Raw genomic sequence first — 288,358 nt, 5'->3', positions numbered from 1 at the left:
ATACAAAAGATTCATATAAGGGTATATGATCAAAAACTAAACATATTGCCTGAAAATAGAAAGATGATAGTTTCATTGTACTTAAAGTTGCACAGTGCAGTAAAATTGCATAGTGAATAGTTGGGCTAATGTGTCATATATTGTCTCACAGTGAACTTTCAGTTCAATTCAATAAAAATTTATCAAGGTTCTGTTATACGTAGGGATCTCTATTAGTCTCTGTGGATACAAACAAAACAAACCAACCACCACAATCAACAAAATTTCCTGCCTAAAAGAATTTAAGTTTTAGTGGAGGCAGGTAAGTTCTATTAAGGGGAAAAAAGAGGAAAGAACAACAACATGCTTGGAATTTTTTCACATAAATACCTATCCTCATGATGGACTTTTAAGGTTGAATTTTTGAACCCAAAAGAAAAACCTGTGCATTTCCACATTTTGATTTGCTAATGTTCTCATATGACTGTATTCATGGATGTGTGTATGCAGATATGCATAAGTAATTATATATATATGTATGTAATTACATAGACATGTATATAATTAAATATACACATAAAATTATAGATAAATAGATCTATGCATACAAAATATGATTCCACAACTCCTTTTTCTTTTTTTTGAATAACATGTACCTTTCAATAGCCATATTTCACTAAGAATTGCCTCATTCCATATGGTCTTGCCATTTGAGTTCATGGGTTCTATTGCTGTCTCTATTCTTAGATATCAGTGAATTATTAAACATATCTCTTGAATTATTTTCCAAATTTGTATTTAATGTATTTTTTCCTAATATGGATTTGCAGATATACATGGAGAATTTTCTTTATTCCCTTCCATTTTCAAAATCCTCTTAATCATTGAAAGAAGAAGGGAGTGTATGTATGTTTTATATGATCCTGTAAGGTGGACTCCAGTCTAATGTTCACTTGGACAGCTAGTTAACATAGTAGGTAGAGTTCAGAACCTGGAGTCCAGAAAACTAATTTTCCTGAGATCAACTTTGGATTCAGAGACTTTCTAACTGTTTGACTCTGGGCAAGTCACTGAACTTAGTTTACTTTAGTTCCTTCATATGTCAGATGAACTGCAGAAGGAAATGGCAAATGACTCAAGTATCTTTGCCAAAAGGAGTCATAAAGATTTACACACAAGACGTAACTGAACAACAATAACAACAACAAATTATACTAGGCACTGTGCTAAGAATTGTATCCAACTGAACTTTTAAGTCCTGGATCAAATTAATGTAAGTTAAATTAAGCTCTTAATTTGATAATTATTTGTAACCATTTCACTTTTTACTCATGATGGTTTTTTAATTGGTGTTTCCCATTGTGTGTTCTAAATATTTTGGTGAGCTCTAATTCTGATGTATCTATGTGCTAATACCAATAAGCCTGTTGTGGTTGATAAGAGAGCTATTTTTTTATGTGCCTGCTTCATATTATCTAAGAGCCTGTACTAGAACTGTTCCATTCCTTTGTCTGAAGAATTGGGAATCTGCAACTAAAAGTTTTATTTCATGAATATGAACAAATGATGTTTTGATTTACACTTTTTAGAAAACCACTTGTTAGCCACATGTCCTAGCCATACATTTAAAGACTCAGTCACTGAGGATGAGTGAGTTAAGTTTGACCTTTTTATAACAAACTTCTCTACTTTTTACAATAGGATGCTAGCTTGCTCAGCTGCCTTCCATTGGTAATTAGCAGATTTCTTCCAAAGCTGTAATGCAAACTGGAGTTTTAGAAGTCAGAGGCCCACAAACCAGAGCTTCCTTTAACTTTTGTCTACCAGAAGGCCTCAAGTACACATACAAATTCCAATTCCTTCTCACACCTTCATTCTTCCATCCTTCCCTTTTATGTCTTCACACAATACATCCAATCTTATTGCTTATGTGCCTCAGTGTCATACTTCCCATTGCATTTTTTGACATTAGAGTCCTTTTAAACCTCAACCTAAAACAAAGTGTAGTGTATACACACACACACACACACACACACACACACACACACACACACACTTTTTCTTTTCCACAGATGTTTTGTATTTTCATGATTTTCTTGAAACTTGCTTATAACATCAGAGAGTGGATGCTGGTTGTTGTGGGTTTTTTTTTTTTTTTGTGCTCCAGTGAAATATTTTGATTTAATATTTATATTGTTTTCACTTTTATACATGTAGCCAGCACAGCACTCTTAATGCTAAGCTTCTCTATGTTTGCTTACAACAGCTAGCTTGCTCAGATGCCTTTGATTGGTAATTAGCAGAGTGCTAGATAGCAGTCTATTTATTTCATCTAGTAATGAGAAAAATGCAAGATATCATAAAAAACAGTATCTGGTGATGGTCATTGAAGGATTTGTCTTGAACTCATACTACATGAGTAAACTAAAAATGCAAGCATATTCTTGTCTTCTTATTGTCATTTCTTTCTGTTTGTTGATACCTTTTATTTTTACAACATAGTTTTATACAACTATATTCATTTCTCATCCCAAGGAACCTTTCCTTATAGTAAAGAAAGTAATTTAAGCAGAAGTAACCAACAAAATGACTATCTGGTAATGTTTGCAACATTTTGTACTCCATATCTCCAAGAAAACAAAAGGGCATTTCCTCATCTCTTCTGTTAGGCTAAAGTTGTTTATCTAATTTTCAAGGAGAGTGTTCAGTAGAAAAACAAATATTTCTCTGTGATCTTAGGACACATATTTTGCTTTTTAAGCAAAAATAAAATATAATTTTCTTTCAGTTTGTTTTTCGGTACTAATGTTTTGTTCAAGTTTTGATTCACATACAACAAAAACTGAAATATGTATAGATATGTATGTATATATGTATAGTCATGTTGTTTCAGTCTTAAAGGTTCAAACACTTTATTGTTGTTATTTTATATTTATATTATTTTGTATTGTGGTGTCATCCAACATCAAATCTGGCCTCAGATACTTACTCTCTGTATGACTCTTTGTTTGCCCTTAGTTTCCATATCTGTAAAATGAGCTGCAGAAGGAAATGGTCAGATTTGAACTCAAAAAGATGAGTCTTCCTTTTAACTGACTCAGCACTTCACCACTGTATCTACTAGCTGCCATTTTATTATTAGTGAATATATAATCTAACAAATAAGCATCAAAATAAAATATTAAGATATATTCCCAATATGAGTAACCTGTGAACTTAATGATAATAAAATGGTAATTATCCAAGTTTCAAACATGTTTAATGAACTAGTGTTTATTTAGCAGCTGTTATTATCCCCATTTTAAATTTGAGAAAACTGAAGCAAATAGTAATTGATTTGCCTAAGGACACATAGCTAGTAAATGAGTCTGAATATGGATTCAAATCTTCCTGATTCTAGGACCAGAATTCCTTCTACTGTGGTCTTCAAAGATATGCCTCAAATATTTTTGTAAGAATCTATTTTAGTGAAAGTAAATGAGATGGACAAATTATTTTGCTAAATGTCATTATTGTCATCTAAAAAGTATTTAGTAAATATTCAACAGAGTTAGTATCTGTAAAAGTCACTGAAATTCAAGTTAGCTTTTCTCTAAAACTAAAATATAATGGGCTGTTGCTTATAGTCACACATAGGGAATAAAAAGCACCTTATATTTACATTTTATCTACATTTATAATACTTAGAAGTAGGCCACAAGACATAACAACACCATTTTTAGAATGTACACATACTTTTGCTCTGGGCCTAGTGCTTTGAATTTTGGAGCTATGAAAAAATAAATGTATAAGTATAAAAGGGAACATTATATCAAAATGCATGGTTGAATTGTTTAATACTTTGTACTTTTAATGATTTGCCTCTTAAACTGTTTTATTTTATCTTTATGATCCCTAGCACCTGGCATATACGCTTTTCACAAAATAGGTGCATAAGAAATTCTCCTTAAATATTAAATTGAATTACTGCATTCTAGAAAAGTTTTAAACTGTAAAAATCTTTAAGACTTATCAATGACAAAGGTAGAACGAACATCAATTGTAATTTTAAAAAAAATCTAAATTGAATTCTAAAGATAGATGCAATGAAGTCTCTCCTAATTCTGAGGATATCTGTTCCATATATCTCAATTGTGAATATTTACTCAGTAACCAAAAAGTTTAAACATAACTTTATTATTAAATATAAGCACTTATTTTTCAGCAGTCTAGAAATAGCTTTATATTGATAGTTAATTCATTTAATTTTCATTTTGTTCTGGCTTGCATATTATCCTGAAACTTGTCCTAGAGTTATTAGTCAATAGGGAGCATTTAAGGTAATAAAGATGTTATATTGCTTAAAATTAAATGGAGATGTGGTAGTTATATTATTAATTTTATCATAAAGCACTTCCCACTTACGATCACATGATAAATGGACACTATCACTCTCATCTCCTTTTCAGAAACTCTGCCATTTTGGGCAAAAGGGATTTGTGGATTCTCAAACATTAGCCCTGTAGGGAGTTACTCCTCCCAACCCTTAATTTCATTTTCTTCAGGAACTTTGGCAATTGAACTCATTCATTTATTATTGCTAATTCCTGAAGTCCCTGCCTCTTATACCCTTGATTCATGGGATTTGGGAGATGTGTTTCTTACACTATTATCTACAAACTATTATGAGTTATTGAAAAATGTTTTAATAGTGATTAGGTTCTAATTTGCTTTTTAACTATATTTTGAATTTAATAGACTATTGTCAGCTGCCTTGGGAAACTAATAGCTGTAAAATAAATTTCAAGTACTAAACAGCTGACTTACAAATTGTCTTACAACTTTTTTCTAACTTGGATAATGATTGTATATGCCTCCCAACAAAATAATTCAAGTCCCAATGTAAGTACTTTGGCTTGTATTATTCTCTTTGCTCAAATTAAATACTAATGACCCAAGTGTTACGAGATTTAGTTATAGTCAGAACTTTGCCACTAAATTTCTTTGGGACTGTTGGTAAGTCACTTAATATCTGGAGGGGTAGTGGAAGTGGAGTGGGGAATGGTGGGGCTGGGGAAGGCAGGAGAGTTTCTTGTTGGATTGGATTCTCTTCTTTTGCTTCTTTCCAGAAATAAAATTCTGAGTCTATGAAATTTCCATTTTATTTTGTGATCATTGAACTGTGTCAACATAACTGGAAAACATTGGGTCAATTCAACAAATTCTGAGGAGAAAACAACCAATTCAGTGGAAAAACACAGGCAAACTAGTTCTGTAGCATAAGGCAGGGTTAGAACAGTTGGCAGATTGAATTTTGTTACTTGTTTTGGAGTTCTTTAAGTATTACCTTAGGTCAGTTCACCCTGGGGGCTTCAAACAGGAAAGACTAATTTTCTATGTTTGGGTTGTCTTGTTGCCACATAAATGGTGGGTGGGGTGCTACTGGGGCTCCTCAGTCTAATAGATGAACCAGCTACTATTTATTCAGCCAGGTGGGATTTTTTTTACCCTTTCTAATTTAACTACCCCATATAGAAACAACCTTATTTCAAATCAGTTATTATCAAAAAGTTTATAAGGAATAGTGGAAGGTAGTGGATATATCTACATGGTATGTTAGAAATTTATATATTATATATATATAAATGTATAGCTTTTAAATTTATAAATTGGATTAGCTCTGTTGGCAGTCCTATTTGAGGAGTAGAGATATCACATGCTATTGCCAGTAAAACTGTAATCTGTGACCTGAGAGGGGTGGGGAAGAAAGAGGACATTCTTATTGTTGAAAACAGTGCCTGGAGTTTCCATAGTCATGCTCTTGAATATCCTGAGTTTGCCCAGTGAGTGAGTAAATGCTTTATATTGGAGCTAACAAATCTTCATTTCAATGGCCTTTGTAGTTCTTCTTGACAGAAAGAACCATTAACCACTTTGTCCTCTTGGCTCTGTAACTCCAGATTTTCAAAGCCTTTAACTTTTTTATACTGCATCCCAAGCAGCAAGCTGCATGTTTTCAATTTTCTCATCATGACTTCAAGTGTGAACTGATTGCTGTATTTTGAAGCCACATAACATCAAGTTACAATTGCTGTTCACTATGGGGTAACTGGGAACCTTGGAGGTCTTTTTGTGTTTTGTTTTGTTTTTGTTTAATGGGAAGCAGTGCACCCTCAATCCTTAGCGTGTTCATTAAATTAAAATGTTCACCAGCACCCTTTGGAGCTTTTTTTTTTGTTAGTTATTTTAATGTCCATTAATCAAGAAAATCTCATCCTTTAAAAATTGTGAATGCATAAGATTTACTTGCATCCCTGAATAGGGTAACAGTAAACCTATTAGATTTTTATATCAAACCAAATAAATTGCATCATTGTTACTTCAAAGTGGGTCTGTGCCAAATAATATAATACTTTTTCTCAAAATTGTATAGATGGAATCGGAATTTGAAAACAGCATTCAAATGGAAGGTATTTAATAATGGGAACTCCCATTTCCTCTGTGTATTACTTGCTAATTTTCTTATAATAGGGAAGCAGAAAGTCCTGTGTACTTTCTTACTCCCTCCCTTATCCCTGGAATTAGTAGTTTCAGACCCTATATCTTAAAACATAGTGAAACTGTATTAATACTTGTAAGTTGTCAAAACTTTTTTAATCGTTAGAAAATGTTTACCAAAATTCACAACATTGGGGGAACCATGCTATCAAAGAAATATATTTTAAATAGAATATATTAAAATTACTTTTATAGACTATATTTCTGCATATTAATAATGACCATTTATTTATGTAATAATTAAAGGTTTGCAGAGTGCTTTACAAATATCATCTCATTTTATCTTCATGACAACTTTGGGAGGGAGAAGCTAAGATCCACTTCACAGATGCCTGAAAACAAGACAAACAGATTAATAAGCAAGGGGTAAATAACTGGTGTTTGAGGCTAGCTTTGAACTCAGGTCTTCTTTACTGCTGTCACCTAGCAGCTTCAGAAGGTAAATTCATACTTCTGTTACTACTGTTTGTTGATACCTTGAAATTTTGTTGGTGGTAGTTTTAGATTAACCTGTGCAGGCAGAAAAAGTCAAAGAAACCTACGTGAATGTAGTACTTGTTTTAGTTGGATAGAAATAGAGACAACACAGATCAACTGGAACGGTTTTTGTTAAGTTTCTTAGAAATCATAGCAGTTGTTAACCTGGGGTCCATTAAATTGTTTTTGTTTTTTTAAGACATTTTGCAAACTTTATAATCCTATATGTTTCAATTTATGGATTTAGAAATCTCATTATCAGAAATGGTCCATATACTTCACAAGACTGCCTACACACAAAAACATTAAAAAAAACTGTCTAAGAGATCACTTCCCCCCAAAACAACAACAACAACAACAACAACAACAACAACAACATAACCAAACACAAATAAACTACTCTAGTGGTGCCAAAAAAAATGTAGTATTGGCAGTGAAGAAATTGAAAGATGGAATGTGTGCCTTTATATAGAACCTTTATATATTAATTCTTTCCTTTATACTTAAAAATAAGTACAATAATGCTAAATTCACTGATATTTCAAGTAACAGTTTGAAAGTAGCTTAAAGGGCTTTCTCATGATCCAGCAGGACAAATATTGAAATGCTCATAATAGGTCCTGTTTTTCTTTATGACTCTAAAATAATTGTATGTGTGTTTGTGTGTGTGGGAGTGTATACATATATACACATAACTGTTAAAACAATTTAGATCCATTCACACTCTAGTAAAATATCAATAGCTTTGAAAGAGCATCAAACTAAGGCATTTTAAGATATTTTCTAGCTTTTTGACATTCTGAGTGCTTTTGTAATGTGGTATCCAATTCCCTCTGCCCTATGCTAAGTAAAACTTAAAACAACAAAATAAGAACATAAATGAAGGTAATCAGTCCTTTGAAAGCTATGGAAAGGCAGCCAGCATTCCCATTTGGAAGGGACTTTGTTTTTATTGCCTAACTCAAGTTATAAGTTAATAGTGTCTTTATTCTTTTGTAAGCTTTTAAAGTTTTCTTGGAATTTGAGCCTATCTAGAGATGAACTAATGCTTATTGATGATAGATAAATTTATTTAAGAATACATTTCTACTCAATAAAATATTAAATCTTTATAACAGTAAAATTGTCTTCTACTGTCATTAAATACAAATTTTGAAATTACCTCAGTGATGACATAATTCTTATGTAAAAGAAGATTTCTTGAATTTATGCCTGCATTATTTATATATTGGGAACATTTAGGTTAAAATTGCATCTCTCTTGGTTCACAAATTCACATAGGAAGTTTTATGCATTTGCTTAACCACAGTTTGATTTACCCTCTAGGAGGGAAAAAAGTAATTCCACTGCTCAGTGAAAGGGATCCTGTGTTATGTGTAACTTAATGTTTCCTCTGACTTTAGTCAACTCCACAATTTTAGAAAGGGTTGGAAGTGGAAAATATTAAGCATTATTGACTAAAATTACATCATTCTGTATTTCATTAGAGTCTGTTCTTAATTTTACATTTGTGGAAAATTTTTGAATAGAGCTTTTAAAGCTACATCTTTCAAATTGATTGTTTTGCATTTATAACAATGAGGATATTTTAAAATTTCAAGTTAAACCTTTACATAAAACAATCTTATAAAAGAAATTGAGTTATTTGAAATGCACCTGACAGATAAACATCATCAAACTGTTTCCATTAATTATGTATATCTTCAAGAAAGTATTGAAATTAATTTATATATAGTAATGTCTATCTGTTCAGAATATCATTCAGTTATCAATTAATACATTAAAATTACCATTATTTCATAAAGAAAACTTTTATTAACATGTTTTTTAGAGATAAGAAATTTGTAAAGATCAATAAAATAATCAATTTGAAAACATTAGGAAACAAACCAAAGACTATACAATGACACTCCTTAATAGTGAATTACAATGATTTATTTTTTTAATTAATCAACAGAGGAATCTAGTCTATAATTTGAAAAGGAAATTATGTATAAATATCATTCATTTGAATATAGAACAAGGCTTCTTATAAAATGAAGTGGAAATGTTGGCAAATTAAGCTACATGGAAATATTTATTGACACATTTGTAATAATATATATTTAACTTTTTCCAAGCTAAAGTCACAGGATATAGGTTTGTATCTGGAAAGTATCCTACAAGGTCATAAAATTCAACTCCCTAATATTTCAGATAAAGAAACTCAGAACTAGAAAGTTTAAGTGACTTATCCAATGCCAATAGAATAATAAATTAGGAATCTGAACCCAAGTCCTCTGATTCCAAATGCAGAACTCATATGGCATCATCTTTCAAGTCCTTTGATATATGATTGATAAATGCTTCAGTGAAGAGTTTATTAATATAATTGAAAATGTTCATCCTGCCATATTTCATGATGAACTTTCTGTGTATCTATTTTTTTATCTCCAAATTCCCTCTCTATTTTCTCTTTTTATCTACATAATATCTCTTCCCTTCCTTCCCTTCTTTCCTGTCATATGACCATCACCCTATTTGAGGCCCTCATGTTCTATTAAGTAGTTTCCCAAACCATCTTCCTGCACCAGCTTTGGCATTTATTACTTGTATGATGTTATGCAAATTATTTAAAATTTCTTAGTCTCAATTTTCTCATCTGTGACATTAGAGACTAAATTATAGTAAGGTCATTCATTCACTGTAGCAATTGGAATTAAGGTTCTTCTAGTTCAAGGAATTTGAAAATGAGGAGTCTTGATCAGTATCTGCTACCCATTTCACTTCTTTCATTTGGTAGCAAATGTTTCCCCTGATGAGTTTCCTTGCTAGTTCAGTAAAAAAGTAAACCATACACACTCCTTTATGTTTAAGGGAAATTTATTAAAGTCTCCTCCACCCCATTCTTTTCTCTCTATATATGTCAGGGAAAATCACTGGTCTTAAAAATGAGGGCAATGTTATAGCAATTTCTATTAGATAACTTTTTAAAGAGAGTTTTATTTTTCCCAATTACACCTAAAAATAGTTTTCAGCATTCATTTTTGTTAAGATTTTGAGTTGAGAATTTTTTCTCATTTCTTTCCTTCTCTTCCCCCTCTCCAAGACAGCAAGCAATCTGATAGAGATTTTACATGTGCAATTATTTTAAACATATTTCCATATTAGAAATGTTGGGTAAGAAAAATCAGAAGAAAAGAGAAAAACATGAGAAAATAAAAAGAGCAAACCAAAAATAAAAATGTTCAAAATAGTTTATTTCCATTAATTCAGTCTCCATAATTCTTTCTCCAGATGCAGATAGCATTTTCCATTGCATTCATATTGGAATTGTCTATTGGAATTGTCCTGGATTACCATATTACTGATTACTCACTGTGATTGCTATCATAAGATGAGAACATTTTTAAAGATGGTTTTGCAGCTTTCCTTTTTCATATGGGCGCATAGGTTAGACAGCTTGTCTTAGAGAAAGAAAGACATGGGTTCAAATATTGTCTCAGATATTTATTGGTTAAGGGCAGGTAGGTGGTACAATGGATAGAGTGTCAGGTCCAAAATCAGGAAGACTTTGAGTTGAAATCTGACTTCAGACATTTATCACCTGTGTGACTCCAGGTAAGTACTTAACATTGTTTGCCTCATTTTCCTTATCTGTAAAATGAACCAAAGAAAGAAATAACAAGTGATGCAAGTATGTTTGCCAAGAAAACCCCCCAAAAGGGATTATAAAAATTTGGGAATGATTGAATTAACAATACTTACTAATTGTGTGACCCTGAGGAAATCCTTTAATTTTTCTCAGCCTTAGGATCCTCATCTATAAAATAAATTTAGGCTCAGTGGTCTTTATGTTACTTTCCAACTTTAAATCTGTCTTATAAAAAGGCTTCTTATCCCCCTTTTTTGAGGGGTTGATTTCCAGAGTGGAGCTCAATTAGGAGAGAAGTATTAACCTTTATTCCAGATCTGTGCTTTGAGATCTTGAGTGCAGTAATTGCTTGAGATGACCGTGCTGAAGTAAAATGTTTCCTGATTTACTGAAAGTTGGCTAACAGGGGAGGCATGGAATGTTTTAAATATGATGGCAGGTGCTATGAGGTTATTTTTGTCCATAAAGACACTTTATCTATGAAGTTATTATTATTAGGCAAAGAGAGGAAGAGGCATTTTAGGGATAAAAAAAGAAGAAAACCAAGGGAAATTTTAACATTTATGGGCTATATCACAGTTGGTTTTTTTTTTTTTTATCAAGGGCCAGGAGAATGTCATTGGATGTTTTTTACAAGTGTGGAATCAGATGTCTTGTAGAGTTGCTTATATTTTCCCCCATTGGGAAAGCTAATTCAGGTTCCCTCTATCAGGAAAGATAGAGGGAATGAATTTTTGGTATATTAAGCTCCAAAAATCATTATATAGGTCTTACTTAATAATCTATCTCTGTATAATTATATGAATATAGGAGCACACATACAATGTGTATATAGAGATAAAACTATACTATAGGAAATGCAAGTTCTGCCCACAAACATATATTTTCTGTAGTATGGTAATTAATATTACTATGGCTTGTCTTTATATATATAATATATATATATATAAACATAATAATAAATGAAATAAGCATCTATCATGTCATAAAATATACAAATTTTGTGTATATATGTAGAAAATTGGAAGCAACATGAATTACTATGCTATAGGAAATATATGTGTAGGTATATATACATATACATACACACACATCCATATATAATGACAAGTCACAGCAGTTATTTATGCACATAATATATTTGAATGCAGTACTATAGAGAACAAATGTTATACAAATCATTGCAGAAGTTGAAATTTTGTTGCCTTCAAGTGAGTAGTTTGATTTGGTAGGCATATGTTGAAGGGTTCTAATGAAGAGGAAGTATTGAACATGTTTTATTTGTCCTCAGAGAGTTGAACCAGGAACAATGGCTGGAAGCTACAAAGAAATAATATTGGTTGAATGTCAGGAAAACTTCCTCACTTTTAGGGCTATCCAAAGTGGAAAGTCTTGCCTAAAGAAGTAGTGGATTCCCCTTATTTGAATGATTTTATTACCATTTAGTTGTAGGAAATCTTATAGTTAGAATTTCTTTTGTATATGATGTAGACTTAATGGCTACTGAAGTTCTTTCCAAATCTCATATCCTGTGATTCTGAGATTCAATGACTACATGACATTCAAGAGGACTAAAACTTATAAATCTATTATTCTTTGTGAAGTTTTTCCTATCCTTCACACAGCTGTCAAAATGATTTTCATAAAGCAGAATTATGTCACTTTTCTACTCAAGAATCTCTAGAAGCTTTCTATAGCCTTTAGAATAAAAATGAGAACCCAAATGTTTCTGAAAGTTAAAATGAGCCATAGCTCTCCCTAACTTAATTCTAACTTGCATGTCATGCTATCAACTCCCTGATATCAAGGTCTTCTTCAGAAAGGAAGGACAAAACAAGGATAAAATAAGAATTCCTTTCTGTGATTTTAAAAACCCTTGACATTTGTCTACAGTTGCCTTTCCAGGCTTATTGCACATTGTTCCTCTTTGTATGGTACTTATTCCTGCCAATCTTACCTCTTTGTCAGTCAGTGTATACAATGTTTCATCTCCCGTTACTGTTTCTTGAACAGGCTTTTTACTTATGTCTGGAATGCACTTCCTCTTCATCTCTATCTCTTAGACTATCTAGCTACTGCTTCATTTAATTTCAATTATCAAGAATATTTCTACTTACCATTTCCCCCAGTCCCATTAGAGAAAACAAAACCCTTATAACGAGTGTGTGTGTGTGTGTGTGTGTGTGTGTGTGTGGTCAGTCAAGGAAAACTAATTCTCATATTGTTCATATCAAAAAATGTGCCTCATTTCAAATATTTAGTTTATTATCTTTTTAGTCAAGAGGTAGATATCTTTTATGATGATTCCTTTGGAATCATGGGTAATTGTTGTACAGCTCAGAGTTCTTAAGTCTTTCAACATTATTTTTACAATGATGCTTTTTCCTTTTATAATATTTAATGTTTTATTTCCCCCAAGTTATATGTAAAATATTTTTTACATTTGTTTTTCAGATTCTCTATGTCCTTCCCATATCCACCCCCTTTTAAGAAGGCATATGTGAAGTTACACAAAACCTTTCCATAAAAGTAATATTATGAAAGAAAACATTTTCCCCACCCCCCAAAAAAAAAACTCAAGAAAAAACTTTTTTTTAAAAGAGAAGGTATGCTTCAATTTGTATTCAGACACAATCAGCATTTTTTCATTGTAGATCCATCAGAGTAATCTTATATTATTGTATTGCTGATAATAGCAGAGTTATTCACAACTGAAATGGTGCTTTTCTGATATGAATAATTGCTACATTTTTTCAAGATCATCTGAAAGTCACTTCTATGAGATTTATTCTGTTGACCCAAATTATTAGTACCATCTCTTTTTATGACATTGGTTGTTACTTACTTTGTAAATAGTTTGTATTTTTTATGTATTATATATATTATTTACCTCTGAGAATGTAAATTCCTTGAGGATTGTCATTGCTTTGTATGTCATAGAAGGTAGATAGGTGTTGTAGTAGATGGTATGTTACTGGAACTTGAGTTAGGAAGTCCTTAGTCTAAATTATATAATATTTGTAAAATGCTTTGTTATTCTTGAAGTGTTATACTAATGATAGCTCTCATTATAGTGCTAGTGCAGTTTCTGGCATGCAGTAGACCACTAAATGAATGTTTAATTAAATTGAATTGAATATGGGTATGCTTATTATATTACTTGGTCATTTGGAGAAAATAGTACATAAATGTTGAGAAAATTCATTTTTTAAAGAATCGTACAGAGTATAGGAATCTCTTCAAAGTGATGTTCTATGATGCTGCTGAAAAAAAAAAGAATCAGCAGGACATCAATAATTAGTCAATGATTCCTTTCCTCTTTTCAAAATTTGTACGAAGTAATGGGTTCCTTCTTATTAGAGGTCTTGAAGCAAAGCAAAGGACAATTATTTTAGGAATTTGAAGGGGCTGTGTTGGTTCATGTATGAATAGAATAAAATAAACAATTAAATCAATTTGAAATATTAAATTCTTTCATTTTATGATAATAAACATCCTTTTCTTTTCCTCTAAATTCATGACTTCAATAAAGAGAAGTTGTATGGGTCAAGGCTAACCTCAAGGAAATGATCATATATTTGTGTGTTTATACGTTAAATTTTGCTTAATGTAATCCTATAGAATTATTTTTCATTAAATCACACTGGCTGGTGTCATTCTTTTTTTTTTTTTTAATATCCAGTGTTTCCTTTATTTATTTTGTTTGTAAATGGTTGTTTGCCTATTGTCTTCCTTCAATGGATTGTGAATTTGAATTTAGGTATTATCCTTTCCTTCTTTTTTTTTGCATCCTCAGAATCTAGCACTGTGTTTGACATATTAGAAAGCAATTAAATACTTATTAATTGGCTGATTTTTTCTTCCTATGATGCTGAATTAATGAAATTGATCTGTATAATTTATCATCTAATTTTAGTCATGAAAAAATTGGTGTATAATCTACCAGTAATTTAATCAAATAAGCCAATCCAAAGGTTTAAATGTCAGCTATCAACCTTTTGTCATTATGTAAGAAATAGAAACACAGCTATTTAGGTATATTTTCTATTTTTTTTGTTGTTATTGTTATATAAACATAGTGATAGTGACATGCTCTTTTCAGAGCATGAGTCTATTGTAGACCTAAGGCAATATAGAATGCCATTGTTATCTATGTTCCCATAGCATCTCATTGATCTTCTCTCTATAGTTCCCTCTCCTTCTGATCTTCCTTCCCAGCTTTCCCTTTATTTTCACAATACTCAGTACTTTCCTTTCATACCAGCTCTTCACACCTGGGGTTGTTCATCTTTGCTGTGTCACTGACTCCTTTGACACTCCAGAATCGTGTTTTTAAATGCATAAAATAAAATCCATAGAATTCTAAAGGAAGCCAATCATCTTGAAATGCTATTATGAACATACTTTTAAAAGTTCACAGTCCCCAAATTATGAATCCTGCCTTTGCCTCCACCTCTCTTTATTAAATCACAAAATTTTAATTCAACTAGTGCAACATGTGTCTGGATAGGGATCTTCTTCACATCCAGATGTGTCAAACAGAGCTGGCAGGCAGTCCACAATCCTGCTAAATATGGCCCAAAGCAGATTAAAATATAACTGAGAAATATTTATCAGAATATAAAAAAATACATTAAAATGTTATATTTTATCTAAATTACCATGGATCACAGAGATCTTTATGCACAGATTAGTGGCCTCTTTTTTTTTTTTAATTTTTTTAAATTTTGGCATTAGTCCTCTATCTCATTCCTACTCAGGTAGTTATTCAGCCTCGGTGATATCATTTTTGGACAATTTTAAGTATTAGAGAACTATGGCATAGCATTGTCTTTTTACACTTTCATGATGCCTAGTTCTGCCCAGACCAGGAAAAACAAATCTGACCCTCCTTCCACAGAAACCAACCAGCATGATTTCCATCAGTCTTTCTTATCCAGGTTAAACTCTTCAGACCTTCATGTGGCAGCATGTAGAAGTCCTTCCTCGTCTTGGTCACCCTACTCTGGAAATTCACCAATAGACAGGAACAGATCAGAACAAGGCTATCACTTCCTCAGCAATGGGTATCATGTCTCTCAATACAACCTAATATCATGTGTTGCTAACCCATTAATGAATCACATTGCCATACCGAAACCCTTAGATCAAGAGTTCTTATCCAGGGAATCATCACAAACACCCACACACATACATACACATACACACACATACATACACACACATCTATATGCCTTTATTGCACATATGTGTCTATATAGGTGATTGTGTTTCAGTATATTTAGTTCCCTTTGCATTTCTGTGTTTTTAATTTTATTTTTTAAGATATTATTCTGATAAATAGCCTGTAGACTTCAGGATTTTCAAAAAGGTCTGTGAAAGAATATAAAATTGCGTCTTTTCCTGCTTTATATCATTCTCTTGCTAAAATTATCCTTTTATCTTGTTTTCTTTCTTTCATATGCATAAAAATTTTTGATTGCATTTGGTGTATAGTAGAAATACGACTTTTTCATCTAATTCTAAAGTTTTCATGTCTTCCTTTTTAAGAGTCATAGAATTCTAGTAGATACTGAAGAATGAAATAATAGTGAATATTCTATCTACAGATTACATCATCACCACATACCAATACTTTGGCAATTGAATAAGTGATAAAATTGTAATTTTCTGCTGCATTTACTTGCAATGCACTTTATGCCACTTACACTGATTTCTCATTTTCCAAATTTTAGTGTTGAATGTTGCATATGCTTTAGCAAGTTCATGAAATGCAATAGGCTTGCTTTCTGATGCTTCTACTTAATTCCATCACTGTTTAATGTTTTCCACTTCTAATTATTTCAATCAGCACCTTTGGAAACAATTCATTTGTTTATATATATTTGGCATATTTCCCCTCCCTAATTTGATCACCTGCAGCTGGAAACTATGGTAATTTGATTTGGAAATTGAGGAGCCCTCATTAAAAAGCCAAATTACATAAGCCTCTTACTGACTGAACCATTTTAAATTGTTATCACATGGGTTCCTTACCTCCCCTTCACACAGCATGTCATCTAAGGAGCAAAGCTAAAGGATGTCTTTTACTTTATATTCTCTAGTAACAGAAAGGTTTTAACTGGGATAAGCTGGCAGATCTCTGTGATGTGAGTTCAGTTTACTATATATAAAGTCATCCACATGTGGGGAAGCAGCTCTAGATACCAGTGAATACTGTCAATGAAACACATGGAATAACATGAACAGATGTACCTGCCTACCCACATAACATACATATGTATATAGGCATGCAGTTCTACAAAGTCATCTACTTTTACTGATCTTTTTTTTTAAGCTCACAGTTATCCATCCATGTTAAAAATCAACTCATCTGCCCTCTAGTAACAATAGACTTCATGCTGTTCCTCAGAAAAGACCCTTTCTTTATGCCTTGTCACTGACTGTTCCCCATGGTTTTAAATGTTTTCAATTTCCCTCTTTTCCTACTCCTTTTGCTGGTTTTCTTCAAGTTATATCTCACCTTCAGCAGGAAGTCTTTGCTGTTTCATCATATTTAAGGAAGGCAGAAAAAAATCCTTCAGTTCATGCCTCAGTACACTTGTTTTGCAACAAATCTAGATAGGTCTTGCAACTTTAGGTCAATTACTTCATGGCATTTTATTAACATTTGATTTATTTGAAGAAGCAACTTTAAAAGGCATTTAATATAATTGATTTCTTAGAATATTTAAGTATTTATTTGACAATAAATAAAACTCAAGGTTTTGCCTTTAGGAAAAAAAACACATATTTGTTCCATATACATATGGAAAAATACATGTATGTGTTCCATATTTCAGATTCTGACACATTTATGTGTGTATGTATGTATGTATATATGTATTTTTCCTATTCAAAATGTATATGGCTGAAGTCACTTCTAATTATCTTTCCCTTCTTTACATTTTGTAAAGACTATAAGGAGCTGTGGTCCCCAAGCTGCATACAAAGGTTTAACAAGAAGAAAATTACCAGGTTAGATAAATAAACTAGTATATCTTCCTACTGGCAGCAGGTCCCATGGTATATTATAAGATAATAGAGATTCAGACAAAAGAAAATTTAAAAATAAACAACTCTGGTGAGTTTACCTTTTGCTTATCTAAATGATGTTAATTTTTTCTCCTACTGACAGCAAAAGTAAACATTTTTTTCCAGTTCTACTTTTGAGAGTTAACTAGTTTGGCAAACAATCTTAAATTAAAATTATGACAAATGAATGACCCAGGTAAATGAACTAAGAGATGTACGAATAATTTCTTCATTAGCACTAGTCTCTGTTCAAATTATTTCATTTGAATATTGACTGGAACAACTAGTCTGCAACAGTTTTGATTGTGAAATATGTTTTGTTAGAGACATTTTAATCATTCTAATTTATGATGGAACAATATGACAAGAAATAAGATTAAATTAAATTTAATTCCAAAAATCTGATTAAAATACAGATGTGTTATCATTCTTATTAACTTTAACATGGCAAACCCCCCAAAAACCCAAACCCCAAGTCAAAACAAAAACAGTAAATAGAAGAAAAAAGAGAAAAAACTTATATTGAATATAGTGCTTTGGGTAGTTATATATTTTATTTCACAATAAAAATACATTTAGAAAAAGTCATTAAGTTTGAATGAATTTATGTTTTTTTTGTGTGTTTATTTTTCACTTTCTTGAAGTAAAATATATAATGGTAGATGATACGCTCCTATGTAAGAAGTCTTAAGAAATGATTGAGGTATGAAAGTCAGTCTTTGGGTAAATTAATAAATATGTCATGATCTATCAGAATAGAGAAAGAAAATAAAAATATGTTATGACATATTTGGAGAGCGAAAAGGATTCAACTATGACAAGGTTCAGATCTATGATTTCATTGGCATGAGGAATTTTTAGAAGAGGAATCTAATGTCAGCATTGCACAGAATCTTTTCCATAATTCTAAGAGAACTGCCCTGGCTTTGAAAGGTTGAGTAATTTTCTCAGGGATGCAAAGCCAATTTATGTGGGAAGTAGAACTTAAAAATGGCATTTCTTGACTCAGTCAAACTTTTTATTTGTTAAACCTATTGTCTTCCTTTTGCTTAGTCTGTGCCTCATTTCTAGGATGTTCTCTTCTCCATTCTTCCTGGAATCCCAGAGTCCCCTCAAGACTTTTAAGTGTTACTTCCTACATAAAACCTTTCAGAATCCTCTGGTTATTATTTCCCCCTCACTTCAAGAAATCACTTTAAATATAGTTTGTATTTATCTTCACATGTATTTTTCTTCTCAGTAGAAGTTAAGTGCCTCAATGGCAGGAACTATCAAGGAATCTTAGTCAGTCCTTAATAAATGAATGGAAGTGAGCAATATGGTAGTCATAATGACATTTTTACTTTTAAAAAGTAAATATTGCATATCTTTCTATGAAAATCAAGGTCTTCAGTTATTTGAATATTATAAAAATTATAATAGGAAAACTAAACTATGAAGTATTTTCCCATTTTTCAAGTTTTATATAACCTATATAACAAATGAAGTAAAGCATTCTGACAAAAATGTTTTCATGAAAATATGTAAGCTGTTTAACATTTTGTTGGTAACATTTGAAAAAAAAATCATCCTCAATACTCATAAAGTTACTGTTATTTATTTTTGCTATTTCATACCAGTTGAATAAAAACTTTATAAATTAAAAAAATAGTTAAATTAGCACAAAAAAGAAATCAAAATAGTCAAAGTTAAGTTCATTGAAAATCTATAAATAGATTAAGTAGAATTTGAGATTAATAAAAATGTATGAATATGCATAATCAAATCTAAAGGTACCATTTCCAATAGTAGAGATCACTTCAGTTCTTCATCTTTACCATCTGAAATCACATTTTGAAGTCACACTACATTTAACATCACAAATTTTACTTATTTAGCTCTCAGTGACAACATTATATATTCTATATAGGTATGATTTTTTTGTTTGTTTTTCTTTATTGCAGTGTAGAAAACTGATCAAGAAAGGGTTGTGACATCTAGATTTGCTTACAAATCATAATCAGATTTTCTTGTTGGTCAGCAACTATAGATAATTTAGCACAGTTAATGCAATGATTAATTGTGTCATCATGAACATGCTTTCTGCTATTTTTTATTCACAAGATCACAGTATTTTTCATTGGGAGAAATATTAAAATCTTTGTGTAAAATGACATCGAGACATATTAAATGATTGGACTATAACAGCCAGTCATTTGGGATTTGGATCCATTTATGTTTTTTACAAATTCATAGTACTTTCAACTATATCACACTTTTGTAATCATAGGCATATATATATACATATGCATATGGGCATGTATATGTATTTCTTTTTATGTAAAACATAAAAATGTATTTTTTGAGATCAAACCCAAATTTAGTTTTATCAAAGAATCATATAATCGAAAATCTGGAGAGAACCTTGTAAGTCCTGTGGTCCAACTCACATGAAACGATGATGTAGCCTTATAAGTGATCTTCTAGCTTTCCCCAAAAGGCTTCAAGAGGGAGAACCCTATTAGTTTCAGAGCCAATCCATTCTAATTTTGGATATATCTCAGAGCTAAAAAAATTTCCCCCCAACAAGATTGTATTACCATATTTTAGAATCTTTACTAGCTGTGGCTATTTAGCCTTAGTAAAGGATTACCTCACTTTTTTTTTTTTGGTGCCTTGAAGTTATTGTGGGTTTTTTTTTGTTTGTTTGTTTGTTTTTGTTTTTAAAAATTGTAGGTTGTGGTGGTCTTATAGCTTCAAACAGCTTGTCCTCACATCATGTCTTTCAGTTACATTTTGGTAATTTTCACAATATTTTAATATTTCTTTCATTATTGTAGCCATAATGATAATCAGTGGTCAATAATTTTTGATATTACTATTGTTTGAAGTTCCATGAATCATGCCCATTTAAGAATGCAAAGTTAATTGACAAACGGTGTGTATGTTCTGACTGACCTACTCTCTCTTTATGTTCTGGGGCTTTTCAATTCCCTGAGAAACAATAATATTGATAATAATCCTTTAATGGCCTTTAGAGAAAGGAAATGAAAAGTCAATTGATGTGGCTAATTTCATTGTCTTATTTTTAAGAAATTGACACAACTACAACAACCTTCTGAAAGCACCACATTGATCAGTTAGCAGTCATCAATATTGAGGCAAAACTCTTCCCCTGAAAAAGATCACAACTAACTAAAGGCTCAGATGATGGTTAACAATATGTTTTTTAGCAATAAAGTATTGTTAATCAAAATGTGTACATATTTAAATTCATAACACTATTTTGTACAACTGGTTACAGTATAGTAGAAACACAATATTAATATGTACTACAAAATAACTTTGTGATTTTTGCTTTATTGTGTTCATCTGAATCCAAATCTACAATATCTTCAAGGTATACCTATATCTAGTATTGTTTTTTCATTATTAGGAAACTTTGGGTTCTCAATTTATTTCTCAGAGGAGTGAAGAGTTTATGAAAGGTGTGTCATCAGAGATACATTTATCAGTGGTTAGAATGAGCAATTGAATCTGGAAAAGCTATATATATTCCTTATTGGTGCTAGGTTATGTCTGTTTTCTCAACCTTTCTAGTGACTTGGGACCCAAGAATTTTGTCAAAAGTCAATCAAAGGAATAAGGCTTAGATTGGAAAAATAAACTCAGACTTGAAGGAGGATCCCTTTTAGAAAGATATAAAACCTTAAATGTTTTCCCTGCTCAGCTAAACAAAGGAGAAACTGAGATGATTGTAATCTCCTTAATCATCCTGTCAAAGTAACACTTGCAATAACTGCCTAAAATCCCTTTTCTTTTTGATAATTTAAATATCTAGCTACTAATTCCTCAGGAATTCTTTACCACCTGGCATGAATCTTCATTTCCAGACCCCCTTTTTTTTTTCTTCCTTTATTGCTTGATCCTACTTGACTCAGATAAGAACCATATAACAACCCATTGGATTTACTGAACCAATTCCTCTCAGAGTTCCTGGTTCCATGATCCTTCTTATTGTATTTTCCCAGAATAAAGCTGACTAACTGTACTTCCAATTTCTCACTCTTCCTTGTTGTGTGCTGTTCTTTGTACTATATCTTGGGGACAAGAATCTTACTCAAACTATATTAAGACAGAGAAACTTGAGATTCTATAGCACAGCAAAGGAAACAATGGTAGGCAAAACTGTGTTCCTGAAACCAATTGGTCTCTTGTGGGACTATTCATCAGAACTCAGCTATACCCTTAAGGGAAGGATCACCATATATCTGGCCAATAAATTAATTTCAATTGACAAACTTGGATGGAAGAGATGAGAGCTCACAGGTTATGGAACTCAATTAACTGCTCATCAAATTTAATGCTGAAAGAATTCTTAGAAATCACCCAATTTTACAAATTTTATGATGTCAAAGTTATTGAAATCTCTAGAAGAACATAGATAATGAAGAAACATCTACTCTAAGGGTGGTGAGTAAAAGAATTTTCACTTGTCAGATTAAAAAGAAACATCTTGTAAAACCAGACAACCAGGGACAAGAAAAACAATACTTTAGGTAATGACTATAGTCTAGAGTAAGGGTCAAAATGGTAAGTTTAGTACCACCAGCATTAAAACTACAAGTATCAAAGCAGCTTAAAGGTAAACTGTCAAATTCTGCCAAACAATCTATAATAATGGAATAAAATTCAAATAGAAATGTTGCCTACTAACAACACATGCATAAAGATTCTTGTGGGATACATATTGACTTAGACAAGCATATATTAATATTATACATTGTTATAATATTTTTTACTTATTTTGTTAAATATTTGCCAATTTTTTTTTAAATTTGGTTAAAGCATTTCTCATGTTTTTGATACTTCTGTTCTACACTGTGGCTTAAAATAAATCTGTATATTTTTACAATCTCAAAATAACTAACCTGATTCTGAGACCAAAATTAGGAAGGACAGACTCAGTAAGTGAGTAGCTAAAGAAAAAAGTTAATTCCTGATGACTTTGCATAAAAGACCCTTATATTTAAGACTCCTTTAATTTTATCATACATAGAGTTGTGTGCTATTTTTAGGGAGAACATTAAAGAAGAGGGAAAAATTGCAGTCTCAACTGGCTGCCAGAATCTCAGACTCAGGATAATCAATAGGGGAAGTCAGTCAAACAGATCTTGAGCCTTTATTAGTAGAAGGAAAGAATAGAAGAATGAAAAAAGCTTTTTATTCCAAAAGTAATAATTTCCAAATAGCAAATGAAGTACTTTAGAGCTTTTCAGATTTTCATAACTTTTTTATTTTCTAGTCATATATGTGTATATGTACAGGTTCATATAAATTTATATACACATAACAAATGTATATCTCAATTTAGGTTTTTCAGATTCCTAAATTTTTAACTATGTTCTTCTTTTCACCCATTACAAAAAACATTTATAAAAAAATTAGACGGAAACTAATTTCTACAAAAAGACTTCATTAATACAATGTGATATTAAAATATTTGTCCAAATGTAGAGGGAAAAGTAAGCTGCACTGTATCTTGTTAAAATCAATTATCTGCCTGAAGCCACAGTTTGGTATTAGAATTCATATCTCCTAATTCCAAATCCTAAATACTATTAGCTGAGAAATATGATTATTCCCATTTAAATAAGGTAAAAATCACTGAAGAAATTTCTTATTACATTACTACAAAATCTACTTTGAAGAGTATTTTTTTTGTCATGGTTTAAACTTGCTGAATGAACATCATGAAAACCTGTCTGTCTAAACTACGTAAGTGGTATCGTATTTACTCCTAAAATCAGTTTGGAATGAATTGAAGGTTCCATAGTATTGCAATTATGAAGTTTTTATGTAGAATAGTTGCAGTGATTTGAAAGGGATTTTTTTAAGGCCTAGAAGTCTCTGTTTTGACAAAAAGTAGCTGTGTGATCCTGGACATATCACTTAACCTCTGTAAGTTCTAGACATCTCTTTAATACCATAAAATGCTAACCTATATAGATAGAGGAAGCACCAAAATGTGAAATCACAGTTTAATCCCAATCTGTATTCCACAGTGGTGAAAAAGCTCAGAGCATCATTCACCTAATCAATGAATATGCATTATTGAAGACTTACTACATATAAAGGATGTCTTAAGGAAAACAATATGTGACAAAAGATACAGCCTTGGACTTCAAGGAACTTACATGTCTAGTTGAATGAATACAATTAGCAATCTACTGTATTTCATATGCAATATAATTATCGAAGGTAATAGGAATTCAAAGGTGGAAAAAATTACTTTGGGATAGACAGGAAAATTTTTCAGAATGTATATTTAAACTTTTGAGAAGTTTTATTTGTATATGTAGTTTCTGAATCTAGTAGGTGATGAATATATATTTGTTTATTAAATGCCTAATTGGTAATTACCAGTTTAGGTAATTAGAAAATATGAGCAAAAAGTTTAACAATTGTGCAGTTATTGTGTAGAAAAAGACATAAGCTATTAAATAATCCAAAATCCCTTTAGAGAAAAAGGGAATAAATCACTTTATCTTAAACAAAGATTCATATCGTTCAACAGCAGGAGATCAGGCCAGAAAGTTACAATGAGGCTAGTTTGTTGAAGACCTTCAATGCCTCAATAGTGAATTTAGGATTTTTATTTACTTCAGTTGTTGAAATTTTTTCAGCAGTGATGTGACACATTACTGTAATTTATCAGCAAATAAACTGAAAGATGAAATTGGGAGGTAAGGAATCTGGTGAGAGGAAGAATTGTTAGCAGGTAATTGAAAGATCATACTAATAGATACTAAATTATTTGTAATTTTTTTTACAAATATCAATGAAGTAGGAGACTAGGACAAATAAACTTAGAACTGTCCCCAAGGGGAATATTTTTGAAGGAAGCATATCCCTCACATATATTTATAATCACATTTTTCAAGTGTATAAGATCCAAAAATAAATAGATTTGTATAAAATTCTGAGTCTATTTTAGGTAAGGCTGTGTGTATGTGTATATATAATTATATATATGTGTGTATGTGTGTGTGTGAGTGTGTGTGTGTGTATCAGTGTGTCAGACATACACACACTAATGATTTACTTAGGATCTTACAGCTGGAGGCAGTACTTGATTCCTGAATTCAAGGCCAACTCTCTATCTATTGTGTTATGCCTTCTTTACTGGAGAGAAATTACTAGGGAATAAAAAGACAAAATTAAAAGCACCCCTGTCTTCTAAGAGCTTACAGTATACTGGGATTTCACAGAAACCTAAAGTATGAACTATAAAGTTAGCATCATTTAGTTAATTGTCCTTGGAAAGGAATCCAAACTTCTACTTGAACATTTTCAAAAATCCAGTAACTACTGCAGTTTTACAGTACTATAGTCTTTAGTTCTTCCATGTATTAACCAAATTTGCATAAAGTTAGCATCAGAAATCATGGAATCATAGAGCTAGGATAAGAGAAAATTTCAAATACGTACTTTAAAACATTTAATGATTTTGTAAATATTAATTTTACTTCCCATTTACTTCCTTCATTCCCTAAATTCCCTTGTTATAGTCAAGCAATAAAAATTAAGCCATAGGTCACATGTCAAAATGCCTCTCTCCTCTCACGCTAATATTCCACTGCCCCTCTATACCAAGACAGAAGAGATATGGATCTCTTTTCAAATCATGATCAATCAGAATCCTGAAGTTTTTTTGAATTTTTTTTTTACATTATTGTGGTCATCTTGTAAATTGTTCTCTTTATTTCACACTGCATCATTTTATACAACTCTTCCCAAATTTGTCTGAATTCTTCATATAAGGCTCTGAAATGGAGGTGAAAGCCCTTCAAATAGGAAATGATAGCACAGGGAGTGATATAATCATATCTTGAACCTTTGCTTTGGGGAACTATGCTTACAGTCAACTAAACCAAAAGAAGAAGAAAAGCAAGAATTATGTACTTGGCATTTACTTTCTTTATCCCATTCCCATTTAGTCTGTGACCCTTTAACCTGACTACAGCAGTTTCTGAACTCAAGAAAGGTAGAGCCTGTATTTATGTTGTTTACTAAAAGGGTTATTTCCTTTGCTGGTAGAAGTTGGGCCACTTAAGTTGATGACAAAGAGCTAAAATGATAGGTCCTGCACACATGAGGAAGTAGAAACCTGTAGGTTTTATTATAATGTTTTGTAAAGGGTTCTATAGTTAAAGTTACCTAACAGTTTCTATTATAACTCCTTCTTTTCTGTTTGCTCTTTGTTAAAAAAAAAATGCAGCTTAAAATCAAGTCTCTTTGTTACATAAGTTACAAAACTCAAGTTACACAGACACACACACACACATATATATAATGTGTGTGTGTTTGTGTGTGTATACACACATACATATGTACAAATGTTATATAGTAATATATTATATATATAGTATATATCTTTTGAAAGATCATAAATGTCAATAAAATGAATGGCTCAAATTATGTATTTTAGAGCCATATATCTACTTTTTATGAATATTACCAACTGTATTTGATAAATGTTTTCAAATAACATTAAATAGTGCTCTTTTTAAATAAAATCATAGGAACTTGCAGTAGTAAGAGAATTGAGGCCTTCTAGCCCAAACTCTATAAAAAGGTTGAATCTTTTCTAAAATATTCTGGGCAACGAGACATTCAGGATCTTTAGGAACACTTGAGTGTCTGAGAATTCATTGCTTCCCAAAGGAAATCCGTATCATTTTTGGAGGCTTCAGATACTTTACAGGAGAGGCATACTGGTGCAGTGAATAGAGGGGTAGGCCTTGGAGTGATAAAGACATGCATTTGGAATCTATCTCAAATCTATACTGGCTGCCTCATCTTGGGTAAGTTATTAACCTTTCACAGTGTTCTAGGCCACAGATGTTAAGGACCAGTCCATAACACTCCAGCCAAATTAAAATGTAATTAGAAAAGGTTTTATAAAATAAAAATACATTTTAAAACCAAGTCAATATATGGCCTATAGGGAACTTTAGGTACAAACTAAGGAGTATTTACATTTGAGTTTGATACTGCTGCTCTCTCATATAAAAGTTATGGAACAAATGCTGATAATGATAAAAGGGGTTTTCTCTCTGGGAATCAAATAATGTCTGGAATAAATGACTGCATAACATCTTTGAAAATCCTTTTTTGTATTGATCCAACATGTGCCTTCTTATCACTTCTAACCAATAATTTTTCTTCTGCCTTCTGATACAGTTAAGTCTACATTTAGAAAAGTCAACATTTCAGATGTTTCAAGGACATGCTCATTTTCCACAATAATTCTTCTCCGGGACTAACATCCCTAGCTCTTCCAAAGCATATCAATTTATTTTGTTCACAAAATAAATCCAATAAATTACATTTGTTTATAATAAATGATAAACATATATGTATATTATAGATAATCAATTAAGTAAATTAATTCAATAAATATTTATTAAGTACCTCTGCATGCAAGGCACTGTGCTGAGTGGTGGAATATAAATAAGAAAAAGAACGATTGTCCCTTCTATCAAGGATCTTTCTACAATCTAATGAGGGAAAACAGTCCACAAATGAAGCTGAAAAATAGGGAAGGTAGATTACCTGAGGGTTACCAAGTGAAAAGGTATGATGTTCTTTGAAGTTAAAATCAAGAAGAATGATTGATGGAAAATGGAAAGTTACCAGGAAGTTCTGAACCCTCTATAAAAGAAAACTTAGGGATGAAAATGTATTGTTCTTCCTTCTACACCTTTAATTAGAGGGGAGAGACAACTGAGGAAGTTGAAGTATTGAGGAGCAAAAGTTAAGTGAATCTTCAGAGAGATGAAATTTCAAGGGATTTACTTTTACTGAAGGAAGCATAGAGTCAAACCAAGCAGAGCCAACCGTGGAATATAGAGTTTATGTATGTGTGTTCATGTGTATCCAGAGGTACATATAGAGAATCCCTTTAGTATCATAACTTCCAGTTCTATGTAATACCATTATTTCAGTTTTTGATTAATGGCATAGCAAATACTTTTTCTGCCAAAATATATTCATGTCTATGAGAATACTTTTAAAAATTGCTTTGTTTGCCCATTTATTATACAGTATATAATTGGATTATTATCTTCATTGATACTAAACATTAAAAATTACATCAGGTAAATTCTTTTTCTATCAAGTGTTTATTTACAAATATATTTTATGTATTTTTGAAAATACAAATAAAAATTTAGAAAATTTTTAAAAACCAAGGACCCTAAAAGCAGTGTAACTTCTTTTACCCAGGCCCTAACTGTCTAAAGTTGTCTAAATTTATCTGCGCTCTATTTCTTCCATCACAACAAAATACCCATCACTGTGCAATTTTATTTATACTGAAGAAGGTCTACAGTGAATTAGAGTGATGCAGTGGAAAAACCTGCCTATGCATTCAGAGAATCCATTAGAATTGAGCTCATGCCCCTTATGCTAACTACCTGTGTGCTAATGGACAAGTTATTAACCTTCTTGGAATTCAATTTCCTCATCCCTAAAATGAGATAGAGAAGATGACCTCTGAAGTTTTCTTTTCAGTTCTGAATTTATGATCCTTTGTTCAGTCTTACTACTCTTGCCTTCAGTAGAGGAAAACTGCTACCTTTCTGTAAATTACCCAAATGTTCAGATATCAGTACTGTCAGCAGGCCTGATCTAATTAAATGTGTGGATTTTGTGATATGTTTCAAAGAATCTGTATTTTTAATCATTATTCTAAGTTGAACCTAAGTAAATGATTTATGTATTTTCATTATGTATTGTTCATACAATTCATAATCAGCATGGTATACAAATAAAAATTATGTACTTTTAAATTTAAAATGTGAATTTTATTCATGAGGGGGTCTTTTAAAATGTAGCTAAAAGTAATATTTTGTCTTTCATGTTTTAGAAACTAAAGTGTCAGCCTGGACTTGTGACCTCTAATTGGCTCCAACTTAAAACATTTTAGGGTTCATAAGATGTGTCATGCTATTTATTTTCACTACACACGAAAAAAGGATAATGTTAACATTTTGCAGTTAATTCAATTACTTTCCACTTGTGAAATTGTTGATAGGATTTCCTGCTGCTAAGAAAAATCCCCTATTATGATTTGATTGACAGTCCAGACATAATTCTGAATTGGAGTTGAAATGAAAACATTTTGTATGCATTTTCCATACATTTCTACCTCCCTGATTAAAAAAAACACACACACACACACACAACAGATTCAGCTTTTAAAATCATTATCTTAGCACACTGATTTTTAATAACAATTAATGACTAATTTGTTAAGTAAGTTTCATTGAAATTACAGTTATGTAATTGTTCAAGTGATCAGAATCTGAAGTCATGGATTTTGTTATTATATTTACCCTTTATTTTGAATTGGCTTATGAATTTTGTAAAATCAGGAAATAATGGATTTTTATAAGAACAAGCCATCAACTAGTATTTTAAAATTTACTCCCAAATACATGTTATTAACTTCTAAATTAATAATTTAATCTTTTTCTATCAAGTATATATTTATAAATATATTTTATGTATTTTTGAAAATATAAATAAAAATTTTAAAATAAAAGTTTAGAAAAATTTTAAAAACTGAGTACCCTAAAAGCAGTGTAACTTCTTTTACCCAGGCCCTAACTGTCTAGAGTTGTTTAAATTTATCTGTGCTATGTTTCTTCAATCACAACAAAATACTAGTATTTGTTTTGAAATTGCTCCCCAATATATCTTTTCCAAATTTCATTTTCCTAATTATTCCCTTAATATGTTCTATATTTCAGCACAAACTGAACTTCTCACACATGAAATTCCATCTACCATTTCTATCAATTTACAAAGTCTGTTCCTATTCCTGGAACAGATTCCCTCCTCACCTCTGTCTCCTTAAAATTGTAATATCTCTTAAACCCAGTTCAAACATTACCTTCTACATGAGGTCTTTCTTGATCTACTTTATTAGTAGTCCCCTCAACCAAAACTATGTTATATTTACTTTGCATATACTTAAATGTGTCCATATGGTCTCTTCCTATAGGACTATCTTTAATTTATCTTTATATTTATATTTCCCTGTATAGTTCCTCACATACAGTGGATGCTTTCAATGTGATATTCATTAAAAAAAAAAAAGATGTTTCAGAATTCATTTGAATTGGTAATTTAAGAATAGAAACTGCCAAATCTTTTAAAATAGTAACTATAATATGACCTTTGAAAGAAAATTGGCATTCAACCTGAGGTCATTTGTTTTTCTTGTTACAAGATAAAGGGTTTAAACTTTAAGAAGCAAAAACATTTCAAATATACAAAAATTTGCATATTTAATGGTGAAAAAAACTTATTGCTATGGAGAGAGCTACTGAATCAGAAGTCAAGGAAAAAATGAAGGTGAATGATAAATCATAAAATAGTTTGAAAATAGTTTTGCTGTTGTTCAGTTGTGTCCAATTCTTTGCAATGGACAACAGCATGCCAGGTCCTTCTATTCTCCATTCACTCTCAAAGATTGTTCAAGTTTATGTTTATTGTTTCCATGATTCAATCAATTCATCTCACCCTCTATTGTCTCCTTAGTCTTTGCCTTTCCAACATCAAAATCTTTTCTTGTGAGTCTTAACTTTTCATTATGTGGCCAAAGAATATAAGCTTCAGCTTTAATATTTGACCTTCCAGTAAATAGTCTGAATTAATTTCTTTAAGTGGTAACTGATTTGATCTCCTTGTGTCCAAGGGACCCTCAAAAATATTCTCTGGCATCACAATTTGAAAGCATTGATTCTGAAGCATTCAATTTTTCTTATAGTTCATCTTTGAGTCATCCATTGCTCCTGGAAAATGCCATACCTCTGATTGTACAGACTTTTGTCAGCAAGAAAATGCCTCTTCTTTTTAATATGCTGTCCCCATTTGTCATAGCCTTTCTTCCAAGGAGCAAGCAACTTTTAATTTCATGGTAGCAGTCATCATCTGCAGTGGTCTTTGAACCCAAGAATATAAAATCTGACTGCTTCTATTTATTCTCCCTCTATTTTCCAGGAAGTGATGGAAATAGTTTCCAAGATCTTTGTTTGTATGTTTGTTTTTGTGTGTGCGTATAAAGCTTCAAACCTACTTTTTCTTTTTCTTTTCCTCTTTTACCTTTACCAAGAAGCTTTTTAGTGTTTCTTCACTTTCTGCCATCAGAGTTGTATAATATATATTGCAACATTGTTGATATTCCCCCCTACCCCAGGAACTTTAATTCCAGTTTTTGTTTCTTGTGACCTGGCATTTCTCATGATGTACTCTGCATAAAAATCAAATAAATAAGGTCCAATATATTGTCTTATCATATGCCTTAATCTTAAACCAGTTGTTCTATGTTCAGTTCGAACTGTTGCCTCTTGGCCCACGTTCAAGTCCTTAAGAGCCAAATAAGATGATCTGGTATTCCTATCTCTTGATGTCTTGCCACATTATGTTGTGATGCATATCGTCAAAAGCCTTGATGAACTCAAGGAAGTAGAAGTAGATGAAATTAGTAACAGAATGCAACTATACAATTCTATTATCAGCAGGTAAACAAATATGTGACTTCATTTTTACTTTTATATTATTATATATTATATATTATTATAATTATATCTAAATTGGCTATCTTCCATGTTTCTTAATCTTTCCCTGTTGAACTCTTTTCCTTCCATTCATTTAGGTGTCTACTCATATATGATCCCCCCAACTAATTTCTAGTCAAATACATCCATGCACATTGACTTGATCTCTCTCCCTGCTTTTTTTCCTCCTTCTTTCCCTCCATTCTTGCCTTATAATACTTTGTGTTGCATCATACTTATGTCAACACATATTGTATTTTCCAATTAGGTCAAAAATTCCTTGAGGGCAAAGACTGTTCATCTTTATTCTGTGCCTTTATTCCTAGCACCTACCACTATATCTTTCCAATAATGTGCATGCTTTTTTTTTTATTTAATTGATCTAAGAGTCAAATTAATTTCATCTAGAAAGATAGTGATTTTTTCTAATTTCAGTTTCCTGCAGTCTTTCAAATAAAATTGGCATTAATATATTCATTTCAATTATTTTAAGTCAAAGGATGAAGGAAAAGAAATAGACCACTCTTGTAGCAATATATTATATATCATGAACTACAAAATTTGAAATTACAAAAAATATAATTTGATTCAGCTAATAAATAAGCATATCTGTATTTGAAGGCAACTAGTAAACTAAATGATTGGAAGTGAAAAACAAAAAGAATCTTCCTCCTCCTACCACAAAATAAGCTATAAGAGTTTGCTGATCTTTCAGTAGTCTGATATGGAATTCATTATATATTTAACCCTTGTCAATCATCTGAATAGCTTGTGCTAATAAGCTCATTTGTAAAGTCATGCTATTTTTATACCAGTGCATTTTTATATCCAGTGAATTTGAATAATTATCATGCAATTTGCTGAATAGTGGATGCAAAAGAAAATTTTGTTTCAAATTAAATTTTCAAATACAAAAATAATGATATAGACAAAAATATCTACTAGTTTTGTTTATATTCATGTGCAAAATACTTATATATATGATTTTTAAGATACTACACTACTTACATAATTTCCTTAGTAAAAAGTTTATAATAGTATTGTTATAAAACTTTATCGATAAGGGTACTGTACTTTATAAGTCAGAAACTTCCTCCAGTAAGGCCCCAATGCAACCAAATACCTAAATTCATAGAGGGTGTCTGATTTGTGTATAAGAATCAGTTTCCCCTTTGCTTGTTAATGCCCCTACCTAGATTTCTTCAGGGAAAAAAAATCTAAAACAAAGTTTCACTATAGCTCATGTCTATTATTTCTGTCAGTCTGGTCCCTGTTTTACACAGGTACATAGGATACCCTCCCACTTAGTGACTTAATGTTCTGTAGGGGTATGGGGCAGCTTTTTGTTTCCTCTAATTCAGAAAAATGATAAAAGTGAACAATAGCCCATCATACTCCTTGTTGGTGCAGTCCAGTTGTTTTCAGTCATGTTCATAATTTTCTGACCTCATTTGGGGTTTTCTTGGTAAACATAATGGAGCTGTTTGCTATTTCTTTCTCATTTTACTGAGGAGGAAAGAGAAGCAAATGGGATTAAGTGACTTGTCCAGTGTCATACAAGTAGTAAGTGTCTGGGTAAGATTTGAATTCATGAAAATGAGTCTTCCGTGAAACGAGGCCTGGCCCCTTATTTACTGTAGCTACCTTATACTGTCCATAAAAGTCAAGACATTTTATGGGAAGGCTGAAAAGGTAATTTTGTATTCATCATAAACTTTCATACATAGTCTATAATACTTATAATTGTAAGGAAATATTAATTATTTACTTTTCAATGCAAAATTTATTCCAATCTATTTTATCTCAAGAATTATTGATATTAATTCTGTTGAAGAATAGCTTATAATCCATTTGTACACAAAACTAAGTAACCAAAATATATAGTCTATTTGTTAAATTCAGTTTTCTGACATGGAGATGTCATGAAAATGACATTTTCCAACTAGCATGAAACCCTCTTTTAATAGACCAGGTACCATATTTAAATGGCTTTGCATTTATAAATGCTGAGAATTAAACTGGGCTTATGTGTTTTCCTCTCAAATTCAATTATTGGCACCAATCATCTATATACATTCAGTGTGACTTTTTTGTGAGGTTGTCATTTTAATACCTAGAAAACTGGAAGTCCAAAAGAAAAATATTTTTATAAGTTCTCCTTTGTTATGTCTACATTTAATGAAATCTGGATATGATATACTTTTTTCTGACATCATCTGCTTTTTATTATGCTCATATATACACCTCTTCATAGTGGCATATACAGCACAGTAGCAAAGGGTAATTTCTTTGGAAAAAGAGTAGAATTAAAAAAAAAAAAACTTCCCTTCAATTTATGAATTACAGGTCCAATAGATTTTAGGAAACCTTTATTTATTGAGTAGTTCCTCAATCTATTTATGATATTAATTATACAATTTAATAATATTAATAGTTAAAAATAAGATGCTTAAAGAGAATGATTAAATTAGTTAGTGAAAGTAAATTGTGTATCTAAAAAGAAAGGAAAACCTTTGAGGTGTTTGAATATCTTATTATTATTTTTGGTCTGGCAATTGGGATTAAGTGACTTTCCCAGGATCACACAGCTTGGAAGTGTTAAGTGTCTGAGGCTGGATTTGAATTCAAGTCCTTCTCAATCCAGGGCTAGTGCTGTATCCACTGTGCCATCTATCTTATCTATATTTAAGAAATTGTATTATTCATAATCAGTATATTTTCAATGTAAGCAATATTAGTTGAAATTTAACAAAGGAAGCACAGATCATTATGTGGGATTTTGTATATAGTAATATTGTACAATAATATTTAATTGTTCATTACTTAATGGCAGAAATATAAATTATACATTTCCCCACAGCACTGATAGGCTGTAGGTGATGTATTCTAGAGTAAACAAAAGTGTTCTTGTGATTTAATTCTCTATGAAGAAAGCTAAATTAGTGAATTCAATTAACTTGCCTAATGTTTTATGATAAATATAAAAGAGAGTAAACAGTGCAAGTTCTTATATCTTTTTTATTTTCTAATTTTTTCTTTCTTACTAATATTGTTTCTTTTAAACTGCGTTCCAAATTCTCTTCTTCTCTTTCTGTATTCACTGGGAAGGCAAACAGTATGATATGATACATGTGAAATCATGCAAAACATATTTCCATTTTAGCCCTTTTAAAAAGAAAAAAATAAAGTATGAAAACTATAGTTCAGTTTGTATTCATAGTTCATTAATTCTTTCTCTGGTGATGAGTACTATTTGTAACCATGACTCCTTGGAATGGTCTTTAGTCTTTGTCTCAGAGTAGCTACATCTTTCTTTTTTTAAATTTTATTAAAGCTTTTTATTTACAAAACATATGCATGGGTAATTTTTCAACATTGATCCTTGCAAAACTTTCTGTTTCAAATTTTTCTCTCCTTCCACCCCACCCTGTCCCCTAGATGGCAGGTAGTCCAATAGATGTTAATTATGTTAAAATATATGTTAAATCCAATATATGCATACATATTTATACAGTTAGCTTGCTGTACAAGAAAAATCAGATCAAGAAGGAAAAAAAACCTGAGAAAGAAAATAAAATGCAGGCAACAGAAAGAGTGAAAATGTTATGATGTTGTCCACACTCCCACAGTTCTCTCTCTGGATGTATATAGCTCTCTTCATCAGTGAACAACTGGAACTTGTTTGAATCATCTCATTGTTGAAGAGAACCAGGTCTATCAGAATTGATCATTATATAATCTTCTTGTTGCCATGTAGAATGATCTCCTGGTTCTGGCCATTTCACTTAGCATCAGTTCATTTAAGTCTCTCCAGGCCTCTCTGAAATCATCCTATTGGTTGTTTCTCACAGAAAAAATAATGTTCCATAACATTTATATACCATAATTTATTCAGCCACTCTCCCATTGATGGACATCCATTCGGTTTCCAATTTCTTGCCACTATGAAAAAGACTGCCACAAACATTTTTTGCACATATTGGTCCCTTTCCTTCCTTTAAGATTTCTTTGGGATATAGGCCCAGTAGAAACACTGCTGGATCAAAGGGTATGCACAGTGTGATAACTTTTTGAGCATAGTTTCACATGCCTGTTGCAGAATGCTTGGATCCATTCAGTTTTACCAACAATGTATTAGTGTCCCTGTTTTCCCACATCCCCTCCAACATTCATCATTATCTTTTCCTGTCATCTTAGCCTGAGGTATGTAGTGGTATCTCAGAGTTGTCTTAATTTGCATTTCTCTGATCACTAGTGATTTGGAGCACCTTTTCACATGACTAGAAATAGTTTCAATTTCTTCATCTGAGAATTGTCTGTTCATATGCTTTGACCATTTATTAATTAGAGAATGGCTTGATTTCCTATAAATCAGAGTCAATTCTTTAAATATTTTGGAAAGGAGGCCATTATCAGAACTTTTGAATGTAAAAATGTTTTCCCAGTTTATTGCTTCCCTTCTAATCTTACCTGTATTATTTTTGTTTGTTCAAAAACTTTTTAACTTAATATAATCAAAATAATCTATTTCATGATCAGTAATGATCTCTAGTTCTTTTTTGGTCATAAATTCCTTCCTCCTCCACAGATCTAAAGATAAACTATCATATGTTCTTCTAATTTGTTTATAATATCTTTATGTCTAGATCATGAACCTATTTTTGACCTTTTTTTGGTATACAGTGTTAGGTGTGGGACAGTGCCTAGTTTGTGCCATACTAGTTTCCAATTTACCCAGCAGTTTTTGTCAAATAGTGTATTCTTATCCCAAAAGCTGGGTTCTTTGGTTTTCTCAAACACTAGATTACTATAGCCATTGACTATTTTGTCCTGTGAATCTAACTATTCCATTGATCAACTACTCTATCTCTTAGCCAGTAACAAATGTTTTTGCTTTATAATGTACTTTTAGATTTGATACAGCTAGGCTACCTTCACTTGTTTTTTCTTTTTTTTTTTAATTAATTCCCTTGAAATTCTTGACCTTTTGTTATTCCAGATGAATTTTGTTGTTATTTTTTCTAGTTCAGTAAAATAGTTTCTTGGGAGTCTGGTATAACACTAAATAAATAGATTAGTTTAGGTAGTATTGTCATCTTTATTATATTCACTCAACCTCTCCAAGAGCACTTGATATTTTTCCACTTGTTTAGATCTGACTTGATTTGTGTGGAAAGTGTTTTATAGTTTTGCTCATATAGTCCCTGACTCCCTTGGCAAATAGATTCCCAAATATTTTATATTATCGACAATTATTTTAAATGGAATTTCTCTTTGTATCTCTTGCTGTTGGATTTTGTTAGTGATGTATAAAAATGCTGATGATTGATGTGGATTTATTTTGTATCCTGCAACTTTGCTAAAGTTGTGAATTATTTCTAATAAGTTTTAGTAGATTCTCTGGGGTTCTCTAAGTATATCATCATATCTTCTCTCTTTTTCTTATTGCCAAAGCTAGCACATCTAATACAATTTTGAATACCGTGTTTTCCCGATAATAAGACACTGTCTTATTAAATTTTTTTGGACAGAAAAACACCAGCGGGCTTATTTTCAGGGGAGGGTTTATTTTAATGAACATTGACAGCAATTTTAATAAACAGGTAAATGTGAACAAAAAAAAGTACCTTTATTCAACAATGATCATGTCATCTTCTTCAACAACATCATCATAAGTGTCCATACCCTAAATTCTATCCTGGATGTCTTGCGCCTCTATTTCCTTCAGAAGAAGTGGACCCAATCTGTCATGTCCCACAATATAGCTCTCTTTAAATGAACATGTCTTGTCCAGGAACCTGCTCGTAGTGCCTTAGCGACACAGCTGTCAGTAATTTTATCCCATGACTTCTTCACCCAAGTCATGACTTCTTGCAGACAGGGCTTCACAAAATTTCCACGCTGATTTCTTTCCATTCTATTTTCAATGTAGTCAATGACTTCCATGCGCAAATAGTCCTTGAATGGCTTGTTTATTGCAATATCAAGGGTCTGGAGATAGGCAGTCATTCCTGCAGGAATCATTACTTGATCTATTCTTCTCTCTGCAAGGAAGTTCTTCATTTCTTTAGCATGGTGAGTGCTGGCTGAATCCCAGATTATCAGACCTCTTTGGTTACCTCGCATAACATGTGGCAGCATTAAATCAACCCATTTTCTTATAACGGCTTGTGTACACCAGGCTTTTTCGGTTTCAAGAACGTAAATGCCTGATACACGTTCAGTCTTATCTTTCTTGCCCTTACTGATGATTAGAGGTGTGGCTTTCTTTCCATCCAAACGAATTGCCAAAACATAGGAGACCCATGCAGACAGAATAATAAAATTATGACCATCAGTCCTTCTTTTCACTCCATCATGCCCCTCAATAATGTTTTAACCTCATCATGCTCCCTGAGTGCTCCTTCTATCCTCCATGATGCCTCCTGAGTTTTTCTTTTATCTTCCATCATGCCCCCTGAGTTTTTCTTTTATCCTCCATCATGCCCCTTTTATCCTCCATCATGCCCCCTCACTCCCGCTTACATACTGGGTTTTTATGTTTGTCCTGCCTCAGCTCTCCTCTCCAGCACTGCTCTCAATGGCGCCAGCAAGCAAATCACTGGGGAAGAACAGGATGACGCGCTCACTGCTGCAGCTCTGATTGGATGCAGCTCAGAGCACGGCATGCGTTTCACTCGGGTGAGGGGGAGGAAGCGGGGGGGGGGGGATGGTGCATATAGAGGGTACCGTAATGTAGCGTGTAGCGCAGGGGATCACCTTTACTACAGTAGCAATCTCAATAGGGCTTATTTTCGGGGGAGGGCTTATTTTAGAGGAATCTTACACAGTAAGGGGAGGGCCTATTTTCGAGATAGGTCTTATTATTGGGGAAACACTGTAGTAATGGTGATAGTGGGCAACCTTGTTTCACCCCTAATCTTACTGGGAATGGTTCCAGTTTATTCCCATTACATATGATGTTTGCTGATAGTTTTAAATAGATACCACTGAGTATTTTAAGGAAAAGTCCATTTATTTCTATTCTCTCTAGTGTTTTGAATAGGAATAAATGTTGGATTTTATCAAATGCTTTTTCTGAATCTATTGAGACAATCATTTTTTTGTTAATTTGGTTATTGATTTAGTCAATTATGCTAATAGTTTTCTTAATATATACAATGATTTCCTAAATTATTCAATTTAATTTGCACCAGTTTTTATAGGTCTTACATATTTTTCTGAAAACAACCCCCTCATCATTTCTGATAGCACAATGGTATTCTTTTGCATACTTTGTTTACCTTGTTCAACTAGTTCATTCATACCTAAGTGATAAGTATTACTTCAATTTCCAATTCTTTGCCATCAAAAAAAAAGTACTATAAATATTTTTTGTGCACATGGATCCTTTTCCTTTTTCTTTGATCTCTGGGAAATAGACTTAGTAGTGATATTAGTGGGTCAAAAAGTTTGCATAGTTTTGTAGTTCTTTTAATGTAGTTTCAAATTGTTTTCTAAAATGGTTGGACCAGCTAACAACACCAACAATTCATTAGTGTACCTCTTTTCCCTTCATTCTTTATAGCATTTATCATTTGTAGAGGGTGTGATAATAAAATAATCAAACAAATTGATGTAGATAATTAGGATGGGATGTGAAAATGAAAAATTTACCTTGTTTACATATAAAAATGCAGAAAAATATTCCCAGTATCTTTTTTCAGTTCTTTAAGTTATTGGAAATGGACATTATTAAGACAAAGTATTTTATATTAAGAAATAACATATTGTATTGGTCAACCTGCCATCTGGGGGAGAGGGTGGGGAAAGGAGGGAAAAAATTGGAACAAAAAGTTTGGCAATTGTCAATGCTGTAAAATTACCCATGCACATAATTTGTAAATAAAACGCTATAAAAAAAGAAATAACATATTTACTGCAAATTTTAGTGTTTATAAAGATGTTTAATGATAAAGTCTCTTACTAATTGGTTAATTGTACTGGTCTTTAACCATAATGTAATTAATATGTTGATCTAAAATAGTTTTTGGATAGCAAACATATTGAAAAAGAGTTTTAAGGATATCTATTCTCATTTTTATGGAGGCTCAGTATAGGCCTCTATAAATTTTATGGATTTTATGGATAATTTTGTGGTTTATTGGAGCTATTTGACCTTCCTCTATCTTCTTGGTACTCTCAAACTTTACAAAAAACAAACAACTTTTTTTTTTTTTCCCAACAAGAAATTAGCAGGTAGAAATGGTAAAACTTTACAAGAACTTTTTTTTTTTTTTTAACTAAGGCAATTGGGATTAAGTAACTTGCTCAGGGTCACAAAGCTAGGAAGTGTTAAGTGTCTGAGACCAGATTTGAACTCAGGTCCTGCTGACTTCAAGGCTGGTGCTCTTCCACTGTGCCACCTAGCTATTCCAAGAACATCTATCTTGTTGCAGTTACTCTTTTAATATTTCATATTATTTAGCCTCTATTTCTTTGGTCTCATGTAATTAGAACTAAAGAATGAAAGCCTAAGGAAAAAAAGACATTTCATTTCCTGGATTGCTGATTCCAAAAATGCTTTTATGTAAAGACTTCTAGGGTTGCCAACTTTAAGGAAATGGCAGTGCTCTACATGTGTTTTAACAGAGAAAGGTAAACTAATAAATTTTCTTCTTCCCATTTCCACTGTAAAAATTTTGTTCTGTAATCAAGAAAATACTTTTCCCTGCTGAGGTAAGCCTGTTCTTTATTTAAAGTTTTCAAAAATAATCGCTATATAAATGGTTGTTCAACAGATTTGTGTGCCAATCTTGGGCTTACTTGTGCCTTTCCCCAGTGGTTTCCTTTAGTCACAAATGGTTGCCTTAAGTTGGAACATATTATTTACATGGAATATTTTTGAGATAATGACATTTATTCCCTAGCTTTCATGGCTCCTCATCATTACTTCATTAATGAGGTTTCTTAATGATTGTGGTGTAGAGACTTTCCCTCTTAAAAGTTCATTCTTAATTTTTTTCTAAAAGGAATCTTCTAGTAAGGTGAACAGTTATACTCTAATTTATCTGATCTGTGTTTCAATTTATTTTTTTTCTGAATTTCCATAGCAGAGTTACTTTATTTTTGCATTCAGATTTTCATAAGATTTTTTAAAGGGTTTTAAATATATATATATTATTAAAACTGCTCCAAATAATTTGTTCTAATATTCACTTTTTTCACAAAGCCCAAACTGTGAGAAACTGACTGGAAAATTGCATAAACATACAAATCAACTGCCTAGTTAGAACTTTTTTTTTTTTTAGAATATACCTTCCTGCTGAATGAATCCCTCTTTTTACATTGGAAGTCTTGTCTGTTGAGGGCAAGAGAATTGCTCTTGTAACTTTTATTTTTTTTAAATCACTAAAACTACCTCTTGAAATTTGGTCACTAAAGGCAGATCAAAACAGCTAGAAGTATTTTAAACTTGAACAATACAAGATATTTGAAAATATGTAACGCTTTCCTTCCACTTTTTTTCATTACAGTAATTAAGTTTACATGGCTTACATAGCCAGATTCTGTAACATTGTGATATAGTGGGGAAAATAAAGAAACTAAATTATGGATAATTTTCAATCAGATAACCTGGGCTTCACTAGTACGTCATTTAACCTTTCTGGGTCTCAGCTTCCTAATTTTTAAAATGAGAGGGTTATATTAAACGACTTCTTTCAACTTTACATTATGATTCTCTGACCTATGATGTTTCATATTAATGGAAAACTATCTAACATATATTGGAAAAGAATGTTCAAAGATAGAAAGACACACCTAAGTGTTTACACAACCAAAATGTGGTGTTCTTCTTTTTTTGTATAATATAATCATTGTCTCTGGGAGCAGGTTTCTTGGGGAGGTTCTCTGGAGGCAGCCTTAGTTTCGGTTCAGAGTAATAATCACCTCAAAATGCAGCCAGCTGATAAAACCCAAACGTTTATTTTCTCCTTCCAAATCTTGTCTCTTTCCTTGGGCCAGATTAGCCCAAGGTTCTCTCCCGCCTTTGTTCCAAGAGCTCTTGCAGCTTGTCTTTTGGATCTTCCAGCTTCTGCCTCTAGCTCATCTCCAACTCAATCTCCTCCACTGACTGACTGAGATTTGTGCCATTGAATCTCTTTGACAGTCTAATAAAGCACATGGATCTTCTCAAAATGCTTTGTTCCTTATATTTATAGTTGAGAGATGAGTAAAAATATTTTTTTCTAATCCAAATTTACAGACACCCTGAAATCTATCCACAGATTATTTGGGGACACAGTGACTGCTGATTAAGAATTCTTTTTATATAGCTTATTAGCTTGAAATGGCTGTACTGGATCAATGTGCAGTTTCTGAAACATAATGGTTCACTTAAATGAAATAAAATAAAAATACCTTCATGGTATTATAAATAGTTTAGATTTGGTTGAGGTTTCAGAAATCATGTCACAGGCTGGTAAGTTTTTGAAGGTCATATCAAGTCAGAAGGTTTTCATATATAACCTTGATAATCCTCAGTGTATTAACCTCCTAGGAATAGCCTAATTGAGTATGGAAATGCTCCATACATATTGTAGATAGCCACAAAATCAGGAATACTTGAATTCAAGTCTCTCCTTTAGGAAAGTACAGTATTAGAAAAAAAATATTAGTTCACTGTCATTAATATGAAAATGAAAACAAATACACCTTTGTTTCATCGAAAGAAAGAATATAATAACTTCAAATAGAACTCACATAAATATAGTTTACAGCCAGCCCCACGATTAATTCTCCGATGCCCTTCTCAAATATTAAAATAACATTAACATGTACCTCAAACTGCGCTGGGGAATAATTTAGACAATACACACTTTGGGACTATGTAGTTAAATTGTTATTACAACTCCAACAGTTTGCCTATTTGAAACAAAATAATTTTTTTTTACTCAATTTTAAAGAGTTCAGTTTAATTGATTATTTATAAGCTTAATGAAGTCATTCTACAAAGGTCATGGTACATATGATGGATACTCCATAGAGGAGCTATATATACATTTATGTTTTCTACTTAAAAACAAGAGAATATTAAAATTATAGTTTTTTTCCTATGATTCAGCAAGCAGAGAATTAAAGCAAAAGCTTATTTGAGTAAAACTGGCCCACAGTTTTCTAAACCCACTTAATCATCAGTGATACTAGACTTTGTTGTTGCTACAACAAATAATTATGAACCCAAGGACTGAAAGAAAACAAAAACAAAATAATTTTGCTTGAGTTTTTTCCAAAAGTTGAATTTTTCTTGAACATTTTTTAAATATTCAAGAACTTCTGAGAATTAGGAATATGATTATCGAATTACATTTGTATCACTTAGAATAAGACTTTCTTGGATCAGTTGAAAAAAGTAAGTAAAATGTGACATGACAAAAAAATCTGTTTTTTCATTGCTTCTAGTAAGGAACATCTTAGAAAATATGGATATTCTCCTGGTGATACATTGCATGTATTTTTATACTTTTTTAATATATTGATTGATTTTGCTGATGTTTTCCTCTTTATTTTTCCCCTTAAAATGTTATTTCTTATATGGGATGGCTGTTTGGGAGGTAACTGGGTAATATGGGAGATATTCTAATAACATAAATATCACTGCAAATGTTTTTTTCCAAAAAATTATACATACATATATATAATTATACCCAGAGATGGAAGAACTTTAACCTTTGCCTTATCTAACCATTAGATTTCATCAGGCTATGAATCTTGTGATTTGATTACTTCCAGATCCTACTTAGAAAATAATTTGTATCTTCTTACTTTCATGGATACCTTCATTCCCAAGAGAAACTCTAAACATTGAAGGACAAGAATAATTATAAAGCTTCAAGTGTGTTAATCTAATAAATCTAGTATTTCTAAAAAGGTCAATGAAAAGCAAATATGAGTAAGAACAGTAGTAACTTACTATGAAACATACAATCCAAACCCAAATCCACTTTTCCTCCCTTAGCCTCCCCAATTCTTTCTATTATTCTCTGACTTTATTTTCCTGTGTGTTTTTCTTTCTGGCATTCATTTTATCTTCTACACTCCTCTTTCTCTTTTCTTCTTCCTTTTCACTTTTTTCTTTTCCTTTGGCTTACTCTCATAGCTGTTAATGGTAAAGAACTCAAGTGTATTTATAATATCTTGTGCTATAATGTAACAGTCCAACTCTTACTTTATAGAGGATCTCTTTGGAACATAGTTACTCCAAATGAATACATCATTTGCACATGATAATCAAATACCAAGGCTAATTAGTTTTCAAATGCAGGAAATTTGATTCCAAATACAATGCACTTTCCATTATGTCACATTGGTTTAAGGAGTGGTATAATGTCCAGTCTTCTACAGGGTGGCAACTTCAAACTTAAAAAAACCCTAAATTAAATTCCTAAGTAGTTTTGGTTATTCTACATTTCTTGCTTAGTCCACAAACCATCTAAAAGAATGTTATCTTTATTTAGTATAATCTAGCAATGGGGAAGTATTAAAATTCAAGAAATAAACATCATCAAATCTTTAGGCCAAATTTAGCTAAAAAAATGATGCTTTCATTTAAATTTGTCTGTGTGTTTGTTTTAGATAAGTTTCATTCATATGCAAATTCTTGAAAAAACTTTTTGAAAGATTACCTTAATCAAAAATAGTTTATTTTTACTATCACAAACAGAATTGATGAGGGTGCTATAGACAAACAATTTTTACTGCATGAATATCAAAGTCTGAATTTGTTATGTTTGTTTTGTCTTATATCAAATTTCAGTTACCTTGACTTTTTTGTTTTGATAACTATGCTTATGCATTGGGACAAAGAGGATTATAAAAATATGTTCAACCCCATTTCATTTGTTCAAAATATATTTGTTCTATTCAGCTTAAGTTCAGGATGATCACACAGGGTTTTAGAAGACTAGCAGAATAAAGCCCAACTGGGTTTTTGGACTCTGTTCAGAAGAACATATGCCAGACAAATTTATTTTTCTTCTGTGATAGAATATCAGTCAAAGAGATAAGAAGAAATAGACATATATATTGGACGAACTACAGATGTATAATATTGACCCTTGCCACATGCATTATTTGGCTTGAAGTCTAACCCCAAAATGTAGTTAATTATCAGTATCTTTACTATAGACCTGAAGGAATCCCATTGGGTTGAATTTTGTCTTCTTCTTTACCACATACTTATTCATGTCTCAGATAAATGAACTGAGAACATAGCAATCAGACTTTCAGATAACAAATTACATATGGTTGCAAGCATTCAGAAAAATAAGAATATAATTTAAAATAACTTAGACAAATTAGAAAAGTGCTTCCACTGTAACAAGATGGATTTCACTAGGGGTAAATTTATGATAATATATTTAGCAACCCACAGATGAAAATTACAAATATAGAATGCATAAAGTTTGGGTATAAGTATAAAAGAGATAGCCTGAGGCTAATGGTCAGCTATGTGAAAAATAAAAGTCAAAAATGAAGGAAGTATATGAGAAAGCCCGTGTCATAGTTAATATAATACATAATACATTCTGAAGTAGGTGACAAGCCAAATCTAGAAAGTAATTTATTTTTTATTCTATCCTAGTTTATTGTGTTTGTAAAACATCTGGGGAAATTACAAAGAATTCAGAAATTTAAAAAAAAAAAGGATGACTGGTAATATGAAGTGAAGCAAAATAAATTGGTAATGCAGAATAGTAGTTTGTAAGCTTTTGGGGCTCAGAAGTAATTTTTAAATTTAAAGTTTTTTTTTTAAATTATTGCACATCCCTCAAAGAGCTTTTATTTATGTAGAGTATAGCTATGGATACTTAAAATATTTAAAGTAAATATATTATGATCATGAAAGTAATTTTGATATTGTGTAACACCTAAAAAAAATCTTGGGCACTCTCAAGTGTCTACATTTATTGTTCATTCATGTCTGACTCTTTTTTATTTATTTATTTATTTTGTTATAGCTTTGTATTTACAAAACATAGGCATGGTTAATTTTTCAACATTGACCCTTGTAAAACCTTCTGTTCCAACTTTTCCCTTCCTTCCCCTCACCCCATTCCCTAGATGGCAGGTAGTCCAATACATGTTAAATACAATATATGTATACATATTTATACAGTTATCTTGCTGCACTAGAAAAAATTGTATTAAAAAAAAGGTAAAAATAACCTGAGAAGGAAAACAAAAATGCAAGCAGACAATAACAGGAGTGGAAATGCTATGTTGTGGTCCACACTCATTCCCCATAGTTCTTTCGCTGGTTCTCTTCATTACTGAACAATTGGAACTGATTTGGATCATCTCATGTTGAAGAGAGCCAAGTCCAGTAGAATTGATCATCATACAGTATTGTTGTTGAAGTGTATAATGATCTCTTGGTTCTGCTTATTTCACTTGGCATCAGTTCATGTAAGTCTCTCCAGGCCTTTCTGAAATCATCCTGCTGGTCATTTCTTACAGAACAATAATATTCCATAACATTCATATACCACAATTTATTCAGCCATTCTCCAATTGATGGGCATTCACTCAATTTCCAGTTTCTGGCCACTACAAAAGGGGCTGCCACAAATATTTTTGCACATATAGGTCCCTTTCCCTTCTTTAAGATCTCTGGGATATAAGCCCATAGTAACACTGCTGGATCAAAGGTTATGCACAATTTGATAACTTTTTGAGCATAATTCCAAATTGCTCTCCAGAATGGTTGGATTCGTTCACAATTTCACCAACAAAGTATCAGTGTCCCAGTTTTCCCACATCCCCTCCAATATTCATCATTATTTTTTCCTGTCATCTTAGCCAATCTGAGAGTGGTGTGGTGGTATCTCAGAGTAGTTTTAATTTGCATTTCTCTGATTAGTAATAACTTGGAGCATCTTTTCCTATGACTAGAAATAGTTTCAATTTCTTCATCTGAAAATTGTCTGTTCATATCCTTTGACCATTTATCAATTGAAGAATGACTTGATTTCTTATAAATTAGAGTCAATTATATATTTTGGAAAGGAGGCCATTAGCAGAACCTTTGAATGTAAAAATGTTTTCCCAGTTTATTGCTTCCCTTCTAATCTTGTCTACATTAGTTTTATTTGTACAAAAACATTTTAATTTGATATAATCAAAATTTTCTATATTGTGATCAATAATGATCTCTAGTTCTTCTTTGGTCACAAATTCCTTCCTCTTCCATAGGTCTGAGAGGTAAAGTATCCTATGTTCCTCTAATTTGTTTATAATCTCATTCTTTATGCGTAGATCATGAACCCATTTTGACCTTATCTTGGTGTACAGTGTTAAGTGTGGTCAATGCCTAGTTTCTGCCATACTAATTTTTAATCTCCCCAGCAGTTTTTGTTAAACAGTAAATTCTTATCCCAAAAGTCCGGGTCTTTGGTTTTCTCAAACACTAGATTGTTATAGTTATTGATTATTTTGTCCTGTGAACCTAACCTATTCCACTGATCAATCAGTCTATTTCTTAGCCAATAAATGGTTTTGGTAACCACTGCTTTATTGTGTCTGACTCTTCATGACCCTTTTTGGTAGTTTTTTTTTTTTTTTGACAAAGATACTGAAGTAGTTTGCCATTTCCTTCTCTAACTCATTTTACAAATGAAGAAATTGAGAAAAAAATAGGAATAAGTGATTTGCCCAGAATCACATAATTAATGTGTCTAAGGTTGAGTTTCAACTTTGGAATATGAGTCTTCCTGATTTCAGGTCCAGTACTCTAATCACTATGTCACCTAGCTGTCCCCGCTCTTGACTTCTGATTACTATTCAAGAGGAAAGATAAAGTGGAACTAAAGCGCATAAAAGTACACAATTTTATTTTTTTATCTTTTAAAAGAGGGAGATGATCAGTTATTTTCTTCAGAGAAGAAGAAATACAATTCATCTAAAATAAGTCATAGTTTGGACATTAGGAAGAATGTCTTCCCAGGAGGGTTGACAAAACATATCAGTGTCCTTGATGAGGAAGTTACAAAATCTGAACGACAGAAAACTCTTCAAGAAGAGAATTATTTGTCCTGGAGAAGTTCAGATATTCACCTGATTTCAGAACATCTTTTGAGTTTTGTAAGAGATAATATAACTTGGAGTGAGGAGGCTTGTCTTCAATATCTTAGCTTAGGAACTTCTTAGAAAACTCTCATGTTACTAGAAACATGGTTATTTAAAGCTCTTTGAGCCAATTTTTCCTATCTGTAAAATTAGAATAGTAATATTTACACTTACCTATCCATCTACAGAGCAAAACCTTTTGTAAATGATGAAATTCTTTAAATGTGCAATATATTATTACTATTGAAAGGTTTTTTCTTGCTTTATGGTTCATTCATTCTTAATTTAATTATGATAACACCTAACATTTATATAATACTTATTATGTGCCAGGTGCTGTGTTCACTGCTTTACAGTTTTAATCTCATTTCAAGAATCTTGAACGTTGGAGGTTAGTGCTGTTGTCCTCATCTTACAGAGGAGGAAAATGACGTTAATAGAGGATTAGTCACTTACTTATACACCTAATATCTGATGGTCAATTTGAACTCTGATCTTGACTTCCAGCCTGGAGCTCTATCCATTATATACATAGCTACTAATAATTTATCTATAATGTATATGTATCTGAATATGGCGTTCATTAAAAAATGTAAATGTTTTAATAAACATTTAAAAAACACAAATGAATTGCTTAGAAGAGATGAAAATTCATTTACATCTGCATTGCATTAACATATTAATCTCTTTCTGTTTTTATACATATATGTATGTTTTATATCATTTGTCATATTAATTTTTATCTATTTTCAGAAAAAAATTATAGTTTATATTTTGTAATGGGAAGCCATTAGAATTTTGTTATTAAATGCTTTTTAAAAAATTTCTGCCACAACTATTGAAAAGATAAAAAAAAACCTTTAATAGATATTCAAATGCTACAGCAAAAAATATAAAAACATATAATTTTTTAAAAATCTGTATTGATGGCATTTTGGAGAAACTGGTCTCTGTGTATCTAAACAGGCAGTTCTAGAGATGTAAGAGATTTCTGTACCACTTGAAAATTCAAGAAAAATCATTTGCTTAAAAGTTCTTCCAGATGATGCTTTCTTTACCAGTTGATTTTTGTAGCACAGATTAGAAGTCTGATAAAAAGCTTTTATAGTACAATGTCTTTTAAGAGAGAAGAAGGACAGTGCCTATTGAGATTTAATATTTTAAGTCAATATTAAATTACAATTACTATATTTCTTTCTATGTACAATACTAAGGAGTTTGACAGCTGTTAGTTAGCCCTGTCTGTACACATAATATTGGGATATGGGCCCAGCTGCTTTTGATAAAAAGGAAATTTCAGACAACTGTTTAGTTCCTTTTCTCCCTGGATTTCTTGCTAATACCATATATTCAAATAATTCTATTCCATAAGAGACTCATGACTGATTTATATTATTTACCAACAAGAAAGCTCCATCTACCTGACAATGACTGGGATGAAGTAAATGAAGAAATAGAGGCTGAACTAGTTCAATAATGCTCCAAATAATGGCCACACCTACATTGAGTACTTTTTCTCATTATTTAACAAGCTAAATTTTAGTACAGAATATTGGCTTCTAAAGTCAGTATAACTGAGCAACAGGAATTCAACCAATTTTCTTTAGTTAGAAAAGTAAAGCTTTAGAGTTGAATTTATTGTCATATTAATATTTATCATACTGCATTAATAATCATATTATTATATTAGGGTCATGATGGGAATTCTTATACTATCAATACTTTGAGGTTAGAGAAGTTATTTGAGAGGCAAATAGTGTTGAACTTAAAGTCAAGAAGAACCCTGGGTTTCAATCCTGCCTCAAATACTGGCTATTTGACCCTTTATAATTCATTTAATCCTCCTAGACCTCAGTTTCCTTATGTGTAAAATGAAGACATTGAATTCAGTGTCCCTGAAGTTCCTTTCTAGCTCTAAAACTATAATTTTTTGTTTGATGACATTAATTCATAAAATTAAGGCAATAAACAACCCGTGACAAGACCTGTATACTTACTTTAGTACCAGTACGAATAGATTTGATCCTGAGGATTCAGAGAAAGCTATTAAACTCAAAATATTTTTTTTCCAACACAGAAACTGATCTCTCTGATTCCACAATTAGAACTTTAGCATTTTCTCTCAAAGTTTTTATGTCTTTTAAGTGTAAAAATCCCTGAGAGGAATAGCAATTAAAGGTACCAACCATTTACACCTTAACATGAATGAACTATATGAGCAGTTAATAGAATTTACAACTGGAATGGAATTTTGAGAACATTTAAGCCAAATCCCTCATTTTATGGATGAGGTAAAAGAGGCCCAGAGAGTTGATAGGATTTTTTTAAATGCATGTGGGTTGAAAGTACCAGAGTGGGGACTTAAATGTTTTCTGATTCAAGTTCCTATTATCTTTCACTTTCACCTTTCTAAAACTCTATAGGAGAAATGAATGAGAAAGTTTGGTTAATAGATGATAGATTCTGATAGGGGAAGACAAATTTCATTAACTTCACAGAACTATCCAAGACTAGCTTATTATGCACTGAAATATTTTCACTATAAAGACTAGTGTCTGATTGCCTGGCAGAAACCATCCCTTTGGCTTACAAAGATCTCTTGATGTCAGTGGTCAATGCATATAACAGAGAATATGAGGAGGAAATAAAAAAAATCTAAGCTCTCCCCCTGGTATCTCTAATAAGTAATCATTTTCATGATTTTCAAATGCCATTGTTGGCATTGAGAATACACTATTCCACCCCTATACATTTACCAAGTTATTCCTGGCAATTATATAGTAGCTCAAGGTCCTTGTGTTCCCCAGCACCGCAAAGTACCATTGCATCTATTGCTGATGTCTATTGAGCCCAGGGGAGGGTTCAGGAAAAATATTCTTTTTCTTTATAAACTTCTTCAGTTTTACCTTTATTCTTACAAGATTAAACTTTGTTATTGTATGGATACTGTTATTATAACTGTTAGAGAACCACATCTAAGATCTTTTACTGATAACCTTTCATAGCAATACTAAAAAGAGTTGTCAGTACCTTGAAGCTTTGTCCCTTGATGATAATTTTAGAAGTCAAACTAGCATTTGTGTTACTTCATGCTGTGCAAAACATAACATAGACCAAAACCTAGTCAACAGAAACAATTAATTAAAATAGGCAACTTTCAAGTAAAGTCTTCTCTGATTCAGTCTGCTTACTCTGTGTATTTCGGTCTTCTCAGTAGTAAATTTTTGCTCTTTTCCTGTGGATTCTGTTCGCTGTCCCCTGCCTCATGGGAGATACTTCATGTTTTTTTGGGTTAAATTGTGGTGCATATCTTAAACACACACACACAAAAAATCCCTAGTGGGCTCAGATACAAAGATCATTTACTACCTTCAAACTGTGTGGGAAAGGATTCTAGCCAGTCCCTGAGACTCTGGTTGTTTGCTGGTCAGTGAAGTTCATTATGACTGAGATGTAGTATTTGATTAAAACCTTGGGTTATCTAGAAAAATATTTCTGGTATCATAACATTTCATGGTTTTTTAATTTTTTTAAATTTATTTTACAAAATTTACCTATTTTATGTTAAGAAATTTAAGTCAATTTAAAAAAAACAACTTTTTTTTTATTATTTTTAATTTTTTTTCTTCCCTGCAGGCCACTTCATTGTACTTTAAGAGGCAATTTGATTTTGATTATGCATGTGATATCAAACAAAATGTATTTTCATAGTAGCCATGTCACAAAAACAAATAAAATAAAATAGTAGAAATGAAGAAAGCAAAAAAAAAAAAATATGCTTCACAGTATATTCAGAATTCATCAGTTTTCTTTCTGGAGGATAGCATTTTTCACTGGGGATCTTTTGGAATTATCTTTCAATCATTGTCTTGATCATAGTACCTAAGCCTTTCCTATTTAATCATCCTAACATTGTTGTTACTGTGTTTGGTGTTCTTCTGGTTCTTCTAATTTCATTCTACATGAGTTCATATAAGATTCCCCAGATTTTTCTGAAACCATAATATTTGTCATTCTTACAGAGCAATAGTATTCCAAAACAATAAGGAACACAACTTGGTCAGCCATTCCCCAACTTATGGGCATCCTCCAATTCCTAGTACTTTGCATCATAAAAAGAGGTATTATAAATATTTTGTACAAATAGGCCCTTTTATTTTTTTTTCCCTGTGGTCTCTTTGGAATACAGATCCATAGTAGTGTTGTCAGGTGAAAGTATCCATAGTTAGAGCATTTTTTAAAATAATAATATTGATAGTTTTGATTTTTCTTTCTAAAAATTGCATGTTCATATCCTTTTACTATTTATCAATTGGGAAATTGGTTCTTATTTTTATAAATATGTATCAGTATGTGAGATGATTTTTCCCCTTCTTCCTTTTCCTTACCCCCTTTCTGAGGGCATCTCTCTTTCTCACCTATCCATTTCCCTCCACATATAATAAGCTGATTATTAAACTATCTTTCTATATTTAATCCTTCTAACAGCCTTAATAAATGATAAAGTTCTTAAAAACAGAAATATCATCTTCCATATAGAAAGGTAAATGACTTTTATTGTGTTCCTTATGATTTATCTATTATGTTCATCTTTTTATGCTTCTCTTTAATCTTGCATTTAAACGTCAAATTTTCTATTCAGCTCTGGTCTTTTCATCAGGGAAGCTTGAAAGTGTTTTATTTAAATGTCCATTTTTTTCTTGAAGGAAATAATATTCAGTTTTGCTGAGTAGGTTATTCTTGATTGCAATTCCAGTTCTTTTTTCTCCCGGAATATCATATCCTAAGCCTTTTGATCCTTCAGTGTGGCAGTTCTTAAATCTCGTGTGATCCTGACTATACCTCTACAATATTTGTATGGTTTCTTTATAGCTTTAAGTATTTTCTCTTTTACTTAACTCTGGAATTTGGCTATAAATATTCTTGGGAAGTTTTATTTTAGGATCTCTTTTAATATGGTGATCAGTGGCTTCTTTCAGTTTTTATTTTACTCTCTGGTTCTAGAGTATCAGGTAGTCTTCTTGATAATTTCTTGAAATGTTATATCTAGTCTTGTTTTTTATTGCAGTTTCAGATAGTACAATAATTCTTATAGTATTTCCTCTTGATCGATTTTCCAGGTAACAGTTTTTTCAGTGAGAAAGTTCACATCTTTTTTTTTTTCTTATTCTTGCCACTTGTTTTATTGTTTCTTGGTATTTCATGGAGTTATTAGCTTCTACTTCCTCAATTCTAATTTTTATGGAATTATTTTGGTCATTGGATTTTCATTATCTCTTTTGACATTAAATCAATTCTGTTTTTTTGGATATTATTCAGTATTTTGTGATCTTTTACTAACCTGTTAATCTTTTCATAATTTTCTTTCTTTGCTTTCATTTCTTTAGCTATTTTTTTTCCTCTAGGAATGCAATTTTTAAAATGACTTTTTTGTTCTTTCCAAGAATTCTTCCTGGGCTTGTGTCTAATTCATCTTTTTGTCTTGGAGACTTTGCTTATACTTGTTTTGATTTCTTTGTATTCTTCTGAGATTTTTTGCTTTTCCTGGGCACCAAAGTAATTTTTATGGTTATTTTATATTGTTTTTTGATCACATTCGAACCTATTTCTTGATTTTGAACTTTATATTAATGTTGGGTTCTCTTCTCAGGGTTAAGGAATAGGAGGACACTGTCACAAGCTTCAGACTTTTCTGCATTGCTCTTTTCGGAACTGATTTGAGGAGTTTGGACATTTTTGGTGTTTTCAAAGTTATGTGATCTTGGCTGTGATATGCTTCCTGATATCTTGATTGTTACATTGCGCCTTAAACATCAAAGCCCCCCAAATCCATGAGAATAAAATTATTACTCCTCCCCAGAATTCTGCCTCCTTTGGGACTGAAAATGATACTTTCCTAAATTATCTTTAATCCCTTGGGCCAGAAGTATTACTCCCCTCAGAGTTTCCATTTCCTCTTGATTTATAGTGTTCCTCTCTATCTGTGAACTATGAAGAATTAGATATAGGTAATGGAATTGCTGAACAATGTCTGATCCTACTTCCAGTGTTAGCACAAGGAAACTAAGCAATCTCTTTCTGATCAGTAGTATATCCCCTTGTCAAGTCTGTCTTGAAAACTCCAAAAGCTGCTGCTCCATGTATCATAATTTTCTAGTCCTACCACTGATGTTTCATACACATGGGCTCTAGGTCATCTATCTTCCCCATGTTACAGATATCTCTTTTTAAACTTTTATGTTTCTTAGACTGGAAGAATGTTTCACTCTGATATTTTTTTTTTATCTCTGTCGCTCCAGAATTAGCTTTGAGACATTTTTCTACAGTAGTTTAGTAGGAAATATTGGGAGATTGTTGTTATATTTTTCTACTTTGCCATCTTGGCTTAAATCATTTATATTTGAAAACAAAGATCATACAGTTATACACTGAATAATTGCCCTAATACATGATCCCAGACTTTAAATAATGGTTCAAGCTTAATTCATGACTCAGCAGAAAAGAAATGATCCCGTTAAATGTAGTGTTATTAAAAAAAAAAAAAAGTCTTCTTTGATGGTTTTTAATCTAATATTAACTTTCAATGGCAAGATGCCAGAACTTTAAATTGATGCATAATTCTGTAATATTATCCTTTAGAGTATGCTAGACTGCCAGATGTTTAAAAAAATCAATTTGCAATCCCCAGATATGAATTATTAAACTTCTACAGTCATCTTTTTTTCATAAGTTAAAGTGTCCTTCAATTTTAGGGCAACATTAGCATTATGATTGGTTAATACAGTTAAGGTCAGTGATGCTAATATTGGTTTTGCTACTTAGTACTATATCAGGCTGTCCTTTCTGTACCAGAGGCTGAAATTTAAGTTTAGCAGCTACTTTAAATGATGCACTAACAGATCTAACTGATTAATTTGTCAAATAAATTCTTCTCTCATAGATACACATAATTTTGTCACAAAATTTCCACTGCAGTTTTAAAAGTATTTTAATCTGGGTAACATAAGTAGTGCAGTATTATGACTCTTTACTTCGACAGATTTTAAAGGCTGATCTAACAAATCTCATTGACCAGTTCCCCAGAGAGAAGGATGATAAAAAGGGCTTGTCAGGGGTAGAGAAAGAGAAAGCAGTCTGACAGTCTAGACAGACAAGTAAAGTTGAACTTTTGCAAAGGGAGGATTTCTCAAGGGTATTAAGTCCTGATTCCCAGCCTAATGTACTTGACAATGAAAGAAACAAAGTGGTCTGGCAGATTAGTCTGTCAGTCATGAACAAATGATGACCAGGACTACTGACAAAAACTGATGATTCAAATCAAAAATAGGGTTTGGGGTCAGGAGATGAATACAAAGTTCTGGAATAGCTAAAAATGAAATAAGTAACTCATTTGCTTGGTTTATCAGTAGAAATAGATTATGCTGTTAAATAACAATCCTAAAATTTTTTATAAAATGAATGAGAAGAAGAAAGAGAAAGTAGGAGTACTTAGAAAATCAAAAAATATGAGATTAACTTAAAGAATTAAAACTCTTTTAGAGTGGGAGAGTTATGCTTTACTAAGATTTAAGAATAGTCAGTTTATTATTAAGGTGTGGAGCAACAGGTTAAATGTCCCCAATTAAAACTATACTTCTTTTTTAACCCTGTCCTATATGTAGAGTATCTCAATCAGTTACTATTAGTTGTTGATAAGGAATGGACATCCAAGGTCACAGTTCAGTGTGTTCAGTTGACATGGTGTCTATTTTTATTCAAAAGTAGATTTGGTGAAGGTTACTGAAATTCAAAATTTTTTTACTCATATACACACATATCCCACACACATTTTTATATGTATGTGTGTATCCATGTATATATATATTGATGTTGACAAATGTTCTCGGTGACAACTGTTACCAAGTTTTGAGGAATTTTTTCCTGCTTTAATATGGCTTTTGATTATAATGTTGAGAGTTATAGTTGTATTTTAATAAAATATGTTAAAATATTCACTTATGGACTAAAATATAGCCATAACAGAAATCCATTTGGAATTTTTTTTTTAATGTTAGAAGATTTGTTTTTTTCTACTGTATAATTTGACATATTAGATTTCTAATAAGAATAAAATTTCCTTTCTAAAAGAGGATACATACATATATATTATATATATATGTAACATATATATATTTGTGTAGATAATCTACATACATATGTAGATTATATATAATATATAATTTTACAATTGTTTATTGACAGCACACTATGCATAAGATGTTCTGTTGGAGGCTAATGAATGAAGAAGTATCATTTGAATGGCTATATAACATCTTGCTTTTGAAACTAAAAGGCAATAGCATCCATGACCACAAATAAGTCACAAACATATATTTCTGTAGGTATTTAAGCTTCTGCTATTTCATGTGCAAATTTTGTCTAGATTTTTTACTTTGATTCTTCAAATGTCTATGCTTTATTTTCCCCTAAACTATTTTAGTAAGTGTTGTACATGTAAGCAATTAAAAACACAAAAATACATGAAGTCTCAAATTTACTGTATAAACTCTTAGCATCTAGAGTTTTCACTATTGGTTCTCTAATTTTGGCCACAACTATTTTTTGTTCACTAAACTGTAATGCACAATTGTGAGACAGAGAGGTTTACTTTTGCTGCCCTCCTTCTTTCCTCACTATATTCTTTTCATTTTCTCTTCCTTCATTTCTTATTGCTGTTGGTCTTGTTGACCTGGAAAATGATCTGACACACTTGACATCTTGCTTAATAACAATATGTTCTATCTTCAATGTAACAGGCGTTTATTAAGTGCATAAGGTGTGCAATTCACTACATAGGTACAAAGACAATTAAGCTTTTTTTGTCCTCATGAAGTTTTCTGGTAGGGATGTAATATCTACACAGGTAAGTACATATAAACTAAAAATGTACTTATCAGTGTGATAAAAATAATTTTAAGAGACAATGAATTGGGGATATCAAGAATGACTTTTCATTTGGAGTGAATATGAAAGAAGCTAGGAATTGATTCTAAGAAAAGATGAGGAGAAAATATTCTAGTTTTTCCAAAGGCATCAAAGTAGAGACTACAATGCTAAATTCAAACATTTCATTTTGGCAATTGCTTAGTATATATGAAGTCCCAATTAGCCTGAAAGAGTAGAGTGGAGACAGATTGTTGGGGGCTTTAAATGGCAACCTTGGAACTTTATATTTTATCCTAGAGTCGATGAAGAATCACTGAAATTTCATGAACAAGAATGTGATATGACCACATTTTTCTCTAAAAATAATTTTCATTTTCATTTATATGGGTGCTTGCTCTGTGCTATTAACTGTATTGGAAAATTATTTTACATTTTGGGTGGTGATTGCACTGAAAAGGAGGAAATAAAGATTCAACATGATTTCTACACTAGGAGTCAGGAAGCCCTCAAATCAAACCATAGCTCACATTTTTGTTAGCATTGTGACTCTGGATAAATCCTTTAACTTGTCTGAACCACAAGTACAAAATAAAATAATAATCTCGCCTTCCTTATAGGACTGTTGTGAAGATCAAAGCATTTTGCAAACTTAAATATGTTATGTTAGTTATCCTTATTTGTATGTCATAGTATTTCAAATGATAGAAAAATTTTAGAGACAAGGTAATTATTGGAATCTGCTTATTGCACCAAGAATTTCTGGTAGGACAGTGTACACAGGTTTTAATTATTCATCAGACTACAAAATTTACATCTTTTTTATCTAAAATATTTTGCCCATAGTTTATGATCAAATAATGGCTATAATTGGCTTATAAATTAAATAATTAGGCAGGAACACCCTCAATTTCTTCTTTACTTACAAGAGAAAGATAGTCAAAGTAGAAGTTTAATTCACATGGAGAAACTCAAGCCAATGTATTAAAAGTAAATTAGTTATCAGACATGTACAGAGATGACTCAGGGTCCTGAAATCTCCTTCCAAAGTTATGCCCAGGGCTTTTGGCAACTAGGAAAAAAGTAGTAGCCTGTAGGCAATTTGAAAGCTCTAGAATATTTTAAGATTTGGTCACCAAATGAGGATGCCACTGGTTTTCAAGTTTATTGATGAAGTCAGTTTTTTATGACTATATAACAAAAAGAGGAAAAACTTGGGAGTAGAGTGAGTATTGTTTTATTGTTTATTTTTCTTTCCAGTTTTATTTTCTGATATTTTAAGAAATGATATGTGTTTTCAGTTTATATAAGTTTAGGTATATTTAGGTTATAAGAAAGCACTTTATAAATCACAAAATATGAAAATGAACTTTGTTATTACTGAATGTGTTGATGACCTGGGATTTCATTAATATGAGTATACACCCTATAGATACTTATTATAGCTCCTTTATATAATAATAGAAGTGATTCATGAATGTTTATAGCCAAAAACTTTGCATCACTTCATAATGAACTTTCTGGTGATAATCTCTGTACATAGCTATGCTGATTCTCAGGAAGTACATATGCACCCTGACATAGCTTTGAGCAAGGACTGTTCTTTAGTAAGATGTAATAATTTCTTAGGTTTAGGAAGGTGGCACAATGGCTTGATTATCTACCTTGGAGTTAAAGAACTCCTAAGCACAAGGAATCCAGTATGGTCAGCCTTTCTAGTAACAGGGATTGTAGGTGTGCATCAACATACTTGGAACCTCCTTTTTTGTTGTTTCTTACTTGTTCTAAAGCATAATAAAGCATAAAGTTGAACAGATAGATGGTGAATTAGGTAAAAAACTGGTAGAAATAAGGAAGACTCTTCTTCCTGAGTTCAAATTTCACTGAAGACACCAAGCTGTGTGACCCTGGGCAAGTCATTTAATTGTTTGCCTCACTTTCCTCATCTGCAAAATGAGTCTTTGCCAAGAAAACACTAAAATGATAAAGAATGAAGTGAGTAGAACCAAGAGAACATTGTATACAATAATAATATTATTTTAAGAACAACTTTAAGCAATGAAGTCATTTTGAATATTATACATATACTTTAAAAATAAAGAAGATATGAAGGATATTATCTGCATCCAGTGAAAGAACTGATATAAATATTTTAGAATAATTTGATATTATATATATATGTATGTATGTATGCATATACAATATACACCTATTTGCATCTAATGATAGCCAAAGGCAAAAGAATATATTTGGAGGTAATAGCAAATTGTATATGGTAAATTTGTAGTTTTGTGTGCAATCATTTTTTATTTCACAGAGTTATGAAAAATGCTTGTTTTGTTCTATAAATTGAAAATAAAATAAATCAATAAATCCAAATGGGATAATGAAAAGCTGAAACTACTGAATAACAATAACAATGATTTCTCTTCTACCTGATACTGATTTTTCTTTCATACTTGGAAAATAAGAGCATGATGGTAATACTAAGGGGATTTAAGGGGAAAAGGGCATTTAGTTTCTGCTAAAGAGATTGGGTCATGTACTTTAACATAGTTGTTTCAGAGACAAGAAGAAAAATGGTTCAGAACACTTACTATGGGGAATGAGAGAGGTGGTCTATAAGCAAAGAATTGAAGAGTTGGCAAGCATCAGCAAGCACCTAGTGGTAAAGGTTACAATATTACCAGGCTAACTGGCCATTTGCTGTTCTCCTTATGGAATTCTCTTTCCTTTCTCTGTGCCTTTGTCTAAACTAGTCCCTATGCCTGGAATGCTCAGCTCAGAATCCTTAGCTTATTTCAGATTGTTGTTCAAGTAGCAGTTCTTATAGGAAGATATTTCTGATGTTCCTAACTGCTTGTGTTCCACCAACTCCAAAATTACCTCATATTTGAGGGGAGATATATATATTTCTAATTTACATAAAAGTATACCCATTACTTCCACCAATGAAATGTAAGCTTCTTACAATTGAGACTTTTTTTTTTTCATCTTTGTATCACCATTGCTTAGCATAGTGCTTGGCATATAGTAGTCATTTATTAAGAATTTGTTAATTAATTGCATCACTATTCATCAGCTTTTCAAGAATAGCAAAAGAATTCTGGAGATTTTCAAGGGATGACATACATTTATTAATTACAAATATACTATTCTGGGTGTTAGGAAAGATAGCAGATATTATCTCTGTCATTAGAGAGCTTAAATTTAAGAAAAAATCTTTAAGGAAGAAACTGACTTTCCTGAATTATTTGTTAAGTGTCTAAAATCCTTCAAAATCTTTGTAACTATCCCAGCAATCTCAAGATTTTATAAATGAACAGAAAATTTGCCTTTTCTCTTGAAATGAAGACAAATCTCTTAAGAATTAAAATCTGTACTGTTAATTTTAATGCAATTTTGTTATAAATTAGCAGTACAATTTTAATAGAGGAAAAATCCAATAAGAAGCCAACATTTTTAGATATTTAGTACTGAATCCAATCTGATCTAATCTAAAATGTTGACTTTTTTATTGGAATTTTGATTAATATTAGATTGTTCAAAATTAAATTTTACTTTTGTTTGTTTTATTCAGAAAGTATCTTCTAGTATCTTAAAAAGATGTTAGCATTTCTGGGAAAAGGTAGATTTGCCTAGTGTTAATTTCCAGATATATATAAAGTTACAGAAAAGACAACTTATTTAATAGCTAAGAGAGACTACTAGAATTCATTTTTGGAAGCTGTTGACAGCAAGTGTATAATGAAGATGAAGTTTCAAAGGTGCTGACAATGTTAAACAGAGGGCTACCCTGAAAGACTGAAATTTTGCTGCTGATAAGGCTAATAGAAGGTGGTCATGTTGAATTTAAAGGTAATCTCCCACTGACAAAATGATGAGGGAACTATGTTCTCAGTCAAGATCTTTTAAAGTTAATACATTTAAAAAAAATTTTTTTTGCTCAGACTGCCAAAATAGTTGCTTTCAGGAGTTTGAAAGTAGGCCAAAATTTTTTTAAAGAAAGATTTTTATAGCTGAATTAGAATAAATTTTATTTTAAAATATTGAAAGACCTTGTCTAATTTTTCAAATGACCTGAGGGAAATACTTTTAGCAATTAAAAAAAAAAGTCTTTAGAATGACCTATTATACTCTCTTTTGAAATAAAATAGATAAATCTAAAGATTATTGGTAATCTCAAGAATTGCTATGAGTAATTAGGGATTCCCTTAATTTTGCTTTTATTGATATTTATGCCAGCAGAATCTATATTTTTAGAAATATGCTGACCAAATTTTGAAACACTTATTTTAGCTATTAATATTCATGACAGGCAGCAAATACCCCTTGTTTTTGCTTTATTATATGGATACCACTTTTCACATTGAAGGTACTAGAACAACCAAGGAAGCATTCTTTTGTAGATATAAAAATCCCCACATTAAATTAATTAATGCCAGCATATTTCCCAAGGGCAAGAGATATAATTTATATGTAGACACAATCAGGGTGAAAAATTGATGTCCTTGGAAACTTTGGTCTATCATTACCATCTTTGGTTAGATAATGGTATTAATGTCCTGATACAAATTTTTAAGTGAAACCAGTTCTCTAATATGGCTAAAAGGGCTCTCATAGGGATGAAGCATTGTTTTTAAAATGATGTGAAATATACTGCTGAGTTTGCATAATGTTAAAACAACAGATCAGCCCATCAATAGGAGATGGATGACAGTAAATAGTAAAAACATTAGCCAGTTATTATACTAGTTTCTGGATGCTTAATACTATATGGAAATGTTTGCTAAGAACAGGTGAAAGATACAAAGATGTATTTGAAGTAGAAGTCACTTAAGGGTTCCCATGTGTCTGATCTATTTTTTTTTCTCTTAAAAAGTTAACTATTAAGATAGAATTGAAAGTAGAATTGATGAGTAGTCTGATATGTATTTGTGTGTATAAAATATCATACATTAAGAAGAAAAATCAGAACTCTTACACTGAAAATTTTTATTAAAATATATTAAGCATCAGCTTAATCTTTTTAGCATAATTTTGTGAAGTTTGTCAATTATAATTAAACATTGTTATTGATATCTTTTTAATAACTTTAATGTTTTTAAATAAGTTTATTTATCTTTAATACATATTGCTTTATGAATCATGTTGGGAGAGAAAAATCAGAGCAATAGGGAAAAACCATGGGAGAGATTAAAAAAAAAAACAAACAAACAGAAAAAAGAAGTAAACAGAACATGTGTTGATTTATATTCAGTCTCCTTAGTTCTTTTTCTGGATGCAGATGGCATTTTTTGTCCAAAGTCACTGAACTACTGAGAAGAACCAAACCTTTCATAATTGATCATTGCATATTCTTACTGTTATTGTAGATAATGTGTTCCTGGTTCTGCTTGTTTCACTCAGCATCAGTTCATGTAAATCTTTCCAGGCTTTTCTATAATCATCTTGTTCATCATTTTTTATAGAACAATAATATCACATTACCTTCCTGTACCACAGCGCATTCAGCCATTCTTCAAGAGATGGACATCCACTCCTTTTCCAATTCTTTGCTATAACAAAAAGGTTTGCTATAAATATTTTTGCGTATGTGGGTCCTTTTCCCTCCTTTATGATTTCCTTGGGATACAGACACTGTAATGGCACTGCTGAGTCAAGGTGTATATGCAGTTTTATAGCCATTTGGCCATAGTTCCAAATTGCTCTATAGAAATAGATCATTTCACAACATTTATCATTATCTTTTCCTATTATCTTAGCCAATCTGAGAGGTGTTAGTTATCTGAGTACCTCAGAGTTGTTTTAATTTATATTTCTTTAATCAATAGTGATTTATAACATTTTCCATATAACTATAAATGGCTTTAATTTCATCATCTGAAAATTGTCTGTTCATATCCTTTGATCATAACTTTCATTTCTAAATGTGTCCCTCTTTGCCATAGTTTCATTTTTTTATTATATAAGAGGAGCTAAAGGAAGCAGAGGACACTTAATTTCTGATAAAGATTTCTGATAAAGTCATGGTTCATTATCAATTTTAGTAGTCTTTGCAAAAATAATTTTTTAGTTTTATATGTTCTATAGTATTTTTTGTTTATACTGTATCTATCAGGTTTTCAAATTTTCTTTTTTGCTTATTTTAGATTTGTTTATTAACTTACTTTCTAATTTTAAAATATTTTATTAAGTTCATTAGTCTTTTCATTCTCTATTTTGTTAATGAATGCTCTTAAAAATATTTCTCTCTCTAAACATATATATTTGTGTGTGTGTGTGTGTATTCTTTCTAAAGATTACTTTACCTGAATCTCAGAAATTTTGATTTGCTACTCATCACTATTGTTGTTATTTATATAGTTTTTTCTGTTATATTTTTCTTTAATCTATACATTCTTTAGGACATGGTAATAGTGTCTACTTAGTTCTATCTTTTGCTTATGTTCTCCAAACTGATCACTATTTCTACATGGTGATCTATAAGGCACATTTAATGTTTCTGCTAATTATTTGTAGTTTTCTATATCCTAAGAGCAATGTTGTACTGAAAAAATAATTTATATATATATAGGTGCATATATTAAGTGATCCCATGCCCAGGGTTGTTTTTTTTTTTTTTAAATAAATTGTTTAGCCCTAAGTTATCCAACAGTTTGCTCAGTGTTTTATTTTTCTTCTTTTCTTTATCTTTGCATTAAATTTATCCATACCTGAGAGAGGAATATTAAAGTTTCTTATAATTACTCTATTACTATTTATATATATTTTCAATTCAGCTAAATTTTTATTTATGATTTAAATGCTATGCAATTTGGTGACCATATTTTTATTATTGATATTGATTCATTATATGAGGTTTTTTAAGCATGGCATAATTTTCTTTTTTAATTCTTATATATAGTGCAAGTTTTTATTTTTGCATTGTTTGATATAATGATTGTAAGTAGTAGTCTGATGTAAAGTAATTTTTGTTTCAGTCTCTTTTTTACTTTCTATCTGTATTTTTACTTTTCAGATGGACTTCTAAGTATTTTGTCTTCTTATCCATTGTTATCATTTAATTTTATTGAACTATTTGGTTCACATTTAAATGTATTTAGTACATATATACCACAACTCTAATTTCGAGGCTTCTTCTTTTCTCCTCCCCATTCTAGTTTGCCCACTCTTTGCTTATTTTTGAAGTTTATGCAATTAATTTAATTGATTATTCCTTCCTTTTTTCCTTTCTCTTCTTCCCCTAAGTTAAGTGATTAATTAAAAATCTCATTCTCCTTGCCTGTAATTTTTAATATGTAGCAAAGTAAAACTTTGCAAATTAATTCAGTATTCATAAAACTTCATTATGAAAACTTCAGTTCAGTCACATGTGGAATGTAACATTGATACATTAACGTTCAGTTAGATTTGATTATGCTTTTCTGTATGTATACATTCCATAGGAATTAATGGAAGCCACACGTGCAAAAAAAATACAAGTTAGCTTAAAGGAATTAAATTGAAAAATGATTTTAAGATAGTAATAATTTGATTCATTCTTCAAAGAAGGAATTTGGAATCAGTACAAAATTTAAATCCTATCATCTGTCTTATACAATTGCGATTACAGGTATTATAGCATCTCTAATGATTAGTAACTTATCCTATTCAGTACCATACATAGGTTAACTGAGAGGGGATGAAATGAAGGGAATTTTTTGTGGGGATGGGGATCTGGATATAGTAAATTTAGATTTTTAATGTACATTAACAAAGTTTCTGTGGATTGATAGGTATGACCTCATATATGCCAAATAAACCTGTGGTCTTTTCTTTGCAATAATGATGGATCAAAATAAGCATTAAGCAGTAAAAGATGACTCTATGATATGTGAATTTTAATTATGAAGATGGATCTGGAAGAATGTTTTAATTTGGAGAAACCTGAGAAAACTTGGGAAGAATTTGATAAAAACAGGGAGGATTTATGGGGGAACAGATATTTAATATATTTTCATTTTGGTTATGTTCTGGAACTCAGAAAACAGTGGAGTCATTAGTACTGATAAGGAAGTAAAGATGTGTGAAAGCTTTATTAGAGGGGATAGATTTGGAAGGGGTATGTATGCAAAGAAAAATATTAATTATTTTTAAATGATTAGTTTTTGATGATAAAACTTCACATAAGCAAAAATATCTTATATGCTGATAACTTTGGAAAAAAGATTAGGGAAGAGGTGAAGGCTAGAATTTTAAATAAAAATGATAGTCATTTACATACTACAGGAATTGATGGGAGTATCTACTATGTGACAGGCAATGTGCTAAACTTTGAGATACAAAGTAAGGCAAAAAACAATTTCTATAAAAGAAAGTACATAAAATATTTTTAAAAAGAAAGTTTATAATCCATTTGACATTAGAGCAGTGAGGAGAGTGGGAGACAACATATAAATAAGTATACACAAAGAAGATAACACGAGAAAATTAAAGTCAATCTTAGGAAGAAGTCATTAACATTAAGGAGGTTCAGCAACTATTTCTTGCAGAAGATGGAATTACCTGAATATTGAGGAAAAGCAGAGATATAACTCGATAAACTATTCAAGGACTATTTATAAAAGAGTAAATCTTGGGAAGTGATATTAATTTATCCCATCAAAAGAAGTTTTAAAATGTCTACTAGAAGTGTTTGAGGAAAAGCAGGAACACTGGATAGAAAGAGAACAAATAGGGGTATAATTGTTAGCAATGATCAGAAAATTTAAAGACCAAAATTGGAAAATATTTATAATCTAAGAAGAGACATGGGATGAGGTAAGGAGAGATCAAATAAAACTTTCACTACAGAATCAGGAAGACTCCAAGATTTTTGATGATGAAAGAAGTGGACAAAGTGTGAATTTTAACTTTGATATACTAGGAGTCCGGGAGTATGGGAGGTTTTAACCGTGATTTGAAAAGAGAAAATTTTTCTGCTTTGATTGGAGAAAGACTGAAAGAAAGAAAGAACTTATCCCAGAGAAGCCTACATTTATTCTTATGTTATAAATAAAAAGGCAAAAGATTCTTAAGAAACTTTGGCTATTATATGCAGAAGCTGAGTCATGGGAGAAGTCAGGAATCAAAGTAATAGAGGGGACTATAGATATGATATTTTTCACAGTAAAAATAGTTAAGAAATATTTATGTCTTTCTGTAATTGTTATCCTGTAAATAAATTGTAAAGCCACTAACGAATGTTTGTTTAAAATTAGTAGATATTGTTATATACAGAAAGATAAGCAAAAAGACTTATGGGAGAAAAAGAAGTTTCTCCAATTCATAAAATGAAATATATAAACAAACTGAATTAACTAGAGGTAAAGAGCCAGTTGACTGATTAATGAACAAGAGATGAGGTTTTACAGTCAAAGGTTCTGATGAAGGCTTCATTTCCAAAATATATAGAGAATTGACTCTAATTTATAAGAAATCAAGCCATTCTCCAATTGATAAATGGTCAAAGGATATGAACATACAATTTTCAGATGAAGAAATTGAAACTATTTGTAGCAGCATGAGAAGGTGCTCTAAATCACTATTGATCAGAGAAATGCAAATTAAGACAACTCTTGAGATGCACTACACACCTGTCAGATTGGCTAGAATGACAGGGAAAGATAATGCCTAATGCTGGAGAGGGTGTGGGAAAACTGGGACACTGATACATTGTTGGTGGAATTGTGAACACATCCAGCCTTTCTGGAGAGCAATTTGGAACTACACTCACAAAGTTATCAAACTGTGCATATCCTTTGATCCAGCAGTGTTTCTACTGGGCTTAAATTCCAAAGAAATTTTAAAGAAGGGAAAGGGACCTGTATGTGCAAGAATGTTTGTGTCAGCCCTCTTTGTAGTGTCCCGAAACTGGAAACTGAGTAGATGCCCATCAATTGAAGAATGGCTGAATAAATTGTGGAATATGAATATTATGCAATATTATTGTTCGGTAAGAAATGACCAACAGGATGATTTCATAAAGGTCTGGAGAGACTTACATGAATTGATGCTGAGTGAAATGAGCAGGGCCAGGAGAGCATTATATACTTCAACAACAATACTATATGATGATCAATTCTGATGGATGTGGCCATCTTCAGCAATGAAATGAACCAAATCAGTTCCAATAGAGCAGTAATGAACTGAACCAGCTACGCCCAGTGAAAGAACTCTGGGAGATGACTATGAACTACTACATAGAATTCCCAATCCCTCTATTTTTGTCCGCTTGCATTTTTGATTTCCTTCACAGGCTAACTGTACACTATTTCAAAATCCAATTCTTTTTGTACAGCAAAATGGACATGTGTACTTATATTGTATTTAATTTATATTTTAACATATTTAACATATATTGGTCAACCTGCTATAACTAAACTATAATTTTAGAGGCAACATCATAAAATAAATATAGGTAACTCATAGAATATTATCTTCTTTATTAATTACTAAAACCTCAACTCTTTTTTAAATAGCTTTTTATTTACAAGTTATATGCATAACATATATTCTTCTGTAGCATATGCAATATGTGCGTTCAAATGAGAATCTTCTGAAGATAATATTCTGTTTTCTATGAGTTACCTATATTTATTTTATGATGTTGCCTCTAAAATTATAGTTTAGTTTCAAACTTTGTATAGACATTGACATGGAAGCAACATTTTTTGGTCAAATATGTGCGTTCAAATGAGAATCTTCGGAAGATAATATTCTGTTTTCTATGAGTTACCTATATTTATTTTATGATGTTGCCTCTAAAATTATAGTTTAGTTTCAAACTTTGTATAGACATTGACATGGAAGCAACATTTTTTGGTCAAACATAAAGAAGAGTTACTTTCAAATGCAGGGAGGTTCATTCTTTCTGTGTCATAGAATTGCTTTATAACTCTTTAATCTTGAGTCAAAAACTAACTCTAATAGTGAGAATTTCACCTTATGTACAAAGTCAGTAGAGGAGATACAGTGGAGAAGTAGGAGCTTTTTGTTGCTCCTTAAACAAGACCTAGTAGAGAATTACTTTCTAAGTTTGTGGTATTCACTTTGCTTATCACTGAAAACACTTCAGTCCTATGGGGACATGAGAAATAAAAAAATAATTTTCTCCAGAACAGAAGGCTTTATGTTGTATCCTCCTCGAATCACAGTGTGTCAACACACTGTAAATAGACATTCATTATGCCAAGGATGTGTTGCAATTTAAGATTTTTTTTTAATCAGCATCATTTCTAAACAGCTTATTGTTTGAAATTCAGTTTAAAGTACACATACTATAAATCTGAATGAAATTGAATCTAATTTTTTTTCTGTAATCAAAGTTTTAAATAGAAAAGCATATAGGATAAATAAAATAAAGAATATAGTAACTAAACTTTTCATTTTAACCATTACTCTATACACTCCCTGAAGAGATGCTAATATGAAATTTAAAAGCTATGCTTCCTCCTAATTAGGCAGTTGAGTAAAGGGCTAGTTCCAAGACTGAATCAAAATTTTCAAACAGTAATTTTCTCAGTGTTTTATAAGATTAAAAAAAAAACCCTGCAATATAAGATGAGAAGAATGTAATATATATAAGAACACAATTTGAAGAGAAGATGGTGAAAAAAAAAGAATGAAATACAATTTACCAAAATCCATAAAATAAAGGCATATTTGTTAGGGAAAAAAGTTAACTAGCATTTTTATATAAATATCTCATTATAATGTCTAGTTAATAGTTTGTAGTTGGCATATATTCCAAGTAGCTTTTGTAAATCAAAAGGGGAAGAGCAGTAAATTTGAAGATGGACATTATTTAGTGCACCTATTTTTTTTTGTATGCAGGCCTAAGCCAAATAAATGTTATTCATACTCTTAGGAAAAAGATATATATGATGAATTTTCCCTACTTCTCCCTCTCTTTTTATCATTGTTCTGCCAAAAAGAATCTACCTTTCTGTTTGACTTATAATAAAACTGTCCTAGTTTGTTGGCTAGCTACCACGTTTTATAAACATATGACTTAAAATCTCTAAAGCCATTAAGCCCCAAATTTCCTATTACAATGAGACTTTTTTTTTAAAGGATATCAGACAAGTTGGAACTTGGTAGTATTAGGTAACCAAAACAACTTATTTGAATTTATATGAATTTGGAAACAAATTCATTCTTTCTTGAATAACAATTGTGGTATGTGGAATGCTAGCCAAATATAGCTTTTAATTTTGCCTACTAAGAGATAAAGACAAAATTCGATTATCTGTGTCTTTCAGCTGAAAAGATCATATGGAAAAATTTATAGTTTACATTGGATTCTTATTTAAGCTTCAAGTTGTTTAAGCTTCAAGAGGATTAATATTTGGGAGCATGGTTTTGTCTGCAGAACTTTACATTTACATGCTTCAGCTTCCCTGTAGCAAAATAAAAAAATAAATAAACTTTGATTATACATTGTATCAAAACAGTATGAACATTTTCATTCATGGAAATGAAGTCTAACCAGATTTTCACATATGTCAAGAGCTTGGTACAACTCTGCCCTTCATTCAAGTATCATTCAGATATCAGATGGCAAAAATATCACATAGCAAATAGATTATGAATAATATCTAAGAATAAACTAACTGTCCAGAATGTAGAGTTTTCATTCAACATAACAACTATCTCCTAGATAGGAATCACAATGAGGATGAAAGAGAAAACACTCAAGCCATGCTTGCATGTGTTGATTTGTTATGACTTCAAGCAGCAGCATTTTCCTGATGGTTTTAAATAGATGCTACTCATCATTTTAAGGAAAACTCCATTTATTTCTATGATCTCTAATGTTTTTAATAGAAATACAAGTTGAATTTTGTTAAATGCTTTTCCTGTATGTATTGAGATAATCATATGATTTCGTTGGTTTAATTATTGATATAGTCAATTATGCCAATAGTTTTCCTAATAATGAACCAGCTCGGTATACCTGATATAAATCCTACTTGTTCATGATGTATTATCCTAGTGATAATTTGCTGTAGTCTCTGCTAGTATTTTATATAAGATTTTTGCATCAATATTTATTAAAGAAATCGGTATGTAAATTTCTTTCCCTGTTTTGGCTCTTTCTGATTTGGTATCAGTACCATACTTGTGCCATAGAAGGAATTTGGCTATTTTTCCAAATAGTTTGCATAGTATTAGAATTATTTGGTCTAGAAATGTTTTATAGAATTTACATGTAAATCCATCTGGCCCTGGAGATTTTTTTCTTAGGAAGCTCATTAATTACTTATTCAATTTCTTCTTCTAAAATGGGACTATATAAGTAATTTATATCTTCCCCTGTTGATCAAGGCAATCTACATTTTTGTAACTATTCATCTATTTCATTTAGATTATCAGATTTGTTGGCATACAGTTGGGCAAAATAGCTCCTAATTATTGCTTTAATTTCTTCATTAGTGGAAAGTTCATCCTTTTCATTTTTGATATTAGCAATTTTATTTTCTTCTTTCCTTTACTTTTTCTAATCAAATTAACCAAGTGTTTATGTATTTTGTTGATTTTTTTCATAAAACCAACTCTTAGTTTTGTTTAATAATTCAATAGTTTTCTTGCTTTTTTATTTGTATGCCCAATTTATTGATCTTCTCTTTATTATATTAAAGTAAGCACCTAGAGATATAAAATTTCCCCCTAAAAACTGCTTTGGCTGCATCTCACAAATTTTGGTATGTTCTCCCATTACTGTCATTTTCTTGGATGAAATTATGATTTGTTGCTTCATCCACTCATTCTTTAGAATTAAATTACTTAATTAACAATTTTGATCTATTTTTCCTGGCCCTTTATGACATGTAATTTTTATTGCATCATGATTTGAAAAAGATGCATTTACTATTTCTGCCTTTCTGCATTCTATTTTGAGGTTTTTATGCCCTAATACTTGGTCAGTTTTGGTTTAGGTTCCATGTATTGTTGAAGAAAAAAAATATGCCTTTTTGGCTCTATTCAATTTTCTCCAGAAATCTCTCATACCTAGCTTTTCTAAAATTCTCTTTACTTCCCTAACTTCTTATTTATTTGATGGTTTCATTTGTCTAATTCTGATAAAGCAAAGTTGAGCTCTCCCCCAGTATAATTTTGCTGTTTCTTTTTGCAGCTCTCTTAACTTGTCCTGTAGGAATTAGGATGCTGTATCACTTGGTGCATATATAGTTATTACTTCATTATCTGTAGTACCATTTAGCAAAATATGGTTTCCTTCCTTACATCTCTTAATTAGATCTGTTTTTGCTTTACCTTGATCTAAGATCAGGATCACTACCCTTGTTTTTTTGTATTTCATCTAGAGCATAATATATTCTGCTCCAACCTTTTTCCTTTACTCTGTATGTATTGCTTTGCTGTAAATTTATTGTAAACAATGTATTGTAGGATCCTGGCTTTTAATTCAGTCTGCTATCTGCTTCTGTTTCATGAGGGAGTTCATCCCATTCACAGTCAAAATGACTAACTTTTTATTTTTGCCATTTTATTTTCTCCAAATTACACTTTTCTCTTTTCCCTACTCCCTAGTGTTTTCTTTTGACCACCACCTCCCTCAGTCTTTCCTCTCCTTTTACATACTTACTCAATGTCTTATCCTTTTCCTCTTCTACTTCCATTATCCTTTCTATTACTTCCCCTCTTTCTTTTCCACTTTCTTCTCCTACTTCCCTATAGAATGGGATATGCTTCTATATCAAACTAAATTATATCTGATACTCTTTCTTTGAGCCCAATCTGATAAGATTAAGGTTCCCACAGTGCTTCACCCTCCTCCCTTCTTTTCATCAATTCTAATATGTCTTTTTTGCCTTTTTATGTAATATAATTTACTTCATTTTACCTACCCTTTGCTCTTCTTCCAGTATAATATTTTTCAACCCTTACTTTCTTTTTATATCACAGTAAAGTCAAATAAAAACTACACCCTCTAAGTGTACCTCTAACAAAGGTATAATTTTCAAGAGTTAAACATCTTCTTTCCACATAGGGATGTGTTGGAATACACGGGATTGCTGTTGGAATACATGGGAGCCACCTGATAGTGGCTGCTGGAGATCCAACCCAGAATGCAGAATGGATCTCCTCTTGTGAGAGGATGATACAAGGAGACTGAGAGGCAGTTGCTGTTCTCTGACCTCTCTGACTGGGAGACCATTGCATTGTCTGACCTTTCTCCTCTTCCCTCTGCTTCCAATTTATCTCATTTCCAGTCCACAACACCTGTGTCAGCAAAGGCTGCCTTGTAACTTCTTTAGATGTTATGATCCACAGTTGTGGAGGCTATTGGACAATTGACCTGCCCCTTAAAAGGGATGTAAACATTTTATCCTTTATAAAAGATTTGTCCTTCTCTTTTTACTTTTTTTAATAGTTCTCTTGAGTGCCGTATTTGAAGATTAAATTTTTGGTTTAAGTCTGATCTTTTCATCAAAAATAAATGAAAATCCCTTATTTCATTGAATGTCCATCTTTTCCCTGAGAGACAATGCTTAATTTTCCTGAAGAATTGATTCTGGGATACAATCCAAGCTCTTTTGCCCTCTGGAATATCATATTCCAGGCTCTTCAATCCTTTGAATCCTTTAAAGCTGCTAGGTCTGGATAATCCTGATTGTAGCTGCTCAATATTTGATTTTTTTTCCGGCCACAAAAAGTATTTTTTCCTTAATCTTATAATTCTGGAATTTAGCTTTGATATTCCTTAGAGTTTTCATTTTGGGATTCCTTTCAGGAGGTGATTAGTGGATTCTTTCAATGGCTATTTTACTCTCTGTTTCTAGAACATCAGGCAATTTTTCTTGATGATTTCTTGGTCATCTAGCTTCTTTTTTGTTGTCATGGTTTCCAGATAGCCTAATAATTCTTAGATTGTCACTCTTGGATCAATTTCCAGGTCTGTTTTTTTTTTTTTTTTTTGATGAGATATTTTATATTTTCTTCTTTTTTTTCTTTTTTTGGGGGATTTTGGTTGATTGATTCTTGATATTTTATTAAGTTATTCACTTGCATTTCTTCGGTTCTAATTTATTTTTATTTTCTTTAATTAGCTTTCTTACCTCTTTTTTGCATTTGACCCATTGAACTTTCAAATGAGTTGTTTTGTTCATTAGATTTTTTTTTTATTTCACAAATTATTTTTTGGGGGAGTTATTCTTAGTCTCCATTTCAATAAGTCTGTTTCTTCAAGGAACTGTTTACTTTTTTCCATTTCATCATAACTATTACTTAAGAAGTAATTTCTATGTTTCCTTTTCCAAAGCTCTCAGTTCCTTTCCCCATTTTTCTTCAATTTCCTATTTAAGATCCGTTTTTGAATTCTTTCAAAAAGAAAGCCTTTTGAGTTGAAGAGCAACTCACACTACCTTTGAGACTTCATCTTGAAGATATTTTACCTTTAGTGTCCTCAGGGTTTGAGTTCTATTCTTCCTGTCTCCATAAAAGCTTTCTATGGTCAGAGCTCTTTCTGCCTTTTTGCTCATTTTGAAAGGTTGAAGTCTGCTCTTAGGACAAAGAGGAGATTGTCCCAGGTTTCCTCTACAGGCAACAACAGCTTCATACTTCCCTGGGGCCAGTGTAGGTGGATTCCCTCCTGGGCTGGATGTGTGTGTGTGTGTGTGTGTGTGTGTGTGTGTGTGTGTGTGGCCAAGTTTCTTCTGATGGCTTTACATTGCCCTGGAACAGTGCTATTGGCTCCTTCCCATGCTGGGTGAGCATGGCCAGATCCCACTTTTTATATTGGGGTTGAGGGGCTCACTATTTGCCTTCTACAGTTTCATTGGAGCTCTCACAGCTAGTCAACTGATCTACTTGCTTCTGAACCAGGACAGAGTAGTCAACTCTACTGTATTTCGGGTAAGAACCTCCCACTAGAATTCTAGCATGGAGCCTTTCTGTACGGAGCCTCCCTGCACCAGACTGCTTTCCCCATTGCCCAATTGAGACAGACCTTTCCTGAAGTTCTTCCAAAATAATTCTGATGGAAATTTGTTACACTCCAAATATTTTTGAGTTCTGTCACTCCAAAACTCATTCAGGGTCTTGGTCTGGTATTGATTCTGAGGGAACACAGGAAGAACTCAGGCAAAGAACTGTCTACTCTCTGCCATCTTGGCTCTGTTCCTGTAGTCAGCAGTAGTCTTGATCTGAGGAGTAATAAAAAAGTGTGGATATCAAAAATGCTTACTTCTCTTTTCCATGATTAAGTATCATGGGGTCCACTCATTCCCTGTTTTTAAGCCCCTCTCTGCTTTTAAGTTTTTCCTTTATGGATTTTTCTTTCTTCCTTTACAAAAGGCAGGAGTCAGAAAGCTAAAAACACAAGTACACTTGATCATTTAGCAATAACATCTTTTCACCCCTAATGTATTCTTCATGACTTTCTTTGGGAAAATTTTTGATTTCAAAAAAGGCTAGTTTTCCATTTGACTTATAATGTCATATAAAATTATAAAAATTAATTTGCATGTATTTTATAACTTCTAAGTTTTATCATAGAAAACCAGCCTCTATCTACATTTGAGTTTTATTTTTAAAAATTTTTTCAGCAGTCCTTAGCTTTATCTTATTTGAAATTTTGCTTAGGAATCTCTTCTGCTAAGCATAATTGCTATCACTCTTTATATGTACTTTAATAACAATAATAGCAGCTAGCACTTATACAGCACTCTTTTTTGCAAATATTGCTTCATTTTATCATAATTTTGCAGGTAAGTGCTATCATTAATCCCATTTTACAGGTAAGGAAACTGAGGCTTAGAAGGTAAATGAATTGAACTTTTCACTCCAAGTACAGCATTCTATGCATTGTCACACTAGCTGACAAATTTCCCGTATATTAATTTTGCTTTTATTTTTTAAAAAGTCAAAATCCAAATAAAAGAAGTAATAGATAGAAAAAGCTGAAAAAAAATTCCTGCCTCAGAAAAATGACAGCTTTGTGACCATGGGCAAATCACTGAAATTCTTAGTGAAATTCTTAGAAATTCAATAGCAAATCAGCATTCAAATTACACTGGTAATAGGAATTTTATTATCTTAAGGTTCTCTTTAGCTATTAAATCACAGGTCTAATATTCTATCCCTAAGACATTTCCATTGTTTAAGACTTTATAAATTTAAATAATTATGTTAAATCTTATAAATTAAATTAATTCCATCATAAATTGTTGTGATATATGGCTTGTCTTTCATAAATTACAAATGTTATAGGTTCTGAGGTTACTAATCTCTAAAATGTGAGATGGATTAGAGATGCCTAAATTATCCTCAAATTATAAATTTTGCTTAATGAGATTCTCTGTCTCTCTCTCTGTCTCTCTGTCTCTCTCTGTCTCTCTCTCTCTCTCTCACTCTCTCTCTCTCTCTCTCTCTCTCTCTCTCTCTCTCTCTCTCTCTCTCTCTCTCTCTCTCTGTCTCTCTCTCTCTCTCTGTCTCTCTCTCTCTCTTTCTCTCTTTTGCTGAGGCAACTGGGGCTAAGTGACTTGCCCAGAGTCACACAGCCAGGAAATGTTAAGTGTCTGAAGTCAAATTTGAATGCAGGTCCTCCTGACTTCAGGGCTAGTGCTCTACTTACTGTACCACCTAGCTGCCCCTTAATAAGATCTCTTAAGTTCATTTATAGATCTTAACAAATCTACAATTCAATAATTATCAATGGGGTAACTCTCACTAAAAATCATGAGCATTTGACAGAAATGTTTCATAATTATTTGACTTCTTTGGGGATTTTCTCAGCAAAGGTATTGGAATGATTTGCCATTTCCTTTTCTATCTCATTTTACAGATGGGGAAACTAAGGCAAACAGGGTTAAGTGACTTGAGAAGTCACACAACTAGTAAGTATCTCAGGCCACTTGAACTTAGGTCTTCCTGACTCCAGGATGGGCATACTAGCTGTCCTGCTGAGAGATTAACAGCAGAATGATATCTCATTCTAATAAGATTTTGAAAACAGAAGGTTACACCACTAGGTAATATGGTAAAAAAAACAAACGCACAAACAAACAGATAATACATTTTTTTTAAACTCGAGGGAGAAACAACATCCCAATTGCAATTTCATCAATGTGGGGAATCAATGTGTGTATTGTTTTAGATATTCCCTACACCAATGCAGATGCAGATTAAAAATTTGCCTATGATTTAGAGATTTAGAAAAATTGCTTGACTAGCCCCGGGTCACATAATCAATATGGCTGAGAGAGGACATAAACTTATGTTTTCCTTACTCCATGATCTATTCTGTTAAATCAAACTGGCTCTTGTATTTTGCTTTTAATATAGTATTAATCCATTACTCGAATATGAACCATAAGTAGCTATGTTTGGAGTATCAAACCAGCATAACAACTGTAAATATTCAGCCACAAAAAATAGATCTCAGACAAGGTACTGCCTACTTACTCATTTAAGCAGATGATTTGGGCTTTTACTGGGGATGTGAGTAATTCTAAAGTAAGCACTGGCTCCTGTCAGTTCAGACATTTACAATGTATAGGTAGCTTGTCCCCCCACATGGTCATTATAAAGATTATACTGGGCATGGTTAACCTTGACTGCTTCAGTAAACCCTATCATTAAGAAACTCCAGCTGGGCACTGTTTACAACTTGCTATCAGTAGAGTTTCCACAATGAGCAGCCTTGACATGTCTCTATGCTGATGTGGCCTTATCGTGTTTTTTGAATGTTTTGGAATAGGGTGGCATTTAATTGAGAAATAACTCGTGTGCAAGCCAAGAATACTCAGTCTTAAAATTTATGGTTTATAAAATAATCTACTAGTATGTTTTTTCTACTTTACAAAAGCTCTATAACATATTGGTGGAGGATATTTGATTAGAACTTTGATGTCTTGAAACAAACTAAAACTTTCATTCAGTGGCTACAAAGGATCTGCAGTAAACAGCCTTTGAAATAGATAAAGCTTAAAGTTTCTATTTTGTCAGATTATTTTGACATAAATCACACATTTGGGGCTCAAACTCATCATTGAAGTGCAATGGTGTGACTACTGGCATCACTTACTAGAGTCAAAAGATTTGGGTTCAAATCCCACTTTTGATGTTTAGTGTCTATTTGACTTCCTTGGACTTCAATTCTTTTTTACTTGTAAAAAGAGAGGTTTGAACTAATAGTTTTCCCTGTCCCTTATTGCTCAAAATCTAAGATTTAATTATCAAAGCTTTATTTGGATTTTTAGTCCTGTGATTAATCTTATGTTGACTAGGAACATTAATCAATATACAAAAGAATCAAAAGAGGCAGTATTTTTGAACAGAAAAGCCCATTTATCAAGCTGCCACTTTGGATTCCTCACACACAAATAGAGATTTCATCATTGACATAAAAGGTGAATTCTATCCAAATTCTTCATGGCAATTGGAAGTATTTGATTAATGAAACAAAGATCAGCCTTATTAATCTTTCTTAAATCCTTCAAATTCATTTTTTGACATGTGCTAACAGTTCTTTTATGAAAATCTTTCATTTCTTCATTTATAATATAGATTCAGTAAAACAAATTGCACATTTTTGCCTTACTCTTTCCTTCCTTCCTTCCTTCCTTCTTCTCCTTCCTGCCTCTCCTCTCCTCCTTTTTCTTGTTCTTCCTCTTCTGCCTCTCTTTCTTTTTCTCTGTTTCTCACTGTTTCTCTGTCTCTCCCTTTCTCTCTCCCCCTTCTCTTTCTTTTCCCTTCTCCTCCCTCTCATCCTCTTCTGATACTCCTAGTTCTTAGTAATCTTCTCCTAATTTTGTTTTTTTTTTTTAGATTTTTATTTATCTATTGATTTTTCCCCAATACAATGTAAACCCCTTGATTCCAAGGACTATTTCATCATATGTATGTGTGTGTATACACACACAAACATACACACATACATACACATATATTTATTTATTCCTTACACATTGTGCAGTGGGCATATAGTAGAGTCTTAATAAATCCTGAATTAAATTGAATTTTAATGTTCTTCTAATTTAAAAAAGTCAACAAAATCAAACATCAAAATAATTAATTCATACATTGCTGTTTATGAAAATGAACAGTGGGTAGTTTAAAATTCTTTGTGACTCATCAAGATCCTGCCCTGTTGGGCACAGCTTTCTGCCTTGTTATCTGGATGTATTTTTATTCCCCATACACAGACAGGTAACTTCATACTGAAAAAGCAGAATATTAAGGACATTAGTCATTGTTTTGAAAGTCTAAAAAAGCAAGCTTTAGAGCCTTTCAGTTTTAAGAATGATTCACTCAAGTTCTAGGTACCACCCTTGAAGAGAATGTGGAGAAAACAAAAATGCAATTGTGAATTTCATTACTTACATAATTAAAAGAAAAAAACAAATGCAAATCAATAATATAAACAATTTTCAAGTTGTTAAAAAATTGTGTTAAGTATTTAAAGGGGGAAAGAAGTTTTGTTTTCGTATCCTTTGCTCATAACAGTGAATTTTTGGCTCCTCTTGATCATTAGCCATCCTTGATTAAGGGTGGCTGGTCCTTTCCTCCTCGCTCCCCCTTTTAAATTTATTTTTACATTATATTTTCCCCAGCTAAATACACAACTTTTTTACATTTATTTTTCTTTATTTTTGAGTTCTAAGTTTTCTCCCTTATCCCCACCCACAATTAAGAAACCACATATGAAGTTATGCAAAATATCTCTATAAATGTCAAGTTGTGAAAGAAAACATAGATCTCCCACCCTAACGAAAATAAAAAGTCTCAAGAAAAATTAAGTCAAAAAGAAAGTTATAGAGAGATAGAGAATGCCTCGATCTGTATCATGATCAAATGAGTTCTTTTTCTGGGTATGGATAAGATTTTTCATCATTAGTCCTTCAGAATAATCATGGATGATTGTACTACTGAGAATAACAAAGTCATTTACAGCTGGTCATCCTGGATCATTGCTATTAATTTGTGTACAATACATTTTACTTGTTTTATGGAGTACTTTCCAGGTTATTTTTTTCCCCCAAGAGCATCTTGCTCATCATTTCCGCTGGTCCTTTCTTTTTAAATGTAACAAATACCTTGAGAATCATCTCATAGTTTTTACAGCCCTCAGAGTCCAACTGTTTTTATTTAAAAGATGTGGAAACTGAAGCCTAAAGAGGCTAAATTATTTGTCTATACTAATGCAAAAACATTAGAAACTGGATTTGATCCCAGGATCTCTGATCCCAGAGCTGGGGCTTTTTCTACCATAACATATTCTACATACTCATGTACTTTAAAAAAATACTATTCAGTACTAGTTTTTGATGAAATAATTATTACATTCTTTTCACTATTGTTGTGCTTTTAATATTCAGATATGGTACATCCCAGCAGCCTTGATTTGGCAAAACTGAGCAACATGGCACACTCAGCTGACAGCTGAGGAATATCTATTGTCCGTGAAAAGGAATATCTCATACTTATCATGTAGCTGGTAAAGTACAATGTTTGAAAAAGCCATTCAGGTATTGGTGTGACCTTCACTACCATTAGATCTTAACTCCAAGACACCCTCCAGTCCGGCAAATTAGTGACAGAGCTACTGCAGAGGTGAGGACATCACCATCATAAGGCACACAAATAGTAGCTTTTCTTCATATGGCCTTTGAGATAAATATTTTTTGAATGACAATGAGTGGGATTTTTGTCATTTGTTATGCTAGATATCTGAGTGGATAAAGCATAAGGTATGTAGTCAAGAATAGCTAAGTTTACATCCAGCTTTAGCTCCTTAATAACTTTGTGATCCTGGTTAAATCTTATAACTTCCCTTTGCCTCAGTTTCCTTAATTTTAAAATGGATATATTAACATTTACCTTCCACACTTATTGTGAATATTAATAAAGACCTTGATACAGTGTCTGGAACTTAATAAATGCTTTGGGCTTTTAAAATCTACCAAATAAATGCATTTCAAATTCAAAGACTTATAGAATCATAAATCTTTAGCTGGAAGGGACTTTGTAAGTATGGAGCCAGCTTTAACAGGGTAGTTTTGCAGAGAGTATAGAGACTAATGAATAACACCATGGAGTAGGGAATAGAGGTCCAGTGAGACCTCAGATTAAGTCCTGCCTTGACACATACTATGTGATACCAGGAGAGTCGTTCAGTCTCTTAGTGCTCATAACAATTCTCTAAGTTGCAGAGAAGTTGTTGACCTACATTAGTGGAGTATCTCCACCTGGTACCTCTCTGAATGAAGAAAATTAGAAGTTAAGTTGCCTATCCCTTCTAGACTTAAGTTTCATTTTCTAGGTTTCTTCTCCTGAAGTTCAAAGAAATGAAGATTTTATTTTGTAGTAATCTCATGGCATATGATGACATGTTACAGAGGCTTCGTTATTCTTTATTTCTTGTTATAAGCAACTTTTTGGAATAGCTACTGTAAATTTCAATAAAAGGATTAGTGCCTTACCCTTTGATCCAACAGTGTTACTACTGGGCTTATATCTCAAAGAGATTTTAAAGAAGGGAAAGGGACCTGTACGTTAAAAAATGTTTGTGACAGCCCTTTTTGTAGTGGCTAGAAACTGGAAATTGAATGGATGCCCATCAATTGGAGAAAGACTGAGTAAATTGTGGTATATGAATGTTATGGAATACTATTGTTCTGTAAGAAATGACCAACAGGATGATTTCAGAAAGGCTTGGAGAGACTTACATGAACAGATAATGAGTGAAATGAGCAGAACCAGGAGATCATCATACACTTCAACAACAATACTATAGGAGGATCAATTCTGATGGAAGTGGCCCTCTTCAACAATGAGAGGATCCAAACCAGTTCCAATTGATCAGTAATGAACAGAATCAGCTACACCTAGTGAAAGAACACTAGGAAATGAGTGTGGACCACAACATAATATTTCCACTCTTTCTGTTATTGTTTGCTTGCATTTTTATTTTTCTTCTCAGGTTATTTTTACCTTCTTTCTAAATCTAATTTTTCTTGTGAAGCAAGATAACTGTATAAATATGTATACATATATTGTATTTAACATATACTTTAACATATTTAACATATATGGGACTACCTGCCATCTAGGGGAGGGGATGCAGGGAAGTAGGGGAAAAGTTGGAACAGAAGTTTTTGCAAGGCTCAATGTTGAAAAATTACTCATGCTTATGTTTTCTTAATAAAAACTATAATAAAAAAGAATAATCATTACAATTTAAAAAAAGAATTAGTTCCTAAAGTTGCTGATATTATTGTATGTATATGCATACATATATGTATATATAAATGTGCATATTTGTTATATACACATGTTTATATATGAATGCGCTTGAATATAAAATCATGTGCATATATGCATCCATCTGCATATATAAATATCTGTTAAATATATACTAGATACAACTATATAAATTGTATATGTTATGAGATATACACATACACACATCAAATCCTGTGACTTTTGTTGGTGGAGACTCCTGTTATCAATGCAACTGATAGTCCTAGACAGCTTCCTGGAACTAAGTGGCTTGGGGTCATATGGGTAATATGTCAAAGGTAGAACTTGGACACAGGTCTTCCTTATTAAAAGACACAATTCTCTTTCCTCTGTTCTTTCCTACCTCTTTTAGTTGCCCTAATAATGTATTATATTCAATAGTATATATGTTCTAAATTAATTCCGTTTTTCTTTCTTCTCTTCCTGACTTTCCCTTTTCTTATCTCTAAGTACAAAATGAATTAAAATGAAAAACAGTAAGTCCCCTCTATTATGCTTGCAATTCTTTGACAAAATAAACCTCCTAGGAGTGGAGAAATCTTTTAAAGGCTAAAGGTGTAAGAAGAAGACATTATAAATTCATTCACTTGGGAACCTGTAACACATTCCATTTTAAGAAAAGAAATGATAAGGACAAGGAAGTAAGACAAAGCTATATAATTATTTTGTGGCATTTCAAGGCCTCTCCATTGCCCCCTTAATGATGAAAATTGGGGAGTGGGGGATCTGGATCATAAAAAACAAATATAGATAATGACCTATTATTAGAGATCTGTTTTTCATTCTGCTTAGCACAACAAGAAGTTAAATCTGCTTCTTATTTTGTGACTATGTGTTGAGTGGGACTGGGATGGTAATGACAGTTAAGCAGGACTTTGAAAAAGGTGTAAGAAAGAAGTGAACACTTACACTGTGAAAATACTTTACGAAAACTGCACAATAACCCTGTAAGTAAGATACTATAATTACCCCTATTTTACAGCTGAGGAAACTGAGGAAGAAAAAATTTAGTGACTTGTCCAAGATCACACAACTAAAATAAGTATCTGAGTTACATTTGAATTCAGTCCTTTCTCATTCTAGAACCAATACTATGTGCAGTGCCTTTAACTCAGAACAATCAAATATTAGGTATTTCAAGTTGAAAGAATACTTAGAAATCTTTTAATTAATCCTCCTTCTTTTGTAGTTATTATAGCTCAGAGAAGTTAATTAATTTGCCCAGTGTCACATAGGAGATAAAGGACAGAGATAGGACTCAAAGAAAGATCTAGTTATATCTAGGTTAGTTTTATTTATACTGCATCAGCTTTTATCTTCATTATACCTGCTTGTTTTTCATTTCATGAACAAAAGGGATATATAATTATTTATTGTATGTATACTGTAGTTCTTTAATAAGTGTATCATTATTTCCAACATGTACTTTTACTCAGAGAAATAATGCTCAGCAGGATATGCAGTTGCTTTGAAAAAAGTCACGTCTATTCATTTGTGGTATGGAGAAAATGAGGGCCAAAAGCCAAGTGGCCCATCTCCTGAGGAGCCTGATATGTAACATAGGAATGAAAATATTTACATTGAAAATGCATCCCTAGGTGCAATAAGATGGTTCAAATTAATCAGAGAGAGAAAGGGCAGACCTTTTACATGTATTTAGTAAAATGAAAACAAGATCATTGATTAAGAACTGCAATGGACCTTAAAGTTAAGTCACTAGAAGTTCCAAACTAAGCAAACAATTAGAAATGTCTTTTTTTTAAGTAGAATATTTTGAGACTTTGACAATTGCTATATATTCAACACATGTAGTATTTTTTCTTATTAATGACATAAACTATATGATTTTTGACAAATGAAAAGGTTATGAAAGATCCCCAAACTCAGTTCCTTTGTTGACAGTTTCCCTATCATCACTATCATATACCTACCATCATAAGTGGAAGTGGTCCACACAGAGTTTAGGGACATTTTATATTTGTTGTTATTGTTATTTGGGTTTATGTATATGCCACCAGATCCATCATCAACTGGTCAATTTTTTAAGTCAGAGACAGTTTCTTCATGCTTTTCTTCATTGAAATATGGATTGCTTGTTGCCCGGAATACACTTGGAGCCTATGTAGCATGGTAGAACTTGTCAGTGTTCAAGATACCAAGGAAATATATTATTGATTTTTAAAAGCATGTACTGTTGGCATTCTGGAGATGTCTCAAGAAAGTTGAAGCCTTGAACACTATGCTCAGACTTCCTGCAAGTTATCTTACAGTAGGACACAAGCAAGAATTATGTAGAAATAAGTGTTTTGCAATTTGTATGACAGGAGGAAATATTCAAATCAGTGAGATTACAGATACACTTAAATATATTAGTACATATAAAACAAACTAAAATTTTTACCAAGTGTCTCCCAGGGCTCAAGCTTGGCTTTTGAATAGATCTGTACTAATTGGTAAAGTAAAGTGAGGGGCTGAATTGTCAAGAACTTGAGAGAAAAGGAATCCTCAGTATTTTGACTTTAGATTATATAAGGTTTCAACATATAAAATATATTATAGTTAGGTTAAAAATAATTTCTGTAAAAACAAAAGCAAAAAAAAAAAAAGAACATCATTTGGAAATTTCCTGAACTTTTGTTTCTTTGCTAGTGTGACTTCTTGTTAAGTAATCTTAACATAGTATCTTGCTTTTAGTTTGTAAATATTATATATACCCATTCAAAACATTTCATTTGAAGATTTATGGCATGTGTGAAATTTTCTTAAATAATTCTAGTTACTTGAGTTGAAAAGAATCCACAAAACATTTTAAGCCTTTCACTAAGTCTTTATATTAATTAATCCAGAAGCATTTATTATCTAATATGTATCAAACATTATGCTAGGTTCTGGGGATATGAAATTAAACAGTTCCTGCCTTCAAAGAATCTACATTCTAGTTTAGAGATGACATGTATGCCTGTAAGGATATACAAAATAAATGAAGAGTTTTGTTAGGGAGAGATACTGGAAGCTGGCAGACCCAGAAAAGGTTTCAAGTCTGAGGTGTTGTCTATGGTGTACTCTGAAGGAAGTTAGAATTCTAAGAGGTAGAGTTTGAGAACACAATAGAGTCAAGCGATCAATAAACATTTGCTAAGCAGGTATTATGTGCCAGGCAAAAGACAGACTCTGCCATCAAGGAGCTTTTAATTGAAAAGACAACATGAAAACATATTCAAGGCAAAAATTAACAGAAGGAAGATACTAGAATTGAAGGGGTGAAAAAGGCTTCCAATCAAATATAATGTTTTAGTTTGAACTTAAGGAAGGGCAGTAGGCAAAGTTGAGGAGGAGGAACATTTTAGACATAGTGGATAAACAGAAAAAATGCTGGATTCTGAGAGATAGATATATAGCCAGGAGGCCAGTGTCACTAGATTGAAGAGTACATGATGGGCCTTAAGGTGTAAGAACTCTGGAGAGGTAGGCTTTAAATACCACCCAGAATATTTTGTATTTGATCCTGGAGGCAATAGGAAGGCACTGGAGCTTACTGAGTGTAAGTATGAGTTATGGTCAGATTTGTATTTGAGAAAACCACTAATGACTGAATGAAGAATAAGCTAATCAGGACTTCTTTATTTTATATAAAACTCTCAAATCAGAGAGAAAAGGCCATATATGAGAGATATTTCAAAGGTGAAATTTCTGGGCCTTGGCAATAGTGTGGGAAGGTGATAGAAAGTGAGAAGACTCAGGCTGACTCTAAATTGCAAGTCTGAGGGTTCAAGATGAAAAGGAACAAAGTACATTGTCTAGAAAGATGGACTATTCTTTCTTGAAATGGAAATTTTTTGTTACATATTTTGAATCCTCTCTTATGCTCTGTTGTGCATATGACAATGTTTATTTTTCTTTCCTACGTTATATTTAAGTTTTAAATAAATGCATTTTTAAGAGAGAAGAAGCTAGAGGGTGCAGTGGATAGAACACCATTCCTGGAGTTAGAAGGACATGTTTGAGTCTGGCCTTAGACACTTAACACTTACCAGCTATGTGACAACCTGGGCAAGCCTCACAGAAAGAAAAAAAATGACTAGATCCAGAATTTTGAAGAATTTTAAATGACAAACTGAGGACTTAGTAGCAGACTCTAGGTTTATTGGCTCTAGATAATTAGAATTTAAGTTTTTTGAGATGTCACTTGAGTGGTTGTGTGGAACAGTCATTGGAGTTGAAGTGAGTCGATTCTTTGGGACTCTATTGCTGTAGTTTAAAGAAGAGGCAAAAAAAATACAAGTTGACTTCTGACTGCATAAGTACAACAAAGGAGTAGATGATTATAACAGTTACATGGGAATCAGAGTCTTTTAGTAAAATGTAGGTATTTTAACTTGAGCATTATGGGGACTTAACAAAGCTTTGCTGAGACAAGCAACCAGAGCTTGTATTTTCATCCAGTTTTATCAGGGCATATTAACACAGCAGTAGTCTAAAATAAAAGCAGTCAAATAATTTGGGAAAGGATTCTCTGTTGTCCATTGACTGAAATAATGTTTTCTATGATAGTAAAATTGGTCCAAGTTGAAATGTATAATCAAAATAAAATGACTGGTCTGTTTTTACTTACTTGGCATTCTGTCACAAGTAGTAACATGGATGTGTTGTCATCCTCCTGCTCAGGGAACTACAATAACTCTAAATTGCATCTAGGATAAAATTTAAGCTACTCAGTTAGAATTGAAAACCTTTAATGAACTGATTCAATATGACCTTTCCAGGATTACTTCACTTTAGTTCCCTTCATGTACTTTATGTTTCAGCTACACTGTTTGCTGTACTTGGTACTCAAATATCATACTGTTGCACAGACTGCCCTCATGCTTGGAATATACCTCTTTATCATCTTTACCTGTAAATATTTCTAGCTTCTTGCATGGTTGAACCCATATACCATCAATTATGAAAAGCCCTTTTCATCCCCTGAGTTTTTAGTGCTTGCTTTATCTCAAATTATGTATATGTTTACTTATTTTCATGTAATATCATGTCTTCTTTCCCTCATTCCCCCACCCAGAACATATAAGCTCTTTGGTGGAAAAGGCTATTTTTTTCTATGTTTTTATCTTTCTATTCTCATCTCCTTAGGCAATATATTGAATAGAAGATTTTATAAATGCCTTTTAGATTGAATTGTAAGATAATTATACTTATAAGAATTACTGATGCCTAAAGAAGATAGCTGTGGTGTTTGGTATCTCAAATTTTCTTATCTTTGTAAGTATCACTAGAATGGTGGTAGCTAAATCTCTTTGAAACAGCTAAATGAAAATCTATTAAAGAATTAAGGCAAAATAAGTAATGCCATTAAAGTTATCTAATTATGTAAGCCCATGTTAGATAGTTGTGAGATGTCAATATATTCTTTTTAAAAAGTCATTATAAAGTATAACAAGCGTTTTGTAAATCAAAGATATTGATCAAAATATTTAAAAAGTTTTAGGCCTTATGTCCTTTTTCATATTTTGAGATTGAATTTTAAAGCTGTATATATCATGCTTAGTAATTAGGAATCAAGGAATTTGTTGTCCCTTGGAAAATATAAATACCCCTCAAGAAGAGTGGAAATCAATACAGAAAATAGGAAAAGAAATGAGGGAAAGGATATTTAGTTTTATTCTTTTTAATTTAAAGCAAAATACTAATGAGCTCTCTTTAATAATCAAAGTCTGTATCTCATTAGATAGAGGCATCCAGCTTAGAACTTTTTTCCTTTTTATTATGTAGTGTAGACAAAGGATTCCATGACAAAAAAATTGAGTGAGTGTAAATTTATGATTGTCTGTTGAAGATGGTGAGATCTAACAGCTTTAAACATACTATAAAATTGCCAAGCTATGACCGTGACTCATTCACTTTATTTGAAACCCTACATCATGATGAAAAGGGGACAATTTCATCTTATCATTTGGATCTTTCTACACATTTTTGCCGCCAAGTGCACAACCACCTGCATAATTGGTTGATTTATTTTTAAACTTATTTACCAATTGTTGTAGCTATACTCATTATGTTATTAAATTTTTAAAAGGACTCTTTTTCCAGTTTATATTATTGACATGTGAAGGGTAGGATGGGGGAAGAGAAGTAGCATTGACTACTTTGGCAGGATGATCTTCAATCATTGCCTTTATTTTTATGTTGTCTGCAGTGTGAATTTACTGGGGAAATAAAATGTAGGATACTATTTTAGTTATTCCATTTAGTAAATTGAAAAATACTCTGTAAATGATCTCATGAAGAATCAGGTTTATATAGTAAACATCAAAGCAAGAAAATTAAGCTCATGCAGATGTCAAAAAATCATGTGTTCTTAATTATCTAAAACATATAGCAAAATACCTGGTTATTGATCCAAAAAAATATTTAAGAATATTTGATAAATTAGCTTTAATGTTGTTTCTTAGGGATGGGGGCTTAATTGTTTTTTAGATTATTTTCTCTTGTACTTTTGGATAGATTACCTCTCTATGGCTTAAATTACATTATATAATTATTTAGGTAGCAAAACTTGTTAGAAGTTTAAAAATAATCTTATCAAGAAACGTTAAGTTCATACACATTTTTAGTTGAAGACAACAGAGTTTAGTCTGTGGCATAAATTAGATAAGAACAGTGAATCTGAATCTATTGGCCAAAAGATCAGAAATAGCACAAAACCATGGGTGACTCAGTCACATTTACTCTCATAATTCTGTCCTTTTCCATGAGTCAAACATTATTCCCTTTATATCCTTTGTCTTTCCTTACTTTTTAAAAACTCTTTAGAAGATTAAGGCATTCTGTAAATGTTGGTTCCCAATCAAAATTGTGGTCAATTCAGCTTATTCAAAGAGCATTGGGTAGGTGGATGGTAGCGAGAGGACAAAGCAGGCAGTATTTAATCCATAGAGAATCCTCAAGAAATATTGAATTAATTTAATTTTTTCCTCATGTTGTTGAGTTGTTTCCACTGTGTCTGACTCTTTATGACCCCTTTTGGGCTTTTCTTGGCAAAGATATGGGAGTGGTTTGGTATTTCTTTCTCCAGTTCATTTTACAAATTAAGGGATGGAGGCAAACAATTAACATGATTTAAACTTAGGAAGATGAGTATTCTTCACTCCAAATTTGAAACTTTATTGTGCCATCTAGCTACTTACAGAATAAGATACTGACCAAGAATTATATTCTGGACTTTATAAACCACAGAAAAGTTGTTTGAATTTAAAATTGAATAGTTTTTGCTTGACTTGAAGGGAAATTCTTAACTCTCAGGGAGATGAAATGGTTGAATATAGTTTCATGTAAATTAACAAATTTTAAGAATTTTAAATGACTTTCATGTACCAGCACCATGAAGTTATAGGAAAGAACAAAGAATTTAGGATCAAAAGACCAGAATTTAAATACTTATGCTTAATACTTATGTGACCATTGATTAATCACTTAACCTTAATTTTCTCAGTTACAAAATTGAATGTGTTGACTTGAGGAATGTTCAGACTGCTAGGTCACTTAATAGTTAGAATGATGGGCCTGACATCAGGAAGGCCTGAGTGCAAATGCCACCTTAGACATTTACTAGCTATATGACTGTGGACAAGACACTTAAACTCTATTTGCCTTAATCTATTGGAGAAGGAAATGGCAAAGCACTCTCGTATCTTTACTAAGAAAACTCATAGACATTGTTGAATTAATATGGCTTACAGGGTCACAAATAGTCAAATACAGCTGCACAATAACGAGGTCATTTTCAAATTTAAAATAACATGATCCTCTGAGATATTTAAAATATTTAAATATATAAGGTATTCACTATTTAGTTCCATCATTAAGAAACATGGGCTTTGGACATGTTATTTTATTTATCTGGATCTCAGTTTATATTATCTAAAATCTTTTTGTATTTTTAAAATTAAATTTTTGAGAGACTAAGATAATTAAAAAGTTGCACTAAAGTTGCTGATACTCATTAGTAGAAAGTATGTCCATATCAATAATTTCCCTTTGCCAGAAAAATTGTAGGTCCAGTAAAATAAAAAATACAGAATTAAAAATAAGTAAAATAAAAATAACTTTTTTGGTTATTTAGACCTGATCTAAAAACATTCTAGTCATGTTTTCATTTACCTCATCTGTAGGGCAAAATTAATTTAAATTTACTTTATTTAAAAGGGTCTAGGTCAATTTGACTAAAAGCAAACTCCTGAAACAAGAAAAAAAAAATGATTGAAGTGAAATTGTGATTAAAGGAAATAAATTATGAAATTGACTATATAGACTAAGCTGATATAGTGATGTAAATTTTAGAGGTAAATTGATGTGAAATTAAATAAAAATAACATTTTTATTAAAAAAATGTTTTACATTAATTTATTTAATAGTAGATAATTAAGAGAGGCAAGACTATTGACCAGAGAAATCTCTAGTTTCTTTTTTGCTGTATAATTCTGTAACATTAAGATAAATATGTGATATATTCTCTATTTTGGCCTTCATAGTAGATACTTCAAGAGCATGACTGATTTCTGGAAAAATCCTAGAACATATTACTGAAGGGAATAATTTTTTAATTATTTTTAAAAAGTGAACATAGCCTTTAGTCTCCATAGTTTTATCTCTGTAATTGGATCATATTTTCCACTCAAACTTTATTGGGTTTGCCTTAGATCACTAAACTACTAGGAGGAAGTAAGTCTGTTATAAATGATCCTCCCATAATCTTGCTATTGCTGTTTACAATGTTTTCAGGATTCTGCTTGTTTTATTCTATTGATTCATGTAAATCTTTACCGATCATTCTATAATCAGCTTGTTCATCTTTTTTTATAGAACAGTAATATTCCATTACTTTCATATATCATAACTTATTGATCCATTCTCCAATTGATAGGTATCTAATCATTTTCCAATTCTTTGCCACCACAAAAAGAGCTGCTACAAACATTTTTGGTACATATAAGTCCTTTTTCCTCTTTTTTGATTTGTTTGGGATGCAGATGCTTAGTAGCAGCATAGCTGGATCAGTGGGTATTCACAGTTTTAATCCTTTGGGGCATAGTTCCAAATTGTTCTACAGAATGGCTGGATCATTTCACAACTCTACCAACATTGTATTAGTGTCCCAGTTTCCCATATCCTCTCTAATATTTGTCATTATGCTGTCCTTGTCATTTTAGCCAATCTCAGAAGTGTGAGATGATACATCAGAGTTGTTTTAATTTGCATTGCTCTTATCAATAGTGATTTAGAGCATTTTTAAATGACTCTAAATGGCTTTAATTTTTTTATCTGAAAATTGTTCATATCCTTTGACCATTTATCAATTGGGAATGACTCGTATTCTGATAAAATTGACTCAATTCTTTATATAGTTTATAAGTGAAGCCTTTATTAGAAACACTAGCTGTAAATTTATTTTCCTGGTTTTGTGCTTCCCTTCTAATTATGGCTGTCTTGGTTTTGTTTGTGTAAACTGTTTTTAATTTAATGCTGTAAAAGCTGTGCATTTTGCATTTCATGATGTTCTCTAGTTCTTTGGCCAAATGAAAGGGTTTTTAGCAGATAAAAAAGCATTATGTGGTTATTAAGATCCAATATGGATTTATTATGAAGACAGACCAGAGCAATCTAATTTCAGTTCTTCCCATATATTACAATTTATTTAACAATTTTTCATTTGGGCATCCCTTTACTTTCCTTTTGTTTTTACTACAAAGTAAGTTGCTATACAGGGCTTTTTCCTCTTTCTTTGAAATATTTTGGATATTACTCTCATAACTGAGTAGCTTAGTCAGGGGACATTCACTGTTTAATAATTTTGTTTGTATACAGTTTCATATTGCCTTCCAGAATGGTTGTGTCCATTTATAGAAATTAAGTAAGATCTAATCCATAATGAAAGTGTATTATAATTTTAATATCCATAGAATTCATTTAAGACTAATATATTTAATGGGATTATTTAATTCACAACTTCTTATCTGATGATTGATATTATATTACCTGTATTATAAAGTTGTACCAATTCTCTTAATACTATGAATTGAAGGGTTTAGATAACAATTTGTGATATTTTTTTATGTGTAACATTTGTAATGAAAACCTATAAAACCACCTTTTAACTGAACTTGAAAACAATAAAAATCATGTTTTATTAAGCTAACATTAGGAAAACAATATGGATAAATGTGCTTTTTGTGATGGATAAGACTGTGATAATGAGTAACTTAGAAATAGCAGTTCTACTTTGTTTCCATTTTCTGTAAGAAATAATGGAGATGGGATTGAAAAAAGAAAGAAGAAATTACTAATGAGGGTTAATAGCCCAGATAAGAGAAATAGTAAGAAAAATACCTAACTGCCATTGATGAATTGAAACCCACTACACTACACTCAGATGAATTAATCCAAGGGAAATGGTAAATGTGATTACTGAGCCATAATTTTATGACTGTTAAAAATATGTAGAATAATGGAGATAGAAAAAAAAATAGAAGAAGGGCAAATGTTGTTTCTATTTTCAAAAAATACTAAAGAATTTGGTCTGCATGTGACAGACCAACAAAATTTGTTTCAATTTCTAGCAAAATTCTAGAACCTGGTTAAACTTTACCTAGACAATGAAGCAATGAGTTCAAAGATCTAACATGGTATCATCAAGATGGGTCATTCCAAAGTAATTTTCTTCCTACTTTGACAAAGTTATTAGATAACTAGATGAAGGGAATGCTGTAGATAAAATGTGGCTAAAGATCAGCAAAATATTTAACACTCTTTTATCATTATTGAGGGAAAAGAGAAAAAAAATCAGTGATATGGTAGTACAGTTAGATAAGTTTGGTACTAGTTAATGGCAGAATCTAAGAAGTTGACAGTAATAGCTTGATGCCATTTTATAAAAAGGAAAGGAATTCTTCTGTAGATGGTCTCAGAGAATTGTACTTGATCCATTGTCATTTCATCTGAATATAGCCCTTGTCCTAATTAGCATGATAGTTAGGGGTGTACCTCTTTCTGTAAAGGGAAAACACTTGAGGAAATTGAGTATATCTTCAAAGTATAACTAAACACTTGCACACACCATAATCTATGTCAATGGTAATATTAAGCCTCAAATGATAAGGCAAAATTATAGGGAGATTGTAAAAACACTGTTAATAAGGCTAACAACAAATTGTAGTCTTAACTAGGTGTTTTAGTAGATGGAACTTTAGATCTGCAATTCAGGAAGACCTAAGTTAAAATCCAAGGTCAGAAAATAACAATATGTGTGTGACCCTAGGTAAGTCAAATAACTTCTCTTAGCCTTGATTTCCTTATTTGTAAAGGAGTTTTAAGAGCATTTACTTCCTAGGCTTGTTTTAAGTATAAAATGAGATAATTTTTGTAAAGTGCTTTGTAAATAACAAAAGATTATATAAATACTAGCTATTATTTAATAAACATCCATAGTTAATTTATTTTGTTGTTTTCTTTTTATATTAAGTTGTATTGAAGAACTTTGTTTTTGCATAACAGTCATTTCCAGATATACTCCCTCCCCCACATACATTTAATTAATCCTTTCTCGTGTCAAAAATCTTTAAGCAAAACTGACAATGAACTCTTCTGACATTATATGTGAATAATATGTGCAGTATTTTCTGCCTGTGTGTGGCCTTCCATCTTTTTAGTAAAGAGGAAGACACATTTTCTTTTCTCTTCTCTAGGGTCAAGCCTGGACATTTCAATTACTCATCATTTCACTCTTTCATGTGTTTTCATTTACATTGTTGTAGTTATTGTGTGTAGAGTATTATGACTATAGTTCTACTGGTCCAATCTGTAGTCAGTTGCTCCATTAGGGTAACTGAAACCAGATCATCCAACTGTAAATGCAGCAATTTTTAGTGCTTTCAAATATATACACTCTTACTCATAGAGTCTAAATGTGACTCAGAGCCATCTAACTTAAACCAATTTGATCAAAATCAAATGTAGTGTTGGACTCTCCTGTGCATTACTGTTAAGAATCATGCAGTACACAATGCCTGCCTATGTATACATGTATGGGTAATACATGCACACATGTGTTACATAAATGCATATGTACATGTATATATGATGCTTAGAATTGATATTCTAAGATATAGATATATGTGTATATATATATATACTTATATCTATATCCTAGAAAATCAATGCTATGTCATGTTGATTAAATATAAGAACATCAAACCCATCCCCCAGTAGAACCATTAGAAATAACCCGTCTTGTATCATGTGATGGTGATTTTCCAGCTACCTTTTCTAAATACTCACCACACCAACAGAGAAAGAAAGCAATAATTCACTTGCTATTAAAACTGTTGAAATGGACTTATTGATTTCTACATGCATTAGAACAACCAACAACCTGAAAGGGGATGATTCAAAAATTAAGATAGCATGATAGTTAAAGATGGAGGATTATTTCCTGGGAGTTTTAAAGGCTACTGTGATGTAATGGAGAGTTATTTGCTTTGATTTCCTGTTACCATTTGATGTGTTGAATTTCTACAGTCGGTACTATTATTACTCTTACTATCTAAATTCCCTTTATCATATTGTGATCTTTTACTTTTCTATCTCTCTTTATACCTTGCTTCTAAACCTTTGTGGTCCTCACCATGATCCATATTTCACCCCCACGCCATCTCTTAAATACAATTCCATTCCTGAACTCTTGCTCTTCTTGCACCTTCCTCCCTTCCCAGGCTTAATTCTTAGGTGGTCAGTTCTATCCTCTGTTCTTAGATTTTTAATCTCACGTTCTATTGATGATCTTATGTTGGAGAGCATCCAGAGGAAGTCAACCAAGATGCTGAAATATCTTAATCTTTTCATAAAAATTTATGGAATTTATTTATTTGTGAAAAGATCTTTCAAAATGTATGACTGTAAAAAAATAGGTCATCAGATGGTGAAAATATGAAATGACCATTAGTGTTCTTGTGATGTTAAGAGAACATGAGCAAAGCCCTAGCATGGTGGAAAGACCATTGTTGTGGAACTTTGGGCAGGACATAGTTAAAAGTTGCACAGATATGCAGGCATGGAGTATTATCAGTATCACTGGAGATAATATCCACATTGATGAGATTTTTTATCTATTGAATCATCATTCAATATAGATATTTATATAAGATATCATTCACATATTATAATAGACCTATCATTTTAATAGATTTTTCCCCACATGAAATGTGTTTTTCCCCTTGTGTATCTTATGAGACATCTTTGTGGTTATTAAATTACTCATTTTTACCCAATTTAAACAAATGGAATGATTTTAGTTTGTGTATGGAATTGATAGTTTTCTAAATAGTGCTTTTAATTCACAGAGGGATCCTTTCCTTCAGTCCATCTTCTTCTTAGCTTAGTTTACATAATAATATATGATCATGCAGGTTCTTAGCCTAAAATGAATAGAGATTTTCTGTATTATATAAATGAATTTGGATGTGGGAATGGAATCTAATCAATGTTGATTTAGTTATATTCTTTCTAAGTATATCACATTAAACCTCAACATTTCATCGGTTCTTTGTGAAGTGTTTTCATTTGCTTAAAACTATGATACATTCTGTCATGAAGCAGACTCTAAGATAGTACAGGAAGGGAGGGAGGCAGTGTAGAAATATATATTGGCAAAAAGTGCCACAGAGGTCTTTTTAAAACTTCTATAGACATTTCAGACACTTAGACATAGAATCTTAAATAAATCTTATGGGTTCCAGGTGCTGCCCAGAACTTGGAACTTATACTAAAGTATCTGTTAACTGAAATGAAAACACTGTATTTACAGGCATTCTGCAGGAGAGGGAGTTAGCCATGTGGCCAACATCCATTTCACTCCACAACCTAATACCCTATGCCTGGTGCCTCAGAAATGTAGGCAGACAAACTCCTATCAACCTCCAGCCAGCCAGAGTCTGGCAAGCCTCCAGCCCAGTTCCCTAGAGGTACCCAGAGCTGGCTAGCAAAAGGGAAAATAAGTCATGCCAATTCTCTGTGGTCAACAAGGTACAACAAAGTTTGGCTTTAAATCAACTGAATTAAAACAGCCAGTGATTGACCCTGTGTCTAACTCTTATTCCACTGTTTTGCGATTTCCTATTTTCCTTGTCCTTCTGTGGAGCAAATGTCCCAGGTGCAGATTATTCACTGAGCACCTTTTCAATTGTATTAGCTCTGCCAAACCACTGAATGGTCCTTTAGGAAATTGTTGTTGCAATGTATCTGCTAGTATCTAAATGACTGAAAAATTTTAATCTTCACTAATTTTCCTTTATGGAATAATTTATACAATCATGGACAAATTTAGATTTGTAAAAGATATGCACAGAAGTGAGGATAGATAACTAAAGGAGAATAGAAAATAATTGTCTCACTGTAATAAAAATATTCTGTCAGAAACACTGTCTCTGAAATTAGCTGATTCTGATAACGAATACTAAGGACAGAAGAAAAGGACTTTTAAAAATCTATTGGGGAGGGAGGCAGATGGGAATAGGATGAGAAAGATCAAAGAAAGAAGAGGATCATTGCTTTGAATGTATGCCTCAGTGTTTAACCTCTGATATCCAGATCTTGTAGGATTATAAATAGTAGAATTACTCTTTTGCCTGTTTCCTTTATTAAGGCAAACTTTTTTAGAACCGTTTGATTGATTTTTGGTTGTGACCTGTAATTTTACCTATGTGAGTCACTACTTCATGATAAAACTGTCTCCACTGATACAGACCAGTAGCTAATTGATAACAGTGCCTGAATCACTGAGAGTAGAATTTGTCCATTTCTGCACAGCTCATCCATATGCCAGGAAGTACTGGAACTCACTTGGATCTTGTCCCCAAGGGCTTATTTCACTATGACATACTACCCAACTCAGACTACAGAATAAAGTAGTTTAATAGGGGATTTGTACAGGAGAAAGAGAGAGAGCCAGGTAGTTTGGTAGATAGAGTGCTGGGCCTGGATTCATTACAACTGAATTCAAATCTGGCCTCAGACAGTTATTAGATACATCACTTAACCTTTGTTTGCCTTAAATCACTGGAGGAAGATGTGTGTATGTGTGTATGAGAGAGACAGGATTATCTAATTAGAGCTTGAAGGAAAGGTATGTGTGAAAATGTTTAACAACCAGCTTTCTAGGAGGAAGCTAGGAAGGTATAGGCAACACACTCTTAAATTTAATCTGTATAGCTATCACTTTCTTACGTTTAGACAGTAACAATCTCAATAACCCAAGCTCTGATATGTAGGTTTGCTGATTTCTGAAGTATAAATGCTGCACTGTCAGTTCAAGCTAACTCTAGTATATTCCTGGCTGGATCTCAAAGACTGTCTAGTCCCCTCATGTTATAGATCAGGAAACCGAAACCCAGATAAATGAAAACGGCATGCCAAAGGTCATAGAGAGAATAAATGACAGATTCAGGTTTCTAACTCAAGGCCTGTGATTCTAAAAATTGCATCTTTTCCACTTTACCATGCTTCCTAAGTCACTTCTAGTTCTAAATCTGTTTTCTGATCCCAAGAAACTTAGGATTTGTAAGAAGACAATAAGAGAGCACTTAACGGCAAGGTATGTCTCAAAATACTGAAAAAGTTGGTTAAAGTTAATACTTGAACTGTTAATGACATTGAGAAAATAGTAAAAACCAGGAAAGTTGCAACAGTACTAGAGAAAGCAAAGTGCTGTACAGAGTTCAAAAGCTCATAAGTGGATTCCTCAAACAATAAGCTAAAGAGTTTTACTTTGATGTCTATCAAAATTTAATTTTTTTTTAAAGATAAGAGCATAAAGAAAGTAGTCACTTTGAACTTGAGTGGGTTTATTATATCATACCAAACAAACCTCATTTCTCTTCTTAGTTTCTTTGTTTCTTTTTCTTTTCTTTTTTTCTTTTTCTTTTTCTTTCTTTCTTTCTTTTTTTTTTTTTTGAAAACAGCTATTCAGAGAATATTGTAGTCAAGATATACCTAGATTTTATTTTGGCTATCTATTTATTTATCTGCTAAGTAGTTAGTTTACTTTTTTTTTCCATATCCTTACAATGTCCTTGTGGACAAGATGATAGAGAGATGTGGGTTGGAATCCACAATTAATTGGTTTCATATTGGCTGATTAAATGGAAACAATGCTGATTCATGTATTGTCGCCAAGGGGGAGTGGTATTTGGGGAAGGGATAATAGACTATCTTATTGATCCTGTGCTATTTTACATTGTTATCATTGTCTGTGTTAAGGCATAGTTGTCATATTCCTCAGGTTTTTTTTTTTTAAACATGAAGCTAACACATTGGATAAGTTTTTCACAGACAAGAAAGATAAGATTAATTTAATAAAATGAAATTCAATGGGGATATATGAAAAAGCCCCACATGTGAGTTAAAAATATCAAATATGTAATAGGTTCAGAAGAAGTATGGTTAAACAGTGTTTTTATGGATAAAGACCTATGTGTTTTAGTGGGCTACCAAATTTGTGCAATATATTATTGGGAAAAATAGTATAATCTCAAATTTCAATAATAGAGATATAGTGTCCAGAATGTAAAAAGTTGGAGTCCTATGCTAATCCCTAACCAGATCACATTTTGAATTTTGTATTCTAAATGTCATGTTTTAGGAATGGCAATAAACTGGAATATATCTAAAGGAGAGGATCCAGGAAGATAAGAGCACTCTAAAATATGTCATACAAAGATTGGCTGAAGGAGTAATTGGGTTTGTAAATGAAAAAAAAAAAAATGGGGAGTGAATCAAGATAATTGTTTCTAACTATTTTATACAGAAAGTTTACAACTTGTTTGGATCCTTTTGCCATAACTAGAAGCATCAGGCAAAAGACAGAGAAAGACAGTTGTACCTCATATATAAGGAAAATTTTCAGAACTCTCCAAAAGTAGAATAGGCAACCCCAGAATGTAAAGGGGAGTCTGTATTTTCCTCTTAAATGAGAGTCTGTATGTTATACATGGAATTTCTGCTCAACAACCCTTTAGACTAGATAATATCTGAGCTTCTATTGCCTAGCTACTATAAGCTAGGGAAATTGGCTACCAAAGGTTACCAACATAGTAAGGATTTGTAGAATTAGGTATCACAAATTCCTAGTTTCTTGATCTTTTCTATTATTCACCCATTTCTTTTTCAGTCCCCTCAAAATCAACAATATGAAATAGAAAATATTAAACTTTAATTATATATAGGTTAGTGTCTGGTTTATTTTGGGTGTAATCTATATACTCCTTCCCTGAGCTTGTTGTATCACTCTGCCTGCATTCATGTTAGCAGATCTGGGGTTCCTTGAGAAGAGTTACTATCACAGAGATATAACTCAGATACTCTCTCAGGATCCTAAGTGTAAGCTGGTGCTTAGGGGATATACTTCTATGTAATAGATTATAAATGCTCCTCTTTGGTTACAATTTAGGCATTATCACACCACTTACATTTAAACATAAAATATTTATATATAGGTAATGAATAAGCAAAAATGGGAGTAACATTTCTTCATCAGAAGACAAAATCAGAAGTAATCAAAATATCATGATCTAGCTATAATCTAGGGTACGTTCTCAATAAATAGAGTATCCAAGGCATAGAGTGAGCACATAGAAATCTAGATTTAATTCACTCTCATGCTTTTTTTTTTTAATCTCATTCTCAAAGTTTCTTCTTGTCATGACTTTTTAACTTTCTTTATGTTGGCTTTGTAATGCCTTCAAATTTCTCAAATTAGTAACTGACCTTTTGGGGGATAAAATTTAAGAAAAAAACAATTTTTGATCAAGTATGAACTTAATAGCCTTTATATAATCTTCCCATAGTCTCCAATCAGTCAATTTTTATTTGATTTATAATTTCAAAACTCTATAAAATAGTCATATATGAGCTGATGAATTACAAAGGCCTACTGTTATTGTTAGTTCAGTCATTGTTTTGCTGTCAAAAAGGTCCTCCCAGTTTAGACAGATTAAAGATAGTTCTCTATCTGAACCTCAAAACAGTTTGTCTCTCATCAAATTTATTTGAGAGACAAATGTATTTTTAAATATATTTTTCTTATATAATTGTCCTTTTTATACCTGTTTTAGCAACCAAGTGGTTCATAAAAAAAGAAGATAGTTCCTCATATTAGTATTTCTTTTAATATAGAAATTTCTGTGTCATATACTCTAATTACAAACTCTTATAATTAGGGTATTTTGTACAATTTTTTTCTAACATTTAAATTGTTCTCTTTGAATTCTCCTCTTACTAACTTACTGAAACAATCTTCTAGATCAAATTTTATTAAAAATTTAAACCTCTAAAATCTTTTTGTTCCATTTCTTCCATAATTTATAATTTCCCTAGAAATATATATTTTCCACTACTTGTTCTTGTTCAAGACACTATTATGTCTTAAGAAAAAAAAGTTTGCATTTTATTTTTATTATTTTTTGCCTATCAAAGGAATTAGCCATCTGTTCTTTTTTTTTTAATTATAAAACACACATACATTTATGTATTAGATTTAAGTGAATTACATATTATATTCTAAACAATGTACTTGAAGATAAACTTAATTGATAAACATATCAAGCATCTATGTGCATTTTATTAGGTATAGTCCATGTATTGTGTAGATTAAAAACATAAAGGAGCAGCTAGGTAGTGTAGTGGATAAAGCACCAGCTCTGAAGTCTGGAGGACTAGAGTTCAAATTTGACCTCAGACACTTAACACTTCCTGGCTGTGTGACCCTGGGGAAGTCATTTAACCCCAATTGACTCAGGAAAAATAAAACATAAAGGACTCTTGAATTTAAATTATATGTTTCAAAATTTTTTGATAAGTGTTCTTACTGAATAGAAACAACTAAAAGTTTTTCCTTATTATTGTTATTATTATTTAATGAAATTGATGTAGAAATGCACTAAATCTAACTTAAAAGCTACAGGTGTTAACTGGTTTTTTTTTTTCCTGCTTCTCTCCCTTTCACCTGCAAATTTTAAATGACATTTAAAAAGTTGTGAGCTTTGATAATAGAGTCTTCAGAATAGCAGGTTTTTGAAGAGAGGATGAAATGCTGATCCTCTGCTTGGCAAAACCAACTTGTTCTTTAGAGACTTAGCTGTTTAAAGGCCACCAAGCAAAACCTTTCATGCTCTGTCTAGCATAAGGCAGCTGTGAAAACACAAGACTAGGGGAAGCAAGGCCATCACTGCTGCTCTTCTTTTACAATTACAAAGCTTCACAAACTTGAATGCATTTCTTTGTAGATACTGAAAGAAAAATGCTCTCTCCTAAAGGAACATCAAGGGACATATTACTTGTTTACTTTTGTCACAGTGGTTACTCATTAGTACATCCTGAGTATTAAATTGTGTTAGAAGTGACAAATGGACACCTGAAATGGAGGCAAATTAATTTATAGTAGTAATTCATTTTCTTTCTCCATGCATGCTGTAGACCTGGATTTCTATAGAAATTGGATACTTCTTTTTATTGGTGAAATTTATGAGTATAGTCTCCCTGATGGTTAGTGGCAAAACCTGGATTGACTAAATTATGTGTCTGACTTTTGTAGTCCCTTTTAACTATAAATCTGGCAATCCTAGGAAGTCAGTTTTGTTACTGGTGTATCAATGAGCAGCTTAAAATACCGTATGCACTTTGGCAATAAATATCAGGACACACCAGAATAAAATACTGTGCTTTTTAAAAAATCGTAGTTCATAATACTTAGAAAGCTTATCCTAGTCTTTTTTCAAATGATATGTAATCATTATGAGACTAACATATGTAACTACCTAATGTTGACATACCTTCTCCAATTACTTTAACTAACATTACTTCTGTCAACATTAGCAATGTCAAAGTCAAATGACTGAAATGTTTTCAATTTTCCAATTCTCTTAGTGCTAATATTTGCAAAGTGGTGTTGACATTATGAAAGATTTTAAAATTTGCAAGTCTAGTTATTCAAATAGCAGGTATACTTTCTTTGACCCATGTTATTTAACCTAACTATGACTTTTTGTAAAGCTAACAGAAATGTGACCAAAAAGGTAAAGCTGATCCTTCCTTGGAGCTCCTAGTTGTGTTTTTAAAAATCCAAGAAATGCTGGCCAGTAAGACATGTAAAATGCACAAAATTTGATGTCAATGTGACATTTATGCAACAATGATTGAAATGTATCATTAAAATGAATACTTTAACATCTCATGTAAGAACTAGCTTATAATATAAAAATGTAATATAATAAAACATTATTTAACCCTGTATTTTGTACATATAAATTTATTTCCATTTTATTCTGTATATAGCCTTTTTATGCATAATTGATTGCATGTTATATTGTGAGTTTCCTGAAGAAAAGATCGATTTTTGCCTTTCTCTAGCCCTTAGCAGAGAGCTTGGTACATGATAAGTGTAAATATTTGGTACTTATTGATTTCCCAATCTCAATGAACATAAAGGATGCCCCAAATAGTTTAAAGATGTTTATTAAGCTAAAATACACTAAGACTTTTGGGTTAACCTGGATTCTTTTTTAAAATTTTTTTATTAAATCTTTTTATTTGCAAAGCATATGCATGGGTAATTTTTCCAACATTGACTCTTGCATACCCTTTTGTTGCAAATTGTCCCCTTCTTCCCCCCACCCCCCAGCTGGCAAGTAATCCAATATGTGTTAAATACGTTGAAATACATGTTAGATCCGATATGTGTACGCATATTTATGCAGTTATCTGGTTGTACAAGAAAAATCAGATCAAAAAGGAAAAAAAAAGAAAAACTGAGGGAAAAAAAATGCAAGCAAATAACACAAAGAGAGTGAAAATGTTATGGTGTTGTGTTCCACATTCTGTTCCCGTGATTCTCTCTCTCGCTGTAGATGACTCTCTTCATCGCTGCACAAGTGGAACTGGTTTGAATCATCTCAATGTTGAAGAAAAGCCATGTCCATCAGAATTGATTGTCATATAGTCTTCTTGTTACCATGTATAATGATCTCTTGGTTCTGCTCATTTCACTCTGCATCAGTTCTTGTACGTCTCTCCAAGTCTCTCTCAAATCATCCTGCTGGTCATTTCTTATAGAACAATATTATTCCATAATATTCGTATTCCATAGCTTATTCAGCCATTCACCAACTGATGGGCATCCACTTACTTTCCAGTTTTTTGCCACTATAAAATGGGCTGCCACAAACATTTTTGCACATGTAGATCCCTTTCCCTCCTTTAAGATCTCTTTGGGATAAAATCCCAGTAGTAACACTTCTGGATCAAAGGATATGCACAGTTTGATAATTTTTTGAGCATAGTTCCAAACTGCTCTCCAGAATGGTTGGATCCGTTCACAATTACACCAACAATGTATCGGTGTCCCCTTCCTACATCCCCTTCAATATTCATCATTATCTTTTCCTGTCATCTTAGCCAATCTGACAGGTGTATAGTGGTATCTTAGAGTTGTCTTAATTTGCTTTTCTCTGATCAATAGTGATTTAGAGCACCTTCTCATGCTGCTACAAATAGTTTCAATTTCTTCATCTGAAAATTGTCTGTTCATATCCTTTGACCATTTATCAATTGGAAAATGGCTTGGACTATTATAAATTTGAGTCAATTCTCTCTATATATTTTAAAATGAGGGCTTTATCAGATCCTTTGTTACCCTGGATTCTAAAGATACTTGACAATAGTGAAATACACTGGGAAGACGTAACATTCTTATACTTTAAACTTCAAAATTTTCACAAGGCATACCATTGTATAGATTGATTGAATTTTCAAAAGCCATTAATCCAGAAGGTTTCTTATATATCTGACACTATTATTTACTAATTTTCCAAACTGACCTTGAATACATAAAGGTATCTTCATGATATGCTATGGGAAATATTAGTAGAAATATCTTCCCTGATGTTTTAGGATAATTTTATTATATCATTGTAGAAGAAGCATCTTTCTTTTTATGTAATTAGAAGAGATTATTCTAAAGTAATAATTAACATTTGTATCATGTTTATAGCATGTTTTATATGTATTATATCACTAGATCCCTCTTACAAACTTCTGAGTTAAGTGCTTTTCGCACTATTAAAAGTTGACTATCAAAAAAATGGCTAAAGTGATTGCTGAGCAATTGTTGCTTACATATTAAAACTCGAAGCGAATGACACAGTTGTGGCAGGACTAAAGAACAGCAACTCTATTCTCACTTTCCAAATTAAAAAAGGGAAGAATATAAAATCTGCTAAATGTTATATTAGTGAACACAACTTTGAACATTGGAAACCTTCTAAATTAAGTATTAAAAGGATGCTTAATGAGCATCTAAGAAAAGAATGTGATCCTATAGTTAGAATTCAAGGGATCTCAAGGACTGCATCAACATAGTCTCCCTTTCTATAAGAAAGTGAAAAAGAGAGGAACAGAGATATTAAGTTCAGATTGTCTATGTGAGAGTTGGGATTTGAACCAACGTTTTCCACCTCCAGAGCCAGTTGTCTATCTACTATAATGTTCTGGTCAGAAATAAATAGTGTGACTTCATCAAGAACATATGTCAGAAAAACATCCTTTTTCGGACAGGATTAACAGCCTAGTAAATCAGAGGAATGCTGTAGATATAGTTTACCTGGTGCTACATTTGGCAGATTCATGTTCTTTTGGAGCCAATGAAGAGGTATGTGTAGACAGAAGTAGAGTATATTTGAAAACTGGTTCACACACAAAAATATTTATAGCAGCAATTTTTGTTGTAGTAAGGAATTAGAATTTAAAAGAGTACCTAGCAATTGGTGAATGACTGAATACATTATGTATGATGTATAAATGTAAATGAATATTGTTTTATCATATGAGATGAAAAAGGGCATGGTTTCAGAGAAACCAATGCAGAATAGAATGAACAAGATCAGGAGTCCCATTTATACAATAACAACAATATTGTAAAGAAACACAACTTTCCAAGACTTAAAATTCTGATCAATGCCGATCACGAATCCAGAATATTTGTGATGAAGCATAACCTTCAACTTTGAATAGTTTGATATATTCAAAATAGAATTCAGAAGAGCCAGAAGAGCCAGAAGAGCTCATGTAATCTTAGTCCATCTCAAGAAGAATATAACATCCCAGAATCGAAAATACAAAGTTAGATGATTAGAAGGGTGGTAATAGTGCCCTTGGTAATAATAAGAAAGTTTGTTAGAAGGGTGCTTTTTGGAGGGGAGCGGGAGTTAATGGGTTCTATTTTGAACACACTTAATTTGAGATACCTACAATATTCATTATAACAAGTATAGTGATGGAAACCTGGAGCTGAGGAATGAAACTAAGGTTAAATACATTAATATTGGAGTTATCTGCACTGAAATAGCTAAAGCAAAATCTTAGTTACATAATAAGTATTACTCATTTATTTATATAAATTCCAAAATATGATAATATCAAAGAATTAATAAATCCTTCCATTTTGTCCTAATAGCATATATAGTTTTTAATGGTCTAAAATTCATTACTTTCTTATCTGTGTTTTATATTAGATTTTAAAATGTATTTATTTGAATAATTTAATTGTAAATAGTTTTACATGATTATGCTTAATATTTTCTCTTTTAAAAACAGTAAATATAGAATAGTAAGTTATAGATATTCCCCCAATGTATAGATATGTTTTGTCTTCAAATTGCATTGCAAATTAGTTCATTTTAACTTAGGCTTCATTACCCTATGGTAATTGTAGTAGTAGTAGTATTTATATGTGGTAGTTAGGTTTTAGCCTAGATCAAAAAAGCCCATTTCACTATAAATTCAACAACATGCACAAAAATATGGAAATATGTTTAGGAGACTTGCATATATTTAACCCATATCTTATTGCTTGGCTATCTTGAGGAGGAGAGGAGGGGGAACGAGGGACAAATTTTGGAATACAAGATTTTGCAAAGGAGACTGTTGAAAACTATCTTTGCATGTATTTGAAAAATAAAATACTACTAAAATTTAAAAAAAAATTCAACTGCATTATAATTTCAATGCTACTATTTCAATCCATTTAACTTAATAAAATTTCACTTAAACTGGTAATTCAACTATTTGTTTTTTTAGCTTTCAAAGTTCCTATTCAGACATTAGGGACACATGTCCTTGTAGAATCTTGATGTAAATAATGACTTCTTCCCTTCATTAGGATCCTATTGATGAATAATAATTCATTTTGTACCTTAACTCCATTGCTACTTTCTTATTTGTAAAAGAGCAATGACAAGAACTCCTAGGTTGTACCATCTAGATGTGATGGTACTAGATCTTCCATATTGATTCTTTCTACTAATAGACATAGAGGAACTTCAGAAACATGTTCTCATATTCTGTATCCATCTCTATAGTTTCTAAAGTGAGGTCATATTTCATCAGGAATACCTAACCTGTAGTATCATAGACAAGTTAGAATCTGCCATTGAACATACTTTCTGTGTGTATGTGTATGTATGTGTGTGTGTGTGTCTTTCTCTCTGTCTCTTTCCTTCTCTCCCCCACACACAAATAAAACACACAAGTGCATATATAAATATTTGCATATATGTATGCAACATATACACCTACACATATACATGTGTATGTAGACACACAAAGATATGTATGCATGTGCACATATTGTGTGTGTGTGTATATAAACACATACACAAATGAGCTGGCGCCAGTGAAATAACTTCATTTTTTCCAAGACCATGAAAGATAAAACTTACATACCCTGGGGCAGAACCTCTGATTTTCTCTTAGAATCATGAATGCAGACTGTTCTGACTATTGAATACTTCACAGGCAGAACTATGAATTAGCATGGGATTTGAAGATAAAAGAACTTAAGTCTGAAGAGGATCCATGTTGTTAAAATTTTAAAAAGAATGACATCTTATGTTCAACATCATAGACAGAGATGAACTTCACCATCCCTCCAGTCTGACCTCTCTACTTCATAGAAGAGAAAACTGAGTCATGGGGTTAAGTATTTGCCTAAGTCATGCATATGAAAACTACTAGAAGTAAGATTTAAGCCAATATCCTCTGATTTCAGAGAACTTTTGCTTATTCTTTTAATTGCTACTCTACTGCTTACAGGTGATTACTATGCCCTTTGTGTGAAGTGAAGGCGATTATTCACAGATTATGTAGCTGTAACTGTGCAAAAGCCAGTTGTATACATGTTAGCACTGAATTAATTGGGGTCCCATGGCAACAAGTAGCTTCTTGTTTTTGAGTTCTGTGGCATTTAAGTATATATCTATCCTGAATTTATATGTTGTGAGGACCTATATCAAAATAATGTTGTTGCTAAATTTTTTCAGAATTATTTATTTAAACCAAAATCATCACAGAATTGTGGAGAGAGACCACTAAGCTGATTCAGAAAGACCTGAATTCAAATTATGTCTCTAGTAATTAGTAGCTTCTTTCCCCAGGACTTTTCTATAAGTCATAAAAAGGTAGCTCTCTGTATTGGAAGTAACAACAACAACAACAAAAATATTAAATATAGCTTTTTAAAGTTTGCAAAGCTCTTTAGAAATATTCTCATTTTATTCTCACAACTAATGTGGAAGTAGAGAGATTATTATCTTCATTTTATAGATAAGGAAACTGAACCAAACACAGGTTAAATGACTTATTAAGGATCACTTAGCAAGGATGAGGCAGACTTGAACTCAGTTGTTTTTGTCGCCATGTCTAGTACAGAATCCATGATGTAGTTGCATGCTTATAATGCTGACTAAATTTCAGATTTTTTTGTAATTTCTTTTTATATTTCCAGTTAAAAACTAGGGACAATGGAATATTACTGGGAGAAAAAAAAATCTAGATCCTGATTTTCTGCCACTCCTAGTAACTTTTTATTTTTTTCCCCCTAGCACAATACAAAAATGTTAACAAAATCACATAGGATATCAAATATTTCTTCAATAATTCTCAGTATGTGTAACATAAAAAAAATAATTAAAAATTGGGAAGGTTGCCTGGGAATCTGTGGAAAGTATAGGTCTATGCCAGGGAATGAAGAAATAAGACAGGAGAAGAAAGATAAGGGAGAACTTAATAAGTTCAAAATGACTAAAATGTTCCTGCTCCTGTCCCAGCCAGTGGCAGACAATGAGGTTTCTACATTAATTTAATCTTCTGTTTGCCCTGGAAAGGACAAAGGATACTCCAATTATACAAGCTTCTACTGGTAGCAGTAGTTGATGCCTCAAAGAAGGGGAGGAAAAGAAGCCAGGATAAGGGAGCAAAGTATGTTGACAATCCCTTTTTCTAACCTTTTGATTCTTACAATATGTGAAAAAAAATGCATGGGGAAAGATGGTAGGGAGAGTATGTGAGTAAAAGTGGGATTGAATTATCTCTTTTCTCACTTTTCAGTTTTAATACTTCAAAAATTTAATGACTTCATTCATTTTTCATTCATTGTTACAGATGGGAAAACCTTTTCATAGGACTTACTGACCTATTACCCTCTTTTGACTTCAAATCTTTGAAGTGGAATCTAATCTTTTTGGTCATTCAAAATAATGGCTTCTTTATTATGGTGTAATAGAAATAGAAGTTGCGAGAACAAGGTTCATGTCCTGGTTCTGTCTAAATGGACATCTAGGTGTGGTAATAGAAAAAGCTTTGGATTTTGAAGCAACGGCAGGAAACAAGCTTTTGTTAATCTCCTACTAGATCCCCAAACTTGGAAATATTATTCTATTAAACCTTATTACATCCTAACTCTGAGAATTAGATGATATTATTAGCTCCATTTTACACATGAGAAAACTGAGGCAGACAGAAATTAAGTGAATTACACATAGTTACAAAGTGTCTAAAGTTGGATTTGAATACAGGTATTTCTGACTCTAGGCTCAGAGGTTTTTTCCACTCTATTACTTAGCTATCTCTAGGTGCTAAGAATTGGCTCTTTGCATTCAATAAAGACTTGAATACAAATTCTTCCTCTGCCTGGATATTTATATGTCCTTGGGCAAATGAAAGGTCTCTTCTGTCTTGAAATCTATGATCTAATTTGATTCACCTTGAAATATATTTCTTGTCATTATTTCTTTATCTGGAAAAATATATGGAATAATTTAGATGAGTATAAAATCACTTTTTGCTTTGAGATTCTTAGCTCCTTTTTTCTCTTCTTTAAAAGCAAAGTCAAAATGCTTTCCCCTTGTTTTAAAAAAAAAACATTTAGAGAAAGATTTTTACTCTATGAAATGTTCCTGGTTTTGTAAAGCATATAATTAAAGGTATGCATTAGCAATTAAATCTTGTTAGAGAACAGTTTTTGGGGGGAATTTGATCAAAAGAATATTGAATTTATTTGAAACATGCACACTGAATCAAAGATATTTGTAATCTCACTGTTCTATGTGCTAAAACATTAGACAAAATAGACAGTTTTCTAAAAATATATAGTTAGCTAACAAAAATAGTATTTTTCCTTGTATAGATCTATCATAAAAAGGATCCAGCATTGGTTTTTGCAATTTACTGAAAAGTACAACTTGGAAATATTCTCAGAGGCTTTTCAGGTTGGTGTAGGTCACCTTGGCCAAAGTGGAGCAATTAAATATAAAAGAACTCTAATTTGTGTTTGTAGAAATCACTTAGCCTTAAATATGGGAGTATCAGTTGTGTTTATTAATATTCTATCTCTCATAAAATGCTCAATCATTTCATTTCCAACTTAAAACATTTATTAGATCACTGAGACATACTCCCAGGGAAGCCAGGCAATGAGCATTTTAAAGTTTTATGGGAAGAGGAAAGTTATACTGCCTAAGGAAATCCTCTGAGATTGAAATCCTCTGAACCTTTGTTGAATAAGGTAGATGGTGATGTGGAGGTCACAGGTTTGATTTGAAGCTAGGACTGGCTATCAATTTTTGAATAGAGTTTAAAAACTAGAAAACTATGATGAGGAAGCCTCTCATCACTAGGCAGGAAATATCTAACTAATTGGAAATAAGTGTAGAATCACAGCATGAAGCTTGATTAAGAATTGTAAAAACAAAGAGGCAAAATTGGCTGGCTAGTCTTATGTGAATACCAGTTTATTAAATATGCATTTGGAAATATAAAAAGACTTTTCATGTAATTGACAAAGTTCTTCCTCTCTCTACATTTCTAAGAACAAACTGCCCACTGTTTTCTGGTTCAAATAATTTACAAGTCAATAAAAACCATCCAATTTTCTATTTTTGTTTAAAAGGTAGAAATAGAGCCTTATAATTAATGTTAAATATAAGTTAATCTAAACTTTATTTTATGTTAAATTTAGTAACACTTAAAATGATGAATTATTTGGATATTAGCCCATCATTTTGCTTTTGTTTCTGCATAAAAAGTGGTTAAATAACTTGCCTAAAGTCACACAGCAAGTGAATAGCAGAGCAGGGATTAGAACTCAGGTTTACTGAACTCTTAGCTCAGTGTTCTTGCTTCTTTGATAATAAATGTAAAATACAGTACTAGTGCTAAACATATTCCCTTGGAGTGAGAATGTTACTGATGTAAAATTATGGGTATCTGCATGAGTTGTCTAAATTCAGAAGTGGAAAAGCATGAGTAAAATAGCTCTGGAATGATGCCCACTGTTCTCTAGCTGTTCCTGAAGAGAAAAGTATTGGACTATACTGTTCCCCCCTAAATATTGTTAATCCATGAGAATATACTTCTGGAGGAGAAAGTGAGGGTAGTGGTTTTGTACAATTCTAGCTCACTTAAATCTGATTCGCTTGTCTGTTATAACATCACTTCTCTAATACTTCTTCAAAGGACATGCTGATGAAGAACAAACAACAAACATAAATAACACAACAATAGAGGGTAGCTAAGTAGAAGAGTGGGTAGAATACCAGGCCTGGAGTCAGAACAACTCATCTTCTTCAGTTCAAATCTGGCCACAGACACTTCCTAGCTGTGTGACCCTGAACAAATCACTTAACTCTGTTTGCCTCAATTTATTCATCTGTAAAATGATCTGGAGAAGGAAATGACAAACCATTTCATAGCTTTGCCAAGAAAGCCCCAAATGGGGTCATGAAGAGTCAGACAAGATTGAAAATGAGCAACAACATAAAGAAATGAATACATCCTTATTAAGTTTAGGCTACTTTTCTGAGTTGCTTTGTCAGAGGAAAGAATACTTCAAGCAAATGATACAGTCTTGAACTTTAAATTACACTTAATTTTATGTCCTCTTTTGCTGCTTCTCTAAGTTACATAGTATATTCCGTTGACCATAATAAGTAAGAAGCATGCTTTACCTGACTTATTTACCAGCTTCTGTTTTTTTTTTCCCCTGTGCAGCTGATTGTACCAAAAAAAAAATTGAAAAAATGTTTGATTTTATGGCACAAGTAAATATATGTCCCATTTATTTTGGTATATGTCTATGCCAAAGTATAATTTTAGACAAGGATGAAAAAATTCTGCCATTTTTAGTCTTTTATAACAAGATATTGAATCATAACATGAAAATAGAGAAAACATAAAACAAAAGTATGAAGTTAGTGAAATTTGTCAACCCATTTCTCCTACTTGGTATTTTTCGGCTAAAGATCTATGCTGTTCTTAGTTCTGCTAATTCTGTTATAATTTCAGTTTATCACTCAGCATAACAGAAGATAAAGAGTTTATTAGTCTCCTCCAAAATACTGCATTTTATTAAGGAGAATCCAGGCCACTTTACAAAGTCAAAGGCAGTGAAGTTGGAGTGTTTGGTATGTCAGGCTATGGATGAGAAGGTTGGTATTTGGGGATAAAAAGTCTACTAAGTCTGAACATGATTGACTTTTCTTATAAATATTAGTTTGCCAATTTATATTTAATGTTCAGATGTCCCCAAACAAACTGACTGCCAGCTAAATATTTTGTTGCAATGTCTAATGTCATGTATATGAGACACAAATAGTAACTGTGACTTCCAAAGGCAATTAATTAATTGACATCTTCATTGATTGATTAACATTTTAAATTTCAATTGAGACACTAACATTATAAAATCTAAGCAGGATTGCTAGTAATGTATTAAAGGAAACAACTATGTTTGGAAATGACACACTGATAAGTTATCATCTTTAAGGCTTAATTTACTGAAGATAATTTATTTTCTTTTAAAAATATTTCATTGAAACTTCTTTTTTCATTGCTGTTAATACTCCATACCCTTGTATTAGCAATAGCTTTCCTTTGTAAAAAAAAAAAAAATCTTAAGTACAATTATGTAAAACAAAGCAACATACTAATAGTTACTGATAATATATGCATTATTCCACATCTATTGGCCAGCACCTCTCTACTTTGCACCAAATAAGCCATTAATAAAGGTTCCATTCATCCATCATATATATACTTATTCACCTTTCTCCTAAGAGCAGGGAGTTTTGTTCCACCATTTCTCTGAAGTCAAAATTAGCCATTACATTAATCAAAGTTTGATATATTTGAGTGTTAATTTAGTCCTTTATGGTATTGTAGTCATTATGAATGTTTGCTTGAATCTACTTACTTTGAATTTTATCAATTAGTCTAATCTCCCCAGATTTCCTTGAATTCTTATATTTATCATTTCCATTGTTCAATAAAATTTCATTAAAATTATAACAATTTGTTCATCTATTCCTTCATTTATGAGTACCTACTTTGTTTTCATTCCTAGCTGTAAAAGCTGTGCTATGAATATGAATTGTAGCCCTACCTTGTCTTGAAACATATCTTAAATATCACTAACTGAACCCTTTCATGATTCCTTCAACTGTTAGTGCCCTTCCATCCCCCAAACCCTCATTGACTGTTTTCATTTTGTATTTATTTTCTTTATTTTTATCATGTATTATACACACACACACACACACACACACACACACACACACATACACACACACATCTGTCTTCTCTAGTAGAATGTGAATTCTAGGAGAGATTCTTTGATTCTTATTATTTGTAAAACTAGTACTTAGAATATTATCCAGGATCTACTTGATACTAATTGGACTGATTGATTTATAGGTGATATCTTTCTTTGTCACTAATCTCCTTGGAGAGAATATATTTTCTAGATAGATAGATAGATAAAAAGAAAGAAAGAAAGAAAGAAAGAAAGAAAGAAAGAAAGAAAGAAAGAAAGAAAGAAAGAAAGAAAGAAAGAAAGAAAGAAAGAGAAAGATAGAAAGATAGAAAAAAAGAAAGAAAGAAGAAAGAAAGAAAGAAAGAAAGAAGGAAAGAAAGAAAAAGATAGAAAGATAGAAAAAAAGAAAGAAAGAAAGAAAAAGAAAGAAAGAAAGAAAGAAAGAAAGAAAGAAAGAAAGAAAGAAAGGAAAAGACCGATACACAGATTATATATAAATACATAGATATAAGTAAAGTTAATAAATACATACATATCCAGTACAGGGGTCACTGTCAAAAGATTTAAACAAGAAAAATTGTTTCCATACAGTGCAAAAATACTATGCCATATATTCCATTGTTGCTCTGTAAATATTAAACTAATGAATTATGCAACTGTAGAATTTTCTTTATTGGAATTGACATTGCAGCCAATTATAGCCTTTGCTGTGAAATTCATTTTAATATGCTACCAGTTAATGGAAGGGAAGGATGATTTTATAATAAATCAAATGCTTTAAGTTCCATTAATTTGTGAATGTCCTTTGTTCTGTTCATTGTACCTGCTCTGTAGTATTTAAAGGTTATAAGTATGGCAATAGTGTTTATTATTCTTATACATGAAATCCAAAAGAATCTCCTGCTTTCAAGTGACTGGAAACCATTATGCTTTGTAAAAGCAAGCTGAGAACTGACAACTTTAACTCCCCCAGTGTTATGTCTATTAATCCATATTATATTTTCCCACACAGATTGTAACCCAATGATCATTGCATGATACCACTTTTAATTATCAACATCCTTTTCATTTAGGGAAAATGTGCAAGAGTTTAAAAGCTGGTATTTTCCCCCAACTTGTCTGTTTTAGGCAATAAATCCTAGAAGTGACTAAACACAAGCGTCCTAAAGAAACAGCTTTGAATTGTAAGCTGCTGTTCTTAAATATATCATTACTTTGATGATTAGGTGCAGGTCAGGGAGGCTAAATGGAATTGTTAATGCATTAGTTCACTTGCAGTGGCAGAGGTGCCCCTGTTTCTGGTCATGGAAGAAGAAAATCGACCTCCTGTTCCCAATTTTATATGGAATTTTTCCAGTTAAGGGCATTAACCTTGTCAGAAAGATCCAAGCTTTTGTAAGGTCATATTTTGACTTGATGATGGATGGTTAGTTACCTGTGTATAATCATCTGTTCTGAAAAAAAAAATATGTGGGGGCTCAGAAGAATGGACATACATACTGGTCCACTCTACCCTTGCCATTTGGCTGGCCAGAATGATGATATCTGTGCTCAGAGTTGACTTTTGGACTGATGATAGGCAGAGCTGTAACATTATAATTCAGGAATGATAGACCTTTTCTTGAATTTCATGATAATACTTAGATTTCAGCCTTTAAACAAGTTCTATTAGGGTAGTATTTGTCCAGAGTTGTTTTGTTATTTGAAGGCTAGATGATGAGTTTGACAACATTCACTTTCATCTTATAAACACTAAATTCAAGAATTCTAGGACTTCTTTCTTTTTTTTCTGCTATTGTAGGTTAGAATTAAAAGAAAAGGTACAGAGTATTGGTAAATATTTGCTACATTTTTTGACTAAATTATCTTATTTTAATGAACTTAATATTTTTCTGAGTCTAATAATTTTTAAAGAACTCCATGAAGGGAGATAGCATGATACAGGAGAAAGAGAACTGAACATGGAAAATCTGGATTTAGTTGCTGCCTCTTTTGGACAATAATGACCAAGTTATTTAAACTCCCTTAACTTCTTTTTCCTGCTCTGTAAAATTAAAGGGGTAAATTAGATGACTTCTGAGTTTTCTTCCAGCTCTGAACCTGAATTTGTGATCTTCCTCATTGTATAGAGAGGAACATTCACAGGAGGTATAATAGAGGCCAGGGAGCTAGCCTTGGAGCCAAGAAAACTTGACTTTAATGTCTTTCTGCCTCTGACACATACTGGCTTTGTGATCATGGACAAATCACTGAAACTTTGATGCTCTAGACAGCTTTCTAAGACATTAATTTACTGAGAAGGTATTGGCCTGAATTGCTAGAAGTTCCTTACTGGGAGCTCTCTACCCCAATGAAATCACAAGTCCATCACCCATCCCTTTTGTCCTAGACAGACTGGAGTTATGGGTTAGCTAAATGCTTTATGATTTTTTTCAAAGTTACTGGCAAACTTGTCAGTTTTCCAGCCTGTTGTATTTTCCAAGCATATTTTCCACTTTCTTTGATGTATACCTTATGCAGTCACTAAAGTTAAATTTATATTTAGTCTATTGCTTCCCCTCGCTATGAAGCTTGTCACTATTATGGAAGAAAAAGGCTTCATCTGAAAGTATTTTGAAACAATAAAACTTTTTTTTTTTCTCCAGTATCTTGAGAAGCAATATGTTATAGTGGATAAAAGCTGTCTTTGGGTCAGTAAGTCCTGGGTTTAAGTTCCACTTTTGGAATAAACAAGGTGTTTTACAGGCAACTCTCCAAGCCTGTATTGTGCAGATGAGGTGTTTCCCCATAGTTTGTACCCAATTTGGATCAAATAAGAAGTTCAGACCACCACCCACCTGCCAGGAGAAAAAAGTCAACCAACTAAAGAATTGTAATCATAGCCACAGGGGAAAACTAGCACCCTTCTATGGGCAGTTCCAATGTCTAATCAATGGTATATTAGAAACTGAAGTGAAATAGCAAATATGTATGGAAGTCAACTGAAGGCATATGGTGGTCAAGAAAGAAGGGGTAAAAGTTGCTTTTTTTTTTAATTTTTTCTCCTTTTATTTACTCCCCTCTCCTTCATACTTCCATTCCTCCTCATCTCCCAGAAAGCATATAGTAGCTTCTTTTTTATACAGTTTTGAAGAGTGTATTGTGTAAAAAGTGTATACAATGTGGCAGATTACAGGCAATTCACCTGAACTCGTTCAACCTTTCCCTCCAAACAATATCAAAATTAATTCTCAAACAAATTTTAGAGCAGCCAGCTAAAAAAAAAAAAATGATCAAGGTGAGCTCATTTTTTCTGGCCTAAGACAATTTAGGAGGTGGCGGGAGAAGCATGTGATATCAGGGTAATTATTGTACAGAACTCACATAAGAAGGAACAGAAGCAACAATTTTAGGAGCTCTCAAGCAAGAGATACCAAGTGGATCATACAACTGGTCAAAACGATTTTAAAGGGGACCCTTTGCTGGCACTGGTACAGCTGGCACTGATTGGCAACTCTTTTGCCTACATGCAGTTTTAGGACACATTTCTAGGGTAGAGAAGATCAATCAATAGGGAGCAAAGACCCTTGTTGTTGTTTTTAGGCAGAAAGCACTTGTAATTGTGATTGGAGCCAGTATCCCTTCCTGAATAAAAGACCAGAGTATAGACCAGGCGAGCCGTGACCATAACTCTTCCAAAATCAACACCTTAGAAGCATCAAAAACTTGTAGACTCTTCCTCTCCCCAACCAATTCCCAAGAACTAGCTTTGAAAATAGGAGCACGAAAAAATCTGAAACTTAGCACATTATTTCCCCACCCCTAAGTGAACTGAACTCAATTTTAACATAAAGTTCAAAGTCAAGAAATATGATAGAAAAATGAACAAACAATAATGACTAAAGAAAAGATGGCAGGAAACACTAAAACATAAACTCAGAAGACAAACTGCAGTTTTCCAGCCTGTTGTATTTTCCAAGCATATTTTCCACTTTCTTTGATGTATACCTTGTGCAGTCACTAAAGTTAAATTTATATTTAGTCTATTGACTCCAAATGAAAGCTCAAAAAAATGTGCTAATTGGATCAAAGACCAACAAAAATTCCTAGAAGAATTAAAGAAAACACTAAGAGTAATAGAGGAAAAATTGCAGAAAGAAAAAAATGAGAATAATGCAAGAAAATTATGAAAAGAGAATCTACAACATGGCCAAAAAAAGTTTAAAATGTTGAAGTAACACCTTAAAAACAGAATTCGTGGAACAGAAAATGAGGTACAAAATTTTCCTGAAGAAAATAATTCCTTAAATGGGCAAGTGGAAACTAAGGTCTTGATGAGAAAACAAAAGGTGAAAAAAAATAGAAGAAAATGAGAAATATTTCATTGGAAAAATAATCACCTGGAAAATAGATCCAGGAGAGGTAATTTAAGAATTTTTGAACTCCCTGAAAGCCATAATCAAAAAAACATACTAAACATCATATTTTTTTTAATTATCAAGGAAAAATTCTGTTATCTTAGATCCAGAGAATAAAACAGAAATTGAGAGATTCAAAATGAAAACATCCAGAAATATTATAGTCAAATTCCAAAACTCCGAGGTCAAAGTACAAATGTTTAAAGCAGTCAGAATGAAATGCATAAAATATGGTTCCAGTCCAAGGACTAGAACCAGGGACTCTGTTCTTATGCAGGTGTCCACAGTCAGCAGGGTCCCAGCCCCTCTGCCTGATGTGTTAGCTCTTCCCCCCTCCACCCTCCCAGCAACAGCCCAGGACCTGTCAGACCAACACAGCTGGAGTTGTCATCTCTTGAAAGTAGAAGGTCCTTCAATCTTCTACTCAGCTGTCAGACCCCACACACTATCCTTGCAATAAAAGTCTCTTACACTGAAGCCTTCTCACTGAACAAGCTGCCCCCAAGGCTTGTTTGTTGATGAGGAAGAATTGGCCTAGTAGTATTTGCATTTCCTTCAGACCAAACTGCTGGGTTTTTGCTGGGTTCTTCTTAGATTATCTAAAGAGAACAACTGCTTTAGTCTGACTTTAGTTTATTTCCACTTCTCTGCATTCCCTCTGAGGCATTTTTTTTTTTTTCCTTTTTCTTTGTCTCTGGAGGAAATTTGGAGAGCTAACAGTTTTCTGACCTACTCCACCATCTTTCCAGAATCCTCTTTTAAGCTTGCCTTTTCACCCAACAGTGCCATTACTAGATCTATCCTCACCCCCCCCCACACACACAAAAAAAAAAAAAAAATCAAAGAAAAAGTAAAAGGACCAAAAAAATTTTTTTATAGCAGCTCTTTTTATGGTGGCAAACAATTAGAAATCAAAGAGATGCTCATCGATTGGGGAACAGGTTGTAGCATATGATTGTAATGGAGTACATTATGCTTTGAAAAATAATAAGGGGGAATAGTTTTAGAAAAGCAATGCAAGATCTCTATGAATTGATGCAAAATGAAATGAGAAGAACCAAGAAATCATTGTATACAGTAATAGCAAGCAGTTTAATAATGGTGATCAACTGTGAAAGACTTAGCTACTCTGATCAATATGATGATCCAAGATAATTCCAAAGGAGTCATAATGAAAAAATGCTGTCCACATCCAGAGAGAAAACTGATGAATTCTACATAGTACTTGAAGTATAATTTTCTCACTTCACTTTTCTTGTCTTAAAAAAAAAAAAAAGATGACTAATATGGAAATGTTTCCTCTGATTCCATATGTTGTATAAATGGTACATTGGTTGCTTTCTCAGTGGGTGTGTGAGGTGGAGTCAGTGGAGCATGACAATATGGAGCTCAAAATCTAAAAAGAAAAGAATACTAAAAATAAACAAATAATAGATGGACTTGATTTTTTTAAAGAATGCTTGTAGTACTATCTCCCCCTCCACCCAAACAAAAACAAAAACAAATTAGGCTGAATAAAATGACAGGATCAAAGTATACATGAAGGAAGCAAATCTATCTATCTTTATCTATATATACAAATTTATACAAAAATATGGATTTATACAAATGTATATAATTTATATAAAATTATGGATAGAATTAAGAAAATATGTGTTGATATTACATTACTCTATATAATATTCACCATAATAATATCATAATATTACAAGACTATAAATAGAATCATGATTTCTGTGATTGGTAAAATTCTGTTTTTCTGTGATAGGCAAAAAAGAAAAATTATTCAAATGTAGTAGAAATAAGTCAATTGTATGTGATTTGGCAGAGGTATTAAAAATGAGGCATTAGAATAGATTATAGGATATATATATGAGAGATGGGATCTATGTTAATGAAGTGAAGTGGGATGATATTTTAGAAGGGCAAGATATTGATTTGTTACTGTAAAAAGGCTAATTATATAATCAGATCCTATGAAGAAATATATTTAAAAATATATTTTATTACAGTCTATTATGTTTAAAATGCTAAGAAAAAAACGAGTGGGCTCATTAGCAATTTGAAAACATAAATTAACTTAAACAGGTTATAAAATATCGGTCTTAACTTCTTTGCATTCTTCCTTTTCAAAATTGTGGTCCATAGATGTGGAAATTATATCTAATTTAGTTCTGTCATTTCCAGTAGTAATATTTGGAAGTCCTCTGTTTCACCATTCCTCCCCTACCCCTTTCCTCTTCCATTTGCCTTTTGAATCTTTTCATTAAAATAACAACTGACAAATCTAGTGTAATTCTGATCATAGTTCCTTAGTACTATAACACAACTGGTCTCCTTCTCTTTTCTCTCTCTTCTCTTTGCCTCTGTTTCTGTTTTTGTCCACCTTTCTAGCTCTCTCTGTCTGTCTCTTTTGAGGAAGAAGTTCTTAATTTTGATTATAGTGTTTTTTGTTTCATTTGGGGGTTTCTTTTAGAATATTATTATTATATTATGCATATTTTGAATTTGTCATTAGGTTCTTAGTGACACAGAAAATTTTAATTTATTTTCTTGAAATACATTATTATATTTCAAAATTTCAGAAACCATTTTTAGTCATGGTTTTCATGTAGGCTGGTTATTCTTAGATTATCTTTCCTTTTATGTTTTCCAGATCATTTTTAAATTTAAAAGTTCTCAAACAATAAAAGAAAACTCTTTTAATTTTGTTTTGACATTTTTTGCGTCATGAAATTGCTATTTTCTATTTGGCACATGATAATTTTCTTGGGTAACTTTTACCACCATCTGTTCCCAGGTATTCATTCTTTCTTTGGTAAATATTCCATTTTATATCTTTTCTTCTTTTGAATACTTTTATTGTTCATATATCTGAGGTTCAATTTGGACATGTAATTACTACCTTTTTCTGGGCTATTTAAGGGCAAATGTTAGGCTTCTCTCAGTCCAAAGCACTTCTTTAATATTTGAAGGCTTTTATATATATATATATATATACTCATTTTCTAGATAGGAGGTGTACACTTGGCATAAATTCTTTTCTCTTATTCCTAATTGCTAGGACAGGATCTCCTTGAGTCTAGGTTTTGTGGCTGATTAGGCCCATTTTTTTTTAACCTGAATTGTCCAGCCTTGTCTCATCTCATGGTCTAAGCTTTTCTATATGCTAGGTTAGAAGCTGTCTGCCTGGATGTTGCTCTGGCTCTCTCTCCTGCTGGGGGACCAGACTACTTCACACTTCATCTACTTATACTGTCTTGTCTCTGCACAGAGCTTCTGCAGGATTCTGGCAGCCTTTTTTTGTACAGTCCTTGTTTGGTTTTATTTGCAACTATTCTTTTTGATAAATTTTCAGAGATTTACTGTGGTGTTAGTAGGGGATTTGGGCTGATCTAAGTTGTAACACTGCCATCTTCTCAAAATTCGTCTCTTAATAACAATTTTAAATATAGATAGATAGATAGATAGATAGATAATGTAGAGCTTAACTAAAAAGGGAACTAATCCTAATTATTGATCAAGGAAGAAGGGAGATATGGCAGCATTAGTAATTTTCTTATTAAGGAAATGTTTTTTTGTTTAGGAAAGAAGCTTATATTTAATGTGGGGACAGAGTGATGGAAACAGGATCTTTTAATTTGCTTTTATTATTGTTGTTGTTGATAACCTAAGGAAATATAAAAGAATAGAGAAATTTAAGGATTGGCAGTTTAATGCATTATTTGAAATTTGTAAACTAATTTTCTAAGATAGCTAACTAATTAGTGAGGAACGATGACTGCTAAAAGGAAACCAAGCTAGTTAATTCATCTTGATTAAATTCAAAAATGTTTATCCATATAAAGAATGAAAAGGGAGGGGAGGGCGATTAAGACAAGAATAACTGCAGGTATAATTGTTCAAATGGTTTCAACTTCTTGGGCATCTGTAGTACTGGTGTGGATTAATTTTGTTGTGAGTATGAGAATTAACACATAAAGCACTAATACTGAGATAGTATATGTAGGGAGGGGTGTTTAGTGGGTTGGCTGGTGAGAAGGTGTCCCAGTCTCTGAGCAAGTCTGATGAAAATAAGGCTAAAAGGAGGAGTATAAGGAGTAGTAGGATTAGGCCTAGGGGCGTCCTTGATGGTGTAGTATGGATGGAAGGGGATTTTGTCTGAGTCTGGATTGATACCTGAACGGTTGTTGGAACCTGTTTCATGGAGGAAAAGGAGGTGGACAATGGCTAGTGCTGTAATGATGAAGAGGAGGATAAAGTGGAATGCAAACAATCGGTGAGGGTGGCTTTATCTACTGTGAACTGTTTGAAATGCATAGTACTTTTGTGTGTGTAAAGATATTACAATTATTTGCCCTTTTCTTCTCCAGCTAATTTTTTAATTATAGTTTTTTTATAATTAAATATATACATGAATACTTTTTGACATTCACACCTACAAAGCCTCGTATTCCAATTTTTTTCTTCCCTTCCCCCTCCAGATAGTAAGTAATCCAATATGTTAAACATGTGCAATTCCTCTATACATATTTCCACAAATATCATGCTGCAAAAGAAAAATTAGACCCAAAAGAAAAAAAATGAGAAAGAAAACAAAATGTAAGCAAACAACAATAAAAAGAGTGAAAATACTAACTTGTGATCCACATTGAGTTCCCACTGTTCTCTCTCTGGGTGTAGATGGCTTTCTTCATCATAAAGACCATTAGGATTGGTCTGAATGAATTACCTCATTGTTGACAAGAAGCATGGCCTTCAGAATTGATCGTCATATAAGTTTGCTGTTATCATATATAATGATCTCCTGGTTCTACTCATTTCACTTAGCATCATCCATGTAAGTCTCTCCAGATCTCTCTGAAATCATCCTGCTCCAGCTATTTTATAGAAGAAGAAAGACAATCAAATAAGTCAATCAAATAAGACAATCAAAAGTTAAGTGACTTGCTCAGGATCACATAGCTAGTAAGGATCTGAAGGCAGATAGGAACTCAGATTTCTCTGACTCCAGACCCAATGCGATTGACTGCATCAACTAGCTGCCTAATAATACTGGTACTTAGGCATATACAGATGAAATTAAACACAGTCTCTGCCTTCAGGTATTTATAATCTAATTCTAAGTACAAATTATTATTATATATTTACATTATCTTATTAAATTCATTCAAAAATATTTAAATTCATTTAAAGTATATTTAAAGAACCCTTCAGAAGGCTGTGGATAAACAGGGAATTTTTTCACATCTGATCCAGCCTCAGACACCAAGGTGTGAATTTTAACCTCTGTTTGCCTCAGTTTCTTTCTTCCTATAAAATGAATGTTAGCAACTATCTCTCTCTTTTGTTGAGAGAATCAAGTAAGACTTTGGAGCATGTTTTAACACAGTCAGTGGTTATTAAGTGTTTGTTCCCTTTCTTTTCCCCATCCCCCAGCTCTCACACCTTTATTTCCTTTAGAAAAACAAAAAGCTTTCCAAAAATTAAAGGTAGTCAAAATTATATTTAGCAACCAAAGGGCACTAAATCAGGAATCAGGAATTTTAATCCCAGCTCTGCCCTTAACCTTGGGTCTCTCAAGAAAGAATCTTTGTTTCTTGTTTCCACCCCTTAAAAGGACTATGATTAGATCCATCTATAATTTAGCATTACAAAATTATGTTTTTTTACCAACTCATCAAATGTGTAAAAAAAAAATAGTAATCAGATCTATCAGTGATAGTTTAGACTATTTTTTTTTAAAGAGCCTTATATTTTTATAAAAAGAAGAGCAGTTAGGTGGATTGTTATACCATTTCCTATTATCTCAGTTATCCACACCTAAGAGAAATCTCTGATTTGGCCTCATTCACTCATTGAGGTACGGCCACTGATTTATCTAGGACTTACTACTAATGCATTTATATTAATACATAAATTCTAGGAATCTGCTCCTGTGGGGCTGTCTAGTCTTCCATTGTCAAACCTCTTTGTGTAAGCAAATGCTATGTAATCTGTATTTTATATTCAAGGACATAATTGGTAATAGAGCTTTTAAATTTGTGGTGAAAAGACTATGACTGACTATGTTCATGGAATTTTAAAATAGTTTAGAAGTTTCATTCAGGTTGTCCAATATTAATGTTATTATTATAATATCATTTATATAACTATTGGGTGGGGAATAATAATATAATGCTAAACTGAAGTAGACTTTTTAAGGTCTACCTTGTATTTTTAGTGTATTTAGTATGTCAGATTTGGAGCTACAGTTTTTAATGGGTACATCTGGAATCCATCTTCTTAGAAAGAATGTTCTCCAAGATTAAATTATATGGGCTGAGAGAAGGCTGTATTTCTGTAGAACTTAAAGATGGCACTGAGCATTTTTATGAGAGGTCATCAAAGGGCAATGCAAAGGCTGTTCAGTCATGACTTTATAATGTCACATTATGACCTACACCTGTCTGTAAATTAACAGCTCTGTTACTTGATAAATGGGAAAAAAACCCCAAAAAACAGGAAAGAAAGAAGAAAAATCTTCAACCAGTATCCAGAAGAAATAGCAGGAAAGTGAAAAGGATTCAAGGTTAAAAATTAATATTGAAATATACTTAAATTATCTTGCCATGACATTCTAGTTAGGATTCCAGATGCAAAATGAAAAAGAGACAAATAAGTCTATGACGAGAAAGTCATAGAATATTTGAACCAATATCTTATAGTGAAAAAACCATATCCTTATCATATCCTGAAGTAGTAAAAAGAAGGTAACACTTTCAAATGCTACTGGAGAAAAAAGGTACTTTTTTGCCAAATATCTAAAGTGTGTGTGTGTGTGTGTGTGTGTGTGTGTATAATAGTTTTCCTGCACAATAATGCAATATTTTACTTTTGTTGGCTGACACATACAGAATTTTGGTAGCAGCTATTTATCAGGTTAGTGTACATAAGGACCTTTTTACAAACAAGAATTGTGCTCTGTTGGTTTGTTTCTGCAAATATGTTTCTCAGTCAAAACCTGTAGTCTGTTTCTACATATACAGGTGAGAAACATGCTTTATTCTCACTTTTCTTATGGTTAGCACTGCAGAGTCAGCAGCCTTTTAAAAATTGTTACAGGATTATGATCAAATTACAAATTGTTCTTCTAATCTTACTCTTCTCTTTGCATCAGTTGCATCGGTTTCTCGGGGTTTCTCTGAATAGATCCCTTTCATTATTTCTTATACTTCAATAATTTTCCATTACATTTAAATAACATAATTTGATGGATGGTCATGGTGTTTCCAATTCTTTTTTATAAAAGAAAGTTCTTTTACAAATATTTTTGTGCAGATGCACTTTCTTCATCTTCTATCTTTCAGGAGCAGGGAAAAGGAAGCCTAATAGTGTTATTGCTGGGTTTAGGCTTTGCATATCTTAGCAAATTTGGAATTATAATTCTTAATTGCTTTCCAAAATGATTGTATCTCTTTGCAGTTCCTGTAATAATGCATCAGTGTATTTATGTACCCATCTTAAAAATATTCTTTTTCCTTTATTTCATCTTTGCCAAAATGAGGGATATGTAGGGATAGTAGTTTTAATTTACTTTTTTTAAATCAGCCTTTATTTTGTCTATTCAATCTCTGGGCTTTTCTGTCTTTTTTTCCTGTACCTTTTGAAAAGACAGAGAGTGGAGAAAGAAATAGGTAGGAAAAGTTCTTATATATTTTTGCACAACTCTAGGACAATACATATGATCATTGGTCTTTCTGTGAAACAATATCTACCTTTAACATTCCTTAAGTACAAAGGTTTGGCATCTGTGAAATTAACATCATATGTTTTTAATTTTGTGAATTTTAAAATATATTTCCCTTATGTTTTAAGCTATGATACAGAAAGCCCAATCTACTAACCTTCTTATCTGGCTATTACTTCTGATTAGTCAGTTGTTCTTTTTTCATTCTTTGCTTACAATGGACAAGATTGAGGAAAATACAATATGCATTTTTCTTTCTTTCTCAAGACAAATAATTGAAGAAATGTACTATTTAATGGTTTCCTCCTTTAAGATATCTAGAAGCTAGCTATTTGTGGCCTTGATACCACAAAAGAAAGGTCTGTTGTTTTCCCTAAGGAATATATCATGACATAATCTCCCAACAGAACCTCCTAAAATTTAACAAATAAAACAGAAAACAATTACTCACTTTCAGTGATTCATGTGGGCACAAATAACACTATGAAAAAGAATCTATCAAGTATTGCAAACAATGACAAAGTCATGAACAAGAACTGAAAGTACAGAATTCTGCTCATAGCTAGCAGTTATTTAACTTTTCTATAGGAACATCTCATTCCCTCCTATTAAAAAAACCCTCTAAAATTCTATTTTAAGTGCACAATTATAATTTGATTTATTTTTCTTTCTCTGTGTAACATTATGCAACTCCAGCATCCTAACCAAGATCAATTCTTCCTTTGACCATCCTAGATCCATTGTTTTCACATAGATGATTCCTCACTTCTGTTTTATTTAAAAGTATGTCATTGTCCCTAACAACATGGAATGTGGAAAAATAGTCTTTGAGCTCCTCTACCTTCTTTTCCTGTAAGGAACTCAGCCTACACAAATAGCAATTACTTGGTTATGGTTGAAATATAAGCATTGCATATCTAATACAATGCCAATGTATCTGTCTTCCACACTGGTTTAAAACTTCAACTTTGTTTAAAAAGAAAAAAGAAAAATAAGAAAAAACATTTTCAGTGTTTATACTTTTTTCCTTTTCTTCTTACTGTCCCATTATGTATTATAATATCATATTCTATCTCATGTGATAAGTCCTACTGTTTGTGATATAATGCAGCTAAGCACTTTATTAATGCTTTATAGCCAATTATGAGCTTTAAATAATTTGACTATTCTATTTAACTCCATTATCTTATTCTCATCATTCTGCTTTCCTTCACATTGTAATATATTCATATTATTTCTCTTGTTTCCTGAATTTACCACAAATCATTTTGTCAATTTGCTTTAACTTTCAATTTTTCCTCTTATCTTTTTTAAATCTTCTTTTTAATTGCTTATGGCAAAAGACTCAGGTCTTTTGAATTTTCCCCATGTAGGCCCCAATTTTTCCATCTTCTTAAATTCTTTTACATTCGTTTTGATCCTCATTAATACTACTCTCCATTCAATCCAGAAATTGAATATGAACCAATATCTGGGCGTAGGCAATATACTTAGGCAACTTACTCAGCTCATTCTTCACTTCTACAACCTTCTCTCATAGAAACCAGAAGCAACAATAAAAAAGAGCTAGGAACTTTTAACAGAAAGTCATTCTTAACATGCCAAGGTAGAGGGCATGCTGTTATATATAAAGATGACCAATGATAAGAGAGAAAACTGATAAATCAGGGATATTTCTTAGTACATAATTCAGTACTTAACATGTATGTAGCAGATGGATAATATGGTTTTGGGACTGACTGACTTCACAGTGTTGTGGACCATATAAATTTACCCCATCTACATATAATGTATGGCCAAGTAATAATGTTCATAATTGTGATTTTCAGTTATTCAGAAAAAATGTTTTCTGGTATATTATGATCAATAAAACGTTGAATTGCCTAATACATTTTCTAAATTCCTCCAATAGGTATGGTTGAAACAATTTTTTAGAAAAATCATTATAGTTTGCAAAGTACTATAACATAAGTTTCCTTTCTCATTTAAAACTTTAGCAGCTTAGATAGGTAGACTGGGCAACTATTATCCCCTATTTAAATATTAGGAAATTGGGGTTCAAAAAAGTTAAGTGACTTGCCCAAGATTGAATTGTCTGGTAAGTGGCAGAATTGGGATGAGAATCCATCAATCCTGAGTAGTTCAAGAATGTCTGTATCATCTCATGCTGCCTAGATGTAAATAATATTTAGATACGTAGGACATATAATTTATCATCTTTATGAAGTAACTGAGGTGTTTATGTATAAACCAAGTGTCAGACCTTGTGCTCTGACAGCTAAACTGAATTACTACCACAAATTTTCTCTTTAAGCATGTTTTTCCATATTTAAGAACTTTGAGTAATTGCTCATTTCTTCTGAATTCACTAAAATATAATACAATTATTCACAGCAGAATTGAACTATATAACAGCAACAACAATCACAATCCATATTCCCTATCAGTTCAGTTTCCTTCTGCTTCTTCTTGTGCTTATTTTTGCATTAATCTGCTCCAACTAAAGTGGTGAAAAGGTCCCCAGAAGTGCCACTTCTGGTGCCTTTTTTACCTCTTCACAATCACTCATAAATATAAGAGGCAAAGTTTCTTTGTAACCAAAGTAGAAATGTCATCAAAAGCATTATCAGCATCTCTGCTCAGTAAGTAGCCAAATTATTCTTGATTTCTTAGCAGTGAAGAAGTTTCCTCGATTTTCTGTTTACTTATGTGATCTTGGATAAGCTTCTGGTCTTCTTTATTTCCTCCTACCAGTGCTTTGCTTTGGTGTCCCAATGCCATGTATTTGCAGCCAATGGCATTCTGGGAAATGTAGCCTATTTAGCTTTTGATATTTTTGTAACTATTCCTCCTATTTATATTTCCTCTTCTTACTTTTCTCCATTTGTAACAAAGAGATGAAATGAAAGGGGGAAAAAAAAAGGAAGGGAAACTTTCCTTACCTTCCTAATCAACTGTATTACATCACACTATATCATTGGATCTTCCCATAGGAAAGAGGATATACATGTATCACTCAAGTTTCTTTCAATTCAAGAATCCCTGTTCTAAGAAATTGATGTATTCTTCTTTAGTAATAGTTAAAAAATCTGTAAAAAGTGATTATATTAAAAGTGCAGCATCTGAACATTTGTAAAGAATACAATCACAGATTCAGAATTTGAATGTACCTTAAAGCTCATTTATCTATTATACAGCTAAGAAAACCAAAGCCAAAATGTGGTAAGTGACTTATTCAAGATATTAAGATACTAGGTATTAGATCCAGAATTTTGATATTATATTAAACATTTTCTATAATTGTGACTCAGATGCATTCAGTATTAGAAGGGAAAGAATATAGAATATTATCACCAATGGAATAATTAGAATAAAATGTAAGGACTTGATTTGTGTGCTATTCATTATTGAGGTTCAATCTGCTAAATTTTTTCATGGGTATATTTATTATGTCAGACAATATTTCAATTTACTCACAATGAGAGGATGAAATAAAAAATTACTGGTGGGTAGAAAAAAAAGAGATGCTCTTCTGCTCCCCTTAGTATGGCTAATGACAGAGGGAGGAGGGAAAATTTTCAATGATGCTATTTTAGTCTTGTCAGCTAATCAAATCAAAACTTTGTTCAAATTGTCGATTGACATCTTTGATGTCTTTTAGTATCCACATAAACATTTTGCAATTGAAAAAGTTTTGAGCACCAAAGTATTCAAAACAACTAGCCTATTTTTTGTGCTTTGAGAAAGGCAAAAAAAAAAAAAAAAAAAAAAAAAAAAGTAGAAGACCAAGAATGCAGGAATGTCACAATTGTCCATAACAAGAAAGAACAAATAGCAAATTCAGGAGTTATTCTTTGTTTACATTCCAAACAAACAAGTTAATTGCTTGTTTCTAAACCCATTTTCTTTTGCCTGGATTACAATCCATTAGAGACCATCAATCAGTTTTGTCAAACTCATTAAAACACATTCTAGATAAAGATTGTTTTAAATAACATAATTCTATAAGGAATTAGTACTGAACTGTTAATGTTGATTTCAGTACTTTTTAAAAATAAAACTTTTACTGATAGATTTACTTTTAAACCACATTTAACACTAAAATAGAATTGGGTTTAGAAATGAAAGAAAAACACAGATTTGAGGCATCAATCTTAGAAATCTCCTACTTTACAATGGAATGATGGTTGGGGAGTTTAGTGAGGTTGAAGTAGGAGAATGGTTATCCTTTCCTTTGGTGATCCATTAATGTTGCCTTTAGCAAAGGATTAAGTGTGCTTCTTACATTTTTGTTTTTTATTTGAAAGAGGCTTGAAATTAAAATGCAAAATATTAAATTGAGGGAAGATGGTACTTCTTTAATATATTGATGAAGGTAATTTGAACAAATATTTCCCTTACAGGTTAGGAAAAAAGTGATCACAAAAGTAAATATATATTTTCATTTGCTGCAAATAACTAGTTTGCATTATAATAATAATCACAAATTCCTTCTTTAGGAAAATTCTGAATCAACTTTTTGTTGAAGTAATTAATTTATTCTTACCAACTTTCCCTTCCTTACCTATTCTTCCTAAATATCTCCCCTTCTCCCCCTTCTTCTCTACCCTTTCCAACCAAAGAAGTGATGAGCAAGCTTGTTTTAAATAAGAATCAGCAAGGTTCATTATTAGGTTTGTATTTTCTGGAGATTACCTGGGATTAGATTTTTTTTTGTTTGTTTGTTTTATTGTTCCTGTCTATTTCCTGGTCCCTTTCATCCAGTCAGCCTGAAGCCCTGAAAAGGAAAAAGGAAGTAAGTGACTTTGCTCAGAATGTATTGCAGTAGACACCAGGCTCCAAGAGATTCTGAGACTTTGTCATTTGGAGCTAAAAGCATTAGGGGTGATTTCAATTGCTATTCTGAGATTGAATGGTATGAGGGTGGATGAAAGTAGCTATGAAAGAGAAAATTCTCTTTCTTTGCCTTTTGAATAAGAATTAGGTAGTTGTTCTGCATCTAGTGAAATGAAAACTTCTTAAATTTCTATATAGTTTAATACATAAATTATATAAGAAGATCATTTAAAAAACCAGAAAAAAACTGCTTTCCAAGCCTAAGCAAAATAGAAAGTTCTCCAATTACTTGAATCAATCTAGAAAATCTATTTTGATTTTTTTATTTTAAAAAATCAATTTTAACCTGAAACATTCTGTTTTGTTGAGCAAACATTCAACTGATTAAATTTCTTTAACTGTTTAGACCAGGTCAGGGTAGAAAACCTACATTTTCAATTTTATATTTTGATTTTTCTGTCTTTTCTTGAAACTGCTATTGCCATTGATTTTGGGGGAAAAAAAACCCAGTAAATTCAATTCTGCAAACATTTATGTAATAACAACTGCATATATGTATGTAGGTTCTAGTAATGAAAATACCAGAACAGACTACACAGAATCCTGGCCCTTAAAAAATCTGCACTCTAAAAGAAAACATCAGACACAAAGAAGTATTTTGTGAGATTGAAAGTGATAATGATAAGATTCAGATCCCCTTGATTCCCGGTCAGGGAACCAAATGATGTGGTTCAGCATAGTGGAGAGAGCTGTGGGAACCCTTTCTGGTCAGCGCAGGTCCTTCCTAAAAGGATTTACAAACCTGAAAAGTTAGACTGGCAAAAAGAAATTTTTTGTTTATTGTTGAGAAGTCAGCCTTTGCTGAGGAAGACTGACTTCCTCAGTGGAAGGGTCCCAACACACAGAGAGAGATAAAGTTCCTAGCAGAGAAATCCCGACAGAGAGCGAAATAAAGTTCTTAGAAGAGAAATCCTGGCAGAAAGGTAAAGAGAAGTGTAGTACTGTTAGGGGAAATAGGTGAGAAGGATAAAGATGGGTTAATGCTGAAAAGAGAGTATCTTCTCAGCAAATAAGGGGTCCTCGAAGGCAGCTATGCCAAGGAAAGGTCCCTTGATCTAGCATGATTCCTCTGCAAAGAAATGAACCCCAAAGTCATTCTTTTAAAAAGATTTGAGATTGAATTGAATGAGATTACAGCCATCAGGCCTACATTTCCAGTACAATGGGACCATTTACTGGGAGTGGTCCTGAACCAATCTTCAGCTCACAGAAATCTAGATCTTCAGCTAAATGAGATTACTTAAATTTGAACTAAGCAAGGAGTGATCCTGGATTCAACTGGTGCCACCAAGATAACAGAATGAAACCATTTTATCTTGATTCCCTGAGGCAGGCCTTTCCCAGGAGATTTTCAAGGATAGTTTATCAAATGTTACCCCCAATATCAGAGGACAGCTTCAGTGTTCCCCCTATCAATAAAGGCATATAAGGTTGTGTGGCTCAGAAGGGTGAGTGGTTACCATTTAGTAAAAAAGCTAGAGAAATCTCTAGGAGCAAAGCAAAAGTTTATTGTACATTCTTCTCATGAAAATTAGGTTTTCCTCCCATCCAGCAAGCAATTGAAAGGAGGAGGCATCTTTTGGGACAGATTTTACACTTTAAACAGTTCCTAACACAAACACTCTTCCTACCACTGACCATCAATCCTCATTGCCTGAGGGTCTTACATTCTAAATGTGGGAACTACCCATGAAATTGAACTTGACCAATAAGTACATAGCTGCCCATATTTGATTGAAGTAGGGAGAAAATGATATCATGGAGAATAGCAGGAAGGAGATTTAGGTATGCTCGTGAGTGAATGCTGAAGAATCTTCAGGCCTACTCCAACTTTGAAGAAGATCAAAACTTACTCAGGTTTCACAACTATCTTGAGAGATCTCACCTCATCTTGTTCTAGGTCTGCCCAGTATTAAGAGAAATTTTAAGATAGAGATCAATTTCTTAGTTTAGAGGAAAAAAAGAAAGCTTCAAGATAAAGGAGGCCCACAAGCAAGAATGAACACAACTTGCAAGAAGAGGAAGTTTTTAACATGTAGAAATGTGAAAAAAGGTGTTTCCTTCCATGAATGGTGGGCAGCCTACCTGAATTGTGCAGAGGTAGAAACTTTTTTTTCCAAGAAGGTACTTTTTTTTATATTATTCTATTTTTTAAACTAGTTACTTGAAAGTCAACTTCCACTCAACATTAGTCATCCTTCAAAGCAAATTTAAGTCAATTCTTTAGTCAAGGTTTTTTGAACACACTGTTTTTTTTTTTCCTTTTCTAAATTCAATTAATGTCTGTATATTCATTTAGACACTTAATTATAGACTGCCTTGCACTATTCTTTAATTATTAATTATTTTCATGCCATGGTTCCTGAATATTTGATTGTAAATTCCTTGAAGTGAGGAATATTATTTTTTCTTTCCACAATACTGGGCACAAGGCCACAGTTGAATAAATATTTATTGAATTCATTTGAAGATTAAGAACGCTCAGGAAAAAAAAAAACTGAAAAATTAGTGAGGATATTTGACTAATAGCATGACTATGCATTGACAATTCACTTAGCAGTTGCTATTGAACAACAATGACATAGAATTAATGAATTATCAACAATGCTTAACTTCTTCCTCATAGTAAAATTTAAAAGCAACCCATAATCTAATATTTGAATTTTGAGTATAAAGTAAATATAGAAAATTTGAGGAACTTCTCAGAAGTAATGGATCAATTATGAAATTAAAATCACTATTTCATTGCTTAAAAATGTTCACAGAACTGAGCAAATTTTGTCTCTTTTTGTATCTCTTTTTTGGCAATGTAAAATTCACAGTATTTTTTCATGTTTTTGAAATAAAATATTTTTGAAGATATGTTAAAATCCTCTTTACATAGTGATCATTGTGCATAGATCTACATATATAGCTGTAGATATCGACATAAGAATGTATGTATGTGTTTAAATAGCTATGGTAGGAGAGAAAATGATGTGTTTTTTTAATAGCAGAAAGAATATTGGACCAGGAAGCAGAAGTATGTTCATCTAATTTAAAGTGAAAATTTACAAGTGATCTTAGAGATAATCTAATTATAAACTTAAAAAACCTGTTTTCAAATTATTTGTTTTATAACCCTGGGAGAATTATATACTCTCTTGTCCTTCAGGCAATATTTGAACTAACTTCTAAATCTAATCTTGTGATCTAAGCTTGTGTTCTGCTTTGGTGGAACTAATTCTTATACCTTGAATTTCTTCATAACTAAATCATGCTATCACCTGTATTTTAGTACTGTCATTTAGTTCTTAATCCCATTCTGCATTTCTTTCTCTGATATGTGGACCTTATACTTTTATAGCAACAGAGAAAAATTACAATCATCAGTATAGCCAAGGAGTTTCAAGTGGGATTCCATAGATAAGCAAATACTGAGGAGCTATTAGAGGGGACTGGACATGGAGTTGTTATAAAGCATTTGAGCTGAGGAAAAGGGACAGAAGGTACTGGGGGGTTGGGACCTTCTATGGTTTTACATGGTAAGTTGTTTTGTATAAGTACTAAAAAGTCCACAATGAACAGTTTAGGATTAAGGAGGGGAGAGTTTAGGACATTGAAAAGATTGTCATAGTCTGGGAGTGATAATATATGGTCAGGTTCAGGCAACTCATGGGTTTGAGAATGGGGACAAGATTAGCTTCAGATATCTGTATTTGACACTTATAAGAGGTTTCCCCCAAATTTTGGTGAATTTCACATTTTAATAAATTAAATATTTCCTGAGATTTTTGGGACACCTTGGAAATTCAGATATATATCTGTAGATAGAGAAAGAAATATAAGTACCCATGTCACATACATGTATATGTATATTCTGTATTTCAATTGGGTTTAAATGAGATCTCATAGAATTTATTATGTACGATATCCCATATGTCTACATTATAATCAATTGATCAAACAAGTTTTACCATTGTATGGCACCTTACAGATCATTTATTTTTGCTAATTTTTTTATATATGAAGAAATTTTAATTCAGAGAATTTGCAAGATTCATTCCCACAAGCATTTATTGTAATGGCCCAGCCTGCATTAGAGCTGACGGTACAAAACTGTTTATGTTAGCAAATCAGAGTAGTATAATAGAGAGCTGTCCCCCCCCCAAAAAAAAAATTAGTAAGATCTGTGTTCAGGTTCTATCTCAAACACTTTGTACAATTCATATAACTTCTCAATAGAGTAAATGTTCTCAAAATGTAGTCCACAGATAATTGTTTTTCTCTAAGGATCCTTTGAGGGAAGGTCTTTGCAGTCAAAACTATTTTCATAATAACATTAATATGTCATTTCCCTATCAAAATATCTCTTCCAATTTCATATTTGTGTGAGGCTGATTTTCTTAACATAATTCATTTAAAACAACATGTAAAAGCAATTATGAAAAACCAACTATCTTCTTTTAAGTTAAGCATTAAAGAAGTTTGCATCTTAATCCCTATTCCTATTAAATATCTTAACCAATCTCTTGAGATGGCATAGGGAATCCTGACACTTCTATCAAATCAAAGATGCTTATGGAAAATGTTACATAGAGATGTAGAGGTAGTGAGTGCATATCATTTATGTGTGTATGTGTGATATTGAATGAAGAAAACTCTTTTTCTTAATTGTAGGTGTTACTGGAAACCTATAATTTGATTATTTATCTGGCAAAAGTCTGGGCCAGTCCCAGGCAAAATTGTGCAGCACATTTTTTTTTATTTTGTTTTCTTTTTAAGCTCTTATTCATTAAATCTTGGAACATTGAAGTGGGAGGGAATTTGGAAATCATTCTCCACAAAGCTAACATATTGATATTTCTAAAGCTTACCTCTGACCATGTTACTTGAGTGTTCAAGAAGCTTGAGAGGTTCTCTACTAGCAATATGATTTTTTAAAAAAGGATCACAGAATTGTAGTTGTAAAGAATCTCAAAGATCATCTTATCCAATCACCTCATTTTACAAATATAAGAACAGATATCCAGAAAGGTGAAACAATGTGCCCAAAATGATAAGAACTGGGATCTAAACCAATGCCTTATGAGCCCAAATTGTTCATAGTTTCTCCCCCATCATTGCTTTTTTTTTTTTAAATTTTTTATTTAATAATTACTTTATATTGACAGAATCCATGCCAGGGTAATTTTTTATAACATTATCCCTTGCACTCGTTTCTGTTCCGATTTTTCCCCTCCCTCCCTCCACCCCCTCCCCTAGATGGCAAGCAGTCCTATATATGTTGGATATGTTGCAGTATATCCTAGATACAATATACCATCATTGCTTCTTTAGTTAGTCTTTAAAGCTCTTTATAATTTGTTTTCAAACTACCTTTCTAGTTTGCTTTTTTTGTGAACATTTTATCTTGGCTACTGATATATCTATCCCCTTACTGGAATGGTATGTATTCTTCCTCACCTTGATCTCTTGGCATCATTAACTTACTTTAAGATTGAACCAAAGTCTATTCCCTACATGAAACCTTTATCAATGCCCTCAATTATTAATATTCTTTCTCCACAAATAAATGAATAAACCAACAAATAGATAAAGAAATAAATGAAAAAATAATGAATGAGCAGATTAACATATAGGTAAACAAAGTATCATATTAATAAATAAAAGTTGCCCTACTTTCAGAGAGGCTCAAAGAAGTTTAATGATTTTCTTAAATTCACATAGCTAAGAAATAGCAAAACTATAACTAGAAGCTGGGTTTCCTCATTCTCAGTCCTGTTCTTTGCAATACTCTTTTCTATAAACTTTTCCTCAGTATGGCATCCAGTGGCTTCTTGCCTTCCTTCTCCTCATCAAAATGTATTCTCAAAGTCTTCATTCATATTAATGTTTTAAATGGTTGATAATTTAGTGTTATATTTATCTCAATAGATTGATTGAAGCCTTATAGCAGTTGAGTTTTAGATATCATTTAGAAGGTTAGGGAAATTATAGGAGAAGGATAACTATATTCACAAAATTGCCTTACCATTAGGTTGAAGATTGACATTCCTTTTTTTTTTTTTTTTTAATAACTTTTTTATAGACAGAACATATGCCTGGGTAATTTTTTTACAACATTATCCCTTGCACTCACTTCTGTTCTGACTTTTCCCTTTCCTCCCTCCACCCTCTCCCCTGGATGGCAAGCAGTCCTATACATATAGTATATTCTAGACATAATATATGTGTGTAGAACCGAACAATTCTCTTGCTGCACAAGAAGAATTGGATTCAGAAGGTAAAAATAACCTGGGAAGAAAAACAAAAATGCAAGTAGGTATTTTTCATTTCCCAGTGTTCCTTCTCTGGGTGTAGCTGATTTTGTCCATCATTGATCAATTGGAACTGAATTAGATCTTCTCTTTGTCGAAGAAATCCACTTCCATCAGAATACATCATCATACAGTATTGTTGTTGAATGATCTCCTGGTTCTGCTCATTTCACTCAGTATCACTTTATGTAAGTCTTGCCAGTCCTCTCTGTATTCATCCTGCAGGTCATTTCTTATAGAACAGTAATATTCCATAACATTCATATACCACAATTTACCCAGCCATTCTCCAATTGATGGCCATCCATTCATTTTCCAGTTTCTAGCCACTACAAACAGGGCTGCCACAAACATTTTGGTACATACAGGTCCCTTTCCCTTCTTTAGTATCTCTTTAGGATATAAGCCCAGTAGTAGCACTGCTGGATCAAAGGTATGCACAGTTTGATAACTTTTTGGGCATAATTCCAAATTGCTCTCCAGAATGGTTGGATTTGTTCACAACTCCACCAACAATGCATCAGTGTCCTAGTTTTCCCGCATCCCCTCCAACATTCATCATTATTTTTTCCTGTCATCTCAGCCAAGAAGATTGACATTCTTGAGAAGACTCTGGTGATATGTTGAGGACAGATTTGTTGACTGAAAAATCTGAGTTCAAATTTCTTTGCAGACATTTGTTACCTGTATAATCCTAGAAAAATCCCTTAGACTTTTCTAAATCTCAGTTTCTTCATCTTTAAAGTGATGATTATAAAAACATCTTCCTCCCAAGTTCTTTTGTGAGAATAATTTGAATTGATATATAAAGTGATAAAGATAACTAGTACATATATATGTATCTTTATGTTTTAAAAAGTACTTTACAAATATTATCTTATTTGATCCTTAAAAAATCCTGTAAGGCAGATGTTATTATTCTCATTTTAGTGATGAAGAAACTGAGCAAGCTTTTGATTTGCCAAGAACCACATAGCCAATAAGTGTCCAGATGGGGATTGGATTCAGGTCCTTATTATTCTATGCTCAGTGCTTTATCCACTGAACTACTTGTTATTGCCTTTGATGCTTCCTGCTAGCTATTTTGCCTAACCTGACTCCTGGAACATCATGTTTTTCCCAGAATAAGCTCCTCACCAGAATTCTTATGTCATAGCCATTGCTTCTTCTTTGTTAATTCAAATCTGTTCTGTGCCATCCTTTGCCTCTCCCCTATGATGCATAATTGAAGGGCAGATCAAAAAAAAAAAAAAAATACCTCCCTAAGCTTGCTTTCTCTATAGAATTCAGAATTCCAGCAATTCTTCATTTTCTACCAGCTACATGGCTTGGTTTTAACTGTATAGATTTCTCTATTAGATTGTAAACCACATTAGATTGTGGACAGGAACTATCTTTTGTTTTTTTTAATTTTTATTTCCAGAGCTTAGAAGAATGCCTAGTATATAGTAGTTACTTAATAAATGTTTATTGATTATTGGTTATTACTGTTGTTGTTCCAAAATCTGAAGTCATTGACAAATCAAGATAGAAGGGAAAAACGAAATCAAGAGAAAGAGTCTAGGAATCCACTTTATTTATTTATTTATTTAGTTTTGGTGTCTCAATTTCCTTCTCATCAGTGAACCAATTTTATTTTCTCTTCTTACTTAATTTGTTTTCTTCATTTATCTTAGATTCCTTTTGTTTTAATGTGTTTACTTTTGGTTAATTTTAGAAGAATATGCAGATTCATATTCAGAATACACAGAATATTCAGACTATATATTCTTTTAGAAGACAAATAGAGAGGGAAATCAGGAGGAAAAAAGCACAAAATTAAGGAAAAACTAAATTTTAAGCATAAAGGAAAAAAGTTTAAAATGTCATCTTTTAATAATTATCATTATAGTCAGCACTTATATAATGTTTTAAAATTCATAAAATATTTTACATCAGTTACCTCATTTGATCTTCATAACAATCGTAGGAAAGAAGTTCTTTTATTATATCTATTTTACAGATAAAGAAACTAGGGCCCAGGGCAATTAAGTGACATATCCAGGGTCACATAGCTAACTAAAGAAGCCTGTGAGACAGAATTTTAATTTAGGCATATCTTTCTCATTCCACATCTCTCAGAGTATGCACTTTTACATTCTTAGCTGTGACTTGAAACTATAAAAGCATTTATTTTATATCATGCTAAGAGCAAATGTTTTAATTGGTTATTTTAGCTTAATTCTATTGTTTCAATAAGTACTTCATAAGGGATATGATGTATTGTAAAAATTATTCAATTTGGAGTCAACAGACCTGTGTTCAAATTTTGCTTCTTCTACTGAATATGTGGGTGATCTTAGGCATTTCATGAATTTCCCTGTGCCTCAGTTTAATTTTCTATAAAATAAAGAAACTGGGCAAGATGAATGAAAACTAAATCTCCACTTAATCTAATGAATCTCAGGAAAAATGTTAAATAAAAATGACTTATACAATTTGTCAGCATAAGTAATCACCGCCTTCCTATTTGACAGCTTAGAAAAACCACCAATGTGTTAAGGTTTCTTTGTTCTGGGGATGAAAAAAAAAATCTTTTGTATCCTTTCTCAAACAGTGCACAAGCTCTTAGGTCTCATTCCTCGGCCTCTTTAAATGCTGAGGTAGTACAATAGAAACAAGAAACTTTAAAAAAAAAAAAAAAGGTAGCTGTGACAAAAACAACAAAAGGCTTTGGCTTTAGAAATGGATTGCTTTTTGATAACATTTCAAAAATGGTTAAAGGTCCCTTTACCCAGGTGTCTAAAGTCACTATGTTAATATGTGCCACCTACACACACACACACACACACACACACACACACACACAATATACAGTTATATTCATAACTGTTTTGTAGGCACTGTTCCAGGTACCCAATCCACTACTAATACTAACCAGAATTGAACACAGTCACCAAGGGGGTAGAAAATAGAAATCCTTCTCCTTTTTCATTGGTGATTAACATGCTGAACTTTACCTCATTGTATTAGCAATTATGATAGTTTCCAGACTTAGTACAATCCAAATATAAATTTGGCTTTCAGAACCATAATTCACAGGACTTTTCACAATTTTTTTAAAATCTGGAACTATGGGTACCTCTTTGGAGAGGTCTGCCATGAGCTGGAGTTTCTGGCTGGAAAATGGAGAACTACTGAATAATTTTTCTATTGATTCATGTTCTCTTTTTTCTTTACTGTAACAAATGATTCCCCTACCTTTCTCTGTTTGTAAACAGAGACCATTTTTCTTACCTTAAAATTTAAATATATAAGTTTTGTTCTCTTCTTTTTATTTTATTGTACATGTTTGAAAACTATTCCCAGGTGTACCATGTACTTAAATAAATAATTTGTATGTCAATAGTTGGATGGATAAATACTTTTAGTTTATAATTTAAAGGATAGATATCTTCACCTATATCTATATCTCTTTGTCAAAAGCAATTTTTAGTGCAAAAATGTTTATGGCAGCCCTTCTTGTGGTGGCTAGAAACTATCAATCAAATGGATGCCCATCAATTGGAGAATGGCTGAGTAAATTGTTGTATATGAATGTTACAGAATATTATTGTTCTGTAAGAAATGATCAGCAGGATGAATACAGAGAGGACTGGCGAGAATTACATGAACTGATGCTAAGTGAAATGAGCAGAACCAGGAGATCATTATACACTTCAACAACAATATTGTATGAGGATCAATTCTGATGGACATGGCTCTCTTCAGCAATGAGAGGATCCAAATCAGTTTCAATTGCTCTGTAATGAATAGAACCAGCTACACCCAGTGACAGAACACCTGGAAATGAGTTTTTATATTGTTTTGGATTTTTCTCCTTCCCTCCCCAAACAACAATATAGCATTTACACTCTTTCTCTTATTGTTTGCTTGCATTTTTGTTTTTCTTCCGGGTTATTTTTACCTTCTTTCTAAATCCGATTTTTCTTGTGCAGCAAGATAACTGTATAAATATATATATATACATATATTGTATTTAATATATATTTTAACATATTTAACATGTATGGAACTACCTGCCATCCAGGAGAAGGGGTGGAGGGAAGGAGGGGAAAAATTGGAAGAGAAGTTTTTGCAAGGGTCAATATTGAAAAATTACTCATGCATATGTTTTGTCAATAAAAAGCTATAATAAAAAAAAGCAACTTTTACCTATCAAGTTCCTTAAATGCCAAAAAAAAAAAAAAAAAGAAGAAGAAGAAGAAGCCAAAAGTTTTAAAAGAAATGAATAAACATGGGGCTTGCTTTTTTTCTTTTGTATTTATCATAAATATCCTGGTTGTATTTCAGAGCTCTGGGATTTAAATAGGACATCAATCTTTCATAGTCCTTTTGGATTTCTCGACCTCCGGGTGATGTTGCTGGATGAATATCAAGAACGACTGTTTGTGGGAGGCAGGGATCTGGTGTATTCCCTCAACCTGGATCGAGTCAGTGAAGGCTATAGAGAGGTATGGCAATATCAAGATCTGTTTTTAGAGAAAAAAAAATGTATAAGTCTTTTTTGTGTTCTATTCAGGTAGTCAGGGGGTACAGGGGATGGAATGTTGGATTTGGAGCCAGGAAGAACTGAGTTCAGGTCCAGCCTCAGACTCTTATTAGCTATATGGCCATGAGTAAGTCACAACCCATAATGCCTCATTTTCCTCATCTGATAATAAACACAATAACACCTACCTTCTAGTATTGTTGTAAGAATCAAATGTAATGATTCTCTTTTTTAAAAAATAGGTAAGTAATATCTTATTTTTTTCCAATTCCATGTATGATAGTTTTCAATATTCGTTTTTATATTGTTTTGGATTTTTCTCCTTCCCTCCCCAAAACAGCATACAATCTGATATAGGTTAAACATACAGTCATATTAAACATATTTCCACATGTATATTGTGAAAGAAAAATCAAAATTTAAGGGAAAAGTAAGAAAGAAAAAAAGAATAAGAAAAAAGTGAAAATATTATGCTTTGATCTATGTTCAAACTCTATCAGTTCTTTCTCTGGATATGGATACCATTTTCTATCATGAGTCCTTTGGAATTGTTTTAGAACACTATATTGCTGAGAAGAGCTAAGTTTATCATAGTTGATGGTCACACAGTGTTGCTGGTTCTTCTCATTTCACTCAGTATCAGTTCATGTATTAATTTCCAGGCTTTTTCTGAAATCTACCTGTTTATTATATTCATATAATACCACTTACTACTCTCCAATTGATGGGCATTCCCTCAATTTTCAATTCTTTGCCACTACAAAAAAGAACTGCAATAATTATTTTTTGTACATATGAGTCCTTTTCTCCCTTTTTTATGATCCAAATGATTTATTTCTAAAGCAAACCTTAAAACATTCCATTCATTTTATTATGCTAACTTATTATTCTTTTGTCATCTTTTAGCAATTTGGGAAATAATTATTTTATGAAATGTTGTTAGCCAACAATTGTATCTAAGATGATTTTGGAAAGCATCTCAAATGCATTTGCAGCAAATCCTTGTCCCATCTGTATCCCCAGAAGCTTCTAACTCATGCATTTGGCATTCTCCTTGCATGACATCCCTCCTGATTACCACACCCTCTGTCCTGAGACATATGTGTAGAATACGTTGAGTTATTAGCAACCTCATTGGATTTTTTCAATTTCAATAGTGGATTAATGACATCTAAATAAATATGAACATATGAACTTAATACTAACCTTGTAAAAAATGCCTGACTGAAATTAGATAGCTCTTGATGGACCTGGAAGATTTGAATTCTAAATCAAAATTAATTAAAGACTCAGGAAATTGACATAACAAATTGCAAGTTTTATGAGAAAAACTCTTTAATGTTAAGGAAAATGTTAATTTTTAAAAATTAATTTAATTTTAATTTATAGAATAAAATAAATATTTCTGTAACATCGTATATGAAAAAATGATTGACATTTAAAACTGCAAATCTTTTATGTACAAATTGTTATTTCTCTTAAATATGTAATATAGTTATGTAAATTTCTTTTTTTCTATTTTTTTCTTTCCACCCCTTCCCTGTCCTAGAGATGGCTACCATTAGACACAAATATAAATGTAAAATTATTTTATATATACTTCTATTTATCAATTCTTCCTCTGGATGTAGATAGTATCTCCCTTCATATGTCCATTATAGTTAATTTGGGTATCTATAATAGTCAAAAATGAATTATTTTCTCACATTTGTTCTTGAAATAATATTGGTATTATTTTCTTAGTTTTGCTCACTTCACTTTTCATTATTTCATGCAAGCCTATCCATATTTTTGTAATATTGTTGAGCTCATCATTTCTTGTAGCACAGTAGTATTCCATCACAATCATATATCATAACTAATAGATTATATCTACATTTGCAGTGTGTAGAATTAAACCGACAATCTTGAAATTTTATTCCACAGAATTGCTTTCTTATACAATATGGAGATAAATTGAGACGGATTTTTTTTCCCTTGTTATATATTGTGTCTTTATATAATTATCCCATTCCTTTTTTAAAAGCATCTCCAGTTTCTCCTTCACAGTAGCTTCTCTCACTAGCTATATTGATTTCTGAGATGAGTAAAAATTCATCTAACCTAGCATATCTATTTGGCTATAGATTAAACTTCATATCTCATTCAGTCATTTTCCAGGAAACTTTTATCTATCCACTGTAGTCATGTTACTATCTTTCCTACTCCTATCTCCTCTCCTTTCCCAACTATTTTTTCTCTCTTGCTCTAGAAAAAGTAACCATTTTAATGATACCATTGGGGGAATTAAAAAAAAAAAGATATTACAAACAATTAGCTCTATGATTCTATTTATACTTCCTGTGACTAACTTGGCCCCACTTTCTTGGTCCTACTCCTTTATGTGTGTTGTATCTTCCTATTAGAATGCAAATTCTAATATTCTTGAATGACATGGGGCTGCTTTATTTTTATACTTTTATCTTAGTGCCTAGCAGAATGCCTAATGTAAAGTTAGTATTTATTATTACTTTTTTAATTTAAAACATTAGTTCTTCCCTCAAACATGCCCAGTTCTCTTCTATTGTTAAAAAAGGAAGGAAGGAAGGAAGGAAGGAAGGAAGGAAGGAAGGAAGGAAGGAAGGAAGGAAGGAAGGAAAGAAAAAAGAAAGAAGGAAGGAAGGAAGGAAGAAGGAAGGAAGGAAGGAAGGAAGGAAGGAAGGAAGGAAGGAAGGAAGGAAGGAAGGAAGGAAGGAAGGAAAGAAGGAAGGAAGGAAAGAAACTCGATATTCATTATATCTAAAACTTAGGTTTTTCATTCTTTTTTCCACCAAGCTGCTTCAATGTTCTATGGATATGTGTGGTTTTCATTTCTCTCTACTGTTCTTTTTTTTTTTTTTTCATTCCTTGAAATGTACTTCCATTTCCACACTTCCACTTCTCAAATTAAATTGCTTTTTAAAGCATATTTATAAACCCCTATCTAAACTAATTGAATTGCTTTTCCACCATCTTTTTTTTTTCTTTGATATCTCTGAGGTATTGAATACTGTTGAGCAATTCTCTTTGCAACATATTTGATAGTCGTCAATAATTTTCATAGATACTACTAATCAGAAAACATTACCTCATGTCAAAACTTCTTACTTCCACCCTTCCCCTAATAGAATGTAAACTTTGTTGAGGGGACACAGATTGTATAATTTTTTAACCTTTGCACCTCCCATATAAGACAGAGGCTGAATAGAATTGCAAAGCATTATATGCTGTTAAGAGAATATAATTTGTTTGCTTAAATAAGAAAATGTTGACATTTGTCAAATTTTTGACTTCTTGATAAGTTGACTCATCTCTACAATTTCTAGCTGATTCTTTTCTTCATTTGCAAATTAGCAAGCTCACAATAACTTGCACTTTTATCTTTACTTAGATAACATTAAACATGACTTCTGGGAATAGCTTTGAGGCAAAATTGCCTAAGTTCCCAGAGTATTATGTGAGAATTCTTTGAATTATGAATATAATTTCTTTTATTCTTTTTATTCTTTTATTCTGTGCTATTTTATTTAATATTTTATTTTATTCATGTAAAATATATAAAACAATGTTTAACATTTGTTTCTAAAATGTGGAGTTCAAATTTCTATCCCATCAGCCTTCTTCACACTCCCATTAAGAAGTTATATGTGAAATTATGCAAAACATCTCCATAAAAATTTTATTGTTAAAGGAAATATAAATCATCTCTAGTCCTCCCCACAAAAAAAAAAAAAACCCTCAAGAAAAAGAAAAAATTTAAAAGGATACCTTGAGGGGCAGAGCCAAGATGGTGAAGAGGACATATATGTCTTTCTGAGTTCTCCTTTATCCTCAATCTATTTTTACAAAACTCAGCCTCGGAATTAGTGCTTGACTGTCAAAACCCATGAATATTGGGAATACAACACATTACCAACAAAAGATAATCTCAAAATTCACTAGAAATGGTCTGTTTTTGCTCAAATGGAGACAAAACAGGGCTAGGCCAAGCAGAATCAGGCAGATAGGCAGTAAGAGCATGGAAAACAGCTCACACTGAGCTGACTGGAGGTTAGCAGGGTGTGGTCTTCACCTGCAGAAAATCTGTGGGGAGAATTCTACCACAGTTTTGCTTACTCTGCCCTGGCAGCAAACCAGTAGATCAGCAGAGAAGCTATAAACACAAAGGTTAAAGACTATAACCCCCAAATCCTAGAGTCTTTAGGGACCTGACCACACCCACCAGGAGGGACTCAGCATGCTCTCAGTGTGCAACTGCTGATCCCAGCACAGACACTGATCCCAGTATAATTATTGCTGTCCCACTGCTGCTTCATTGCTACTTCCTGTTGTCTGTTGAGGAAGCTCAGTAACCCTGCATTGCACCAAAAGCATACTGCAACTTTTTTTTTTTTTTTTTTTGTAAAAATGAGTAAAAAGGCAAAGCAGACAATAACTATAGATAGCTTCTATACTGAAAGAGAATAGGAGTGAAACAAGGTTGCCCACTATCACTATTACTATTCAATATTGTATTAGAAATGCTAGCTTCGGCAATAAGAGATGAAAAAGAGATTAAAGAAATTAGAGCAGGTAAAGAGGAAAACAAATGATCACTCTTTGCAGAAGATATGATGGTATACTTAGAGAACTCTAGAAATTCTACTAAAAAGCTATCAGAAATAATTCACAATTTTAGCAAAGTTGCAGGATACAAAATAAACGCACATAAATACTCAGCATTTTTATAAATCACTAATGAAATCCAACAAGACATACAAAGATAAATTTTATTTAAAGTAACTGTTGATAGCATAAAATATTTGGGAATCTATCTGCCAAAGGAAAGTCAGGAACTATATGAGCAAAACTACAAAACACTTTCCACCCAAATAAAGTCACACCTAACAATTGGATGTTAAGTGCACTTAGATAGTTAAAACTAATATAATAAAAATGACAATACTATCCAAACTAATCTATTTGTTTAGTGCTATACAAATCAGACTCCCAAAAAACTATTTTAGTGACCTAGAAAAAATAACAACAAAATTCATCTGGAAGAACAAAAGGTCAAGAATTTCAAGGGACTGTTAATAAAAAGTTATTTGAAAACATAAAAAAATAATTTAAAAAATAATTTCAAGGAAACTAATGAAAAAAAATCAAATGAAGGTGGTCTAGCTGTACCTGATCTGAAACTATATTAGAAAGCAGTGTCACCAAGATTATTTGGTATTGGCTAAGAAATAGACTAGTTGATCAGTGGAATAGGTTAGGTTCATAGGACAAAATAGTCAATAACTATAGCAATCTAGTGTTTGACAAACCCAAAGACCACAACTTTGGAGATAAGAATTCACTATTTGACAAAAACTTCTGGGAAAATTGGAAATTAATATGGCAGAAACTAGGCATTGACCCACACTTAATACTATACACCAAGATAAGATCAAAATGGGTTCATGAGTTAGGCATAAAGAATGAGATTATAAATAAATTAGAAGAACATAGGAAAGTTTACCTCTCAGACCTGTGGAGGCAGAAGGAGTGTGTGACCAAAGAAGAACTAGAGATCATTATTAATCACAAAATTAAAATTTTTGATTATATCAAGTTAAAAAGCTTTTGTACCAACAAAATTAATGCAGATAAGATGAAAAGGGAAGCAATAAACTGGGAAAACATTTTTAATAGTTAAAGGTTCTGATAAAGGCCTCATTTTCAAAATATATAGAGAATTGACACTAATTTATAAGAAATGAAGCCATTCTCCAATTGATGAATAGTCAAAGACAATTTTTGGATTATGAAATTGAAACTATTTCTAGTCATATGAAAAGGTGCTCCAAAACATTATTAATCAGAGAAATGCAAATTAAGACAACTGTGAGATACCACTACATACCTGTCCGATTGGCTAAGATGACAGGAAAAGATAATGACAAATGTTGGAGGGCATGTGGGAAAACTGGGACACTGATACATTGTTGGTGGAGTTACAAACGGATCCAACCATTCTGGAGAGCAATTTGGAAATATACTCAAAAAGTTATCAAACTGTGCATACCCTTGATCCAGCAGTGTTATACTACTAGACTTGTAACCCAAAGAAATATTAAAGAAGGGAAAGAGACCTGTATGTGCAAAAATGTTTGTGGCAGCCCTGTTTGTAGTGGCTAGAAACTGGAAAATGAATGGATGCCCATTAATGGATTATGGCTAAGTAAATTGTGGTATATGGATGTTATGGAATATTATTGTTCTGTAAGAAATGACCAGCAGGATGAATACAGAGAGGCTTGGAAAGACTTACATGAACTGATGCTAAGTGAAAGCTCATGAAATTTCCTGACTTTACTCTGTCATTTTGACTCTACTTCTAGAGCTTTCTAATTTACATCATTCCATCTCTCCCTTTTACTTTTTCTTACACATTCCTCTCTCATGCCTTTATTTAGTTTTTTTTAGATATCATCCCTTCATATTTAATTCACACCTGTGCTCTCTGTCTATACATACTCCTTGTAATCGCCCTAATAATGAGAATATTCTTATGAGTTACAAGTTATATCCTCCCATGTAGGAATAGTAAAGAAATTAACCTTATTAAGTACTTAATGATTTCCCTTTTCTATTATTTCCTTATGCTTCTGTTGTGTCCTATATTTGAAAGTCAAATTTTCTATTCCACTCTGGTCTTTGCATCACAAATGCTTGACAATCCTCTATTTCATTGACTGTCTACATTTCCCCCTTAATGATTAAATTTAGATTGACTAGATAGGTGAATTTTGGTTATAATCCTAGATCCATTGGTCTTCTTCCAAGCCCTCTGATCCTTTAATATAGAAGCTGCTAAACCTTGTGTTGTCTTGATTGTGCACTTGAATTGTTTCTTTGTGGATGCTTACAATATTTTCTTCTTGATCTGGGAGGTCCAGAATTTATCTATAATCCTAAATCTTCATCTTGGGATTTCTTTTAGGAGATGATGGGTAGATTCTTTCAATTTCTACTTTAACCTCTAGTTCCAGAATATTAGGATAGTTTTCTTTGATAATTTCTTGAAAAATTATGATGATGCTCTTTTTTTAATCGTGGTTTTAGGTAGAACAAAAAATTTAAAATTGTCTCTCCTGGATCTATTATCAGAACTTTTTTGCTAATCTTTTAAGTTGTCTTTGGCTGGAAAATTATTTGACTCCATTTTTGTGGGTTCCAAAGCTCTAAAATTTTTATAGTTGTTATTTAAAAGTATTTGGAGGAATTTGAGGGAGAACTCAATCCCTCCCTTTACTTCCTCCCCCATCTTGGCTTTATATCTGATTAGAGATACAATTTCATCAGAAGAATATACACGAAAATGATTTTTCAGTTTCATTGCTGAAATGGACCTGTGATTTCATAAGTAGAAATAATCTTTTAATTTGTGCAAATAGCATTCCATTTGTTCCTCATCCTGCATGATTTCCCTTCATGTTTTCTCATAGAGCCTCCTGAGAATGTACCAGCAGTGTGCTACAATCCCATCTCTAGATATTTTCATATTGTCTTGAATATCAGGATAGCTCTTAAGCTACCTTCACTTTCATTTTTTAACATATTCTATATCTGTCATTATGCAAACCCATTTGAATGATGAATCATAACTTTCAAGTAACAAACAAAATGATGCTTAAAAATGGTTGTGAGCAGAAAACATTTTTCCATATGCTTCTTTTATTGTAATTGTTTTTATATTTTTCATTATTTCAAAAAGTTTTCGCAAAGGGCTGTGAAATTGCATTAAGTTATTGGAGCAAGATCAGATTTCCTAAAAGGTCAACAAGTTCCCAACTTGGGAAGCAGTTTTCTTTATACTATTTAAGCAAATTCCTTTCTATTTCATAACTGGAAGAATTTGTTTTGGCATTAAATCTGAACAACATGAAGTTAACCTGTGTACATGCATAAAATTAATCATAAATGTGTTTATATGGTGAATTGAGTGATTTATAAAAAATGTAAGTAAATTGAGCACGGCAAGCATACTCTTGAGAAACATAGTAAAAGAGCTTGAATTACTTTAAAATATATTTAGATTTCAAAGGTTATACATGATTGAAAAGGAAATATGCCTAACTCACCTAATAATTGTTTGGAAGTGTTTCTATTGTGAACCTTTATTGTAAGAAATGTATTTTTTTCAAGTAATTCTTAAAACAAAACAAAATTTAAATAGAGGACTGCTCTTGGCTTTCAATAAATTTAAATAATGGGACATGACTCTGACTATTAAATTGAAAGTTTAACTTTTTTTCTTAAAATAACTGCATAGATGACCTTTTCACAGGTCATTTACTTTTTTTTTTTTTTTTTTTTTTTTTTTTTATAATAAATTTTATTTTATTTAATAATAACTTCGCATTGACAGAATCCATGCCAGGATAATTTCTACACGACATTATCCCTTGCAATCACTTATGTTTCGTTTTTTCCCCTCCCTCCCTCCTCCCCCCCCCCCCCCAGGATGGCAAGCAGTCCTATATATGCTAAACATGTTGCAGTATATCCTAGATACAATACATATTTGCAGAACCAAACAGTTCTCTTGTTGCACAGGGAGAATTGGATTCAGAAGGTAAAAATAACTCGGGAAGAAAATCAAAAATGCAAATAGTTCACATTCATTTCCCAGTATTCCTTCTTTGGGTGTAGCTGTTTCTGTCCATCATTTCTCCAATGAAACTCAGTTAAGTCTCTTTGTCAGAGAAATCCACTTCCATCAGAATACATCCTCATACAATATCGATGTCGAAGTGTATAATGATCTCCTGGTTCTGCTCATCTCACTTAGCATCAGTCCATGTAGGTCTCTCCAAGCCTCTCTGTATTCATCCTGCTGGTCATTCCTTACAGAGCAATAATATTCCATAACATTCATATACCACAATTTACCCAGCCATTCTCCAATTGATGGGCATCCATTCATTTTCCAGTTTCTAGCCACTACAAACAGGGCTGCTACAAACATTTTGGCACATACAGGTCCCCTTCCCTTTTTTAGTATCTCTTTGGGGTATAAGCCCAATAGAAACACTGTTGGATCAAAGGGTATGCACAGTTTGATAACTTTTTGGGCATAATTCCAGATCGCTCTCCAGAATGGCTGGATTCGTTCACAACTCCACCAACAATGCATCAATGTCCCCGTTTTCCCGCATCCCCTCCAACATTCATCATTGTTTTTTCCTGTCATCTTAGCCAATCTGACAGGAGTGTAGTGATATCTCAGAGTTGTCTTAATTTGCATTTCTCTGATCAATAGTGATTTGGAACACTCTTTCATGTGAGTGGTAATAGTTTCAATTTCTTCATCTGAAAATTGTCTGTTCATATCCTTTGACCATTTATCAATTGGAGAATGGCTTGATTTTTTATAAATTTGAGTCAGTTCTCTATATATTTTGGAAATGAGGCCACAGGTCATTTACTAAGAAGGATTATAATTAATAAATGAGATAGACAATAGGAGGAATGAATTGATATATTTTAAATAGCAAATGTGTGTGTATATATATCGTATCTATTTATTTATATTTATCTATTTATCTATATATGATACATGAACCTGTGATTTCATCAAGTTATGAAATTCCTACTATGGAAACCCTTCCATTAATGAAGACATGGGCTCATACCCATAAAGCATAGCCTATGGCATTAAGACATTAAGTGTCTTGCTCATGATAGTAATACTGCTAGAATGTATCAGAGTCACTCTTTCAAAAAAGCAAAAAAAAAAAAAGATTAAAAATAAAATAATTTTTTAAAGGTGATCAGATTACATGGTGCTAGTCTTCCTGTTTCTGTGCCTTCTGACATCCTCTCCCATTCATGGATTGCATTCCTTCCCTAGCTCTACCTCAGAATATCTTCTCTTCCTTCAGAGCTTGGTTCATAACAATTTCCTACTGGAAATTTATTCTGATTCTCCTAATTGCTAATAGTGCTTACTACAGATATGACTCTACATATAATTTTTAATTAGTTTTCTATGTATATGTTGTTCTTTCTTCAAAATAATGTAAGCTTTTTGAGGGCAGATGCTGTTTGATTATTTTCTTTGTATTTCTAAGACCTAGTAAAATAACTGGCACATGGAAGGCACTTAGTAAATGATTTTTTTAGTTGAATTGAATTGAATAAGAATCACACAGTGAACTATCAGATCCATTTGAAAACTTTTCCTGAATTTTTGATCCCTTTCTTTTTTGATCCCTTTTGTTTTTTTCTTCTCTTTTAAAGCTGCCTTGTGACATTCATGCCTTGTTCAGTTTTACTGTGAAAGGCAATGGATGTTGGTGGATTTGGTTGTTTTGTTAGGAAAGATTTTATTTTAAAATATATCCTCCCAAATCAGAGGTAAAAAGTAAAACATTTACAACTATGGTATAAGAAAATACCTGGAGAAATTCCTCCAAGTAGGTATGTCCTTACTTAATGGAGGGATTTTTTTTATTATAACTTTTTATTGACAGCACATATGCATGGGTAATTTTTTACAGCATTATTCCTTGCATTCACTTCTGTTCCAACTTTTCCCTTCCCTCCCTCCACCCCTTCCCCTAGATGGCAAGCAGCTTATACATGTTAAATATGTTATAGTATATTCTAGATACAATATATGTGTGCCGAACCAAAGAGTTCTCTTGTTGCACAGGAAGAATTGGATTCAGAAGGTAAAAATAACCTGAAAAGAAAAACAAAAATGTCGACAGTTCACACTCATTTCCTAGTGTTCCTTCTCTGGGTGTAGCTGATTCTGTCCATCATTGATCAATTGGAACTGAATTAGATCTTCTCTTTGTTGAAGATATCCACTTCCCTTAATGGAGGGATTTTAAGGATGGGATTAAAAAATCACATAGAAGAAGACATGAATAAGTTTTGATATGGAGTAAGCATAATGAGGAAATCATTAATATCTATTAAAGAATGAAATACAAATACAAAAGATCATGTGATATGGATAGGCACAGTGTTGTGTGGACACAGTTTCTCTGTCTTTCTCCTCCACAAAACCTGAGTAGTTTCAGTCTTGGTGGCACAGGTTTCAGAACAGACCTATATAGGTCCCAGCCATATATACTCAAGGCCTCTCACACTTAGTGGATCCTGATACCATGGAAATAGCCATACTAGTTACCTTTCCAGATGGAAGGGAATGAAATATAGCCAGAGAAATTACTACTTCTTAATGCCTGCAATGTGCCCTTTTTTTATCTGAAAAAAAGTGATTTCATTCATGACTCACCTCATTTCCTCCCAATCTAAACTAAAGCTAGAAATATGTTTGTAATATGATGTAAGACAATTAGCACTAGATGTAGAATCAGAGGATCTGCATTTCCAGTCCAATTTAACTTTTTTTTAGTTAAATTTCCTCATCTATAAAATGGGAATAATGAGTATTAGCATTATTTACCTCATAAAAATATTGTATAGAATGTGATGAAAAAATCAGTAACAACAAACAAACAACTTTTAAGGCCTCCATAATGTACTTTTTCTATGAACCAAGATTGGTCTTTTTGCCTTCTATATTACAATCTAATTCCAGAGTGAAGTTAAGGGGCATAGCAGGTATATATTTAAAGATGGAAAATAGCCAGTTTCACCTTCTTTTTCATAGTTTCTGACTATAAACTTTTTTTGTCACACCTATTTTCAGGAGCTGCCTGGTTTCAGCACCCAGATTTTATTTCTTGGAAACAGAATAGTCACACTTAAATTTTATCTACTCTGGGAATTCCTTTTTAATACTAGAGTGTGGACTATAAAAATAGATTTGTAAAATGTTCATCTAACATATATCTAAAATTCATTGTGTATCAAAAAATTCATTGAAGCTATGAGGGCAGATCTTAACCATATGGCATTAATGGCAACTATTTAAAAATTAGACATATTTTAATAATTTAATAATAATTGGTTATAGCTACAAAACCCTTCGATCTTCACAACAATCTATTATAAAGGCATTATAAGTATTAATTTGTTGTTACTATTGTTCAGTCATTTTCAGTTGTGTCTGTTTTTTTGTGACCTCATTTAGTGTTTTCTTGACAAAGATTACTAGAGTGGTTTGCCATTTCCTCATCCAGATCATTTATATGAAACTGAGGCAAATAGGGTTAAATGACTTGCTCAGGCTCATACATTAGGTAAGTTTCTAAAGATGGGTTTGAACTCAAGGAAATGAGTCTTCATGATTTCACCATCTACTTTTCTATAAGTATAAGATAAGGAAACTGAGGTTCTGAGAGCTTAAAAGACTTCTCCAATTGTACAGTCAAGAAAAGTCATTTTTTGTAGTTAAGTTCAGAATGTTTTTTAAAATTTAAAACAGTTCTCATTTCATTACATCATATTCTATAGACATCTCCTCAAAGGGAACACTAGAACTATTCATTTGAAGAATATCTGTTTGCAAATGAGTAAAGAACTTGATTGATTACAAACAAGTTAGGATGACAAAGAAGTTAGATACTTTTCTAGATCAATTTCAAACTCTTTCCCAGAATAATTGGGACAACTCATAAATTGTACCACTCTTTGCTGCCACTTTTCAGGATGTAAATAGAATCTTCAGAATTGTTTTCTTTTGCTTTTCTTTTCTTGCTAAATTAGAGTTTGTTTTTATATGGTCACTGACAGATTATGATTCATTTTTTGATTACTGGAATATGATGGGCTTGCATTTTAATATATAAAGAATCCTCTCAATTAAAAAAAAACATTTTGGGGGAAGAGGATCAATTTTGTCATAGTATTTTAGATACAAATATCTATATCATAACCATCATGTTTATTTTTTTTGCTTTGCACACACCAATATTAATATATGTATATAAAATATTTGAAGATTTAGTAGATTCACTATTGCTTCTATGACTTGCTAAGTAAAATCAGTAATCCTATTGATAATAGGTACATATAGAGTGTGTGTATGCATACACATATATATGTATACAAGGCCCATATGTATATATGTACATATTTGTATACATACAAACATTAGAAAAACAGGACAAGAAGCAAAAATATTTTTAGAGTACAGAAATTGAATCATGATACAACAGTGCTAAATTTGAGAAGATCTATTTCAGTTGAGCGACAATATAGGAAGCTGATTAGCAAAGGAGCCAGAAATCTGAACTGGGCACAAATGGGTGGCAATGAGGATTTTACAGGACTAGTTTTTCCTGAGTGTGAAATAGAAAGAAAATATGTTAGTAGCCTGAGAGAACAGCATGGTCAGGTAAGATTTGCTTAAGAAGTTGGAAGACCTAGGCATATTTGAATTCAGCTGAAAAGAACCTCCAAGAGATGGAGAGAAGGAAAGGAAGGAGGGAGGGAGAGAGAAGAATGGAGGGAGAGAAGGATCAAAGAGAGAGACAGGGACAAAGACAGAGAGACACACAGAGAAACAGATACAGAGAGAGACAGATGTAGAGCAAAGAAGAGGAAAAGGAAGGAAAAGGAGAAGAAAATATTGAAGAAGAAAAAGAAAAAGAAGGAAGAAGAAGAGGAAGAAAAAAAGGAGGAAGAAGGAAAAAGAAGAGGAAGAAGAAGCAAAAGAAGGAAGAAGGAAAAAGAAAAAGAAAGACCAAAGAAGAAGAGGAGGTGGAAGAGAAGGAAGAAAAGATCAAATGCATAAAATTTTGAAGTTCTTTAGGAGAGGGGAAGCCTCAAAAAGTGTGGAGTAAATAACAATAGAGAATGTGTAAGCATAAGAAATTGCTTTTATTTTATTTCTTTGTTTATCTCTTTGTTACCAGTTTGTATTGTTTTGACTGAAGGGCCACACATCAGGGAGAGATTTATAATCCCTTTTGACAATGTTCTAGGTTTTTAAATATGATTTAAATATTTTGCATAATTGGTCTTATTCTAATAGTTCTCCCTTATCTGCAGGGATATGTTCCAAGAGTACCAAGTGGAGGTCTGAAACTAAGGATAGTATGGAATCCTATGCAGTTAACTCTTGTTTCACGTAAAGTCACATTTCTGCAAAATTCTGAAAGAAATCATCATTTCAAAAAACAAAAGATGTTAATTTTACTGTATAGTACTTTTCTTTCTCTCTCAGCTCCTGCCCCTCCTCTCTCACTCCTCAATCTACCTCCCCTAACATGCCCTCTCCTCCTCCCCCAAAAAAGAAAAAAAACCCTTGATGTGAAAGCAAAAGAATGAATGTACTGTTATCATCTCAGCTTGGCTTGTGATCTCTTACACAAAGAGAGAAAATCTTTCTTTTTCTCTGCCTACACTGTCCTATGAATATCCCTTTTGGAGATCTCCTATCTGTCCCTTTCACCCCATGTATCCTTCAAACCTGTGCCAGCATTCTCCATTCTTGGGTGCTTGGCTATCTTCCTATTTCCCTCATTCCCCAGTGATTAGAGAAAACCACTGGTTTTCTCTAATCATTGGAAAACAAAACCTCAGATAAGGAGGTGGGGAGGGGAAACTACTATACATATTTTTTCCTAATAAATTTAATTTCATGTATGACCCTTATGTAAGAGTCAATCCTTACCAAAAAATTTTTTTGGACAACATGCAACCAGTCTCTTATTTTTCCTGCTATCAGGAATAAAAAAGGAGGACTGGAGAACTAGAAAGAAGAACAACTACATACTGACCTTATTCTCATTTGTCATACATTTAAAATACAAGGGAATTATATTGTGATGTTCAATTTGTCCCCTTCCCCCTTTTATTTCCTTTCCCCTACTTTACATTTGTTGGTATAATAGATCAGAATCCCAATAGCATTCCACAGTACTTTGGGAAATTTTCTATTTTTAAGTTAAACTAACTGGAACATTGTGATGAAAGGTGCTTCAGAAAATGTTCTCATACTTGCAGATCTATTGGAATATTTAGAACCTCACTTCTTAAGCTGGGATCCATTGGCCTATTTGACTTCTTGACTCTCTTCTGACTCTAGATGTAGATGCCCATTTTGATTACTTCATTCAAGATGATATAAAAAGATAGACCCTGAGCTTCAGGAACATGTTTCCCAAATCTTTGGGTATATTCATATAACCTGGCCAATACTTGTACAGCCTGTATCAAATTGCTCTCTTTTCCTGTCAAAGGCACCATAAAATGTTGAATCTTCCTTTCATTGAGGAGTGTGATTTCTCTTACATTGCTAGCTGTATGCTTAAAGCCAGCAACAAACACCATACAGTAACTAGTAAGCTGCTTGATCATTTGTTAAGTTGAATTGAATCACCATGTCACTATTGGGTCCCCATTTGATATTAAGCAAATCCTCAGTGATGAAACTTGAATTATTAGCTGTCCATGGTGCTTGCTCACTATTGAGAATCTCACTTTCTTCTATCATAAAGGAGAGGGGGAAATGCACAGTGATATTGGGTATTCCTGAAATTGATAGTCATAGACAAATTTTGCCTGAAGTCATATCTATTGATTTATGGAGAGTATTTCAAGTGTCCCACTGATAAACTGGCCCTGATTGGTACCCACAATATAATGATAACTCATAATTAATAATACTTTAGATCTCACAAAATAATATTTTTAATGTTCTATACAGCCCCAAATCTATGAAATTTTTGCTCTTTCTGAATATCCACATTGGACAAAGGTTGTAAAATTATATTTTGTGGATCAAGTAGAAAGAGAACACATATATTTATTTATTCTTATTTGTATATATTTTCATAACAATGTTTCTATTTAATATCCCCAAACTTTATTTCTATTTGCTCTTTGAAATTCTGATTCTATAAAAGTAATTTGGTTTCATTTAAAAAACTTATTCTTATCTGTCATGTCTGTAAAGTCACACTGTTCACATTCAGATTAGGGCATATATTGTAGAAATCTTTTGTTGATAATTTTATTTTATAATTTCCTTAATTATTCAGCTTAATGATCTCATAAAGGTAATACAACCCCACATATTTTAGAAGTGAGATTAGTTTTATGTTGAATAGAGGAAAAAGCATTAAGGATATAATTTGCATATAAATATCAGATGGCAAATTACATTAATGACAACAGTAATTGTTTATATGGAAGGTCATACATATGGGCTGATACAGTTTGTGTAGTTATTATGTTGTTCTAGTACAAATGCTCTGGAGAATTACTCATCAAACTATAAGTCTTGCCAAAGTGCCAAAAGACTGTAGTTCTGGCACATGACCAGTTTGAAACATTATGACTATAATCATTATAAATAAGTTTAAAAGCCTAAACACCAAGACAACGAACATGTGGCAAGTTAAAGGCTACCATTTATAGCCAATTAGTACCTGACTTTTAATGTTTTGCAAACAAAGTCCATTTTATTGTTTGTAAACAATGTTTGCCCATGAGGCAGGCGAGTAAAATACACATTGTGGGAGGCAGTACTTGACACATATGTGTCATCCTTCCATACAGAGAAACATATAAACAAAATGAGATAAAAAGTAGAATTAAATAGTAAAATGAGGAGATGTATCTTGGATAGAATTATACTGTGGAATGGCTCACTTAAATATATTGCATTAATCTTGGTTGAAATTAAATATGCCATTTTATGAGAGAAATTATTAAGATGATCTTTTTCATTTAGGCAATAAAATCTGTTCATTGTTGTCATTTTGTTCCTGCCTGCTTACACTTCTGTTAGGTGTCATAATAACATAATAATAAGCTGTAATAATCTTAATTTTGTTATTATTATGAGACCCAATAGGGTGCCTCCATGAAATGGCTGGTTTTTTTTTATTATTTTGTTTTTATTCTTTAGTCTCAGATATAAGTTATAGGAGGCTAAGGCATGGTTTGTTAATCAGTACAAGGATGATTACAGAAATATTGAAAATGTAATTGGATGCATTTGATCTTTTACTTTTCATTCCTTTATTGAGTAGAGAGTTTTGAAATAACACTATACCCTTTTGTTAGATTTTAACAATGTTTTATGTGGAACAAACAATTTCATTTTATGAGGTTTTATTGTTATTAAACTGTGGAGCAGAACCAAAAAAGGCTTATTCTGACTGCCAAAAGAAATGAGAAAAATCATCTTCCTTACTAACTTGGCAGAACATGTACACGTTTTGGCTGAAAAATATACCCCTCTGTTTCCATTGTGGTCTTGTTTTAATGTCTTTTTTTTCGCATGGGTGATGAAATGAAGGGTGCAATCTTTAGCCTTGTCAACATTTTTAAAATTCCCTTAGCCAAACCTGATCTCCTTTTCATTCATAATAAAGCCCAAGACTTGTATTGAACTTCATTGTGGCTTTTCTTCCTTTGATTATTCCACAAGTGCTAGGAGTCTCTGTGGATGGGTTTCTTACTTTTGATCATATCATTCTTTCACTCTCTTCTTTCCCTCTAGGATTCTTTCTATGATATGTTCTCTAGAAGCTAAAAGGCTGAAGTATTCATTTTTCTTCTCTGAGCTCAGAGAATACTTATCTAGAAAATAGGACATTAAGCATATAGGATCATGAACACATAGTTTCAGATTGGAGGAAAGCTTAGGGGAGACATTTAGTTCAACACCATTATTTCTTTTTTTAAAAAATGGAGCTTATAATAGAATCATAGGAGCATAAGATTTTGAATTGAAAGGAATCTTAGAAATCATTCAGCTAGTTTAACTACATTACTTTATAGAATAGAGAACTGAATTCTAGGGACCAAAGTCACACATCTAATGTAGGTATCATGTGAACCCAAGATCCTCTGACTTTTAATTCAACATTCTTTCCTCTTTAGAAAACTACTTAATTTTTTTGTCTTGTATTATTTGCTATCTTTAATGTGTGCATGAATAACTTAAATAAATTGTAAACTCATTAAAGAGGATAACCCTTACACCAAGTAGTAAGTGCTCAGTAAATTTTTGTTGATTGATTGACACATTCTTCTTAAAGGCAGCCATAGGTGGTGATTTGGCTAAGTGCTGAATGTGGATTCTTAAAATCTTAGGTTTGTCAGTTCTAATAATATCCAAATCATAGTAGGTTTCATATGAAAACAACTTGTATACATTTTAAATTTCTGCCCTGGAATAATCATTATGAAGTAGTGATTTGCTTGAAGTTTAAGATGCACTAAAATTGTTTAAATGACATCAGTACAACCAATTGAAAAATGAAAACCTTAGTCATCTTGGCTGATATTTTCAGAGTTGTTGAATGTATTTGCTTCTGGCTTCATGAAGAGGCAACCTAGAGAGCCAAAAATGTGGACAATTAAAAGAATGAGGGAATGAGTAAGGATTTTTACATCAAAAAATGTAGACTTTAAGTGTAATGTGATATATATGAGTCATAAACATAGTCAATTATTTTAAATAAAATAGGCTCAGTCTAGAGCAAGGAAAATAGGTATTGTCTAAGAATAAGTCTATCTAAATTAAGAGAAGCTATTATGAACAAAAGGCTGACCATTGAGTAATGATTTTTTTGGGTCCACAGTAATGCAAAAAGACCATTTGCTAATATATGGTGGCTTTATCAGTAAGGCATATTCCTACCAGGAAAATAAATCATTTTGAAATTTGTGCTTTATTCTTCAACTTAAACATTTATAGCTTTTCCTTTTTGAATAATAGTTTGCCAATCTGATCAATTAATTTCCTTTTCTTCTTCAAATCATTCAGGTTTTTTGTTCCCTCTAGTGTGTATATATCTATGTATCTCTATATATAAAATTATGAAATTGAATTGGTATATGTTAAATATGTATGTGTAATCTATACATTTTTAATATGAAAGTTTACCCTTGGGTAAAAACATCAAAAGAATATGGGGAAAGAATATCAATAAAGAAAGGATTCCATTGTCTGCTCAGGTTCACTATATCAAGCAAAATTTAATGTAAATAATTCCTTATTGAAAAGATCCTAGAATTTTTAATATTTTTCTAGGCTAATGGTATTGTTTAAAAGAGCTGTGAGAAAATTAAGTGATTAAAGTTTAGTTTTTCAGTTTTGTATGTCCTTTGCACATCACTATAGTCATGCCGTAGTTAAATTTCCATTATGATATCTGGGTTAATTCCAGTAACATGCCATCTTGGGCTGAGTCTGATTCAGCCCAATCTCATGATAGTTAATGTGTGGTAATGGAATAAAATGAAAATTTGTAGTTCATTCAACAATTAAATAAAGGATATTTACTTAGCTATAACAGAAGCATCCTTCACAGCTGTACCTTACCAGAGTTGACCATCATTGTCTGCCAGACATCAGAGAGAGCTCCTACCCTCCCTCATAGCTGTTTTTATGGTCAGAGAACCAGGAAGTGATGTCATAGCCTGAGCCTTTAATTTCATGAGGCACATATGTTTTTTAGGGTGGTTTCAATAACTTATAAAGTTATTCAGCCTAACTTGCAGGTAGATGGAGCTTAGTATATTGCCTTTACTAGGTCATCGTGTTCAAGATATACCACCATTGTTTAAAGATTTGAAAGATAGGAATATCTGAATATTTTTAAGACTCTTTGATTTCATTGGTATGGCTGCTCCCTCTACTGGTGTCTATTGTAGTACCTTTTCATTTTATATGTTTCTTGTCCATATCTTACCTTAATTCCTTAATAGATCCAGCAAATATCTGAAAGGAAGGAAGGAAGAAAGGAAAGAAGGAAGGAAGGAGGAATGGAATGAAGGAAGGAAGGAGGGAAAGAGGGAAGGAGGAAAAGAAGAAAGGAAGGAAAGAAGGAAGGAAGGGGAAGAGAAGGGACGGGAAGGAAGGAGGTGGGGGAATATTTGATTTTGAATATGCTGAGAATGTCCATAAAACATACAGATATAGATATCTAATAGGTAGCACTAGTGGTAGCAGGGGTATGGGGAAGAGATTGAAAGAAGAGTTTGGGAATCATTTGTACACACTTATATAATGGGATGTAATCTCTTAAACTGAGATTAGAATCAGAAGAAATCATCTTCCTGAATTCACAACTGGTCAAAGATACCTATTAGCTGTGTGACCCTGGGCAAGTCATTTAACCCCATTTACCTCAGTTTCCTCATCTGTAAAATTATCTGGAGAAGGGAATGGCAAACCACTCCAATATCTTTGCCTAGAATACCCAAAATGGGGTCACAAAGAGTTGGATATGAATAAAACTACTCAACAAGAACTTCTCAGAGAAAGTGTTATCATATTGTAGGGTAGAAGACATGAAGCTTGATTTACAAACCAAAACAAGCTTTCTGACTCCAGGCTTGGTAGTCTATTCATTGTACCACCTAGCTGCCTCCATATAGGATAAGGCAATTGCTAGGTAAAAGTGATGAGGCAAAGGAAAAATGTTATGAATAACATCATTTGAAAAAAGGATCATGCTAGGAGACATTTTTTGTGGGGGAGGGGAAAACAATGAATTTAGTTTTGGACATGCTGAGAATCCATGACCTACAGATGGAAATGACAAGACATACAAATGTAGAGATCTACTAGCTAGCACTAGTGGTACAAGGTTATGGAGAAGAAATTGAAGAAGAACATTTGGGAATCCTTTGTATTAAACTAGATATTGAAGATCTGATGAACCAGAGAGTTTAGGAATATAGAAAGATGGGGAGAAACTGGTTTATTTGTTCTGAGAAGATTTACAAATAAAATAAAATTCTTCAATTACATAAATGATGACTATTAGGAAAATAACTATTTCCCATCAACACAGAAAATAGAAGAAAAGACAATTTAAAAATTATTTTCAATATGCTTCAAGTATTTATGCAATTTATATAATATCCAATTATCATGTATTTTTTCTTTCAGATACACTGGCCTAGCACAGTCCTTCAAAAGGAAGAATGCATGATGAAAGGAAAAGATGAAGTAAGTATCCTTTATTGTTAGTCAAAACAATGATCAATTATAAAATTTCTTTTAAAATCCACAAAGGACTGATTGCAAACCATGTTTTAAAAGAATATACATAATTCAACTACAAAAGAAAGAAATAATAAAAAAATACATGAAATAAATTATAAAGCCATCTAATCCCATGTTATATATATATATATATATAATTTCCCATGTTAGAATCTCAACCAATTTCTTATTCAGCTAAGTGGAGGGAGACAATCAAAAAGAATCTTTTGATTCTAGGAAAAACTAAACAGTATTCAAGCATGATATCATTTTGGTTGATTAAGTAGAAATAAACTAATGAAAAATAATTGAAGCTTTAAATTATTTATGAGAGTTCAAAGAAAGGAGACAGCATTGAAGACTTATAGGATGAAGTAGAGAGAAGAAATCATGTTATATAAAGAATGCTATACTTAAACATTGATTGCTCTAAGTCTTTGCCATTAATGAATGGTATAAAGTTAGGCAAATCACTTAACTTTTGAACCTCAGTTTTCTCATCTCCAAAATGGAGAAGATAATGCTTGCACTACCTACATCACCACTTTATGTAGTTTTAGCTAAGATGCAGTGGAACCTTTTAAAATATACAAAGTTATTTTTACATGTATCACGTGATCCTCACAAAAACCCAAGGAAGTAGTCATTGTGTTATTATTTCTATTTTATGGCAGAAGAAACTGAGGCTCAAGAAGGTGAAACCTCATTCAAGGTCACTTAGCTAATAAAGGTTTGAGGTGAGATTCAAACCCACTACTTTCCTAACTCCAAGTACTAAAGCTTTCCCTGTTTGGTCAAATATGATATTGTTTTATTATATTAATGTATTATTTGAATGGCAAATGTTATATTTACAAAATGTTATGAAATTATCTTTAACATCCACAAAATTAAATATACTTTATGATTAATTATTTTGAATAAATGAATTTATATATAAAAAATCCCCACAAAAATCTCACTTCCATTTTTTTCCTATTTATCCCTAGTTTTTGCGTCAATGTTTTTCCTTTAATAATTATAGTTCAATAATCAATTCAATAATTTTTCCTCTGGTTCTACTTTTTTTTTCATTCCAAGTTAATGCATAAAGCTTTTCTAGAGTTCTTGTCATATTCATACTTGATCTTAATCCTACCTTAGTATTCTGTTGCAGTGAGCAGACCATAATTCATCCAAGCCTTTCCAATCATTGGATATTTATGTTTGTAGTAAAGCTGAAAAGGTGCTAGACTTGATAATCAGCAAGACCTGGGTTTTAAACCTGAGCCTATGATCTAGCCACAGTCAAATCAATTAATCTCTTTATATACTCTATTTCTTCATCTGTAAAATACCAATTATATCAATATTCCTTGATATACTTAGTGTGTATGTCAAATGAGATAATGTCCAAAAGCTTAAAACTCAGGTATTCAATTTCTTTCTTTATAAATAATGATATAATAGATATATTTGAATAGCCTTTTTCTTAATGTATTAATAACAATCATGAGTTGAAGAAGCAAATATTCACAATTCAGGGGGAACAGATTTTGTGAGCCTTACAAAAAGAAGATATCAAGAAGACATATTTGTATATTTTTTCAAGGTTCAGATCCATCAAGGAATGAGTCATCCTTTCCTCCTTCCCCATTTTGCTACATATGATTGGGAGAAATAATACAAGAATGCTCTCTTACTCTAAATTCAGTAGACATAAGATGAAGAGGGAGTTAAACAGAATAACCCTGTACTCCCTTTGTGTCTCCAGAATTTCGCCAAAGATTAACTCATTGGCTACCACTTCCCATTGGTCTGTATGTACAAACTCTAGTATTAGCTATGAAGAGACAATATATATTCTTTGATACAAGTTATTCTTTCAATCAGGGACAGGACTCAAATCTCCAAGTCTTCTTGCCTCTGAGGCTAGCTTTCTATCCACTATGCCATAGATCCTCTCTTGAATTAGATAGTTGAAAACAATTTATAATATTAATTGGGCATATTTTTATATTCAAAATCAGTCAGATCATTTTTATAAACAAATTAAACTATATTCATAGAAATAAATGCACTTTAGTTATCTGATGAAATACAATGTACAGTGGCATACTAAAGCAAGTCTTTTAGTGGATTAATTAGTCAGAAACAGAACATCAGCAAATTTATTTTCAAGTGGCACAGATAGATTTGTGAGTTTTATATTGCATGATTTTTTTTTCTAAATCACAATAATATTCCAAATCCTAGAAGTTTGTATACATGTTTCCTATGAGCCATAGAAACCTTTCTGAATTATATTTTTCTGACTTCATGCTGACTCACTGTTTATAGTTACACTCAATAATATGCTGCTTAAAGTGTAGCTCCAGGAGTTGTTTGGTTACTTAGTGTAATCTCTTGGCAAAGGAATCTCTACACTTGACTAATTTGGAGACATTAGCTATATTTATTTTATTTGATTGTACAACAAATATTTGTCAAATGAATGAACTATATATATTCTTTAATTATATGTATACTACCATCCTTCATATTTAAAGTTAATACTTGTGACATTCTTTGGTTTTTTCCACAGAAGCATTTACTTGGTCATAATAATTTATATTTATATTAGTTGAAACCCCTTTTTTATTCTATTGTCAACCCATTAATTTCTCAGTCCCTCAAATAAGAGAACAAAGGCAACATAAAGAAAATTTATGTGAACAAACTTACCTTGTGAACTTGGGCAAATGACATGAACTCATTGGACCTCAGTTTCCTCATCTCTGAAATAAGGCAAATGTACTTAGATGATACATAAAGTAACTCCCAGTTCTAACATTGTATAATTTTTTTTTGCTATAAAGTAAAAAAAGGCTCAAGGATTTGTTTGGCATCATATTAACTTTTCTCTTCTCTCTCTCTCTCTCTCTCTCTCTCTCTCTCTCTCTCTTTCTCTGTGTGTGTGTGTGTGTGTGTGTGCGTGTGTTTTCTCCTTATCATAGAGTGAATGTGCAAATTTTGTTCGCGTGTTGCATCATTATAACAGAACACATCTCCTGGCCTGTGGGACTGGAGCTTTTGACCCTCTCTGTGCCTTCATCAGAGTTGGACACCAGTTGGAGGTAAGATATCTTTATATATTGCTTACTGTAAAGGTACTCCTTAAAAATTGTTTTGCTTAAAAACAATAGAATGTTTTTCTGAAAGATTTGAAATGTTCTTTTGTGTTTGAAATGACTTTAGTTGGCCCTGAAGCAGAGATATTAAATTTCTGGCTTTTTATACATATACTGCTTTTTGATATCATACAAATAAAAAAGGTTATAAAAGAGAATACAAATTGTCTTCCTTTACTTTTCTTGGATTTTAAGAATATTCATATTGGCAAATAAAGATTCCTATAGGAATGATATTTATTCTAAGAAGTGTCATATTTCCATTTTGTTGACGAGTAGGTCAGCTACCAATGTTAGTAAAACTTAATAGATAATAGCAGTTTTCTAAAAACAATTGTTTTGTAAGTTTAGTGGTCAGCCATAATCCTGGTATTCCACCAAAGGGAAAAAATACTGGGCCTGGATCAGAAGATGACCTCAAATTTGGTCTTTGTTGCTGATTGGCTGTATATCTCTGAGTATATTACCTAGCTTCTTTGACTATCAGCTTCTTCATCTGCAAAATGGGGAATAATACTATGTTTTACTGTGTTGTAGTAGAAATGTAAACTTTAAAACAATATATAAATATGAGATGTTTACTTTACTCTGTTATTTCCACCCATGATTTTTTAATCTGTCAAGAATACAGAGAACAAGAACATTTTATTGGTTCAAAAGTTGAAGATAGAATCCTGGGTATGTTGTTTGGATAGTACAAATCAACAGTGTCAAACTCAAAAAGAAGTTGGGGCTACTCATCTGTGCATAAAGGACCCTTCAGGCTGCATGTTGCTTTGCTTTTTTAAAAATATATAATGTTATCTATATTTTATTGTATTTTTATTTATCTTTTATTCTGATGTTTTTAAAAATATTTTTCTAATTACATGTAAAAATTAAGCATTCATTTATTTTTTTTTGAATTCCAAATTATCTCAAGTCATTTCTTATTCCTTTCCATCAGTGAGAATGCAAGAAGTTTAATATAGGTCATATATATGCAGTCAGGTAAACATATTTCCAGATTAGTCATGTTGTAAAAGAAAATACAACAATAACAAAAAAGAAAAAAGAAAACAAAATGCTGCACTTAGACTGTCAGTTTCTTCTCTGGAAGTAGATAGCATTTTGCATGAAAATACTTTTGGAATTGTTAAATAATTTACAGTTGATCATCAAACAATATTGCTGTTATTGTGTACTATATTTTCTTAGTTCTGTTCACTTCACTTCACTTTGTATTGATTGATCAAAGTTTTTTCCAATTTTTTTTTTCTGAAAGCATCCTTAATTTTTATAGAACAAAGGCATTCCATCACAATTACATACTAGAACTCGTTCATCCATTCCTCAACTTATGAGCTGCCCTTTCACCTCTACCTCCCTCCCTCGGTATCCAATACATTGCCACTACAAAAACAGATGCTATAAATAATTTTGAACATATTCCCCTTTTTTATGTCTTTGGGATACACACCTAGTAATTGTATTGCTGGGTCAAACATTTTGCACAGATCCAGATTGTTTATCAGGATTATTGGATTTGTGCAAGACTTCCCCAACAGTTCATTAGCATTTCAGTTTTCCCACATCCCCTCCAACATTTGTCATTTTCTGAGATATTAGTCAATAAGATAGAGGATTAGGTAGTATCCCAGAGTTTTATTTTCTTTTTTTGAAATGATTTAGAGTTTTTTTTATATGACTATAGATAATTTTGATTTTTTTTTTATTTGAAAACTGCTTGCTCATTTCCTTTGACTATGTATCAATTGGGGAATGATTTGTGGTCATATAAATTTGACTCCATTATCTATATATTTGAGAAATAAGACTTTTATCAGAGAAACTTGCTGTAAAAATTTTCTCTCACCCCCCCATCCTGTTTTCTGCTTTCCTTCTAATCTTTTTACTTTGGATTTGTTTGTGCAAAATCATTCAAATTTAACATAATCAGAATTATCTATTTTATATCCTGTGTTGATCTTTATTTCTCATGTGATCATAATTTCTTCCCTTATCCAAAGATCTGATATTTCATTTGGAAAAAAAAAACCTCAGACCCATTACTTATCAGAAGTTTTAATAAAGTAGGGATTAATAATCACATTTTTTTCCATGAAACTTGAGAAGATAGTTGGATTATAATAGGTTAAATTGTTTTCCCCAGAAACTATTTATTTGAAACATTTACAAGTTGATCAAAATATAGTCTTTGAATTAAAACATGAGCAAAATTCAAGGATTTTATTTTAAAAAGCATGATTTTTTTAAAGTAGCTTTAATACTTTTCTCACAAAAAAGAGCTGACTGCATGGAATTGGAAGGAAAGAGACAAATTTTCTTATACATATTTGTAATAAAAGAAAACATCAGTTTATGATGATGATTCTGGACTTTTGCAAGACTTAGAACAATTTTAATTGTCTATGAAAAACTATATGATTTTCAGTCATAGGATGACATGCAACTGAGAACACTAATGTTTTGTTTGATTTATACTATTCTTTTTAAAAGCAAATATGTATATATTCTATCAGTTTGGGACATTTGACTAAATAGCACGAAATATTTCTTAATCATGTCTAAGAGCTTTAATTAGGACTTTTTCTGTTTAACAGTCTTTATAAGTTGTGAAATATATAATTTGAGATGTTAATAACGATAGTGACTTCTGAGCTTTAGTGCCTAAAGATTTATGGTGATAAGTCCAAGATGCCTGAAATTTTGATTTTTTAAGCATGGGTTGGGCAGGAGATCCGGATCCAAAGAACTGGGTTGAAGTTTTTACTACATCTAGTATTTTGTAATCTTATACAGTCATCTGTACAAGTATCTTGTAGACAAGATAGTTGTTGGCAAATTATTACAACTAAATTATTATTACTTAGTGTTAGGATTTCTGATTTCATCAGTTTGAGTGTTCCTTTCACTAATTCAGATTGCAGTTCTTTTCTGACAGTGATCAAGCCCTTGAGACTCACTTTCCAACAGAGTTATTATGTTCCTTGTTTGGTAGACATGCAGTAAATTATTGGGTTTCTATTCTAGTATTATAATTATTTTCTTGATTGGAGATATTGGAGTCAAAGAATGGTAGATGATCCAGTGGCTAGGAGTCAAGGAGCTGCAAATTTGAATTCTGCCTCAGAAAGTTTATTAGTTATGTGAATCCTAGACAATTCATTTAATCTTTCTTATCTCAGTTTTCTCATCTCTAAAATGGGAATAATAATATCTATCTTAAAGGGGTTTTAATGGTCCATGAGATAGTATATATACTTTGAACATTTTAAAATGCTATATATAAATGTTTTCATATATAGCAGTACTTTTTCTCTTTTGCTTTTCTTTGGGTCAAATGATATGAGTAGTTCAGTAACTTTAGGAACACAATTGCAAATCATTTTTCAGAATATCTAGACTAATTTCACTATTCTACCAACAATGCATTAATGTGCCTTCCTTCTCTCAATCTCTTCAAGGATCCTCTTCTTATATCCAGTGGAGAAGTAATAAGGTGATTTGATAAAATAGATTTTTGTTTTAAAAAATAATCAAATACATATGTATATATATGCATATAATAAATAATGCAAATTTGAGCCTCTATAGTTGTTATGTAGTTAGTGTTATAGTGTTATGAAAGCAGTCTGTAATTTTAAATATGTATGAGTGTCGTTTCATAAAATTTGTTCTCAAATTTATTATTCAAATGTGTTTGATTTTGTTTATTTTTATCAAATGAAAACTTTCAAAAATCTCATACTCTTCACCAAATTTGGAACTGGATCTGGAATTTTATGTCAGTCTTAAATATATAGGTTCCACTTTATATGGACTTACAAAAACATGCCTTTGCTACATTGTTTGATTTGCATAACTCACTTTTACAAACTCTAATTCCTTGTTTTATTTATCACTGGCTGACAGAATCTAATAGATAGAAGGGACCTAAGAAGCTATCTAGTCAAGTCATAGAACTTCTCATAAAATGTAGAATAATATTGGCCTGTAAAGTTTATTTAACAAATAGTTATGTACCTTTGAACTTGAGCAGAAGGGACTCCATCCTCTCTATCCTTACGTAAATAGGTCTAAATAAAGCTTGTAAATTCTTTACTGTCAGTCATGTCAAATGAGACAAAATTATGAAACTTGTTAGTGTTCAATTTTGGGTTCCATAGCATGTAAACATCTGATTCATTCCCTATGATTGCTTAGCTATATGATAACAAAAAAGAAACAAAAGCATTAATAATTAAAAAGAGCTTCTTAATTACAATAATGATTTTTCTAAGATGAAGTAATTTTAAAAACCCTGAATACTCGTGAGTATACTTTTGCTTTCACTATTTTCATCAGATTATAAGCCAACATCATTCAAGCAGAAAGAATGCTTATTTCAGAATCAGTGAATAAATTCAGAAAGTGCTTTTGATGCTGACTATCTGTATGACCTGGAGTAAAGTTACTTAACATTTCAAAATTTTAATTGTCTACCTCTGTGAAATAAAATGGTTAGACATTGTGTGTCTTAGGTCACTCTCAGCTCTAAACCTATGATTGCATGTTATAGAAGAGACAGAATTCAATCCATATTATAAATTTTAATTAAATACCCTCTCTATACAGAGTTAGGCAGTGGGGAAGATACAAAGGTAACATAAGGCTTCACCCTTGCCCTCATGGGGCTTACATATGGCTCATAAAGAAATAACTGTAACATGAAATATAAAAGAGAAAAGCATCAGAAACATATGTTCAACTGATCCAGCCCTTCTGAAGAATCTTTTGGAACTATGCCCAAAGAGTTATAAAAACGATGCATACTCTTTGATCTCCCAGTGTCACTACTGTGTATCCCAAGAGATCATAAAACATGGGAAATGATCCATATGTGCTAAAATATTTGTAACAGCTTTTTTTGTAATGACAAGAAATAGGAAACTGAGTGAATGTCCATCAATTGGGGAATTGATAAGTTAAGCTAAATAAGTTTTATATGAATGTAATAAAATATTATTATTCTATAAGAAATGTTGGGCCAGCTGATTTCCAAAAAGCTTGGAAAGACTTTCACGAACTGATGCTGAGTGAAGTGAGCAGAACCAAGAGAATATTGTACATAGTAGATCAAGATTATGTGATGGTCATCTATGATCAACTTAACTCTTATCAGCAATACAGTGATACAGAATCGTTCCAAAAAACTTGGAATGGAAAATGTTGTCTGCATCTAGAGAGAAACTATATAGACTAAGTGCAGATCGAAGTATACAGTTTTCACCTTTTTCTTTCTTCTGGTTTTCCTTTTTGTTCTGAATTTTATTTCATAACATGACTAATACAGAAATATTAATATGGAATTAATATGGTAATCAAAATGATTACATATAAAATCTATATCAGATTGCTTGTTTCTTTAAAGGGGAAGCTAATAAAAGAGGGAAGGAAAAATTTGGAGCTCAAAAATCTTAGAAAAATGAATGTTGAAAACTGTTTTTATGTGTAATTGGAAAAATAACATAATATTGAGAAAAAGAAATATATGTTCAAAATAAAAACTTACTAGAAATTCTAAAAGAAAAATATTTATAACCAAGGCTTCTCAGGAAAAGATAAAAAATAGTAAGAAGGGAAGGTTTAAAAACTATTAAAAGAACAGATTTTTTTTTTCAGAATGTGCAGTCCCAGAGCAGCTAGATGGTACAGAGGATAGAATGCCAGCCTTGAAGTCAGGAGAAGCTGAATTCAAACCTGGCCTCGGACATTTAACATTCTCTAGCTGTGCGACCCTGGAAAAGTCATTTAACCCTAATTGCCTCAGCAATAAATAAATGAAAACAAAACAAAACAAAACAAAACAAAACAAAACAAAACAAAAAAAAAACCAGAATGTGCATCCTAGCAATCCTTGTCTTATGGAAATATGGGGGCAATAGTATACTATGGGTATTAGATGAAATTAGTACATTCTTTTGTGGAATTTTGTTGGGGTTTTTTTTCCGCATAGAGTCTGAATTATTGATTCAAAACAGTATTCCAAACATAATTTCCTTCTTTTTGTCCACAAAACTAAACAGCAACAAGTTGTTTTATGTTAGTTATGACATCTTTTAAAAGATTTTAAATATTTTTTATTATAACAAAGAAGCCCAGTTATAGAAAACAAAGTGTTACATTGAGTGCATCTGACAATTCATGCAACTTTCTGTATCTTTAGCCCACTAAGGGTAGTACAAAGTATACATGACAGTTATTATGGTCAATCAGTAATTTCATCTGTTATAAGCTTTTTGTATTTTGTATTTTGACTAAAGTTGGGCTTTACAGAAATGTGTATCCAAATATAAATTCAGATACTTAATACCAAGTCATTTTGTTTAACTTAGTTTCTTCAACTGTAAAGTGGGAGTAGCACCAATCTCCAAAGGAACAATTAAAATACTTATAAGGCGTTTCCTAAAGTACCTGGAACATATTAGGCACCATAAAAAAGCCAGCTTTCATCATTATTACCATCACCATTATCATTATTATCATAGTATGAAGCATACTTATAACTTCTAAACAGCTATTGAAATGGGTTCTGCCACTGCAACTAAGGTATTCTTGACTCCCAAGTTTAAAACTCTATCATGCCAACTAGGGGCTTCAAATTTGTGTAAAGTTTTGTAAATTTTATAATTTTATTATAATTTTTTGGTTATCCATGAGTTATAATTTTGTAAATTATGAACTCAGAATTTGAGAGCCAGATGGAAACCCAGATCATATGGTCTAACCCCTACCCAAAGAATAAAGCCCATTTCTGGCATACCCAAATGGTCATTTGAATGCTACTTGAAAACTTTCACTGACAGGAAATCATCCCAAATATTGGCAATAGCACGTTTTGCTTTACACTATTGAGTTAGAACTTTAAATGAAGTACAGCCATCACAGCTGTGCAAGTAATATTTTTTTGTGTGTGTGCTAAGCATGAAATTTCCAAACTATGCATCATTTATGATTTGATGACCTGATTCCATAAAATTGTTTACAGCAAAGTAGTGCACATGTTTTAGTAGTGAAAAAAATGCTCTATGCATGAACAGAGTGCTCAGAATTTATACAGTATAAAAGTGAATTCTTATATCCATAACAAAAAATACGGTGAGGGAGGAATGCCCATTGTCCTTAGAATTTTTGATCATTTATTAGTGACATTCAATGCAGATTCCTTAGCACAACTATCCAGACAATCCAGACAGTCCAAATGCCTCACATCCCATTTAGTAAGTGCCTAGAAGGACTGTCTTATTTAGTAGTTCATGTTCTTCTATAATAATAACTTGCATTTATTTCATGCTTTATGATTTCCAAAGTGTTTCTAAACACATGCTATCATAAGTGATTTTCAGGACAATTCTTTAAGGTAGGATGGGAATTATTAGGCTCATTTTATTTATGAAGAAATTGATTAAAAGACAGGGTGAGCAACCAATCAACACAAGTGAGTTCAAGAAGCAAGATAGTTCTTCTATCTTGCAAGCTAGAATTTTTCCCATTAACTCCTTCTGCTTAATTATTTGTATAAAATCCAGAGAGAAGGACACAGAATTGGAATGTTCAAATTTCAGAAGAAGAGATTGCTTAATTTCAATTATAACAGCACATCCTTGTAGGGTTTTAAGGTTTACAATACATTTTGCATACACTATCTCATTTTGAGCTTTGCAACAATTCTGTGAGGATAAGCAGTAAAATTGAATACTTCAGTTGTGATCATCCAACTAGAAAGTGCCAAAGAGAATTTGCATTCAAACTCTCTGTTGACACCGTGGTTCAGAACTCTTCCATTCTATGACATGGAATTGCTATGTAGGTCAGTTATAATTTGTACTGGTATACAGATGTCAAGCCAGCAAATGCTTTGAGAGATTCATAGAGCAGTGCAAATAAGGGCATGGGGGTACATAGTAAAGATAACTCTCCAGCAACATTTTTATCAATTTAGCATTTGTTTTTTGCAGTTCTATCTGTTAAACAACAACAATAGGCAGAAGTTTTTGTAGGATCTATGACTCCTTAGATTCTTATATGTCAATCTGTCATGAAATGTGCTGTAACAAAGTCTGAACACAGATGATATTAAACAGGGAAGTTGAACTATTCCAATGTGTCCCCAAAGTGTCAAGCTCGATACTTATAGCTAATTATATTGAGCTGAACTAATTCCTCTGTGTCTGCTGAAAAGATTGCACTCGGCAGGCCTCTGGACAAGATAGATGCATTAGATATCATGATGCCATCTCTTGTTGAACTATTCTGCTTGGAAGAGGAAAGTGTATATGATAAACCACTGGAAAAGCACTTATGGATATTGGACGTAGTGTTCACCTCTCTGATGGTTCAGTAGTTCTGGCCTTTTATTTTGAGTAAGTCATGAACCAGGAATCAAAAAATTATCTTGAAGAAACTTTATGTGAGAACATGAATTTAGAGGAGCCTGTGAAGGGAAGAACAGAAAGATTATTTACACTGTAGTTTTAGGTAGATGAAAATTATAGTATTTTCACAGTAAATTATATTCTTGTGGTTCCAAGAAAAGGATCCTTAGGTATTTCAAACTGCCCTGTCACTGAAGAGGAAAGAGACAAAGTAATTGATATACCAGTCCTAAAAACATAAGAATGGGTATGTGATGGCTGCCTGCAAGAGGAACCTCATAAAAGGGTATTTCTACAATAGTTTATGATCCACCATTGTGTTTATTTGAATGATGATGGTAAGGAGGTCATTCATAACTAATACTTCATAGAACTTTAAGGCTGATAAAGTATTTTTCTTATTTAACCCTCACTGCAATTTCATAAGATAGGTACTATTATTATTTCCATTTTATAAGTGAGTAAATTGAGGTTAAGTGATTTACCTAAGTTTTCATAGTAAGTTTATATGATAGAATTCATGCTCAGGTCTTCCTGACTACAAGTCCAGCTCTCTAACCAGTTCAACACATAGTGGCCAAATATGGTAAGTATAAACTCCTTGAGGAGAGAGATGGTTTCATTATTGTCTTATCATCCCCATTGCCGGACACGTAGTGTGTGCATATATATTCTGGTTGACTGCTTTTTTTTTGTTTTTAAAGAAAAGTTTCATCATGAATTTGTTATCATTTGAAGAGTAAATCCATTCTAATTACCCAAGATTGCTTTTAACTGCCTGGCCTGTGTTAGGGATTATCCACTATATCTTAAAAAAAAGAAAAAAAAAACTTTATGTGCTTCACAAATATAATCAAATACCAATGTTGTCTAGTACAGATACTGTTAGATATGCTTAGAGATGTAAACATGTATAGAGTGAGAAATGGATGTTTTAGGGTGTGGAAGTCCATATTGCCCTTTCACTATGTATGCTTGTGAGTGTAGTTTATGACACAATTTTAGAGGGCACTTTGAAATACACCTGAATTTTGCTTGGGCCTTTATAGTGACACATATCAATTATGAGTTAATGGTCAGATAGAAAGTAATGTCTCTGAAGTTGTGCTGTACAATATATACATATATAGTATGTATATATATTATATATATAGTATGTATATATTATATATGTATATATACACATATATGTACAATGTGCAATATATACATATAATAATATATGTACATATACATTCATGTGTGCATATGTGAGTATGTGTGTGCATTCTCACATGTGTATGCATGTATATATACACACACCCATATATTGGCCACCTGGGACTATTTTTTCCATGTTACTGATAGTTGGTTACAATTTCATATTTATATCTCCTATCTGTAAAATTTTAAAATCAAGTAAATTATAAGTACTAACATATGCATATTGGAACAAAATGTGATTATATATGAAATTGTAGATTTCTTTTTTAAAATGTATATAATAATTTAAGCCTGTTACTTTCAAGATTACCCTGTTTGTCTGTGTTCCTTCTGAGATTTTTCTGTACTCCTCTCTGTTTTTAAAAAATAAAAACTTTCAGTGCATTTTATCTTTTTTTTCCCCCATGTCCTTGTTTTGACCACCTCTAGATATCAGGCCCTGTGGATCTTTGGGTTTCAAAATGTTGGAAAGTCAGGGCTTTCTTTGGTATTGCAGGACAAGATTCTAAGCAAAGGAACTGGGACTTGACTGTCCAGTTCTGAGCATTGAAGCACCCAGAGGTTGTTGCCACTCCTGGGAGTTTTCCAGCTTCTGTTGTATTTTTTGACTATCTCAAGACATTATCATGAAAACCCTCTGGTTATAAAATACTGAGCCTTATGGGGCACAAGTGTCTCTAACCATGCTCTATTTGTATTTGCTGGCAAGCTTTCTTTCCCATGGGAACCTGGCTAACTTTCTTGGACAGTTTTGAGGTAGATGAAGTCACTTAAAGTTTCTCATTAAATTTCTTCAGTATTATTTGAAACGGTGCTATATTTAGCTATCTACTTTACTAGACTTGGGGAGGTAGGCTTCCATTCATAAAGCCATCTTGATGAGAAGTCCTGGTAAATGTTTCAGTAGTATGTCAACTGACTGTTTTGGCAGTATGGGAATAGTTCTGAAGGTGGGATAACAGCCGGCCCCAAATCAAACTGTGATCAAAGCAGCTGACTTTTTGGTGGGTGAGCTGAGTCAAAATGGACATCACCCTGCGGGAGTCAAGAGATTATGTCTGACTCGAACATATGCAATGAGGAGTTCAGAGGTCCTTCCAGGTCATTGATGATTGTTACTGGGTGTCCTTCACCAAAAGGAGGGAAGCACATAGCTGGGGTAGCACACTGACACTAAACGATTAAACTTGCTCAGCACTGATGGATAGTTAACCAACAAACTACTCCTTAATGATATTCCCTATTGGATCGATAAGATTATGGGGAACTTTTATCTCATCTTTTTTTTTTGTCCATTCTCATCTTTCCTCTATATGACTATAACTTCTGATATTTGGGAACAGATAGTGGGTAATATCAGTCCCTCAGACTCACTAGAAATCATCCTAGATTCCAATGTCTCATCTTTCCCATATCCAATCTATTGCCAAGGCCTATTGATTTTTCTTGTTCAGTGTTTCTTGAATATGACCCTTGTGTTCTCTGACACTGCCATCTCTCTAGTACAGACCGTCATCACCTCTTGCTGAGACTACTGCAACAGCCTGCTGGTTGGTATGCCAGCTTAATTTTTTTTTCCCGTTCCAGTTCTTCCTCCATTTGTTTCTGGTGATTTTTCTAAATTTAGATCCAATCACATCATTCCCCTATTTAATGTACTCTTTTGTTTTTTCAAAGCTTCTAGAATCAAATATTAAAAAAAAAAAAGAAAGAAAATCTCTGTCTGGCATTAAAAGCCCTTCATAACCTAGCTTTTCAGTTTTCTTACATCTCATTCCCTATGTCTGTGTTACCTGAGAGACTATTGACTGTGCTGGGTTATAAACTTCTCCAGAACCTTGACGTGAAATAAAAAGAAAGAAATAGCTATGTAATAAAAGTTAAGTCAACAGAGTCAACCTGGAATTAAATCTCCATTAGTGACTGAGCACAATTTTCTAACCCTAGAAAGGTTCTGTTCTGATGGCAGAACTAGATATCTTTACATCTGTTTATCCCCTTCTATTATATTACTATAATTATATTAAAATATATTATTCATTGTGTTATTTAATTATTGGTATATATGTAATAATTATTTAATTACAAATTTAATCCTATTAAAATTGATGATAAAAATGTTAAGATAAAAGACTTTACCTGTCCAAACAAAACTTGGAGATGGTTCATTTTAATAGGGTAACTAAACACATGAATTAGGCCCTGTTGCATATTCATATTGTCATAAACTAAGCCACATAAATTTCTTTCTATTTCCCTCTAAACCACACCCTCAATGTTGTAAATGCATATCATTATACTAAATAAAGCTTAGATTAGAACATAAAAGAGGTAGTTCTTTACAGATTATTTAAAATTAGGTTGCTATGCAGTTTAAGTATCACAGACCTTATATTTAAATAATTAACTACTTGAACATTTTGCATACTTAACACAAATAGTATTCTATATATGAGTTAATAATTTTCTATTCCATTTTAAAGTCAAATAACATATAAAAATGATTTAGTAGATTAAGAAATAGAGAATTATTTTCTTCCTCACCCCAGATGAACAACAACAAAAATGTGTTTTGGAAGAGATGATAGATACAGTTTTATGTTTCTTTGGGCCTAACTCTCTGAGATCTATAATGTCTAGACTAACTATATGTTATTCTACCAGGTAATCAGAGTAAAAAGTAAAGACAATTTTTAAAAAATTGTATTTGTTGTTTTTCCCTGAATTGGATTACAGTAAAGAAAATTTGATTAATTTCATCACTGAAAAGTATTTTTGATAATTAGAACTGAATGACTAAGAGAAATTCCATACCTTAAAAAATGCTAGCATGAAGTTTATATTTAACCTGACATTCCAAACCCAAAGCTTCATATTACTCCTCTTCATGAATTTTCCATTCTAGTTAATGTGGCTCAGTTGCTGTTGCTCCTTGTATATGACATTTCATTTGCTGTCTACTTGAGTTTTCACAAGTGGTCTCTATCTAGTATGTACATTCTCTTTTCTCCCAATTAGAATGTCCATTCTTCAATGTACAATTCAGTTATCACCTCCTAAACAAAGCCTTTCCCTGATCTCCTCTGGTTATTGGACTCTCTCCTCCTTGAAATTACTTTATATTGAATTACCAATCATTTTTCATATCCGTTCAACAAAATATAAATCCTTAAATTCAAAGTCTTTTAAGTTTCTTTTTCTTCCTAGTGCTAAGTGTTTAATAAATACTTGTTGAATTGAATTGGAATTATATAAACTAAACTTCCCATTTGGTTCATAAGTAAAGCACTCATTTAAGAATCTACCCAATTGCTTCTGAAAATTCTCATCCCTGCCTATGGTCCTCCACCAAAAATGAGATTAATCAAAGATGGGATTTTGGCATGTTTACATACATTATGTGTTAAATGACTAACTTTTAAACCACAACATAATAATAAAGAATAATAAACTACCTTAAGATCAGTAAGAGGACAGGTTTAAAATTGCTTCTTAAATAATCATGTCCTAGGAATAATAAATAGACATTAAAAAAAAGTAACCTATGAGAGATTATATCAAGACCAAAAAAAGACATTTTTACTAGAACAGTATTCATTATCTTTTAAAATAGCATTAGTGTCAATGGCATTTGTGATGCTACCTTTTTTATGTAGGAACCCCTGGAAAACTACCAAAATTCAAGGTACTCTGGGAGTATACCTCTATTCAAAAGTTCCTTCTAGTCAAAGTATAGGTTTTTAATGAAATAACAGAGTAAGAAATTTCAGATAAAATATCTCCTCTCTTCAGTTAGGACATCTGGCCCACAAATGAGACATATAAGCAGTGAGAAGGTAAGAATGCATAGGAATCATACATTAAAAGGCCACATCTGGGGAATATGCTACATCTCCAATGAATCAGGACCCTCTATGTCTTTAGTGATGTCACTTTCTCCTCACTGAATGCATTGATCTTTGAATGTCACTGGGTCTGCTGCTTACTAGGTACTTTGCTCTAAAGGACTCCACTAGTCTCACATTCTGCTGGCATAGTTGTTTCTTCTGTATAATCCCTTTTTACTTCACTCTGTTATAGTACAGTGGCTAAAACTTCACCTTACAATTCTTTACTAATAGTCATTATACTCTGCTAAAAGAAGCCAGGCGGGGTGAACCTAGCCTTAGATTTGGACTTTTATTTAGAAATCTTTATTTTAAATTGGAGATCAAAATATTTTGTTATAGACAGCTATCAAGTTTAGATGCTCATAGCTATCTCATTCTCAAGATCCTCTCTGATTTTGTTTTAAATTATTTTGAGCCAGAAAAAAAATGTAAAGCATCAAAATCAATATTCTTTAGTGTTCTGATTCCAGGTCCTGAATTTAATATGCATTATTTATCAGTGTACCAAAGGTAAAAAAGATTTGGTGCTGTTTTACCTAGTAAAATAGCTCAAGTCTTTCTATTTATAGATTACATAATTTTCATTTCTTATTTGTGTTTTTTTTTTAAATTGGATAAAAACATCAAAGGTTAGAAATATGCAATATAAGTAAAGCTAGACAATTCAGTTAAAAAACAACAGTCTAATTAATTTTTGTTCTTTTGCAGACAGAACAACTTGAATGACATTTTCCATTTTTCATGTCTTTTTGGAGACTCATTTAGATATGGTCTAAGTCCATTAAACTTCTGGCAGAGTCAAATAGTGGTTTAAAAATTAATTGAATTATAAATTTCTTCATTTTTATTCTTTAATACATGTGAGAACAATTTGAATTGAGGAATTTTGGCATCTTTAAAATCATTATAATTTGAGTTCATATTGCACTCATAGCACTTTCCATATACTATTTCACTTGATAGAACAAGGCCTATGGGATAAGGAACACAACTATTGCTATTCTCATTTCACAGTGTAGAGGTTAATAGAATGGTGACTTACCCAAAGAAGCTCCCAGCCAGTAGAAATATGATGAATAAGGCACAAAGCTAGGACCCATCCGTTGGCTTCTGGCTCTAATAGTATTCTCTTTCATGTCTCCATGCTAATTTTTAATAATCAGACAACTATAATATTAAGAAGAAATCACAATGATGTTTATTTGAACACTCATTCTTCATAGAACTTTATGGAAAGGCCTGAATACAAAGAAATGTGAGGAAAACACCTGTTTTTAGTATAACTGGGAAGATACTGGCATACATGTTAAAAGCTTTTTGAGAATAAAAGATTTCACCAAATTCCATACAATGAAAAATGAGCCATTAAAAGTTGGTAATTGTTCAGTTGACAACTAAATTAGATGGATACTGGGACCAGTGCACCTGGACCTCACCACTATGTAGATTATTGGAAGTGAAAGTCATTCTAACAGATGGAATGTGGCTGCCACTTTAAATTAGATAGAGCTTCAGGTTTTTAAACAACTATGCTTCAGATTTTAACAAAAACAAAATTAGGAAATGGTCATTTAGCTTGCTCATATTTTATGAAAGATTTAGATTTGAAGACAACTGCTCATTTTGCATATATCAGAGATATCCAACTCTCCTTTGTTATTACTTTTTACAGTTTTAGTACTATAGCATTAGATTGAACTTTAGCCCCACTAATTGACCATTGTAATTAATATGAATTTCTGAATATTATTGTTATGCCTTATCATCCATGGGAATATATCAAGTTTGTATGTAATAACTAGAAGGTACCTATAGAAATTTAGCAATGGCAAATATTTCTTTTTTTTTTTAAATAATTTTTTATTGATAGAACGCATGCCAGGGTAATTTTTACAGCATTATCCCTTGCATTCATTTCTGTTAATGGCAAATATTTCAAACAACCGACAATATTACTAATATATATATAATTTTATTGACAAACTGGTATTCAATAAAGCATTACAAGTACAGGACAAAGAATTCCAAGTCTATGTCATTCTTTTGTTTTTAACAAGAATTTCATTAAATGAATTACATAACATTAGGGAATTTAGTAATCCCTTAGCTATTTGCCTCCAACTTTGTTTCCTCTAATGCAGCCAAATCAAATGTATTTATTTTCAAATCTAGTGATATGTAAATTCAGTGATATGCTGAGCTCCTAATTCTGGGATTAGATATAGAGCAGATGTAACTGGTGTTAAATTTGCTGATGTAATTATAATACTGGTTAAGCTGAAATGATTTGATAATTTCAAGATGTTGAGCAGTTATTTATGTTTCCAAATGAAACTTTATATTTATGTATACATCCTATAAGCTACTGAGATGTTTTAAAAAATATTTTTATGTTCCTTTTAAAAGGAAAGACTATCCTTTAAATATCAGACACCCAATTGTCCCCCTTTTGTCTCTATAGGATGCCATCATATATTATTAAAGTTGTGGTAAGAATGAAGTGAAGTAAGATGGGGTATTAAGAAAGATGGTAGAGAATTTATTATCTTATGCACATGTACACCTAGAGGAATTGCCACTAATTAGAGACTTGGTAGGAAAGGGGAGGAAGATAATCAGAGAACAAAGCAATGTTGCCTAATTTTCATAAGATTTGAAAATCATTCAGACTGACCTCAACTGAAAGCATATGAAACTAATTCTGTCATAGACATTGCCCCAAACCCCATCCTATGCCCTTTAATTCTCCAAAACTCCATTGAACCTATGATTTTCATTTAAAAATTAGACAGCACCTCATTTAACACACAGCATTTCTTCCTTTGACAATATGAATGAGCCTTTGTGCTATAAACCTATTTTCCAAATGAACACTGATCTATCTTGTCTTTTTCAGAAAGCTGTTATAACTACAAGGGTTGTATGGATCTAGCCAGAGCATAATGACAAATCAACTGTTACATAAAATTTCTTTCCTCATGCAGCTGTCCAGTTCTTAGTATACAGATGGTGCATTGATTTTTTTTTCTCCTTTTTTCAAACAGTTCTTTTCTTCTCTTTGCCCTCCCCTTAAGGACTGTTTTCCTTTCTGATCTTATATGATTCAATCCTCAATCCATATATATCTGCTAATCCTTTTAAATATGACCATTTCTTTAGGAAACAGTTTCTTAGCAGGGATGTTGTTCTCAGTGGTGCATGCATATTAATGAAGTGACTGGCTTGACTTATTTTCTGTTAAAAGTAGATATTCATGAGTTTAATAAAAAGAATCTTTGTTTTTAATATGCTTCCCTCTTGTCTAGTTCTTATTAATCAAAACAAGTGACAGAATTCAGTCAGAAAAGGTGAAGAACAAATTCTCAAGTTTCTATCAAATTGTTTTTGACAAAAATGGAAAAAAAGATTGATTCTTGACATATTTAAATTAATATGATGACCCTCATTTAAAAAATATCTTTGGAATATAAATTATCTTGATTTTTTTAGATACTTTCCCCCTCTCACTCAGATCAAGTCTAGTCTTCATCCTTATCATTACCTTAGGTTCCTTGATTCTTATCCCGGTCACACTCCCTAATTCTCTTTTCATTTGCCAACATAAGTCACCTTGATCCTACAATATGCTAGTTTAATGATTCACTAACTCATTATCATAGAAAACTATTAGCATAGACCCTGACCATCTGCAGTTGCTGACCTATTTATTTCTTAATGTTCAGCAATAAAGTGATTTTCAGTTTTTCTCTTTAAATTTGGCTGCTAGATTTCACTAGTTAGTATAAAACCAGACTTATTTTATTTAACTGTAACAAAGCTACTAATCATCAACTTGTCTTTTCTATTTAAATCTCTCCACAAAATTTGCCATAGAAAATATTTCAGGTTTTTTTGGTCTATCCTGAAGCCCATAATTGTGCTTCCACCAGGAAAAGTTACATAAGATAATGGAACTTCCTTCCTTGAAAATCCAAGCATTCTTTGAATTCTTCCCCTCCAATCTAGAAAGTTTCTCAGAATCATAACTCATTCTTTATACCTTCCCTTTAATCTCAAAGTTATCTTAACTATTTTATATATTAATCCTGCTACCTATGTCTTTGATGCTATCTAACTCTGCCTCTGTTAATATCTTACTTCTGTTTAACATCTTTACTCCTATATTTATTATTAGTCTTTCTGCTACTACTATCTCATTATCATTCATTTACCAATCTATTTAAACTCTCCAGATCTAAAGAAAAAATTAAAAGACTTCCCTTTATCTCCTGATCCATTCAGCTTGTCCCCTCTTTCATTTCATTTATACCTAAATTTCTTAAGCAGTTAGATGGGATTCAAAGCCACCATTTTCTGATTTTTTTCCCTCATTTTTCACTTGGAATCTGACCTTCAGTTTTCTACTGAAACTCCTTTTTCAAAGATCACAAATGACTTACTAATCAATCCCTATAGCCAGAGACATTTTTCAGTCCACATCTTCTTTAATGTCATCACTTGACATTGTTAAGCATGACTGTATTTTTCCCTTTTTCTTATTCTTAGGAATATGTCTCTTACTGCCTACAGACATTTTAAAATCATTATTTTAAAAGCCAATCTTATTATATTTCTTTAAAATCTACTCCCTTTTCTGACTTTACTTCTTCTGCCAGTATTGCTGGCCAAAATTAATTCTTCTGTTTGAAGTCCTGGTGCTTTGTATAATTCTTCCTCTCTACATTATTTTTTTTATCTTCTAACACCCGTCTCTTCACTGATATTGTCACTACCCTAGTCATATTTTTACTTTGATTTCTTTAGACTATTAAAGTAACTTCCTAAGAGAGCTTTCCACTTCATTCTTCTTTCATTCTAGTATGCCCATTGTAGCTCTTCATTTTTAACTATCCTCATGTATAGATTATATCAATTCTTTGCCTCCTCTTCCCTACTCAGGCATGCTCACAGTCCTTACTGTGACTTTCAAGACCCTCTGAATCTCGTATCTGTCTAGTCTCATCTCAAATTATTCCATTATATGGACTCTATAGACTCACTAAACTGTAGTATGAGTTGTCTTTCAAATATATTCCAAGCTTTCTATCTCCAAATATTTGCTCATACTATAATGTATGGCTGGAACACTCTCCTCTCCATTGAATTCCAGCCTAAAACCTTTTAAAGCCTAATTCAAATATTATGTTCTCTTTAAATCAAAACTGGTATTTCCCTTCTTTGATCTCAGGTGCTATTTAGCCCATATTACGCCTCTGAATTTCTCAGGCACCATTCTGTATTTAAACTATTCCTATCTCTATAAGATTAATGAAGTCAAAGTTTGACTTTTCTAATTCTTATATTCCTAATGTGTCTAGAACAATAGGACTTAGATAATTGTTTGAAGAATTTGAATATTTCATTTTAATGAGTTAAATTTCCCTGGGTGACTAGTTATATTACTGCAATACTGTTAATTTTTAAATAAAAGGTATTACATCATTTTTCATTTTTATCTTCAAATGAGCTATTTTATAACAGTTATATGAACTTCATATAAGTGTTCCATTCTTGGGAATGTTATATATTTTCTTTTACATATGTATGTGTGTGTGTATATATATATATATATATATATATATATATACACACATGCAGCTATATACATATATACATATGATTATATAATTTAAAATTAATAATTACATATCACATATGATTATATACTATATATATTATATATATATATATGCTATATATAAAATCTCAGAATACACAAGCATATACAGAACTAGAACATCTGGTTTCATTGACCTAATGGTTCTCATTTCTTAACTGATAATAGGTGTGATAAATGTTTGAATTGAAAAGATCTATATCAAGGACATATTCAACTGTCTGAATAGCCATTGTTGTTTATGGGCTTATGTTGAAAACCCAGTTATAAAATTAAAATTTTAATAATAATTTATTATAAAACTATTTTCCTTGGTCCTTTTTAGGATATCTTTCATAAGAAACTACTTATGAAAAATGTTTGTTTCTTTTGGACTGCCTTGAGATCATATAGCTAGAGTAATTCCTTTAATAACCCATTATGGAATGTCGCATATATCTAGCTGTTAAATGTGTAAGGCCAATTTGGTTAGACACAGACAAGGATTGAATGGCCATATGTGATGAATTTCATATCACATTAGATTTACCTTTTATCTAAATTAAACACAGATGATTGTAAGAATTTAAACTCAGAATTTTAATGTCATTATCAGAAATAGTAGGGCAGAAAGTCTTTCTGCACTGAATCTTGGACTAAATAAAATGCCAAGTTCCCTCTTTGCTTTTGATATGAAGGTAACCTTGGCTTTGATTTTGTCATTAAATAAAGGGAACTCATATGGGAGCTCATAACAAATGTCAACAACCTTCAGTCTTTTGTATTCTTTAATTTTAAATTGCCATTTAATTATCGTTATAACTGAAAGATATAATTTTTATTTCAGCTCTTTCCTTAGGTTCTATTTTTTAAAAAAATTCTATATATGAATACTCCATACTTTTAAAAAAGATATATATTTGAATACTGTATACTTCAGTAACAAGAAGAGAATTTTCAGTAATAAAAATGATCAGAAAATGCTATTCTATAGATTCTTTTGCCTTCTAGTCTCAACTGTTCCACATATATCATTTGATACCTATAAATAATGGGGCCATTTTTCATGAATTGACATTTCTAATTAATAGATATACCTATATCAATTAAGAGAATGACAAATAAATGTCATAAATGGCTTGATGTTCACTGTACAGGTCTTTTTAATTCTCTCATCCAATCTCATTATTTGAACTGATGCAATATCTTTATTAAGCCAGCATTATGTTCACTAACAGCAAGAACAACAATTGTAATAGTAATGAATCTGTTTCTCACAAAACTGATTTTGTTTTCATGAATGGAAATCATAAAAAAAAAAATGTTTTACAAAACATGCCAGGAAGGACCGGGCATTTTCTTCTATTATGATTCATTTGCATCCAACTCTTTGTAATCCTTTTTGGGGGGTTTACTTGGCAAAAGTTACTAAAGTGATTTGCACTTTTCCTTTTCCAGCTCATTTTATAGATGAGCAATTTGGGCAAATGGAGTTAAGTAACTTAGCCATATAACTATATATAACTAGTAAAATTCTGAGGCCAGATTTTAACTCAGGAAGATAAACCTTCCTAACTTCAGGCCCCACATTCTATCCACTGTGTTGCCCAACAGTCTGGGTATTTGTTTCCTAATCAAGTTACAGTTGAAATTTATTGTCTCTCCTAATTAGAATGCAAGTTCCTTAATAGTACAGATTGTCATGCTTTCTTTTGTTTGTTTGTTTTGTATTATTAACAATGTGATGCTTTTGAATCTGTTCTTAAATGAAACTGCCTTTCACGTTCTCATCAACATGATCTGCTCTGGTATAGGATTTTAGTTCATTGATGTCAATTCATTCTGTGCCATTTTAGATCTTGCCTTTGCATAAGTCCTCAAGTACAAACTCCATTTCTGAGTCAATAGTCTTGTTCTGATTCTTTTAGGATTAATATCAGGGCAAACCATCTACTATCCCTTCATCTTACTGCTTCATTTTATTTACTATATTAGTTCCTTTTTCATTCATCGAAAATGTGTTTTGTAGACCTTCTTGCTCCCATTATCATTGATAAAATAATGCAGCAGATTTACGCCTCTATGTGTTTTCATTTCTCTTAGGATCATCTGCAATTTTCATTCTTTTGAGATAATTTCTAACATTGAATTTAAGGATGAGTTTGGATATACATTTCTGAAGAAAAAGGAAAAAAATCTGGATATTATTGATAATGAAGGATGAGTTCATGAGGAAATCTTTCCAAAGGTCATTGCCAAAAAAAAAATGTGAATTATATTCCTAAACACACAGTAATGATAAAGAAAAAGAGGACTTCTCCCCCCACCCAGGGGGATTCTTTTCAAGAAATGACAGACTGCCAATAGCTTTGAGTAATTTAAGTATTTAGTCTGGAATCATCTTGGGTTAACATTAGAATATACAATGATGAGGAAAAAGAAGATTTATCTCCCTTCATTTCCAGGACATATTTTGCTAGTGTCCTCTGGAGAATAAAGAGATGAAGTAGGCTGATGCACGAGAGGGTTATGGCTAATGCCTCATTAGTTCATCATAATAAGAAGTCAAGAAAAAGATTAAATATATTATCTGACCAAGGCATGATTGGGGGAAAAAATGGTTGAAAGAGAGGCGTAGTGAAGACCTTGAGTGCTTCACCAGTTAATGCACAATTTAAAAAACAAAACAAAACCTAAAGAATCTAACTTTTTTTTGATAGACCTTTCATGGTTCTTTTATAGACCACAAGCATTACACAAGACAAGAATCCATGAATGGGCTGTAATTTATATCCCTGGCAGGAGTACCAGGTTGGAATCATACATATTTTGAAGTATTTTATAGTTGAGTTGAAGCATGGAAAGTAAAGTAGTAACAAGTGGAATGCTATTTTTCTTTTATAATGAAGAATTATAATATTTTGCTGGATTTTTAATCTTTTTGCAATGGATATTCCTGCCAACAGAGTAGATGGCAACAAGCCCATGCTTTTTTACTCCATATTTCTTTTTCTTATAAATTCATAAATCCTCCAAAGATTAATTAAATCTCATAAAATCACTATGAAACCTTCATAAAAACCCCTGTTTTAACCTACATACTGGGGTCCTTCTTGACTTTGAATAGGTAGCAATAAAATACCATGAATGATATATCTAATTTTGCATCCATTTCCTTGATAATATACCTTATATCAGTTCTTCCCATTAATGTGGGCCAGCTTTTTCATATTCTCTATTCATCTCTCTATTGCCATTTATGTGACCTACTGTGTGACTAATACTTTGAATATTACTCTATGTTATACAGTTATATAGCAAAACCACAACATTAAATTCAGTTTCTAAATGTTATCTTTAATGTTAAATTAAGTTTTAAAAGAAAATTAATTACAAACTGCAATTATAAAAATCCCTAAAAATGCCTCCTGTCTGAAATAGAGGTATTATAGTACAATACTTACTTTAAGATTGTCTGAGAGTTTTAATCACAAAAGCCAATGTTAAAAAACTGAGTATAGGATGTGAGAGGATTTGGTCCAGGGCATATAAGGTAAAATCTCATCTGTCAGATATGTGGGACACAATATCAGTGAGAGGAAGATAGCTTTTATGATCTGAGTAGAGAAGGTATGGAAGGGGGAAAAAAAGCTTCATTATACTAAAAATTAGTAAAAAGTAAAAATGGCATCAAAAATTTAATATATTAGGTTTTCAGTGTCTTTTCTAACTATAGTGGGCCCAGTTGTGTTTTCATTGCTAAAATACCCTCAAGAATCATAGAGATGGAACTTGAGGCAATCTGCTCTTACCTGACGCACAACTTCCTTAAAATGTGTTTGCTTCATACCTGTCAGATTGGCTAGAATGACAGGGAAAGATAATGTGGAATGTTGGAGGGGATGTGGGAAAACAGGGACACTGATACATTGTTGGTGGAATTGTGAACGAATCCAACCATTCTGGAGAACAATTTGGAATTATGCTCAAAAAGTTATCAAACTGTCCATACTCTTTGATCCAGCAGTGTTTCTACTGAGCTTATACCCCAAAGAGATCTAAAGAAGGGAAAGGGACCTGTATGTGCCAAAATGTTTGTGGCAGCCCTGTTTGTAGTGGCTAGAAGCTGGAAAATGAATGGATGCCCCTCAATTGCAGAATGGTTGAGTAAATTGTGGTATATGAACATTATGGAATATTATTGTTCTATAAGGAATGACCAGCCGGATGAATACAGAGAGGACTGGTGAGACTTACATGAACTGATGCTAAGTGAAATGAGCAGAACCAGGAGATCATTATATACCTCAACAACAATACTGTATGAGGATGTATTCTGATGGAAGTGGATCTCTTCGATAAAGAGAGCTAATTCATTTTCAATTGATCAAGCAAGGATGGACAGAAGCAGCTACACCCAAAAAAAGAACACTGGGAAATGAATATAAACTGCTTGCATTTTTGTTTTTCTTCCCGGGTTATTTATACCTTCTGAATCCAATTCTCCCTGTGCAACAAGAAAACTGTTTGGTTCTGCACACATATATTGTATCTAGGATATACTGTAACTTATTTAACATGTAAAAAACTGCTTGCCATCTGGGGGAGGAGGTGGAGGGAGGGAGGGGAAAAATTGGAACAGAAGTGAGTGCAAGGGATAATGTTCTGTCAATAAAAAGTTATTTTTTAAAAAATGTGCTTGCTTTTATATTTCTTATTTGAACATTAAACTCATTCAAAATGTTCCCATTAAAATGAAATAAAAAAGAATTATGTGTGAATCACAGTTAATTGCAGAACTCATTTAGGAGAGGCATCTAAATATGCTCCAAAATGGCTTAAACCTGAGGGCCACATGTCCTACTGGAGAAGAAAAGACTAATTTATCCAAAACAGAGCCTATCCTTACCATGAGAATAGATAACACTCTAACTGAGGACCCTGGGATAATCTGATAGGAGAGTAAAAGGTCACAAACCAAATGGAGCAATTCCTGGCAATAAACCTAGCAACTATAGGAACAATAAAACTGTGTTCTCTTGAAACAGAGCCTGTTTATCTGGTGAAAACTAGATAGAGTCTAATCACTTGGTAAAGATTCTTCACTGCTCCAGCAGGGAAGAAGGTTAACAAGGTTCTTATGATTTCAGTGACTTTGAAGGGTTTGATTTGTGATTTCTCTCTAAATATATTACCATTATCACAGTTTCATGTATGTTTCTGATTTGTGCATCCCCAAAAGTATATCCTGACCATACTTGGTTCCTAATTGTCGCATGCATGCACTCTCTCTCTATCTCTCTCTCTCTCTCTCTCTCTCTCTCTGTCTCTCTCTATGTGTGTGTGTGTGTGTATAATATATACACATTTATTTTTTTTTCCCTGAGGTAATTGGGGTTAAGTGATTTGTCCAGGGTATATTTACTTTTTACACTGACAGATACATATTTGTAGAAGAGTGCTTCCCAGATATGTGGAAGAAACATCTTATTACCTCTCTCTATGAAGACATTATCCTAAAAACAGACTGGTCCAAATGATATATGTAGTAAACTAATTTGAATTTTCTTATATCTAAAGTAAATGCTAAGTAACATAGAATGGAGTAAGGATGAAAATATTTTCCATGTGGCTGAAAAATGTTTTGTAAAAAAATTACAGATATATTAAGTACAAATGTACACATTTGTGGTTGTATTTTTTATAATTCAACATACTCCCAATAATATAACATTTCCTCTTCTTCCCTTCCCCCTTCTAGTTTCTTTTTCATATTATTATAATAAAATCAAATTATACCTGCATTCTCTAAATATATCCATAGCAGAAATATAATTGAAGAGTTCTTTCTTTTTACCTTTTTATGCTTCCCTTGAGTTCTGTGTTTGGAGATCAAAATTTTTGTTCAATTTTGGTCTTTTCATTAGAAATAGGTGAAATTCACCTATATCATTGAATGTATATTTTCTCTTCTGAAAGATAATGCTCATTTTAGCTGAATAGCTTGTTCTTGGTTGTAATCCCATTTCCTTTGCTTTTTGGAACGTCAGATACCAGGTCCTTCTATCCTTTAACATGAAAGCTACTAGGTCCTGGGTAATCCTGTAATCCTAATTGTGGCTCCTCAGTATTTAAATTGTTTTTTTTTTTTTCTGGCTGCTTGTAATATCTTTTCCTTGGTACCATTGTTCTGAAATTTAGTCACAGTATTTCTTAGGGTTTTAATTTGAGAGTCTCTTTCAGGAGGTGATTGGTGGATTGCTTTGATGAATATTTTACCTTCTCATTCTTAAATATCAGGGCAGTTTTCTTTTATGATTTCCTGTAAAATAATATCTAAGTTCTTTTTTTATCATGGCTTTCAGGAAGCCCAATAATCTTTAGATTGTCTCTCCTAGATCTGTTTTCCAGTTCTATTGTTTTTCCTAGGAGATGTGGTGTTCTTTTCTAAAATATGATCGTTCTCTGTGGGAGCAGGTTTCTTGGGGAGGTTTCTGGAGGCAGCCTTAGTTTCAGTTCAGATTAATAATCACCTCAAAATACAGCCAGTTGATAAAATCCAAACATTTATTTTCTCCATCCAAGTCTTATCTCTTTGCTTGAGCCTGGTTAGTTTTCTTAGAGGCCTCTCTCTCTCCTTGGTTCCAAGAGCTCTTGCAGTTTGTCTTTTGTCACCTCCAGCTCCCTCTGAATCTTGATTTTCAATCTCCAACTGATCTCTCACTCTGCCAATCTTCTGAACTAGAACCAACTGACTGATTGAAACTCTAAGAGCTTCTTATATATCATCTCTTAAAGGTATGAACCCAAAGGTTGACTCCTCCTCTGAGAGAGTGGGATTGTGGGTTTCTTATTTGTGAATCTCCTGAATTTGTGAACTCCAATGTGTGAGCCAATGTGTGAACTCTCAAAGGTGCAAACATAAGCATTGTTTGTATCAATATTAGTGACTTGACATCTTATAAGGATTTGCTCTAATGTGTGAACCAATAAGCATTGTATCAATTCCATTGAGTTAACATTAAGATTCTAACAAGGAGATATTTTATATTTTCTTCTATTTTTCCTTTTTTCTGTTGTTTCTGTTTGACTGATTCTTGAAGTCTTATTGAGTCATTCACTTCCATTTGTTCAGTTCTGATTTTTAGTGTATTATTTTCTTCGCTTATCTTTTTAGCATCTTTTGCAATTGTCCAATTAATTTTTTTTGTTAATTGCATTCTTTTTCCTATTTTTCTCATTCCTTCTTGCAATTATCTCATTTTATTTCACCATTTTTCTTCTAACTCTCTTTTAAGATCCTTTAGGCAATCTTCAAGGAAAGCCTTGTGAAATGAAGACCAGCTCATGTCCCTCTTTGGGGCTTCTTCTGGAGTTACTTTGCATTTAGAAACCTCAGGATTTGAAGTCTGTTCTCTCTCCATAAAATCTGTCTATGGTGAGAGGTTTTTTTTTGTTTGTTTTTTATTCATTTTTTAAGGCTTGTGGTCTGAGGAGGAGGGAAGGGGGGATAAAAAGAGAAAAGCATAACCTAGGATAAATAAGATAGCAGGAAATACAGAATTAGTTATTTTTAATTGTGAATGTGAATTGGATAACCCCTTTCCCCCTTAAAACAGAAGCATATAGCAGATTGGATTAAAAGCCAGAATCCTACAATATGTTGTTTATAAGAAACACATTTAAAACATACTGATACAGAGTGAAAGTAAAGGGCTGGAGCAGAATATATTATGCTTCAGGTGAAGAAAAAAAAGCAGAGCTGGCAATGCTGCTCTCAGATCAGGTAAAAGCAAAGATAGATCTGCTTAACAGAGATAAGGAAGGAAACTATATCTTACTAAAGGGTACCATAGATAATGAAACATATCAATGCTAAACATATACACACCAAGTGGTATAGCATGGACTTTCCTAGAGGAGAAGTTAAGAGAGATACAAGAAGAAATAGACAGCAAAACTATACTAATGGGAGATCTCAACCTTGTTCTCTCAGAACTAGATAAATTGAACCACAAAATAAATCAGAAAGAAGTTAAGGAAGTAAACAAAATGTTAGAAAAGTTAAGTATGATAGATCTTTGGAGAAAATTAAATGAAGACAGTTGACTTTTTCTCAGCAGTTTATGAAACTTGTACAAAAATTGACTGTGTGTTAAGGCATAAAAATTTCAAAATCAGATGCTGAAAGGCAATAATAGTAAATGTATTTTTTTTCAGAACATGTGCAATGAAAATCACATGCAATACAAGGCCAGAAGAAAATAGACCAAAAAGTAATTGGAAACTAAATAATGTCATCCTAAGGAATGAATGGGTGAACCAGCGAATCATAAACACAATTAAAAAATTCATCCAAGAGAATGACAATAATAAGACAACATACCAAAATTTGTAGGATGCAGCCAAAGCAATACCAAGGGGAAATTTTATATCTCTAGATTCTTACTTGCAAAAAATAGAGAAAGAGAAAAATCAACGAATTGGGCTTGCAACTAAAAAAGCTAGAAAAAGAACAAATTAAAAGCCCCCAATCAAATACCAAACTTGAAATTCTAAAAATAAAAGGAGAAATTAATAAAATTGGAAATAAAAACTATTGAATTAATAAATAAAATTAAAATTGGTTTTATGAAAAAAAAAACAAAATAGATAAACCTTTTGTTAATTTGATTGGAAAAAGGAAAGAGGAAAAGCAAATGATCTCAAAAATGAAACTTGAGAACTTTCCACCAATGAAGAGGAAATTAGAGCAATAAGTAGGAGTTACTTTGCCCAACTTTATACCACTAAATTTGATAACCTAAGTGAAATGGAGTAATACCTACAAAAATATAGATTGCCCAGATTAACAGAAGAAGAAATAAATTACTTAAATAGTCCCACTTTAGAAAAAAATAAAATTTGCTATTAATCTACTCCCAAAGAAAAAATCCCCAGGATCAGAAGGATTGATATGTGAATTCTACCAAACATTTAAAGAACAATTAACTCCAATGTTATATTAATTATTTGAAAAAATAGGAAATGAAGGACTCCTACCAAATTCATTTTATGACACAGACATGGTACTGATACCTAAACCAGATAGGATGAAAACAGAGAAAGAAAATTATAGAATAATCTCCCTAAGGAACATTGATACAAAAATCTTAAATAAAATATTAGTAAAGAGATTACAGAAAATCATCTCCATAATACACCAATGACCAAGTAGGATTTATACTAGAAATTCAGGGCTGGTTCAACATTAGGAAAATTATTAGTATAATTGATTTATCAATAATCAGATTAACAAAAAACATAAGATTATCTGAATAGATGCAGAAAAAGCATTTGGTAAAATCCAACATCCATTCCTATTAAATGCACTAGAGAGTATAGGAACAAAATGACTTTTTCTTAAAATCATCAGTAGTATCTATTTAAAACCATCAGCAAGCATCATCCGTAATGGTGATAAACTGGAACCATTTCCAATAAAATCAGGGGTGAAACAAGGTTGCCCATTATCACCATTACTATTCAATATTGTATTTTAAAAATGCTAGCTTTGGCAATATAAGAAGAAAGAAAAGATTAAAGGAATTAGAGTAGATATTGAGAAAACCAAATTATCACTCTTTGCAGCTATGATGGTATACTTAGTTTTTTTTAGTTGATTCTCTAGGGTTCCTTATTAGAAATAATCCACAACTTTAGCAAAGTTGAAGTATACAAAATAAATCCAAATAAATCATCAGCAGTTTTATACGTCACTAATAAAATCCAATAGCAAGACATACAAAGAGAAATTCCATTTAAAATAACTGTCAATAGTGTAAAATATTTGGGAATCCCTCTGCCAAGGGAAAGTCAAGAACTACATAAGCAAAACTAGAAAAGACTTTCCACACAAATAAAGTCAGATCTAAATAATTGAAAAAATATCAAGTGCTCTTAGACAGATCAAGCTAATATAATAAAGATGAAAACATTACCTAAACTAATCTATTTATTTAGTACTATACCAATCAAATTCCCAAGAAACTATTTTACTGACCTAGAAAAAATAAAACAAAATCCATCTGGAAGAACAAAAGGTCAAGAATTCCAAGAGAATTAATGAAAAAAAAAAAAAAAAAGCAAATGAAGGTGACCTTGCTGTACCAGATCTAAAACTATATTATAAACCATCAATCATCAAAACCATTTGGTACTGGCTAAGAAATAGAGCAGTTGATTAGTGGAATAAATAGTAAATAACTATAGCAATCTAGTGTTTTTACAAACCTAAAGACCCCAGCTTTTGGAATAAGAACTCACTGTTTGATCAAAAACTACTGGGAAAATTGGATACTAGTGTTGCAGAAACTAGGCATTGACTCACACCTAACACCATATACCAAGATAAGATCAAAATGGGTTCATGATCTCTATTGGAACATAGGATGGTTTATTTCTCAGATTTGTGGAGGAGGGAGGAATTTGTGACCAAAGAATTAGAGATCATTATTGATCACAAAATAGATAATTTTGATTATATTAAAAAGTTTTTGTACAAACAAAACTAATGCAGACAAGATTACAAGGGAAACAATAAACTGGGAAAACATTTTTACATTCAAAGATTTTGATAAAGGCCTCATTTATAAAATATATAGAGAATAAACTCAAATTTATAAGAATTCAAGCCATTCTCCAATTGATAAATGGTAAAAAGGATATGAACAGACAATTTTCGTGATGAAGAAATTAAAACTATTTGTACACAAATGAAAAGGTGCTTCGAATCACTATTGATCAGAGAAATAAAAATTAAGACAATTCTGAGATACTACATCTGATTGGCTAAGATGACAGGAAAAGATAATGTCGAATTTTGGAGGGGATGTGGAAAAACTGGGACACTGATACATTGTTGGTGGAACTGTGAATGGATCCAACCATTCTGGAGAGTAATTTGCAATTATGCTCAAAAAGTTATCCCAAAAGGATCTTAAAGAAGGGAAAGGGATTCACATGTATGAAAATATTTGTGGCAGCCCTTTTTGTAGTGGCTAGAATCTGGAAACAGAGTGGTTGCCTATCAATTGGAGAATGGCTAAATGGTATATGAATGTTATGGAATATTATTGTTCTGTAAGAAATGACCAATAGAATGATTTCAGAAAAGCCTGGAGAGACTTATATGAACTGATGCTAAGTGAAAAGAGCGGAACCAGGAGATTATACATGGTAATAACAAGAATTTATGATGATCACTTTTGAAGGACATGGCTGTTTTCAAAAATGAAATGATTCAAACCAGTTCCAATTGTTCAGTGATGAAGAAAGCCATATACATTCAGAGAAAGGCCTGTGAGAACTAAGTGTGGACCACAACATAGCATTTTCACACTTTCTATTGACATTTGTTTGCATTTTGTTTTCCTTCTCAGGTTATTCTTTTCTTTCTATATCCGATTTTTCTTGTCCAACAAAATAATTTATAAACATGTATAAATATATTGCATTTAACATATATTTTAAAATATTTAACATGTATAAGACTACCTACCATTTAGGGGAGGAGGTCGAGGAAAGGAGGAAAAAATTTGGAACAGAAAGTTTTTGCAAGGGTCAATGTTGAAAAATTACCCATGCATGTTTTGTAAATAATAAAAAGCTTTAATTAAAAAAAAAAGTCAGGATTTAGGTTCAAATCTTACCTCTGGTTGTGATTATAATTTTATCTGGTTTTGGTAAGTCATTTAATCATTTTTCTCATCTTTAAAATGGAAGAGATGAAGGAAATTTTTTTTTCATTTTTTTTTATTTTCAAATATAAAACTTTTAAATTAAATGACTTTTTCTAACGCCTCTATGGCACCCTCTATCCTTGGGGACTCTCCTTTTCTCTGTTGTGAGAGGTTAGATGCTGCACATTGAAAGCTCTTCCTAGAACTTCCACTCTATAAGATTGTTATTTTTTAGTCACTTCGATGCATTTGACTATTTGTGATCCCATTGTGGCTCTCTATTGGAGTGCTTTGCCATTTCCTTCTCCCTCTCATTTAATAGCTAAGGAAACTGAGGCGAACAGAGTTAGGTAACTTGTCTAGGATCACACAGCTAATAAGCATCTGAGGCCATATTTAAACTCAGGAAAATAAGTCTCTCTGACTTCAGGCCCAAACAATCTATATACTGGTTCCCGTAGCTGCTTTTCCACTATTTAAGGGAGATACAACCACTCTTGTCTCTACTCTTTTTTTTAACAGTTTGCATTTTTTTTTATTTTTAACATATATAGCTTTATGAATCATGTTGGGAGAGAAAAATCAGAGTAGAAGGGAAAAACAATTGAGAGATTAAAAAAAAAAAACCAGAAAAAAGATGTGAACATAGCATTTGTTGATTTGTATTCAGTCTTCTTAAATCTTTTAAATTTCTCTTAAATCTTAAATGCAAATGGCATTTTTTTTTTTGTCCAAGTCTGTTGAGAATGTTTTGGATTACTGAACCACTGAAGAACCAAGTCTTTCATAGTTGATCATCACACATTCTTGCTGTTATTGTGTACAATGTATTTCTTTCTGGTTCTACTTGTATCACTCAACATCAGTTTGTATAAATCTTTCCAGACCTTTCTATAATCAACTTGTTGATCATTTTTATAGAACAATAAATAATATTCCTTCATGTATTACAACTTGTTCAGCCATTCCCCAATTGATGAGCATCAATCGTGAAGTGTTTTTTGAGTTCTGTAAATTCTTTCTTGGTAGGTAGCCATTTAATGTTACTCTTTAGAATAGAAAAGATTTTTTTTTTGTTCTTTTTACTTCACTGTCCTCCTCTGAAGATGAATTCCAATCTTCCCTATTCCCATAATAAGTTTCTATGGCTAAGTTCTTTTTTCTTGTGCATTTTTGTTTTTGTTTTTAATGAGAACTATTATTGTAAACATCTCTAATCATGGATGGGAGGGAGAGATGGGGGTGGTGTTTTGACTTCACTTCAGCTCTTCCTTTTGACCTGGAAACCCAAATCAAAAACTATTTTTATACTCAATGGATGTACTGGTTCCTTCTTGCTCAGACCAGCATCTCAGCAGCACAGCTGGGCCTACTATTCAACATAGGTTTCCTCAGTGCCTCTAACTCCCTGAGGTGTCTGGGAGGTGAAAGTTTCTGTGGTTTGGGCTGAGGTTTCCTTCCAGCCCAAATAATTCCAAGGCTTGGCTAGTATTTCTGTGGAGTTATCCTCAACGTGTTTATACTTCACATTGTTAAACCTGGGTCGTAGGGCTTTTTGAATGTCTTCTCGGAGTGTCCCAAAAGAACCACTGTTCTGCCCTATCTTTGTTTTTCACTGATTTATATTAATGCTGAGGCACAAATTTGTTCTGTTTATGGGAAAATTCTGGAGAGTGTGATATTTTCCGACCTACTCTGCCATCTTCCCAGAATCCCTACTTAATCTCAAAACTTTTAAATGAAAAAATTAACCTACTCTACATGACATGGAGGGAAAGGTTAATATCACATTAGGTCTTCCTAACTCCAAGTCTACTCTCTATACACTACATACCAACACTTATCCAACTGATACAAAATAAGACACTAAATGAAAATTTCTTATGTTGAATTGAATTAATTAAACTAGAATTTGTAATTACCTCCTAAGGGTACAATAGAATCCTTTTAGTATACTTTTTCTTGTTATTGTATAGAACTGTATTTGTCAAATCTCCATAATATATAATGAAAAGGACACTAAGCCCAGAATCAGGAAAAAAACCTACATCCAAATCTTTGTTCTAGTGCTTACTAAATATTTGACTCTATTGAAATTAGCTAAGTTCTTTGTAACTCAGATTTCTCAAGTGGAAAACGAGGCAAATTGTGCTTATGCCACCTTTCTTACTGGGTTTTTAAAAGAAATGTTGTCCCTAGCCCTCTTTTTTGTGCCCAGAGTCTCTTACAATGCTTTGATAGTTATTGTTTTAGTACACCTTTGTTGAATTCATTTATAAATCTTAAAACACTATATTGTATTAATGTAAGTTATTATTACATGTTCCATAATATTTTATTTTAATTTCTCTTTCAGGGAATAAAATCTTAAACTTGAAAGGGACTTTCTGATTTAGTCAAAATTACAAATGAATATTTAATGTAAATAATAATATTATTATTATCTGATACTCATTTAGTGCTTTGAAATTTGCACAGAGCTTTACAAATATTGTCTCATGTGATACTCACAATTAAAATCAGATCTCTTCCATGCAAGCATTTTAAAATATATAGTGACTATTAAAATATGAATGATTCTTTTGCTGAATAGGGAATCTCATTATTTGATTCAATATTATTTTGCTTCATTTACCACAAATTCATAGAACTAAAGACTATTAGTACTGTAAAACCTTTTAGGCATCATCTATCGTAACCAACTAATTTATACTTAAAGCTGAGAAAGCAGACTCACAGAACCAAAAGAATTTCAATTTTTATTTTTGTCATTACTAATTTTAGTAGACAATTTAGCGGACTTTATTATACACTAAAACAATACAAATTAATAGAAGGTGGTAGAGCTATATTTGCTTCAGCATTATTTTTAAAATAAATATTAAAATCCCTTTCAGTAGTGAGTCAAAGATAATTGGATTTTTTTCCTTGTTTTTTTTTTTAAACAGCTTTTATTGTTTTGTATGATCTTGGAAGTCAAATGAATATTTATAATTCTCATTAAATAAAATAAAGTATTAAATGATTGAGGAAATTTTTCAGATATTCATTTTTAGAGCGTATATAATGAAGTTCTTTAAAGAATGATGGAGAAATAGAGGAGGAATAATTACATAATGAATAGAATGTTCTGAGATTCAGGAATATCTGGATTCAAATCCTAACTGAGATACTTATTAACTATATGATCTTGGGCCAGTTATTTAACCTTTCTTTTCCTCACCTTCCTCATCTGTAAAGATGAGGGAATTGATATTGATTTCTAAGATATCTCCCAATTTTAAATAAGTCTATGATCTTATGAATGTATGGCATTTGATTTCTATAGATAGAAGTAGTAGAAAACAAGTGACTCATTTTGGACAGAGAAAATAATTTCTTATACTTCAAAATTAGTTTCTTGTAATGACTTTTATTCTTTTCTGATCTTTCTTTACATTTTATTTACTGTTAAATTTCCAGACATACATTAATCATGTTCTTCATTCCTCAGGAATATAAAGAAAAAAAATGAAAACCATCATAAAAGATAGCTCTGAAAAGTTTGGGATTGTGTTATTAGCCAACTATTAGAGTAAGGGTTAAAGTACATATTGTGATTATTTATTCAAGAGAGTCATAAATCAAATGAGCTCATTGCTTATTTTTCAGGAGGGATGGAAATATTAATAATGTCCTCCCCCCAGGGTATTTTTGGACAAGATTTTTACTCTAAGCACTGGAAATTGCCAGTAAAACAAATGACAAGTTGAATTGTCTGTAATGCTTCAGTGTTCTTCTGACATCTTTTAAGGAATTCCAGTGTCACTAGCACAAGGAAGGACTAGTATAATGTTAGTACGTGAAGCTGATTTATTAATGTGTAACTTGTTATTTCGTTTAAGTTGGCATTATGTACAATGACATGTCTAACACCTGATATGTAGTGACTCATCCCTAGTGGAAATAGCTTACAGCAATCTCCCTAAGCTCTAGGGGTTCCCCTCAAAGCTTAAGATGGAAAAGCTCCTTTAGAAAGAATCACCACTTAAAACTTGCAAATCTTTTTCTTATGAGCATATGCATCTGTTAACATTTATGAGTTAGATGCCCTGCTTTCTATCAAACCCAGTAACGCCCATTGAAAGTCCCCTCCATGTAACAGTTGAAACCCAGATTGTAGTCTACCTTGACTGCTAGTAATGCCTTGTAAATTTAAACCATATTGTTTTGGCCAAAATTCCAGCTGTTAAAATACAGATAATAAAAAAGCAGCATAAATAGTGCCCAATGTTCTCCATGTAGTTAAACCACACCCTCACCTATTACATGAACCATAAAAGACGATTGCTTTGGGGTCACTGACAAAGTCATAATGGTTCACTTTTTTGGTTTGCTTGATTGTCAAATCCCTCTGTGTGGAAGACAATTATATCATCTCCCATTAATCATTTCATGAGAGCATTCAAGGAATTAGGCATATTGTTTAAAATTTAGAGGGAATCAGCTTAATGCACATTTATTATTGAATTGGTAATTAGCTAAACATTAAAGACATTTTTAATTTGAACAAAGACAGAGAGTATTATGAGGATAATTTCTTTCAGGTAACACTCAAACAATACTGTGTAGTTCATAAAAATGTCTTTCATGTTTTTCTCCTATGGTAGAAATAACCACACTCCCTTTTGATTTTTCTTACAAATTTCATTCCGTTGTGTTCTATACTGATCTGTCCCTCCTTACATTGGATTATAGACTCTTTAAACTCAAGAGACTATTTTAATTGACTCAGAATGGAAAGGGAACCTTAAAAAACAATTAGTTCAACTTCTATTGTGCAGATAAGTAAATTGAAGTCCAGGTTCTGTGAGTCTAAAACCAAGATTTTATATTATGTCCTTGTTTATATTTTTATCCTAGGTATCATCCTCACCTCTTCACTCTCTCTCAACTCCATATCTAATCAGTTGTCAAATCCTCTCATTTTATCTTGATAACACCTCTTCTATATCTTTCTCCCTTCCTTACTTATTTTTGATACTGACACCACTGTGGTAACCATTCTTAGGCATTGCCCTGGCACTGTTTTTAAATCAGGGGTCTCATAGAAATAGGCATTGGGTCTGATTTGATCCATGGTCCATAGCTGCTGACCCCTGGTAGTTTCATAGAATACCTTTTATATCGATGTATATCTATGATATGTGTATTATAGAGATGCTGAAAATAGATAAGGACTTGGGCCTCAGTGTATGAAACAGAAGAAAGACAAAGGGTAAAAGAACTTTTGGTAAAGTATATAAAAAAAAAAAAACAACAGAAAAAAAACACTTTAACACTAATATTCTAATGGTGACGACTCATATTTATGGATCATATAATACATCTCAACAACCAAAATATATTTGACTCAAAGGAAATTGAAAAGAAAAAGGTGACCACAATTGGCTACAACATATTGCTAGTGATGACTTTCATGCAGAAATTTATGAAAAACAGGTGATATAGCCATATAAGCAAAGCAAAAAGTGACATAATGGTAGCTTCTGAGCTATTGAGATATAAAAAAAAAGAAAAGAAAGACTTTCCTTATATCAAGTGAATCTCCTTAAGAGGATTTATCATATAAGTACAAGAATAGTACATGAAAATAAAGGCATGGATAGATTTCCATATGTATAAGTGATTCACAGATCCATTACAGCATGAATCATCAATGTATTTATATGAGAGTTTTTCATGTCATTTTAATTGCTATTTGTTTTTCATTTTAATTGCTTTGTTTTCCCATATATTTGAAATTTCAAATAAAATCATATTTATATAAAATACTATGACCCACTTATTCTGTCTGCTTCTCACTTGAATCTTTTATATTATAAACATGACAAGTTTTAGAAATATTATTTTTCTTCAAGAAAAACATGATCTATTTGAGTAATTGGTTAAAAAAAAATCCATGGCTTTTAAAAGTTTAATAATATTTCCAACCTCAAATTATTAGAATCCATCCTGTATCCATACCAGTGTTCTCTTGAGTCTCTATGAAATTGCAAAGAAAAGTTTTATCTTCATACCCAATCGGTGTTTGACTTATTTTTTTTGAAATTTCCATGAAATGTTGAATAAATAAGTTCTCTAGTGGGCTAGGCTTAATGTTTGTACAGCAAATTGAGGCCTCCTATTGATTTTTCAACATTTATTCAACAATTGCCCTTAGAATAATCATTTAATTATTACCAAATTAGATTAGTCACAAAATAATTAATTAAAGTGAAAGTTACCTTTAATTGTCATGCTCAGGCTTTTAAGTCACTCTTTTGAGAACAGACAACACTTTATTAAGTTGAAATATTGAATATTTTCTAATTCAGATAGTCTAAATTGTTAAAATGACCCGGTACACTTGCAGACTTTTTCATTTTAATAAGCAATGAGCTAGAATTCATTATTCCTATTCTTATAATTTGTCTATATTCTAAGGAAATGAGCTTAGAAAATTAAGACAGTAGCGCATAGAAAGCTTTGAATTCTAAATGTGACTTGGAACATCATACACCCAGCATTTAAAACAGTTCCTTGCACACAAAAGATATTTAATTTATATTTCTTAAAATTGTTGAGATGTCAATACTGACTTGTGAGTATGGGCAAGTCATTTATTTTTTTATTTTTCTTGTTTTTGAAGTACCCTTTCAGTAATGCTATATGCTTACAAGTTGCAAAACTGTTACTAAATATTGGTAGAGAAAAATTCTACTCCTATTCAATAATTTTTAAAAGGAAAAACAAATTGCTTGTAACAAGTATGTGTAGTCAAGCAAAAGAAACTCCTATTTTGATCATGTCCAAAACTCCACATCTGAATCCCTGAGTTCATCACCTTTTTCTGAGAAAGTGGGATATTTCACCATTGGTCTCCTGGAATTGTGGTTTGTCATTATATCCATCAGAATTTTTAAGAGTTTTAGAATGCCTTTTTTTTTGCAATTCTTTTTTAACCGTATAAATTGTTTCTGTTCTGATCATTTCACTGTATCAGTTCATACAAGATTTCCTATGTTTCACTGAATTTATTTTTTTCATAATTTTTTATACCACGGTAATTTTCCTGTAATTCATATACCATAATTTGTTCAGCTTTTCCTCAATTGATTGACATCCCCCCTTAGTTTCAACAGTATTCATTTTCATAACTGGTTCTCTAAATTATTTATTTAATCTATAATGTGGTTGACACCCTTGATGAGAATTCCTTGAAAAAATAACTATTAAAGAAGACCTTTGAATGGCATGAACAGAAGGGATATTTCTGTGGTTACATGCGTCAAGTAGGAACTTATATGGTGAAACATTTTCATGGATGTCTTCATTTTTAATCGTATATTTGCTCTGAAGCCAGACATTAATACTGAAATATTTGCTAGCAAGATTCCATTTCAAGGTAAATCATTAACATTTTTTAAGACAGTAATGAGTCTCTTATGTATTCTCTGTGGCTTTCCACCTCATTTTTTTTCTTATTCAAAATAATGAAAACCTAGTCACTTATTTCCACAAAATACTAAAAATATTTGATGTTTATGCAACTAACCCATTACTATAAAGTAACCAATATTTGAATTTGATAGAGTACCCTTTTGGGTCAGAATTTGTGGTTGCCACTCAACTTAAACAGAATGCCTGAAATGCAAACTTTCTTTTCTAAAACTATTCAATATAATTTAAAAAGAAAAATTCTACATTTGGTTTACTGAAGCTTATTCTCAGCATCTTTGATTCATCAAATTTTTGTCCAGAAGTTTTAAACCTGGAGTCTGGGAATCCCTAGCATGTACATGGAGAGATTTTATTGGGTCAATCAAGTGAAATAGGAAAAAAATTGCATCTTCTTTCCCACTAATCTCTGATTAAAATTTAGCATTTACTTCCATTTATTTTATGCATTTAAAAACATTCTGAAAGGGAGCATATAGACTATCCAGTGGTCTATGACACAATTAGGTTAAGAACCCCTTTTTTAGATGATAGCCACTAACATGCCTCAGAAAGACTTTTAATATCTTCTGACATATAAATCACCACCAAGCATTTTTCTTCTATTTGATAAATGAACAAAAGAACTTGAGTTCTTAGTTCTATATAATTAGATACCTAGTTTTCTAAGTTGTGGTATGTCTGAACATGTGGCAAAGCATGTATGGGCCAGTAAAAGACTTGGGCTTATTTGCAAATCCCTATATACACCTAATCATTTTAAGCTCTTCAACTATGATCTCTTCATAAGAAATTAAACACTGTGTGATAAGAAAGAGAATTCTTGTTTGAGCTATGAAGTGATGAATTATTGGAGAAACTAAATTATCATTAATTTTTATATAATTGAATGTAATGGATTTTGTGGTTTTCTTTCCAGGATCACCTATTTCAATTGGAATTACACAGATTTGAGAGAGGAAGAGGCAGATGTCCTTTTGATCCCAACTCCTCCTTCACCTCTACTTTAATTGGTAATTATCTCTGTCGAAATGTGCAGGATGCTTTCATTTTTTCTTTGGAAACTACTTTTGCCAATTCCCTAAAATGCTGTCAGTATTTCTTCATAACTTTTACACAGTTACACTTACATCCAAGAATATCTCTGGCATTCACATTCAATTTCAGCCAGTGTTAATGTAAACAAGATCCAATGGTGCATTGCTTATGTCATTCTGAAATTTTAATTGTCACCTAATAGATGATATAATAATTTCTTAACTACAAAGGCAGGATTTATTAGTAAATCCAGTTTTCATGTGGAAAAGAAACCCTTTTTATTTTGAATATTTTGAATACTTCCTAAAATATTTTCTGAAAATAATTGTTCACTTTTGTTATATCCTGTTCTTTATATTTATAGTGCTTTGTGATAGATCATTCAAATGTTATTTTTCTTTCTATATGTGTATGTGTGTGTATTCATATGCATATGTATTATATATTTAAAGTTTCTTACTTTATTGCTAGATTTACATATACTATGAAAGGTTTAATGTAGTCGCTGTAGTTTTTGTTATTTTCCTCTGAAGCCTGTGGTTTCCTAAATGTAGGGATCTCTTGGCAAGAAGATTCCCTCTCCCAAAGCAGATAAGTATCTGTTGTGCACTTGATGATATTAGAGAATTGTCTAGAGACAATGAGAGGTGAAGTGACATATATTGAAAATCAAAATAGACCCTAGACCTTCCTAGGAGCCAGAAAAGTTCAGTATCAAGTATACCTTTCTATTTCTCACTGGATCTTTCAGTTCTGTTTTAATATTATCTCCTTACTTAGGGAAAATCTAAGACCATACTTGGAATAACCAAGTCAGAGTCCTTGATTTATTAAGGACCTCAAAGATCATCATCTAATCTAAATAATATCTGAGTTATAATCCTTCACACAGTTCTCAGAAACAGTTCTACCTATGATGTCTGGGCTAGCTTTCCGGAGGATTTCTGGATGGGCCTTGGCCTTTAGATGGAGAAGTGATAAAGGCAGGAAGGCCATTACAAAGCTGGTCAAAGATGGAGTCTGGAGTCTGGAATCTTTTCTGTGTCTGTGCCTAAGACTCTGTTTCTTCTCTGTACTGAGATTCCCAGTTCCCAGTCCTCTCAAATCTTAAATACCTCAGTACAATTACATCATTACAGCAACTGAGCATGTGCCAACTATAGAGCATTACATCAATATTACACTAAGTATATGCCAACTAGAATGATTACATCATTACATCACATTAAGTATATGTTTAATTAGAGAACTGTTAGACCATCAATCACACTGGGTAGGTGCTTAACTATAAGTACTTTACTGTCCTTGATTCAAGTATACCTTTCCAGAGTAATGGCCTTCTATACTAACCTTGACTTTCTTCCTTCAAACACATTAAAGCATACAGTGATTTTTTTCTCTAACTTTAGTATTATTTGGGACTATAATGTCACATTTGTGTGTGACAAGGAGAAATGAATGAATTATCAATGATAATTGAAGGTAACAGCAGTTTGCACTGACTTATCAGAAGTATCAATTCTAGTCTAAGTTTTTTTTTTCCCCCATAGCCTTGTATAAGTGGTTCTGATAAATATGAGTATATTATTGAATTGGCAGGGTTTAGAATTATTGTATATGAAATATGTGAGTGTGATTATAAAAAAGGGAAGAATATAAAATCAAGATGATTTAACAACATACTACAATTATGTAAAATTCCACATGATTTTCTATTTAATTATTTTTTTTTACTTGATGGATGGAATTTCATAAATAAAAGATTTAAATAGTAATAGTAGCTTATATAGCAGCTATATACTACCATGGAGAACCATTATAATACCATTAAATTTAAAGTAAGAAAGAAAATGCTTTTAAATTTTGCTTTTATACTAATTAGCATTATGATATCAGACAAAACATTCTACCTTTCTGAAATTTAGCTTTCTTATCTATAAAATACATAATGACAATTATACCATTTACCTCAGGGTTATGAACAAAAGATATTATAAATCTTTAAGTATTATAAAATATGAGTTATCAAATGTAAGTTATGGAAAGGGTTTTTCAGTCAAGGGAAGAGTTAGAGGCTTAAAATACATTGTAAAAAGACTATGGAGTAGAAATTAGAGGCAGCAACCCTATTGAACCCTGTCAATATTTCCTTCTAAACAACTTTTAAATAATTCCTCCAAAGAAATTTTGGAGTAGCAGAGCCAACAAAATGTGAGGATGAGACATTTTTATGGCTTGAACAAACTTAAAGACTCCATATGAAAGGTCTTTAACACCTAGGTGGAAATCCATATGGAAGCATTCATTAATAGCAACAGTCCTGGGAGATGGTAGCAACAGCAACGGTATCAAGAGGTACAGCTTTGAGAGATGTCAACTTTTTTTTTTTCTTTTTTTTTTGTTTTTTTTTTTAATTTTTTATTTAATAATTACATTATATTGACACTCGTTTCTGTTCCGATTTTTTTCCCCCTCCCTCCCTCCACCCCCTCCCCTAGATGGCAAGCAGTCCTTTATATGTTGGATATGTTGCAGTATATCCTAGATACAATATATGTTTGCAGAACCGAACAGTTCTCTTGTTGCGTAGGGAGAATTGGATTCAGAAGGTATAAATAATCCGGGAAGAAAAACAAAAATGCAGATAGTTTACAGTCGTTTCCCAGTGTTCTTTCTTTGGGTGTAGCTACTTTTGTCCGTCATTTATCAATTGAAACTCAGGTCTCTTTGTCAAAGAAATCCACTTCCATCAAAATATGTCCTCATACAATATTGTTGTCGAAGTGTATAATGATCTCCTGGTTCTGCTCATTTCACTTAGCATCAGTTCATGTAAGTCTCGCCAGTCCTCTCTGTATTCATCCTGCTGGTCATTTCTTACAGAACAATAATATTCCATAACATTCATATACCACAATTTACCCAGCCATTCTCCAATTGATGGGCATCCATTCATTTTCCAGTTTTTAGCCACTACAAACAGGGCTGCTACAAACATTTTGGCACATACAGGTCCCTTTCCCTTCTTTAGTATTTCTTTGGGATATAAGCCCAATAGAAACACTGCTGGATCAAAGGGTATGCACAATTTGATAATTTTTTGGGCATAATTCCAGATTGCTCTCCAGAATGGTTGGATTCGTTCACAACTCCACCAACAATGCATTAGTGTCCCAGTTTTCCCGCATCCCCTCCAACATTCATCATTATTTTTTCCTGTCATCTTAGCCAATCTGACAGGTGTGTAGTGGTATCTCAGAGTTGTCTTAATTTGCATTTCTCTGATCAATAATGATTTGGAACACTCTTTCATATGAGTGGTAATAGTTTCAATCTCATCCTCTGAAAATTGTCTGTTCATATCCTTTGACCATTTATCAATTGGAGAATGGCTTGATTTCTTATAAATTTGAGTCAGTTCTCTATATATTTTGGAAAAGAGGCCTTTATCAGAACCTTTAACTGTGAAAATGTTTTCCCAGTTTGTTGCTTCCCTTCTAATCTTGTTTGCATTAGTTTTATTTGTACAAAGGCTTTTTAATTTGATGTAATCGAAATTTTCTATTCTGTGATCAGTAATGGTCTCTAGTTCATCTTTGGTCACAAATTTCTTTCTCCTCCACAAGTCTGAGAGATAAACTATTCTATGTTCCTCTAATTTATTTATAGTCTCGTTCTTTATGCCTAGGTCATAGACCCATTTTGATCTTATCTTGGTATATGGTGTTAAGTGTGGGTCCATGCCTAATTTCTGCCATACTAATTTCCAATTATCCCAGCAGTTTTTATCAAATAATGAATTCTTTTCCCAGAAGTTAGGGGCTTTGGGTTTGTCAAACACTAGATTGCTATAATTGACTATTCTGTCTTGTGAGCCTAGCCTTTTCCACTGATCCACTAATCTATTTCTTAGCCAATACCAAATGTTTTGGTGACTGCTGCTTTATAATATAATTTTAGATCAGGTACAGCTAGGCCACCTTCATTTGATTTTTTTTTCATTAATTCCCTTGAGATTCTCGACTTTTTATTGTTACATATGAATTTTGTTGTTATTTTTTCTAGATCAATAAAATATTTTCTTGGAAGTCTGATTGGTATAGCACTAAATAAATAGATTAGTTTAGGGAGTATTGTCATCTTTATTATGTTCGCTCGGCCGATCCAAGAGCACTTAATATTTTTCCAATTATTTAAGTCTGACTTTATTTGTGTGGAGACTTTTTTATAATTTTGCTCATATAATTCCTGACTTTCCTTTGGTAGATAGATTCCCAAATATTTTATGGTATCAACAGTTATTCTGAATGGAATTTCTCTTTGTATCTCTTGCTGTTGGGTTTTGTTGGTGATGTATAAAAATGCTGAGGATTTATGGGGATTTATTTTGTAGCCAGCTACTTTGCTAAAATTATGAATTATTTCCAATAGCTTTTTGGTAGAATCTCTGGGGTTCTCTAGGTATACCATCATATCATCTGCAAAGAGTGATAGTTTGGTTTCCTCATTGCCTACTCTAATTCCTTTTATATCTTTCTCGACTCTTATTGCCGAGGCTAGTGTTTCTAATACGATATTAAATAATAATGGTGATAGTGGGCAACCTTGCTTCACTCCAGAGAGAGATGTCAACTTGAAATGATAAAGAGGTCAGATAACTGGTCAGAAAGAAAATACAATCAACCCTTTGCTACTACTGGTATTGATTGGCAACTCAATTTCCCATATGCAGTTTGGGGTTTCAGTTCCCCATCAGAGAGGAAAGTTTGTGGTCAGTCCCAGGGGGAGAGGCTGTGGTCACAGTTGGAGGACCAAGAGAAGCAGCAACACTTGTGGCTGTAAGGGAGCAAAGGCTCTTCTTGGGAATGACCAGAGAGCCCAGAGCTGAAGAATAGTGACCTTGACTCCCATGGGATTTCACCACATTGGATGTAGCAAAGCTTGCAGATTACCAGAAGGAGCTCTGAAAACAGCAGCATAAAAACACCTGCAAAAATAGATCAAAGGGAGATAATTTAAGAATTATGGCACTCTCTGAAAATCATTTTTTAAAAAAACTAATCATAATATTTCAAGAAATTGTCAAGGAAAACTCCCCTGATATCTTAGATCCAGAGGGTAAACTAGAAATCAAAAGAATCCACTTATTATCCCCTGAGAGAAAGAGATCACTAAAAGAAAGCCACCAGGAATATTATAGGCAAATTTTAGAACTCCTAGATCAAGGAGAAAGTACTACAAGCAGTCACAAAGAAACAATTCAAATATAGAGGAACCACATGCAGGATAAGACAATTTTTATCAGCTTCCATTGTAAAGGAGCAGAGAGAGTAGGATATAATATCTTTTTCAAATGTCACAAAATTTACAATGTGTATATATTACACATCCACATAATATGTAAATATATAATATTCATTGTTATATCTTATATTTCCTTTTTCTTTTTTAATGATCTTAGCTTCTTTATAGTTCTAATATTCTAAGACTGTGAATGTAGACTCTTCAGTTTTTTTAAGCATAAAAATTTGAAGACTTTAATATATGTTTAATTGAATAGTCATTCTGATTTAATAGCTATTTAAATGTAAGTACTAGTAAGTAACAATTTAAGTAATATAAACAGAAGCTAAGAATTCAAAATCAGAAGGGAAAATTTCAAATGTTTCCATTGTAATTCCAAAAAGAATTACATTACATTGAAATGTAAAGTGGTTGCTGTCTGGGTGGTTTTTCCTCTTATTCAGAATAGAAATCAAATTATTAGAGCTCTCCAAGACAAACACCAAAGTTGTAGAATAATCTCTCCTAAGAAAAGAAATAAAAATATAATTCTTCACATTTATCCATTCCCTTTTATCCCAAAGTACTTTCAAGAGATCATTCATTCACTGTTGAAATGCTGCAGTGGCTGGAGTGGAAACATAGTAACCAGTGTGAGCCAGCAGCACTTTCAAAGAGAGGATGTGAAGAATAATTCACCCAATTGAAAAAACAGCAGGGATGTGGGCAGGAAAAATGTAGCTACCTGAGTTGGAATTTGGCAAGCACAGTGAAACTAACCCCAGCAGTGAAAGAATGTCCTATATTATGTTTTATGACCATACTTTCCCAATTGATGTATAAAAGTTGAACTGGAATGGAATGATGGTGATGACATTTTATATGCATTTAATCATATAACTTATAACGTGTTTTTCTACCATTATCTCATTGGATCATCTCAACAACCTTGTGAGATAGCAAGGGCAGGTAATATGATCTCCATCTTCTAAATGAAGAAACAACAGGTTCCTATACTTAATTAATAGAGAAGCAAATGTCAACATCATCTCTTTGATTTTTTACTTCTTAATAAAAAAAAGTCTATACAGAGTTTACATTTTAGATGTATCCAGTCTAAGTCTTAAGATAACTGTTTTCAAATAGTTGAAGGGTTGCCATGAGGAAAATGGATTAAACTTGGTGTACTCGGTACTAAATGGAAGTTGCAGAGAGGAAAGTGTAATGTTTAAATTTTAGTAAAAAGAGCAACTTCCTAACTAGAGCTAACCCAAAAGGTAGTAGCTGTCTGAGGAGAAACTAGGTTACCCCTCACTGTTTTCCAAGCATAGGATAGTAGAGCAATTGAAGAGGATAAAGAAGCTTACTGTTTTATTATGGGTTAGATATAACTATTTTAGCTTCCTTATGACGTTGAGGGACTATTATTTTAGGCTTATGTTTTACAAAGTATCTCAAAAGTCTTGATGTTTTAAGCCTTTAGAAATATAAATGCTACAAATTTTTTAAAAATTTGAAAACATTTAATTTTTTATGTTTGTTTAGTTTTTGGAATTTTTGGGGAAAAAAGCATTTATTTTCAAAAATTAAGTCTTTTTTAAAAGCTAGGGTTATAGCTGCCATCTTTTCATTCACTGAGCAACAGCTGATGATATATTTACAAAATTCAAAAATTGCCTAGAAAAATGCATAACAAAAGACAGTGGTTATATGGAATTTTAAATAAACATTATCATGCTACATTTTATACAATTAACCTTTCAGAAAATTTCTATAACTTTTTTAGGAGCATTTTTACTCCTAAAGTTCTTAAAACTTAAAACTACACAAAAACATTTGGAACAATCTATATTGATTGAAGATTGAGTTTCATGATATAATTTCCTTGACAACTATCAGAACAGTCAATTATATAAAATTAATATTATACTTGTAATTTAATAAAATTATGATATAATTTCTCATTTGAATTTCATTTCAATTTATTTCAATTGTTTCTTTAAAATATGAAGTGAAAGTGGGGCAAAAAAGTAGATAAAACATAGACTTGGTACTAAATGAAAGTTAATTACCATGGCTGCATACTTTAATGTTTCTTTGCTATTTCATATCTATGATTTCATTAGGTACCAACTAATACAGATTCCAGTGTCTCCATGCCAGTAGAAGCCAGTTGTGGCCAAAATTTTCTTTGCCCAGTCAATAGATTTTTGGTAAGGAATCTTTCCAAGTTCAGCTTCACTATTCTTAAATGAAGATATATGTAGTTGCCCTCAAGGTCCCCTTAAGCATTTACAATCTATAGGACCTGCCAAATCTTACACTTTCTAGCATATTCTTTTTTTTATAATTTTTTATTGACAGAACATATGCATGGATAATTTTTCAACATTGTCCCTTGCACTCACTTCTGTTCCAACTTTTCCCTTCCTTCCCTCCATACCCTCCCCTAGATGTCAGGCAGTCTCATGCATGTTAAACATGTTAAAGTATATCTTAAATACAATATTTGTGTACATTTGTATACATTTCTCTTGTTGCAAAGAAAAAATCCGATTTAGAAAGGTAAAAATAAACCAGGAAGAAAAACAAAAATGGAAACAGTCCATTTTCCCAGTGTTCGTTCTCTGGGTGTAGCTGGTTCTGTTCATCACTGATCAATTGGAACTGAATTGGATCTTCTCATTGCCGAAGATAGCCACTTCCATCAGAATTGATCTTTACATAATATTGTTGTTGAAGTGTATAATGATCTCCTGGTTCTGCTCATTTCACTTAGCATCACTTCATGTAAGTCTAGCATAGTCTTTTAAAACAAAAAAATCACCTGTGCACCAAAATAAATCAGTATCAATAGTGCTTTTATGAAGACACAAAAGTATATTCATTACAAGTGTAAGATAGATTTTTTTTCTTAAATTTTAGTAATAATAACTTCAATAATAGGTGCGAATATCACATACATTTTGAAAACAATATGAGCTCTTTTGAGTCTGGAAGGCAGTGTGGCAAAATAGATAAATGACTTCCCAGTCCTTTTTAAAATTAAATATTAACTTTGGTTAAACGTATAGCAAAATAGTAACATTCTTTCAGGCTTCTCCTACAATAGATTTACTATCTGTCCTTGAAAAGCAGTGAAGGCATAATTCAGTGTCTCTTCAGGCAGCTGATTACATTTTGGGATAATTCTAATTAGGAAGTTGTTTTTTTCATGAAAAATTTCATAATTTCCTAAATATAATGTATCTGTAACTCTAGGCAAATGACTTTAAACTCTTAAAGATTTTGGCAATTCTAAAATTCATAGTATAAAAGGAATTGACCTGCTTGGAGAGAGAGAATTTCTTCCTGTTGGAATGAAGTCACAGTCCCTATCCATTCCTTATTTTTTTACCTTACACAAAAAATCTTACTATTTTAGTAGATCTACTTTAGTAGAATACCTTTCACTTTCTTTTATGAGGAAGCTGTTTATGACAAGCATGATTTTTTGCTTCTGAACAACTTTTACCCTTTTAACAGATGATAATCTCTAAATGTATTTGTTTATCTTTAACCTCCCTGCCTCAATCGTTGCATCCATATTTCCAAAAGTATCCTAGACATTGGAAAATAGAATTGCATAGTAGAATGATAGAAATGAAGTCAGGGCAACTTATGTTCAAGCCCTACCTACTAAGCTGAGTGGCCATAGGCAAAGCACTTACATTTTGTGAAACTGTTTTCTTATCTGTAAAATAGATCTAAGAATATCGGAGGTCCTAACTCATAATTTTGAGATTGAATTGTGATAATTTATATAAGTGCTTTTCTAGGTTTAAAGAGCTACTAAGTGGTTCTATAGTATCACTAGTTTTATTATGATCAATATCTATAATCTTCTCTGTAGTTTAACCTTCCTCTTGGGCTGCATTCTTATAATCACAATCCAGTGATGAGAAAAAACTAATAGTAATTTATAGATGATAACAATCAGCAACTATCTACTTTTTATCCCTGTGAAATCTTATGTAACCCCCCATAAACATGCAAATTTACATGTGTTGATAATATCTCTGATGAAAACATAAGAAGGGACATGGAAGACTTTAGTACAGGTGACCCACTTAGAAAATAGATTCAATTGGTGCTCTACCAATGTTACTCTACATTATAAACCCTATAGGAAAATCTGAGTAAACTGAAGATATAGATTATATCAGGGTTAATGTATAATGTAACTATTGAAAACAATATGAATTCAGAAGGCTCCATCATAGGTCAGGCACAAATCATCTATAACAACATTTGAAATGGAGATGTCTCTAAATTTGGACATCATTTCTTTTGAGCTTCTGCAATTCTACTTTGTTTAAAGAGCACAACATGTTCTTTGATCCAGGAAGACCATTCTAGGTAGTTCTGTGAAAGTGTCTTTCATGTCTCACACTTGATTCTGGAGTTTTTCATGAAGACTTTGAGATCATTCCTTATATCACTTCTTTTAATCTCCATGTGAGCATATGCCTTGTTTGAGTTCTCCATAAAATAGTCTTTTAGACAAATGTAGGTTTAGAAGTTGAATATGGCCACCTCATCAGAATTGCATTCTCTGCAGTAGGGTTTAAATTCTCAACAGATCATTTTGAGAAAGGATCTGTGTCTAATACTCTATCTTGCCAAGTGATATTCAGAATCTTCCTAATGCAATTTAAATGGAAGCAAGTCAATTTCCTGTCATGATGTGAGCATACTGCCCAGGTTTTACAGGCATACAACAATGAAGTCAGCAAAATGGCTAAGCACCCTAATACTACTCTTCTCTCCCACATTTTCCCTCAGAGCCTTCCAAGAACTGAGTTAGCTTTGGAAGTGCATTATAAACCTTATCATCTATATGTACAAATCATGGAAAATATAATACCATGATAAGTGAATTTATCCACAGCATTTATAATTTCTTCATTTGTTATAACTAATGGTTCCACATATAATGTGCAGCTCTGGCTGGTAGAAAATCTCTGGATTTTCTGGTATTAATTTTTCAGCTGAAATTAGTTCATAAACAGAAAATTGATCATACTCAGCTGCATCTCAGTCTCAGAGGCCACATTGAGTGACTTTTGGATGTGTAGTCCATCAAAATAAGCCATGGGCATATGTCCATATATGTAGAGGCATACAGCAGTCCATTAAAGTGGTTATTCTGGGAATAAATTAGAAACTGAATGACCATCTCAGTAGGAGAAGAGAAGGCACCGAACTCTGAATGTCGCCAAACACTTAATAGCAGAAAGACATTCCGCTTAAAATAACCATTCTTTTGGGGATATCATATGACTGTGACTCATGGAGTATCATGATTTTCAAAGAATTATAAGTGATTGGAAGTACAAAAAGAAAGATACATGATGATTTTAGGGAGCCTGCACATACAATGAATTATGAATTCTATGTAAAAAGTCACATAAAATAATTCTTTGAGGAAATGTATAAATAAGATGGTCTATTTCAAGTAGCAGAAGTAAGGGTTACCCACAGCAAACTATACTTCATACTTAAGCTAAAACAACTAGAGAAAGGCTTCTTACATGTTGGATAATTCTACTATGAAGAATTTGTAGTAGGGAATGTACAAGAATTTCATAGGATGAAATTGGATAAATTGTAATATGAAATAATGACTGTCATAAAGATTTCAAAATTTTCAACTCTATGTTATAAGACCTGACACTAAGCTAAATAAACTTAAGAATATTTTGCTAATAACCTTATTGCTTTTCTGAGTCACAGTCTAAAAAAAATGGGTTGTATTGGATTTTATAATTTAAAAAAATTTTGTTTTATTTCCCTTAGAAGGTGAGAAGGACCTTAGAAGGTCTGAAAGTATTTTGAAAGTATTGTGTTAGTATTTTATAAGCTTTGAAGTGTTAACATTACTGTTAGTAAGAAAAACCATCTCTGCTCTGTCAACTAACAATGTTTGTTTGTCTGTTTTCCTTTTACTATTACTTTAATTATTCTCTTACCTGAATAAAATTTTGACTTATATTGGGAAAGTCACAAGTATGTTGCAAAAAGGAAATGTTCTTTTAGACATTTGCTCACAGGGACCCCATTTCTGTTTGATTTGGTTCCAGTTGTTATTTAACTGTTACCGTTCTCCGGTAGTACCAGTAGTGTGCCAACGTGCATTATGTCATTCCTTTGAGGGAAGTGAAAATGTTCTCACATGTATTTTGACATTTTGTACATAAATTGCCAACTGTTTTTTGATGTTACATTTTTTGTTTTTTTTTTTCCCTGTGATTTTTCTCCAGCCTTCGCTAAAAAAAAAGTCTTCATTTTTAGATAAGCTTTTATAATATAGACTGTACAGTTATAAAGGAGGTAATTCATAGACTTTAAAATTGAACAGGACCTTATGGACAATTGATGTCTCTTCATCAAAGTCATGAAAAACTCCAGAATCAAGTGTCTGAAGGCACACAAGGAATAAACCAAAGGATTTAAATCCAAATAATCTGACTCTTAAATCTAGTTAGATGTCTGATTGATCTTTCATATTCAAATGACTGACCACAGGAGTTCTTTCTTTGACATATTGTATCACAGATTAGGAGTGCTTAGAGGATTATGTTTAGAATTAAGGGAGTTAGTCAATAATTTAAAAATCATTTTTCTGCATTCACTGGTATAGGGAACTCCAATATGAGCAGATTCCTTCTCCCAATGCAAGTACAATCAGATAGAAGGTCATTTAGACCCAGTTTCTTAAATTGTGGCTTAAGATTCCATTTAAGTTATTGTAACAGAATATGGATTATTATGATTTATTATCAACAAATGTTTGATTTTTACTTATTTTATAAACTCATGTATACAGGGTCATGGAAAACATTTCTTGGGCAAAAAAAAAAAAAGGTTTCAAGTGAAAAAAGTTTAGGAAGCTCTGGCCTAGACAAAAAGATGAGTGACTTGAAGTAGCTTGCCTCAGTGTCAAAGCTAATGTATGTCATCTGAGACTCCTTAGGATAGCCGGAAGCTGAAGCAGTTTTCTGTCTACATTACCTCCAGCTTTCTAAACCAAATATGTTTTTTATTCCATGGAAAACACTTCATATCCTTTGCAGCTAATATATAACTTTCCCTCTAATTGTCAGTGTTGACCTCCATAGCATCAGAAATATAAATATTTTAGTCTGGGCGTATTTTTTTTAAATTTATATTACTGCAAATTTTAAAGGTATCTTTGACTTAAAGAAGACTGAATTCCTGTCTCTAAGAAAATCGATGCTTACTGACTTCTATTTCTTTTTGGCACTTTGCACAATTTTTGTACTCTATAGGCTGTCTTAGCTTTTGGCCTAGGTCCCTGACCCCCAGAGAGGTTTTTAAAGTTTTGACTTATAGGTTTCTCAAAGATTTTTAAAAGTGGTATAGTCTTTAATCCCTCATAGATTTTCATTCCCAAAAGAACCTGGTGTTGACCATGACAGTTGGAGTGTTGGTTATGAGCCACAAAGAAAACCATATGAGATCGGACAGTGCCAGTGAATGCAAGATGGCAAGATTTACAAATATGTCTGTCTCTTTCATACCTCAGAAACCACCCTCCTTATGCTGATAGCAACTACTAGTCATCTGCCAAAGGAGAAAAACCACACACTCTCCCACTATTTTTTACCACAAATTACAAATAGAGTGAGAGTGTGAACAAGGATGTTGGAATCAATGTTGTTGCCTGATTATCCATCTCCATCCCCTCAAACTCATTTCTTTTTTGTGTGTGTATGTATGTGTGTGTGTGTGTATAATATAATTTGTATAATAGATGTTTTCCATGCTAGTCCATTCAAATAGAAATAATTTAAATGTCATACAGTTTTAATCATAAAGGACACAAGCTCAATGTTATTCAGTAGTTAGCCTGAATCTTCTTTTATTCCAAGATATGAAAGTATTTGATGTTTTTTAAAACTGCTAAAGTTAAAAATAGAAATACTTATAGCATGACTTAAAAAAATACTTGAGTAAAATTCAGGAAGATAAGATGTTAGTGAAAAACTACAGTATACTTTCCTCCCACAGCAATTAAAAGCTATACAATCAACCTGAGAAGACGAGTTTGATTAGATGGTATACATTCCATTAATAAGCTGATAGGTTCTGTCAACTGTCAAGGAATTTTTAATGTATGCATTAAGATACAGTTTATATTTTAAAAACAATTATTTAGAAAACCCTTTTTTGAATTTTCTATATTTTATTTACTCCAAAGAAAAATTTTTTCAGACCTCAAAATGGTATAACAACATATTTTGTTTTTTCTTAAATCTCACCATTATGAAAACATATTATATTGAAATGATGACTATATAATTATCATCCATTAAATATCCAAAATAATTACTGTTTTCTCTTTATCTAACTATATTGGAAATTCCACAATTTGATCTATGGACACATTTTATTTTTTATAAAGTAAATTTTATAAAACATAAATCAAATATAATGCTATAGTTTATATATGAGATAGTTAAGCATAGTAAAGAGAGATGGATAGACAACTAGTCTTAAAGACAGGTAGAAGTTATTTGAAGTCATTCTTTTAATATGTACTGACTATATGATTCTAGACAAATCACAACTCTGTGCCTTTTTAGGTACATCTCTAAGACTAAATTCAAAGAAGATACCTTACCTCCATTGGCAAAAAGAATTTATTCATCTTGAAGTTTTATGCCAAGGAAATTCAATACCTATCCTATATAAGATTTCAAATATTGTTATCTGAATTCCACAATTCTATGAACTTAAATAATTATCTTCCATATTTATTCACAAAATCTATTGCAAGTATTTGAGATGAGAATTGATTGAAGACTGCTTAGCTACAGATCTTTTTTTTTTAGATTTTTAAAATACTCCCTTTTACCTTGTTTTCTTTTCCCATTTTGTGTTTGTGCAATTTGAAAATTGCTAAGATTTTTAATTTCTATCATTATTAATTTTTCCCATTAGATTTGTTCATCATTCCAGCATGACATACTGATTCTTTTATTTAAGATGTTATCTTCCCAATAATGAAACAAGAATATCCGTTATCACTATATATTCTTCACAATTGTAGTAGAAATATTAGCTTTAGCAATAAGAAAAGAAGAAGAAATTAAAGAATTAGAATAGGCAATGAGGAAATAAAAGTATTACTCTTTGAAGATGATATGATGACATATTTAGAGAATCTCAGAAAATCATCCAAAATCTTACTTGAAATAATTCACACCTTTAACAACATTGCAGAATGCAAAATAAATACACAGAAATCATCAACATTTCTATATGTTACTGACAAAGCACATAAGTAAGAGATAGAAAGATAAATTTCATTTAAAATTACTGTGAACAAAATAAAATACTTGAGGGTCTACCTGCCAAGAGAAATCTAATAACTGTATGAACACAATTACAAAATACTTCTCATACAAATGAAGTCAGATCTAAACAGTTGGAAAAACATCAATTGCTCATCATTAGACCAAGATAATATAATAAAAATGACAATCCTGCCTAAATTGATCTGCTTTTTCAGTGCCATACCAATCAAACCACCAAAAAATTAATTTATAGAACTAGAAAAAATAATAACCAAATTCATCTGGAAGAAGAAAAGGTCAAGAATATCAAGGGAAATAATGAAAAATACAAAGAATGGTGGCTTAGCAGTACCAAACCTAAAACTATATATTATAAAGCAGCAGTCAGCAAAACCATTTGATATTGATTAAGAAATAGAATGTTGGATGAGTGGAATAGATAAGATACACATGACATAATATGAAAGGCTTATAGCAAATCTAATATTTGATAAACCCCCAAACTGCAGCTTCTGGAATAAGAACTCACTTTTTGACAAAAAATTGCTGGGAAAACTGGAAAATAATATGTCAGAAACATAGTATAGACCTACATTTCGTATCCCATACCAAAATAAAGTCCAAATGGGTACATGATTTGGGCATAAAGTATGATACCATAAACAAATTAGGAGAGCAAGGGATAATTTACCTCTCAAATCTTTGGAGAAGAGAGGAATTTATGACCAAAGAAGAACTAAAGAATATTATGAAAGGCAAAATGGACAACTTTGATTATGTTAAATGAAAAAGGTTTTCTACAAACAAAAGCAACAGTAACAAAATTAAAAGGGAAGTACAAATCTGGGGGAAAAAAATTTTACAGCCAATGTTTCTAATAAAGGTCTCACTTCTAAAATACATAAAGAGCTGTGTTAAATTTCTAAGAATACAAATCATTCCCCCTGGATAAATGGTCACATGTTATGAACTGACAGTTTTCAGCTGATGCAATTTTTTTCCCTCTCCCATCATGATTCATAAAGTATTGTGTATTAAAAATAAATAAATTTACTAGAAACAAAGATGTCTTCTATAGGGCCCCAAAATTTGTGTTTTAGAAAATGAGAGAAGCATGATAGCAATGTTCTTTGTCTGTCATTGCTGGTACATAATTGGTCTGCATTTTTCTCAGAGATGCCTGGGTATTTCCAAAAGAGACCTATCTCTATAATGATGATGATGATGATGATTGATTGATATGAATATAAGTGCTTGAAAGTTAAAACAATTTTTTTTTACTTTCAAGAATTCCATTCTGATGAAGAAATTTAATTGGAAGATATAGTACAATTAACACCATTTTGCCAGTTTTGATATACACTTTCTACATGGTAAATGAGCATTGAATTTTTGTGGATAAAGACTGTTATCCTACTTCTTTTGTTTCATTTTAAAAATTCTGAACTTAAATATTAACTGAGATGAACACTTTCATAAAGACATCAGAGTAAAGGATTTTACATAAAACTATGAAATTCTATCATATATGGCTTTCTTTTTTTTTGAGTGTTTTAATATATTCAACATGTTTCTTTAAAAAATGCCTTGTGATTCCTTATGGACTTCTCTCTTTTTCTTGCATTTATAACCCAGTTTCACTAAAATAACTAGGCATTTTAAAGAGAGATACACAATGAATCATTTGTCATGCAAATCAAACTATCAGTAACTTGACCATTACCTCTCTTCAAATCCTGAACAAAAGAGACTTAGAAAGAATAATGACCCCAGTTTCTACCTAACCACCAAATCCAACATTAATGTAGAAGTCATTATGGAGAAGTAACTCACCTTCTTCATCACAACAAGCATCACAATTGCTAACTAACTGCCACCAAAAGGTATATTGGTACAGGAATCAGCAGTACTCCTCAAATCTTAAGTCTATTCCTTAGAGCCATTTCCAGGCAAGCAACTTGTATGTTGATGAAACCAGCCATTCCTGACTGACAGTCAACTGTCATCCACAAGACAGGCAAATCCATCTACTTCAACAGCAAAGTATATGATAGAGAGACAAAAGATAGGCAAATCTAACCACCATTACTACCTTGACCAGTATATCCTTGCACACCCTGATGATAGTTCATGACCTTGAATGTAAGAGCTTGAAGACTAGCTCCAGTGTTCTTTGCCATCATTATGGGAATTGGCACTTATAGAAATGCAAATTGGCAATTGTTCCTACAAGTGTTACAGCCTTATGTATAAAATCTTAAAAAGAAAATTTCTCCCCATTAAAGTCCTTGGCACTATCAAGTGGATCAACCTCAGAAAATGTATGATTTTATCAGTGGAAATAACATTAAAGAAGAAGCATTTACATATGCTTTGCTTCTGCACCCTAAGGACCATGGAATTTTTCCATATGATTTGCAGCTGAAATCTTCCATATGTGTTGTTGCACCATGTGGAATCCTCGAGAAAAGAGACTTATCTTCTCTTTCTATTTGTAGTCCCTGTACTTAGCATGATGCTTTACACATAGTAAGCCCCTGGTAAAGATTTCATTCATTAATTCAAAAAGTATGTTCTAAAGATCCTATTTTTCTTCTAAAAAATTGCTAATCCTATTCCTATCCTTTCTTTTCCTTTTCTTCTCCACACATTATGAGAAAAAAAAATCTTTGTATTAGTTATGTATAATCATGCAAACACATTACTTATATTTAAAAAGAAATTAGATCTTTATCAGGACATGGCTAACCAGCTTCATGCTTCATCATCAATTCTTTGGAATTATGGCAATTGCAATGATAATTATTATGTCTTTCAAAGCTTTTTGTTTTTACAATGTTCTGTGAATTATATAAATTGTTCTCTTGGTTCTGCTCACTTTACTCTGAATCCGTTCTTATAAATCTTCAAAATTTTCTCTAAATTATCCCTTCTATCATTTCTTGTGGCCAATAATTTTCCATTATGTTCATATGTTTGGCCATACCTCAGTTTACAGACATTCCTTTACTGTCTAGTTCTTTGCCACTACCAAAACAACTATTATAAATATTTTTATACATACAATTCCTGTTCCTCTTTCTTTCACCTCTTTGTGGTATATATTTTTGGGTGAAAGGATCTGTACTATTCAGAGAATTTGGGAGCATAGTTTAAAATTTCTTATAAGAATGGCTACATTAATTCACAGCTTTAGTAACAATGTGCTGATGTATATATTTTCTAGCCATTTGTTGATTTTTAAAATTTCATACCATTCCGTATATACATACATATATGTGTATATATATAATAGTAAAAATCTAGTCCAAAACTCTTAATTTCTATTTGAAAATTGATATCCAGAGTTTTGGTGATTTGCTTAAGATAATATGGTGAAAGTGGCAGAGGCATGAGTCAATTCCTATTTCAGTTATTATCTCAGAAAAATATATTTATATTTATTGTCACTGATTCCTTAGTTACAGTAAATATCACCCAAATGACATTTGACCATCAAAGACGTTTCATAGTATTTTCCTTTTATCTGAAGTTATTATATTTTAAAACTCCTAAAGGTTACCTAAAACTGAGATAAAAAATAAGCCAATTCTATAATTATTAAAAATAACATATACTGCAAAGATTAGGTTGGACATTCATATCACTAATTTTGAATTTGGTTTTTTGCATATATTTTATTTAGTAAGTTCACCAAAAAAATATGTTGGAACCACATTTAATTGTTTTATCTTAAAAAACAGTCCTTGGGAACATATCTCATCCACATGTAAGAATTTTTGGCATTTAGTATAGTACCAACAATACTCTTCACAATTTGTCTCTATTTGTAAATATTTTTTCTAAAGAAAACCTTGGGAACAAAAATTATTTGTAAGTGCTTATTTCATGTAATTAATGTTTTCTGATTAAATATTTATGAACTTTGATCAGTATAAGAAGTTAACCAGAGTATATTTACCTTCAGTTAAACATTATTAAGTAACACTATTCTTCTAATTTGTCTCATTTTCATTAATTTTTGTTCTAATGTTTCTCTCTCTGTCTCTGTCTCTCTCTTTCTCTGTCTCTCTCTCTCTCTCTGTCTCCACTCCTATTTTAGCTAATACTTTTCTAAACCTGGATTGTACATTACATCAATGTTTTGTTCCTTATAACATGATGTGAAAGGAGAATTTTTCCCTTCTGGAAGAAAGCAAAATTTTTAAAAGAAACCCATTTGATATAGTTTAAATGGCAAATGGGTTTTTAACACCTGTATAGATACTTTGATGTAAAATGCAAACTCTGGTTTATATGAATTGTTCATAAATCCTTTGGTTTTCTAATGTATGAAAGGAAAGAGAAATGAAGTGAATGGTGGTCTGGAAATTTTTCCCTTTTTTATTGACTTAACTTGTATATATTTGATATCCTAGCGGTGCCATCTAGTGGTTTAGAAACAACATTTTAGTTTACATGGTATAGTCTGGAATTAAGTATTTTGTTCAATCAACAAATTATGTAATCAATTGATAAATTACATTTTAAGTGTTATTTACAAATGAAATCCATTGTATTTTCTATGACATGAAGCCTATAAAAATGTATTTTTATGCTTTAAAAGTATACTAGATCTAACTTTTCATAGTAAAAGTTCTAAAAGACAAATTTTGTAATATATCCAAAATTAAATCAACTAATATTAATCATGGATTTTAAAAATGTAAACTTGTAACCAAAAAAAAAAAAGAGAGAGAGAGAGAGAGAGATTCTATAAATAAATATTTGGAGACTAAGTAAAGATTAGAAAAGATAGGGAAAATTTGTGAGTTGTTAAATGAAAGGTGAGTCACTGAGATAGAGGAGGCTCTGCTATTGATGGAGGTATAGAAAGTGAAACAGATGGTCAAGACTGAAGAACCTGATAGAAGAGAAAAGAAACAGCAGCAGGCTAGGAAAAAACATGTCTGTTAGACCTATGTCTTTGAAGAAATCAATAGAAGAAATCAAGAATAGAATACCAGGCCTGGAATTAGGAAGACTTATCTCCCTAAGTTCAAATTTGAACTCAGACACTTACCCAAGTGTGTGTTCCTGGGAAAATCACATAACTCTGTTTGCCTCAGTTTCCTCATCAATGAAAATGAATTGGAGAAGGAAGTGGCAAACCATTCCAGTTGCTTTGCCAAGAAAACCTCAGATGGGTTCACAAAGAGTTGGGCACAACTGAAAAGTAACTCAGCAACAATAAAACCTCCCATAAATATTGATTGCTTAGAAAGAAGTTCAATCTAATTGAACAAGGACTTTACTTCCAGACATTGCTCCTCAGTTTTAAAAGCAATGAATGGACTTACTTAGAAGTGTATGTTGCTCTTTGATGCCTTGCTTTGGTTTGATAGAGAAAAGAACAAAGGGATATATAGGTATTGTGTCACTTTTGTCCTCTAAGAAGGGGTAGAAAGGATGGTGTGGTGCCTTGACTAGGAAGGCAATCTTTACTGTTTAGACTGTGCTATGTTTGTATAATGAAGCATCCAGCAAAGTAAAGAGTTGGTCTGTATAGCCCAGAGATAGCCAATCTGATGAACTTTACAGTTGTCTGACTTAAAGGAAACTACTATTTAAATTAATAGCTAACATCTTCTAAATACTCCCCATTTAAAGATAATTTTAAGTTGAAAGAACCATTAAATATTATTTTTGAATACAGAGTAGAAAAGATCTGTCCAGTTGGACATCAGTGAGGATGAATAGATAAATAATTAGTGGAGATGTAGTTTTGTGTAGTGCAAATGTCTATGAATGAACCAATGACATAAAATTCTGAAGTTCAGAGTTGTAAAACAAATTGAGTCTATGCATTTTCTCTTCTCATGTGCTTTCTTGTTAGTGTGTGACCTGTAATCATATGGCTACTCTGTTTCATGAATACTGGGCACAATGGTGGGAGAATATGACCTAAGATTATGTGTGGATTGTGATTTTCATTTTTTCATTTCTTTGTTTGATATGAATAACTACAAATTTATTATTTTTTCTGCTTTATTGCTAAGTAAATGGCTATTAATATGTTTTAAAAAATGTAAACTTGTTCCAAATTTTTGAAATATGGAGTATTTATAACAACTACTTAAAATGTTTTTTTTTGTATTTTTTTATTATAACTTTTTATTGACAGAACCCATGCCTGGGTAATTTTTTTACATTATCCCTTACATTCATTTCTGTTCCGATTTTTCCCCTCCCTCCTTTTACCCCCTCCCCCAGATGGCAAGCAATCCTATACATGTTGAATATGTGACCGTATATCCTAGATACAATATATGTGTGCAGATCTGAAGTTCTCTTGTTGCACAGAAAGGATTGGATTCAGAAGGTAAAAAATAACCTGGGAAGAAAAACAAAAATGCAAGCAGTTTATATTCATCTCCCAGTGTTCTTTCTTTGGGTGTAGCTGCTTCTGTCCATCCTTGATCAATTGAAACTGAATTAGATCTCTTTACCAAAGAAATCCATTTCCATCAGAATACACCCTCATACAGTATCATTGTTGAGGTATATAATAATCTCCTGGTTCTGCTCATCTCACTTAGCATCAGTCCATGTAGGTCTCTCCAAACTTCTCTGTATTCATCCTGTTGATCATTTCTTACAAAACAATAATATTCCATAACATTCATATACCACAATTTACCCAACCATCCTTCAATTGATGGGCATCCATTCATTTTCCAGTTTCTAGCCTCTACAAACAGGGCTGCCACAAACATTTTGGCATATACAGGTCCGTTTACCTTCTTTAGTATCCTTTGGGGTATAAGCCCAGAACTACTTAAAATTTAAATCTTTTAACAATCATATTCTTAACTTTCCAATCTCATATTTTATCCATTTCTTCATATTTTATGATCAATAGTGGCCTACTTGCTGTTCCTCTTCTGGTTCTCCACCTCCTGGCTTCCCTAGATTCATTTTCAGGTTCAACTAAAATCTTATATTTTATAGAAATCCTTTCCCAAACCCACTTAATCCAAATACCTTTCTACTTTTAATTCTTTCCTATTTATCCGACATACAGTTTATCATGTTTGTTTCTTTGTTGTTTCCACCATTAGGCTGTAATCTTTAGGAGGTCAGAGACTATCTTTTTTGCTTCTTTGTATCCACAGCAGTTGATCATACACAATCCACAGATTGATAGGGACGCACATAAACAGCATAATCTTGACTTCTTCACTATATATATATAATACACACAGCTAATATCTTCTTTGCAAAGCTATATATGTGAATAAAGAATTATGGTATCATAAAATTATTTTCAAAACTCATAGTACACTCTCTACTAAGCAATGGGAAAACATTGATTTGTCTTTACTTTTTTCTTATTATATAGGTAGTGAGCTGTTTTCTGCACTCTACAGCGACTACTGGGGAAGAGATGCTGCTGTCTTTCGCAGCCTAGGCCGTATGACTCATATTAGGACTGAACATGATGACGAACGTCTGCTAAAAGGTACAGCTAAAGAAAGTACTCTATTGGAGTAAAAAAGTTGATACTTAGATTAATAACTACAGAGCTCAGGAATAGGTTTTTTGATATGGTGATTCTTTGTATTAGAGTAGCACTTCAAATTCTCCATATACTATCACATATTCCTTACTATTTTTTGAATATCCCAGAATCTCAAAATCTCAAAGTAAGGAGACCCCCCCCCAAGAAGTTATCTTGTTTATCCTTATATCTGACAAGTAATCCCTTCAATAGGAGTTCAGTCAGACATTCATCCAATATGTGATTGAGATGTATAATCAGTGATTTCTATTACCCACAACAACAGCCTATTCTACTTAGGGTAAGCTCCAATTATTAGAAAATTTTTCTTTACATCAAGCCTAAAGCTACTCTATGTAATATTCATATATAATCAGATCTGTATATATATTTCTCTCTATGTCATCCACATCTTTAGCTGTAGCTATATCTACAATTATGTATGTGTATGGATATATACACACATACATGCATTCACATGTATGTCACAGCTTGATGTCACAGTAGATAAAGAACTGGGGCTGAAATCAATTCCAACTGTAGACAGTGGCTATGTGACCATGGACCAGTCACTTTTTGCCACAGTTTCCTAATATATAAAATGAGTTGGAGAAGTATCTTTGTCAAAAAAGGGTCACAAAGAATCAGATGTTACTGAAATGATTGAATAACACACACACACACACACACACACACACACACACACACAGATTCTAGAAATTTAAAGCATATTAGACATTATGCCATGAATAATATATGTATATATCTTGAGTCTTTAAAATAAATTAAATAAGTTTAAAATAAATATGGCATATATCTATGTTATATCTACACACATATTATATTCATTTGCATATTATATCATATGTAATATCTATATGTCTGGATTCTTTCAAATAAGTTGTTATAGATATCATAGCTGATTTGTTTGTCTCAGAAATGCAAACTCTGAAGCTATATTCAAAGGATACCAAAAGCAATTCACTAAAACATTCATGTTGTCATGTACACATATAAACATACACATATACACAGCTACTCAATGATTTGTGTTGTCCACATTTAATAATCAGTGTGTTTTCTCCCTACTGAATTGACTGTACAATTTTATCTGGTAACATTTTATAAAGAAGTAATACTATAGGAAATATCTTCAATAATTTTTATATATGGTATTTAAATTTAAATCATTAATATCTTTATATATTATCAAATGAAATTATATTTTATATTTAATAGAAAAAAGTCACTTTCTGGGGATTGTTTCCATAAAAATACTGATATCATAAGGTTCAGTTATAAGATTCATTAAACACTTATCAAAAGGGGGAAAAAAACCTCACACAAATTTTCTAGATTATAAAAGTTTCAGGACAGTGCACATCATTTCACTTTGAAAGAAAATTGTTTCTGCATGTATTTCCTGGCAAAACTAGGGAAAGTGATGTTATACTATAGATAAAAATGCATTCACTGCATTAAAGTCAATTTTTATTAAAGAGGAGGAATAATACAAGTTGTTTCATGGTCAGTATTTCTTATTATTCCCATGTCTGGTATATATTCCTAATTCTTGATCATAAATTCTTGACTTGCCTCCACTTGCTAACTGTAGCTCTTTTTTCTTTCCTTAATATTTCTGAATGACTTCCTTCTGAGGGTTAGAATTCCCTTCATATTTTTTTTAATGGATTGTAAAAAGCCACATACTCCAAACACTTTCTTTCTCAATGAAATGATGACTCTATCATTAGCATTCATTTTTCCTTATTTGTTGGTAAAGGAGATTTCAAAGCATATTTTTAAAGATTTAATGAAATCACTCTTTTTTACTTTTCTAAAGAACCTAAGTTTGTAGGTTCTTATATGATTCCTGACAATGAAGACCGGGATGACAACAAAGTATATTTCTTCTTTACTGAAAAGGCACTGGAGTCAGAAAACAATGCACACACAATTTATACAAGAGTGGGAAGAGTATGTGCGGTAAGACTTTCATTTGTTGCATTTTAAGCTTAATATTGTCGCAGTATTTATATAAAAATCTTTTAAAAAATTTTTAATATTTTTGAAAAGTATTTTTATCCATTTATATTCTTTCCTAGACATATTCTATAAGTGTTAAATAATTTAATAATCAGTGAGTCTTCAAAATTCTCACTATTGTTACATCTTTCAAAGAACTCTTTCATTATTTTAAAAATGCAAGGAATATATATATCATTTTACACATACATTTGTCATATTTTGCTCATTGAACTTTTTTTTTAAGTTGACAAATAATAAAACCAATGAGATTGTGTGCTTTCTTAACCTTTTAGTAAATTTGTCAAAGTAAAGATGTGGACTATTAAAGAATATCATTTGCAAAAAGTCTAAGTTTTCTTCTCATACTTATGCACTCAGTGAATGTTCATTTTCATAGTGATGGTAATGTTTGCATAAAGTCGTATGCCTGTTAATTTTTATATATTGCCATTGTGGGAAATAACAAACTTGATTTTTAGTAAGCAAGGAAAATTCTATCTTTACAATATATGGAGAACTGATCTCTTAATATTAGCATATTTCAAAGAACTTCTTTGTGTATAGTTATTCCAGTCCTGATCAAGTTAAAATGAATTCCAACACATAAAATGAGTTGAACAACATCAATGTAAAAACAAACAAACAACAACAACAACAACAACAACAACAAAAAAAACCTTTTAAATTCTTTCCATCTCTTAAACTATGGTGCTTAGTCGTTTCATTCATTCTCATTGAATTCCATCTTATTTGACTATAGTGATTCCCTGGGATCCTGATTCTGTTATTTAGTGTTTTATCTTATCTTTCTAATGTTGTATTGTGAATTTAATAAATATTCCATCATTCCTTCATCTAAGTCAATAATAAAAGTACTAACAGATTTTTTGGATACCTTACTAGAGACCATGAAGTTTTATTGTCAAAGATACTGAAGTGGTTTGCTATCTGCTTCTTCAGTCAATTATCATGAATGGCATAGTTCATACTTTCATTGGGTTATGCAAATGCTTCCACCATGACAAAGCAATGATCAAACTTAAATATTTGGTGGTATACTGAGAAGACAGGACTCACTATAAAAGACTCAAATATTGTAAAAAAAAAAAAAAAAAGGTTTAAGACAAAAGAAAAAGGTACAGACAGTATCGTAAAAGCAGTGAACATAAATTTGGATGGATTTTAGGAGATAGTGGAGGATAGAAGAACCTGTACATGTGATCAGGAAAAGTTGGACATGACCAAATGAATGAATCACAACATCATTTAGAGATGTCCTTTCAACGCAACATTAAAACATCATATTCCTCTTTAGGTAGATGGCCAATGTAAAAAGTAGAATGACACATAGATTTTTGAACATGGCTAACAGAATTTGATTTATGGACTATGCATATTAATTATGGAAGTTTTATTTTTTATCATTCACAGAGGGAGTGGGAAGGAGAGAAAATAAATCTGTGTAAAAAAAAAGTTAAATGAGAGAAAAACAGGTTATTTGATTTAAAAAGTGATTCCTTCTTGTGTACAGCCATTTCACCAGTTCTAAATATGCCGAAGTATTATATTTTAATTAATTTTTAATATACATTGCTTTATGAATCATGTTGACTTAGAGAAAAATCAGAGAAAAAGGAAAAACTATGGGAGAGAGGAAAAAAGCAGGGGAAAAAGTGAACATAGCATGTGCTGATTTACATTCAATCCACATAGTTCTTTTTCTATATGTAGATGGCATTTTCTATCCATAGTTTATGGGAATTGCCCTTGATCACTGAACCACTGAAAAGAACTAAGTCTTTCATAGTTGATCATTGCACATTGTTGCTGTTATTGGGAACAATGTATTCCTGGTTCTGCTTGTTTCAGCAGCTGTTCATGTAAATCTTTTCAGGCCTTTCAAAACTCAGCTTGTTCATAATTTTTTTATAGAACAATAATATTCCATTTCCTTCATATACCACAACTTGCTTAGCCATTCCCCAATTGATGGGAATCTACTCATTTTCCAATTCTTTGCTGTCACATAAAGAGCTCCTACAAATATTTTTGCACTTATGGGTCCTTTCCCCTCCTTTGTAATTTCCTTGGGACACAAACCCAGTAGTCATACTACTGGGTCAAAGGATGTACATAGTTATATAATCTTTTGGGCATAGTTACAATTGCTCTACAGAGTGTTTGAATCATTTCATAACTCCACCTACAATGCATTAATGTTTCAGTTTTACCACATCCCCTCCAATATTATTATTTTTTTCCTGTCACTTTAGCTAATCTGAAAGGGGTGAGGTGGTATCTCAAAATTGTTTTAATTTGCACTTCTTTAGTCTAAATATTATATAATCTAACCAATAGGTATCTATCTTTTCTACATACTAAAATTTTTCAAATACTTTGCAAAAACCTAGGTTACTGTTGTATAGCATTTTTCTGATAGAGAACATTATTAACCCTGTTTTTTTTTTTAAAAGGAAATTATCAAACTTGGGCATTACTTTTTCTCAGAGATCACCATTTTTTATAGATATATACTGAGCAATTTTCTAATAATGTCACTAGCAGTGGATCCATGATTGTTTCCAAAAGTCATTTTATTACTCTGAAATTATATTCATCAATTACAAATAGAACTTCATGTTCTCTTATTATATTTGTATTTAACTTTGGCTTCAACTCCTTAATAACCATTTTTTTGTTCTGTCTTTATCCAAAGACTATTCTTTTTCACATAAAATACAAGCAAATTGTGTTCAACAGCTCTATTTTTTTTCTGCTTTTTAGTATTATTATACTATTTATCTTAAGTAGCTCCCTAGAATTTCTGTAATTATCCTCAAACTCTTTAAGTGAAGTCAGTTCAAGACAAATAAAGTCATATTCTCCTGTATGCTCATCAGTATATTTTTATAAGCCTCATAAATGGTGAGTGACTTGAGTAAATCTCCCTCATCTACAGTATTAATTGTTACATCTAGACATAAACAATTTCTTTTTATGTAGCATCTCTCTCAAAGAGCAGTCTCTAGAGATTATATATATTTGTATTTCTGTATATCTACTTGGTTGCATCCAAAAAACACCTAGAGTAGGGAATTTTGGTTATCCTTAATTTAAGAAATTCAAACTGTAATGTAAGTGTCCATCACTTTAAATTAAAAAAAAATCAAAGATCATAGACTATTTCTTTCTTTTATTTCAATGCATATTATTTGAACAAGGGATCAGAAAAAATATATATATATATATATATATTTTTTTTTCCAGTTACAGAAGACTCTTAACTTGTTTTATAAAGCAGCAATGCAGGGTAGTAGGATATGTGCTAGGAGTCAGTGAGGTATTCAGTGGATAGAGTGCTGGCATCATGAAGACTTGAATTTAAGTCTAGCTTCAGACACTTACTTCCTGTATGACTCTGAGCAAGACACTTAACCTCTGTCTAAATAATTATATATACAGTCCACTAGAGAAGGGAATGGCAAACCACTCCACCAAATTTGCCAAGAAAACTACAATAGACAATATCAGTGTGTTGTGGTTCACAGGGTTGAGAAGAGTAGGACGTGAATGAACAATAGAATATATGCTGGGCTTATAGAAGACACCTGGGATAAGGTCAATTGCCATTGTTATTATATATATGACCATGACCAAATTTCTGGAACACTTGAATTTTGATTTTCCCTCTGTATAATGGGTATAGTAATATCTGTAGCACTAGCCATTGAGGATAATTATGAGGAACACATGGGATATTGTATATAAACTACTTTGAAAATGTAAGTGTTATATAAATGAGAGCGATCACTACTATATATGTTACACCACACCACAGTTCCTCAAAGATTGTTAGCAATATTGATAAAGTCACATATTGATAAATATATGTGTATACAATATATATGTGAAATATATATACAAAATATGTATATATAAATACGTATATTTATATATACATATATATGATACAAAATCATATTTCACTGAGACCTGTAAGTTCAATGCACATTAAATTGTAATTTGCACTAAAATATTTGTAATATTGTAATATTTTTCATTAGATAGTATATAGGAATTAAAAGGAGAGTAAGTGGCAAAAAGAGGAGGGTAGAAGATGAGATAGATATAAGCTCAGACCATATCTCTGCTGATATATTATCTGTTTTATTTTAGCTAGTTAAAAGAAATGGTCAATGCAAATGATTATGTTCACAAAGTGAATTTTCTAATGACATATCTAGAAATGTAGGGTGAGGACAGGGAAGGACCTCTGGTCACTTTATCACTGAAGTAAACTAGTTTTATATGTATATTTCTTTTTTATATCATATCCAAAATAATATGACATTTAAAGATAAGATAAAAACAGACACATGCATAACATAGTAAAGTAGATAGTAGTATATGCCACAGGTGAGAATATCACAATAAGTAGCAATGAACAGATTTTACAATGATATTATTGGAAATTGTTGATTGTCAGCATTTGCTTGGATATACTACAAATAACTGTTTATAGAATTCATTGGAAATATCCTGACAATGAGGAACCTTTCATTGTCTGCACCATATTTTAGAGAAGAGTTGGTCGATCTCCAGCATAATTTCAGTATTTTTTTTCTATAAATGACATACTTGGCACATTAAAAACTACAATCATAATGGAAAAATGTTCTTTATAATAGCCCATTTTAAACACATTGTTAAGCACTAATAAATATTTTCTTTCTTTCTTTTTTTTTTTTAAAGAATGACATGGGAGGGCAGAGAATTTTAGTAAATAAATGGAGTACTTTCCTTAAGGCTAGATTGGTTTGCTCAGTGCCTGGAATGAATGGAATTGATACTCACTTTGATGAATTAGGTAAGTATCTTAGGTGGAATTAAAAGTTACTCTAAGACATGTGTTACAATTTTAAGCCATCCATTTGGAAGCAACCTATAAAAACAATTGGTTTTGTGTAAATGTGATATATACTTGTTTTAGAAGAATTTTCTAGTTGCTATAATCTAGATATATTTATCCTCTATCAGTAATTTTTGGTATGGAACCAAAAATCTGGTCCATGCAATTAGCCTGGGGCCAATATTTCTGGTTTCTTTCCATGTAATTCCACCATATAGACAAGCTACAAAATATAGATTAAATATATTTTTAGATTGATATGATTTGCATATGGTTGTATTATTTCCTAAGACAAAACATTTTAAAAGTTTGTAAAATTTGTAAACTATCTTACATCAAAAAATTTGCATGACATTGAATAATACAATATTATTTAAAATAAAATTATTAGTACTTGGAAATATATTTATTCTGTTTTAATTTTGTAGAGGATATTTTTTTGCTACATACAAGAGATAATAAGAATCCAGTGATATTTGGACTCTTTAATACAACAAGGTGAGTAATTAAAAAAAAAAGTATATGAATTTTCATGACCCTTATCACCAAGGTTTCTACCTTGAGTTCTTTTTAACTTTTTCTGTTTTATACCCCTACATCTTACCAACCATTCTTTATTCCTTCACAGTTATAAATACACACACATATGAATATGTATATATGTATGCATGTTACACACACACTGATTCTTTTTTGCTTCCAAAATCCCAATCCAATAAAGAAGTTTATTATTGACTGCTCTGCTTCTTAAGCTTTCATATTCTATCCTTAAATTCATAATTTTGTAGAAATTTCAGAATAATGCCCCTTGAACATAATCTTGTTTAAGATTGATTCTGTTTTACCTTTCATATCAGATATTCTCAATTCTTACATTCAAACCCTTCATGTCCATCATTCCAATCTCATATCTAATTATGCTCCAATATTCTTTGTAATTTAATTTAATCAATTTACTAATTGCTTCCAACATTTATTTGCTCCTACTAAGTGTGTAGTTTCATCCTTTATTCCTTTTTCCTGGTGTTGTTTTCTCTTAATCCTTTGCATAAGCTAAAGTATTTTTCTACAAACTCATGAATATTTTTAAAAATCACTATCCCTAGAATGATTTATCAAATTGATTTCCCATTATGAGCATACTTATATTCTGTTTTTCCATTTTCTCTTTTGTCATTTGCAAGTATAAAAGCTTATATTCCCTTACCTTATAGTTCTTTCTAATTTCCCTTATGATATTTCCCTAGATTTCTTAAGTGCATGTTTCATCTGCTTATGAATATTTAGTCCCATCAGGGTTGGGACTATGTTCTCTATTCTTGCAAATTACCAAATAGCATATATTGCCCAAAGGCAGTACATTTAACTGATATGGACAGAGAAAAGTCAGTTAAAGAAATGTTCCAGTTGAAAACTACAACAAACAATTTAATTTAATTTTCCTGACTTCTATCTTGTATAGATGAAACCTAATAAATAATAAATTCTATAGAAGCAAGTAGGTGTGCCCAAAAAGATAATGATAAGGATCTCAAAAAATTTACTTTTGTCTCCTTAACAGAAGTGAAATTCTCTTAAGTATCTATTCCTTTTCCAAGATAACTCTTTTTAAACTATGTTAAGTCTTTATTTTGGCATCTCCGATAAGATACGAATTTACTTTGACCTAGGTATCACTGAGTCAAAAATCATCATTTGATGAATTTCACTAGTTTGGATCAAGACCAGATTTGGTGGGCCACTGCATTGCTAATGCAATTAATACTTGATTATAACCTTGGACTAGGCTTTTAAAAGGGAGAATTGGAGAGAAAGCTCAACTAGAGATGATAGAACCAGAAGTATAATTGAGATAAAGAAGGCATGCTGACTCTTTAATTCCTGTCTTTTCCAGCAAATAATTGGTTTAAGGGAATATGTGACCATCAGAAAATTGAAACAACATGCCCTCAGAGATGGCAATAGATAGAAATAGTGATGGAGAGAATAAGAAAGACTAGAAATCCATGATCAGTGAAGCATAATTTGCCATCTTTCCTTTACTTGGGATCATTGAGGACATTTTAAAGCCTTCTAGAGTACAGAAGATTTTTGGTGGATATTCATGGGAAGGTGCACCAACTTTGAAGTGAGAGCTAGATTTTAATCCTCCCTCCATCTTCTTGTTAGCTGAGGGACTTTAGGAAAGTTACTTTTTATTTTTATCTTAGTTTTCTTATCCATAAAAATAAGTCTAAATAGATATTTTTAAAGATTCTTTTCAGCAATCAATAATTTCTCTGACTTCTCTCATTAAATTTGTAATGTATACAAAAATTTTATTCAACTTATGGTATTAACATGTTCTGTTACATTAATAATCTATTTTTTCTCTGTTCTCTTTCTGAAACAATTTTAATACATTATATTTAATAGCATAATATTTGCATGTCATATTGTTTTCAGATGGTTAGTTTCTGGCTGACTTAATGATTAATATGAGGTTAGTCTAATATTTTTCTTTTCCTTAAAGAATGAGTGAATTAGCAAATATATCAAAAAAATAGAGCTGACTTTATCATTTCAGTTTTTCTATAGAACATAAACTTTTTGAGGGTAAGAACTTTTTTATTTTTTTGTCTTTATGTTTTTAGTTTCTAGCACAGTACTTGGTCCATAATAAGTTATTAATAAATGTGTAGCAAATTAATTGAAAGGGAGTATATTTTTTTCTTCTATTATCTGAGTTTGAACATAGTTGAAGAAGTCTGAGCAAAATTTTAATATCAACCAATAAAATTAATTTCCAATCAGTTTTTTGGCAGCTTGGATGTTTCTATCTCTGTCAAGAGACATTTTAACATTCTTAAAACCTTTTAAATAAAAAAGTGTTGGTTTTTTTCATATGTGTGTATGCATGACATTCAGTAGTTTGGTCATGTGTGTGTCTGTGTGTGTGTGTTTCAGAAGTCACACAAATCAAAATAAAGAATTTCAGAAGGTGAAGAAATAAAATCATTTGGCAAATTCAAGTCAATTAAAATAATTTACATTTAAAATAGCTACATTTAAGGGAAAAAGTTTGTTTAGAACTTGAATAATTATTTTAGTTTGAAATTTCACTTTGATAGCTTACATCAGATCTAAAAAATAGAAAACATGGAAAATCAAGGAATTTGAAGAAGTCCTTACAATTTTAGTGTAATACCTTGTATTTAATTCTTCTAGAAGAAAAAAGGTTGACTACATAGTTTCTTGAAGTTTTTTTATTTATTTATTTATTTAGCATTTTCTTTTATTTTCTAGTAACATATTCCGGGGATATGCCATATGTGTCTATCATATGTCAAGTATCCGTGCAGCTTTTAATGGACCCTATGCACATAAGGAAGGACCTGAGTACCACTGGTCACTTTATGAAGGAAAAGTCCCCTACCCAAGACCTGGTTCTGTAAGTTTAATTATCTAGCTTTGGGAAAAAGTATTTTTTAGTTTTTAAAATATATTTCTTTCTATAGTAAACATTTCTTTGTAAATTGTAAATTTGAAAATTGTAAATTTAAATGTAACACAGTGCCTATTTTCACAGAATGCATCCCAGAATGAAATTAGTCCACAAGGATTTGTTAAGCACCTGCTATCTGTGCTCAGTGGTAAAGATGCATTATAAAAGAGAAAAATTATAAAAAAAAATATTAAAAATTTCCTTTGATCAGTACCTATCATGGAAAAAGGGTGGTGTACATTTTATTTTCAGAATTTTGGTTATATGACAATGAATTATAATAAAACAGAGGAATGTTGGCTTAATGGATATTATTTATAGTTCTCATCATCTGATAAATGGCTACTAAGTAATTTTTTTAGCCATACAATCTGATAATGACTATAGAGGGAAATGTTTTGGGTTTTGTTTTAAGGTTAAAAAGTTAACCATACTGATGAGATACCTGATCCTGTTTTGAATTTATCATTAAATTTTAGCTAACTAGATTGTCTCAAATAAATATGTATGAGAAATTTTAAGAGAGACTGAAATGTAATAATTAACTTTTAAAAATTTCATATACCTTTCTACACAACAGTCTACATGTTGTGCCTGAATCAATCAAAATTTAAGTAAACTTTCTCTGAGTCTCTTTGAAAGAATTATCATCTCTTGTAATAGCATTGCAGGATTTATAGGTGGAAGAGATCTTAGGCCTTACCTACCTGTGAGGAAACTGTAGCATAGAAAGGTAGCGACTTAGCTATTAAGATCATTCTTGTTTTATGGCAAACCTGTGATTCAAAATGAGTTCTGCATCTTATAAATCCCTATAGAAGTGGGAAAGCATTTCTACAAGGACAGGAAGCTTCACTATTTATTTTTGAATTGGTGCTACTGAGAACGTTTTTGCCTGTCCATTCTAACTTTTATGGCTTCAGTTGGAACGAGAATTTACAAATGGTTATGTTTTGTATTATGTGTCTTGAGGGCAACTAAGTTGGAAAAATGCAGGATCATTGTATGTGTTATGTGGTCCATGGAAAGCAAACATTTAACTTGTCATACAATTCAAACTCCACTCTTTTATGAGGGCCTGGTGAAATTCCATCACTCTGTTGATTACACAATTACTTGGAAGTCCAAGTAGAAACCATTTTTGCAGAGCCAAACCAAAAGTGGAAACAAACGTTACTTCTTCTTAACAAGTGTAAGACTTTACTATTTCAATCACTGTCTCCTACTAGCTTAAAATTATTATTTCCAGTAAGACATAAAGTGTATTTTGTTTCACTCTATTGATTGAAATTACAGTTTAAACTAAGGGAACTTACTCCTGTGGGTTTGCTAGAAATGCTTCCTAAAACCACATGGTCTTAAAGGAGATTTGGAGGAAGTGACTGGTTCCTGAAATGCTTCCAAGATGGATATAAATGGTTTCAATTATAAATCATAAAAATATGCTAAAGTGAAAAATTCATGCTAAATTAAGAAGCATTACCTGATTTCTTAGCAAATCATTGAAAGATATCCTGTTTATGAAACAGAACTTTTTTGCAAGCTTTTGTAATCAGTCCTGATTACAGGAGAATTAGAAAAATTCATCAAGAGAAATTTACCAAGTTGCTGGTCCTTCAGAGAAATGGGCAAACATAGGGATACTTTAATGACAAGGTAGAAATTACAATGAAATTTAATGCTGTTGAAAATTCCATCCAATTATTCATGGGTAGTGCTGCGCATTTAATTTTAAAATATGTTTAATTTTCCTACTTCATCTTAGAATTAGTGAATTAAGACTAATTTTAGCACTAAATTTTTCCTGTTTTCTTATTTTATCTGGCTCATTCAAAAATGACATTTCTTGCAAATTCTAGCAATTAAATAGAGTCTTTCATAAAAGGAAAAAAAACCACTTAACAATGTTGGATTTTAGATATCATTGCTTTTTGCATGTCTGAAACACTATTCTGTATAACATAATTGGGGTCATCACAATGATGGTCATTATATTAAAAAGGGGAGTCTCTGAGTATGAAATCACATTTTCATGCTTTCTAGTACAATCATTGTCATAGTGATATGACTGCTATTTGAGGAGAAATTTCTAACAATATTAAACTTTCTTTTGGGGGGAGGCAGAGAAAGTCTTAGAATCAAGACTGGGGATATATGCTTTTGCAAGTAAATTTACAATATTAAATTTTTTTTCAATTTAAACTAATATGAGAAAATTTTATTTTGTGTAGTGTCTTCCATTAAAAAAGCAAATCTCTGTCCAAACAGGAAATTACTGCATTTAATTTTTTGAACCTTATAATGCTTTATGTACATCTCTATTGTGAGCTTTACATGATTATCATCACCACCTCCTAAAGCTTGTCTCACTTTTGTTGAAGAAGATCTTTATTTATTTAAAAGCATCTCTAAAATGTGTGTTAAAGTGACTGAGCACAGCCTATAATCCCAAATTGGTCCTCCTGAGATTTAATGGAAACATAGGAGAGTGTTACCATAGTAAAACAAACAAACAACAACAAAATTTAACTCTAAACTCTACGTCTTCATAGTGTGCCAGCAAGGTGAATGGGGGGAAATATGGTACCACTAAGGATTATCCTGATGAGGCAATCCGGTTTGCAAGAAGTCATCCACTAATGCATCAGCCTGTGAAACCTGTTCATAAGAGGCCAATCCTGGTAAAAACAGATGGAAAATATAACCTGAAACAAATAGCAGTTGATCGAGTTGAAGCTGAAGATGGACAATATGATGTTTTATTTATTGGCACAGGTAAAAAAAATGCATCCAATGGAGGTCTTTAAACTGTTATTTTAAAGATAATATAATAATTAAAATGATGAGGGAACATCCCTTGACACTCTCTTTGCATACTCATTTCATCAGTTTCCTAATACTGGAATAATATATTCTATAATAATTATTATATGTAATATAATAATAATGATTTATACAGTACTTAATATGTACCAGGCATTATACTACTTAAGCACTTTCATTTGAATCTTACAACAATCCCGGTGTTATTATTAGCCTCATTTTATTGTTGAGGAAGCTGGGGCTGATTGAGGTTATTTGAGTACCACTGTTAGCCAGTGTCTGAGATCTGATTTGAAGACAGGTATTCCTGACTCCACGACTATTCCCCATACCACTCTACCTGCCTCAGTGAATGGAAAATGAGGGGAAGATGAAGTTTTCTGCAATAGAGCATAGAACCGGGAGTGGGAAAGAGGAAGGGGGCACCTATCAGCCTTAGATGAACAGTGTCAGTGGAGAAAGAAAATGGGAAAACAATGTCAGTTCCAAATAACAGTTCAGTCAGAAATTGAAATGTGGTATACAAATCAGGAAGATGGCATCTTCTGCCAGATCCCGCAAGATGGCTGAGGCTTTTGACTGGTTGCTGAATTTTCAGATTCTTTAACAAATTCCATTAAGAGAAAAAGATTTATTTGAATCTAAAACCACCAAGATCCTTGTTAGAGGAAAGTGAGCCTCTAGAACCAATCTTGTGATATGCTACTCAGGATCTTTCCAAATCAATGTTCATAATTTCAAAGAAGGGTAGGTCAGAAAGGGAAATTAACAAACAGGTTTTATTTGTGTTCCCCCTTGCTAATCAAGTACCTTGCAAGTATTTACTGAATTAAATGGATGATCTTATAGAAACTAAAAACATTGAAGTGTTTTAAAATATACTTTAAAAATACTCAGAGAAACCTTTAATAACTAGCTCTTCAGAAGGGGGAAAAGTATCTGCATGATATACTTTTAAATTTAATCTGCATTATTCACATTTTCCATCAACTTCTTAAGTTTAGACAATCAGCAAACAATAAATCATTCCTTAAGTTGTAGCATTGGTGATTTATGAGGTACAAATGCTTATATTGCAAATGCACTGTCTCTAGAACAACCCCTAGATATTTTCCTCGCTGAGCCATGCACATGGCCTGCTGCTCCTCCTTTATCTTCCAGAGTGTGATTTGAAGATACTTGGAATATATTATTATTTTGTAGAATTGAATTAAAGTTCTTATAGACAGATTGATAAATCTCAACTTTTCCCCTGTCTTGAAAAAGAATGACTTGCATTTAAAATTGCTCTGTTATAAATAAATTTGTTTGATATGATACAAAATTAATTTGTTTCTCCCAGAATTTATTCATATACTCTTATAAAAATGGTTCATATCTGTATCTAGTACAAATTAAGGTAATAATTTCTCTAGTTAATGCTAATAGTCTTTGTGTTGGTCGTTAAGGGTGACATACATGGTGCTTATGGCTCTGATAACAATTGATTATTAATAATTATTATGGTAAAAATCAATGTAATGAATTGCAAAAGTATTACTTAATATATATTCACTTTAAAAACAAGTTATAATCCATGCAACTGATTCTTATTTAGAGCAAACTACAAAGTAAGTAAAAATATATGAATACAAAAATACTAATAGTCTACTTTTTAAAAGTATCTTATGACTTTTAGGAAAAAATAAAAACATATTTAAATTGAAAATGACATATATTAAGGAATTCATCAAGTATTCAGTTAATACGATCATGTATACAAACACTTTTACATCTCAATAAACTGGTACATGTTACTTCTCAAGCTCTATAGGAAAACAAATTATCATAGCAGATGTTCTTTATTAGAGTCAGTATCTTCCCTGCTATATCCTTAATCACTCAGAGAGAGAGACTTGAAGGTATGAAGATATTGGTATGTAACCAAAGTATAGTTTATCATTTCAAATGAAGGCCATGCCTTCACAGTAATATTTATTTTAAGAAAAAAATGGGAAAACACTCCATTGGATTTCCAGAAATTGGCATCTGACAATTCTGTTGGTATCTTTCTCATTTACTCATTGTATACAGCAAATGTTGATATGTTTAGTTTTGTGTATGGAATACCAATAGAAATATATTAGATTTCTATAACACTCAAAAATGTAGTTGGCCAGTAGCATCTTATTAGGCTTCTAATAGATATGAATGTTAATTGTTATACTAACAAGCAAAATATTTGACAAAGTATTATATAGCAATAATAATTATTATATAATATTGTATATTGTATAATATAATGTAATGTAGTATGTTATATAATACTAGCAAGTATTATATAATAAATGTATAATAGTGAAAAAATGTGGAATAGACACTATGTTGATAAATAATAGAATCTGGGTACATTAGCAATAGAACAGCCCAATAATATTATTTTACAAAAGAACTCAGTGCATGTCCTTTCCTTCCTATTAGGTCATACATACTGTGTGCCCCCCAGACCTACCACAATATCATGTGTAGGGAAAATATTTAGTAAGCTAATATTAAATAAATATTTATATTTTACTTTAGTATTTAAAGAGATTCATTCATCCTCTTAAATTTAATATTGAAAATTTTTTCAAGTTATCTATTAGGAAAAAGAATTGACATAAAATAGGTTTTAACTTATGAGTTAAAAAGAAATGCCTTTTTATCATTTAGAGAGCTGTATTAGGTCTGAATTCCAATTCTTCTTTATTCTTTGTTTTTCACCTAGTATCTGGAAAATCCATCAAATAATTTGTATTGAAATGTGATTTACTTTCTTTTTGATTCATATTGTTTATATTATTTTATTTAATGCTTATATTTTAAATGAACTTGTATTTATTTGGCTTTGGCATATGTGAAAATTTTTAAAATAATTGTTTCTTATATAATCTTAAGGTAATTTTTCATAATAATAAAATATTTCAAATATGAACATTTTACACAAAGCAATTTTGTCAATATTTCAATGAAGTACAATTCCTATCTAAACTAGAAATAAAGGAAAGTTATAGTTTGAGTACACCAAAATTCAATATGAATTTTAGAAGAATGTTAAGAAAAAAGTTCAAGGAACAAAAATAAAATTGGGAATAGGCACTCTGAAAGTGTATTTCTAAAAGAGAATTAATTATAAGAACCCAGACTTCAGAGCGGGAGATGTAACTCTTTTAGAAATACTCTTAAATTGTTTCTAACATTTTGAGATTATATTTTCAACCATTTTTCCCATTTCTTCTCTATGTTTATGAAAGGAAATTACCTTTTAAAAACTCCACATGGAATTTTCCCCCCAACCTTTATAGCAGTTTTGAAGGATTTTAATGAAAAAAAAATTTAGATGACAATAAAGTAAAAGTATATAGGAAAAACTGGAAAAGCAAAGTGACTTTATATTGTGACTGTGAGTCATGGAACACAATAATGTTCAAAGAATTAAGATTGGAAATTAAAGGCAATGAAGTGGAGCAAGATGAGTATGAAAAACCCACAATACATTTTTTAAAATAAATTATAAAAGAGAAGCAGAGCTAAGGGTGATCCAAGAAATGCATTTGCAAAAAGGAGATGGTCTAGTCCTGTGAGGCAAGTAAAGGATCATTTTGAATGATCTATGTCCTCCATTGATATCATTGAGATGTAAAAACAACCAAGGAAATCCTCTCTGAGTAGTAGCATCCCAGATCTTTACAATTCAACAGGTCATTTTTGTATCTTTGAGTTTAATGGAAAGAGCACGGGATTTTAAGGGACGGGGATTCTGATACCAACTCTAATACTTATTTACTACAAAGTAGTTTGAAGGGACTGATTCTAATTAACAATGAACTGACCAAATTCGTTTTTTGAAAAGATATGAGCATGAGAAAGTAGCAATGGGCAAAATTGGAGTGTGATATGTTAGAGTAAAGATGGTATCAAAAATACTAATGCTCAGATGAAATAAAGGGGAAGGGGGAGATAGGTGTGTGTGTGCACGTGCATATTTGTGTATATGTGTGTGTATGTGTTTTAAACTAGACTGGAGGGAAGTGAATCATCTTCAATTCTAGAGATGAATACGATATGACAAACAAGAAAAAGCAGAGCTGTTCATTTCTTGTTTTGCTTCTGACAAGGAGAAGGACCTTTGCACTGGAAATGACAGAACAAAAATGTATAATAGGGAGTTCAGAGATAGTAATGAGATCACCAAGACATCCTTTGTAAATTTAAATTACCTGACCTAGATGATTTAACATCTTAAGAAAGTGGACTAGCACATACAGTTGTTAAATCAATTAGTGCTATTTGAATGGTCATGGAAAATCAGAGAGCTACCTCAGAATAAGGAAGATCAAAAAGAATAGATGTGATGACAAATTTTAGGCAAGTGAATTTAGTTTCAGTTAGTGGGTACATACTAGAATGGGTTGTTAGAAAGATGGTTAATGATCATGTAGCAAAAGAAGTAGTAATTTTAAAGAGTTAAAGACTTTAACAAGGATTGATCATGCCAGACTATAATTCTTTTTGTTCTTTTTAAAAATAGAATTATTAAACCAATAAGTCATAGAAATGTTTAGTTATAGTTTGACTAAATTTTGGCTAAGAATTTCATGAAGCCTTTTAAAATGATTTTGAGGAGAAATGTAAACTATGTTTAAAAAAATAATACTTTTAGTTAGATTAAGATATAATTTAATGACTAGTTTTAAAGAGTGTTGGTGTTATACTATCAGGAGTTTTTTGTGGAATATACTAGCAATATGTTTTTGGTCCTCTTATTAAAATTTTTCTTAATAATTTAGATAAAAGCATTGAAGACATCCTTTCCAAGTTTGCAAAAGACATAAAACTGAGAAGGAAAGAATTTCAAAATATCATGACATGCTGAACTTAACAGGATTAAATTCATTAGTAATAAATGTAAAGGCATACATTTGCATTCAGCAAACCAATTTATTTTATATAGTATAATAACAATAACATTTATGCAGCACTTACTTTGTTTTAGGCACTGTGCTAAGTACTTTATAATTATTATTTCATTTGATCCTCACAACACAGATGAGGAAACTGAAGCACAATTTAAAAAGGCTATTTTGGAAAAACTGGAAAATGATAGGTCAGAACCTCAGCATAGACGTACATCTCATACCCTATACTAAAATAAGGTCAAATTGGGTATATGATTTGGGAATAAAGGATGTTTGGAGAGCAATGGATAATTTACCTATCAGATGTTTGGAGAAGGGAAGGATTTATGACCAAAGAACTAGAGAACATAAAGAAAGGACAAATTGATAACTTCAATTTACATTTAATTAAAAAGGTTTTATATAAACAAACCCAACATAAACAAGATTAAAAAGGAAGTACAGAGCTGGGAATTTTTTTTTAAATATTCAATGTTTCTAATAAAGGGCTCACTTCTAAAATACATAAAGAACTGTGTCAAATTTATAAGAACAAATTTATAAGAATCCAATTAATAAATGGTAAAAGGAAATGAACAGAAAATTTTCAGATGATGAAATTAAAGCTATCGATAGTCATATGAAAAAATGCTCTAATTCACTGTTCACTAGAGAATTATCACAAAATAATTACAAACCAAAACAATTCTGAGATACCACCTTACACTTCTAATATTGGCTAAGAAAGGAAAAATAATGATAAATGTTGGATGGAGGGAATATGAGAAAACTGGGACACTAATGCATTGTTGGTAGAGTTGTGAAATGAGCCAACCATTTTGGAGAGCCCTCCAAAAACCATTCCCAAAGGACTATAAAACTGTCATACCCTTGACCCAGTAGTGCCACTACTGGGCTTGTATCCCAAGGAAGTCATAAAGAAGAGAAAAAGACCCACATGTGTAGAAATGTTTTTAGCAGTTCTTACTGTGGTATCAAAGAATTGGAAAATGAGTAAATACCTATTAATTGGGGAATGGCTGAACAAGTTGTGGTATATAAAGATAATAAAATATTATTGTTCCATAAAAAGTAATGAACAAGCTGATTAGAAATGCCTAGAAAGATTACATGAACTGATGTTGAGCAAAACAAGCAGAACCAGTAATACATTGTACACAATAACAGCAATAATGTATGATGATCAACTATGAAAGACTTGGTTCTTCTTAACGGTTCAGTGATCCAAGGCAATTTCAATAGACTTTGGATAAAAAATATCATCTGCATCCAGAAAAAGAACTATGGAGATTAAATGTAAATCAACACATGCCATGTTCACTTCTTTTTTCTGTTATTTTTTTCCCTTCCTAGTTTTTCCCTTTTGTTCTGATTTTTCTCTCCTACCATGATTCATAGAGCAATGCATATTAAAAACTAATTAATTAAATTTTTAAAAAGAGAAAAAAAAATAAAGGATATTGTTAAACTGGAGAGCATCCAGAGAAAGGGAAGTAGGGTAATAAACGTCTTGAATCCAAGTCATCTGTGATATGATTGAAGGAAGAAGAATCATAAAATCTGTCTTCATAGGAAAGAGGTTAGATCTGTAAGGCTAATTTATTTTGATGTCATGAAAATTTCCTAATAATTAAAACCATCTAAAAGGCCTACCCTCGGAGATGAAAAATTTCCCCTCAGTGGAGATCTTTCAAAAGAGTCTGGATTTCACTTTTCCAAAGTTCCCAAGTATGAATTATTTTTGTACATAGGTTAGAGGAGATAGCCACTGATCACTTCCTGTGAATCTGCAGGAAATTACACAGATCTTAATTTATTCATCTATAAAATGTAGAAAATAATACTTGAACTAGTACTTCATAAAGATATTTTAAACAATACATTTGGCAAAGTATAAAGCATCATATAGGTGCAAGTTATTGCTATGAGATGTTGCTATCATTTAAAATAAGATTTTTATCTGTATCATTTTTATCGCTTCGGTATATCTGTGATACCATAGACCAACAAACTTCTTTTATTGTCACTCAACTCATATAGTGAAAGCAAATAATCTGTAATATATTAGCTTTTCAAATTCATCAAATTGTCTTTTTAAAGAAAATGATTATTTCTTTCCTTTCTCCACCAATGAAAAAGAAAAAGAAAACCCACTTTAAAATATGAAATAAAGTCCCTACATATTGAGTCTATTGCTATGGACTTCTCTGTCAGGAGGTGGATAACATATTTCACATAGTCTGTTGCATTATGGTTGATCATTGATCAAAATTCTCAAATCTTTCATAGCTGCTGCTTTTTTTTTTTACAATTTTGTTATTATATAAATTATTTGGTTGGTTCAGTTCACCCCCTCCCAAAAAAAAAGTATATTTCCAGGGATGCACTTATATGAAAGAAGTGAAATAAGGCAGATTATCAAGTAAATATATTATTATCATCATCATCATCCTTTTTTATTATTTAATAGCCTATATCAGAAACTCTAGTTCATGTAAATTTTATACTATATACAAGTGATAATGTAATTGACATATGTTGTATTAGTGACCTATGGAATATATGAATAATATACAAAGAGAAAGTCCAAGTGAAAATTAGGCTACTTTGGAATCTGTTATCTTTATTATTATGCACGATAATAGACTGGGATAGAGCCAGACAATTCATGCCAAATTAATTTATTTGACTATATCCTAGTAAATGATATTAAAATGTATTTGTGTATATTTATATGTATATGTACATATATTTACATAAATATATACATAGAATAACAACTGAACTCTGTAGGTATGTGGGATTTTTTTTTTGTTTGTTTTGTTTTGTTTTAACTTTTTTTGATTATATTAGGCATGATTTGGGAGGAAATGTGCTACAGAAGGGAGATTGTAAAGGGACTCTACAATGATCTAAGCAAAATTCCTTTTTTTGATCTTGAGACATTTTCCTCTAATAATCACTTTGCATTTATTTATTTGAAAAAAACAATTGTCTTGCTTTCTCTTTCTTTTCTAGATAATGGCATTGTGTTAAAAGTAATCACAATTTACAACCAGGAAACAGAATCAATGGAAGAAGTAATTCTAGAAGAACTACAAGTATTCAAAGTATGTATGGATGACAGTAACTTTTTTAAATCAACAAATAATTAAACACTCATATATTCCTAGAAATCTAGTCACAACATCGATTTATCCTAAATTATATATTATGTTTCAAAAGAACTTGAAAGTAGAAAATGTTAAAAATTCAGATGTGATCTTTTTTTCTTATATTATGCAAAAAAGGAGAGTAGCATTTTCCCAACACCAGTATTTTTAACATATTTTGTAATATAAAAATAAAATAATGATACTTATTTCCTGATCCATATGGAAATTAATCCCAGTATTTTCTAGTTGTAATTTTTATAAAGATAATATAAATTTGAAGGAGCATTTTGGAAACAAATATCTTACCTCAAAAAATTGATAAATACTAAAAAGTAAAAATATATTAATTTCCCTTAAAGTACATTTATCATTTGGTCATTCTACTCTGTCTCTCATTTCTCTGCTTTTTCTTTTCCTCCACTCCAGAATGCTTTATAGAACATTCTCTCTGAAGGCTACATTCTAGGCCACTTAGTACTTTCAAAGGTTTCTGCAATTTCAAAAATACATGACTCTTGATGGTAGAAGTGTGTGAAAATATGGGATACCAGAAGTCTTAATGCAATTTGAGGTTATCAATGCTTATTTGAAGCTAGTTTAAAAAAAAAAAAACTATTAAACCTTAAAACTTTTCTTAGATTTTTAGGTTATTCTCTAATTTCATTGATTATAGAATATTATATCTTCTATTTTCTTTCCTTTTATTATAAAATTCTATTTATTTCCTTTCTAATTCTAAATTCTAAAATTTTTTTTCTTATATTAGAAAACTATTTTATAAGAAAATGAGCTGTATATGTGAGTGTAAATGGATCATCCTTAGCATCAGGTTTATTCTTAAAAAAAAAAAAAAACAACTTTGCTTCAAATGTCTTTTCTTTAAACTATCTCAGGGCAAAATTTTGAATTCTAATGAGGCAATACCTTTTCTAACTTCTTTCCATAAATAATATTAGTTGAAGGGAGGGCAGATATAAAATGGCAGATTTTGGTCAATCATTTGGAAATATTTTCCATATTATTCATTCAGAAAAGATAAATGTGGTAGTACACACCTAGAATGATTGCCTGAGGCAAGGAGCTCAGTTCCTTCACTTCTACATCAGCAAAACCTTAAAAATGGCATGTGAATAAATAATAAGAAAATAATAATTAAGAAATCAAATTAGTTTATCCAAAGATTTCTTCCCCAGAATTAGACAAAAGATCAGCCAGAATTCCAGTGGTGACAAGAAAAGTGGCCAACCAGTACTGTACTTAAATACGAAGGTAGCCTGTTCACCTACAAGACATTGGTTTTTCATAGAGTATAGATGGACAAATTGAGTGTGAAAGACTAAAGCTAAATAGATTTTAGGATGTTACTATAGTCTGTGTAAAGCTTCTGGAGTCAGAGGGTATAGGTATATATATATATATATATATATATATACATATATAGTATATATATTTTGTCTACAGTACTGCTTGTTTGATCTTGGTCAACTTATTTTGATCTACCTTCATTCACAATTTCTTTAATTGTGAATTGAGACGATTGAATTAAGTTAACTTCAGGTTTCTTTTCAGCTCTAGATTTATAACCAGCCAGGCTGGTTAAATTATATATTGCTTTGTTTAGCAAAGCTTATATTTATATATTGCCTTGGGACAGTTTTTTTTTTTTTTAGCCACTATTCTTTATTTAAAGTCATTTATTTAAAAGTTATATATTTTAAAAAATAAATTGTGATCAACTTTTCCCTTTCAGGTTCCAGTTCCTATTATTTCCATGGAAATTTCTTCAAAAAGAGTAAGTATTTTTCATTGTGGATTAGTTATTATGAGTTGATAGATGACAATTAATTGAGATCGAAAGTACATGTGTGTGATAATACAGCTACTTTCCAATGGAAAAAATAGTTGTTTGATTTTTTTTAATAGCACATAATTTAGTTATTAATGGATATTTTTGTCTGGTAAACAAATCTCTTTGTCTAGCAGAGAAATCTCTTCATGGGGAGTTCTCTACACCGATGAAATTACAGGTACAATATGAGAAAAAGAATAAAGGACAACGGAAATCAACTTGCTGTCTACAGTCTACATAATTTGTCTATATTGCTTTTTTTTCCCCTTGAGTTCTTTAAAAGGACATTTGTAATTTTCTTAGATCATAGCAAAATTCTGTCTAGACATTGGATGGTAAAAGGATCATTTATTTCATTTTCATCTACATCTCTAATTCTTAAGAGTTTTGATTCCCTTTTTTTTTAAGTTTAGGGAGCAATTTTATAACTTTGTGAAGTGAAATGTTGCTATCCTTCATGTTTTGCTGAAGTAAGCATTACTGTCTCTTCCTACTCTCTTTAGAATTAGAATGTCAATGTCCATTTCAGATTAAAAAGTTTAGGAGGGGAGAGGGAGTACAGTATCATTAGTGGTTGGAAACTGTTCCAGTGGAAATCCATGCTGTCAGGGATATTCAGATGTGGGTCTCTGTGTTATAGGTTAATGGAAACTGTTCATTTTTGTCACTGGAGGTTCTTCCTTTTGATTTCTATAGCAACAGTTGTACATTGGATCTGAATCTGCAGTGGCCCAAATCCGATTTCATCAGTGTGACATGTATGGTACAGCTTGTGCTGATTGCTGCTTAGCAAGGGACCCATATTGTGCATGGGATGGTATATCCTGTTCCCGCTATTACCCAACTGGAACACATGCAAAAAGGTAAAAATGGTGGCTTCTCAATGACATAGTTTGACATATATCATAATTATTTGATATATAAAACTTTCCTTCTCTAGAGAATGGTTATCAAAGGCTTGTCTTCTGAAATTAAAAGATATTAAAATCAACCAATTTAAGTGAAGCTCAATGAAAGCATCTAGAACTATATAGATTAAAAAAAAAAAGATTGGATTTATTTTCTGTAAATTACCCTTCAATGTGTTAACTTATATCTGGTTAAATATTGTCATTGAGATGTTGAAATTAATTGCTATTTATATATGTACAAATATGTTATAGACATAAATATTATATTATATAATAGACATAAAATATTACATCTCTGTATGTATTTTGTGTGATGTATATATTATATATACAGAGACAGAGACAGAGAGAAAGAGAGACAGTTTTATGGAGCTTTGGATCTAGAATTAGAGGATCTGGATTTGAAATTCATCTCTGTCACTTAATGCTCATGTGATTTGGAATAAGTCAAATTTCTCCCATAGGTTTCATTTTCCTTATTTGTTAAAATTAAGAGGCTGGACTAAATCTTATATTCCTAATGGGCTTCTATTGGCCTTTTAATGTATTAAACAGAAAGGACATGAAAAACCTTATACAGCACATGTTTATGCATATAAATAAATGTGTGTAGAGATTAAAGATATATATATATATATATATATATATATATATATATATATATATATACACAGAGAGAGAGAGAGGAATTAAAGATTTTATTATATATATAATGTGTGTGTGTGTGTGTCTGTGTGTGTATAATGTCTAGATCTATAATTTCCTTGATGTGGTAAACTCTTGATATAGAAACTATCTCCATGGATGCTAATCTCTAATTTAGATGTAGACTTACAGAGCTTCCTAGTCTCTGAGAAGCTTCATATGTTAGATGAAACACTTGATACTAAGTCTTCCTGACTCTAAAACCATTCTTTTTATGTCTTATACCCTGGCTTTTCATAAACTGTTTTGCCCCCTTCATTAATCATATTCTTATTTTCCCATCTATAGGACTCTATTAAATTATTTTTAAAATTTACTTAGAAAAAAAGATAATTAAGAAAAACAGACATTTGTATCACTAGAGAATGTTCAATACAAAAGATTTTGTAAGTGTAAAAAAGAGAGGCAATATGATATTATATGGAGGCATCTAGATGGCATAGTGTTTAGATTTCTGGGTCTGGAGTCAGGAAACTCCGAATTCAAATTAGACATCAGACATTTACATTCTGTGTGACCCTGGGCAAGTCACATAACCCCTGTTTATCTCAGTTCCTCATTTGTAAAGTGGTGACTTGCTAGGAAAAAAATGGTAAATGATCCCAGTTTTAGTAAAGTCTATATAACTATATAGTCTATATTACAAAGTCTATATAACTATATAGAGTTAAATATGACTAAGAACAAGAACCGTAATGACATTATACTATCTATCATTACTAACTTTTGGAAGCCTAGAAATCTAGGTCTTCTTTCAGGTTTCCTTAGTAATCCTAAATAGCTGTATGATCATGGGAGTAAAACATCCTCTCAGTGCTTCCAGCAACCTGCTAGGACTTAATGAAATCATGAAAGAATAGGGATATGCATACATAATAGGAGAACTCCATGATGATGAAATCAGAACTTCTCTAAAGTAATAAAAATGTGACAAGTTACTTAAAATATGGTCCTACAATAAGGACAGAAAGGTTGATTATTCATTGCATGATCCAAAGTTGCATTTACATACTAAAATTACAAAATGAGCTTACAAAATTATTGGAAGATAATGTTTTTCTTATTCTAAAAAGCATATGGAAAATAATAATATCAGTAATTTTATATAGTTATATATATATATATATATAAAGATATAGCTTTATAATTACATCTGAATTTATGTAGATTAATTATGTATAAGTTCATGAACTCCCAGTACACATCACTGTGTTAAATAAGATAGCATTCATCTCCATTCCATCTCTACCCCCAACCTTTCCCCTTACTATTTATCCCCATCTTCTTGTAATGGTGAAGCTGGAGAGCTTCAAACTTAGTCCTAATTGCATCCAGAAGAAATTAAATCTTTAATTTATGAGATGACATTGGGGAGGCAAGGAAATGAATAAAATTTAAAAGTCTTTTAGATAAGACATGAAGTGAATGTTATATACAAGCAGGAAAATAAATGATTTTTTAAAGGGGGGGGAGGATCTTTCAAGATTCCAAAAGAACATTTTGTACTTGGGGGTTGGGGAGGGGGGAAGGGAGAGAATCAAGATAAACTGTATCAAGAACTTATGAAACCAATTTATGGATGATGTCTCTCAAAAGCAGTGAAATGGATGGTGATAGCAGCAAACTGCTAATTTAATTATACACATTACCTATGAAAATAATATAAGTTATATATAAAAATAATGACTAGGTATAAAATATATAGGGAACCACCTACTTCATAAATTACTCATTACCTGAAACAGGCATTTTAGCCAGGCCAGATAAGAAATTATAAGCATTCTAGATTTAAGGAGACACATATGAGTGTATTTGGAGAAAAATGGTGTCAAGAAACCGTTTCATATTTGAACTTCCAGCACTTAATAGTGTAACCATAAGAAAGCCATGTGCTGGAAGTGCAGATGTAAGACTAATCTTCCTGATTCCAGACCCAGAAATCTATTATATCACACTGTGTTCCTCATTGCTGAGTGAGTGATATTTTGAATGAGGAAAGAAGTCTGACATTGATTATTTAAATCTTCACAGAATAACCTTGTGTGGAAAGTAGCTGCAAAACAATTTAATCAAATGTGCTGTGTTTGCGAAAGTTTTCAGAATTTACCCTTTACCTGGAAATCAATAGTCCTAAATGGCCTATACAGAAATTCTAGCAGAAACAGATGTATCCACTTTTTTCCACCCAGCCTTGGATCAACTGATGCTTGCCTTAAAAATCCATGCCCGGAAGGCATAAAGTGTTTAGATAAACATGAAATGGGGAAATGGCAAGCTACTACATATGAGGGATTCAAAGATTTAAAAGAAAAAAAAATCTAAAATAAATCCTGCATTTGCCCTATGTCCTCTATGCCAGCTGCTTCTAATCTGTTTCATTTGAAAGTGAATATTTTAACTCCTAGGCAAATGCATGACCTATGTAATTAATGAAACGTGTGACTTAATTCAGTTCACATGAAAGACAGAGGGATCTCCCTTCCCTGCCCCCACCTGAACTCCAGTGACTATAGTTTTTCATGGGTTTTTGGCATTTTGGTAACAGAAGAAGATTCCCAAAGTTTCTTCAACAGGAATCTTTTTGAACTCTGGGGTTTCTCAAGGAGGCAAGGTATTTCTTAATTCCTATGAAGTTATATGAACATTTTTTAAAAATAGAAAATGATTAGTTTTCTAAATATAGCAATCCAAAACAAGATAAAGCAAAGGTATAAAGTGAAAAACAGTGGAGTGTAGGTTTGCTTTTACTTGTTTGATTTTTTTTTTTTACTAATTATTTAGATGTCTTTAACTTTTACATTGCCTGCAATTCCTCTGTAGTCTTCTTCTCACTTCCTAAGAGAAAGTGATCCCATATTACAAAGTGCTTTTTTTAAGGAAAAAGAGAAAATAAAACTAATAAATGTATTAAAATATCTGACAACACATGTAATATTACATAATGGTGTACCCCTGACTCTGCAAATTCAGACAGACTTTTAACATCATAGCTCAAGAGCCAGCAAGGACCTCAAATGCCACCTGATCCTTAGAATATGATGCTGAATATGGTTAAATGAATTGCCCATGCTCACAGAGGGAATAATCATCAGAAATGGGAAAGTAAACATAGATCCTGTAGGCCCAGGGCCAGACATTGCTTTATTCACTCTGCAACACTACCTCCTTCCCCCAAGTGATCTTAATGATCACTGCTTGATTGTAGTATAGTAGTATATAGTGTATACTTATACAAACACATACACTGTGTATATTGTAATATATTCATCTAGTATGCCTATGAGGATTGTTGATAATTATCAGCTTTGGTGGAATAGTTAGGTTAAATAACTGATTAGTTCAAGGAAATAGCTTTTGGGATATGGTCCATCATGGAAGAAAATACAGAAAGGGACTGAGAAAAAAGGAACAAAGAAACCAGTGAAGCTTTTCTTAGAGAAAGTTAAGTGGGTAGGATGAGGAATATGAGGAAATGTGAGAAGTGAAGGGATGTGAGCAAAAGTTTTACTCATTAACTTTACTAATTTTAGTTTCATAAAGTAGCAATAGAGATCTGTCAAATGGCTTCAGATTTTGTGAGCCATCACCTACCCCTAGAGGGGTCTTTGTGGATAAGTTCCAATACATGAAGAGAAAATTGTTTGCTTTTATAACAGATCATTTTTACTAAAGACCTGGCTAGAAGCAGAAATTGAAAACTGGCTATTAAAATAAATAGTTCTCTGTTCTCAGAGTGAAAATGACCCAACAGAGGAAAAATGAATATACAGCAAAAAAATCACTATATTGTTTTAAAATATACCAACTCTCTTCTCTTGCTTTTCTATTTTTTATCCTTAGCTTTCTTTGATAATGTTTCTAAATGGAAAATTTTTAAAATTTATCTAAGCATCCAATACCAAAGCATTATTTAAAATTATTGTAATGAATTATTTATGAAATCACATAATACATTGCAACTCTGTGAGAGATATCTTTATTTTAGTCTTCTCAATAATATTAAAGCAAAATATCTGTTTATTATTCATTTTTATTCCCATTATCTGTCTTTAGAGTTGTCAATTTCTTGACCATAACTTGTTTTCCTTCTCTTATTCTTGCTTTATACTTTTTGTTTTAAAGTGATCCATAATTTGATTGCTATGGACCGTCTCTCCCATAATAAATATTTTCAATTTTACAAATCCTCTATAACTTAATTGCTGATCCCTTCCAGTCAATATAGCTGAAATAGTTATCAATTACTTGTCATCTGGTGATGAATCTCTCCAAATATTAAAAGACATATAGTCTATCAAATGTCCTATATACAAAACATTTTCCTATTGGTAGAACCTGCCAGAACTTATATTCCATTATGATAACCTTTGAGAGCTGATTAATTTCCACGTCACAGGGAAGCTTCAAAGTTAGACAAGAGATGAGGAAGTTCTCATCTCTTGTCATATTTTACCCACTGTCATTTCCTGTAATGTCAATTTCTTTGACTTTTTCATTTCTCTTACTATTGCTCTCAGAATTTTTTCTTGATACCTTAAACAACAAATCACAAAGGGGAAAAATACTCAAAACTGCCTTATAGTGCTTTATATTTGTTTAGTTATATCTTAGTTCCAGAATACTTACCTTAGTTTAATACTTACTTTAATATTTTAATACTTACCTTAGTCTTGGGGATCCTAAAATATTATTTTTTTATTCTTCCTTGTACTAAGATCCCAACGGAGTTATCCAATACTTTAGTGAAACGTTTTCCTAGATAGCCACTGAGATATGAGACTATTCAACAATCTTATGTAAACATAATTATAAATACCCATCTAGCCTAGCTTCACATAGGCACAGTCACATAGGCACAATCATACATCTGGTGACTGAAATAACAAACACACCTTGAGGAATAATTTGTCTGTTACATTGGCTTTAATTTTCATGTTTTCCCAACTATGCTATATTATTTTTGTTTGATTCAGAAACATGTTATATATACCTATGTGCAAAAATGCTTTCTGAGGAATGTCTAAATTAATGAGCATGCAGTCCTTGTTCTCAGGGTACTTATATTTAAAAGGAGATATAAAATTTGTTTGCTAATATTTCAAAATGAATCCAGTTTTCAGACCCATTATCAACAGTAGCTCACTTTTATTTTTAATTTTAGAATTTTATAGTATCTTTCAATTTAAAAGTTTCTTTTAATGATTTTATTTTTTTCTTTGTTGAAATATTGCATTTACATCATAGAAGCAAATTTTAATTCTTTGTAGACTACAATATTGTGACTCCTAAACTTATAATATCTACAAGAAAATACTTTGAAATTCCAATTCTCTAATGGATCGATGACATATTTTGAGCACTCCCTTTAATGATAGAGATTGTAACTTACCAGGCCTGCTAGTCTCATGTGACCTTTGTGCCTGTATTTCATTAGAAATTAGCAAAAAACAAAAAAACAAAAAAAAAAACAAACAAAAAAAAAAACAAACAAAAAAAAAAAAAAAACATTGTTGTAATAATGGACTTTTCTTTCAGGGAGATGGTTAGGTTCATTAAAAACAATTCATTCATTTTTCACCATTTCCCAAAAGGCAACCCAGAATTCTGTCTTCCTCTTAATCAATTCTGGGCCCCCTCAAAATTCTTCTATCTTCTCTCTTTGAAGACTAGGCCCAAATCTATCTATTTGGAAGGGCAACATTCAATTATAAGATGTTAACCCTTTCACAGAGCTTAACATCATATGTAAATATGAAGTTTGTTGTAATTATTGTTTGTGAAATAGTATACTCCTCCTTCTTTTGATACTTCTAAGTTAGATTATTCTCTTTTAAAGAATTAAAATTAAGTCTTACCATAGGGGCAACAGAAAGGTAGGTGTGAGTAGGCTAACAGGTGGGTGTGAATAAACTAATTATTACTGAAAATTTGTGTAGTAATAAATAAAGGATAAAATAATAGAGGTAAAAGAGAGGATGGACTTCTCATTTAGAAAGGGTTAAATAGCCAGTACATACTGTGCAGGCTCCATTGATATTTGTATTTTGTCTGTATATCTATACTAGCACATTGTACAGAATTTGTGATGGGGCATAGAGAAGACAATGCAACAAATGTTGTCACCTGAACAAATGAAGGGAGAACCTGTGTAAATGAGATAACAGATCTATCACATCATTTAAGTTGCATAGAATGCATTTTTATTCTAGTATATGTCACTGTGCATGTATTTTATAGTTTTACTGTAAATGATAATTTGCCAAGAAGGTTTGTTTTTCAGAAAGTTATGACCTTCTGGGTCTAGACCTTTATGCCCTTTATTTCCAAAATACAGAATAGCAAGAAATTTGTAACTTTTCTTAGAGAGCTGCCTGTGTCACTTCAAGCTTAAGTTTCTGACTCAGAAACATATAACTAATTTGTCAGAGGCAAATCTTAATCTCATTTTACTGACTTCTACTACACCACACTGCTATTGTGTCAGGAAGGTATTTATGAAAGAAAATATTGGTTAATAATTTTAAAATTTCTTTCTAATACAAATTTAATATTAATGAATAATCTATGATAACATTTGGAAATAGGAATTCTTAACATATATAATCAATTTTCAACTACTGAATGAGATAAAATAGGTTATATTAATATTGCTCTGTCTTAACAACTTTATACTGATCTATCCTGATGGAGACAAAATGTTCGGATACAAATACATTTTTATGAAATGGACTTTATTATATTTAGGAGCTTTGTGAATGTTTTTATTTCAAATTAATATGATTCTTCTACTCCTATCATCTGGACAACCCATACATATCTATTATCATTCTGTATATTTCAAACTGAAAAGCCTTTCAATATCTGATTACATAACACTGTTTTGACAAAGTATAAGTTAGTCCTTTTTTACAAATTTTATTTTGGGATTCAGATTTAACTATAGGGGGCTGTTTCAAATATATTTTTCTATGGTTCTTAGTCCCTGAAGAATATAATTATTCCCTTTAGTAGCATTTGACAGAAGTAAAGAAAACAACATAACTCAGATTTTCTCCTTGTTTAGTATGACTGATCAATTTTTCAGGAGCAAAATTCTCCATGAACTGGTAATGCAGATGGTTATATCTTAAACTCTGGAAAATTGAAAACTGTATGTCTTCTAAGCACTGCAATTTTTCCTCCTAGACGTTTCCGGAGACAAGATGTTCGGCATGGAAATGCAGCTCAGCAATGTTTTGGACAGCAGTTTGTTGGTAATCTGAACATAATAAATTGTTATTGGTTTCTTTAAACATACTTTACAGATAACCAAAATGAAAAGTACTAAATATCTAATATGAAGGATCATAGTTTTCTTTACAGTTGACCTTCACAAGAGTGCTTGTTTCTTTAAACAGAAATTATTTTTAAATGGGAAAACTCATGTTACTAAACATTAATAACTCACAACCAAATTCTATAGATATTTCAAATCAATATGTCACCCTTCCCTTAATGTAAATTTTTTGTATGGATACCTCCAGAACCATATATGTCTAACATTTTTACAACACATTAACATTTGCAGAACATTTTATGTGCATTGTGTCAACTATTCTTTGTAACAAAATAGACATTAGTAACTCAATTGTTATAGTTGAAGAAACTGAGACTCATAAAAGCTGTGACTTGTCTAGAGTCAAGCAGAACTGTCAGAAGAAGTATTCTGTCTCACCTTCTTGTCTCTCAATAAAGTATTCCTTCTACTGTATCATATAGTCAATGTCCCTTTGAAAATTCCTCATTCCACTTTCTTTTTTACCTTTCAAGAGTGCTTTATTCCCTGATCCTTCATTCCTCTACTATAACCAAATATGTCTACTTTTCTTTATGTTAGGAAATGGGTTTACCAATACTCTTGAGACCGAGTCTAGCACTAGGAATGTAGTACCTTAAGTGTCCTTGCTACATAAAGTTGTAGGCTTGGAAGTAAGCCTTCTTTCTGCTTCTTCTCCATAACAATTACTCAGACTCTTTACATGAAGGGTCACCTTAGGTTGCCTTGAAGCCTAGTTTAAGGCTTCAAGTTTAAAAAGGCTTAAGTTAAAGACTTAAGTTAGGCTAAAGTTTAACTTCTTTCTCATCTGAGTTTCTTATACCTAATTTAGTTGAACTGCCTAGAATTGCTTCATTTTCTGTAGAGACATGTAGTGTGTTTATTTACCATCATCTTTGTTAAAATTCTTGATTATGACCACTGAGTTTGGAAGCTATTCATCCCTACTGTTATTCAGCCAAACTCCTATTCCTGACTGTCTCTAAACTTTTCTATGACTTTTCTATTTATGTCTTGCATAATACTAACTTCAAAAACTTTTTTAATGGACCTAGACCTAAATGATTCAACCCTGAGAAGCTGACCAACTTTGATCTTGAAAAAGCAATATTTGGCCTTAAGGGAACAAAACTTCTTAGTTTGGGACAGAGACAAATTAGTGAGAGAAAAAGAAAGAAAGAAAAACTATGTACTAACCCCACGATTTCCTTTTCAGGAGAAGTGTTAGATAAGACTGAAGAACGTTTGGCTTATGGAATAGAGTATAACAGTACGTTGCTGGAATGTACTCCACGATCACTGCAAGCCAAAGTCATCTGGTTTGTACAGAAAGCACGTGAAACAAGAAAGGAAGAGGTAATTTCTCATTTGATTCTATGGTTACAGAAAAATGTTTTTAAAATTGGGCATAATAGATATTTACTGATCTGAAATGATTTCTTCTTAAAAGTTCTATTTTTTTAAATCAAACTTTTCAATAGTTGTTGATCCTTTATCATATTCAAAGTCATTAAACAAGGCTTCTAGAAACAGAAATTTGATCCAGAAGAATGATCTTTACAGATCAGTGGATGTCATAATGATATTCCAAAAGTGTAATGCTGATTTCTACTAATGTATAACTCTGATATCTCAGTCTGGCTTGGCTATTGCACTAGGTTCTCAAAGGCTGTTCCAACAAAAGAAAAAATCTGACTCAGGGGGGAGTCTGGTATTGGGTCATAAATCTCTGAAATTCAAAGCCATAACTAGTTAAGTATTAAAAAATAAGGTTGATCAATTTAGGGATTTTTTTCAGCCACAATTGAAATCTACAAACTAACCAATAAACCAACCAGCATTAGACTCTTACTTAACAATAGGGATATAAAAAGAAACATAAAACAGTCTCGGGCCTCAAGAAGCTTATATTCTAAAATAAGCCAAACACAGATGGTGATGTTTCTTGGTTAGAAGAAATAATCATGCTGATAAAATTGTTGATCATGACTAGTTAAATAAAAGTTCTAGTAAAAGAATAATATTTTTAATATAACTCCTATGTTCAATTAGTTTTAATTTATTATTTTCTTGTAAAAATGATTTGCCAATGATGTAAATTACTTTCCTAAGTAAAAGATTAACATCATCATCATCAAAAGGAATTTATTAAATGCCTAATTAAATGGTTTTGGCATAGGAACCATTACTGTTGAATTACAATGACACAGTTCCTGCCCTCTAGCAATCTATAAGTTTATGTAGGGCATGTAGAGAATATAGAATATAATATTAATAGTTGGCATTTATTTAATACTTCAACGTTTATAGAGCACTTTACTTTATTGCTGTCATGTGATACTCACAACAATCCTGTGAGGAAGGTGTGCTTTTAATTGATGAGGAGATGGATCCTTCAAGAGATAAAATGACTCATATTTGGTCACAATGAAAGAAAACTCCTTAAGGGATATTCTGCGGATGTCAAATCATGGCCTATTCTGTTATACAATAGCACTTCTACAGACATAGATAAAATGAAAAAAATTAATTTGGTAAATAAAATACATTCTTGAAGTATAGATATAGATCAAAGATAAGTGACTTCTAAAGGTCAAGACCAACAATGGACAAGTAACTGGGAAGATAGAGAATTTCTTTCTCCATTAGAAAGCAAAAAACCTATGCATCTCCAATTTTTCATTTTCCCATTATTTTATTTTCTGCAGACTTTCTTAGGTTTCTGCAGTCCTATAAGTGTACTTAATTCTTCTATTTTTATTCTTCTTCTGTCTTTTTTACTTTATTTCCTATGCCACCTAATATATCTCACAAAAATAATTCAATACATTGATTATGTCTAAGGATGTATGTCTCTCAAGTAAGACGTTTGAGATGTTTCAACACTGGTCTTTTAAAGCTTCTATTAGTCACTGTTTTCATTAGAATACCAGTCTTTTCAAATAGATTTTGCTCATATTATTTTTGTTTGTGATAATTCAATTTTTTCCTGGTTATTCTTATTTCATTTTGCATCAATTTAATCAGATTTTTCATGCTTCTCTGAATCAGTTATATTCTTCATTTTTATGGTACAAGAGTACTCCATCACACATGTACTTATTATTTGTTTAGTGTTTCCCCTAATGAGTGAGCATGCATTTTGTTTCTAGTTCCTTGCTATTTCAAAAATTTCTGCTATCAATATTCTTGCACATTGGATCTTTTCCATCTAACCTTGAACTGTTTTGTATAATTATCTAATAGTAATTTTGAAAGATGATAGAGTATTCATAGTTAAGTGTCAGGGTATAGTTTCAAATCATGTTTTTAGAATGTTTGACACAATGTATATCTTCACCAATAACAATAAGTTAAGTGCCTTTTCTGTAACTCTTCCAATAATTGTTAACTCCCTTTTTGATCTTTTTACCTATTTGATTATTGTAAAAAGAACCTGAAAATATTTTAAATATTTGTTTCTCTATTATCAACTTGGAGTATTTTTCATATTGATAATAGTGTTCTATAAATAATTAATAGCTAAGAGAAATCAGAGAAAGAAGGAAGATTGATATAAAAATATTAAATAATATATTACCAAAACAGGAATATTTTCAAACTAGACCATATCCCTATGCAAAACAATCATATGATTATATTTGCATATACATAAAAAAGCTTTTAAAATAGCACATCAATTTATATTAAAATATTAAACACCATAATAGTGGCTCTTTTGTTAATAATTTAAAACAAAAACAGTTATCTATAAATAAGAATAATTACTTTTCAGTACTATTAAAGTAAGGATAAACATTTTTACTACTATTCTGTTACAAAGTTTTAGAATTTCTAGCAATTGCAATGAAATTAAAAGAAATCAATAGGATAAGCAAGGAAAAAGAGACCATTAGCACTTCATCAGGAGACATGATAGAGAATACTAAAAATTCAACTAAAAATTAATTGAAACAATTATTTCAACAAAGTATCAGGATATAAAATAAAGCCATAAAAGTATAAGAATTTCTTTGTACTATTAACAAAATCTGGTATGAGAGAGAAGAAAGTCTAGTCAGATAAGAATCGTTATTTTATAATATTAAAGTAAGTATATTTATTTTCACTATTATTCTTTTACATAGTTTTAGAATTTCTAGGAAGTGCAATGAAATTTAAAAAAATCAGCAGTATAAACAGGAAAAGAGACCATTAGCATCATGTATCAAAAGACATGACAGAGAATACTAGAAATTCAACTAGAAATTAATTGAAACAATTAGTATCAGGATATTAAATAAATCCACAAAAGTATAAGTATTTTTTTGTACTACTAACAAAATCTAGTTCAAAAGAAAAGAAAGTCTAGTTAGAATATCTTTAGAATGTTCAAAATACTTGAAATATCTGTCTCTCCTAAGACATAGGATTTATAGGATTATATTTGTCAACAGTCTTTACAGAAATAAAAACAACAAAAATATTAATTCTTCATTATTGGTTTTTGCAAATATAGTAAAAATTGCACACTAGCTAAAGCACTGTATAAAACACTTTGGTTACTTTATAGAACTAGAACAAATTATAATAAAACTCATCTGGAAAAGTAAAAGGTCAGATTTCTCAAGAAAAATGATGGGGGAAAAATGATGAAAATGAAGGGGGAAATTTAGCAGTTTCACACCTCAAACTATACCACAAATGCAATTTTTATCAAAACCATTTGAAAGTGGTTTAAAAAGTTGAACATTTGGTAAACAATACCCATAAATAATTGAACCTAGTAGAATTTGTAGAATAAATCAAATAATCTAACTCAACATAAAAACTTCCTATTTTATATGATCTGCTAAAAATAAAATAAAATAAAAAACCTAGAAGGCAATCTGGTATAAATTAGGCTTAAACTAAGAATTTAGATATATACCAACATACCATAATAACTCTAAATGCATATCCAATATGAATATTTTGTTATTAATTGACAAATTTTTATTGCTTCCTATGAGAGAATGAATCCTATTCTATCAAAAAGATCATTATAAAAGGTAAAATGGAAATTTTTGATTACATAAAATTGTGAATCTTTTGTATAATAAAAAATATTGTTAAAATTAGAAGGGAAACAAGTAATTAGGAAGCAATTTTTTTTCTTTCTTTCTTAAAACTTTGACTTCACATCTACCTCCTTCACCGCAAATGATCTAATCTCCTCTTGTACTGAAATCTGGTTCAATATTAATTCGCTAACTTTGTTGTTGTACAGTTGTGTCCAACTCTTCCTCCCTCAATTGAGTCTTTCTTGGTAAAGATACTGGAGTAGTTTGTCATTTTCTTCTCCGGCTCATTTTACAGATGAGTAAACTGAGGTTAAACAGGTTTAAGTGTCCAGAGTCACAAAGCTCATAAATGTGTGAGGCCAGATTTGAATTCAGGAAAATGAGTGTTCCTGGCTCCAAGCTCCAAACTCTATCCTAGAAGCAACTTGCCTCTAATCCTTTGTAACTTCTGCAGTTTCATCTATCTTTTCTCATGTCTTAGAGAAAAAACAAGTCTTACTCCCAATCTCCTTTTAAGCCATTTTCTATTAGTTAGTTCTATCTCCTAAGTCTTCAGTCTCTTTTAGTTGCTAAATTGCCTATAAACATGTCCAGTTTTCTGATTTCATTGAAAGATTTTTTTCTCCTTTAATTCTGTAATTTGGTTGAGCTATTTTAACTCTTTTCTCTTGCACTAACAATTTTTTTTAATAGTCCACACTCAGTGTCTGAACATTCTCTTTACTTGGGGTTCACATATTATATGGTTTTGCAACTTCATTATATACTTCAGTGGATTTCTTTTCTCATCAATGTGAATCCTTCCTCTAACAGCACAGTTGATGACTCATTTTTGCCTACTCTTCCTGTGCAGTTCTCTAGTTGTTCCACAAATCCTCCACTAAGGTACTACCCAGTATGCTGGAGCTCTTTCTTTGGTTCTTTAAAATAAAAATCCTAATGCAGAAATCAAGAATTCATACCTTAGTCTTCCCTTTCATGAAATGGTCTCCTTTTTTGGTCATATATGCCCAAAATTATGTCCTTTATACCACTTTTTATCTTTTAATGTTTATTTTCAAATGTATCATTTTTCACTTCTTTCTATTAAATTTATTTATTTTTAATATGCATTATTTCATGAGTCATGTTAGGAGAGAAAAATTAGAGCAAAAGGGAAAAATCATGGGACAGATAAAAAAGCAGAAAAAAAGAAGTGAATATAGCATGTGTTGATTTACATTCATTCTCCTTAATTCTTTTTCTAAATGCAAATGGCATTTTCCGTCCAAAGTCTATTGGGATTGTTGGGTCACTGAACCACTTTCTTTCATAGTTGATTATTATATATTTTTGGTGTTATTGTGTACACTGTATTCCTGTTTCTTCTTGTTTCACTTAGCATCAGTTCAGGTAAATCTTTCCATGCCTTTCTAAAATCAGCTTGCTCATCATTTTTATAGAACAATAATATTCTATTACCTTCATATGCCACAACTTATTGAGCCATTCCCTAATTGATGGACATCTACTCATTTTCCAATTCTTTGTTACCATCAAAAGAGTTGCTGCAGACATTTTTGAGCATGTGGGTCCTTTTACCTCCTTTAAGATTTCCTTGGGATATAGATCCAGATATGACACTTCTGGGTCAAATGGCATGCACAGTTTGATAGCTCTTTGTATATAGTTCCAGATTGCTCCCCAGAATAGTTGGATTATTTCACAATTCCACCAACAATGCATTAGTGTCCCAGTTTTCTACATCCCTTCTAACATTTATCATTATCTTTTCTTGTCATCTTAGACAATCTAAGAGGTATGAGATGTATGTCACTTTTTGAATGTTATCATTGACATGTTTTAACTTTTTTAAACTCTCTATTTGCTATCATTGTTTATCATACAATAGTATAAGATAAAGTTAATCTATGATGGTGCCTTATCAATACCACAGACTGTTCAATGGGGGACTGAGACATCTAAATTTTATATTGATTATAAAGCCTACTGTTCTCTGCACACAGATGATATTTAATAAATATTTGATGAATAAATAAGGGTTCATTTCCTTATTTTTAAAAGTTCAAATGTGTATACATTTGATCATATAACTCACTAGAAAAACTTCTTGTGCCTACCCCATTCATTGCTAAATATAATTCTAGCCCGTCTTTTGTTCAACAGCAATAAATTTAGTTCAGATACTTTTACTGAATTATCATATTCTACTTCTTTCCCTATATTATTTGGTCAAAAGCAAAGCAAAGCAAAACTCACTGCCTCTCTTTCATGTTCCTTATTATCTAATCATTAATGTTTGAATATCCTTTTCTCCCTTTCATTTCTACTTCTTCCTGGTTAAACTATATTCATTTATAGTACTTTCTGTCCAAATAGTAATATCTCCATGAAGTTTTCACTGAAATCCTACTGCTAAAAATGATAATTCTCTTTTCGTAACACACATAAAACTTTTTTACTTTTTGTGCTCTAATTCCATTCCTTTTTATTATATATTTATGTATGCATGTATTATATCACCTGCAATATTTTATGCTTCTTAACTGTAGAGAAGTATTTAAATACAGAAACTACATTTAAGTGTAGACTATTACTTATATCTCCTGGTCTACCTAGAATATTTTTCATAGAGTAAATATGTAATGGGCTGAGGCTTGAGTTGATGCACTGAGGTCCCAAGCACATGAGGCTTAATAGTAATTGGACCATACTCTATTAATATATATGCTTGGAGAAAGAATGGCCCCCGCCCACTCTTTGTGCAAGTCCTGATGTGTTGTATAGGAAATGATGATTTTGGTGGGTGGAGGCAGGGGAGTGGAAAAGGAAGGGGAAGGAGAGACTGCTTGCATTGCCATTGCAACGGCTTTTCAGCTCAGGTCTCTCTCTGCTAGCTGGCTTCCTGTCGCAGCTGCCCATATTGCTATAGCAATCCTTCTTGCCCATATTGCTATCGCAATCCTTATTCACCTCTTCACCTCAATAAAGATTGAAGATTTTTCCCTTAACCTGAATTCCTGACTCCTGCTGATTTTAAATACGCAGTCATTACATAAATATTTAATTTATATTCATGAACGAGTCCCAGAACAAAAGATTTGGAAATCCTAACTATTTAGGCTAAGTGTGTGTAAGTATGTGTGTGTGTGTGTGTGTGTGTGTGTGTGTGTGTGTGTGTGTGTTAAGAAAAAAAATCCACAAAGAATTACAGTTTAATGAGAATATAAAAATGATCTGGATAGGGGAGACTGAATTGACTTATACATAACAGGCATGACCCATTATAGCACTGGATTTTTTCTCACTTTTATTTCATCACAAATGAATGAGAACTCCTTTTTAATCTAGTCAAGATAAACTTAGCAATGGAAGGCATGAAATGCCTGATATTCTGAGGTGAATATCGCCAATACAGAAATCATTGTGTTATTAATGGCTTTCTTCATTTCATCTGGCCTGTTTCAGATTAGAATCTCATTCTAATCTTGTCTTGTGTGGAAAAATTTTACCTTGTCAGTCTTTCTGACATACTGCATCTATCAACATTCGGCAGCAGCTTTTATTCTCATTTTCTGCTGTAATTTGATGCTCCTTCCATATCGCTATATTAAAACTTCTATTTTGCCTTCTATTTTTATCTTTTCTTCTTTGGTAGAGGCCTTTTAATTGATATATTGGAATAGGGCCTAGATTAGGAACTAAATCTGTGATTTAATTAATGTAGATAACTCCTAGAAGAGGAAACTCTCACTAACCATGCAGATCATTATCATATTTGTAATTTATTTCTTGCAAAGGTATCTATAATCCAATAAATAAAATTTATTAGGTGACTACTAAATATCAGATGCTGTGGTAAACTGAGAATACAGAGACAAAAGACTGCCCTTGCCTTCAAGGAGATTACAGTATAATTAATGACAAAAACAACAATAATGAGAAGGAAGAGAAGAAAGATAAGGGGAAGATGGAGAAAAAGGAGAAGGGGAAGGAGAGAAAAGGAAAAGAGAACGAAAAGGAGGATAATAGAGAAGGAAGAAGAAGAAGAGGGGGAAGAGAAGAAGAGGAAGAAGAAAAGGAAAATCATGGTCACAACAACAAAAATAGTTTAAGTGAGTTGCTGAATGTGAAACATCCAGTTTGGATCAGAGGCAAAATTGAAGGAGAGGTATTTTTACCTCTGAGATCATCTCTCTTTCTATTACAATACACTATCTCTATAGAATCATTATTTTAATAAACATAATGATTCTGTATATGTCCTATCATTGCTTTTATTGCTAGAGATTGGGATTCAGACTATTAGTACTATTCACCTATCCAAAGACATTTAACTTCATCATATCCTTTCAATGTGTACTTTGCAGGTAAAGCATAATACATTAGAAAACAGAATAGGAAAAAATTCTTATAGAAGAGACTTCATGAGAAATTTGACTTATTGTAAAGATATTATCTGGATCAGTTTTAACATACAATTATTTTACTATGCAGAGGATTTTCAGTCTCTAGTACCCTCATAACTCATCATTGCTTATTTCTGATTATGTTCTAATTTCTCATGATGCTTTCTATCATATGGTATCAAGTTCATATGCGTTAGTCCATATGTGATCTTACCAAAGACAAGTATAATACCATCTACATTTTATGTGCTGGGCCTCTCAAAGTAATTTAAAGTTAGCTTCGTTGTTTGTTGAGCCAATAATGAGCTGTCTATAAAACTATATGATAATGTAGCCATATCAATCTATCTTTCCATAAGCAAAGCTTGAGAGACTTTGTAAAATGCTTTGCAAAAGTTTCATTGATAATACATTGATAACATTCCTTATTATGTTTATTTTACCATTTACCATGTGTATTTTTTAAAAAGGAAACAAACTTTTTATTGAATTACCTTTCTAGGTGAAGTTCTTCTAAATCTTACTGATCACTATCTGCTTTCTAAAGTATTTACAGATATAACTTTTTTTTAGATTGGTTACATTATCTAAACATTTTTGGGCTGTTTCTTCCTTTGTTATACATGAATAATAATCTTGTTATACTGCTCTTAAATGCCCAATACTAAAAATTTTGTTAAATTGGAAAAATTTGAAAAAATATGCATTTTATTTTCTTCAGGTTTAAATATCCATTATTGTTTTAAACAATGTGTTTTCCACTTAACGTGTCAGATAAAAATAAAAAATAAAGTCAAAATATATTTAGTAAGACCGGCCTTTTAAAATATGGGTAATAATTCACATGTTGAAAAAAAGGATATCTTAATTGTAAAATGAATTTTTATAGACATACTATATTTATAGCAACAGTATAGAGAGTATGGAGACTTTTACAGAGAGATATCTGTGAATCAATTTTGATACTCCTGTCTTAGGAATAATGAGTACTATAAACTTCCATATTTTAAAGGGTCAAGTCAAAATCTCATTAAATGAGTTCCATTATGGTGAAAATCTCCATATAACACAAACATTTCTAAGCTCCAACTGCTAAAAATATTTAAATATAATGAAGATAGCAGAATCAAAGAATTTTCTGTGCCATTTTGAAGTTCATTATATTGAAATGTGTCCTCTTTGTTATATGATACTAGGGAGCTAGTGAAGCATTAGGAGTAGGAGAGTTGTATAAGATGTTAAAAGAATGAATCATGAAGAATTGTATAATAGAATGATGAAACTAGAGACCTAGGGCCAGAGTACAAATCCCAACTCTGTTTTGATTATGGTAAAATGGTAAACTATGGTAAAGTCATCTCAATCTTTGGACCTCAGTTTTTTCCTCTGTAAAATAAGAGTTGGACTTGATGGCCTCTGAAATTGCTTGCAACTCTAGCTCTGTGATCCTAAAATATCTGATTAAAATAATGCATGATAGAATGTGAATGAGAACTTGTAAGAGGGATGCAGTGGACCCTGACTTTTCTGGTTGTAGCTTGAGATAGATTGGAGTTTAGATAAACAGTCCTATGTAACTATTGCACAAATCCAAGAAGTCAGTGAAGATGTTAATACAATTGTTACAGTGAAATAGAGAAGATGAAACTGCTACAAAAAGGAGGTGAGGCAGAGAATTAAAAGCAATTATAGGAGAATACCAAGGTTTTCCTTGTTACAATTTGGTTTGTTCCAGTAATAGAAATAATAAAGTTAAGAGGAAGTATAGATCTGGGTGGGGGCCATAATAAAGGAAAGCACAGAAATTCAGGAGAATTACACATTTTATGTTGGATCTATTGATTTTTGAGATGCAAGTGGATATCAAAGGCAAGAGTTTGGAATATATTTTAAGGATACAGGTATAGATTTGGAAATGGATGCCTTAACTCTCTGATCTTCAGTCTCCAAAACAAACAAAAAATCCATCCATTCATCCATCCATCTGTCCATTTATTTAATCTAATTGTTGAGCATGGAAGATAAAGATGCAGTGATGGTTCCTATAGTAATGCAAATAAAAATTTCTTCCTTGTATTTTGTTTTCATTGTCCTTTGTCCTCTTGAACTATTCTCCTAGTATATTGAGAGAGAATGCTAGCCAGTAATTGGATTTCCCAGGTGTGTAGTAAGTATAATCAGAGGGAATTTTCTCTATTATTCAAGGTTCCTGGAGCAACATTGAGACACTGGGAAAAACAGAATCAGTGTAAGGTCTTTCTTCCACCTTCTCATCTCTTTCCCTTCTTTTCTAGATTCCACTGAACAGGGACATATCAATGGCTTCATGGTCTTTCTTTTCCTATGATAAATAATCTTCATAAGGTTTTTTGGCAAGCAAATTTAATTGGCAGTTTCTCAGTCCTGGATCCCCTTTACCCTGCTTCCATTTGGATGTAATTAGGAGAAAATGTGTTAATGCATAATTTTAAAAAATATGTCTCTTTGAATTATACACACACGTGGCAGGGAAGGAGGGAAAGAGGAAGAGATAACATTATTGAGCTGTTTGGGACATGTTTGGTTCTCTTCTTGACACCTTTTTGAGACTCTCGATAAAGATACTTCTCCCACAGATTTTACAGATGAGAAACTGAAGTTAACAGGATTAAGCGACTTTTCCAGGGTCACACTGGTAGTGTCTGAGGCTGAATTTGAAGTCATGAAGATGAGGCTTCTTAATTCCAAGCCCATTAACTATTCTATTCACTGTACCACCTAGCTGTCCATTAGAGTAGCATATAGGTTATCTAACTCCTCCTCTGATGCCTTATCATTATTTAGATGTAACTTTATGTTTTCAAAGGCTATCCCTAGCATCATGGAAAGGCTTCCAAGATGGGCTCAGAAACATAATATATTTCTGTCTGTCAAAAAGACAAGTCTAGGGAAATAAAGAGAGACTCATTAAGAGAAGGTTTACCATGAGTTTATTGATGTGGGGGCAACAACACTCTATTAAACCATTTACCAGGCTTATAGAAGTTTCAATATATGTCCATTTGGGACTCATCCCAAGTGTAAAATAAAATCATGAAACTTTTTAAGATGACATGTTTAACATTATTATTATTATTATTTGGCTGAGGCAATTGGGGTTAAGTGACTTGCCCAGGGTCACACAGCTAAGAAGTATTACATCTCTGAGGTGAGATTTGAACTCTGGTCCTCCTGATTTCAGGGCTGATGCTCTATCTACTGCACCAACTAGCTGCTCCTTGAACATTATTTAAAAGATAAAAATAATGTTATATATCATGAATCACAAATATGTTTTACTACTTCAACTTTCTCTATCCTCTTATTTATTCTCCAAGAAAAGTTGTCATTTTTTTCTTCCTTCCAGACATGAAGAAGTGCAGACATGTAATAGGCAGGTTAACTAACTGATAGATGTCAGTTTACTTCTCATAAGAAAAGCTGAGATATGAGTAGCCTCCTTTCATGTAACTTAGTGTTAGTTACATAGAGTTGAGTATCATAGTCTTAAGTTAATATGGTGATGAGATAAGAAGTGATATCTTGGAAATTTAACTCCATGTGTCAATTTTTTCTCATTCTTATTGATATTTTCCTTAATGCTTTTTTTTTCTGTCTACTTATTAGTGTCATGCACTATATCTTAATTTGTACACATGGGATGATTTCAGTGGTGACTCCTGACATATATCATACTTATTAAGATAGTTCTCCTTGTTTAAAAATTATCATGGAAAATTAAATATTATAAAACACATAAAAGTTACATGGATCCATATTAATTCAGAGAAGGGAAACCCTGTCTTTAGTCTTAGTCTCTCATTTTCTATGACTCATTGTTCAAAGACTTCCAATGATACTAAGCTCCACAGGGTGCTTAAAGGATCAAATGACAGCCATGGTTTTCTGAATCCTTGGATTCAAGGATTGAAATCAGAAGCTTTTGTTTTTGTATTCCTTTTTCTTTGTTGTGTTTTCATAACATTAAGTATAACATGTGAGTGGCTAGAATCATTTGAAACAGCTGCTTCACAGTTTTGAACTTTTAAACTCTTTTCAAGCTTTTTCCAGAATAAAAACACCCATTTTTTACTAAACTAGAAATGACTGTTTATAACTCTAAATATGGATGCTCTTGAGTTTTCATGTGTAGCTTTGATCAGTATCATTGCATGTTCTCATGCTCCCAATTGCCCTTTTTACTAAGTAATATTATTCACCAAGAGTCATTTAGCTTCCCTTAGCTTAATAATTCATTCCCATTTTACAGATATATAAAAAAAGGAACAAAGTATTGTGAGCTCACAAGAATAAAAATGTGAATAAAAATAGAAATGCAATCCAGTTCTTTTCATCTTTGTCTAGACTCCATATGATAATAGAGTATTTCACCTCATTTATCAAGTTCATTTCACAAAACATTTATTAAATGTCAATTCATTTCAGTTCAATAAGCATGTCTTAAACACGTGCAATGTGCCACATACAACTAAAAGACAGGAAAAAAACAGTTCCTGCCTTCAAGGTGTGTGCAGTCTAATGAAGGAAGATATCACAAAAAGAGGAGGTTAGAAAGTAGGGGTAGAGAAAAAATAGAGGGAATGGTGAATGGGACATCTCATTCCATAGAGTTAAAACTGAGCAGCTCTCCACTGAAAAGTCCAGTAAACTGAAAGTCCAATTCTTGGCTTCTATAAAGGAAAGCTTGTAGGAATTAACTACTCTTCCCTTCTAATCCTTCATTCAAAAGGGAGAAGAGACTGAGGGAGCTGGGAAAATGTTGAGTATAATAGTCTTAAATTAATATGGTGACAAGATTAGAAGTGATAACCTAGAAGTTTATCTCCATGTGTCAATTTTTTCTCATTCTTCTTGAAACTTTCCTTAATCCATTTTTTCCCCTGGATATTGATTATTATCATAAACTCTAAAACTGTGGATGTCTCACAAGTTTCTATCTTTTTTTTATCTCTCATTTGATTTTGGCCTTTGGGAGTCTGTCACATCAATGTTGATATCCAGATCTATATATCCAGTCCTAGTTTCTCCCCTGAGCTCCAATCATTTTCTTCTAAGACGCTTATGTTTCATAAGCATCTCAAACACAACATACACTAACAAGAACTTCTTTTTCCCTAAATATGCCTCTATTCTAAAATTGCTTATTATTCCCAAAGGTATTTCATTCATTCAGACTCATAATCTTAATGCCATTTTCAATTCCTTCACTCTCACTCATTTAATATAGCCAAACAGTTGTCTTTTTTTTCCCCCTGTGGAAGGACGTTTCTACTTCCTATTTGTGTTTTTGTGTGTACAGACATATCTAACTAGAGCTAGATCCAAGGAGTCAGTGAAGATGTTAATATAATTGTTGCAGTGAAGTAGAGAAAATGGAACTGATGCAAAAAAGAAATGAGTCAGAGAATTAAACGCAATCACAAAAAATAGTCAACAAGTATACATGCGGATCTATTTACATACACATAAATATAGATTTAGATATATCTATCTGTGTAGATTTATACAGATCTTTAAACAATGGTTGATATAGATGTTTTCCCTTACAATTCTCATATCTCCCTTCCTAATTTAGTCCCTCATGTCCTTTGAGCTTACTATTGAAATGGTCTTCAAACTGGTCTCTCTGCTTTCTTTCCCTATTCTAATCCATTTTCCACATGTAGCAATGTGATTTTTAAAAAGCTATTCTGATCACATGACTACTCCAATTTTCCCACTTTAATACCTCATATCATACCCATTTACTTCTGGGATAAAACTTTTTGTTTTTAGGACTCTTTACAACATGACCTTTCTAGGTTTCTCATGTATTACTCCCTTCCACCCTCAAATAAGGACTATTTGTTCATCATACAAGATACCACATTGAATATGTCTATGCCTATTCTCTGACTGCCCCCACCTCCCACTCTCATGACTACAGAGTGTTCTCTTTCATCTAGAACTTCCTTCACCTCAAATGGAAATTTTTTGTAGAATATTTTTTATGGTTCTGTGCTTCCCTCTGCCTCAATACTGATGTCCCCTCTAAGTTTTCTGTCTACTTTGTTTATAACATGTTTGTAGACATTTATGTTCATATTGTTTCCTCTATTAGAATATAAACTTCTTGAGGCCAAGAAATATTTGTTGTTTTTTTTGTTTTTAGTTTTTAGGGTTTTTTTAAGTTTTTTTATTTTCTCTTTTAACTTTAATCTTTGATATAGTGCCTGACACATATTAAATATTTGATAAAAAATTGTTTGATTTTCAATTTGTTTTTAGGACTCTTTACAACATGACCTTTCTAGGCTTCTCATGTATTACTCCCTTCCACCCTCAAATAAGGACTATTTGTTCATCATACAAGATACCACATTGAATATGTCTATGCCTATTCTCTGACTGCCCCCACCTCCACTCTCATGACTACAGAGTGTTCTCCTTCATCTAGAACTTCCTTCACCTCAAATGGAAATTTTTTGTAGAATATTTTTTATGGTTCTGTGCTTCCCAAATTCTAGCCTCTGCCTCAATACTGATGTCCCCTCTAAGTTTTCTGTCTACTTTGTTTATAACATGTTTGTAGACATTTATGTTCATATTGTTTCCTCTATTAGAATATAAACTTCTTGAGGCCAAGAAATATTTGTTTGTTGTTTTTTTGTTTTTAGTTTTTAGTTTTTTTTAAGTTTTTTTTTATTTTCTCTTTTAACTTTAATCTTTGATATAGTGCCTGACACATATTAAATATTTGATAAAAATTGTTTGATTTTCCATAAATACATATGGGATTAATATATTTGTACACTACTACATCATGTTTAAATATAAATTAGTGCTTTTTTTTCCTTCCCACATAATTTCATTGATTTTCCATGTCATGGTTAAGGGCTTTGTCTGCCTCTTTCCAATGAAAAAAAAATAGTGGACCAGTTGTTTGCAGCATATGGAAATCACTCTGTCCTCCTGAGGAGCAAGGCAACCAGATGTGCAGAATTCTTTGTTCAGTTGTTAAAGTTTGTTTCTTTGACAATGTAAGCATACTAAATCGAGGTTTGTTTTTTTTTTTTTTACATCCAAGAATATTAAAGACATTTTCCAGTAAAAACAAACCAACAAAGAAAATACTTATGAAGAATGACTATAGGAACAATTGGTAGAAATAATGTAAAAATCAATTTTTATGTATTATATTCTTTCCCAAAGAAATCTGGCATGCAGATTTTGAAAAACCATTCTAATACAGACAATGTGAAAACAATTGTGTAATCATGAATTGCTGGAGTTACCCATGTTAACTGAGGTAGAAAGACTAAATCATATGTGGACTTGAAATACCAATTTCCTTGTCATTTTCTTATAGGCACTTATAGTTCATAAGAGATATATTTAATTTTCAAAGTAATTTAATATATAGTACTATATGCTACTCCAGACAGAGATAAAACAGAGTTTTATTCTCAGTCTTGCAACTTATATGTAACAACCAATAGAGATACAAAGGATTGAGAAAGCCATGATCCCTCTCTCTATCCAGATGTTACAGAAAAATTTATGCTGTTGTTATCATACTAAGTATATATTATTTCTCTATCAGTTATTTATATGATGCTACTTAGCAGATATAGAATATTAAGTTCAATAACATAAGGTCAGTGGTAAAGAAGTAAAAAAAAATTAAATCAAGGATTATGTGAGCTAGGAATATATGCAATTTCTTTCAAATTTTATTGGGAACTTTTTTACCTTTATCACCAAACCTTTTTCCTTTCATAAGACTGTGAAGTTTGTTCATAGCCACAAAGGCACATTGCTTTGGGAAAGGAAGCCCAAAGGCAAAATCAGTTGATGATCAGTGGTGCCCATAATTAAAATAAATCTGTACTCGGCAGATATGTCTATAATCATTGCCTTTTCTGCACTGGTAAATATGATTGGGAGTTGGATGAAGGAATACTAGAAAATAAGCCACAATACTTACTTGAATCCAATAATCATATATGTACCCACATATATATAATAGTAAGTGTTCTGTAGATAGAGATCAAAGTATACACGGAATTATTGCTATTATCAACAGGAATGATTTTCTTGTCATGTTGAAATACTCTCAGTATCCTGGCTAGCTTCCATTTAGAATGCTACTGGGGAAACTAGAACTCAATACTTTGTAGTCTTCATAAAAAAGACACTCTTAATTTATCAAGTTCCTTGATTTTCTTCTTGTATGAATGGCTACAGGAACTCTCTTGTCATAATATATAGAGAAATGATGTTAAGATCACAATGACCTGGTTCAAGTCCTTCTTCTGACACTAATGTGTCATGGATGAGACCTGGGCAGATGACTCAACTTATTAGTACTCTAGGTAACTTTTTAAGACTATAAGCAGCAACATTAAAAAAAAGTTTTTACACAAGTAAAATTTATACCACCAAAATTAGAAAAACAGAAAGCTCAGAAACAATTTTTATAACAAGTATTTGATGAAGACCTAATTTTTTACATATATAGAAAATCGAGTCAAATTTTTAAGACTATAAGTCATTCCCAAATTGATAAACAGTCAAAGAATATTAACAGGCAATTGTAAAATGAAGAGGAAAATTCTGTTAGACCTATATGTGCAAAAATGTTTGCAGCAGTTCTTTTTGTGTAGCAAAGAATTGGAAAATGAGTAAATGTCCATCAATTGTGGAATGGCTGAACAAGTTATGATACATGAAGGTAATGGAATATTATAGTTATATAAAAAATGATGAATAAGCTGTTTTTGAAAGGCCTGGAAAGATTTATACAAATTGATGCTGAGTGAAACAAGTAGAACCAGGAATACATTGTACACAATAACAGCAAGAATGTGTGATGATCAGTTATGAAAGGCTTGATTCTTTTCAGTGCGTCAGTGATCCAAAACATTCAACAGACTTTGGACAGAAAATTCCATCTGCATACAGAAAAAGAACTAAGGAGACTGACTGTAAATCAATACATACCATGTCCACTTCTATTTTTGGATTTTTTTCTCTCTCCTATAGTTTTTCCCTGTTGCACTGATTTTTCTTTCCCAAAATGGTTCATAAGGCAATATGTATTAAAAATAAATACATTTGCTAGGAAATAATGAGGGGATGTCCATTAAATGGGAAAAAGCTAAATAAGTTGTACTATGTGAATGCATAATTGTAATAAATAAACAAACATATGATTGTAATAAAATATGATTGTAATAAATAAATGATTGTACTACTGTGCTGTAAGAAATGAGAATGATTTCAGAAAAAAAAAACTAGAAAGACTTATGCAAACTATGAAAAACAAAGTAAGCAAAATCAAGAGGACATTGTACAAACAAGAGTATTGTACATTGATCAACTGTGAATTATTTAGCTACTCTCAGCAATACAGTGATCCAAGACATTTCCAAAGAACTTTTACTGAAAAAATGCTATCCACATCCAAAGAAAGTACTGATGTAATTTGAATATACATTGAAGCATGCTGTTTTTCACTTTTTTATGTGTGTGATTTTCTTTCTTCTTTGATTTGGTCTGTGTCTATTATAACAACTAATATAGAAGCATGTTTTGCATGATTGCATATATAAAACTTACATCCAATTGCTTACTCTCCCAGGGAGGGGCACAAAGAGTATGGCAGGGAGACAATGTGGAACTTAACTTTTTTTTTTGCATTGAATGCTAAAATTGCCTTTACATGTAACTGGGGAAAATTATATACATATATATGTATGTATTTTTAAATAGATTGTAATTGGTAGACAAAGTGTTGACTTCCATTGCTAGAAGGAATTTTCTCACCAAGAATTTCTTATACCAATGAAATTTTAGGTCTAGTCACCCACCCTTATGTATCTATGAAAAAGATTTGGTCTGATGTAGAATTTTTTTTTATACAAAAGCCTTCCTATTTCTCTTTTATGCCTTCACAAAGGAGGCCCTTACTATTCATGTAGTTTCTTTAAATTTTTGTGAAATTGAGAAAGTAAGTATATGGGGGCATGGCTAGTGATATATTTTTGGTTGCTTTCTTGATGTAAGTCATGATAACAGCCATGATTTTTCCCCTAAACATTTGGTGCCATATCCCTTTTCAGATATCTTAAGAACTAATTCTTCAGTACCTCAAAAATTATATCACCTTAGTGACAGACTTCTTTTTGGTGCATTTATCCTAGCCCATCATCTTTTAACATCTTTGTTTACTGTAGTGTCACTTCTACTATTTTACAAAATATATTGAAAACTGGTATTAGAGCTTAAATATTGTATTGGTTGCATTATGAGTGAAGGAAGAAAGATATAAAATAAGAAAAATACAAATACTAAATTTATACAAACTAAAATTTCTATATGGAATAAGGGGGAAGTTCAAATATAAAATGAAAAATAATCTCTTTTAGACTATCATTTTATGTTTACTATAACATATACATATATCTATATACCCATATAAATACATATAACTATAATGTGCAACAGATTTGCTTAGGGAATAAGATCCCAAGGTTGAAGTGGAAGAAAAGACCATATTAGGATCTTCTGTAGAAAGCTATCCTCACAGCAAAAGCAAATTCAAGAATATTTATAATCAATGCATGTGAAATAGATGATAAGTGAGGCTAATTAAGGGAAATAGATAATTTGCCATTCATAATATTCCTTGATGATACCAATTGCACCACTGACATCTAATAGCATGAGTTAGTTACATGGAATTGGAAATAAAATTTTATTTTTTTCAATACTTTTAGACTCTGTAATTTCATTTCAATGATGTTTCCTCACTACATATAGATCAGAACACCCTCTAATTTCATTATATAATTCATTATATATTTTCATTATAGTTTCATCATTTCAATCACATCTGAGTATTCATGACCTTATTTGAGGTCTTCTTGGTGAAGTAATGGGAGTGATTTGCCATTTCCTTCTCCAGGTAATTTTATAGATGAGAATACTGAAGGAGACAAAGTCAATTGATTTGGCATGGATTACACATTGAACAAGTAGCGAAGACCTGAGTTGAACTCAGAAAGAGTCATCTTTCTGCTTCCAGGCCTGCCACTCTATCCACTAACACCATCTAACTACCCCTTTGTAGTTTACTAGTCTTCTGGAATTGTGGCCTTTACAAAATCTTTGAGATCTAGAGATAGTCATCCTCTCTGTCATAACTAGGTTGCTTTCAAGAATACAAATCTATATTGTCTATTGTTAACCTCTTCTCATAATCTTTCCAGCTTTCAGCATAATGAAGATGTTTTGAGAAGTCATAGGACACTAGAGGATCTAGCTATATTTTCAAGCTAATTTAATAATTCGGGATTGATATGTATGTGTTTGTAGTATTACATAAAGCAATCTGAAACGTGAATCCTTAAGATAGGTAATTTATAAAGCTACAGTGGCAACTATTTTTAAGCTTGTTATCCCTGATGACACTGTTTACTTCTTTAATATTTTAGGTGAAGACAGATGACAGAGTTGTCAAAATGGACCTCGGTTTGCTCTTCCTAAGACTACACAAAATGGATGCAGGAACCTATTTTTGTCAGACAGTGGAGCACAGTTTTGTCCATACAGTCCGTAAAATCACCTTGGAAGTAGTAGAAGAGGAGCGTGTCGAAGAGATGTTTAATAAAGACTATGAAGAAGAAGTTCCCCATAAGATGCCATGTCCTGTCCAGAGTAACATCCCACAAGGATCAAAGCCATGGTACAAAGAGTTCTTGCAGTTGATTGGCTATAGCAACTTCCAGAGAGTGGAAGAGTACTGTGAAAAAGTATGGTGTACTGATAAGAAGAGGAAAAAGCTAAAAATGTCCCCTTCTAAATGGAAGTATTCTACCCCACAGGAAAGGAAGCATCGAGCCAAATCTGACCACTATCGCCTACCTAGGCATGCACTGGACTTCTGATGGGCTGAAACCATCAGCTGACTTTTTGAAGAATTTTTATTTGGACTTCTGAGATTTAAAAGATGACATCTGATTTCTTTGTGGCAGTGGAAATAAGTACAATAAGAAATAAGTGACTGAAAAAAGTATTATGGTAAATTATACTTAACTCTTTTTGACTGGTTAGAGGTTGCAGAAAGCTAACTAGCTGTTTCTAAATTCATTTTATTGCTTACATGGTTTTCAACTATATTTATCAAAAAGTTACCTTGTTGTAATCTTTGTAATTATTTGGCTGAATATTCATGCCAACTACTCTTTGTTTCTTGCATATTAGTACAATATTTAAGGAAATACAAAGCAATCGAGAATTAGGAGGCAGGAGATGGGAAGGCAACATAGTTAATCCCTTTGCTTTTTCAAACTTCTACTTTGCTTTTAAAACTGACAAATGATCAAAGTCATTCCTTTTTTCATGTGGACAGTTGGTAATTTTTGTTATGATAAGTTAAGCCATGAGTTTGCTCTGAGGACCACTGTGATTTTTGTAAATGAGAAGAGAAATGTATTCAGCCCCAGGGGAACTCCCCTTTATAAAACATTTATGGGACCAGCTTCATATTTTTATTATTATAGCTGACACTACCCCTTCCAGTTACACTCAGGTGTGGAAAGAAAGAGGCTAATAGAACTTCCCTTTTAGATGCTGAAGCAAAACAGTTTAGTCGGACTATGAGTTATGGTTGGAACAAATGTTTGCTTTAACAGTTGGAAAATTTCTATGGCTGACTTCTTAAGGTAAAAAACAAAAACAAAAACAAAAGAGCATATGCTTATACCAGCATATGGTTGTCCGTGTATATATATATATATATATATACATATATATACATATATGTGTGCATATGTTTGTATATGTGTTTGTATGTATGTTTATGCTTCTGTGTGTATATGCATGTATATTTGTGTGTGTGTATGTATGCATATTTTCTCTGCAGAAACCTTTAGTCTGTGACTGCCTAAAGAAAGTTTAGTCAGTTGATGTATATTATATTTGTCATCAAAAGTAAGTAATTCAGAAAAATTTGTAAAAGACCTCAAGTTGTAGTTTAATTTGTGGATAATTCAATTAAAAGTAGTTTATTAGTCCTCTGAATAAGAAAAGACAAAGATATGCACAAATGAAAACTTATTAAATTTTCATTCTTTTAAAGCTTCTAATTAAAATAAAGTCATTATAGAAACACAAAAACCTATTTTATGAAAAAAATCATTACAGTACTCTACACCTGAATAAATTTGCTATAAAAAGTAAAGAGAAAATTACTTTTAAAACATTTTTATTTTTCTCTCATAAAATATGCCAGTCTTTGATTTTTGATAATATTCAATTTATTTCTGTATCTTTTACTTCTGCATTTTGCATTTTATAATTTTTGCTTGGAGCATCCTCTATTCTAAATTGTAATATTTTAATTTGCAGTGATTAATTTAAATACTTTAAATAAAGTAAAAAAAAATCCAAACAAATCTGCAGTAATAAAGCAGAAAGTGTAAACATTGAAAAAGAAACATTATCATTTTTTAATCTAAAACCTATCTCATAAATCACAAAAGCACAGGTGATAGAGAGCTGGACTGAAATACAAGAAGATCTGGGTTCACATCCTGCTTCACATTTATCATAGCTATGAGATCATAGGCAAATCATTTAAGCTATCTGTACTCCAAGAAACTTCTAAGATTAAATTGCAGAAGAGATAGCGATCTGCATTGGTAAAGGGAAATTCCAAAGCAGACGCTTCCCTAGGTTAATGAAATACTAAATCTTATATGAAACAAAAGCAATTCCCTTTCCAAACCAACTTCCAACCTTGTATTTTTCCTCAAACATAATTAATATTCTAGAGAAGTTTAATTACAGATTGCCCATAGTAGCTAAATATTCACAATAGTTTAAATTGTAATGTGTGGTTAAAATGAAACATAAGGTCAGGCTTTTTATTCATCCTAATGTGTATCTTTTCCCCAAAAAATGAAATAATTTTTTTAAAGGACCTAATGTAACTAAAATTAATATTTTCCAAAATTAAACTTGTTATTTACCTAAGAATCCACTGGGGGTCATTGTTGTTCACTAAGATGCAACTGAAAGCACTCTATAGTTTGAAAATAAAAAGTTAACTTTACCAAAGAGAGGGAAAAATGGGAGGAGGAGAAGATGCTCATCTGGGGGTAAAAAAAGAGTAAAGTGCTCAAAAATATAAGGAATTCAATAAAAATTAAGATTTTTAGCACATGTATGATGAATATGTAAAATATATGAAAAAAAAACCAATCAGTTCAAAAGAATATTATTTTTAAAAAAAGAGAACATAAACATTCCTCTTATATTGCTATAAATTAATGAGGAAAATAACATAAGTAATTTCTCATTATTTGAGTTTTAGAAGTATGTATCATCAATTCTGGATGCCTTTGTTTATAAGTACCTAAAAGATGTTTTTTTGTTTTTTTTTTTTTGAACTATAACCATTTTTATGTAACTATAGTGAGAACGTGGAGAAAAATATACATTTCCAGGTTTGGGGTTGGAATGCCAACAATTTTAAAGAATCACATCAGATATAGATGGTAACAGTAAGTTGGTTAATTATCTAGATATCTTAAGTTCCAAAGCAGATTTTGTTAAAATAATAAAATATATTTATGAAATTCACCATATAAATTCCAAGAGTTGAGGGAATTAATACATTCCATTTTGAAACTCCTTCCTTTTGCAGAGTTAACTTGATTAGTAAGTGAGCTAGTTGCCCTTTTATGTATCTTAGACCAAGCCATATTTCATATCTCTTCCATCTGTTCTCCATAGCTCGCTTACAAGATGTCCTCCATTCTTTCAATTAATCTTCCTCTCCCTTTTCACTCATGTCTCTGGGTGAAATAATATAAATCATTTGTATTATTGTTGTTAGAAAAAACATTTCAGTAGAATGTCCAATGCATGAATTCAGTGTCCCTGATAACCCTTCATACACTTTCTTTCCAGATGACTGCTCCTTTGTTATTGTGTTGTCCCTTTCAGAATGGAAGCTCCTTGAGGATAGGGCCTATTTAACTTTTCTTTTTGTATCCCTAGTGAGTAGAACACTTTCTCATATAGTGTTAAGTGCTTATTACATTGACATTCATTAATTTCATTATAAATGCCAAATCTCATCTTCTCTTTTGTTGTAAGAACCAGGAGGAAAAAAGAAAGAAGATGGATAATGTTAACAATATTTTAACTAGCAAGTACACAAAACTATAGAATCAGAAAATAATTTTATATAAAATTATAAAATATTTTCAGAATAAATTAATATATCCAAAATCGATATATTAATGATAAGAACACTAACAGGAAACAACTGGGAAAGGAAATTAGAGACTTCAACTACAGAATTTTAGGTGTTAGAGTTAGGTATATAGAGACTATACTTTGATTTCATTAATGTAGGATACTCCAAAAGGAAAAACTTCTCCAAGTCTGGTCAGCACCTTCTCCAATCATCTTTAAAAATTGTATCGGTAGTGTATAGAGAGGTTGGGAGATTTACCCAATGTCCCCAAGCTATTATATGTCTGAGGAAAGATTTGCATCCAGATCTACCTGCATTTAACACCAGCTCATAATCCACCATCCTACATTGTGCCCCTCTAAAGGAGGATATTTATAAATCCATGTATATAGAAAACTCGCTTTTTTTTCTCTCTCTCAATATAACACAGTAGATCCAAAAACATTATGGAATAGATTGGCCACCCAAAAACATTATGAGAGAATACCATGCTAATAACCCAAACAAATCTCCTTAGCCAATAGGTTCTTATAACATATATATTTTAGTATCTGCAAATGGATAGTATGTAGGAATAGGGGAATGTAGGAACAGATAGTTAAATGAAGCAAAAGAAAAAAGTAAAGAGAATAAAACGGTATTTTGAATGATATTCACAAAGAGATAAATAACTCTGTGTGCTAACAAAAAAAAAAGAAAAGAAAATCTGTTTTCCTGTCATTCATCTTTTAATATTGCAAATATAAGAGTTGGTCAACATTCTTTGAATTAATAGTTCAGAAAATCACCTGTGAAATGTTCTATCTAGGAAAAATAGAAATGACTTAAAGTCAGTTCTCTCCTTGTACTCAGGAGAGTACTTAACAACTTGTAAAGTTGGAAGTGAATGATCCTTCATACATTTATATTCCTTGGACAAAGATTGGGAGACTATAATCCACAGACATAAGAGAGTCAGAAGCAATACTGAGAAAGAGTTATTTCAAAGCCAGCATAACCATTGCTTTACTAAAAGGACAGAAAGCCAGCTAGACACCTCTTTGAATCTTTTCTATACTTTGGGCTATGCATTTTCTAAGAGCATGACTGGGTAGAATGGAAGAGTAGATAGAGTGCTTATATAAAACTGCAAGAGGAGTCCATCCTTTATCATTGACTGCAAGAAGAAAAAAAAAAATCCCCAAGGACAATCAGCTTTGTTATGTGATTCTTTAGGGATTAGAATAGACATTCACTTGGAAAGTCTGAGACCTCACAGGCTCAGCCAGATCACTAACTTCCTTTAGAACTTTAGGCAAATATTGTAATTTATCTGGGTCTTAGTTCTTTCATCTGTAAAACATGGAGATTAAACTAGATAACTCTTTCCATTCTACTTTTCCAATTATAAGAATTCCTTTTTTTTTTCCTATTTTTAACTGAATATCTGGTGGTTTATTGATAAATGATATCTACTTTGGGGAAACAGGATTATATAATACATAGGTCTCAGTATTAATAAATTCATTTAGAAATGAAGAAACTTCTTTACAGCTTATTAATAAGAATTACATGATATATGTGTATATATATACATACTTATATGTGTTTATATATACATATTATATGAGATCTTTCTTTTTTTAATTTCAGTAAATATCCAAAATTCTATTTCTGAGTGTTCAGTGTTTGTTGTTTCAGTGTGTGGGTTTGTAAATCTTAATAGTGATTATGCACATTTGTAAAACGAGGAGAAAAAACACAACACAATAACTTGTTTTGAATGTCAGTGTTAGGCATGGAACAAATACAGGAACACAGTTGTTGTCTGGGGAAAAAAAACTGAATTAATTGTTCCAACTCTGTATGTGGCTCAGTAAATAAATCAGAAAACATGTACTTAATTGTTCTCAATTATTGTTTTCTAGGGAAAATGCTATAATTAAAATAGCAATAAGAATTCAGTTTTTTCCTCTTTCCTACAACGGGGTACCATGAAAAAACTAATGCTCATTTTTCAGGTCTATAGCTATTTCATTTGAGTCAGCTATGAATAATATATTTTCTACACTGACACTTTTGTTGTAGTATTATTTAAAATGTTTTGTTTGCTTTGTTTTCCCTCTTGGGTACATAGTTTTATATTTTTATTACATTATGACTTGGATTCTTATATTTGTGCTTTGTGACCTAGTTATTTGACAGATATTCTGTATAGCATCTTTTTATTTGCTTGGCTACATCTGTAACAGCATGTGACCTAGTATTTATTTTTCCTGATTAGGAAAAGCCATGAGGCTTATTATCATTTGGTGACAAGCTGCAGAAATCACTGATATAAATCTTTTCATAGAATAAATACGACATAGATCTATTATTAGAGTCTACATACTTTGTTCATTGCATTGAAGTGCCATGTTTTAATTTAGCTCACAGTAGATGAAAAAAAGAAATAAATGTTTGCTGAACCCTGATTTGTCATGTGCAAAATTAATATTTGAGAAGGTCTTCATATTGCCAATCAAACTCACTTTTAATATAACCTGTGGACTGAATAACAACATGTGACACTAGACTGGAGCTAATTTTCTGTCAGATGTTGGGAGAGAAATCAATTTTCTTTCCAAGAAAAATTGTGAGGTAACTTCCCTTGAAAAAAAATTCCATTAATCTCTTCACTCTACCTTAGAGAAATGAAGTTGGAGTTATTTATGCCACACCATGACTCTAGGCCCAGTAGTTACAGATGCTTTTGAAAGCTGCATCATCCAGATTAGAAATGATGAAAATGAGCTTTAAAACAAATGGGAACCTAGTCATGCATTTTTAATTCCTCTCAACCTTGTTTATATACAACTATAGGCATAAAATGACCCTTTTCTTTTTGAAAAAAATTTTTTCTAAGGGTCAAAGAGAGAATTTATATGCATTTGTTACAAGTTTTTGGTATTTTCAAAGTAAATTTCATTTTTGGTTCCTTTCTGTTATTTCCCTAGTATAGAAAACTGAAATGAATACTTTCACCACTATTAAAAAAGAACAACTTTCTATTAACTTAAAAGTTTGGAGAGTTCACTGGGACATAAAGGAGTTAAATAATAACTTATCCATAGTTACATGGCTATGCCAGAATTTGAATGTAAATCATTCCGACTAAAAGGCTACTTGGCTAGATAGTGCAGTAGATAGAATGCAGGACCTGGAATCCAGGAGACTGGCATTTGAATTGAGTCTCAGATATTTAGTAGCTATGTGACTCTAGGAAAGTTATTTAACATCTTTTTCCCTCAATTTCTTTAGCTTTAATAGTAGCATCTTCCTCTCAGAATTGTTGTGAAGATTAAATAATTAAAGAGTTAAAAAATTGGCTGAAGCATCCTGTGGGATAGTGTAGTTAAAAAGTTTCTGCTTGTTAAGAGATTGTGTTACTGTTATTTTACAACAAATTCACCTGGACTTTTTCCTTCCAAGAATTGGGAAGGCAATGCTTCTGGGTACTTGATGAATTCATCATCACAATTTAAGTAAATATTCAGCCCTTTCAGTTATGACAGAATAAAATGCTAAGCACAAGAAAATACACAGCCCCCCAGTTACAATCAACAGTTCAATAAAAGTGTGTTTTGTCCATTAATGTATCCATGCTATATAAAGTATGAATGAAGCAAATATAAAGTTAATTTTTCTCAATAACTCAAATTCCTAAGGAGATTTTTCTCAATTATGTTAACAAAACTAAGAGTATTTTAGATGATACTATCCATGAAATTGATCCTCATATCCATGATGCTAAACTAAAATTTTGTAGTCAAACATAAACTTTACTTATTTAATTTGGGGAATAAAATATAATAGAATATTTAATGACTTCTTTAAGTATCTTCTTACTGTAGTGTTAATAAGTTTTGGAAACCAGAGTTCAGTATCAAGATACATGGAGTACATAAGACAGTACAACAAGCCAGTGTTATTGAGGAACAATACTTGAAGTAGAAGAGGACATTCAGGGAAGTTGGAAATAAGTCAAGTCTGATGTAGCCCCAGTTGGACTTGATATTCAAACTCAGTAAAATTTGGTAATTAAAAAAATTAATATTGTTTTTAATATTGTTCTTAAATGTGTGGAGCAAAAAGGGAAGGAGCAAAAAAACCTGAATCTGGGGACTGGGGCTGATTCATGCCAGTTGGGTAGAGGAGGAGAGAATGACTTTTGGAACATTAGCTACTAACTGTTATTCAAAATCCTTACCAATTAAACAGGGAATTTCAGCCATTACTGGTTGTCTTATTTTTATAGAGTGACTCAAGGGATTGGAGTTTATCAGGGAGTGAGGCTTCCTTAGGTCCCTAGAAATAACTACCTTGAATGATATTCCAAGGCATTGAATGCTTGTCTTATAGATTATAAGACATTTTCACCACTGTTACTTCCAGATGGAGTCTTTAAAAGTTCGAGGGAAGAAATGGTGGTCAACCCTCATCTTTGACTCCATCTTCCAAGCCAGACATATGCATCCAACATAGAGGGTGACATTGCAGGAGGTAGGGGAAGAAAGATTGTAGTCTACGTGAAAGGATAAAGGGAGATGAAGTCAAGAAATTTAGAAGGGGCACTCTTTTACCTCTAATACCTACTCAGAAATGATGAAATAGCACTGAAGAAGGTAACCAAGATAGCATTTTCATTCACTCAGATTCAATCTCAAACACTGGTTCTGTGTTAGAATCAAGCATAACCCTTCTCACACCCAAAGGTAAAACAAAACAAACAAACAAACAACAACAACAACAACAAAAAAAAAAACCGGTGGCTTTCCCTATTTATGTCTATGTCACTACTATTTAGACAATCTCACATGTTAAAATATTGTGCTTACCTTTGCTTTCCTCTCCCTCACATTTCCTATCCATTATATTACTAAGATTGAATGAAAGTATCCCATAACTTCTCTTGCATTCATTTCCTTTTATTTATGCCATTACCACCATTCTGGAATGGACCTTCTTTACCATTCACCTTGACAACTGGAATAGCTCAATAATAATTCATTTGGACTCCTTAGTTTCCAATTCAGAGTTCACATGGATACCAGAATAGCATTTATTAAGTGTTTACTCTGTTTTTCTCATAGCCATGCTAGGCTGTAATTTCCTTGAGCATTTCAATTGGCCAAGAGGAGTTTGTAATATCTTTTTTCTACTGCTAGTGATTCAAACCCTCACCAGATGAATCCCTATTCTTTGTTACAAAGAGTAACTAGTACTCTTATTTCCATTTAATTAGTTGAGTTGTTTCTACAAAGGAATAATAACTCCAAAAATATACAAAGAATAAATATCTAAGCACTTTCTCCAATCCCCTTACTCTTGCAAGACTTCAATTCCTGGTAGAGTAGGTTAAAAGCTTGCTGAATTCCTACAAAGCCTTAGTCTCAGCAAATCCAAGTCCAGATGCAGCATGACTTCTAAATGAGATTTTCTGCTGAATTGGATCCTAAAAGTCACTTGTGAAGATCATTCTTTGTTCCTCAATGCAGCAATGCTAGGCTGGCTACAAACTCTTCCTAGATACCAATTCTCAGAAACCTGTGGTTCACTCTCAGGTTTTCATACTCTGAACTTGGAAGACTATGTCATCAATAGAACAGGAAAAAAAATCAATTATAATTTCAGGATCCAACCCTGTTTCTTAAAGATTACATGGATTCCAGAAACTTGCACCTCCTGGATTGTTTATGGAGTCAAGGTCTGAGTCCAGGAAAACTGAAGCTGCCTGAGCTAATTAGGAATACCAGGCCCACCTGTACTGCAGGGAAATGGCCCCCGGCAAGAAGAAACCAGTACCTGGTGAGTGCAGAATTAGTGGGGCAGGAATGCTGCTGGATGCATTTGCTAGAGGGTGGAACTCATGTTTTGGGGTTCCAGTTCAGAGAGAAGACCTGAAGTGAAACTAGAGGCACCCCCCACCAGTGATGCCTCTTATTTAAAAAAAAAAAAATGAACCAGGACAAAAGAAATAATCCCACCATAGAAACTAACGATGGGAACAAGGAAGACCAGTGTTCATCTTCAGAGGAGGACTCTGAAATAAAAAATAAAAAAAGCTTCTACCCCAAAGAGAAATATGAAATAGCTACCTGCCCAGAGAGAATTTAGAGAAGAACATACATAAAAAGAATTTTAAAATCAAGTAAGAAACATTAAGTAAATTCTTTAAAAACATCCAAGAAAAACAAGAAAATTATGAAAAAAAAGTGATCCACTCAAAAAGAAAATACAGAGCCTCAGACATGAAAACAACTCTTGCAAAATTTGAATTGGGCCAAGAGAAGTCAATGAAGCTACGGAGAAATCAAGAAATCACAAAACAGATTATAAAGAATTAAAAAAAAAAACAGAATGTGAAATATCTTATAAGAAAAAAACTGATCAAGAACAAATCA

The 288,358-nt window shown here is 31.9% G+C and overlaps 1 protein-coding gene across 1 annotated transcript; it reads left to right on the top strand.

Annotated features, from left to right (window-relative positions):
* Positions 1-138,497: 138,497 nt before the first annotated feature.
* SEMA3E (semaphorin 3E) lies at positions 138,498-279,447 on the top strand. Its single transcript, XM_052000886.1, has 16 exons — positions 138,498-139,403; positions 160,269-160,328; positions 163,340-163,459; positions 202,777-202,870; positions 224,922-225,041; positions 226,924-227,066; positions 231,861-231,975; positions 232,446-232,515; positions 235,303-235,447; positions 238,054-238,276; positions 246,280-246,371; positions 248,167-248,208; positions 248,962-249,128; positions 257,067-257,134; positions 258,413-258,552; positions 278,164-279,447. The coding sequence occupies exons 1-16, from the start codon at positions 139,308-139,310 to the stop codon at positions 278,614-278,616; spliced, it is 2,148 nt and encodes a 715-aa protein (XP_051856846.1). The 5' UTR covers positions 138,498-139,307; the 3' UTR covers positions 278,617-279,447.
* The last annotated feature ends 8,911 nt before the right edge of the window (positions 279,448-288,358 follow it).

Source organism: Antechinus flavipes, chromosome 5, assembly GCF_016432865.1.
Source record: "Antechinus flavipes isolate AdamAnt ecotype Samford, QLD, Australia chromosome 5, AdamAnt_v2, whole genome shotgun sequence".
Taxonomy (NCBI): domain Eukaryota; kingdom Metazoa; phylum Chordata; class Mammalia; order Dasyuromorphia; family Dasyuridae; genus Antechinus; species Antechinus flavipes.
The sequence above is the reverse complement of the archived record's forward strand: the minus strand, read 5'-3'. Positions and strand labels throughout refer to the sequence as shown.

Coding starts and splice junctions, on each gene's coding strand:
- SEMA3E (XM_052000886.1), top strand. CDS start 139,308: ATGTTGCTGGATGAATATCAAGAACGACTGTTTGTGGGAGGCAGGGAT. Junction 202,871..224,921: donor CTTCACCTCTACTTTAATTG/GTAATTATCTCT, acceptor CTTATTATATAG/GTAGTGAGCTGTTTTCTGCA. Junction 231,976..232,445: donor TACTCACTTTGATGAATTAG/GTAAGTATCTTA, acceptor TTAATTTTGTAG/AGGATATTTTTTTGCTACAT.